General features: G+C 44.8%; 2 protein-coding genes, 4 non-coding genes and 1 pseudogene across 23 annotated transcripts; 5 read left to right on the top strand and 2 right to left on the bottom strand.

The window, feature by feature from the left end:
- Positions 1-22,614: 22,614 nt before the first annotated feature.
- Positions 22,615-22,732, bottom strand: LOC111757233 (U2 spliceosomal RNA; annotated as a pseudogene).
- A 27,062-nt stretch (positions 22,733-49,794) lies between these two features.
- Positions 49,795-49,929, bottom strand: LOC111757260 (small nucleolar RNA SNORA16B/SNORA16A family). The gene has a single exon (XR_002791633.1). It is a non-coding gene; the product is annotated as a small nucleolar RNA SNORA16B/SNORA16A family (small nucleolar RNA).
- A 17,061-nt stretch (positions 49,930-66,990) lies between these two features.
- Positions 66,991-190,625, top strand: Pum1 (pumilio RNA binding family member 1). 17 transcript variants are annotated; one of them, XM_063235937.1, is made up of 23 exons: positions 66,991-67,144; positions 73,415-73,788; positions 100,647-100,715; positions 119,609-119,717; positions 120,680-120,858; positions 128,856-128,909; positions 131,837-132,003; positions 134,230-134,500; positions 144,582-144,675; positions 146,488-146,592; positions 150,984-151,135; positions 152,210-152,348; positions 154,608-154,751; positions 155,792-156,088; positions 157,218-157,454; positions 171,469-171,736; positions 172,990-173,119; positions 175,533-175,667; positions 179,350-179,487; positions 182,170-182,295; positions 183,229-183,350; positions 185,282-185,474; positions 188,781-190,625. In XM_063235937.1, the coding sequence occupies exons 2-23, from the start codon at positions 73,426-73,428 to the stop codon at positions 188,910-188,912; spliced, it is 3,624 nt and encodes a 1,207-aa protein (XP_063092007.1). In that variant the 5' UTR covers positions 66,991-67,144; positions 73,415-73,425; the 3' UTR covers positions 188,913-190,625. The 17 variants fall into 17 exon arrangements, with proteins under 17 accessions (XP_063092007.1, XP_063092009.1, XP_063092008.1 ...); XM_063235939.1 differs by having other exon boundaries at positions 67,095-67,217; positions 119,612-119,717; XM_063235938.1 differs by having other exon boundaries at positions 67,095-67,217; positions 146,491-146,592.
- On the top strand, positions 152,472-152,544 carry LOC111757258 (small nucleolar RNA SNORD103/SNORD85). Its single transcript, XR_002791630.1, has one exon. It is a non-coding gene; the product is annotated as a small nucleolar RNA SNORD103/SNORD85 (small nucleolar RNA).
- On the top strand, positions 176,526-176,609 carry LOC111757256 (small nucleolar RNA SNORD103/SNORD85). Its single transcript, XR_002791628.1, has one exon. It is a non-coding gene; the product is annotated as a small nucleolar RNA SNORD103/SNORD85 (small nucleolar RNA).
- LOC111757257 (small nucleolar RNA SNORD103/SNORD85) lies at positions 186,414-186,497 on the top strand. Its single transcript, XR_002791629.1, has one exon. It is a non-coding gene; the product is annotated as a small nucleolar RNA SNORD103/SNORD85 (small nucleolar RNA).
- Positions 190,626-199,380: 8,755 nt separating the features above from the next.
- On the top strand, positions 199,381-233,844 carry Sdc3 (syndecan 3). Of its 2 annotated transcripts, none has more exons than XM_063235934.1 (5): positions 199,381-199,659; positions 225,261-225,378; positions 226,330-226,937; positions 228,849-229,140; positions 229,983-233,844. In XM_063235934.1, the coding sequence occupies exons 1-5, from the start codon at positions 199,522-199,524 to the stop codon at positions 230,147-230,149; spliced, it is 1,323 nt and encodes a 440-aa protein (XP_063092004.1). In that variant the 5' UTR covers positions 199,381-199,521; the 3' UTR covers positions 230,150-233,844. The 2 variants fall into 2 exon arrangements, with proteins under 2 accessions (XP_063092004.1, XP_063092005.1); XM_063235935.1 differs by lacking the exon at positions 199,381-199,659 and adding an exon at positions 218,910-219,016.
- The last annotated feature ends 53,044 nt before the right edge of the window (positions 233,845-286,888 follow it).

Below are 286,888 nucleotides of genomic sequence, written 5' to 3'. Positions count from 1 at the left end.
CAACTCGGCCCCGCCCCTGTCTCAGAGGCCCCGCCCCGCCCCAGGCCCCGCCCACCCACGCCCCATTCCTCGCCCTTCCCCTGCAGGGGGCAGAGGTCTGGTCTCGGGCCCCACCCCAGTCCCTCATGTGGGCTTCCCTCAGCCTTGCCCCTCGCCCAGCCCCTCTGGGGCCCGGTTCCGGCTCTGATCCCGCAGGGATCCAAGTCGCCCTACTTTACTGCAGACCCCAAGGATCCGGGTCCCTAGTACCCCACTCTGAGTCCCGCCCCTTAACCCAGCACCTCCCCCGCCACGCCTCGCGGCCCCTCTTTGTTCTGGAGCAGGGTTCGTGAGACTGAGAGCTAGCGCCCGAGAGTGGGCACATCGGAGCCTCTGGTTGTTTCTGGGTGTGACCGGGGCCAGGGCCAGGGCCTCCCCACCCGGGGAACCTGCGGTTACTCTCAGTCCCTAGGAAACCCACACTGATTCTGCAGCCCAAAGCCTGGCGTTTGCCACGTCTTGATTTCTCGCTTGGAAAAATGGGAGCCGAAATGCTCACGGCGAAGGGTTACAGTGCAATTCAAGGTGAAAACGCACGGAGGACAGCTGCCGACCTAAAGCGAGTAATGGCCTTCCTGCCTTTGAGAGGTCTGTGCTGAGAAGCCAGAGTTGAAGTTCCTTCCCCCAGCCCTCTGTGCAAATTATTGTTCTCTGAAATCTTTTCTCGCAGGAAGGCCTGCCCGGATCTGCAGGCCTCCACACCCTCCTGTGGCCGTTTCCCATCCTTTACTGATCCCTGTAATTGATTAACTTTTAAAAACGCAGGGATACAACTCTGCTGCATAGACCCTGCCTGGCAAGTGTAAGGTCAGAGTTCAATTCCTGGTACCAAATAAATGGTGAGGTATAATCTGTATTCAAAGAAATACAAAGAATTTCAATATGTAGTTCAGGTCCTATAAATTGGTTTATTCTGCCCCTATTCTTTTTTTTTTTTTATCGGTACTGGGGATCGAACTCACAACTACACACTTGCAAGGAAGGCGCTTATGCCGCTGGGCTAAATCCCCAGCCCTCTGCTCCTAATTCCCTTTTTTTTTTTTTTTTTTTGTCTTTTTCCTTTTTATTGGTACCGGGGATCGAATTCATGACTGCCTGCTTGCAAGGTAGGCACTTATGCCACTGAGCTAAATCCCCAGGCCCTCTGCTCCTATTCTTGTAGAGTAAAACTTTGTAATGTAATTTACCATGTATTATTTTATTTATTTATTTATTTTTGGTCTTTTTGAGAAAAGGTGTTGCTACACAGTTGAGGCTGGCCTTGAGTTCACTTTGTAACCCAGGCTGGTCTCAAATTTGCAAGGATCCCCCTGCCTTAGCCTTCTGAATGCTGGGATTACAGGCACTACTCCACCATGCTGGACTCTAACCGTGTATTATTATGTTTATTCATAACGAAGTCATAAGTGTAGTTAAACATGGAGTAGACTCTGATCATTCAGTGCATATGTACAATGTATATTCACTTCTGTGAGCTGTGACAAGTGAAAGTCGCCTGTAACTCACACCCTGATCAAGATACATGTTCTAATTTCCCAGAATGTTCTTTTGGAACCCTTCCTGGTGAATCCACACCGCACATCCCACGCTACTGTTCTAATTTCTTTCACCCTGGATAAGTTTTACCTTAATGTAAATTAATATAGAAGACATGGGTTTTTCTTTCTCTTGGGGGAAAAAGCATTGTTGAGTCATAGGGTAGTTGTATGTTTAACTTGATAAGAAACAGCATATCTGTTGTGGTAAGTGACTGTATCAGTTTGCCTGCTCAGCAGCAAGTTAGGAAGGCTGTAATTGCCCAATATCCCCTAAACATTTGCAGTTGCCAATCTTCTGACTCTTAGGCATTCTACTGAGTATAGTGTAGCTTATTATAGCATAGCATAAAAATGATTAATGTAAGTACATCATTTCAAAGGCACAAAAGGCTGTTTGGCAAAGGAAAGTCCCCAGGAACTCAGTATATCTCCCTGGAAGGTATGTTTTATGAGTGGCCTGTGTTTGCCTTAAATTAACTTTCTTTCTGACTCTTTGCCTTTATTCTCAGAGAATAAGCCAAGAGAAGGCCAAGAAGTAGAGACTGCCTGTAGTTTTCATAGCTGTTGTCTGCTCACCTCTCCAATGCAAATAACAGTCCAATAAATATTGTTGAATGAATGCCAGGCACTGTTCTAGACAAGTCTCAACATCTAGCAGATTACTTGATTCAAGGGAGTAGCAGCTTCCCTTTGGATAAAGCCTAGACATGAGTGATGTCAATAAAAACTTGTTAAATGAATGTTGATGGAGGAAATCCCCAAGAGTTCCGGAAGGCAGTGCAAGCTGGCTGTGGTTTGTTGGTTTGTTTTTTTTCCTTAAGCACTTCCTATCTGTCCTGTCAGCTGCTGTGCAAACACTGAAAATACATTTTCACTGTCCAGCATTACTTCGCCCTTGTAGCGACAGCACCCCAGTATTTCTTGGGAGAATTACCTTCTGCTCAGCTCACACTCTCAGCAGCCCCAGGGCTCCTGACCAGAGCCTAACCAATCAGAACATCTCAGTCCCTTAGCAACAGCAATTGGCTGTTCAGGGGTGTGTCCTGCCAATCTGAACCAATGAAACCACTAGGTTTGGAATCACATAGTTGAGCAAGAGAGTTCTGTTTTTCCTGCTGGGCTAGGAATTGTGTGAGGACAAGAGATAGTGAGTTATGAATGAAGAGATGGATTGAGACATGGGGATGAGTTCCTAGCGGAGGGAACATCTCCCAGGATTCCCAACTCCCACCCCCACATGAAGAAAAGCAGAAAGAACAAGAGAAAAGAAGGAGGGAAGCAGTATATGAGTCCTCAACCAGATTTTAGAGGTGCTGAACCCTGGGAGAGATTTTTCAATGAATAGTTATTCAAAAGTTTTGAGTAGCGGAACATGGTGGTGCACTCCTGTAATTCCAGCACTCCAGAGGCCGAGGCAGGAGGATCCTTGCAAGTTTGAGGCCAGCCTGGGCTATAAAGTGAGTTCAAGGCCAGCCTGAACTGATAGCAAGGCCCTGTCTCAAAAAGATAAAACCTAAAATAAAAGTTTTGAGCAGAGGAGTCATGATCTGATTCACAGTTGTTTTGTTGATCTTTTTTGAGACAGGGTCTCACTATGCAGTCCAAGCTGGGCCTTGAACTCACTTTCTAAGTCAGGCTTGTCTTGAACTTGCAACAATCCTCCTGCCCCAGTCTCCTGAGTGCTAGGATCACAGGCATGTGCCACCATGCCCAGCTCTGATTCACAGTTTTAAAAGATCGTTGTGCCAGGTGTGATGATGTACACCTGTAATCCCAGCACTGAAGAGACTGAGGCAGGAGATCTGCAAATCTGAGGCAAGCCTGGGCTGAGTGAGTTCAAGGCCAGCCTGAGCTATATACAGTGAGACCCTGTCTCCAAAATAATCGGAAAAAAAAAAATCACTATGGAGGGCTGGGGATATAGCTCAGCAGTAGAAACACCTACATGGCAAGTGCAAGGTCCTGAATTCAATTCCCAGTACCAAAAAAACCAATCACTGTGGAGATGAGCTAAGAGTGGGGTAGGAGTGGAAAAAGGAGAGAGACAGAGGCTGTTGTCATGAAAATAGAGACGATAAAGCAGGTGTGCTAATGCACATCCATAATCCCTACACGCTGGGAGGATGAAGCAGGAGGATCACAAATTGTAGCACAGCCTGGGCAATTTAATGAGACTGTTTCAGAAAACAAACAAAAACAAGAACAAAACCAAACAAAAAACAAGACTGAGGATATAACTCAGTACCAAGGTTTTGGGCTCAGTTTCCCATACCTCCCCAACACACACACACACACACACACACACACACACACACACACACACACACCAGACGGTAGAGCAGATGACTGTTTGACCTGGAGTGTAGTTGTGATGAAAAATATTTGGCCTGACTTGTTTGAGGGTGAAGCCAGAATGAAAGAAAGCAAGGAAGTTCCTTCTGATGACATCACATGCAGCTGTGCTGAAGCTCTTGGTGCTCACCATTACAGTTATGCAAGCTGACATTTTTTAATGGTTAAAATCAGTTTAATTTGGGGTTCTTTTACTTGGAAATGCAAGTCTTGGTGTAGGTGCATTGTCTTGTGAATCAAAACAAACCTAAAGAGTTGCTACTATTATTACTCTAATTTTGCAGTTGAGAAAACTAAAGCTTAAAAAGAAAAAGTGAATTTCCTAGCTCTATACAGAAAGTGATGGCAAAATTGCCACCTTTCAGCCCACAGTGGGTTTTTATGTTTTTGTTTTTTGGTACTGGTGATTGAACTCACAACTGCATGCTTACAAGACAGGCACTTATGCTACTAAGCTAAATCCCCAGCCCTGATATTGGGTTTTGAACTCAGGGCCTTTGCACTGAGCTGTATTTCCAACCCCTTCTTTTCTTTTTTTGTTTGAGACAGGATCTCACCAAGTTGCCCAGGCTGAGCTTCAATTTGTGGTTCTCCTGCCTCAGCCTCTTAGAATGCTAGGATTTATAGGACTGAACCATGGTAATAATTTACATACGTGTTTTGTTTTGATTTGGCCGAAAGGAGGATTCCATGGCTCAGAGTGGGCCCTTGTTCTCCAACAGAATCCGCTAGAATTCCACTCTCACTTTCATGTTCCTGTGCCTGTGTGTGTGTGTGTGGGGGGGTTGCCAGTGATGAAACATGGGCTCAAATCTCTCGTGCTTTCACGAGACTTTCCAGTAGTATTTACACAAGATGAGTAGCTACCCACAGTGCTTACATCAATTGTTTTGTTTTGTCTTTTTCCTTTTTATCCACACCGGGGATCGAACTCACGACTGCTTGCTTGCAAGGCAGGCGCTTATGCTGCTGAGCTAAACCCCCAGCCCTCTTATCTCAATTGTAAAAGCCCTGACTACACATCGGCATCTTCGTGTGAGACTGGAAAAAGGATATGGTGTAGGTCTTAGAGCCGTAGCCTACATGGCTGTGGAATGAACCACCTTCAAGGGGCAAAGTGTCACTCAGAGGCTCCAGTCCACAGGCTTTGCAGCTTCCAGGCCTGTGGTGATGCAGAAACATCTTGGCAAAGGATGTGTCAGGGAAAGCTGCTCAGACAAGGATGCTGAGAAGCAGAGAATAGAGAGCCAGGGAGGGAGGGGCTGGGACAGGACATGGCCTTCAAAGGCACCCCCTCCAACCTTGAGCTGTTTCCTCCAAAGAGGCTTCACCTTTCAACAGCCGCCTCAGCTTCCCTCTAGGTTGCATGATGAACTTGCCCAAAATGTATCTGCCTGATGAAGTTACAGCCCTCGGGCCCAAGCACTCCTGCTGAGGCCCATCAGCTAGCCACCTTCCACACAGTGAGAATTTGGTGAGGTGGGTTATTTTGCACCCCAAACCTAAAACAGCAGCAGTGATAATGTGATAAGCATGCTTCTCTTGGGCTAAGGTGTAGCTCAGTGGTAGAGCACTCGGCTATCATACACGAGGCCCTGGGTTTCGTCCCAAGTAACAGACACACAGACACACACACACACACACACACACACACACACACACACGGGCATACAAAGGAAAGAAAAGAATTGCTTTTCTTTTTTCTTTTTTTTTGTACCGGGGATCAAACTCATAACCTCGCGCTTGCTAGGTGAGCTCTTATGCTGCTGAGCTAAATCCCCAGCACTAAGAACTGGTTTTCTTAAGAGTTGCAGGAAAAAAAAAAAAGAATAGCAGAGTCCTCCTTGTTAGTATAGTGCTGAGCATCCCTGTCTGTCAAAACAAACAGAAAAGACCTGGCGCTTCAGGTATAGCTAGATCTGGATGCTCATATGACATCTTTTTTTTTTTTTTTTTTTTTTTCCTGGTACCCGAGATGGAGATGGAACTCAAGACCTTACACTTGCCAGGCAAGGGCTTTCAAATGACATCTTCAATATCCCATTTCTCCTGCTTTATAAGTTCCCTATGTGGGGAGCTCCAGAAGTCCAAGATGTTAGTTTAGCAGCTTCAGAGAAAGATAATTTTCTCCAACAGCTCTGAGAAAATATCTTCGGTGGATTCTAGTTGACTCCACTGGAGGCAAGTGCTCATAATTTCTCTAATCCAGTCACTGAGAGGAGGCAGACAGGCAGGCGACCCTATCACACAGGACAAGGTGGGTCAGTATTAGCATTAGTCAAATCACATAGAATAACTCCTTTTAAATTGTTTTAGCCCGAAAAGGAAAGAGGAGTGTGGGAGGAGAGGGGCAATGCAACGGAAGACTTTCAGGAAACACTGGCCACCCTATTCTCACCTTATACAGCCGAGTCTGGGAAGTTGAGCCTGCAGTTTACACTGGAAAGAGGCCAGAGTTCACAAGCAGAGGCCTCAGCTCCAGGCTGAGTTCTGACACTGAGCTGTGGTGCCTCTATCACCAGCTCACGGCATTGACAAATGGTGGCAGATCATTCTTGACCTTCTTGCACTTGCTTCACATTTGAATTTCAAAGACTTTTTAGTGGCAACTTTAAAAATATTAAGTCTGAACATTGTGCTGCAAAACTCAGAAGCAATCACAGTGCAGTCATGACCACAGATCCTTAATATTCACGCCTCAAAAATGTCATGCTGGCCAAGGACTTTTAGACTTTTTCTGCCTGAGAAGAACAATTTCATACCTTAATTATGTTCATGTACCTACTCAGAAGGCCAAGGTCTGATCTATTACAGTCAAGATATAATTTCTTCTGGGCATCAGCTGAAGCTATTACAACTCTCAACCGTCTGCAGACAGGATTGAAACAGCTGGTATTCTCAGGTAAGGCATAGTACATGCATTCCACCTGTTGATTCCAACCCAGCAGCACAGCTGGGCAGACTGCATGATGAGGGAGAGAGATAACATCTGCATGGAAGCAGGGCATCATGATGCAGGTGTGCAACCCTGGCATGTAGGAGGCTGAAGCAGGAGGATGGCTGTGAGTTCCAGGTTAGCCTGGGCTACATAAGGAATTCAAGGCCAGCCTGAACTACATAGTGAGACTCTGTCTCCAAAAGCAAAACAAAACAAAACAAAAAACACATCTGCACAGATCAGTTTCCATGCACAGGTGAGAGATCGATCCCACATCATACATTTATTTATTTATTTATTTATTTATTTAATTTTTTGAGACAGGGTCTCACTATGCAGTTTAGGCTGGTCTCGAGTTCAATTTGTAGCCCAGACTGGTCTCAAACTTGCAACAATCCTCCTCTCTAAGCATCCTGAGTGGTGGGATCACAGATGTGTGCCACCAGGCCTGGTTTCCGACTACTAGATTTAAAACATGAGCATATTTGTTATTTCACATCAAGAAGGATACAGCCATACAGAGGGGTTCTGCTTGGCCAGTGAACTCAGAATTTCATCTTGGACCCAGGTTCTGGCTGCCTGTCTGTGCCATCAGTCATGAGGGTGGTTTCACCTCCTGGCTGCTTCAAGGGCAGAGCTGCGGGGCCGAGGATATTGCTCAGGAACAGAGCACCTGTCTAGCAAGCATGAGATCTTGAGTTCCATTCTTTGTACCAATAAAAGGGGGGTGGGGTTGGGGCAGGGCTGCAGTTCTTGTTCACATCCCAGCACCTTGGTGTTCAGGGAAAGAGGAACCCACATCACCCCACAGCTCTCTCTTAGGAGGAAGCACTTCTAGAAGTCCTGCTGCAAATCTGAGATCGCAGGAACAGAATTGGGTCACATGTCCATTTCTACGCCATTTGCTCACAGGGACAGAATGACCATGACTAACTGTGACACATTTAGTCCTGTGAGGTGGAGTTGGGAGGCGAGGACTAGCTTGCCACACCTCAGGACTAATTCGGGTAGCAACTATAGTTGCTAATTGTGCAACTATAAATTGGTGCCTTCCTTCCACACCTGGACGGATGCTGTCTGAAGAAGGCCGATGGCTGGGGCCCCTCTGCTGGAGAAAGTTTTGCAGGATATGGAGCACCATTCAACCCACATTAAATAAAAAGCAGGTTGTGGAAAATTCAGAGAAACTGTAGGCAGGCTCAGACCTCAGTCTTCCCAGGAATTGCCCACTTCTCTCCAAATCATTGCAGCTGCTGACCATTCCCTTCTCACTTGGCCCAACTCAGCTCCCCATGTGCCCAGCCGCTCTCTGCGTCCACTCAGCAATCTGCCACGGCAGCAGCCTATGCCTAAAAACAGACAGACACCACCGGGTGTGGTAACATGGGCTGTGGTCCCAGCTACTCAGGAGGCTGAGGCCAGAAAATCACAAGGAATCACAAGTTCGAGGACAGCCTGTGTAACTTGATGCCTGAGACCCTGTCTCACAAAAAAAAAAAAAAAGAGAAAAAAAGGCTGGGGATGTAGCTCAATGCCAAGTTCTGGGTCCAATCCTCAGTACTGCACCCATGGGTGGGCATCGGTACACACACACACACACACACACACACACACACACACACACAGAAGAACAAACAAAAATATAAAGGGCTGAGGATGTCGCTGTGGCTCAGTGGTAGAGTGCTTACGCTCAACTAGCATGTGTGATCCCCAATACCACCACACCACCACACCACCACAAAAGGAGAAAAAGAGGATGTTATTTCAGATAAATTCTATTATATATAAATGTCTCTTTTTTTGTATCAGGAATCAAACCTATGGATCTCGTGCTTGCCAGGCAGGCGCTATGCCACTAAGCTACATGTCTGGTCCTATCGGGGTCTTCTTTTGCTTGTCCTAAGATTATAATACACTTTCTGCTTCAGTGCCCAGGAGGACAGAAACACCGGCCAAAGAGAGGTAAGAGAATTTGATTTTGGTTTTGAGTTAGGATCCCACTGTGTAGTTCATGCTGCCCTTGAATGTACTATGTAGTCCATTGAGTCAGACTTTGCTAGATAGTCCAGGCTAGCCTTGAACTCATGGTGATCCTCCTGCCTCAGCCTTCTGAGTGCTAGAATTACAGGCATGCACCACCACATCTGACTGAGATAAGAGATCTTCTAATGAAGATCCCTTTTTTTTTTTTTTTTTTTTTTTTTGTCTTTTTGATAAAGGATCTCTCTATGCAGTTCAAGCTGGCCTTGACTCACTTTGTAGCCCAGGCTGGTCTCGAACTTGCAATGAACCTCCTGCCTCTGCCTCCCAAGTGCTGGGATTACAAGCGTGAGCCACCACGTCTGGCTCATGAAGTTCCTTTTTATTTTTGTTTATATTTATTTTTTTGGTACTGGGAATCCAATTTAGGATTTTGCACTTGCCAGGCAGGCATTGTGCCACTGAGCTATATCCCCAGCCCACTTTTATCTGATTTAAAGAACTTGTGAAAAAATAAAAAAGAAAAAAGAACTTCCATAAATTTCACATTCATAATTTTTAGTGAAAGTGTTATTGTGTACCAGGCCTACAGAAGTCAGTTTGGACAACAGAGCAAAACCCTGTCTCAAAACAAAACAATAAACAAACAAATAAATAAATAAAATAAAGCTTTTTTCCCCAAAATACTGGGGATTGAAACTAAAGTGTGCTGAGTTACATTCTTAGCCCTCTAAAATAATTTTTTTTAAATTTTAGCTGGGCATGGTGGCACATGCCTCTAATCCCAGAACATGGGAGGCTGAAATGGGAGAAGCACTCTGACCTTGAGGTCAGCTTGGCTACGAAGTGAGCTCAAGGGCAGCCTGCCTGAACTACATAGTGAGACCCTGTCTCAAAGAGACAAAACAAAATAAAACAAACAATAGCAACAAAAAACTGCACAGAGAAACCTTGTCTCAAAAAGACAGAACACAAAGTAAAACAAAAACAATGGCAAAAAGAGTGAGAACCTGTCTCAAACAAAAAATAATTTTTTAAAAAATTGGAGACAGAGTTTTACTAAATCACTAAATTGCCAGGCTGGCCTGGAATCTGCAATCTTCTTGCTTCAGTTTCCCAGCTGTTAAAACAAAAGTTTTGGCTGGGTGGCATGTGCCTGTAATCCTAGCACTTGGGACACTGAGGCAGGAGGATCACTGCAAGTTTGAGGCCAGCCTAAACTACAAAGCAAGACCCTGTCTCAAAATAACAAAACAGGGCTGGGGGCATAGCTCAGTGGCATGAGCGCCTGCCTAGGAAGCACAAGGTCATGAGTTCCATTCTTGGTACCAAAAACAAACAAACAAACGAACAAAATCCAACCCAAAACATTCAACTGAATATAGACTTGGATCAAATAATTCTATTCCAAATCTGATATACAAGATACACAGTACTTGTATATCCACACTTGTACACAAATAATATTAATTGCAGTCTAGCATGTTGCAGTGGAGATGGCATGATCTAAAAGTCTTTTGATAGTTTGGATCTTATTTATTTTTGTGCTGGAGATCGAGCCCAGGCATATGGTTTGGATTTTAAGTGTCCCTTCAAGGCTGCCTGCTCTAGGCACAGTAGACAACCTGTGGCCCTGTGGGAGGTGGTAGAACCTTTATGAGGTGGGGCCTGCTGGAAAGAAATTATGTCACGGGTGGGGTTCCTACAACAGGACATTGAGTCACTGAGTCCCCAGCCTTTACTGGTGCTCCACTATGATATGTTCCAACATGACACCCTCACCACAGCCCCAAAGCCACAGAGTCAAGACAGCACAGTCCTTTTTCTCTTTCCTCCCTTCCTTCCTCCCTTCCTTCCTTCCTTCTTTCCTTTTTTTGGTTTGTTTTTTGAGACAGGGTCTCACTGAATTTACCCAGATTGGCCTGGAACTCATGCGATCCGCCGGCCTCTGCCTCCTGAGTGCTGGGATTATAGGCGTGTGTCACTACACCTGTCATTTTTTTTCTTTTTTATCCAAATATATGGCCTCCTTTGATTTGGTCACTGGTGAGGTTACAAACCTAAGAGTATGAGCCTAAAGAGCCAGTTACACTATCATCTCCAAGATCTCCAAAATGTGAAGCAAAAAAGTGAGAAATTATAGGCAGAACATGCCACTATTTTTTTTATATATCAGGAATTGAACTCAGGACCTTGCACTTGCCAGGCACTTATGCATGCTGAGCTAGATCCTCAACCTCTCATGACACTATTCTTTTTGGGTCTGTTTTTGTTTTTGTATTTTGAGACAGGGATTAGCTATACAGCTCAGGCTGATTTTGAACTCACTGTATAGCCCAGACTGGCCTCTAACCCATGTGGATATTCCTGCTTCAGCCTCCTGAGTGCTGGGATTACAGGTGTGTATCATCACACCAGGCTCTTTTTAGGGTTTTGAGACAGGGTCTCACTCTATAGTTTGGGCTGGTCTTGAAATCATGGTGATCCTTGCTCCTCAGCCTCCCAAGTATTGGGATTACAGGCATGTGCCAGTATGCCAGCTTTTACTATTCACTTATTTATTACTTATTTTCCTGGTGCTGAGTGTTGAAGCCAGGACCTTCTACATGCTAAGCACGTGTTCTGCTGCTGAGGTGCATCCTAGCCTCTGTTTTTTTTTTTTTTTTTGTTTTGTTTTTGTTTGGTATCAAACCCATGACCTTGCATATGCAAGCCAACACTCTACCACTGAGATACAGCTCTGCTTTGTTTTGGTTTTGGTGGTACTGGGAATCAAACTCACAACCTTGCGCTTGCCAGGCAGGTGTTGTGCTGCTGAGCTGAGCTATATTCCCAGCTCTTTGTTTGTTTGTTTGTTTTTTTAATCAGTACAGGGGATTGAACTCACTACCGCCTGCTTGCAAGGCAGGTGCTTGTGCCGCTGAGTAAATCCCCAGCCCCTCTTTGTTTTGTTTCTGAGACAGAATCTGGCTATGAGGTTCAGGTTTGCCTTGAAGTCATGGCAATCTTCCTGCCTCAGCCTCTTGAGTGCTGAGATTACAGATGAGCCGCAACAAAGCTGGCAGCTCCTGTTCTTTGTTTTTTCATTAGTGTTTGCAGTATATAATGATTACATACATCATGGGAAGTTGCCACACTTGGAAAACACGTCTTACTTCTTTTACCACTCTTTTCCCTTCTCTCCTATTTTTTTTAAAGAGGGCAAGAAATTTTATTTTTTAAAATTAAGTGTATTGGAACCTTTGAGGTATACATAATGATCACATTCATCATATGGAATTTGTACCTGCATGTGATATAACTTGATTTGGGGGGTACCGGAAATCAAATTAAGGACCTTGTGCTTGCCAGGCAGGCGCTTATGTAGCTGCGCTGTATCTCCAGCCCCACCTTATTCGAATTTTTAAAAAATTGTAATAAACACCATCGACGCTTTAATCAAGATACGCGATACCTTTTAACGCGTTTGGGTGCTTCTCCCTTGGTTTTGGGTCGCCACTTAAGATTCTGGTGACCAACCTTAGCCTCCTTTAGAGGACTGTAGGACCAGGAGTTTAAATTCCTGCCCTCGCCCTTCTCCACGCCCCGCCCCAGGCTGCTTTAGCCAATGAGTGGCCAGAATGGAAATAAAGCGCGCGCGTGCCACTTTCCTGCTTCAGAGCGCGCCGCCTAGGGCTGGCTTTCTGGTTCACTGTCCCTGGGGGTGGGGCTAAATCCTGCTGGGGGTCGGGTGTGAAATCACACCTCGTAGCCTCCTTTCCCTTCCTTGTCCAGCCCCTCGCTCCTTGACGGTTAATCCGGTTAATCCTCGGAGCCTTCCCTTAATTTATCACTTGAGTGAAATTCTCCCCCCCACCCGCCCCGCCCAGAAAAAAAAAATCTCTATTTTGGGGTCAGTTTCTAGAAAATCCAATTTTTGTGTCCCTTTACTTTTATTAAAATCGGATTCATTTCACCATTCTATTTGGTGATTTATTCAAATATACCAAACAAAGCCTGGTGTGGTGGCGCACACCTGTAATCCCAGTGCTCTGGAGTCTGAGGCAAGAGGATCACCAGCAGTTTAAGGCTATCCTGGGCTATCAAGTGAGTTCAAGCCCAACCTGAACTACATAGCAAGATCCTGTCTCAAAAAAAGCAAAAAACAAATATTTACCATCATGAAAATTTCAAACAGAACTGAGTGCAAAGTAATGTATACATTTACAAATCCCAAATTCAACCTTTGCAGAGAGGGCAAATTGTGTTGGGAGTGGTCTTACAAGTTTTCCTCAATAACATGGTGTCTGTTTCTTCATCAGTAAGATAGCATTATGGGTTTCCTTTGGCAATGTCTTTTTTTTTTTTTTTTTTTTTAAGAAATTGTTTTGGGCCAGGCATGGTAGTACACGCCCATAATCCAAGCACTCTAAAGGCTGATACAGGAGAATCACGTTTGAAGCCTGAACTACATACTAAGACCCTGTCTCTCCCCCATCCCACATACACACTCCAGAGATAAAAGCAAAAAAGCTTATCTTGAAACCAGGGTGGAGGCACGCATATGTGATTCCAGCACTCTGGGAGACAGAGGCAGGAAGATGGAAGGTTTGAGCCCAGCCTGGACAATTTAGCAATTTAAAAGAAATGCTGCTTTCCTGGGAATATAGCTCAGGTTGTGAGTTCGATCTCCAGTACAAAAAGAGAAAGAAAGAAATGCTACTTTAAAATAAAAAATAAAAAGGGCTGGAGATGTAGCTCAAAGAGAAGGCCCTGAGTTCAAGCCCAATAATGAAAAAAAAAAAAAAAAATCCGGTGTTTTGGACATGAGGTGTTGCTAGAGTTATTTCCAAAAGATGAAAAATATTAACAAAAGATGAGAAATATAAAATAAAAAGCGGCCTTTATTCTGAGAACACGGAGAGATATGACCGGCACCCCCACCGCTGGCGTCCAGGAATCTCTCCGGCGGACATGTGGCGTGGGGGCCTGTAAATAGCCTGGGTTTTGGGTGGTAGCCCATTGATCCTAGGTTTGGCGCCATATGTAAATTTCCAGGGGCGGGAAGATGGCGTCACAGGTAACTTCCTAGGGGCAGGGGAGATGGGGCTTCCTGCTTCTGGTTGTGGCTTTCCTGGCTACAGTGTCCTGTCTGGGCCAAAACCCTTTCAGGTGTGGCTGTATGATATATGACAGCTTAGCAGGCCAAGGGTCCCTACCACCCTCAAGAAACATACGGAGACTCTGTCTTGGTGAATTCCTTCACACTACGGGACTCAGCCCTTCCCGTGCCTTCGGACCCATGTGCCTGCTCCTCCACTTTCTTGCTGTACTCCAGTTTCACTGGGCACCCTTAAGTGACACCAATGCACCAAATACACAGCACTCCATTGTCTTGGGGCCTTTGCACAGTCTGTTTTTCCTTTCCCAGCATTCTGCATTCTGTCTCTCTTTGTGCGAGTGATTCCTGAGGCCTCTGCCAGGGTTATCCCATGGCCTGTGTTTTCATGGTGGATCTTATTTTATCTTCACAGCCATTATAAATAACTAATTTTAAAAATAATTAATCTTATCCTGAACAGGGTCCACAGTTACGCCTGTAAGGATGAATGAATGACCCAGCAAGCTCCCTTTCTGGAGTGCTGGGGGTGAGGCCCCTCTTGCTCCTCTGTCTCCATAGTAACCCACATTGCTCCAGCAGCAGGAGGCTCAGAGGTGGCCGCTCAGTGAGGAGCAGCAGGAGCTGGTGAGCCTTACATGGTTTCTCTTCCTGCCTCCCCTGGCTTTCCCTCTCCCGCCCGTGTGGCCATGCCCCAGCTTCTGGCTCTTCTCTCTGGGTTCGGCTCCTCCCTTCCCTGCGGTCCCCACACTGGGGCTGTCCCCGCTGCCACTGTCGGCCTGGCTAACCCACCACCTCTGCAGCTGGGCTTGGATTCTAGGAGGATCTCCATCCTAGAAGCAGATGTGGCTTGCCTTGGGCCAGGGACCCATCCCTCCTGCTCCTCTCTGCCCCCGACTTCAGTGAAACCAGGGAGGCACGGCGGGTTAAACCGGAAGGAAGTTGAAGGCCTCAGGAAATGTGGTTATAAAAGGATTTAATCCCTAATTTTCTTCTCTCTCTCTCTCTCTCTTTCCTTTCTTTCTTTCGAGACAGAATGTTGTTATGTAGTCCAAGTTGACCTCGAACTTGCAGCGACCCTCCTGCCTCAGCTGACAGAATGCTGGGATCACAGGGGGTGCTATGGTGCTCCATTTCTGTTGTGTATGTATGTGTCTGTGCTGGGAGTGGAACCCAAGCCTGCACGTGCTAGATGAAAGGTTTGGCCCAGACAGGACACTGTAGCCAGGAAAGCCACAACGGAAGCAAGAAGCCCCATCTTGCCCTGCCCCTAGGAAGTTACCTGTGACGCCATCTTCCCGCCCCTGGGAATTTACATATGGCGCCAAACCTAGGACCAATGGGCTACCTGTGTATCCCTAATGCCCGCCTTAGGTTCCACCCCAAACCGAGGCTATTTACAGGCCCCCACGCCGCGTGTCCGCCGGAGAGATCGCCGGACGCCAGCGGTGGGGTTGCCGGTCATCTCTCTCCGTGTTCTCAGAATAAAGGCCGCTTTTTATTTTATATTTCTCATCTTTTGTTAATATTTTTCATCTTTTGGAAATAACTCTATCACTAGACAACCACTCTACCACTAAGCAACATTTCCACCACTCATTACCCCCAACCCCATCCCTGCCTTTTTTTTTGAGACAAGGTCTCACTATGTAGTTGAGGATGTCTTTGAACTCACTATGTATAGTTGGCCTCCAACACATAGAAGTTTTCTTGCCTCAGCTTCTTTTTGGGGGGAATTGTTTTGTTTTTTGAGATAGGACCTTGCTATGGTAGTTCAGACTCTTCTTGAACTCACTGTGTAGCCAAGGCTAGCCTCACACTTGCAGTGATCCTCCTGCCTCAGCTTCCCAAGTGCTGGAGTTGTGGGTGGGTGTTACTGCACCCAGCTAAAATTTTTTATTTTTGAAGGGTTTTGGCCCAGATAGGACACTGTAGCTGGTGAAGCCTTAGAGGCAGAACCAAGGAGCTCCATCTCCCCCACCCTTAGGAATTTACCTATGGGACCAAAGACCAATGGGCTACCTGTACATCCCTAATGCACCCTTAGTTTCCACCCCAAACCCAGGCTATTTATGTGCCTCACTCCATGTGTTCCACGGAGAGATCGCTGACCCGGGGTGGAGATGCTGCGCCCCAGGGGATCGGGCGTGTCTCTCCCCGAAGTCTCAAAATAAAGGTCATTTATACTTCATACTTCTTATCTTTTCAGCCGCTGCCGGTCCCCCACAGTTCTATCAATTTTAAATCGAACTGTCTTGGGTCTGGGATTTAGCTTAGTGGCACAAGCGCATGCCTGGCAAGCGTGAGGTTGTGAGTTGGATTCCTGATGCAAAAAAAAAAAAAAAAAAAAAAAAATTGCTGAGTGGCCCAAACTGTGTTCAAATCTGCAATTGTCCTACCTCAGTGCAGAGCTGGGATTATAGACTGTGCCAAAATGCCCAGCTAGGAAAGTTTTTCTTCATAGGAAAATGCATTACCTGGAATTTTCTCAAAGGAATTCCTGCTGTAGGGCTAAACCTTACCTGACAGAGCCATAAATACCAACATTATAGGGTTTCTACAATATCTCACGTTTTCATTGTATTTACTGCCACTTCGAATGTTTCACACCCTGTGGGGAGCCTTGGAACCCCAGATGTTCTTCCAGGCACCTCTCTCTGGGGATCTAATGAGCATCACAGAAACTTAACAGTTACTAAGGTCTGTAGCAGCATCAAGTCTGCAATAAAAGCAAACTTTACAGGATGTCACAATTTCCTTTCCTTTCTTTTCTCTTTTCTTTCTCCTCCTCCTCCACCTTCTTCTTTTTGAGACAGCATCTCACTATGAAGCTCAGGTTGGCCTCAAACTCACGGAGATCTTCCTGTCTCAGCCTCCCAGGTGCTGGGATGGTAAGTGTGATCCCAAACAAGTTTCCTTTGGTGCAAAATACAGCCAGTATACAAGCCAATAAAATCAGGACTTTGGCCAGGGTGAGAAAGCTATTGATTGTGTGAATCTGAAACTACCTTTCTGAACCACATCTGATACTTTGAAAACCAATGGCATAAATAGTTTATTTATTTATTTAATTTTGCACACACAGAGATGCTTTTCAAACATTTTTGGCATAAAATGATGTTTTACAAATCTAAAATTAGCCAGGCGTGGTGGCTTACGCCTCTAATCCCAGCACTCGGGAAGCTGAGGCAGGAGGATCGTTGCAAGTTTGAGACCAGTCTGGGCTACAAAATGAGTTCAAGGACAGCCTGAACTGCATAGTGAGACCCTGTCTCAAAAAAGAAAAAGAAAAAAAAATAAATTATATATATATATATAATTAGCTGGAATTAAAACTACAGTACAGGGGCCAGGGATTTAGCTCAGTGGCATAAGCGCCTGCTTGGCAAGTTTGAGGTCATAAGTTTGATCCCTGGTACAAATAAAAAATAATAAATAATAAAATTGCAATACTAGCAGTGAAGATTAGAAGAGGTAGCTAGATGTAGTGGCATGCACCTATGATCCCGGCATGCTGGAGGTTGAGGCAGGATTGCCAGAGTTCTAGGCCAGCCAAGGTTCTATATAGCAAGTTCAAGTCCAGCCTGAACTACATAGCAAAACCTCATTTCAAAATACTAGAAAACAAAAAGTCACATGAAAACCCTATGGGAGGGCTATGGCAGGGCTGGGGATTTAGCTCAGCGGCATAAGCACCTGCCTTACAAGCAGGCAGTCATGAGTTCGATCCCTGGTACCGAAAGAAAAAGACAAAAAAAAAAAAAAAAAAAAAAAAAGAAAGAAAGAAAAGAAAACCCTATGGGAGGAGCCAGGTGGGGATACATGCCTGGGTTTGTTTTGTTTTGTTTTGATACAAGGTCTCACTATGTTCCAGGCTAGCTTGGAATCTGTGATAATTCTCTGGCCGGCTTTCTGGGAGCTGAGGCAGGAAAATTGCTTTAAGTTTCAGGGGAGCCTGTGTTATCTACTGAATTTAAGGACAGCCTGAATAATGTAGAAGACTCAAAAAGCCAAAATGATACAAAGCAAAACAATGTGCAGTATGTGCATATGAAGTGCCCAAGTAAAACTTTAGGAGTAAAACAAATTTCCAAAGGCAGTTAATAGTGTGAATGTTGGCCAGGGATTTAGCTCAGTGGTGTAAGCGCCTGCCTTGCAAGGGCGAGGTCATGAGTTCAATCCCTGGCACAATAAATAAATAGATAAAAATAAAAATAGCATGAACATTGATTTGACTTAGCACCAAGTAGAGTTTGAGTCAAATGACGCTCTGGTACACTGCTCCTTGGCCCTCCCATCCCAGGCCTGCCCAGGACAAGAAGGAGGACAAACAGGCGTCCCCTTTGCCTCTCTTTGAGCACTAGAGTGATTACAAAATCACAGCTCAGATCACAGTCAGTGGCCTGAGATCCGGGCTGGCCAGCATCAACAGCTCAGCAGGGACAAGGAACTGAGTGACCCATCTGTGACAAGCCAATTTTCTTTTCCTTTCTCTCTCTCTTTCTTTTTTTCTTCTCCTTCTCTCTCTTCCCTTTCCCTCCCCCTTCCTCCTTTTTCTTCTTTGGGTTTTTTTTCTTTTTTGGTACGGGGGACCAAACTCAGGACCTCACCTCTTGCCAGGCAGGCGCTTATGCCACCGAGCTAAATCCCCAGTCCTCCTTTTTCTTCTTCTTCATCTTCTTGGTGGTACCGAGGGTTGAGCCAAGGCTTTAACACTGAGCTACATCAGTGGGATGAATTTCTTACCCATCGAGACATATTTTTAGGCAGAAAAAAAACTGGAAAGTAGGTCACAACGTGCACTTTTGAGACACTTTAAACTCACTATGTAGCCTAGGCTGGCCTTGAATTTATGACTATCCTCCTGCCTCAGCCTCCCTAGTGCTGGGATTACAGGGGTGCACTAGCACACCCAGCTTTTTAAAACTTTTGCAGGGCAAGGTATAATTTTACCCTGCTTTTGTTGATATGGCAGGACCAGTTTCCCTCGGGGCTCCTGCAGCCTTTGGTCCATTGGCAGCTGTCCGCAGTCAGATCCCAGCCGAGGGGTGGGGAGGGTGGAATCTGGAGCCAGCCAGGGCAGCTGGAATGCAGGAAGTGGGAGGTGGGGCTGCGCGGGCTTCAAAGGCGGGCTCAGGCCCCGATTGTATCTGTGGGCTGAATTTCAGCAGCCAACAGCTGCCGTGCTGGTGGGGCTCCTCAGCTGAGTCACGCCATCTGTGCTGAGCCTCCCTCCCCACACACCTGGATGGACACAGTTCAGCCCTCAGGCTTGTCTGGTCTGGTCGGTTCACTCAGCTCTTTCTTATCTTCCCTTCGGAATTCCCTGGTCTCTTCCTTCTTAGCTGTGTCCTTTTTTTTTTGATGAAACTCTGAAATCACTCATAATCTATAATCATGCCCCTTGTTTACACTTGTCACTTAAAAAAAAATTTTTTTTTTGAGGTAGGGTGGCTGCTCCAAATTCCTGGTGTCAAGGGAGCCTCCTGCTTCAGCCTCTGTATCTCTTTCCCCCCAAAATAAGAGCTAGCTGGAGAATAATCAGTCTTGAAGGCTAGAGATCAAAAATGCAACCCCAACCAGCCTATCCTTGCCTTACCTGCCACCACTGTGCTCTTGCTTCTCCATAAGGCAGGTGAAAGGATTTTGCTCTAAACACTGCAGCAGTGGGAGGCTGGGAGGTGGAACCAAGGGGCTCTATCTTGAGGTCGCCTTCTCCACCCCTAGGCAATTTACCTGTGGCGAAAAATGAATTCCAACGGCCTACTTGTGCATCAGTAATACCCCCTAGGTACCACCCCAAACCTAAGCTAAATGTATGCCCCCCACAACACATGCCTGGCAGAGAGAAAAGCCTGATCTCAATGGTGGTGGTGGTGGGGGGGCTCTCTCTCTCCATTCTTAAAATAAAGGCCACTTTTATTTCATATTTCTATCTTTTTAGCTGTGCTGAAAATTCTATCAGCAGGGAAGGCACGGATATGCTGATTGGGGCTGGGGTTTTCTTGGTGGTTTGTTTGGGGATTGTTTTTCTTTTTTGGACAGAGCCTCACCTCCGTGTTGCTCAGGCTGGCCTCAAACTCACAGTGATCCCTCTGCTGCAGCCTCCCAAGTACTGGGGTTATAGGCATGCAGCACCAGCCTCAGCAGGGCTGGCATTGGGCAACATGGAGAGTGTACTGGGAATGGAACTCAGGACCTTGCATTTGCCAGGCAGGTGTTGTGCTGCTGAGCTCTGTTCCAGGCCCAGGGCTGGCATTTTTGATCTCTAGTTTTTGTAACATAAATAAGCAGCAGAGACCATCAAGCTTGTGTAATGGCAATACAGCATGGAATTTATTGTGTGTGTGGATTCAGGCAGAGTACACAGTAAGTCCATCTGCCCTGAACAAAAAGAAGTGTGTCCCTTTCACAGAGTTGGAGAGAAGGCAGGGAAGATTAGGCAGCAAGATCCCAGTGAACACCTGTGGTCAAAGTTTTCTGGCAGTCTTGCATCTTGATGGGCTGAGTCCTTTGAAGTATACCGTCATAAATTTGGGGTGTCTGCAGAAGTCTCTAGGTCCTGCAAAGTTGCTTGCTCTGTCTTATCTTCTTTCTTGTGGTTTGCCAGTGACAGCCTCAGTGCTGAGCTGTGCTCTTTGCAGAGTGGCACTTCTGCTGGCAAACAGGTTGGGCGCTGAGAGGGTCAGGCAAGAATTGAGACTTACAGTTTTCAAGGCTATTTTCCAGCTAAGTCTTATTTTGGGAAAACATGGGAATAGTTGAGACTGTAGGCATTGACTACCAGATTGGCTTTTTTTTTTTTTTTTTTTGCTTCTGTTTTTGTTTTGTTTATTTATTTATTTTTTGGTACTAGGAATCAAACTCATGACCTCACACTTGCCAGCCAGGTGCTTGTACCTCTGAGACAGACCCCTGGCCCTTGTTTTGTTTTGTTTTGTTTTGTTGAGACAGAGTCTTGCTTTATAGTTCAGAGTAGTCTTGAGCTGACCATGTAGCCAAGACTAGCCTTGAATTTATAGTGATCCTCCTGCTTCAGCCTTTCCAGAGCTGGGATTATGTACTGCCATACCTGGCTTTCATTTTTTATAACAGAAGTATAGCCAAGCAGAGTACCCGTGCCTGTAATCCCAGCACTCAGGAGACTGAGGCAGAAGGATCACTGCAAGTTCAAGGCCCGCCTGAACTACATAGCTAGACCCTGGCTCAATCAATCAATCAATAAATAAATAAAATAGAGATATAAATTCCACAGAACATAATCCTCAGGTTGAAAGGATATAGTTAGACTATATAGACTATATTCCCTCTGGTCCTCCTAAAAGGATCATCATTCCTGGAGATACAATACCAGGGTCTGCCTGTCTGTCTTTCCTTTTTTTTTTTTTTCCTTTCCTTTTGGTTATTTGAGACAAGGTCTTACTATTAATTCAGGCTGGCCTTGAACTCATTATGTAACCCAGGCTAGCCTTGAATTTGGGTAATGACCTTCCTGCCTCAGCCTCCCAAGTACTAATACCAGGATTTTTCTTTTTTTCTTTTTGAGACAAAGTTTCACTATGTAGTTCAGGCTTGAACTCACTTTGTAGACCAGGCTGGCATCCAACTTGCCGCAGTTTTCTTTTTTTTTTTTAAATTTTTTTTGTCTTTTTCTTTTTTTTTTTTTTTATCAGTACCAGGGATCAAACTCGCGACAGCCTGTTTGCAAGGCAGGCGCTCATGCCGCTGAGCTAAATCCCCAGCCCCTTGCAGCAGTGTTCTTGCCTCAGTCTTCCAAGTACTGGACTTACAGGCATGTGCCACCATGCCTGGCTTAGTACCAGGGTATTTCAGCATGTATTCCGAAAGATGACCAAACATTTCTGTTTAACTTGATAAATGAGAGCTGTCTTGTAAACCCAATGGTATATGATGCCAGACATCCCATGATCACAACTGAGCCAATGGTTCTCTGTCTCTATGGGATTATGGGTGATCGGCTCTTGACAGCAGGCTGATATGAAAGAGATCACAGAGGAGGGGAAGATGGCAGAGGAATCTCTCAGTTCCAATGAGATTATGGAGAGGAGTAAAATGTGGGAAACAACGTAACATTTTGTAGAAAAGCATCACCGAAGGAGACTGGAGCAGTGCAAGTGATGAACCTGTTTAATGACAGTGCGATGTCACATTTTTTTTTTTCTTTTTTTTCATTTTTATCGGTACCAGGGATCGAACTCACGACTGCCTGCTTACAAAGCTGGCGCTTATGCCGCTGAGCTAAATCCCCAGCCCCGCGATGTCACATTTTTGAGAAATCTTCAAACACAGGCAAAATAAGTGTTATTGGGCATGTTCCTTGTTAGAGTTGCCAGAAAAGAGATTCCACTGAGCTGGTAGACAGCACAGATCCTGTGAGTGACAGTGAAAGTCATCCTACACAATGACCCTCCTTTCTCTTATCTCCCTCACACCAGCCAGGCAGGTTTGCAAAGGTAGGTGCAGGTTAGTTTTCTTTGTATTTTCTTTATTATTTTGTACTATATTACAGTGTTATAATCATTTTTAAATGAACATTTTGGGTTGTGGAATGAATTATCTTGAGTTTCCAATATTCCCCCCCCCCATTATTTCTTGTGGGGAAATTTACTCTGATATACAAATGCTTTGGATCACAAACATATTTCTGGAATGAATGATGCTCAAAAACTAAGGTTTTACTGTATTGTCCTTGGATAAAGGATGTCAGTAATAAACTGACGCAAATAGATTACACATTTGATATTAGCCAAAAGGCCAACAAACGATATTTAGGTGATTTTTAGGCATAGCTGGTGGCCCATGACTGTAATCCAAGCACTCAGGAGACTGAGGCAAGAGGGTCACTGTAAATTCAAGCCAAGCCTGGGTTACATAGTAAGGTTTTTTTGTTTTGTTTTGCTTTGTTTTTGTTTTTTGTCAGTACCAGGGATTCAACTCACAACTGCCTATTGCAAGGCAGGCGCTTATGCCTGCTGAGCTAAATCTCCAGCCCCACATAGTACGTTCAAATTCAGCCTAGACCACATAGTGAGAGCCTCCTCCATTCTTTCAGCTCTGTCTCTCTCCTTCTCTCTCTCTCTCTCTCTCACACACACACACACACACACACACACACACAAACATACACACAAAAGTCCATACTCTGATACCCTATACCCTTCTTTTTTTTTTTCTTTTCAGACTGGCTTGAACTCCCTTTGTAGCCCAGGCTGGCCTTAATTTCAGAGTGATCCTCCTGCCTCAGCCTTCCCAGTGCTGGGATTACAGGTGTGGGCCATCACACTCCACCTACAGTCTTTAAAATAAAAAAATAATTTTAGGCCAGACGTGGTAACACACTTTTGTAATCTCAGCACTCTGAGAGGCTGAGGCAGGATTTTAAATTAGAGCCTAGCTTCACAATAAATTTATCTTTATTAAAAAAATTTTTGACACCGAATTTCAGTATGTAGCTCAGGCTGGCCTTGAACTGGCAGTAATCCTCCTGCCTCAGTCTCCTGAGTGTTGGGATTACAGGCATGGGCCACCGTGCCCAGCTTGCTTTCACATAATTTTTGTGTGTGTGTGGTACTAGAGATTGAATCCAGAGTCTTTGCACTAAGCTACATCCCTAGACTTTTTTTTTTGAGACAAGTTCTCTTTAAACCATTAAATTGCTCAAATTTATAGTCCTCCTGCCTCAGCCTCCCAGAATGCTGGGATCATGGGCTTGCACCTTCCACACCCAACTATTTTCACATAAATCTTTGCCAATGACATGTTTTGAAATATTGGAGTTCTGGCTGGGGATTTAGCTCAGCGGCATAAACGCCTGCCTTGCAAGCAGGCAGTTGTGAGTTCGATTCCCAGTACCGATTAAAAAAAAAAAAAGATATTGGAGTTCTCCTGGGGTGAAACAGAGGCCAGGCTCGATGTAGAAGATTTAATCTAGAATTAATTGAAATTCTAGGGGCTGGGGATTTAGCTCCGCAGCATAAGCACCTGCTTTGCAAGCAGGCGGTCATGAGTTTGATCCCTTTTACTGATAAAAAAAAAATTCTAATTAACTTTAGAATACTAATTTGGGTGTGGTTGCAAGAGTGTAGTTTTGCCAGGCACAGTGCCATGCCCTTCGCTCTCTCTTGTGTCCCTGAAGCCCTCTGATTATGACAGAAGCTGGACTCCTTTACCCAAAGGAAACTGAAACACTCTGAGCCAAGCACAGTGGTACATGCCTGTAAACCCAGCACTTGGGAGGCTGAGGCAGGAAGATTCTAGGTCAACCTGGGCTATCTAGTAAGATCCTGTCTCACAAAAGCCAAAAAAAAAAAAAAAAAGGAAAGAAGTTGAAACACTGTAGATGAAATTGAAGATGGACTGTCATAGCCCCCATTCTGTGTGTAAGGGCAGTGAAGCTAAAGTGGGCCACAAAGCTGGGCAAAGCAGTCATTTAAGCGTTCTGGCATCAGATTCAAGCTCAAACCTCATCTAGACGCGGAGGTGGGCACCTGTCTGTCACACAATAGCAGCCTCTCTCCTCTTACTGCACGCGTCTCCATATAGGAAAACAAACCCAAGTTCTGCTAGGTCGCAGTGTCCCTCGTTCTTGCACCCTGCATGGGAGACAGTACAGGGGGACCACGGCTGACAGCCTAGGCGGGAGCTGGGGAGGAGTGACCGCCCGCTTAAGAATCAGTGCTATGTTCTTTAGCCACCTTTGAGCAGCAAGAAGGGTAGAAAGAGCAGTCTAGGCCCAACCAAAGCAACAAGAGCGAAAACCTAACATAAGCAAACATACATATTTCCTTTGATCAGCCTCAACTTTTCCCAATCTTGTTTTGCTTATTTTGCTTTGGTTTTTTGAGACAGGACCTCACCATGTAGTTCAGGCTGCCCAGGAACTCACCATGAAGCCCAGAGTGTCCTTGAAGTCTCAACAATCCTCCTGCCTCAACCTCCTGAGTGCTGCGATTACAGACATGTGCCAACATGCCTGGCTTCTTCAAACCTTTTGACATATTTGCACCGCCTAGTTTTGCCACGAGCTTTCCTTTTTCTATCTTGATAGAGCAAAACCTTATCATAAAATCTCCTTGTACTAAAAATTTATTTTCATACAACTTTCTTTTATTTCCTTCTCTGTCTCACTTCCTGGTTTCTTTGTGTAACAAGCCTTTAGCCACTTAGATTCTAAAATACCCCCAGTACACTTTTCTGCTCTGGCCTCAGAGTTAATTTATAGATGTTTACATTTCACTTAGGACTGGGAGGAACAGACTTCCAGCTGACCCTGAGGAGCATCCTTATCTTAGCCAGAGCAGAAAGCAGCAGAAGAGCCAGTTAACCCTGTAACCGCGGTGTAAGAACTGTCCCAGGCAGGCAGAGAAGTGTTTGTCAGGTAGACAAAAACACCAATTCCAAGTGGAATCCCAAAGTTAATTCACGATTGGCTAAGCCTCAAAGGGCTCTTGTTAACTCCTTGAAGTTTGCCAGGGGCGCTTGTTCCCTCCCTGGTATCCCCAGAGAGGCGCTGACCCCAGCTTTGTTAGCTATTAGCCCCCAATGCATGCTGTGTTCTGTTCAAGAGCCATTTTTCCCATTCAGTGTGCAGCTTGTAAACTGGCCTAGTGGGGCCTCAGAGATGAAAGCCACAGACTTTGTCTGAAAGCACCGGTTTCTCTGATATCTGGGAGGACAGGAGAGCAATCTGGCAGGTGGGAGTGGTGGAAAAGTTTGGGCAACAGGAAGAATGTGACTCATAAGACAGACAAAGGATTAGGCAAAACCCTTAGAACTCAGAAGCAAGCAGAACAAAACATTCAGGCTGTAGGAAAAGATTATGTGTCAAAGACATTTTATCCTTTTGTTACACAAACATAAAACATAAACCTGGCAGGTGCTTGGGAGTTGTCTTGAACCTGCAATGTTCCATCCCATGACCGAGTTATCCTTTCACAGGAGCCTTTGAAACACTGGGTGCCTAGTGGCTGCCCCCAAGAGTGCAACCAATTAAGAGAAGACATAGGGGGTCTTTCTTATCTCCTGGCCCAGTTTACTAAGAAAGGGAGTCCCTCTGAGCATGATGGTTTTTACACCTGGAGTCCCAGCACTCAGGAGGCTGAGGCAGGAGGATCACTGTGAGTTTGAGGCCAACCTGGGCTACATAGTGAGTTCAAAACCAGCCTGAACTACATAGAGAAACTCTGCTTCAAAAAGGCCAAACAAAACAATACCAAACAAAAAACAAGGAAAATGATATGTGTGTGTGTACACTTGTGTCATGATACCAGTAGAGAAAGGCTACCTAGCTGTTCCCTCTAGTGTCTGTGGCAAAGGAAAGAACAATATGTCTAAAGACCACCTGGCATGGCCATAGAGAACCAAGGGGACCAAGGGCAGAGGCTGCTTCTTTCTCCATGGAAGGGTCAATCAGAAAGGAAAACTAAGACAGGGCTGGCCAACATTCCCTCCATTCATGTTAGATGGGGATCAACTAAACCCACTTCAGTGAAACCTGTTCCCAGAGACTTAGAGATCAGCGACCATGCTAATGACTGTTGTTTTGTTTTGTTGAGACAGTGTCTTGCTGTACAGTTCAGGCTGGCCTCACTATGTAGCCCAGGCTGACCCTGTACTTGTAGAGATCCTCCTGCCTCAGCCTCCCAAGAACAAGAACTATAGTACAGGCACTCACCACTATGCCCTGCACTAATCACTTTTTAAATTTTTTAATGAATCATTTTTAATTGGTCTTGGGGTCCTGACATTTGTTTTGAGTACAAAGCAAAAAATAAAGAGTGTATGAAAGCATAGCCTTCACTTGGAATCCTGGAATTCCTGGAATTCCTCTTCTTGGAATCCTGGCTAAACCCTAATTGTCACACCAGAGTGCTGGGGTCAGGTTTCACAATAACAAAGAATGAGACCATGGGTAGGGAAGGTAGGGTGACAGCAAATGTGCTTAGAAGATGAAGGCCAGCTGGGAGGGGGTCCTCCTTCATCTAGGAGTGTGTAAGGGGTTTGGGAGGGAGCTCGGCCCGGGGTAAGCAGACTCATCCCTGCCCTAGTGAAGGCTACATACTTTTCAAGGTCCTATCCATGCAGGGTTCACGCAGTGCCCACACAGGGCCCATGTGTCCACCTGGCTATGCCCTGGAGATGACAGGGGACAGCTGTGGGACACCTGGCAGATGTCTCACGAGATCCCTAGAGCCTGTGACTCAGCTGACTTCAATTTGAGCTTCCTGACTCCATTTGGGGGCTGCTGACCTTCTGCCTAACAGAACCCTAACTCCCCACTCACTAATTGTCTGACACAGGGACTGAGCCTGTGGAGCCCCCCTCCCCCCCATGCTGGACAGATGTGAGGCGTTCAGCAAGCCTGGAAGAGCTGATGGACAGGTGGGCAGGCCGATGGCAAGGGATCTGGGAGTAGGAAGTGGTGATGGGTCAGGGGCTGCTGCTGGGCCAGTGGAAGTGGGCTGGGATTTGACCCCTGGCACTCATAGCATGAAGGTCAATGGGGACTTGGTTTCAGAGAAGTGGGGACAAAAGCCTAAAGAAAGTAAAATTAGTTGGGGATTTAGCTCAGTGGCATAAGCGCCTGCCTTGCAAGCACTAGGTGGTGAGTTAAAAAAAAAAAGTAAGAAAGTAAAATTAATTAGGCATGATGGCACCAGTTTGTAATTCCAGGACTCCAGAGGCTGAGACAGGAGAATCAAAACTTCAAAAGCAGTCTGGGTGATTTAGTGACTCAGTGAGACCCTGTCTTTTTTTTTTTTTTTTGTCTTTTTCATTTTTACCGGTACCAGGGATTGAACTCACGACTGTCTGCTTGCAAGGCAGGCATTTATGCCGCTGAGCTAAATCCCCAGCCCCAACCCTGTCTTTTTAAAAATCCCTTTTTGGTGCTAGGGATTGAACTCAGGGTTTTGTGCATGCAAGGCAAGAACTCTACCACTGAGCCATATCCCCAGCCCAAGACCCTGTCTTAAAAATTAAAAAATAAGGGGCTGGGGATTTGGCTCAGCCGCATAAGTGCTTGCCTTGTAAGCAGGCAGTCGTGAGTTTGATCCCTGGTACCGATTAAAAAAAAAAATTAAAAAATAAGGACCAGGGATATAGCTCAGCAGCACAGTGCCTGCCTGGCAAGCGCGAGGTTGTGAGTTCAGTTCCCAGTACCAAAAAAAGAAAGAAGGAAAGATAGAAAGAGACAGCAGTCAATGGGGAGCTGGGTATGGCAGCACATGCCTGTAATCCTAGCACTCATGAAGCTGAGGCAGGAGGAATCTTCCTGAAAAAATTAAAAGCATCATACCATAGGAATATATGCACACCCATGTTTATACAGCACAATTTGTAGTGGCTAAATCTTGGAAACAGCCCAAACGCCCATCAACTGGTGAATTGATGAAGATCTTTTTTGCCTGGTAAGCGCAAGGTTGTGAATTCAATCCCTGGTACCCTCCCCGCAAAAAAACCAAATAAGATTTTTTAAAAACACAATGGAGTACTACTCTACCTTAAAGAAGGATAAACTTGAGACATTTATAACTAAATGGATGCACCTTGAGATCACCCTCTTAAGTGAAATAAATCCGACATAACATGTATAAATGCCACATTGTTTTTCTGGTGTGTGAAATGGAAAGTGCAAATTCAGAACAAATGTATACAAAGAAAAAAGAAATTTTACATCTGTGTAATGTGAACTTGGCATGTAGTTTTATATTCTTTGTTCTTTTTTTTTTTCTTTTTTCTGGTTCCGGGGATTGAACTCACGACTGCCTGCTTACAAGGCAGGTGCTTATGCCGCTGAGCTAAATCCCCAGCCCCAGTTTTATATTCTTAATTGAGCTTACATACTATGAATATGCTAGTTTCATTATAAATAAATTAAGAGGCCTCCAGTCTTCTGATCTAATTATAGCAATAGAGAGACTTGATTTAAAAATATTTTTTGATGGGCATGGTAGCACATGCCTGTAATCCCAGCACTTAAGGGGCTGAGGCAAGGGAATCTTTGCACATTTGAGACCAGCCTGGGCTACAAAGTGAGCTCAAGGCCAGCCCGAACTGCATAGTGAGAACCTGTCTCAAAAAGACAAAAATAAAAAAGTAAAAAATTTTTTCACCAGGTGTGGTGGCACATGCCTGTAATTCCAGCACTTAGGAGTCTGAGGCAAGAGGACTGCCACAAGTTTGAAGCCAGCTTAGGTTATGTAGTGTGTTCCAGGCCCCCTAAACTACATAGTGAAATCCTGTCTCAAAAAAAAGAGAAAAAAAATTTTTTTTCTGGTACTGGGGATTGAATCCAAGACTTTTGCACTAAGCTATTTCTCAAACCCACACCCCTTTATAAAATTTTTTAATTGGAGACAAGTTCTCACTAAGTCACTAATTTGCCAAGACTGGCTCTAATTTTCAACTTTCCTGTCTCCGCTTCTCTGAGTCCTTAAACTACAGGTGTGCACCACCATGCCTATCTCAATAGACTCTTTTTAATGATTTCAGAGAATATAGCTGTGAAACCATATGATCTCATGTCTCTTCTTAAAATAATTTTTAATTTAATGTAGACTTGGACTTATAGAAAAATAGTAAGACTAATACCAGGAATTTTGGATTCAATTACACTTTTCTTCTGTGTAATTCTCATATTCTCATTCTTTTTTCCCTCTCTGTAAAACAAAGACATTCTCTAATATAACCACATATTTATTTATTTATTTTTTGGTACCAGGGATTGAAGTCATAATCTTGCACTTAACAGGCAGATGCTTGTGCTGCTGAGCTAAGCCCCCAGCCCCACAATATATTTATAAAATTCAGAAAACTTAATATTAATGCATTACTATGATCCAATATGCACTCTACATATACATTTATACTCTATATACAATTTTTTGTTTTTGGTACCAGGGATCAAACTTACAACCCTGTGCTTGCCAATCAGGTGTCTGTGCCGCTGAGGTAAATCCCCAGCCCACAAATTTTCTTTTCTTTCTTTTTTGGTTTTCTGACACAGGATCTCACTGTGCAGTTCAGGTTGGCCTTGAACTCACTATGTAGCCGAGGTTGGCCTCCAACCTGCAGCAATCTTCCTGCCTCCTGAGTGCTGAGACTGCAGGTGTGTACTCCACGCCCATTCCACAATTTCTCTTTTTCTTCCTTTCTTCCTTCCTTCTTCCTTCCTTTCTTTGTTTCTTTTGAGAAAGGATCTCACTATGAAGCTCAGTTTGGCCTTGAACACACTGTGTAGCCCAGGCTGGCTTCCAACTCACAGCAAATCCTCCTGTCTAACCTCCCAAGTGCTGGGACTACAGGTGTGCTGCACCACACTCAACTTTATATTCAGATTTTCATCCACTATCCAACAATGAATTTAGAATTATTTTTTCCAGGTCTAGGATCTAATCCAGCATCACAAAAGGTAATCAACCGTCTCCTTGTTCTCCTTTAATCTGGAACCTTTAGGGCCTCACATATGCTGGGCAAGCACTCACTACTTAACTATATCCTTGTCCCCACCTTCTTTATTGTTATTATTTTTCTCTACCTTCTCTTTTGAAACAGGGTCTCACAGGGGGCTGAGGATTTAGCTCAGTGGCATAAGTACCTGCCTTGCAAGCAGGCGGTCATGGGTTCGATCCCTGGCACCGATAAAAAGAAAAAAAAAAAAAAAAAGAAACAGGGTCTCACTATATAGTTCAGGCTGGTCTTGAACTAAGTATCCCTGGGTTGGCTCTGAATTTGTGGCAATCCTCCTGCCTCGGCCTCCCCTGTGCTGGGATTACAGGTGTGTACCACCTTGCGCAACCCCAAATTCCAAATTCTAATACAGCAGAAACATTTTCACTCAATATCTTGGTACATTTGCATTGGCAGAGCCTGCTGCTTGTCTCCAGATATTCAGCCTCTTTGATAAAACAATATCCCCAGACCAACTGGGCACAAAGCCTTCATTTCCCAAACTTCCCTGCATTTGGTGTGGCTATATGGCCATGCTTTGGCCAATAGAGTTGGAAGTGTACTATTTTTTTTTTTTTTTTTGAGAGAGAGAGATTGAGAGAGAGAAGTTCTCATTATGTAGTTCAGGTTGGCCTTGGGCTCATTTTGTAGCCCAGGCTGGTCTCGAATTTACAATGACCCTCCTGTCTCAGCCTCAGGAGTGCTGAGATTATAGGAGTGTGCTGCCCCGCTCCGCAAAGTGTACTATTTTAAAGAGACTCTTAAAGAATCTTTTTCTTGGGCTGGGGATTTAGCTCAGTGGCATAAGCACCTGCCTGCAAGCAGGGGGTCGTGAGTTTAATCCCCCGTACGGATAAAAATGAAAAAAAAAAAAAAAAAAAAAAAAGAATCTTTTTCTTTTTGTCTTGGAAATTGAAAGGAGGGCCTTGGCACTGAGCAACATCCGCAGTCCACCCTCTCTCCCTCCTTCTTGTTCTCCTCCTGTCCCCTCCTCCTTTCTATTTTGAGACAAGGTCTTGCTAAGTCATTGAACTGCCCAGTCCGGGCTCCAACTTGGGATCTTTCTCCTGTCTTGCAGAGCGCTGGGATGACCAGCCTGCTTCACATACTCAGCTCTCCGGGATCCTGACGCTAAGAACGAGCATAGTGAAGCTACAAAAACAGTGCAAAAATTTGATCTTCGTTGCATTTGCAGCTAAACCTAAGCCTAAGTGCAATGAACTAAATGTCTGTGACCCTCCTGAGGCTCACAGGTTGAAATCCCGCTCCCCAATGTGATGATATCCAGAGGTAGCGATCTTAGACCCTGAAGTGCTTTCTTACTTGGCTCTCTCCTCCTCGAGGACACCAGAAGCTGGTGACCAGCAGCCCAGGGGCTGGGCATCAGACTGGGGGAAGAGTGCTTGCGGAGCATGCGCAAAGCCTGGAGTTCGCCTGGGCAGAGAACAGTCAAACCCTAACTGGGTCCAGGCTAGCGACACTGCCCTTAGGCTTCCAGCCCACTCAGCTACATTTCTGCTGCTGAACTGACTAAAACGCTAATGAATAAAGTACGTCTGGGGCTTTCCCCTGGTGGTGCTGAAGGCTGAACCCAGGGCAGCCTTGGGCTCGAGTCTGGAACCTCTTTTATCCTCTGATCCCCTCCCAGACTTTCTGCTCTGCGAGGTGAGAACCGAGTTACTCTGACTGCTCAGGAGGAGCCCCTCCCTCCATGTCCAGTGCAGGGTGGGTGCGCACTCATCGGACGGAGGGGCCAATGAGGATATTGAGGTCACTAATGCGTGCCCAAGGTCATACTCAATACGTAGCAGTAGGTAACTGAGATCAAGCCTCAAGAGTTCCTGCTCTCCACCACCTGCTGCAATGCCCAGGCTCAATCTCAGGACAGCCGGCGTCCATCTGTGTACTTCCTCAGAGGACTGGTCCTGTTCAGTGACTTACAGTTCCCTGAACGCATCTTCTGGTTTTACGTCTCTGGGCTTTTGTTTCTTGCTTTAGTTTATGGTATTTAAGGCTAAACCACTGAACGACATACCCAGTCCCTTTTTAATTTTTATTTTGAAACAAGGTCTCGTTGAACCAGTAAGTTGCCCATGCCAGCCTTAAACCTTTGGATATCCTGCCTCAGCCTCCCAGGTGCTGGGATTACAGGTGTGCACCTCCATACCCTGCTGTCTTTGGACTTTTGTCTGCACTGCTCCTGCTGCCTAGCGTGCTTCAGTCATCCTCCCTGCCTTTCTCACTTACCAGTCTGCTGAACACCAAGCAACCTTCCTTTCTTTTCTTTTGGACAGCTCATGTAGCTGAGCCCAGCCTCAACCTCACTGTGGTCTTGAACTCGAACCAATTCTCCTGTCTCAGCTCCCTGAGTACTGGGACTACAGGTGTGTGCCAAGCCATTTTGGAAAGAGCTTGTCAAGCAGCCAGCACCTCCTGGGGACCTGGCCTGCCCGCGCTCTTTGTTTCCACCCCACCTGCCCAGATGTGTTTTGTTGAGCCGTCTGTGCATAAGGTCGGACACATGATGTTCAGCACGCATCCATCTCCACGGCCAAGTGAGGGCTGCAGGCAAGTGGGCTGACGGATCTTTCACCAGGTAGGGTTTTATCTTTCTTTATCTGCATGGGTTTTTCTCAGCCCCTCACTGCACTGTAAGGGGCAACAGTCACACCATCTCGCCCCTAGTGTGATTCTCGAAGGCCAGGATCTGGGTCCTATTTACCTCTGAGTTCTCTGGGCCTCGAACACAATAGGAGACTGAGCTATGCGTTGAATTAATAGGATCCTGATTCCATTTTATAAGGAGAAAATGGAGAGCAAGACAGGATGAAAAGTGTGGTTATATAGAGGATCCCAGTTGGGGCTAGAGTAAAGGTCTCCTGGCCTGGTTAATAATTTTCCTGTTAATTTGCTGGAGTTGTCATGACCAGGCGGCTGCAGTGACAAAAGTATATTGGCCTACAGTTCTGGAGGCAGGGCTGCTCCCATCTGTGGACAGTTGGAGAATTGCGTAGCTTCTGGCAGTTTACAGGTGATCTTCGGTGTTACTTGATTTCCTCTGTGTGTGTGTGTGTGTGTGTGTGTGTGTGTGTGTGTGCGCGCGCGCGCGCACGCACATGCATGCGCAGTAGAGATTAAACCAAGGCCTTGTGCACAGTACGCCAGCACTGTACTACTGAGTTCCACCCCAGACGCTCTTTCTCACCTTTGTGAAGTGTTCTGTGTGCATCTGTCTTTATTTTTTCTTTTTGGTACTGAAGATTGAACTCATGACCTTGTGCTTACTGGGCAAGCGCTTGAGCTGCTGAGCTAAATCCCCCGGCCTTATCTGTCTTCAGATTTACCCTTTTAGAAGGACTCAATAATTTTGGATTAGGACTAACTTTGTTGATCTCATTTTAACTTCATTATCTCTGCAAAGCCTCTCCAAACTAGGTTGCATTCTGATGTACTGAGGATTGAAACTTCAACATAAATTTTTGGGGGCATATTACTCAACTCTTAATAGTTTCTTAACTGCAAAGTGAGGGCTGAGATGGTTGCTAGGGTCACTTCTGTCTCTCTATACTCAGGAGTAGGGAAGTAGCATGCCCAACATAAATAGGGTGCAGAGCTGAGATTCAAACCCAAGTCTGCTTGACTCCAAACCTTGAATGTTTAACTCGGTCCAGGTTTCTGGTACTCATTTTTAGGGGCCAGGGACTTAAGATTCTCAGGGGCACAAAGCACTGTTCTGGGGCAACATGGCCTCCAGGCTCTTCCAGCGTAGATCCCCTATAATCCCAGTACTCAGTAGGCTGGAGAGGAGGATTTCCATGAGTTCAAGGCCAGCCAGGACTACAGAGGAGGACCTTGTCTCAAAAAAACAGAACGACCAAATCATGTACCATTATTATGTTTAACACAGCTTTTTAAGAAAATCATTTTTATTAGTACATGTTTGAGATATATAATGATTACACTCATTGTTGGGATACAACAAAGCTATTAGTAAGAGACAGCACTTGAAATCTTTTCTGTTTTGCATCTATAATTATTAACAGATATTTGTTAATGCTTATTTTTGCAGGGAGCACAGTGGTAGCTTCTAGAGAACTGAGACTATGAACAAAAGTCCTGGTGACTCTGCCCCATCACGTAGCTCTCCTGGGGGACAGTTTCCTTATGTGTGACACGAAGAATGGTATTAACATTCTCTTGAAGAAAAACAATGTTTTGAGGGCTGGGAATGGAACTCAGCGACACAGTGCTCCCTGATCCCCAGTATTGAAAGTAAAAAAAATAAGTGACTTGTTTTTTTTTTTTTTTTTCTCGTCTGTTTCTTTTTGTGGTTATCAGGAAGTGGACGCAGGACTTCGCACTTGCCAGGCAGGCACTGCGCCCCTGAGCTGTATTCCCTGGAAGTAAAAAGGAGACAGAGAAAGAAAGAAGGCAAAGCAAAGGAAGGAGGTGGTGGTGGTGGTGGTGGAGGGTGTCTTTTTAACCACACTGCGTGGTCCATCTTCAACTATGTGACTCTGTTTTTCACAGACAACAATTCAGCTGCTTTCTCAGGTGGAGCATGTCGCAGTCTACATAGAGTTCAAGATTCCGGCTGTGAGATCCCTTTGAAAGTCACAGCAGACAGTGGCACATGGCATGTAGCACACACCTGTTACCCGAACACTGGGAGACTAAGGCTGAGTGATTGCAAATTTGAACCCATCTTGTGCAATTAAGTGAGACTGTCTCAAAAACAACAAAAATTTTTTAAACAGCACGGTGGCCTATATCCATGATCCCAGCACTCAGGAGCCTGGGGGATCGATGAAAGTTCAAGGACAGCCTGGGCTACATAATGAGATCCTGTCTCAAAAACTCCAGATGCCAGGTACACCTGGAAAGTACTCAGCTCACTGTTCCTGTATACCTTTCTTTAATCAACATCTATGGAGCACTTGTTGTCTGCTGGGGCCTGACTGGGAAGGCTGTGTGGGACGTGAGCCTTGAAGAAGTTCCCAGTGTGAGTCATGGAGGGACGGGACAGGAGGGATCTGCCCGGAGGGAAGGGAGAGCTTTGGCGAGCTTCGGGCAGGTGAGGTGCCAGCGCCTGTAATTGCCAGGAAGAATGCAGTAGACACTGGCAGAGGCAGGGAGAACAAAGGTGGGTTTCAGGGATCAGTAGAAACTGGCTGGGGTAGACTGGGATGGGACTTTCCCACCTCAGCAGCGCCTTTTTGTAGGATTATAAAAAAAAGTTCTTTGTATGAAAATGGTTCTGTACGTGTCAGCCTCTGCTTCAGGGAAGTTCAGAGCTACAGACTTATTTTTATTTATTTATTTAGACACAGGCTCTCACTATTGCAGCACAACCTGGCCTTGAACTCATGGCAATCCTTGGGCCTCAGCCTCCTGAGTGCTGGGATCATTGGGGTGCACCACACCTGGTCCCAAAGCTACAGATTTAAAGCCCCACCGAGTCATGTGGCCTGTGGCAGGGAAAGGACTATTGTTGGAGAGAAGCCTAGGGAAGAGAAAGTGCACAGGGGTCCCTCAGGTTCACCTTCTTGTCCTGGAGCACAGCTTTCTACAGATGTCATTTTTCTTTTCTGTTTTTAATTAATTAATTAATTTAGAGACGGGTCTTCCTTGAACTCACTATATACCCCTGACTGGTTCGAACTCATGGTGACCCTTGTGCCTCAACTTCCTGAGTACTGGGATTACAGGTATTTGCCACCGCACCCAGTTTAATTTTTAAAATTTTTATTAGTGCATGTTTGCTGTACATAATGACCTCATTCCTTGTGGGGAGCTGGTACATGTACATAACACAGGTTAATTAATTCTTTTTACAACCCCTACTCTTCCTATCCTTTCCCTCTCTTTCCAACTCTGAAAACGGACGCAAGACAAAACCTAATTTAATAGAAAAAGAAGCGAGCCAGATGTAATGGCACATACCTGTGATACCAGCACTTGGGAGGCTGAAGCAGGAGGATCACTGCGAGTTTGAGGCCAGCCTGAACTATATAGCAAGAACCTATCTCAAAAAAAAAAAAAAAAAAAAAAAGAAAGAAAGAAAAGAAAATCAAAAGAACTGCGAAGAGAGGACCTCGTCAAGGGTCAGTCTGCTCCAGTTCAAATTCTAGCTATGCCATATGTTATGTGATGTCTTAGTCAGTTTTTTAACCTCTCTGTGCTTCAGGTTTCCCAGACAAATGAAGCTAAAAAGAGTACTTTCCACTAGTTGGGTGTGGTGGTACATGCCTGTAATTTCAGCACTTAAGAAGCTGAGAAAGATTGCTATGAGTTCAAGGACACCCTGAACTGTATATTGAGACTATGTCTCAAAAAAAAATTTTTTTTGAAACCAATGAAGAAAAAAAGTCCTGGGATTTAGCTCAGTGGCCTTAGTGCCTGCCTGGCAAGCATGAGGTGGTGAGTTCAATCCCCAGCACCAAAAAAATCAAACCCAAAACCAAAAACAAATAAACAAAAGCAATGAAACTGGTGTGTATCAAACATGTGATGTGCTTGGCACACTGACCAGTGAGGAGGGCAGGTCATCCATGCACGCTCATTCACCTGTCCCTAGAGTGCCAGCCTTCCAAGCCTACTGGGTCCTTGTAGGTGGCCCTGTTTGGCAGGCCAGCCTTTCCAGGACCCCAGGGCAGAAGGGCAGGTGGAATTGGGAGATGCTTGCCTCTCACTCTTCCTGTGCTTCTTCCGCTGCCGAGCATGGCTGGAGTTTTACTGATTATTCTGTAACCAGTATCAGGCTCAGAACTGAGCCTTGGTACGCCAACATCCTCAGACTTATATTGGTTGTAAAATGAATATGTGAATCTCCCCAGGAAGGAGGGACTCAGAGTTCTGTGTTTTGTAGGGGATCTGTTCCTTTCTGCCCCCAGCCCTTCCAGGAGAGATCCCAGCCCACAGTCACTGAACTCCATCCAGCAGATGTCAGGGAAAAGTTCGCTTCCAAAAGTTGTCTTTTTGGGCTGGGGATTTAGCTCAGCGGCATAAGCGCCTGCCTTGCAAGCAGGCAGTCGTGAGTTCGATCCCTGGTACCGATAAAAAGGAAAAAGACAAAAAAAATTAAAAAAAAAAAAGTTGTCTTATTGTTTTTTTCTTTTTTGAGACAAAGTCTCACTACGCACTGCAGTTCAGGCTAGCCTTGAACTCACTATGTAGCCCAGGCCAGTCTCGAATTGCAGTGATCCTCCTGCTTCAGCCTCCCAAGTGCTGGGATTACAGGTGTGTACCACCACACTCAGCCCCCAAAACTTGTCTTGAAAATATTTTATTTTAAAAAGAATTAAACCGGGGGCTGGGGATTTAGCTCAGTGGCATAAGCGCCTGCCTTGCAAGTAGGCAGTTGAGAGTTTGATCCCCGGTACCGATAAAAAAGGAAAAAGACCAAAAAAAAAAAAAAAAAAATTAAACTGCTTTGCTTTTTATTTTTATTGGTATGGGGAGTCAAACTCATGACCTTGTGCTTGCCTTGCCAGGCAGGTGCGGTACTGCTGAGCTATATCTTTGGTCTACTTTCCATTTTACAAACAGTTTTAACAGAAAGATCATCAAAGAGAAAGAGTTTCTTGGAGGTTGGGGAGTTAGCTCAGCGGCATAAGCACCTGCCTTGCAAGCACTCAGTAGTGAGTTTGATCCCTGGTACTGATAAAAAGAAAAAGAGGTCCCCCCCCCCCCAGTACTGAGGATTGAACTGAGGGCCCTCACACTGAGCTACATCCCCTCACTTCTTTTTTTATGTATTTATTTATTTATTTATTTATTTTTAGTACCAGGGATCGAACTCACAACCTCACACTTACCAGGCAAGTGCTTTTGCTGATTAGCTAAATCCCCAGCCCCTTTATCTCTACTTTTAAATTTTTTGGTGCTGAGGATACACACATAGTCTTTTTTTTTTTTTTTTTTTTGACATAGGATATTGCTAAGTAGCTAATGTGCCTGGGCTTGGTTCAAATTCTTGCCTCTGCCTCCCCAAATGTCAAGATCATAAAATCCATTCTTTCTGAGAAAACTGAGATCAGAGAGGAAAAGGCAGAATCTTAGGCTTCCCCATACATGCACCGCCCCACCTCCAACCCCCACTAGCTGAGCTCAGGCTCTCCAGCTGGCACCCATGATTGCAGTAATGATGTAGAGGTTACTGGGGAAAGGGCCATTTTGGTTTTTACCCAGAGACCTTTGCACATGCTGCCCTCCTTGGGACCTGAGTCTTTCCCCACAGTGTGGGAGCGGCTCTCCTTCTTTCCCTCCCCACTTTGGACCCTCCTATCTGTCTTCTTTCTGCCAATACTTTGGAAAATGATTTAATTCCTGGGATTTATGTGTGTAAAACAGGTGCCAGCTGAAAACAAAGAAATAAGGAACCACAAAACCAAAATGTGCACAAAGGAGAGCTGTAAGCAATACAGCATTTATTCTGGTTCTGCTTTTGCTTTAACAGTACATGGTCTCATCAGCACCTGTGAAAAAGACAAATGCTGGGCGTGGTGGTGCACGCCTGTAATCCCAGCACTCAGGGGGCTGAGGCAGGAGGATCACTTGAGTTAGAGGCCAGCCTGGGCTACACAGGGAGTTCAAGGCCAGTCTGAACACATAGTGAGACCCTGTCTCAGAAAACAAAACAAAACAAAAAGCAGTAAGAGTTAAATCTTGACCTCAGAAATCAGCTGCATTTGCTGAAAGTTTGTCTTCTCTGTGGGTTTGTCTGGAGAAGACAACTGCATGTCACCATACACTGTCCTTGCTCTCCCACGACACTTGGGCAAGGCTAAACTACAAAAGTGACTGAGACAGAGGACAGGACTGAGACTGTCTACGTGTTCCTCTGCAGCTGTGGGAATAATGGTCAAGAACAATGCCCAGACCAGAGACGCCTACTTGGGACAGAAGTCAGGCCCCTAGGGGATGGGCAGAGGCTTCTTACTGGGGGTTGAACTCTAAGCTTTCCTTCTGGGCTGTTTCCAGCTCTGTTTTGCTCTTGTTCTCTCTCTCCCTCCCTTTGTCTGTTTGTCTATTTCCATCTCATGACTATCTCCATTTCTCTATCGTTTTGAGACTGAGTCTTGTTAAATTGCCCAGAGGGAAATCAGGAATCAAACTGTCCCTCTTTGAGCCAGCCGGGTGTGGTTGTACACGCCTGTAATCCCAGCACTCTTGGGAGGCTGAGGCGGGAGGATAGTTACAAATTCAAGGCCATCCTGGGCCATTTTGGACAGAATAAGTCCAAAAACAAAACAACTACAACTTTTTGATCTTTGTTGTCTGTTAAATGATATTCATTCAGGGACTGGGGATTGTGCTGTCAGGCAGAGTGTTGGGGAGTCTGCCCAGGACCTGGGGTCAAATGTTCCTCACCCTCTCTGGAGCTTTGGCTGTTTGCCTGCTCAGCAGTACCTACAGTACCTAGGTGACCTCCTGCCTGACGGCAGCCTGCTCACCAAGTGAAGAGTAAAAGCCAACCAATGTGAACGATGCAGGGGTGTCAGGAGCTGTGGGACAAGGCAGGGGGTGTAGCTTCATGTTGCTTTTATTTGGAAAACATAAAACAAAGTTTTTAATTTCTGTCTCTCTTATTTCCAGGTTGGAGATGAATGCCACTTAACCACACCTGCGGCCCTCCAATGCTTTGTGTTTTATTTTTGTGCCGCTAGTAACTAAATCCTGGCCACAGAACTTAGTTAAATCCCTAACTTTTTTTTTTTTTAAAGTAGGAAAATTTATTGGAGAATAGGAATGGGGAATGCAGAACAGGAATAGCTCCTCAGAGACTGGAGGGTCCCAAGTGGGTTGTCCTGTTTTGTTTCACTTTTTTTTTTTTTTTTTTTTTTTTTTTTGCTGTATTGGGGATTGAACTCATGACCTCACACTTGCCAGGCAGGTGCTTAGGTCACTGAGCTAAATCCCCAGCCCATTTCATTTATCTTTTGAGACATGGTGTCTCTGTTACCCCAGAGGGCTGGAACGACAGGTGTGTTTTTCTGCGGAGAATGGAGAGGAAATCTTGACCCTGAGGGTATCAGAAGTCTCCTCTGCTGACCCTGTGACAGCGGTGATGGTGATGCAGAGTGGGGAGGGGGAGGCGTGCAGGGTCCATCAGGAACAAGTGGGTGTGGCCGGTGTCTACCAGCACTATTTAAATGTTGCCGCCCATTGGGCGAGGGCGGGAATCTCAGAAGGGAATGAGACCTTCCTGCCTCAGAGACTGTGACACACTGGGACCCTAGGGCAGGAGGGAGAGTTTAGAACAATCTGAGATGCACATGGACTGGGAGGAGGGTGGGTGTTGAGAGGCAAGGGATCAGTGATGAGGCTGGAGGGTGGGGTGGGGCACAGAGGACCCTGAACCAAGCTAAGGCTTCTGACCTGTGTCCCCAGGGCCAGGGAAAGCCACTGAGAGAGTACTGGCCGGTGTCCCTTGATTATGTAAAAAGACAAAATTGCAACAAATCTAGTTATGGAATGAATTGGTTTTTAATACTACAAAACAGAATGACAGCTCCCACTTGGACAAACAGTGGCTTTTGTTGGATGGGAACAGGGGGAAAACAATAGTGAGAAAGCTGATTAGTTAGCATCAGATTACCTCAGCTTCCTACAGTATTTTTAGGCCGGGGGATGGGGAAACCTTCCTTATTATGCTGACTCAGGAATCGCTGTTTTCAGGAACAGCTGGTCTGTTTTGGGATCTGTTTGTTCCTCAGGTTTCAGTTGTTTATGTGGCAGTCAGCATGAGTCACTCCATGTTGGTTTGGTCTGGTCTGTTAGGACCTAGTGAAGGAACTCAGTTCAAAACAAAGGTCTCATGCAACAAAACCTGGGGCTGGTGATATAGTCCCATGCAGAGCACAGACTCACAGACATTATGTCCTGAGTTCAGTTTGGCATCAAATAAAACAACCAAAGGAACAAGAAGTCACAAATTTGGCCCGTGAGCTGTATCTGCTGATCCCTATTTAGAGAATTATATATCACCCTCCTCCATCCTCCTTGTGGGATTCTTTCATTTTTTGTTGAGACAGGGTTTCACTATGTAGCCCAGCCTGGAATTGAGCTGACAGTGATCCTTCTGCCTCAGCCTCCTGAGTGCTGGGCGTTACAGGCATTTGTCACTTCACCTCTCTGAAAGTTGATTTTTTGAAATAGAGTCTTGCTGTGTGCCCCAGTATTATGCATATTAGTAATTAAGATTGCAATAAAATAGGCGCTTTGGTGACTCCACGTGGCATGAAACGGTGGCTTTCAGGCTGTCCCTCATCTTGAGCATTGATTTTCTTTTTATAAAACAAACAGGGCATTCCACTTGGAGCACAAGTGCTGCAGCAGAGTGGGTAACTTGGAAGTACAAATAGATAACTACCAGGTGTGGGGCACACCCACCTTCTCAGGGGAAAAAACAACTCCCAGCTGCACAGCGCCTGAATAGCGCATAAACTGATAAATACATGAAGCTTGCTAATAAAATTTGCCACCTGGCCAGGTGTGGTGGCACATACCTGTAATCCCAGAACTGGGGAAGCTGAGGTAGGATTGCTCCTGAGTTCAAGGCTAGCCAGCACTACACAGGGAGATCTGTCTGAAAAAAAAAGGTCTGTCACCTGTAACCTTAGGTACTTAAATCAGCAGCACATGTCTGAGCGATATCAGAAAAAACCAGATCTGGGAGCTTGTTGGATGTGCCAGACATACAAAGTGCAACCCTCACCCAGGTCCTCTAAAAGGAGGGACACCCAGCACTGAGCGTGGCAGCACCATGCTGACCTGTCCTCTCATCAGACCCCCGTGGCTGCCCCCTCTCTGGCTGCACACACTGGCCATCTGTCCCCTGGGTCCCTCAGCTCAGCCTCCCTGCTAAACACGCTTGCTCCACTGCCTGCCACCCCGAGTCAGACTCTGAACCAGCACAGCTACTCAGCAAGGCCTGAACCACTGCCTCCTGGTCTGTAATCTCATCTGCTCGCCCCGGTGGTCTCACCCACCCCCTTAGTCCCTGCTTGGCTTTCAGCTCTGCCCCTTTGACTGCAATGAGCACGGTTAATCCTTACTTAGCAATTTATAACTTATCTAACATTTGGCAAAATATGGCATGTAAGTTGCATGTTATAGGTGTTAGTAATTAAGATTGAAATAAAATAATCATTTGTGGTGGCACAAGCCTGCAATTCCAGCACTTGGGAAGCTGTATCACTGTGAGTCCAAGGTCCAATGCCATAGGAAGACCCTGTCTCAACAAACAATCACAAGTTCAAGTACAGCCACAGAAACGTGGTGAGACCCTGTCTCAAGATTGAAATAAAAGAATCTGTGTGATTGCCAGCTCATTTGTCTAGCAGAGTATTCAGCCTGATGGACTGGCGAAATTGATGTACCTCGTTTATTGTTGTTCAATTCTGGGACTATGGAAAGACATAAATATGTCCAGCCCACGTCACTGGAGTAGCTCGATTACCACACCCACACACTTGTTTTTTGCAATTCTGGAGAATGAACCCAGGGCTTTTGTGCCGAGCTACGTCTTCTCATCCCCTCCCACCTTTTGTTTTCTGAGACAGAGTCTGAATATGTAGGTCAGGCTGGTCTTGAACTCGCAGCATTTCTCCTGTCTCAGCCTCGGAGTGCTGAGATCCTAGGCATGAAACACCATGCATGGTTCCTTTTTATGAGACAGGGCTTCTCAGTTGCTCGGGCTGGCCTTCGGAGTGCTGGGATTACTTAACAGGTGTGGGCTAGCACACCCTCTGACCTCCAGTTTCAGCATGACAATTGTGACAAGCATTGTCACCCTGCCCCCCACACTTGGCAATGCTGGTGGGGATGGAACCCCACACTTACATGTGCTAAGCAAGGGCTCTACCACTGAGCTCAGTGACAGCATCATTTGGTACACCTTGCACAAGCCAAATATTGAACATAAATACATTGTGAGTGTTCAGTGGTACTCATGCTAGCTGTTAGAAAATAACTCAAGACTTTTGATTATACCTAATGATATTCTGACTTTTTTGTTTGTTTGTTTTTTGTATTGGGAATTGAATTCAGGACCTTGCGCTTGCCTGGCAGGCGCTTGTGTCACTGAGCTATATCCTCTGGCCCTGATCTCACACTTGCATAATCCTCCTGCCTCAGCCTCCTCCGTGCTGAGATTACAGGTGTGTGCCATCACACCTGGCCATATCTGGTTTAAGAAGGTAAAATCTTGGGCTAGGGATATAGCTCAGCAGCACAGTGCCTGCCAGGCGAGTGCAAGGTTGTGAGTTTGATTCCTAGTAACAAAAAAAAAAAAAAAAAACAACTTTTCTTCCTTGAGTGATCTGCTAAATAAAACCTCCTATACGTTATGTATTATATAATAATTAAAATACAGATATGGAAAATTAAGATGTCTAAAAAATTATGACTTCTGGTTGCTTTATTTCTTGAATTACGTATAAAATACATGAATTGAGCCTGTAATCTCAACTCTCCCCATGGCAGAAGGATTGTTTCAAGTTTGAGACCAGCCTAAGTTACAAAGTGAGCTGAAGACCAGCCTCAAGCACAAAGCCAGACCCTGTCTCAAAAAAACAAAAAATAAGAGTCTGAGGCCAGGCATGGTAATGCATACTTATAATTCCAGCACTTGGGAGGCTGAGGCAGAGGGATCGCCATGATTTCAAGGCCAGCCTGAACTACATAGCGAGACCCTCTCAAAACAAACGAACACATTGAATATGGGGTTGGGTGTGTAGTTCAGTGGTAGAAGGGTTGCCAAGCATTGAGAGGACCTGGGCTGCCTCCCCAGAACCATAATAAGTAAACAAAATAAATTAATGTAGTAGTATCTGACAGCTCTCTATTCAACATGTTCTCATTCATTGCATCTATAATTTTTAATTAGTTTCATCTTCCATGCTTTAAACAATGTGCAATGCTTTCTATAAATATTTATGTTCTATGTAAATGTTCTGCCTTAATCAGATTTTGATATGATTCTTGCCAAGTAAAGAACATTTTCCATTATCACACTCACGAAATGTCTGGGATGAAGCTAGATATTCCCTCACCAAAGTCTGAATCATAAGTATTATGTTTCAATAACAGCTCTTATTTTTTTTTCATTTTCTCTCTCTCACACACACACACATACACACGCACACTCACACGAATGAAGTATCAGTTTGGGCGGTGTGGATTCGTTTTCCTCATGTTTCTTAGGAACATGCCATGGTCGCTGCCAGTCTGTATGCTCACACTCGTTCTAGTGTTGATTTCATTTCTTCTATCGTCAAACACGAGGCAACTGAGACAAAACATATGAGCCTGTGAGATACAATAAAGTCACTGGGATGTAGTGATTTTCCCGCTAGCAGAACTGTATTTTCTTAAAACTTTCTATCAGAGTTGTTATTTTGAAATTTAAAATTCTTATTTAGGATAGATCATTTCAACTAGAGTTGCTGTTTTGCTGTGCAAAATGATGTGGCCAAGTACAAAGACAGGCAGGAAAAAAAAGGTGGCAAAGTGAGTTTTTTGTTTTACTAGGTTTTTTACACTTTTATTTATTTATTGAGACAAGGTCTTGCTGTGTGCTGGCCTTGAACTCACTATGTAGCCCAGGTTGGCCTCAAACTCGCTGTGATCCTCCTACCACAGCATCCTGAGCACTGAGATTACAGGCATGTGCCACCAGGCCCAGCCTCTCCTAGTTTTTTTTTGTCCTGGGGATTGAATCTAGGGCCTTTACGCTGGGTTACATTCCCAGCCATTTTGAAATTATATTAATTAATTAGGTTTTTTTTTTTTTTTTTTTTTTTTTGAGGCAGGGTCTCTATATACAGTTCAGGCTGGCCTTCAGCTCACTTTGTAGCCCAGGCTGGTTTCAAACTTGCAGTGATCCTCCTGCCTCAGCCTCCTGAGTGCTGGGTTCAGGCATGCACCTGTAAATTTTTATAGGCGTGCCTGGCAATATTTTTATTTTAAGAAAGATGAGTGAATGAAATTTCCTTCTCCCTGGCTCCTCAAATGATCACTGATTGACACTTGAATCAATAAAGCAGTTCTTGGTTATTTAGGTTATTTTAGATAATATTAGAGAAACAATTTTTTTTATTACTGTCAAGACGGAATGATATCTGGGGATTTTGGCAGAAAACACTGTTTACCTGTGGTGCTAGGTTGAGACCCAGGGCCTTGTGCATGCTAGGTAAGCTCTTTATCACAAGCAACATTCTGAGCCCTGCCACTCTTGTGCTCCTGAGTACTGTAGCAATGACTAAAGAAGTCAAGGATCTTTGGAGCCAGCAAAACTAGCAAAAACTTTTACTATAATTATAATTGTAAATCCCACTTCAACAGCACATACACTAAAATAATTATAATTATAATTTAATATAATTACAAAATCATAGAAAAATCCGTAAAAATTCAAAATAGCAACTGTATCTGTTGTGTGGCAGCCCATTTTTTTGTTCGTTCATTTGTTTGCTTTTTGGGGTGCAGCTGGGTACTAAGAATCAAACTCAGTACCTTGTGCTCTCCAGGTAGGCTCTGCACCACTGAGCTGTATCCGCTGCCAACACTTGAAATACAATGGTGTTGTACAGTGCACAACCTTAACAGCTGTATCTAGAGGATGTGTTGGTAGTGATCCTATGGTGGGAACCTGTGGGAAGATACTAACTAAGGCTGTGGGAAAAGATGCCATTTCCAAAAGAAGGGCCCTATTTCATTCTAATATAATGGCTACTATTGCCAAGAGTGACAGGAGGCAGAGGTGAAGGCTACAAGGAGAACCTGAACATAACCTCTGTAAAGATTACCTTCCAACTTGGGAGACTGAGGCAGGAGAATTGCTGTGAGTTTGAAACCAAGCTGGGCTCCATCATGAACTCAAGGACAATTTGAACTACATTGCAAGATCTTGTCTCTAAATATTAAATAAATAAATATTAAAATGAAGATTACCCTCCATCATCCTATGGAATCTCTTCTCTCTCCTCTCACTTTCTTTGCCATCTGGATGTACTGGAGCCTACTAACAACCTTGACCTTCCCCAGATTCACTTTTTTTTTTTTTTGGTCTTTTTAAGACAGTTTCACTATGCATGCAGTTCAGGCTGGTTTTGAACTCACTTTGAAGCCCAGGTTGCCTTGAACTCACAGTAATTCTCTAGCCTCAGCCTCCCAAATGCTGGGATTACAGGTATGTGCCACCATACCCAGGCCCCAGTCTCACTTTTGCTTTGGTTTCCTGACCTGCACTCAGGAGTTTTTCTTTTTTGTTTTTTGAAGGCAGGGTCTTGCCATGTAGCTCAGGCTGGCCCCTGAACTCACAGGGATCCTCCTACCTCGGCCTCCTGAGGGTGAGGCTTACACTACCATTGTATTTCATCCATTCCCTCTTCAAAGCTTTTTCATTGGCTCTTTTCCTATTTTCTCCGAGGTCCTGACCCAGTATCTGTGGACTGCTTCTGTGGCATCTGTTTGCTCACTTGGTCATCTCTTAGGCAAGCATTTGGGCCCTGTGCTGTCTTCTGGAGACCAGAAGATGAGCCAGGCACAGCCCCGATCTCTGGGCCTCACAAGAGACATAGGCAGAGGGGTGATTATGTGTCTGACCTCATCCTGACCACTGTGGCTGGGTCATCTCAGGGTCCCCAGCATCCACTCAGCGACAGATTGGAGGAAGGAAGCAGGAAAAAGAAATACTAGTAACTGGGATTGGTGGCCGAACCAGAGAGAGAAGCCTTGGTAACTCCCAACACACAACCGGTGTCGTCTTTGCCCACACACCCAGCACTCTGCCCGTGTGCCTAAGTGGAAACCAGAGACGTCTTGGTGCACTTCTGGGTCTGGGCGGAGATGGGGGTTTGGAGAGGGAAAGATGCTGTGTGCAGATTTTAAGATGATGCACTGTCAGTATCTGCAGGATACAAGGGTGTGGGGCTGCTGAGGGGGTGGTGGCTGTAGGGGCCATGGCTGGACAGAGATGTCTGTAATAGAGATATAAATGTGAGCAGAACTAGTATATCCAACTTGTCACTTCGTGGATGGACTCCCCCAAGGAAAGCCTGATAAAGGAAAGAGAACTCAGGATAAAAACAGACAGAAGCAACATGGAAGATGCAGGCTGGCTGGGCACAGTGGTACACACTTATAATCCCAGTCACTCAGGAGACACACACAGAAAGATCACAAGTTCAAGTTCTCCCGGGGCAATTTAGCAAGACCATGTCTCCAAAAGCCAAGATGGTGTTCACTGGAACAAAGGCCAAGACCCAAGGCCCAACCCAGGTTTTATTAATGCTCCATGGGGGGGAGTGGCTCAGGGATGAGGGACAGTGAGCGTGGTGGGAAGCACGTGAGCTGGGCTAGGCAAGAAAGGCAGAGAGAGCAATCTGCATAAGACAACTGAGGTAGTTTCTAATAATTCGGGGTCAGTGCTTCAGTTTTGTTGTATAATTCTTTTTGCCCTGAGAAGTCATTGCCTGTTTCTCAAGGCTCTGTCCCACCGACCGTGTGGAGCACGGCTCTCCATCTCTGGGTGGGGTAACAGGGACCTATGGCTTTGCTTCACAGATTACACATCAGCTCCTCAGCCAGCCCAATCCACATTGCTTAGAGCCAGTTGAAGGGACAAAGAAATACCTGGCCAGCTCAGTATCAGTACATGGAGATAGGGCCAAGTTTATCCAAAATGGAGATAGTTGCTCTTCTTTTCCAGGACAGTCAAGGAGAGTCGCCTGGGTGGTTCCCCACAGAACAGTCTGTGTAGTCATCCAAGTACTCTGGCTGTGTGTGAAGGGGAAGAGCGACCGAGAGGCAGCCATGGGGAGCGACAGGACCTCACTGAAGATACCGAGCAGGAAGAACCACGCTGTGATCCACATTCTCCACTGAGCACTTCTTTGCACCTCACATTGGCTGTGTTCTCCCATAACAAAACTTTGGTCCACGTGTTTTGATTTCAGAATGGAGACTTGGTTTAGTCAATGGAAATTTCAAAAAATGGTGTAGCAGGCTATGGAAAGTTCAAAACCTATTCCTGCACACGGGGCTTCCACTGGGAGCCCAGCTAAGCCAGGGTGCCTATAAAGCCACGCTCTCCTCCGAGCTGCGGGATTCCAGAGCACTCAGCTGTTCTTCCTCCCTGCACTGCTCACTCTTGCCCTGTGCCCAAGCGTTCGCTGGCTTTCTAAACATTCTGTCTCTCTCATCTTAGAAGAAACTTCTCCTTATCGTCCAACCAATTCCAGCTTCTTTGAAGTCAGTGTCCTCCGAAGAGTTGTGTGCTTTCACTATCTTGAATTACTCTCTTCTCATTCTCTTTTAATCTGGCTGGGTTTTTTTTTTTTTTTCCTTGCTGGTTTTTGTCCTAGCTTTCCGCTGAAACTGTTCTGTTCAAGATCACCAAAGGCCTTCACTTAATTGAACTCAGTGGTTTTCCTTCATCTTACCTTTTGTTTTTCTTCCTCCCTTCCTCCCTTCTTCCCTTTCTTCATTTTCCTAGTACTAGGTGTTGAACTCAGTGTCTTGTGCTTGCTATGCAAATGTTGGAGTGCTAGGCTAAATCCCAGCCTTTTTAAAAATTAATTTTTTTTTAAACTGGTACCAGGGATCGAACTCATGACCGCCTGCTCACAAGGCAGGTGCTTATGCTGCTGAACTAAATCCCCAGCCCACTAAAAATTAATTTTTTTATAGTCCTAGGGATTGAACCTAAGGTCTTGCAACTGCGAGGCCAGTACTCTACCATATAGCTATATCCTCAGCCCTTTTATTTAATTATTTTTTATTTTATTTTTTATGGGTCCAAAGTCTTTATTGGTCAACCTGTATTCACAGGGATGTTTACTAATAGCAAAAAATTGTTTACAGAACTTATGACCTGTTCCTCTTTGCCTGTGTCGTCTTTCTCATGATCTCTCCAAACTAGGACCCACAGTCGGTGTGGGGTGTGGTAGTGTGTACCTGTCAGCCCAGCATGGTGTAGCAAGACCCTATTCTAGGCTCAGCTTCAGAGACAATCATCTCAGTATCAGTCACTTCCAGGAACCCTGGGGACTCCAGATTTTGAGCTTTGTGGTGTATCATCACTGTAACCTCCGAGATCTTCAATCTGGCACCGCTGTAATAAGCACAACTGTCAGGAAAATTCTTTTCCTTCCTCAAGCCCTCAGCATCACCAAGGCCTGCCTGGCCTTGGTCCTGATGCTGTGCCTTCGCTTTTTCAGGGCTGTGACCCAAAGCATTGCCATATCCTGTGCCACTAATCATTTCAGGACTCCTTACTACCGGTTCTCGAACTCAGCAAAATCCCCTCTACAAGAAACAAGCCAGTTTGAAGGAAGGCTGCCCGCAATCCCTGAGAAGTGGCAGCACAGTGGAACTGTCTTTCCCCAAAATGCTGCAGATCGGTTACAGCAAACAGAACGGCGACCGTCAAGGAAAATTTTTACTCTGGGCTCCTTTTTGACTGCAGCAACTACATACAAGCAGCTGCAGCTTCGATAAGGGCCATATGCCCTTTAAATTTTAAGTTTTGCTTTGAGACAAGGCTTCACTACATTACTAAACTGCCCAGGAAGGCCTTCAATTTGTGGTCTCCTAGTCTCAATTTTCCTGAGGCCTGGGATTATGGGTGTATACAACCACATCTGACTCCCTTTTTATTTTTTGTTTTGAGAAAGATCTCACTAAATTGCCTGTGCTGGGTTGGAATTTGAGATCTGCCTGTTTCAGTCTCCTAGAGAGCTGGGATTCCAGGCATGTGGTTAATTTGTTACTCCCTTCTCCTTTTGGTGGTACCCTTTCTTTCTTTCTTTCTTTCTTTCTTTCTTTCTTTCTTTCTTTCTTTCTTTCTTTCTTTCTTTCTTTCTGTCTTCTTTCTTCTTTCTTTCTTTCTTTCTTTTTTCTTTTTTTCTTTCTTGTTTTTTGTGTTTTTGAGTTGGGGTCTCTCTACAGAGTCCAAGCTGGCTGTAAACTCTCTATGTAGGCCCCCAAGACTGGCCTCAAACTGCAGGCAATCCTCCTCTCTCAGTCTCCCAAATGCTGGGCTGACAGGCACGCATCACCACGCCCAGCCTCTGATACACTTTCTGCTGGTTGCCAGGTTGTGACAGCATCTACTTTCCCTTCCTTCTCTGACTCCCTGGAGGTATCTTTCTGTCTCCCTGACTTCTGAGTGTCAGTGTGCCGCAGGGCTGGGTACTGGGTACTATTCTTTGTCTACTTTTCTTCATCTCACTCAATGCCTTGGTTTAAATCCCACTTGGATGCCAGCAACTTCTGAGTTTCTATTTTTAGCCTAGACTTTTATCTTGAATACTATACTTATTTAGTCTACCGAACTGCACTGCTTAAGTCTACACGCATGTTGAATAGTTATCTCAAATTTTTTAAATGTTTATGCTGGCAGTAGTGTTCACCTTTCCTTTTTTTTTTTTTTTTTTTTTTGTACTGGGGATCGAATTCATGTCTTGGCACCTGCCAGGCAAGTGCTTATGCCGCTAAACCAAATCCCCAGCCCTGCTGGCAGTGTAGTGATAAAAATGCTTAATGACCATGAAAGCCTACAGTTTGATCTCCAGTACTACAAAACAAAAACAAAAAACGCCTAGTACTACAAAACAAAAACAAAAAATAAAAAGTGGGCATGTTTTGCTTGCCTGTGATTCTAGCTACTTGGGAGACCAAGACAGGAGAATGGCAAAGTTGAGCCCACTTGGGCAAATTATCAACTTAGCCAGAACCTGTCTCAAAAAAATTTTTAAAAACTTTAAGAAGGGTGGGACTGTAGCTCAGTGGGAGAGTCCTAAATTCAATCCCTAGCACCCTTTCCTTTTTCTTTCTTTCTTTTCTTTTTTCTTCCTTTTTTCTTTTGCGGTGCTAGGGATTGAAAGAAAAAAGGAAGAAAAAAGAAAAGAAAGAAAGAAAAAGGAAAGGAAAGAAGGAAGGTAGGAAGGCAGAAAGAAAGAAAGAAAGAAAGAAAGAAAGAAAGAAAGAAAGAAAGAAAGAAAAAGCAAGCAAGCAACTGGGATTATAGATCATTGGCAGAGTACACCTGGATTCAATGTCCAATAAACATGCCGAAAAAAGGCATGAATATACACAAAGCTGAAACTAATAAAATTACTCTCATGTACACAGAAATTGCTAAGTCTACCTTTGGGGGACGAATTTGATGTATCTTTTCTGATTAGTTATAGATTAGGAAGACAAAACAAAAATCTCAGCAAAATTAAAGGTTTGAGGGTTTTGTTGTTTTTTAAAGTCTCACTGTATAGTTCAGGTTGGCCCTGAACTCACAGTAATCCTCCTGCCTCAATTTCCTGAGTGCTGTGATTACAAGCACGTGCCACCACACCCGGCCCTTGAGGTAGTTTTTAAAGGAATTTCCATATTGTTTTCCACAGTGGTTGCACCAGTCTATACTCCCACCAACAGTGGAGAAGGGTTCCTTTTTCCCCCCAGCCCCTCCAGCACTTATTATTGGTTGACTTCTTTACAATGGCCATTCTTTCTGGGATGAGATGGAATCTCAGTGTTGTTTTATTTTGCATATTTGAATGATTGATGATATTGAACATTTTTTCATATATTATTTGCCATTTGTACTTCAGAAGCTTATTTTTGGATTTCGTCTTTAAATTTGGGAAGAATATAAAAAAATAAAATAAATAAAAAGAGGCTGGGGATTTAGCTCAGTGGCATAAGCGCCTACCTTGCAAGCGCATAGTCGTGAGTTTGATCCCTGGTACTGGTATAAAAAAATAAAATACAATAAATTTGGGAGGAGACTGATTTTTCTGAGTTGGCTTTTTTTTTCAAGACAAGCTCCCACTTAAACTCATTCACATAGCCAAAATTGACCTCAAACTCATGGCAATCCTCCTATTTTGGTCTCCCAGTGCTGGGATAACAGATGTGTTGAGTTCTTTATATATTTTAGATAGCAGTTCTTTGTTTGAGGAATGGCTGGCAAGTATTTTTTCCCCACACTATAGACTGTCTCTTCACTCTCTTGGTTGTTTCCCTCGCTGTGCAAAAGCTTTTTAATAACATGAGATCCCAGTTGTTAATTTTTTGTAATAGTTTCTGTGTGATTGGTGTTTTGTTCATGAAGTCTTTGCTTACACCCGTGTCTCCAAGAGTTCTATTTAATCTTCCAGCAGATTTAGTGTTTCTGTTTTTACTATTTAGATATTTGATCTCTTTCAATTTTAATTTAGTGCATGGTGGAAAATATGGGTTTAGCTTTAATCTTTGGCATGTGGAAAGCCAATTTTTTCCATCACCATTTATTAAAAAGGCTACCTTTCTGCATCCTTTAATCTGTTCTATTGATCCTTAGGTCTGTTTTTTTTTTTTTTGTTGTTGTTGTTGTTTTGTTTTGTTTTGCCAGTACCATGATGTTTTTATCATAGTAGTTTTACAGTAGTTTCAAATTTGGGATTGTGGTGCTTCCTGCCTTGCCATTGTTGCCCAGAATTGCCTTTGCTATTCTAGGTCTTTTCTGGTTCCAAATGAATTTGAGAATTTTTGTTAATTCTATGAGATATGCTGTTGAAATTTTGATATGAGTTGTATTAAATTTGTATAACAACTTTGAACCTATGACCATTTTCATTATGCTGCTTGAGGAGCAAGAGATATCTTTCCACTTTCTGATATCCACTTCAATTTCCTTTTTCTTTTCTTTTCTTTCTTTTTTAATCAATCTCCTTTTTCAATGTAGAAATCTTTTATTTCATTAGATTGGTTCCTAGACAATTCATTTTGGGGATGTTATTGTGAAAGATGTTGTTTCCCTAATTTGTCTCTGTGAATTTGTAATTCATGTATAGGAATGCTATTGATTTTTGAGTGTTGACTTTGTATCCAGTTACATTATTGAATTTGGTGATTAAATCTAGAAATCTTTTTTAGGTCTTCTATGTATAGTATCATATCATCTGCAAATAATGATAATTTAACTTCTTCTTTCTTATCCTTATTCCTTTTATTTCTTTCTATTGTCTAGTTGATCTGGCTAATGTTTCCAGAACTATATTCAATAGGAATGGTGACAGTAGACATCTTTGTTTTATTCTTGATTTTAGAATGAAAGCTTTCAGTTTTTGACCATTTATTATGATGTTGGCTGTTGGTTTGTCATAGATGGCTTTTATCGGATTGAGATAAGGACCATCTATTCCAATTTTCTGTAGCATATTTTTTTTTTATCATGAATGGGTGTTGGACTTTATCAAATGCTTTTTCTTCATCTACTGAGATGATCATATGATTTTTGTCCTTTGCTCTGTTAATACGGTATATTACATTTATAGATTTGTGTATGTTGAATCACTCCTGTATCCTTGGGAAGAATCTGACTTGAGCATGATGTATAACCTTCTTGATGATTTGCTGCATTCTGCCTGCCAATATCATTGAAATTTTGACTGGGATAGTATTTTGACTTGAGCTAGAATTTTTGTGTCTGTGTTCTTTAGGTAGATTGGCCTATAGTTCTCTTTCTTTTTTTTTATTTTTTTAATTTTTTTTTAGACTAGTCAAGTGCAGTAGTGAGAAGGGGGAAAGAGTAGAACAAGGAGTTCAATCTGTACTGACTGTGAACAATCGACATAACTCACTACCTTCGGACCAGCCTATAGTTCTCTTTCTTAGTTGAGTCCTTCTCTGATTTTGGTATCAAGGTAATGCTTGCCTTCTGGAATGAATTTAGGAGTATGGCTTTCCTTTCAGTTTCATTAAAAAATTTGAGAAGTAGTGGTATTAGTCTTCTCTAAATTTTTTGTAAAATTTTGCAGTGTATCCATCAGAGTTTGGGCTTTTCTTTGTTGGTAGGTTTTTAATTACATGTTCAGTTTCACTGAGTGATATGGATTTATTTAAAATTTTTATATATTCTTTTTTTGAATTTTTATATATTCTTGATTCAACTTTGGTAATTCACATGTATCTAGGAATCTGTCCATTTTTTCCTGCATTTTCCATTTTATTAAAATACAAATTCTAGAGCTGGGTGTGGTGGCACACACCTGTAATCCCAGTACTTGGGAGGCTGAGGCAGGAGAATCGTTGGGAGTTAGAGACCAGCTGGAGCTACAAAGTGAGCTGGAGATAAGCCTAAACTGCATAGTGAGACCCTGTCTCATCTCAAAAAGACAAAACAGGGCTGGGGATTTAGCTCAGCGGCATAAACACCTGCCTTGCAAGCATGGGGTCCTGAGTTTGATCCCAGGTACAAAAAAAAAAGAGACAAAATAGGCCAGGGGTTTAGCTCAGAGGCATAAGTGCCTGCTTGGCAAACGTGAGTTTGATCTCCAGAAAGACAAAATAAAATAAAATACAAGTTCTCTAAGTAAATATAGATGATCTGGATTTCTGCATGATCTGTTGTGACTTCATTCTTTCATTTTTTTTTATTTTAAAGAGGAGAAAACAGAAAAATCAAGAAGAAAACAATTTAAAAACAACAGCAAAAGCAAAATGATGACAACAATAACAATGAAAAACAGTGGTGATATAGGCTTTCAAAACAAGATGATAGGAATTAGTTGCACGGATTTGTATCCTTTTGCTAAGGTTGGCTAGGTGGTGTGGATTTTATTTACTCTTTCAAAAAACCAAATCTTCAATTCATTAATTCTTGTATTGTTTTCTTAGTCTCCGTTGCATTAATTTCTGCTCTGATCTTTATAATCTTCTCCCTTGTTTGAGCTTTCCATGAGAAAACATATTCTCAAATGCACAGGAGACGCTTGCCAAAACAGACCACATACTAACCATAGAACATGCTTAAATAAATGGAAAGGAATTGAAATCCATGCAATTAATTCCTATCATCTTATTTTGAAAGCCTGTATCACCACTGCTTTTCATTGTTATTGCTGTTGTCATCTTGCTTTTGTTGTTGGTTTTGTTTTCTTCTTGATTTTTCTTTTTCTTTTTTTAGAAGCTTGAGGTTCAACATTAGGTTATTTATTTGAGCTTACTCCATTTTTCTAATATGGGAATTCATTGCTATAATTTACCCTTGTAGGACTGCTTTCAATGTGTCCTATAAATTCTGGTATGTTGTGCTGGCATTTTTAATTATAGAAGCTAATTTCTGCTTTTCAACTGTCGCTCATTGGTTGTTCAGTAGGGCGTTATTTAATTTCTGTGTGTTTATGACATTCTTGTGGTTTCTTTTGCCATTGATTTTCAATTTTATTGCATTATAGTCTGATAATATGCTTATGATAATTTCAATTCCTTTCCATTTACTTAAGTACTTCCATGGTTAGTATGTGGTCTGTTTTGGAAAGCGTCTTCTGTGCAGTTGAGAAGAATACGTGCTCTCATTTTGTGGGGTGGAACATTCTGTAGACATCTACTAAGTGTATTTGTGCAAAAGTTTGCTTCAGTTCTAACATTTCACTTTTGATTTTTTGTCTATTTGATTTGTTTAGTCCCTCAAATGATTAAAAATTTTTATGAGTAGATATTTCTAGCGCATGATGACTACATCCATTGTAGGGAGTTGGAACATGTACATTATACATATGAATTCTTTTTTTGTCTTTTTTGAGATGGGGTCTCACTATGCAGTTCAGGCTGGCCTTGAGCTCACTTTGTAGCCCAGGCTGGTCTCCAACTCCCAACGATCCTCCTACCTCAGCCTCCCGAGTGCTGGGATTACAGGCATGAGCCACCACACACGACTATATTAATTCTTTTTTTTCCCATTCCCCCCATCTCTTGGTCCCTTTCTCTCTTGCAAAAGATCTAGCTCCTAAATGAGACAGAGTTACTATTTAGCAACAACAAAAAAGTTCCATTTCTATGTTTATGTTCTAGGGAAATAAAAACAAGTTCACATAGAAACTTATACACAAATGTTTTATGGTAGTATTTTTAAAAATTTTTTAATACTGAATATATTTATTAGAAAAGAATTATGAAATATCCTTATATATTTCCTTGAGAAATTAAAAATAAAAGACAATAAAACCAAAAACAAATAGAGGAAAATAATAAAGATCAGAGAGCAATCCCTTATCAATATGGCAGTGTTATTTGTAATAACTCAAATATTCACCAGTGGATGATGGAAAAACAAACAGGGGTGTACCCTAGGACGGCACGTGGAGGGCCCTGGGCTCCATCCTCAGCACTGAGCTTGCACCCACTCCTTCCACGGGGAATGTGAGTGCACATCCGTACCTGTGAGTACTGTTCACACAGGAATGGTGGGAAATACAGTGTTCACACTTGTAACGACTTGGGTAGAATGCAAGGGAATTATACCTAGTATACAAAGTCAGACTCTAGGGAGACTGTTTAACTCTATTACAGAATATTCTTTTTTTTTGGTACCAAGGATTGAACTCATGACTTAGCGCTTGCCAGGCAGGCACTTATGCCGCTGAGCTAAATCCCTGGCCCAGAATATTTTTTTTTTAAAGAAAAAAAAAAAAAAGTCAAATAGTCTCAGGATAACAAAAATAGAGGACTGTGGATATAATTCTTCTAGGTAGAATTGCTTGCCTACCATATACAAGACCCTGCGCTCAATTCCTAGTACCACCAAAAGCAGAAAAGAAGAATCCAGTCTATCACTGGGTGTAGTGCTGCGTGCCTGTAATCCCAGCACTCAGGAGGCTGAGACAGGAGGATCAAAGCCATGAGTTCCAGACCAGCCTGGGCTATGCAGCCAGTTCAAGGTCAGCATGAATGAGCAAAAAAACAACAATGACAATACAAAAAATAAAACCAAAATAAAAAACCAGTTAAATGGGTGAATTGGTACACGCCTGTTACTTCAGAACCTGGGAGACAGAGGCATGAAGATTCAATTTTAAAGCCAAGCTGGGGTAAATAGTGAGTTCAAGACTAGCCAGGACTAGCTAGCAAGACCTTGTTTTTTTGAAAAGAAAGGAAGAAAAGAAGAGAGAAAGAGAATAACCCCTTGTAAATTGTATTTACATTTTCAATTTATACATTTAAAATTTTCTACAATAAAAAAGTTTTAAAAACTATTCTTAGCCTTTTACTCTTGATATAGTGAGACTCCCATAGATTGATAATTTAACTTAGAGGATTGTCAGTTCCTTGACAATCGACGTTCATTTGGACCTTTTTGTACTGGTGGCTCAGATTATCTTGATGCAGATCCAGCCATTATCACGCCATTTAATCCTAGAGGATTTGTGTATGCTCACATGGCTGCAAAAGCCATCTTTCTGCTCATCCATTCCAACAAAATAAAACAAGTGGCAGTTAGATTGCTTGCTTTAAATACAGTTTCAAACATTTAAGCTTTATCAGCATGATTAACTGAAAGTTAAAACTGAAAGTTAAATACTGAAAATGAAAAACAAAACACATGAAAGGAATTAGTTATGTTAACATCCTCCCACTAACACCCCTTATTTTTACTTACGTATTTATTTGTAGTTGGGATTAAACCCAGAATCTTGTGCTACATACTCAGCCCTTTTTAGTTTTTTGTTTAGGGTCTCACTATGTATTTCAGCCTGATTTTTAACTCACTGTGTAGCCCAGGCTAGCCTTAACTGCACAGCATTCTCCTGCCTCAGCATCCTAAGTGCTGTGATTACAGGCATGTGCTACTTTGCCAGGTTTTTGTGGGTTTTCTGTTTTGTTTTTGAGACTGGCTTTCCCTCTGTAACCCAAGCAGGCCTGAAATTCATTATGTTACCCAAACTGGCCTCACACTCATGATCCTTTTGCCTCAGTTTCCAGAGAGCTGGCATTATAGCAGTGCACTCAAACTTTACTTTTTTTCTTTTTCTTCTTTCTTTCTTTCTTTCTTTCTTTCTTTCTTTCTTTCTTTCTTTCTTTGAGACAGAGCCTCCCTTCATATACCAGGCTGACATGGAGACATGGAACTCAAGACAATCCCCCCGCCTCAGCCTCCTAAATGCAGGAGGGATTCCAGGTATGCACCACCATGCCTAGCATCTTTTCTTTTTTCTTTTTTTTCCTTTTTTTTTTGAGGGGGGGGCTGGGGATTTAGCTCAGTGGCATAAGTGCTTGTCTGGCAAGTGTGAGGCCTTGAGTTAGATCCTCAAAAACAAAACAAAACAAAACAAAAATATATACATATGATGCTGAGACTAGGCCTTGATATGTAGTTCAGGTTGGCCTTGGACCTACTATGTAGCCTAGGCTGGCCTCGAAGTCATAGCTATCATCCTGTCTTTGCCTCCCAAGTGCTACATTACAGGCAGGCAGCATCATGCCTGGCTTATTTGTTTGTTTTGTGGTTCTGGGGATGGAACGCAGGGCCTCTGGCATGGGAGGCAAACACTACCATTGAGCTACATCTCAGCTCCTTTATTTTTTATTTTAAGATAGTCTCTAAATTGCTCAGTGTGGGCTAGAACTTGTGATCCTCCTGCCTTAGTGTCTCAGAGTGCTGGGATTATAGGCTTGCACCATGCCTGTCTGTTATTTTTATTTTTATGGTTAATCATTTTAGTTAAAAAGCTTGTTGAGCTTGCTGGTGCATACCTGTGATTGTAGCACTTTGGAGGCTGAGGCGGGAGGATTGCTGTGAATTTGATGCCAGCTTGGGCTACATAGTGAGTTCAAGGCAAGCCTGCATTACATAGTGAGACCTTGTCTCAAACAAACAACCCCTTCCCCACATGCTTATTAAATTCATTTCAATTTGGGGGAAGCAGTTCTGGAGTTTCAACTCAATGCCTTTGCACTGAGCTATTTCTTCAGTTTCATGTCCTCTCACTAGGTCATTAAACTATCCAGTCTGGTTGTGACTCTCCTGCTTCAGCTTACCGGAATGACAGCATCAGAGGTATTTGTTCCATACCTGTTTTTTTCTTTCTTCAACATAATAAACAATTCAGTGACTCCAATAGCTGATGCTCTTGTGGGTCTTTTCTATGTTATTTCTGCTGGATTTTGTTCGTAGTATTTTGTCTTCTAGCATAAGTGATCATTTTGCTGTGGCCTGAATATCATATTTACATATTTGTTCATAGACATAATTAGGGCCAAGCATGAGGCCTGATGTTTATCCAAGAAGATATGTTTTCTGCTAGGTACCTGGAGACACTGGTACTCTAGGATCACATTAACACAGCTTCCAGTTTGGGGATGTATTGAAGTCATGTTGTAATTCCCCTGGTGCAGATCCTGAAAGGGTCTGTCTCCCTACTGCCCTTACTTTTAGGGTACCCATCTTTTAGAGGCCTAATCCAAGATGAGAGTTGTTCACAAAGGTCTTTCTCCCTGGGTAGGCTCTGATCCTAATGTCTGATCTGTAGCTACTACAGGGTGTTAAAAACGCCACTCTTAAAGTCCAGTGTGATGGTGCCCTCCTGTAATCCCAGCACTTGGAAGTCTGAGGTAGGAGGATTGCTGTGAGTTCAAGGCCAGCCGGGGCTTCAAAGTGAGTTCAAGGCCAGCCTGAACTGCATGGTGAGACCCTGTCTCAAAAAGGCAAAAAAAAAAAAAAAAAAAAAAAAACACAACCCCCACCCCCCAACAACCAAACCCAAATCCAAAGAACTGAACAAATAAAGAGCAGGAGATACAGAGGAATACTCCCTGCGTTCAATATGGGTAGTACCAAAAAAACCAAAACCAACCAACCAAACAAACAAACAAACAAAACAACAACGACAACAAAAACAGAGAGAGAGAGAGATGAAATAAGCCCGGGTACTCACGGTCCCGCAGGAGGTAGTGCTTCTTGCAGAAAAGTAGTTCTGAATTTCTAAATGCGGGCTTCCCATCCTTAGCTGCTCTTCTGCTCCAGACAGGATCATTGTTCACTAACTCCTCCGCCTACCAATGGCACTGAGCAGAGATTTGGATACTTTCCCACTTAGTTTTCTGCGATGGAGGGCTTGTGTGCAATTACCCAGACACTCAAGCAGAATTCAAAGCCTCCTGTCCTCCAGCTTCCTGTGAACAGAGCACACTCGGACGCCGTCTGCTAAGGAGGGGCAGTGGAAATGCCAATAGTGAGACAGTTACCAGGCCGGGAGGTATCCAAGCCACATTGGAGGTATACAAGGACACAGTTGCTAACAGCGGTGATAACAAAGTATCCATTTAGAAAATCTGTGAATCCAAATTTTGCTTGCGAATGTTTTACATTAAATTTAAAAATTAAATTGCAAAACTACTACATTGTAGTAATTTTTTTGGGGAGAGGCTACTGGGGATTGAGCTCACAACCTCATGCTTGCCAGGCAGGCACTTGTGCTGCTGAGCTAAATCTCCTACCCCACTTTTTTTTTTTTTTTTGTGGTACCAGGGATCAAACTCACAACCTCACACTTGCCAGGCAGGCACCTATGCCACTGAGCTAAATCCCCAGGCTTTTTTTTGTCTCTGAGACATAGCCTCCCTGTATTTCAGCCTGTCCTTGAACTCACCGTGTAGCCCAGGCTAGCCTTGAACTGGAAGCAATTCTCTTGTGTCAGTCTTCTGAGTGCTGGGATTACAGGTGTGGGCCACCACGTCTGGCAATACTTGGGAGTTTTAAATGAAACAGTGAACATAAAATATCTCAGGATGGCACATGACACGAGACTTTTTTTCCCCTTTCTTTCTTTCTTTTGGCTTTTTGAAACAGGGTCTCACCATATACTTTTTTATCGGTACCGGGAATCAAACCCACAACCGCGTGCTTGCAAGGCATGGGCTTATGGTGCTGAGCTAAATCCCCAGCCCCCAGGGTCTCACCATGTATCCAAATTGGCCTTGGCTCACTTTGTAGCCCAGGCTACAGAACTTGCAATGATCCTCCTGCCTCAGCCTCCAGAGTCCTGGGATTACAGGCATGTGCCACCAGGCCTAGCTCTTTCTTTATTTTAAAGACTTATTTATTACTTATTTTTGGGAATATTGAGGTTGGACCCAGGGCCTTTGCACTGTGCTTGATCTCTTCAGCCCCTTTTTATTTTTTATTTTGAGACAGTGTCTCGCTTCTGATACCAGGACAGGTGTGAGTCCGTGAGAGCCGGAAGCATTATTTGGACGCTGCCTAGGGGCTGCAATCCCTTAGGGTCACCAGGGATCAGTGACAAATCCTTAGTTGCTGTCTCCTCATCTGACTGAACAGGGACCTGAAGGCTGCTACATTTGGATGGAGGCCTAAACCCACAGACAGTCTCTATGCCTGAGTAATGAAATCTAAAGTTAAAACTAAGGAATTAGTTACAGACTCAAGAAGGATTCACGAGCGCAGAGCCTGGAAGGATCCTGAAAATGAATTTTCCCATGGTCGCTCCACTTTTTCCCCAGCATGCTTACCAATTCTCAGACTTACACGGTGCAGTCTCATGACCCCATAGGGCTAAACATATAAACTACTTCATTTCACTCAGTGCTGTTGCTATTCCCTCAATTTTTTTGTACCAGGAATCAAACTCAGGATCTTGCACTAGCCAGGCAGGTGCTCATGGTTTTTTTTTTTTGTCTTTTTCTTTTTTTATTGGTACCAGGGATCGAACTCACAACTGCCTGCTTGCAAGGCAGGCACTTATGCTGCTGAGCTAAATCCCCAGCCCCGCAGGTGCTCATGTTACTGAGCTATATCCCTGGCCTACCCTCCATTTTCTATGGCAGAAATGAAGTAAATAATTTTTGGTTGGCTCCAGAGCTGGATTTCTGAATAGAACAAATTTCTTAGAAAGTTGAGTGATGGGGCTTTCTTAGAAAGTTGAGTGATGGGGCTTTCTTAGAAAGTTGAGTGATTTAGCTCAGTAGCATAAGCGCCTGGCAAGTGGAAGGTCATGAGTTCGATCCCTGGTACCGATAAAAATGAAAAAAAACAAAAAAAAGTTGAGTGTTAAAATAGAAAGAAAGAAAATTGAGTGTTGATGCTATAAATGGCTATTAAATTTATGTTTAACAAACATTTATTTAGTTAGTTTTTTGAGACAGAGTCTCATGATATAATTCAGGTTGGCCTCACCGCAATCATCCTGCCTCAGCTCCCAAATGCTGCGATTACAAGGTGTGTACCATCATATCTAGTTTAACAATGAGCAATTTGTGTATGCCCCGAAATATGTTGGCCCCTGGGGATTCATACATAAAAACAAAGCCACTATCAGGAAAAAACACATTTATTAAGTACTAATTCTATATTTGACACTTCACATATGTGAGTTCATTTAACCATCCTAGCTAATCTGTGAGAGGAGTACTAGTCAGAAAGTAGCAGAGGTTAGGATCTTTAGCTCCTAAATCTTATTTTTTTAAAATTTAAACTTCTGGGGCTGGGGATTTAGCTCAGTGGCATAAGCACCTGCCTTGCAAAGTGTATGGTCGTGAGTTCGATCCCTGGTACTGATAAAAAAGAAAAAGACAAAAAAATAAAATAAAATAAAATTTAAACTTCTGTTAGTTCATGTTGGCAGTACATAATGCAAATTCATCGTGGGGAGTTGACACATTTTAATCCTTTGTATGTTCCCTCCACTCTCTTCTCTCTCCCTTCATTTCTTGGTCCTCCTCCCACTTACCAAAATGTCTGTCTCTCTATTTCCTATTATCTTTTTTCTTTTGAGACAAGGTCTTGCTAGGTAGTTCAGATTGAACTTGAACTCACTGAATAGCCCAATCTGGCCTCAAATTCATGGTGATCCTCTTGCCTCATTTTCCCAAATGCTAGGATTACAGATGTTCACCACCACGCCTATGAACATGTTTTCATGTCATTATTGTCTGTTTGCACTTTTTCTTCTGTAAAGTGTCAAGTCATTTCAGTTGCTCATTTTTTTTAATGAGAATTGTTTATTTAAAAATGTTTTTTATTTTTATTATTTATCAGTACTGGGCATCAAACTCCTGACCACACACTTGCAAGGCAGGCACTTATGCCACTGAGCTAAATCCCCAGCCCGATGAGAATTATTTTGAGGGGGACTAATATATTTGAGGTTTTAATGTATTCTAGATATTAGTCCTCTGTTCAAGGTGTAGCTGGAAAAATATTTTTCCTATTCTATAGGTTATCTCTTTGCTCTGTTGGTTGTTTTGGTTGTTGTGCAGGAGCTTTTTATTTGATACAATCCCGTTTGTTGATTATTGATGTTTTTCTTGTGCAATTAGGGTTCTGCTCAGAAAGTCTGTGCCTATGCCTATATCTGCAAGAATAATACCTGTTTTTTCTTCCAAATTAACTATTGCTAGCTTTAAAAATATTATTTATTTATTTTTTGAGACAGTGTCTCATGTAGCTCAGGATGGCCTTGACCTCACTATGTGCCCCAGGTTGACCCCTACTTGTGGCAATCCTTTTGCCTCAGTTTCTGAAATGTTAAGATTATAGTGTGTGCTACCATGTCTGGTTTGCTGTGTTGGCATTTAGATCTTTGATTCATTTTATTTTAGCACATGGCGAAAGATTTGACTCTAAAGGCCTGAGACTTAGCTCAGAAGCATAAACTCCTGGTAAGCATGAGGTTGTGAGTTTGATCCCTGGTAAGATATGGATCTAGACTCAGTACTGTGCTTGTGGTGAGCCCATTTTCCCAGCAGCATTTGTGAGAAAGGGTATCTTTCCTCTGGCATATTTAATTGGCCCTTTTGTCAAAGATCTGAGAGCTGAATGTGCCTGGAGTTGCTTTTGCATCTCTAGAATGTTCCATTGATACACAGGTCTGTTTCTATGCCAATATCATTTTGTTTTTTCTTTTCAGCGTTTTGAGACAGGGTCTCATTATGCAGTTGAGGCTGGCCTTGAGGTCACTTTGTAGCCCAGATTGGTCTCAAACTCTCAAGGATCCTCCTGCCTCAGCCTCCCAAGTGTTGAGGTTACAGGCTTAAGCCACCACACATGGCTCTTGTGCCAGTATAATTTTCTTATTTATTTATTTATTTTTTGTCATGTAATGCAGGAGTGCCTGGAACTCACTATGGAATTCCTTTCCATTCTCCTACTTTAGTCTCCTGAGTGGTAGGATTATATATATGAACTACCATGGCTGGAAAAATCTCATTCTTTTATAAGACAAATGTATCTTGTTTTGTAAATACAACAAATATATGTTCAGACTATTTTATATTTTTTAAGAATAGGAAATTTTGGAGAGAGGGAAAAAAAAGGAAATTTTATTGGGGAAAAGGATGGGGACTAGGAACAGCTGCTGAGACAGGAAGGGTTCTGAATGGGTTGCCCTGCTCAAAAAATTTAAACAACATGAATACTGATTTTTCTCATGTACTTGGTAACACTATGTTAAAATCGCTTTAATGTTGATCACTGGGTTTCATAGATGAATATATTTCACCACCCCACGGTACTGGGACTTGAAACTTTGCACCAAGCTATATCCCCAGCGTATTTATTTACTTATTTTGAGACAGGGTCTCATTGTGTAGCCCAGACTGGCCTTGGACTTGCAGTGATCCTCCTCCCTCATGCTCCCTAATGCTGGGATTTCAGATATGCACCACCATGCTTGACTCCCCAGCTCTTCTTCTTCTTCGTTTTTTTTTTTTTTTTTTTTTTTTTGGTCTTTTTGAGACAGGGTCTCTCTATGCAGTTCAGGCTGGTCTTGAACTCACTTTGTAGACCAGGCTGGTCTCGAATTTGCAATGATCCTCCTGCCTCAGTCTCCCAAGTGCTGGGATTATAGGCATCAGCCACCATGCCCAGCTAGTCCTTCTTAAAATGTTTTATTTTTATTTATTTATTTATTTATTTTGTCTTTTTTTGAGATGGGGTCTCGCTATGCAGTTCAGGCTGGCTTTGAGTTCAGCTCAGGTTGAACTTAGGCTGGTCTCCAACTCACAAGGATCCTCCCACCTCAGCCTCCCCAGTGCTGGGATTACAGGCGTGAGCCACCGCGCCCGTCAAAATGTTTTATTTATTTATTTATTTATTTATTTTTGGTCTTTTTTCCTTTTTATCCGTACTGGGGATCGAGCCCACGACTGCCAGCTTGCAAGGCAGGCGCTTATGCTGCTGAGCTAAATCCCCAGCCCCTTTATTTTTTATTTTTATTTTTTTTAAAGCCAATCAAATTTAGCAGTGGGGGGGTGGTATACCAACTTTAGTGGCACTAATGTTAATAAGTTCTTCTAACCCACTGCCATCGGACCAGCCCCCTTTATTTTTTAATTAATCAATTAATCAATCAACTTTTGGTACTGGGACTCACACTCAGAACCTTACGCTTGCCAGGCAACGATTGCGCCACTGAACTATATCCTTGGCCCCACATTTTTATTTTGAGACAGGGTCTAGTTAAGTTGCCCAGGCTAGATAGGTTGGAATTTGCCATCCTCCTTTCTTAGTCTCCTGGAGTGCCAGGGTTACAGGTGTGAGTCACTATGCCTGGCTCCTGGTACCAGATTTTCATTCATTGTGGAAACTAGATAGAAGGACAATCACTAACATTAAAATTGAGTGCTTATAAGCAAGGTTGGCTTCACGTTCTGCTGTCATTGTCTTGGAATTCATAATAACTTTTGAACAAGAATCCTTGGCAATTTCATTTTGCATCACAATTTTACAAATTACGCTGTTGATGGGTTCAGGTGTTCCAGTCTCTGTGCTAGGTATTTTACATATATTTTGCCCCTAAACCACATTGGCATTGTTTCTTCTTGGCAGTGGGAATTGAACTCAGGGCCTTCACCCTTGAGGTTCGGTTATACCTTGTGTTTAGCTATCTTTCGAAGCCTAATAGAGTCATGGGTGGGCTTTTTTCCAGAGGTTTCTGGATCTAGAGTATGTGCCGCTGGAGTTGATTCATGATGCAGGTTAGGCCCAGGGTCACTAGGATTAAGGTTGTAAGTACTAGCTCCCTAAGTATTCTGGGTAAGATAAAAGGGGCAGAAAGATTTTTTTTCTTTAACTTTGTATCAATTCCAGGAATCAAACTCATAACCGCCTGCTTGCAAGGCAGGTGCTTATGCCGCTGAGCTAAACCCTCAGCCCTCAGAAACATGTTCTTAAGTTCCCTTGTTGCTTTTGCTATCTTCTGTCTGCCTTGAATTGTTGCCCCTCTGCCACATCTCCCTCCCTTAGAGCCAGCTGATTATGGACTGAAACTTGCGAACTGTGCACCAAATGTTTTCTCTAAACTTTAGGTGTTGGGTGTTTTGTCTCAGCAACTAGGAAAGTAATTAAGCTATAGGTACACTTCCAGCCCTTTAAATATTATTATTATTACTTTTTACTTTGAGACTAGATCTAAGTCTCTAAAATCCCAGTCTGGGCTGGCACTTGGGACCCTCCCTGCCTCAGCCTCCCAGAACGCTGGGAGGTGTCCTGCTGAGGTGGTATTCTTCTCTTTACAAATGGAGACGTGAAGACTGGAAGACTGAAAACGACGCCTCAGCGAGGCCCAGACCCAGCGAAGGGTCCGAGCGCAGCGCCGCCGAGCCCACAGCCCCGCTGGCGCCGCTCCCCCAGGCGCTCTAAGCCCAGCGGTCTCGGTGGACGTCCTTGAGTGGCTCCGTGCGCGCTCAGGTGCGCGCAGCGCTTCGGCCTTCGCCGGCGCGCGCTCGCCCAATCGGGCGGGCACTCTAGCGCGCTGGGGTAGTGTTGATGCCGAGTTTCCCAAGTTCACACAGGCCCTGGGTTGGCATGGCAACCAGGCAACCTGTTCTAGAGCTGCCTGCGTTCTCCTCACACGCTGCTGCCACCGCCGGAGTCGGGGCCAGAGTCTATCCCATGATGCACCGCGCCAGCCCAGTCCCCAGTGGGCCGCCATGTTGTTGGAGTGAAAGGTAAGGGGGAGCGAGAGCGCCGGAGAGAGAAGATTGGGGGGCTGAAATCCATCTTCATCCTACCGCTCCGCCCGTGAGTATCCGCACCCCGCTGCCCCCAAACGCTGCTCCGGACCCCTAGCGAACAGATTATCCCTTCGTATTGGTGTTTGGGAGAGGATAGGAGGATGAGAAGGGCTTTGGAAAAGCCGCCGGGCCCTGGCTGAGGCTTCTCACTGGCTGTTCTTCGTACATGTTTTGGAGTCAGCAGCAAGGCCCCTATTGTTATCAAAGGAGGGGGGGTGGGGTGCGGGGTCGCAGCGAGGAAAATGCCTGGGGTTTAGGCCCGGGCCCAGATCCTAAGAGGTGTCTCCCGTGTTTGTGCTCGGCCCTTTTGGGAGTCCCCGGAGATTGGTGTTGCCATTCGGGTTCGTTTTTTGATGGGTTTGCGAATCCCCGAGTCTTGTGCGTGGCCATAAGTGTAATTCTGTGCAACCTCGGGTTTCTTCGACTTCTTGAGCTTCGTTGGCGGCGCCGATGGAGGAGGAACAATAAATGGCTTTAGAAGCAGCCGGGGCCCTAGTGTACGGGCGAGACCCACCATGGGGGAACTTTGCAAGCCTTAAATGTGGAATAGTGGCGATCAGGAAGTTTCAGATCGCTCTTTGGGCTTCTCGGTGCTTGTGGCCTTTTGTTTCCGTGAGAGCTCGTGTTTTTGGTTCTTCCTCTGTGAGCCTCCCAGTGTTGGCTTGTGTGTGTCTCTCAACTCAAGCAGGGGTTACCTCTCGCTGGTAGGATATACATCTATATACAGAATAATAGTTTTTGTCCTCGCAAACGTGGTTAGTCAACATAGGGCATTTGTTTTACTTGTCACTAGCACTCCCCCGTCAAGTGAGGAATACACTCCTGTAACTTTTTTCTATTGTAGTTACACCCCCACCCTCGACCCGAAGCCAAACCAAAGAACCCATATACAAATTGCCAGAGAAGGCTATCCTCATTGTAACTTTGAAGAATTGTGCCCCTTCATTGTTTAAGAAAACAGTGTTGATAGCTCTTGATCATTTTGCTCACTTCCGATGATTACTGGTATTAGTAAGAATAAGATTTTATGAGGCTCTTTGTCGAGGTTTTATTAAATCAGTTATTTCCGAGACAATAGATTTGTAACTTTAGCTTTGTTTTTGTAAAACGCGAAAAACTCACCAAGACTAGCCTTAGATACCTTATGTGGCTTCCGATGCAGTTTTAGTAAACAACATGAAACATTTTTATCCTCCTCAAATTTTAACTTTGTAAAACACTGAGTGCTGTTGATTTCTTTTATCTGTAAATACTGGATTCTGAACTTTGAGTTCGTATTTTGCCTTAGCCATATTTGAATTCATTTTGTTCAAGGCCATAGCTTTTTGAAGTTGGAGTTTGTTTAGTTTGGGTTTGAGATGAACTGCTTTAAAATAAATTTATGACCACAGAGTGTTTGTTCAGTGTGATAAAAATAAATACTTTTTAAACCACCCCGCATTTTAGTAAAAGATAGTTTAAACCATGTTCCTTTGTTTGAAGTTCTAACTCTTATTAGTGATATATTAAAAAAACAAAGGAAAACCAAACCAAACCACACCTTGACATAAACAGTTTGAAAGCAATGGTCGAATAGTAGGATTGGCATCTCAGTTGCTTAAAATATTTAGAAAAAAACTCCATGTGGCTATACGCTTAAAAAATGTTTTATATTTTGTTTTTTTTTTTGAGACAGTCTCACTATGCATTTTAGGCTTGCTTTGAACTGAGTTTGTAGCCCGGACTGGGCTTGAACTCAACAGCTATTCTCTGCCTCAGTCTCCAGTGCCGAGATTACAGGGTGCATCTCCGTGCCTGACCTCTAAAAAATATTTATAGTGCCTACTAATACGGAATAAAGGGGCTGGAGTTATAGTTCAGCGGTGTAAGTGTCTGCCTGCCTAGTGTAAGATGCCAAGTTCGATTCCCGGTACAAAAACAAAAGTAATATGGAATAGTGATAATCATTTTGGGGAATTGGTGCATGTTATACAAACCCCTTTACCTTCTCTAAATTTTTACTTTCATATGCCATTTGTATAAAAATATATTTCAGTGGGTTTGGTGGTACATGCCTATTGATCCTAGCATCCTGGAGGCTGAGGCAGGAGGATGGCAGTGAGTTTGAGGCCAGCCTGGTTCATGTAGCTAGACTCTCTTTAAAAAAAAAAAAAAAGTAAAAATACATTTCAAGTGTCACATATAACTTGTATTGAGCTTTGCGAGTTCCCAAAAGATAAGCAATTTAAATTGTTTCCTGATTTTATTAATTTTTGTGCTAAAGTTAACCCAAGGCATGCTGATTGCTTAGGTATTTGCTCACTTTTTTTTCTTTTTTTTCCTTTTCTTTTCTTTTTGAGACTGAGTCTTGCCATGCGGTTCAGGCTGGCCTTGGGCTCACTTTGTAGCCCAGGCTGGTCTCTGACACTCAATGATCTTATTGCCTCCTAAGTGCTGCTCACTTTTCAAAATGTCCCTTCTGCCAGGTTTTCTCTTGTTTGGAGTATGACCTTGCCTTCTTAGGTAAAGCAGGAAGTCTTCAGGGCCTACAGATAGTTTAACAAAAGCCAGTTGTTTGGTTTGAACATTTTGAAATGAACCCCTCTCCCCATCCTTTTTTAGAATTCGGCGTGCTGTGGCTTCATTTTTTTTCTTTTTTTTGAGACAGGGTCTCACTGTGTAGAGTAGGCCCTTGAACGAACTCCCTTAGGTAGCCCAGGCTGGCCAACTCAGGGTGATCCTCATGCCTTAGCCTCCCTAGTGCTGGGATTACAGGCTTGCACCTTCATGCCCAGCCAAGGTTTTTTTTTTTTTTCCCATATGGAAATTAATTTATTAACTCACTCATTTTTTTTTTTTAAAGACATGGGTCTTCCTATGTAGTTCTGGCTGATCTTGAATTCATCATGCAGGACAGGCTAGTCTCCAATGTGTGTCCAGTCTTCGTGCCTCAGTCTCTGTTGGGATTACAGGCTGTGCTATCACACCTAGTTGGAAATACATTTTAGATAACTAATTTTGACAGGTTTTTTATGTCAGAAAAGGCTGCACTTGACTACTTTAGGAATTGTTTTAAGAGATTGGCACTTCATTATTAGGGGTGGTAACTAAATTTGTAGGATCTTCAACATGGTGACTTTAAATTTATCAAAAACTTTTAAAACTTGTTTATTTTGATTAAAAAACTGGGGCCAGGAATGGTGGCGCACACCTGTAATCCCAGAAGTAGCAAGGTTGAAGCAGGAGGATTGGTGTGAGTTTGAGGCCAGTCTGGACTACATACACATAGTGAGACTTAGTCTGAAAAAAGAAATATTTTGACTAAAAAGCAAATCAGGCATAGAAGATTTCCTCCCATTTTTCTAGGTGAGGAAATGGGTTTAGAAGGGTTGTTAATTTAGTGACAACTTGGGTTTTGGAACTCCTGGAATATTCTAGAAAAAAGATTGTTGGATTGAGATTCTCTCAGAAGAAAATGGGACTGTCCAGTATTAGAAATAGTGTAATGAGCACTTTTGAAAATCAAGTGAGAAGGCATTAGGTTTGTTTGTACATTGCAAAAGACTGTGATGTAACTACTGTGCTTTCCTGGTTTTGGTATTTGTACATGGACACAATTTTATTCATGAAAACAAAATGAAGTCTAGAATGCTAAACTACTCCAGGCTCATGATAAAGTTCTCCTGGATTGGAATGGTTAACCTAGACTGGGCATTTCCAAATTAGGCTTTGAACAGATTACAAATTCTGTGTCTTCTTACTTGTGGTTGTAAAACATGAATTGTGAGAAACGAATGTTACTTTACCAGGAGGCTTAATTATTCAGTAAGAGAGATTATCAACTTCTCATTGACATACAAAGCATAGGTAGCCATGGACTCAGGTTAAATTTTTTTTTTTTGTAGTACGGGAATCGAGCTCACGACCTCATACCTGCAAGGCAGGCGCTTATGCAGCTGAGCTAAATCCTCGGCCCTGGTTAATTTTTAAATCAGGCTCTAGTCCTTGAGATGGCTGTGTCTTAATTCTGATTTTTTTTTATAGCAATTGTGATAGATGCATCTAAATTCTGATTTATTTACTTTGTATGTACAAATGTAATTTTCTGACTTTAAGAAACTTCAGTAGTAATGTTTGACAGTAACATTTCAAGGATTCTTTGTTTTCTTCCCAAGAGTAGATGATACTAGAGAGAGATACAGTTGCAAGGAAATGATAAGAAGAACTAGGTTTCAGTGGAGAGTAGATTGAGGTCCTTTCCTGCTATATTCACTAGCAGAACGGCTTTGGGCACAACCGTTTCTATCCCTTAAGATTTTCATGTATAGGGGCTGGGGATTTAGCTCAGTGGCAGAAGTGCCTGCCTGTCAAGTGCGAGGCCATGATGAAACTGATAACAGGGAGAAAAAAAAGATTTTCATGTATAAAAGAGGAGCAATAATCCTTACCTTTCAGTGTTTCTGTGATGTGATTAAGTCTGCAGTACGTTCGGTAACCCTTACTGTGGTGAAGCCTTTGGCTTTTACAGTAATGCTTTCTATACAAGTTTGGTTTGTCTCATTGTTTCTAGGAGTTAAAGCACTAATAAAATAATTATGTGATTACATTATAATTGTAAGTTATTGGTAGAAGTCTTGAATTCCCTCCATCCCCATCCATAGCAGCTGAGGAGAGTGTTTGAACTAAGAACATTCTGTTACTGTTCTTGGTCAGAATGTCTGTTTCTTGAAGAGCTGTTCTATGAATACATTGGACATGTTTTTGTTTATTTTGAGACAGGATTCTGCTTTGTAGTTTAGACTGGCATTGAACTCACTGTGTAGCCTAGGTGGGCCTGCATCTCAAACCCCCCCCCCCCATTCCTACAGCTAGGATTACAGTGTGCATGTCGCTGTGCCTGGCTATATTGGACAACTTACTTGTTTTTTTTTTTTTTTTTTTTTGTCTTTTTCCTTTTTATCGGTACCAGGGATCGAACTCACGACTGCCTGCTTGCAAGGAAGGCGCTTATGCTGCTGACCTAAATCCCCAGCCCCTTATTTGTTATTTTTAAAAATAACATTTATTGTGGTGTCTCCCATAAAACTATGAAGATTGTTGGCACCTCCCACTCTTTTGGACAATTTAAAGGGGCCTTTCAAGTTAGATAGTCTGAGCTATTGATATTTGGGGTTTAAGGTTTTTTTTGGCATAGTCTGCTCCAGTTATAAAGTTATGATGATTTATTTATTTAGTTACTAATTTTTTTCCAGGTTTTTTTTTTTTTTTTTAGACACAGGGTCTTGCTATGTAGTTCAGGCAGGCCTTGAACTATATTAGTCTAGGCTGACCTTGAACTCACAGCAATTCCCGTCTCAGCTTTCTGAATGCTAGGATTACAGCTGTGCACCATCATGCCTGGCCATGTTGTGATTTTTAAAAAAGCTTTTGTTGCTCAGGTACACACCTGCAATCCCAGATACTTGGGAGACTGTGGCAGGAGCATCAAGTTTTGAGTCCATTCTGGGCACATTAGTGAATCCCTGCCTTGAAATAAAGGGCTAGGATGTAACTCACTGGTGGAGCACCACTCACTAAATTTGACCTCCAATGCCACCCCCACCCAAAAAGGAAGAAAGAAAGAAAGAAAGAAAGAAAGATATTTGTTCTTTTAAAAGCAATATGACACAATTGACTTAAAGAACTGATAGTTTGGGTAAAGAAACCGTTGATTGAAATCTACCATCCTGTTAATTTTTTTATGCATGTGTTGCTGGAAATAGTGGGCATCTTACTGAGCTATGTCCCTACCCCTTGTTAACGTTGTGGTAAAACTTCCCCTGTAGTTTCTAATTAACTCCTGATTTCATCTTGTCAGTGTGTATACCACCTAACTTTATTTCCATTATATGTACATAGATGCAGCAGCAATTTAAAAAGTTTTTTTTTTTTAAATATAAGATCTTATTAGTTGTTCCTGTTGGCTTTGAACTCACTCTCTATGTAGCCTAGGCTGGCCCCAAACTGACCTTGAGCCTCCTGTCAGAGCCTTTCAAGGGCTGGGGTTATAGGCGTATGGTACCATGCCTGGCAAAAATAGTGATTTCAGCTTCAGAAATTGTATATATATTACAAGATACATAGCTGGTTGTATTGCGAGTGATACATAGTTTATACTTCTATTGGTGTATGTCAGGTTGTTTTAAAGATATAAGTATTGAGCATTTTTAACTTATTTGTCCCTAGGTGTTGGTGGAATGAGCGTTGCATGTGTCTTGAAGAGAAAAGCAGTGCTTTGGCAGGACTCTTTCAGCCCCCACCTGAAACATCACCCTCAAGAACCGGCTAATCCCAACATGCCTGTTGTTTTGACATCTGGAACAGGGTCGCAAGCGCAGCCACAACCAGCTGCAAATCAGGCTCTTGCAGCTGGGACACACTCCAGCCCTGTCCCAGGATCCATAGGAGTTACAGGCCGCTCACAGGACGACGCTATGGTGGACTACTTCTTTCAGAGGCAGCATGGTGAGCAGCTTGGGGGAGGAGGAAGTGGTGGAGGCGGCTATAATAATAGCAAACATCGATGGCCTACTGGGGATAACATTCATGCAGAGCATCAGGTAAAAAAAGTTCACTATTTCAGCTTTAAAACTTTTATAAACTCTGTCCACTTAAGATATTTGCTTTCAGTGAATGTCTTTAAAAGCTTAAATTAATGATTTAGTTTAAACAAGAGTCACTTTTTTTTTGGTACCGGATCTCAAACTCAAAACCTTGCACTTGCCAGGTAAAGAGTCACTTCTTTAAAGAACAACCACTAATATTGTCGTTTGGTTATGTGCCATTCTAGTGTTGGAAAAATAGTAAATAACCAATTTACTTAAAAAAGACAAGATTGTTTTAATGTGCACAGTGCATTTCTGGGAATACCATTTTTAACAATACTTCCTCTGTTGATACATATTTTAAGATTGTTGGGGAATTTTCTGTTGGGCATATTTAATTTTAAGATGTTACAGTTAAAGAATGGGAAATTTGCTAGCAAATTAACTAGTTGCTTAAGTGACACTTGTTTGAAATGGAACTGATTTCATATTTTGTGCTGGGAAATATTGATTGTGGCTTTTAGGTTTTAATCATCTTTGTCCATAATAGCACATGACTGTAACCCCAGCTGCTTGGGAGGCTGAGGCAGGAGAACTATTAAGTTCAAGGCCTTGGCAATTTAGTGAGACTATCTCAGAAAAAATAGGATTTGGGAATGTAGCTTAGTGAATAAGTACTTGCTACCACTAGCATGTGAGAAACCCTGGGTTCAATTCCCAGTTTCATAAAAAGAAAAAAAAAATCTTTTTCAGAAAATATAGATCAGGCTAAAAACCTTTTAGTCAGTAAAATATATTCTGATTCAAGCATTGACTTTGGAGTAGAATGATTAAAAATGTTAAAATTAACCAAATCAAACGAGTTCTTAGAACCAGCCTTATAATAGAGATGTCAAGGAAATTTATTGAATGTATGAGTCCTTAACCCTTAGCCCTCTAAATGAAGATGGGAAAAGGGACATGTTCATAAAATGTAAGGCCTTAAATTTCAGGATAAGATTTAATGTGGTAAGGCAGCAAGGGTTTTCAGTGTTTGGAAATCCTTTTTTTTTTTTTTTTGAGACAAAAATCTTCCTATATAGTTCAAGCTGATCTTGAACTCACTAAGTAGCCCAGGGTGGTTTAGAACTTGCTGTGATCCTCATGTCTGTGTCTCCTTAGAGCTGGGATTGTAAGCATGTGACACAAATCTGGTTTGCCTGTTTTTTTTTTTTTTTTTTAAAAGTATTGTTGGGATTGAACATGGACCTCACAAGTGGTAGACATTGTGCGTTGTCACTGAGCTAAATCCCCAGCCCTTTTTATTTTTCTTTTTAGATAAGTGTTTCTGTAAGTATGATCCCTTTGCCTCTGGAGTAGTTGGCATTATGGACTATCACTCTGGGATCTAATAGTAATTTTTTTTTAATCGGTACCAGGGATTGAACTCATGACCGCCTGCTTGCAAGGCAGGTGCTTATGCCGCTGAGCTAAATCTCCAGCCCTTAATAGTAATTTTTATAATTTAAGATTTTATTCCTCAACAAGATTGAAAGTTTCACCATGTAATACTGAAGGTCAAGTCTTTGACTTGCTGTGATTGTTTTATTTCCTTATTGCAAAATATTTTTCTGTAAATGACTATGAGGTAAAGTGGATGATGAAATAGGGAAAAAATTTTAATGTTGATTGGCTCAACTGGTGCCTCTATTTTGAGTTAAAGGGAACAGAGATAAATAGAAGCTGTATGTTGGGGAAAGGGACCGAGGTTGGTCACCTTGCTTGCAGTCTTATGCGCTAGGATCTGTTGGTCCACCTGAGGTTGGCAGACAGTGGGAAGTAATTGTGGGTAGCCAGGTAGAATTCAGTGGATGGATTCTTAGACTTGTACTGCTTTTTTCTTTCACTCGGTGTTGTCGTCTTACAGTGATGTGCTGACACCCACCTTTGACATACCTACCATTCTTATTCTACAGTGATAAGAATTAATCTTTGTACCTTGAAATTATCAGGAACTTCTGTGTTAAACTGGAAAGGAGCCCAACTAGTCTCCAACTTGAGGAGCCTTGTTATTCTGTGGTGATCCCTTTTGTGTCAGTCTATGTACTGTCCAACCATGAATCTCCTTTCTGTGTAGTTTGATTAGGTACCTCAGCTTTTTATTTTTTAATTTTATTTTGAAAGTAGTAAAAATGCAACAGCACAAAACAGAACAAAGTCAATCAAGACAATGCAGTGAAATTGGTACAGGATTTTACCATAGGATACTGGGATAGTAGTAATAGGTACTATGGTGTATCTCCTTAACTTCACAATAGTTGTCCAGTCAATTAGGTATAGCAAAATCAGACCAAAAATAGAACATTATAAAACCAATTGAGAATACTGAATAGAGCAAAAGAAACATAACAAAACAGTGAAAACAACTTTTGCCTTCAAACAGAAGATAGAAGGAAATCCCCCATATTTGCTATACTGCATATGGTCATCCTCCCAAGAGATGCTGAGACATCTATCCCCAGTAGCTATGGGTGGGGGGGCAGGGGAAGGGTGCTTGATTTTCAGCCCGTGTGGCAGTAGACTCACAAGTAATGGTTCTCCTCCTGGCCCTGGCCCCAGGCGCTTACCAGGAGGGCGCGTGAATAAGCTGCTTGAGTCCCACCATGTCCAGATCTTGGGAGTGTTGGTTCTTCTCCTGGCCCTCACCGAGACGCTTAACAAGAGGGCAGGTGAATAAGCTTCCTGAGTCCCACCATGGCTGGATCTCGGGAGTTCTGGTTCTCCTCCTGGCCTTTGCTGCCAGGTACCTCAGCTTTTGAGCCAATAGCATTTACTTCACATGCTTTTTTCATATTGTATTGTATTTTGAGTTTACAAGTCTTAACATTAGGTACTTAGTCAAAAGAGTCATTTGAAGTAGCTGGGTGTGGTGGCACAGGCCTGTAATCCCTAGCACTCTGGAGGCTGAAGCAGGAGGATTGCTGAAAGTGAGGCCAGCCTGGACTACATGGTGAGTTCAAAGCCAGCTGGAACTACATAGTGAAACCCTGTCTCCAAAATAAAAGTAGAAACGAGAAAAAAAGAATCATTATGTGCTTTTCCCTTCACCATCACTTTTTTTAGTACTGAGTTAATGAATTTAGGGCCTTTACACTGAGCTACATCTCTGGCTGTGTTTTAAATTTTGAGATAGGAACTTGCTAAGTTGCTCAGGCTGGACTGAAGTTTGTGATTTGCCTGCCTCAACCTCTCAGAGTGCCTGGATTATACCCACCTGCAACCCTTTGACTATAAGATCATTTTGTTCCAGTTGAGGGTGTGGGTCACTGGTAGAAAGCATACTTAGCATGTGTGTAGCCTTTGGTTCAAATTCCAGCACTTCAAAAAAGTTTTCAGTTAGATGCCTGTCTCTATTGTGCATGAAGCTTTGCACAGTGTCAGTATTGTAGCCAATGAGGTTTTATTTTTGGTACTGGGAATTGGACTCAGGACCTTGTGCTTGGCCAGTCACATGCTTATGTCACTGAGTTAAATCCCTGGCCCACTCAAAAACTTTTAAAAACATTTTTTTTTTATTAGTACACATTTGTAGTACATGATTACGTTGCTTGTGTGGAGTAGGTACTTATATACAACACATCTTAGTTTTTTTTTTTTTTTTAGACTAGTCAAGTGTAGTAGTGAGAAGGGGGAAAGAGTAGAACAAGGAGGTCAATCTGTACTGACTGTGAACAATCAATTGAGATAACTCACTACCTTCGGACCAGCCTTAATTTTTTTTTGAGATGAGGTCTTATTCTGCAGTCTAGGCTGGCCTTGAACACAGTATGTAGCCTAGGTTGGCCTCAAACTCACAGCAGTCCTTTTTTTTTTTTTTGCTCCCTCCCAGCCCTCACAGCAGTCTTCTTACCTCAGCCTCTCAAGTGCTGGGATGACAGGTGTGTGCTACCATGCCTGGCTCACATCTCAGTTCTTTTTTATTCCTCTTTCCTGCCTGTCTCCTGTCCCTCCCTCTCTTGATTCCATCCCATTTGAAAAAGATCTGTCTCCTTCCTATTATCTATTATCTTACTCTTTATATTTTGGGTTGCTCATAGGAAGCCATGTGATATTTAAACTTCGGTGTCTGATTTATTTCACTTAACATCATATCTTAAGATACATCCATTTTTCTTTTTTTTTTTAATTTAAAGAAAGACAAAACATGCTGGGCGTGGTGGCTCATGCCTGTAATCCCAGCACTCGGGAGGCTGAGGCAGGAGGATCCTTGCGGGTTGGAGACCAGCCTGGGCTACAAAGTGAGCTCAAGGCCAGCCTGAAATGCATAGTGTGACACCCACAAAAAGACAAAACAAAACGGAAAACGGGTAGAAATAGTACATACTTTCAAAGAAAAAATAAACAGTAATAAATCACTTGTTGATGTTTACATATTGTCGTCTTACAAATAATTGTTCAAGATACAAAAGTGGAACATATAAATGGGTATTCAAACAGGGAGACTGCAAATAGTTCTGTTCAACTGTCTAATAAAAACTTAGTAGTATGGCTATCAATCCTATACACTTAAACATGTACGCATTTATCCATATCTTCATTTATGTTGAGATTAAATAAACTAATGCAGACTAAAATCACTCTGAACAGAGATTAATAGTATTGCTGGATTTCACATCATGACACTCCGGAATCAGCACTGGGTACTGTAGTGCCTTTTTTTCCTTCAAAGCGTTTGTTCATTTCATCGTGTCATAAGATCAGTTCTCATAAACTGTTTATAGGTTTTACACAAGCATGAGTCTTAACATGTATTTCTATCCTTTCTATATTAGAGGGAGAAACAGAACAAAGCAGGACAGAACATAACATTCCTATAGACATCTAAAACTAAAAAGACATATAAAACTGCTGTATAAGGAGTTCTACCTTGGTTACTGTGTTGTCTCTTATTATCATTATCGTCAGTAGAATTGGCTATATCATCAAATAAAGTATAATTGAATGTATCAGTACATAACAGTATTAATAGAATTACAACTTTGTAGATAGTGTAGAACTACAAAAATAGTAATCAAATCAAAATGGGTATCTTAGTGAATCATTGTCATTTTCAGTATAGTTGTCTATACACTCTGACTTGATATTATCAACCTAACAGTTTTGAATAAAATCTGTCAATAACAAGCAGCAATCAAACAAGTCAGGTTTAACTAAGATCAGTCGTGATATAACAATATAAGTTATACAGGGATCCAGATTAAGTTAATAGGAAATTAAAGGTAATTACTGTGCTATATCTTGATAATTTTGGGATAGCTGTGTGTGCCCTCAGATCTTGTGCTTGTATACAAACTAGGATGGAATAAGTTCTATCTAAGCAGAGTGATGCGAGTAATATGGGTTATAATTCTTGATAATCTATTAGCAATATCTTCTGCTGTCTTTTTAAAGGTTATTCCTCCCCTTTCACTCCCCCAGGGTACACTGAGTATTTTTGGGTCTCTCCAACACCCTCGGTTTTATATTGGGGGGGACAGCCTGCTATTTACCTAAGTGTTTCCAAACTTTCTCACTCCTGGACTTGATCTCTAGTTGTATTTCTTTACTTATTAAAGCCTGTCTTTCCAACCTACCCATAAATACTGGTCCAGTTGCCCCTATTACTCTCTGGTTCCCTACCACATAGAGTTCTGTTTTCTCATATTGATTTTGTCCATATACCCTTCTTCAGGTTAATTATATTTCCTATAAAGAGCATCAGTGGATTCTACCACTTGATCCACTCTGCCTGCGATTCTTTCTTTTTTTCCTTAATTTAGTGTATCTAGGCCATCTATATTAGAAATTATATCCAACTTTCTCTGCCTCATTTCTGTTGTGCTCTTTTTCTGTCATTAGTTGTTTGTCTTCATTTCACTTTTTGCTCCATTCATTGGGGCCTCTCTGCCACTGTTCCTGAAATCCTGGTGCTTTTCTTTCTTTTTAGAATGTCCTGTAGTATTCTCTGTAGGGTTGGATTGGTGGTTGCGAATTCCCCCAGTTCCTCTTTATCTTGGAAGCATCTTGTTTCTCCATTTATTTCCAGGGACAATTTTGCAGGGTACATCAATCTTGACTGGAGGTTATTTTCTTTCAGGACTTGGAATACTTTGCTCTACTCTCTTTTCAGGTTGATGGTTGGTGCTGAGAAGTCTGCTGTAATTCTGATGGGCTTTCCCTTGTAGGTAATCTGTTTCTTGTCTCTGACAGCTTTTAATATTCTGTTTTATATTGGATTTCTGGGATCTTGATTATTATATGCTTGGTTGTAGTTCTGTTTTGATTGTAGGTGGCTGGAGTTCTGTATGCCTCAGATATCTGAGTATCTTTTCCTTTTCCTATGTTTGGGACGTTTTCCTTAATTATTTTTGTGAATAGCCATTGTAGTTCCTTTGTTTGTACTCCTGCTTCTTTATTCACATTGTTTAATCTTAAGTTATAGATCCTCTTGTCATCTTCTAGCCTTTGTATTGTTACTACTTGTTTCCTTGTTTTTTTTTTTTTTTGTCTTTTTTGAGACAGGGTCTCACTATGCAGTTAAGGCTGGCCTTGAGCTCACTTTGTAGCCCAGGCTGGTCTTGAACTTGCAATGATCCTCCCACCTCAGCCTCCTGAGTGCTGGGATTACAGGCGTGAGCCATCAAGCCCTGCTTGGGACTGTAGCCTGCTGTAATCTATCCGCCATCTTTTTCAAGTCCCCACATCCATTTTCTATAAATGACTCAAGTTTATCCTTTATGGCAGAGTAGTACTCCAGTGTGTGTGTTTTCTTTATTTAAATATTCATGTGTTAGACACTATTTCCAAAGTTTAGTTACTGTAAGTGGTGCTGCCATAAACATGGGGATGCATTGATCCTTATATGATGTCCTTACCTCTTCTAGGAAAATACCTAGAAAGAGACTAAATGTTGGATTATATTTTTGATGTCCAACTAGGGAAAAGTTATAGAAGGGTGGTAATGAGATTTCATATGGAAAAATAAGCATGTTAGGGAAGTGAAATGGGGTAAGTTAAGAATTCAGAAGTATCTCCTTGAATATTGGGTTATAAAATTTCCTTTGAGTGTACACGTGGCTAAAGAGAATGGGATGAACCAATAGATTCTTAGGGAAAAATGTAACAGGAAGAAGAGTTTTAAATTTCAGTTATAAATGTAGTTAAAGTACTTTGTAAACTGTAAGGAATAAGGTGTTCTTGTTTTTAGCACACTATTGTATAGTTGTAGAAGAGGTGTACATTTTTTGAACGTGTGTCCATTTTCTCTCAGGCAACAGTTTTTTTTTTCCTCCCCTGTAATCAAGGTTGAGCCCAGAGACTTTATGCTATGTCCCCTGCTCTTTATTAGTTATTTACTGGGGTTTTTTTTTTTTGAGACAGGCTCTTGCTTTGTAGTGAAACCTGGCCTCAAACTTGTGGGGATCCTCCTGCCTCAGCTTCCTGATTACTGAAATTATAGGTGTGCACCACCACACCTGGCTCTTTATTTATTTCGATACAAGGTTTTGCCAAATTAAGTTGAGCCAGCTGTGTTTTAATTTGGGACCTCCTACCTCAGTTTTTCAGAGTGTTCAAGCAACCACATTTGCTGAATACTTTTTACAAGGTAAGCCTGAGTACTGGAATTATGCTTCTTGGGTGTTGTGGATACCCTTGTTTAGATACTCTTGTGAATGATTTACAAGCTGATTGAGGAACAAACATAAGATGAACAACATACACCAAGAGAGTAGTGTGTGCATGAGTGCATCAGCTGTAATAGTTGTGTGTGTGTGTGTGTGTGTGTGTGTGTGTGTGTGTGTGTAGATGACTTTTGTGCTGTCTTCTCTATATTTTACGTGGAGTTTTTTTATTTTCTGGATACATTAAGGAGCCATAATGGAATTACTGCTCGTGCTCAGGGTATGTCTGTGGATGCCCATGCCTTTGCTTTTTGCTAGAAATATTATAATAAGTGATACAGAGGTTGGCAGTGGATTGGGTAAATTTAGGGTTTTTTTTTTTGGTGATACTGGGATGAAACCCAGAGCCTGATGAGTGCTAGACAAGCCTTGCTCTACTGAACTGTATCCCGAGTCTGGGATAGTTAGTATTTGGGAATTTGTTTAAAGAACTTGGCTTACAAGGCACACATGGTGTTGGTGACAAAACTTGAGATTGTAGAGTTACTAGACTTTGTTCTGAGAGTGTTTGTATTTTTTGATGTGTAATATTTTTGAGAACTGCTAATTTTTGTTGATGCCTTATTAATGATTTGCAAAGAGTTAGCTGACTTAGATTTGTCTGTGAGTTGTCTTTAATAAGTGCTTTTATAATTGTTGGAGTACTTTCATTTTTATTCTAACCCAAAGCCTTGTGCATACTCAGCAGGTGCTCTACTGTACTTCCAGCCCTGATTTACTTGATAAATTTTGGGTCTCATGAGGAAAGCTGTTTCAGTTTTATGGAAGTGGAGCACAGTGAAGAACTGTTTTAGGCATTTCATATAAATAATCATACAGTCTCTGGCCCTCTATGCTTGCCTGCTTTCTGTCCGTGTGTGTGTGTGTGTGGACAGTGGTCTCACTGTGTAGCCCAGTGTGGCCTTGAACTTGCAGTGATCCTCTTAACTCAGCCTCCTGAGTGGTAGGACTACAAACAAGTTTGCCACCATATCTGGTTTGCCTTCTCTCTTTTTTTTTTCCCCCTGAATATCTTCAAACTGAGTGCCTTCTTTCACTTAGTGTTTTTTTTTTTTTTTGGAACTGGGGATCGAACTCACAACCTGGCGATTGGCAGGCAGGCGCTTATGCCACTGAGCTAAATCCTCAGCCCCTCTCACTTCATGTTTTAAAGACTTGTCCAGATAGTGGGGATTGTTGTGGTTACTTTTCTCTCATTGCTGAGACAAAATACCTAACACACAAAATTAAAGGAAAAAAGGTTTGTTTAGCTAACAGTTTGTGAAGTTTATAGTTCATAATCAGCTGGCCCCAAGGCACGGTGGTATGGCAGATGGGCAGCTGTTCCTGGCAGAGGAGGATAGCAAAAGCAACAAGAGCAAAAGGGTGGGGAAAGTCTCTTTTTTTTCCTGCTATATTGTATGCAGGCTGCCTGTCCTAGGGCAGGTACGGCACTCATATCCTCAATCCCAGCAGTAGACAAGGAACCAATCCCAAACTCTAGATTCAGCCACCTCCAAAAAGTCCCCCACTCATGGGGGTCCATCCAGACATAAACTGTTAACAGGGATGTAGTATGACAATGGAGTGCTTGCTTGCCTAGCAAGCACTAGGCTAGTGTGAGAAATCTTTTAGAGCTTGCAACAGTAAAAGACAGCCTTATGCAGTATACACACAGTAGGTCTCACACTGCTACATTAGGTCCTGCCTTCAACTCCTAGCATTTAAAGAAAAAAAGTCATCTGTTGTTATCAAGGCGTCATTTGTTTTTATTTTTGAATAATGTTCCATAGTATAGATCTGTCATATTTTATTTTATCAGTTGGTAGACCTTCGGATTGTTTCTGCTTTTTGGCCATTATGGACACTGCTGTCCATAAGAAAACTTGGGTAGACTCATATATTCATCTGTCTTAGTTACCCAAAGAATTTATTTTTTGTTGATGCTGGAGATTGAATTTAGTACTTCTTTCACTAAGTTACATCCCCAGCCCAAGATTTTAGAATGCATAGATCTTTAATGTACATATACAAAAATAACACATTTTATTGGTGCCAGTGCTTGATAGAAGTAGAGGCTGAGCTAACTGTGGTGGAACATACTGTAATCCCAGCATTTGGGAGGCTGACGCAGGAGGATCCCTATGAGTTTGGGGCCCTAGGCTCCATAGGAAGTTCCAAGTCCAGTCTGAGTTGCACCCTGTCTCTAAAACCACCTTCCCCCCCAAAAAAGTAGGGGTTGGTTTAGTTCAGTATTTATAGCCTTAACTCTGGATTTGAAAAAAATTTAAGCCAGTGTGAAGTTTCACCGGAGCCGTTGTTTGCAGGCAGATGATGTAAATAATCTGTTTTATGCTCTGGGAAGAGGAATGCTTACAATATAGAGAACAGTCATTTTCAGGGGAGCTGTAAACCCTTTAAATGATATGAATATGCTGTACAGTCAGTTGATCTGCTAATGACAAATAGTATTTTACTATTAAAGAAAGGTCCCTGAGGATTTTTATAAGGCTGTATGAAGAAGCACTAAAGATAGTACTTTTTTTTTTGGAGACAGGGTCTCACTAAACATGCTGTTCAGGCTGGCCTTGAGCTCACTTGGTGGCCAAGGCTGGTCTCAAACTTGCAGTGATCCTCTTGCCTCAGCCTCCAAGTGCTGGGATTACAGGTGGCCACATTTGTAATAGCAATGAAGGCAGTGTGTTATTTCTTCTGAAGAAATTTAGTTTCAATTGGAAAGAAGGCAATTGTAAGGAAAAATATTTCAAAATAAGAATTTTAATGAATTTCCATAATGAAGTGGATACCAAGGTGAAGCTATAGTGTGTGATCCAGAAAATCAGGTGAAAAGCAGTTCTGTATCCAATACATTTCCTTCATTTGTTAGTCTGTTTTCTGGAAAATAGGTTTTATGCTGTATGTGATACAGGTTAAAGATGAGGAGGATAAAATCCTACAATATATTGTTGTGTTTGTTTAGGCGGGGAGCTTCACTACATGTAATTTTGCTTCTTGTCCAATTTGCACTCTCCAAATTTCAAATGGCTAAAAGAAAATAAAGGACAAGCAGGATAGTATCTTAAAAGAGATTGGTCTGCTATGTGAAAGTGTATGCTTGATACGTTTCTTGTGGAATTTTAGCATTCAAAAAGACTTGGAGAATCATTTTTTTAAAAAAATTTAAGTGCAGTGTTGTCTCCTTTGTTAATCTCATTTCATCTCCTCTATCTGTCTCTATTATTATTATTATTTTTATTCGATGTTCTGAGACAGAGCTTGCTTTGTAGCTCAGGCTGGCCTTGAATTCACTATTAGTCTAGGCTGGGCTGAACCTCCACGAGTCAGTCCTCTGTAGTGCTGTGATTACAGGTGTGTGCCACTGCAGATGGCACATTAATTGCCTCCCTTCTCCCCTTCTCTTTTCTTTCTTTCTTTTTGAAAAAGGGTCTCACTATATAGTGCTGGCTGACCTTGAACTCAGAGATCCTCTTGCCACAGCCTCTCCCAAGTGCTGAGATTACAGGTGTATACTAGCAGGTTCAGCTTCTCTCTGTCTCAGTTTTTTTTTTCCCCCTTACAGTTGACTTGAGAAGCCTTCACGTTGAGCTATATTCTCAGCCCTTTTGTATTGTAGGTTTTGAGGCAGGCTCTGACAAAGTCATTGTTGCCCAAGCTGAGCTATCTTGTGTCTTAGCCCCCTTGAGAGCTAGAATTACAGGCACTTGCCTTCATGCCTGGCTAATTATCTTTTTCGTTTATTTATTTATTTATTTTTTTTGGTGGTTGGTAGGCATCCTACCACTGAGCTCCACCTCTACCCTTTTTACTTTGGCACAGTCATGCAAAGTTTCCTAGATCTACAACTCCTGATTTTCCTGCTTTAGTCATCTCTATTTTAATGCTGAAGTAGATTGAGTATATGTTTAATGAGCTCTGTAGGTAAGTTTATTATAGTATTACATATTTTTCTGTATCTAAAATTAATAACCACACATATTGTTAAGTTGTACTGAATCTGATAGTTTTTTATTTTGAGTCATCCTATGCAGTTCAGGCTGGTCCTGAATTCACTAGTCCCTGATGGCCTTGAACTTGCTGTGAGTCTCTTGCCTAAGCCTCCTGAATGCTGGGATTACCAGTATGCACCACCACACTGGAGATAGATTCTTTTTTAAAGCATTTCATGATAATCTTCATGAATACTTTAGTTAAGAACCACTATGATGGATTCTCAAAATCAAAACAAACAAAAAAATCAAAGATCAAAACAAAACAGAAAAAGTCTTTCAGTCTTTCATTTCCAGCATCTGACAAATACTCATAAATGCTAAACGAATACATTTTGTGTCATCAAGGCACATTGAAGAAATGTATTCTTTTATTTTGACGAGTTTTGTATTTTAATGATATGTGGAGTGACAGTAAGAGCATCTTGCTATTTATAGTCACAGGAGTGCCCCAAAATTTTGCACACAGTTCTATTTGCTTGAATGCTGTTCTCTTGAGTTTTGTCAGTATTGCCTTTTCTTTCTTTTTTTTTTGGTGTTTTTCCTTTTTATCGGTACCAGGGATCGAACTCACGACTACCTGCTTGCAAGGCAGGCGCTTATGCCGCTGAGCTAAATCCCCAGCCCCTAGTATTGCCTTTTCTCTTTCAGATCTCTTGCTTGTATACCCCTTGGAGAGAGCCCTTCCATCCCATACTTTCTCCTCTCTGCTTTTTCAATAACCTTTATTACCATTTTAAAGTAACCTGTACTTTCCAAATGTTTGCAGGGAGCATCTATTGTTTTCAGAATAATAGCCATTAAAAAAATTTTTTTTTTCTTTTTTGAGGTAGAGTCTCATTGTGTAGTTTGAGCTGGTGTTGAACTCACTCAGTAGACCAGGCTGGCCTCTAAACTTGCTATCATTCTCTTGCTTCAGTCTCCCTAGTGTTGGGATTATAGGCATAAACCACCACCACCTTGACCTTTTTGGGTTTTTGGAGACAGGGTCTCACTGTATGTAGCTCAGGCTGGCCTCAAATTTGGGACAATTTTTGTGTCCCAGCATCTCAGCTGACACCTTGCCTGGCTTTCTCTCGTTACTGATCTGTTAAGAATCATTGGTATCTTGATTGCACACATTTTATACTTTGCATTGCATACTTTTTTAAACTTAAAGGAGATAGAAGTCTATTAAAAAATTTCTCCTATGCATACAGATTTAGTTTTGTGGGCTGGGGATTTAGCTCAGCGGCATAAGCGCCTGCCTTGCAAGTGTGCCGTCATGAGTTCAATCCGTGGTGCTGATAAAAAAAGAAAAAGACCAAAAAAAAAAAAAAAAAAAAAAAAAAAAAAAGCCAAAGCAAAACAACAAAACCAAACCAGAGTTAGTTTTGTGTATTATGTTCTCTTTTAGGATCATGAAGTCCAAAATGAGTTATTTGGTGTGTTTAGAAGCTTCCTTGTTACTTAGATTGCTGATTCATCTGGATAGACTTTTACTGATAGAGAATTCCTTATTCTTTTACCTATTAAAACAGTGGAAGGTTGAAACAAAGGGGTAGTAATGTTGATAACCAGACAGGTAACCAGGCAGCTCTGTGTTGGATGCCTTTTCTAGGTCTCCAGGCCGGAGTCTTGTTGGATAAGAGCAGCTCTTATTTTCTTTGTTAACTATATTGCAACAGTAAAACTGGACTGTAACAATAACAGTGGCATGTGCAACTTTTGAAACTTTCTCTGAGAAATGTTAGGTTGTTTTGCCCGTTACTCTATATGTTTATTCTTTTACATCTAAAATTATAATAGCCGGTTTTTTTTTAATACTTTGAGTTTTTTTGAGACAGGGTCTCACTATGCAGTTTAGGCTGGCCTTCAACTCACCTTGTAAGCCCAGGCTGATCTTGAACTCACAACAAACCTCCTGCCTCAGTCTCCCGAGTGCTGGGATTACAGGCGTGCACCACCATGTGCAGCTATTCGGCCAGTGTTATAGATAGATGGAAACAAAACAAAGACAGGTTTTATTGGTGCTCAATGTAGTTTGTATTTCAATATTGTAAATGAACTAAGAACTCTTACTCTGTTTTGCATATTCATAAATCATGTTTGAAAAGTCAAATAAATGTATGTTATCTTTCCAGTAAAAAATAATGGGTGCTTGGGATTTAGCTCAATGGTGCATTGTCTGCCTAGCACAAGGTCCTGAGTTTGATTGGGAAGAAAATTAAATTGCGATGACTTGGGTGTATTTTTTTTTGTACCTGGGATCAAACTCATGACCTCATACTTGCCAGGCAAGTGCTTGTGCCACTGAGCTAAATCCCCAGCCCTTTGTGTGTAGTTTTGAAACCTTAAAAAGTATAAAAAATTACAAAATCAGTCCAAAACAAAATCTGTCTTGTTTCCTTTTTATTTTTGAGACAGGGTAATGCAGGCAGGCTTTGATAGCCCAGATCAGCTTTGACTCAGAGCTCAACTCAGAGTGATTCTCCTGCCTCAGCTGCCTGAGTGCTGGGAGTATAGACATGTGCCACCACATCTGGCTTGGAATCTTTTTTTATTGGTTTTTTGAGAGCGTTTCTGTGTAGCACAGGATGGCCTTGAATAGATGGTAATCCTCCTGTTTCAGCCTCCTGAGTGCTAACATAGGGTTTCTTTCCTTTTTTGCACTGCTGGGGATTAGGGGTTGAAGATTGGATACAGGGCCTTTTGTATTTGGGACAAGAGCTTTATGGCAGAGCTGTAACTCTGACTTTTTTTTTTTTTAATAACTTTTGCTTGTTTCAACCAACATTTTATTAATAGCCTTCTTTTTCTGAGAAGCTTTTTTTTTTTTTTCTTTTTTATCGGTACCAGGGATCGAACTCACGACTGTCTGCTTTCAAGGCAGGCGCTTATGCCACTGAGCTAAATCCCCAGCCCCGTAAAATGGCTTTTTAATATAGCTATGTATATGTTTTATTTTTCATTCACTGGAAAATCATTTTTAGAAATTTTTCTTTAGATCTACATAAGGAGATTTCCTAGTTAAGCAGCTTTCTCTTAGTGGGCTCACGTTGATTTTTTTCTGTTCGATCATCCTTGAATTAACAGAGAAGAATCCTAGTGTTTGCCCAAAGATGAGATCCATGGTTTGTTATATCTTCTCATGTAGCAGGGTAATATTGCACAGTTCCTTAGTTTGGGGATTTATGCAGCCTTTTATCTAGTGCAACTACGTTGGATCTGGATTATTGTTTTTTACATTTATTTATTTATCTATCTTTTTTTGTAGTACTAGGATTGAACTCATGACTTCATGCTTGCCAGGCAGGCGCTTACACTGCTGAGCTAAATCCCTGGCCCATTTTTTAACTTTTAGTGTCTAAAAGCTGAGCTACTACAAACACATTTTGGTCCCTAATACAGAACACTGGGCGAGAGTCAGAATCTGGAGCTAGGCTGCCTGTGTAACTTTGAAGAAGTTAACCTTTTTCTTCCTATACTTTGTATTTTGTTAAAAAGAAAAGGAATAGAATGAGGATAATTCAACTTCAATGTTTGATAATTCAGTGATCCATAGTGCTAGCAAAGAAGTAGTGCATAACTAGTTAGTACAACAATGGCTATATGCATGGTATTGAAGGTTCATCCAATCTCTGTTCTTTTTTTTTTTTTTTTTTTTTTTGTCTTTTTTGAGACAGGGTCTCGCTATGCAGTTCAGGCTGGCCTTGATTGAGCTCACTTTGTAGCTCAGGCTGGTCTTGAACTCGCAGTGATCCTCCCACCTCAGCCTCCCAAGTGCTGGGATTACAGGCATGAGCCATCATGCCCGGCTGCAGTTTCTGTTCTTATCAGTAGAAAGTGCACCTGCATATGCCATAACTGTTTTCATTTCCTGTTGGTTATCTAATCCTTTACTCCTTTTTTTCTGCTGGATTGAACCTGGAGCCTTTTCACTTGATCTTCCCAGCACTTTTTTTTTTTTTTTTTTTTTTTGGTGTCAGGAATCAAGTTTAGGGCCTTGTGCTTGCCAGGCAGGCGCTGCACTGCTGAGGTACATCTCCAGGCCGTTTTTTCTTAAATATAAGGTCTTGTTGAGTTGCTCAGGTGAGACTGGAATTTTTTTGTTTTTATTTTTTGCCGGACAAGAATTTCACTATACAGTTTAGACTAGCCTTGGGGAGAAAAAACCAGCCAGACAAAAACAAGAGAAATTTGAGGAACGAATGAGAAGGGGAAATAGAATATGAGAATTTAACCTAATTTGAATTTACTTGTTAAAGTGAAAAAAATTTTTAATATTTTACATTGTCTTCTATACCATATATATATATATATATTTTTTTTTTTTTTTTTTTTTCCTTTTTTCCGGTACGGGGGATTGAACTCACGACTGCCTGCTTGCAAGGCAGGTGCTTATGCCGCTGAGCTAAATTCCCAGCCCCTATACCATATATTTTTGTCATTAACATTAACATATATGCGCTAGGTCCTGTCCTATCCTTTGAAACACAGTACTGTAACCTGCATTTTATTTAAAAAAAAAAAAAACAAAACAAGAAGATCTTCTGGTCCTTTAAGAAAATATGGATTGAAAAAAAGAAAATATGGATAAATCAGTATTCTTCCCTAGTTACTGGGGCAGAGGGGAGGATTGCTGGGAATATAGCTTATGTTGCTCCGAAACTGTAGTGCTGGGATTACAGGTGTTCAAACCAGCTGGGCTGGAGCTTGTGACTCTCTCACCCAAAGGACTTAATCACAGACGAATGCTGCCATACTTGGCTAGATAGCCTGCAATTTTAATAGTACAGCTCTTGCTTTATTAGCTAAAAGTGCGGGCAGGTTTTTTGTTTTTTGTTTTTTTTTTTTTTTTTGGTATCGTAGTTCAAACTCATGGCCTTGTGCTTGCCAGGCTTGTACTTGCCAGGCAGACGCTCATGGTGCTGAGCTAAATTCTTAGCTTGGCAGGTTTTTTTTGATTAATGATAATAAATGGAAGTTTAACCGTAAGCTTTGCTTTCTTGGTGACTTCATCCCTCCCCCCATGTATCATGGAAGTGAGAATAAAAACAGTTTCATAAGTACTTGATTGGAATAACAGGTATATTGGAGCTTTTTTGCTTGACTTTGATGAGTATAGGAAGTAGTAAAAGGTAATTCAGAGTTATTAACTACTTTGGTCAAGTTTCTGAATCTTGGTTTCCGCTTGTAAAATAGAATGATATCTAGTTGTTTTGACAATAAAAATGATGGAAACATTTATGGTCATGTATTAGGATTTGTGGACAAACCAAAAGAATTTTTAATCAGTACTAAGGATTGAACTTGAGACCACCTGCTTGCAAGGCAGGTGCTTATGCTGCTGAGCTAAATCCCCAGCCCCAAGAATAGTTTTTTTAAAAAAAACTGGTCATGGGCATTGAACTCAGGCCTTTGGCACTGAGGTACATTCCTTGCCATTTATTTATTTATTTATTTTGAAGCAGAATTTCACTGTGTAGTTAGGCTGGCCTTGAACTCAAGATGATCCTCCTGCCTCAGCTTCCCAAGTGCTGAGATTACAGGGGTGTGCCATCACACCTGGAGTATTGTTTTGGGGGTGGGGAGGTAGAAGGATTTGCGGGATTGAAATAATTTGGGGCCCAAGAAGGCTAAAATACATGCCTAGCTACTGAACTGCATTCCCAGCAATCCTCCCCTCCCCACAAGTAACTAGGAAAGAATATTGATTTATTCTTTTTTTCTTTTTGGTGGTACTGGAAATCAAACTCACAATGTTGCACTTGCCAGGCAGATACTGTGCCACTGAACTGTATCCCTGGCTTATCCATATTTTCTTAAAGAACTAGAAGACTTTGTTTTTATTTTTAAATAAAATAGAGGTAATAATATGTTTCAAAGCATAGGACAGAGCCTAGCTGAGTTTTGAGTAATGTTAATGATGGTATATGGAACAGAAGACATAGAATATAAAGGATTGTTTCACTTTAATGAGTAAATTCAAATTAGGTTAATTCTCATATTCTCTTTTTTGGGTATCAGAGATGGAACTCATGACCTTGTGTTTGCCAGGCAGGTGCTTACGCCACTGAGCTACATCTCTGGCCCCAGTTCTCATATTCTATTTCCCTCTCTCATTCATTGCTGAAATTTGTCCTGGTTTTTTTTTTTTTTTTGTGCATGCGTGTGTGTGTGTGTGTGTGTGTGTGTGTGTCTGTTTTGAGACTAGGTCTCACTATGCAGTTTGGGCTGGCTTTGTAATAACTGGCCTCCAAACTCCTAGCAGTTCTCCTGCTTTAGCCTCCTAGATGCTGGGATTATAGGCCTACATCACCACGCCAAGTTGTCTGCCTTTTTAGCCTTGCTGTCTTTTTCCTATAATGGTTTTTGGTACCAGCTCTTTTTCTTTTTTTTTTTTTTAATCTTTAATTTTAAAAAAAATTCAGTTATTTTTGGTGTCCTTTTGACCCTTGTCAAAAATACTTTTCTTTCTTTTTGTCTTTCTGCATTTCTTTTTGCCTTTCATGTTGGGGATTGAACTCATGACCTTGTGGTTGTCAGGTAGGTGCCTGCCACTGAGCGAAATTACCAGTTGGTACATGATACAGCTTGCTACTTTTCCCATTCCCCTTCCTTCCCATTAGCTCCTCTTTTCTTTGTTTATAGAAACTTTGCTTCCACTTTTATCCTTTTTTTTTCTTGTTTCTTCCTTCCTTTCCCCACTTCTCCTCCCTTGTTCCCCTTTTCCGTTGAACATTTTCTTCCCATTTGCCAATATCTGTTACACATTTTGGTCATGATTTGCACTTTTGGTTTCTCACACCAGAGAAACAATGCAGTATTTACGTATGTGTTTCCGATTTATTTTCCTTAAGGGTATGGCCTCAATCAACATGCATCTGTTTAACTAGAAATGTTACAAGCTTACCCTTTTTTATGGTAGAGTAGTACTCCATAAAAACCCACCTCTTTATCCATTCGTTAATTGATGTCTGTTTGGGTTGTTTCCAAGATTTAACTATTACAGACTGTGGCACCAGCTCTTCTGCATGTATTCACTTGGGGCTGTGTTGTAAACGGCCATCATCATCTAGGCTTGAATGTTGGAAATAATCCTGCAGGAGAATGAAAGTAGGTGTAGAGATGGAAAACCTATTGTTTTGAGGGAATAAATATTTCATTTAGCAAATGCAGTTTCAATGTAGTCTCAAGGTATAGAGAAGTCCACCCTAGTCACAAAATTTCAGAGCATTTAATTAAAAAATCAAGGTCTTAGGGGCTGGGGATTTAGCTCAGCGGCATAAGCACCTGCCTTGCAAGCAGGCGGTCGTGAGTTCGATTCCCCAGTACCGATAAAAATGAAAAAGACCAAAAAAAAAAAAAAAAAAAATCAAGGTCTTGCCAGGTGTGGTGGCACATGCCTGTAATCCCAGCACTTGGGAGGCTAAGGCAGGAGGTTTTACAAGTTCGAGACCAGCCTGGGCTACAAAGTGAGCTCAAGGCCAGCCTGAACTGCATAGTGAGACCTTGTATCAAACAGACAAAAAAAAAAAAAAAAAAGAACAAATCAGGGTCTTTGTGATTTGCAGATATAGAAACACGGGAGGGGCGGCCCTCTTGAATACTAGGTATATTTCTCTTTTACAGGTGCACCATCTTTTTTTTTTTTTAACATTTAAAGTTTTTATTGTCATACCTATAGAAATACATGCACAAAAAAGAAAGAAGTATATGCACAAATCATTCCTACAAAGCTCATTATTAAAAGCGAGTGTGTTTGTGGAAGCCAGAAATGAAACCAACCACTCATATCTTCTACAGTCACTTTATCTGTCTTCCAGAAGTAACCAAGATCTTAAAAGCTAACATTGTAGATCAACTTTGACTTTTTAAAATATATTTATTTTTATTTTAAAGGGAATAAAACAACAATAAAACGAAACAAAACAGTGATAAGGCAGTAGGAAATCTGTAATAGTTACTATATTGCATATTGTTGTCTTGTAAATAGTTGCTCAGCCTGCCAGCTTTAGGCTGGCTCACAGGCAGGGCTTAATTGCTTTCCTAGTTCTCCCCTGTCTGCACTTTGGCTGGCTTACAGGCAGGGGCCAGGCTCACCATTTTATCTCTGCTTCTTTTAGTATTTTCTCTTTTCTTCTCTTTTTTTTGGAGACAGGGTCTCGCTATGTAGCTCAGGTTGGCCTGCAACTTGCAGTAATCCTCTTGACTCAGCCTTCCAAATACTGAGATTATATGCATAGGCCTCCCTGCCTGACTAGCATGTCCTTTCTTTTTGACTTGGTTATTCTTCAGGTTTTATTTGAAACAAAGATGAAGGGCACATCCACCAAATCTTTGGAAAATTTTAGGTTTAAAGATGACCTTGCTGATTAAAATGAATGGAAAATGATAACTATCACTGCACATCTTTTTTTTGTCCCAATTCAGTTAGACCATTTCATCATTTCTCTAGGTGGTGGAGTATTTTCTTGGCAATCCTCTTGCTTCAGCCTCCTGAGTGCTAGGATTACAGGCATGTGCCACTGTTTCTAGCTTGACTATCTTCTTTGTACCAGAGTATCTTTGTGGTCAAAGGCAGTAAGAATCAAGAAGTTACTCTTTTTTAGTCAGGCCTGGTGGCACACACCTGTAATCCCGGCACTTGGGAGGTTGAAGCAGGAGGATCACAGGAGTTGAGGCCAGCCTGGAGTACATAGTGAATTTAAGGCCAACCTGAAGTACATGTGTCAATTCCCTCACTCCAATCCTTCCTCAATAATTCACCTTATTAGCTTGCCTCTTACAGAAAATGGGCAAAAAATGAGCCAGGCATGGTAACCCTAGCACTCTGAGAGGCTGAGATAAGAGGGTCTGATGTTTGAACCTAGCCAGAATGATTTACCCCTTTAGTGAGTCTCTGTTTCATAAATAAAAGGGGATTTGGACTGTAGCAAAGGCCCTCGGTTCAGTCCCTAGTTAAAAAAAAAAAAAGTTTAGGACCAGGGATATAGCCCAGTGGTACAGTGCCTGCTTGCAAGTGTGAGGTCATGAGTTCGATTCCTGGCCACCCCTGCCCCCCCAAAAAGTTTAAAAATGTTTATTTGTTGAGTTTTAATTTTAATAAGTACATAGCATATACCTCTGTGTTAATTTAAATAGAAAGTTCTAGTATGATTTCAGTGAATACCATTTAATGATACCTTGTAGTATCCGAGTTCTCTTTCTCTGTACCAGCAATAGAGTAACTGGTAAAACTGGCCAGTGTTATTGTAAAAACACTGAACAATTAAGGACTATTAATCCAGGGACAGGAATGTCAGCAGAACAAGGGCATGCTCTGAGTTAACAGCTATCAAATATCAAAACCTGTTTTTTTTTTTTTTTAAGTTAAAAATATTGTTTTTTAACTGCTAGGGAGCAAACTCAGTCAAGATTTCTTAAATGCTATGCAGGTATTCCACTGAGTTACAGTCCTAGCCTCAATGATTTTATCTGGATTCTATGATATACCATGATGTTTGTTTTATTCTGTTCTTTGAGATTTAATGCTCTGTAATGTTTACTGGAACAACTGATAATTTATACCTCCTAATAATCCTTTCCTATTTGCATTATTAGTTTCATCCAGTTTGGAATTCTTTTGTGCCCAAATCTCTATCTGATATTGTGTGTGTGTGTGTGTGTGTGTGAGAGAGAGATCTGCCTGCCTGCCTCCCTGCCTTCCTCTCTGCCTCCCTCTCTCTTCGATTTTTCTTGTGTTTTTGTTTTTGAGACAGGGTCTCACTATGCAGTTTAGGCTGACCTTGAACTCACTATGTAGTCCAAGCTGGCCTTGAATTTACCACTATCCTCCTGCCTCTGTCTCCCAAATGCTGGGATTACCCTTTGTTTTTGATTGTAATGTAAGGTGACTGAAAGACAAACAAAACAAAACAATACAATTCTAAGAGTTGGAACCAGGCTTGGCAGAAAATGGCTGTAATTCCCTGCACTGGGAAGATTGAGGTAGGTGGATTGCCGTGAATTCAAGGCCGGCCTGGGCTACACAGTAAGTTCATGGGCACCCATGATTGCACAGTGCTAAGGAAACAAAACAAAGAGTTGGAAGGAGAATCAGGACACCATAGCAAAATGGTCAAGGAATGAAGGAATTTTCAAAGATGACCTTACTGATTTAAAGATAAAGTAACAACAACGACAAAAAAATAAAGTAACTAAAAAAAGGGAAACGATCAAATATGAGCTGAACTAGTGATCCCCCATGTTTCCCATGATATTGGGAATCAGGGCCTTTGCACTGAACTACATCCCCAACCTTTTAACATTTTTTTAGACCGGATCTTACAGAGCCCCTGAAGTGCCCATACTGGGCTGGAACTTGGGGTCCTCCTGCCTCAGCCTCTGAGAGTGCTGCATTTAGAGGTATATGCTACCTTGCTTTGCTGAATTTAATGTGGTAAATTATGGTTCATAGTAGTACAAGATAGAAGAAAAAGCAGGTATGAAGCTCATAGAAAGCTCAACTCTAGAAAAGGAAACTCAAGAGCAACAAATTACATGTGGACAATGCTCTTGGTTTGTTTATTTATTTGTTTATTGGTACCAGGAACTCAGGACCTCACGCTTGCCAGGCAGGCATTGTGCCTCTGAGCTAAATCCCTGGCCCTGATGCCCTTGGTTGAGGTGAGGAGAGAAGGGTTAGGTCATGCACTGAAATTGTCAGCTTACTTATTCGCATTTACTGAGAGGGTTGACAGCAGGGAAAGCCCTGGATGAGGGTAAAGTACTTTCCAGAACTGGCAAATGGCTCATGGAGAAAAGTAAGAAATAGCTTTGTGAAGCCAAAGGAGATGAGAGTGGAGACACTCAGCAAAAGTGAAAAAGGAATTAGTACTAAAAATTAACACTAACTTGCCACTCAGATTTCTAGAAGAGGAGTTGTAGACTTCAAAATTTTAAGGATTTGTTACATTTGATGGGAATGTTTACTCTGATTAAAAGTGACAGTCAGCCAGGTGTGGTGGTGCACACCTGTAATCCCAGCTCTTGGGAAGTTGAGGCAGGAGGATTGTTGGGAGTTTGAGGGCAGCCTGGGTAACATACCAATGTTTTAAGGTCAGCCTGAACTGCATAGTGAAACTCTGTGTCAAAAAGACCCCCCCCCCCAAAAAAAAAAAAACCCAAACAACAACAACAAAACCAAAAACAGCCAGTTTTTCTTGTTTCTGATAGAGAAAGCTACTTTGTTTTTGGCCTACAATATTTCTTAGTTATCTTTTTTTTGTCTTTTTGAGGCAGAGTCTCTGTCAGTTCAGGCTGGCCTTGAGCTCACTTTGTAGCCTAGGTTGTCTCGAACACGTAATGATCCTCCTGCCTCAGCCTCTCGCAGCATTCCTGTCCCTTTTTGTGTTTTGAGATGGGGCCCTTTGCATGGCTCAGGCAGGACTGGTTTTGCACCTCCTGTGTCAGCCTTTTTTTGATGCTAGGGTTTCAGTAATATGCCACCAACACCTAGCTTCACATATGTCTTTATTTCTTTTTATTGATTCCTGAGCATTCTTTTTGGATAATTAGTTTTATTTTCTAGGGAGAATTCTGGCTGGAAAGTCAGCCTGGCAAGTGCTAGAGCATATCAGCTGTAGCCCCTGTAAGCAGAGAACTTCCTGAATAAACAAGTCCCTTTTGTGAGTAATGACTTGGTCTTTCTGCTGTAGTCAGCTCTGGGTTAACACTTAAAAGTGGAGTTTCTGTGTCAGCAAAGAAACCTTTATTGAGGCTTCCTTTCTCAACAGTCAAATATAGGGAGCAGCGGGTGGTACACAGAGTTGGAGGAAAATGGTTTATGATGTGGTATTACTAAGTCAGTAAATTGCTCAAGCTGGCCTCAAACCATTAGCTCTCTTGCCTCAACTTTCTAGGAAGCTGGGATTATATGCATATGCCACCATGCCTGGCTAGATGGGCAGATGTGTGTGTGTGTGTGTAAATAAATAAATAAATTTTTTTGTACTAGGGATCAAACTCATTAACTCATGCTTGCCGGGGTACTTGTGCCACTGAGCTAAACTCTGGCCATATGTATATATATTTTTTTAAAAAAATCATTTTATTTTTTTCATTGGTTGTTTTTTGAGATAGGGTCTCAACTTTGTAGTCCAAGCTGACTTCCTCCTGGTTTGCACCATCATGCCCAGCAAGGGCATATTTTGAAAGTAGGAGAGGAAACATGGAAGGCAAAGAGTGAAAGGTTAGCGCATACACTGATCAAAAGCCCAGATCAGACACTGATGACAGTTTCTTCTCTGTTTTTAGAAGACCGCTGGGGGTACGAATGTCCTGTAGCTGCAGGGCAGCAATTTGTTGTAGTATGAAAAGAGCATCTATCACTATTATTATTTTGGATTTTTGAGACAGGTTGTTGCTATGTAGTTCAGGCTGGTCTTGAACTCACTATGTAGTTCAGGCTGTTGATCCTTCTCCTTCAGGCTTTCTGAATGGTGAATTACAGGTCGTGTCACCATGTCTGGCATACTGTTACTATTTTGAGATGGAGTCTTGAAAAATTGCCTAGGCCAGTCTCAGTTTGGCTCTCTTCCCAGCTCTCTGCCTCCTGAGTGCTAGGAATGCAGATGCGTGCCACCACACCCTACTGGGCATTGTACTTTAAATTCAAAGGCATGGATCAAGACCCCACTTTAAGTACTTTTCTTAGAGTGATTGGAGAAGGCATTTCTGAAGCTTAGTCTTTCTACCCCTTAAATGGGAATAGTCACTTAAAATCTTTATGGGTATATAAGTAATGCATAATGCAAGCTCTCTGCTTTGCTTTATACCTTTTTATTTTTGGGAAATACATACTTTTTGGTATTTCTGATTAAAGCTATTATTTGTAGATTTTTGGATTTCCAAGAAATGTCTAGCTCTAGTTAAATATGTGATTAAATTCCACAGGAGGTAGATATAGATCTTTGTGAGTTTGATTTGTGTGCTTTGTAAATGTTAGTGCTGGTCTGATGGTTCAAAATAACACTATATGACATTTGTAGTTTCCAGCTAACATCTGTCCTCATCTTCCCTTTTCTTTATATTTTTAATGTATAGTTTTGGAACCTATACATTTAGTGTACTTACCTGTGAATAAATAATCACATTGTAAAGTGGTTGTAGCTTCTGTTTCAAGGGCTTTTGAAACTGTTATACCATAAAAACAAACTTTGCCTCTTTGAACTTACATAAAAGGAATTTTAGCTTCATTTTGAGTATAATAACTTTACATTTTTATCCTATATTCCAAAGCTATCACCTAAGATGACAATGTATATCACCCCTGGGCTATTTATTTATGGTTTTTAATTTTTATTTTATTTTATTTTTGAGACAGGATTTTGCTGTGCAATTCAGGTTGGCCTTGAACCCACTTTATACCCCAGGGTGGCCTCAAATTTACAGCATTCCTCCTGCCTCAGCCTCCCAAGTGCTGGGATTATAGGTATGCGTTACCACACCTAGGTATTTATTGTTTTGTTTTTTATTTTTTAGAGACAGGGTCTCTGTGTAGTTCATATAGGCCTTGAATTTAGTATGCAACCTAAAATGGCCTTGAACTGGCAGTGATCCTCCTGCCTCAGTCTCTTAAGTGCTAGGATTACAGTGATTGCCACTATGCCTGACCTAAAAATACATGATTTAAAGCAGTAGGATTTTAGGTAGTATTGGTTTAGACAACAGTGTTCGGTCACATAGGCAACAGTTAATAAAATTTTTTAGTTGGGTCTCAAATGCATTTTAGTCCATGCTGCCTGTAGTTTTCCTGTTCCTTTCTTGGCTGTAGCCTGAGTGTTACACTTACTGCTAGAAATTATACACTAATTTTGAATGGGCAGTGGTGATCAGAGAAGGGGATTTGGGAGTTAGCAGTCTTTTCCAGGGAAGCAGGAGAAAAACCCTTATAACGAATGCATTCTTTTACTAAGGGATGGGCAAAGACTAGCCTCAGAGAGCAGAGGTGGCTTGCTGCTCATACCTGAGAAGGCTAGTAGACAGCAAAGGATTTTTAAGTTGTAAAAACAATTAAAGCCAAGTGTGGATACATAAGGCATGCTGAGGCAGGAGGATCACTCCGAGTTTGAAGTCAGTATGAGCTGCATAGTGAGTTCAAAGCAAGTCTGAACTGCATAGTAAGACTGTCTCCAAAAAAACACCCAAGGAAAAACAAAACCTCGAAAATTTGAATTATAATTGTTTTAAATAATCTTTTTCACTTCATTCTTAGAATTGATATTTTTTTTATCAGTGACCTTGGAGATAAGTAAATTGAAGTCTAGATTATTATCCTGTGGGTAAGAGTACATTTTTTTTTTTTTTTTTGTCTTTTTCTTTTTTTATCAGTACCGGGGATTGAGCTCACGACTGCTTGCAAGGCAGTTGCTTATGCTGCTGAGCTAAATCCCCAGCCCCTAGAGTACATTTAATGATGAGTAAGGTTTGTGATATGTGCTTTAGTTTGCTGCTCTGGTTTTGAGGTTCTGACAGCCCCTGTGGATCTTCCACTATGGAGAAATGTTGGAGCCAGGCACAGAGGTGCGTGCCTGTAATCCCTGCTCCTCATGAGACCAAATCAGTCAGATTGTAAATTTGAGGCCAACATGGCCAGTCTGGACTTTAGGGAGATACTCTTGTTACAGTGTGCTACAGTGTGTGTGGTGCTTCTGTGAGATTTACTGAAGACGTAGTGAATTGACTAGTTTATACTAATTACAGCTGGAATGGAGCACTGTGGTCTTCTGACTTATTAGCAGTGGTCAGTTTACATAATCATCTCCAAAGCATCATTGTCTTAAGTTAAAAATGTATAAAAGCAGCTAACAATTCTTGTGTGAAGGTGGTTTTTTATATTTGGAAAATAAAAGGGAGGGCTGCTCAGTGGCTTAAGTGCCTGCCTTGCAAGCAGGCAGTCGTGAGTTCGATCCCTGGTACCGATAAAAAGGAAAAAGACAAAAAAAAAAAAAAAAAAAAAAAAAAAAAAGGGAATGGGAAGGATAAAGCAGAATCATTGCTGAATTCTAATGACAGTTAAAGGTAAGTGAATATTTAATTTCAGTTCCTTATTTTTATGCTGTTTATAAGTATCTGAAAGTAAATAATAGGAAAGTATGTAATGTGAATGTAAAATTCAGGATCCTGAGTTAAAGTTTGTCCTTCCTCTATTTTCAACACTTAGGTACGTTCTATGGATGAACTGAATCATGATTTTCAAGCTCTTGCTCTGGAGGGAAGAGCAATGGGAGAGGTGAGTGAGCTGAAATATCAAAAAAGTGGGTCTGTCTTTAAGGGAAGGTTGAGTGGTCTTTTCATCCAGTGTGTCCAGATCTAGTCTCCAGAAGTATGTGCTTGCTTTTTCTTGTTGCCACCCTCACGACAGAAAGGGGATGCTGGAGAACTTTGCCAAAAGTGTATCATTATTGGAAGAATGTTAACTTTGCCTAAAGACTGAAGATCAAAATGAAGCAACCAAAATGTGAGCACAAATTATTAAATATTAATTGAACACAAATTATTCAGCTATAAATTGAGGCGTTAAAATTTAAAAAGATTTTAATTTCACTTTTGCCTCATTTTCCAGTGGTTAGATTCTTTGGTGGTTGGAAAAGGGAGCCTTAGGTTGGCGGCTAGTCACAATATGTCAGTAACCTATTTTTATTTTTATATATATGTATATATTTATTTATTTTTGAGACAGGGTCTTGTGCAGTTCACGCTGACTTGAACTCACTGTAGCCCAGGCTGGCCTCAACGCAGTGACCTATCTGTCTCAGTCAGCCTCCCAAGTACTAGAATCACAAGTGCCAGGCTTGACTGCAATAACTTACTTATAGAGTAAGGCACTTCAGAGTACTGCTTTTTGAAAGAAAGGAGCTTAAAGCTGTATTATAAAGGGAGGGGAGGCTGTTAACATTTGTGGTTGAATAATTTCAGGAGATAGAGGTTTGAACCAGTCATCCCTTAGAAGGAATTCAGAAATAAAATTTTGCTTTGTTAGTAATGTTTATACTTTATGAAAATACACAGCTACGTAGGGTTGCCATAATTCTAAAAGAAACATTATGAATAAAGTATAGGCAGCCTCTTTTTGATCCTAGCTGTTGGTAAGGAGCACATATTGATGACAAAGATAGAGTGTGCAGTTTGAATTAATTTTTAAGATGTCACAGGTTTACAAGTGGGCATTTATTTATGGCTTTCATTCTGGAGCATAAGTTAGGTTTTCTGTTTGTTGTACAGCTAACATTGAAAAGCTCCCCTGTTTATTTAAATCTTTTAAAGAAGGCAGAATTATCATACTTTATTTTTCTCATCTATGTATGCCATCCATTAGATTTGTTCTTTGTTTTAGCAAGTATCATTTGATCCAGGCACTGTGCTAGGTTCTGAGGATTCAAAATTAAAATTAATTTCTCTCCTGAGTTTATAACAACCACTCACTTATTGCCTTTTTGGTTAGGCAGTGAATAGTTAAAATCTGAGGTTTTTGCCTGAGATTCCTACTTCTTTATTATGTTGTGTTGCTTCCAACTTTTTTTACTTCCTCATCATGTGGTCACAGAGGCCAGGGCCCTGTTTTGGGTGCATGGGTTTTAAGAGATGATTGGTAGATGTGCTTGTTTTAATTGTACTTGCCTAATATCAGGATATATTAATAAACCCTATGTGACAAAACTTTGAACAGAAAATTAATAGATTCATTAGATTTAAGAATTGATAGAAAAACTGCATTTATCTTATCACACCATTATGATTTTAACCTGGGTTCTGCCACCAAAAACCCATAATTCCAGGTTTGTTTTAAAAAATATAAAATATGGTTAATCTCCTGTTAATGTTTTATAAATATAGGTAGTGATCTGTCTTTTTTTTTTGTTTTTTTGAGACAGATGCTCACTGTGCAGTTCAGGCTGGCATTGAACGCACTGTGGAGCCCAGGCTGGCCACAAGTCACAGCTATCCTCTTGCCCCAGCCTCTTGAGTGCTGAGATTGTAAGCATGTACCATCATGCCTGGCCCAGTTAATGGTCTCTTAAGGCTGAATGTTAATAGTGAACAAGATTAACAGGGGATGTTTCATTTACTTTTAAGTTTATTTTATGTTTCTGGGCATTGAACTCAGTGGCACTGTTTCATTGAACTACATTCACAGCTCTTTTTTATTTTTTGTTTTGAGACAGGCTCTTGCTAAATTGCCTATGCTAGACTCCAATTTGCATGTCTTCCCACTGTAGCCTTCCCAGTGCTGCCATTACAGGCATGTGCTATTATGCCTGATTTAGAGGGTAAATTTTATTTAAGTGACAAGTTGATGATGCTAAAATCTGTTTAAACACATTTTTTATTTCCGTGTCATCTTTGGGTATATATTTGTAGTTCCTCAGACACACATAAAGGCCCCTTTTAATAAGTAAACAATATCGTCAGTCATTACTGTGCTTCTCTGCTTTCTTTCTCCAGTATTCATAGAGTAACAATAACAGTGGACATATGATAGAGGCTGATGCTAAGACACTTGCTTGAATCATCCCATCAGTACCACCAAGAGAACAGCTTCCTTATCTAGAGAAGGAAAAAGGCCAAGAAAGTTGAATTAATCTGCCCAGATTAACAGTTGTGATGAAGCTGGGATTCTGTTCTGGCTTGTCAGTCCAAGTCATGTGCCCTTAACAGTAAATAAAACCAATTTTTTTTTTTGTAAAAATAATTGAGAGGCAAAACATTTCCTTGTATTATTTTCTCTCCCTTCCTCCTTCCCTCTCTCCCTTCCTTCTTTCCTCCCACTGGGAATCAAATTTAGGACCTCATGCTTACCAGGAAGGTGCTGGGTCACTGAGCTTTATTCCTGGCCCTTTCTTTTGTTTTTGAGACAGGGTCTTGCTATGTAGTTCAGGCTGGCCTTGAAATCACTGTGTAGCCCAATCTGGCCTGGAATTTGCAATGATCTTCCTAAGCCTTCCAAGTGCTAGGATTACAGGTGTGGGCTACCTGGTTTAACAAGCTTTTATAATAATTTTTTTTTTTTTTTTTTAATATAGGGTCTCTGTAGGTCAGGCTGACTGTGAACTCATTTTGTAGCCGAGGCAGGCCTTGAACTTGCAGTGATCCTTCTGCCTCAGCCTGTAGAGTGCTGGGATTACAGGCATACACCACCATGCCCAGCCTGTAATAGTTTTTAAAAGCGCAACTAGTTATTTCATTATTTTTCAACCTATTTAGCAACAGAATACCTCCCATAGGCAATGTATGTAAACACTAAAAAGTTCAAGCAAATTTAATGAACTTTTAAGCCAAACACAATGCATTTTAGTTGTAGCTATTTTCTGTATGTTTGTATGTGTGTATGCCCATGTGTGAATCTTCACTAGGGAAAACTTTTACTGTACAAGAATGTATGAATCTTTAAAATTCAGAGAATTGGTTCTTTCCAAATTAACCTGAAACAGTTAAAAGTTAGTGCTTCTTGACATTTATTTATTTTGTCAAAAGTCTAAGTACTAGACTTGTGGCATCATTTTGAACAGCAATTTAGGGTGCCTTTTAGTAGAAATCTTGCTAAGAAGTTGCTGCTTAAAATATGCTCTCAGACCATGCTGATTGTCTGAAGTGCAGCTGTTCTTAGCTGAAAGACTGATAGTGTGTTTTACTTGCCCCCTCCTTTAGAAAGGCCACATAAAAAGGAAGGTATGAAAATGTCTTTGGATCAGGGTCACAAATTAAACATATTTAATCTATGTTCCTTGTTCGCTCTTTTCATTCACCTTAAATTTTTTTCACCTTAAAATTTTGAAAAGTTTAGCTTTATTATCTTTGCTTTATTATGTAAAAATTAGTCTGTGAGTTGAGTATCTTTTTGTAGTAGTACACAGGAAGTCTTAATTGACTTTTGAGTTTCTGTACTGTTTCTACAGTGGTTTGGTTTATGACTGGTGTTTTGTTTTGTTTCTGACTGGGTCTCAGTATGTTACTCAGGCTGGCTTTGAGCTTGCTGTGTAGTCCAGCCTGGCTTCAAATTTGGCAGTGATCTTCTGACTTCAGCCTCCCTAGTGTTGGGATTACAGGCATTTGTCACCATGCCTTAACGCTTTATGATCTTGTAGGATTTAAATTACTTCATCTGTAGACAGGCAACATTATTACTGTCCATGTCCTGTACTTATCAGTTTTTAATTTAAAGAAATTTTTATTAATGCATGTTTACCCTGAATAATGATTATGTTACTGTGGGGGCATTAGAACAAGTACATAACACATTTTAATTGAAAGTGTGCCTATGATGTGCAGGTCTCTAGATTGAGTTCTGAGCCCATAGTGGGTTAAGGGGTAGGGTTGAAAAGCAAGCATGGATTGTAAATGGGAGAGGAGTTACAAGTGAAAAGCATGTTAGAGCCGTTGACAGAAAGGTATCTTTTTCTTCTTAATTAATTTTTTAAGTTTGAAAAAACCAGGAGTATTTTTTTTTTAAAGACTCCGTAATCTTTTTTTGTTTGTTTGTTTTTGCTCTATAGTCCAGGCTGGCCTTGAATTTATTATGTAGCCCAGGCTGGCCTTGAACTCAAAATGATCCTCCTGCTTCAGCCAATTGAGTGCTAAGATTATAGGTGTGTGCCAGCAATCCTGGCTTGCTCCTTAATATTTTAGATGTAGTAAGCTTGACAATTTTGGGGTAGTTAAAATAGAGAATATCATCTCATTTCTTGGATAAACGAAATGTGTTTAGATATATAGCTCATTATCTTTGTTTTAGGAATAATTACCTTTGGTAATAATTACCTTTGCAGATCTTGTATCGGAAATCTAGGAAGTACTCCTAGATAAGGAATAATAAAATCCTGTTTTATTCACTGAAAGTATAGATGATGAGGGTGATATTTGTTTAACTTATAGCTATTCTCACTAGACCTTGGAAATCTGTCCATGGATGTGAGATATCAAAATGGTCATAGAAGTATAGATTTCTTATTTTGACATGCCTGCCTTTGTTGTCTAGGCTGGATTCACACTCACTTATCCTCCTGCCTACACATTCTTAGTAGCTGGGATAACAGACTTGCACTATAGCTCCTGATTTAGAGGGAAGAATTTAAATTCTGTGGTGGTGTATGGCTGTAATATCACACTTGGGAGGCCAAGATGAGGATAGTGAGTTTGAGGTCTGCCTGAGACCATGTTGAGATCATGTCTCTAAAACAGAAGAGGGTTGAAGGTGAGAATTTGGTAGTCAGTTGGAAAGCTGTTAACTCAAAGGAAAACTTGGTAAGATAGCACTGGATTGGAACACTCAATGAGAATGCAGGTACTGCTTCTAGCTATGATTCAAACGTTTATGTGCTTTGGACCTTTATTTCTGCCTATAAGTCAGCCACGCAGCTGTGAGTGGTTAGTTTCCCAGGACTCTTGTAGGTCTGAAATTCCTGGAGTTTGTCTTTGCTTTTATCTTCAAGATAGAGAAATAATTCTGGCTTGTTTAGTGATTCGAGAAGACATTTAAAAGATATCCTTTTTCAAGGGTTTTCTTTTGTGATTTTTAGTGATTCTAGGATTTTTTAATTGGGTTCTTTTAAGTGACTAATTCACCGGTCTGCAGTTTCCTACGACACTGATGTGTGTGTTAGTGTGAGTTGGCTGTAGTTCAGTCAAGGCAAGAGGTTTTAATGTGGAGACCAAATAAATCCTTCTTCATATCTTTCCATAATGAATTGGAGAGTTAAAGGCTTTTGGTTAGCTAAAAGAACCTACAGAGTCATATCCTGAAAGGACTTACCTTACATTCACAATTCTTTATAAGCAGACTAGCATGAAATAACTCAGTTGAGTACAAAATGGATTGGGTATTAGGAAGGAGACATACTGCCCTAGAATCATGTAGACTTTGCTATAGTGGGAAGGAAATACTATGGCAGTGGGGCTGGAACCCAGGCCTTGCGAATGCTGGGTATTGCTCTAGCTCTACTCCTGAGATAACACTACGTACAGCTCATGGAGAGGAAAAATTAATAAAGCTTTAAGATACATTATAAAGGTAGCTAGCCAAATGGTTTGGCTATCCCCTTCTCCATATAACAAATTTTGAGTACAAATAGCAGTGATTACAAAAAGTCTTTTATTCTATTAGCTGTGTATTAATACTCTGCAATTTTGGGACATTCTTGACATCTTAAGAGTTTAGAGAAAATAACTAACTAGCTGAGTGACCTCTAGGAACAAAATCTTACTTAGTAAATGGCTTACTTATATTAGGTTAATGATGCTATGTTAGATGTTAAATAACCTTGCCACAGGTATTATTTGTGGAAATCTTGGAACCTTGTAATAGTTTTGGAATTGAATATTTTGAAGACTAAAACTGGGAAAGTTGTCTTCTCACCTAGAAATGTAGTTGTATCTACATTTGGAACCTGATACTTAACTCTGGCCTGTTATTTTGAGACATGTGCAATCCCACTTATTCTAATATCTGCTGTAATAGCCTGTGCTAAGAGGACTAAGTTGTTCACATGGGTTTGTTTTGGAATGATTGAGTACAGCAAAAAAATACACTTACTAATAGGAGAGAGATGATTCACCTATTGTCTGATCTATCTTCATTAAATTTCTGCTGTTCTGTTGTCTTTTGGCCAAAATATTACTGTTTAGTTTGAGGACTATTTAAGCTATAATAAAACATTTATACTTTTCAAATGTCATTGTATGATTTAATTGATAGCATAATTTATATAAGTCTCTCAATAGATTTTAGAGGGATATTATTCCGTTTTTTTCTTTTATGTACTAGGGACTGAACCCAGGGCCTTTGCCTTGTAGGATGTAGGATGCGATTCTTTCACTTTAATTCTCCATGATGTTTGTTTTTTGGGACAGGATCTCTCTAAGTCCCTGAGTTGCCTGGGCTAGACTCAAACTGCAGTCCTCCTGCCTTAGCCTCACGGAGTGTTAAGATTACAATTGCTACCATGCCTGGCTCCACCTATTTTTTTAAAATGACGAAAAGGAGTCCTGAGGTCAGGTGGCTCCAGCTAAGATCATAAGTATCAAGATGTACTTGATACTTACGAATCACTTCAGATTCTCTTTTGTTAGGCTCAGAAATAATAGCTGCCCGTATTATTACACATACATAGTTTTCAGGTACTATGCTAATCACTTCATCTACATTACATTATTTACAGTTATCTTGGAATGTTATAAAGCCCCTTTAAAGATAAGGTGAGCAGAACTAGAGGGCTAAGGGATTATCAGTCAGCAATTGAATGCAGATGCCTTATTACTCCAAATTCTGAGTTTTTTTTACGATGTGTTCCACGGATTGTGTCCATTCATTACTCAAAATGCAGCTTTAAGTATGGTATGATCACCTCTGTAAAGTTTTCTTGTTCTCACCAAATAGAAGCTATGGAGGCAATTAAAGTAGCAAGTAGGTTGTATTGTTTAACGCCCCAATTTGTTTTATATTTAGTGACCTGTGTACATGTTTTCCGTGTTTTTGTACACAAATTTGTTGTGGGTGGGACAGTCAGCTGATAACGTACTTTGCAAAAAGTAGCAGTTAATGTGTTGTGTTGAAGAACATATACTGGTAAATAATTATCTAAGCATGGATTCTTCTTTGCTTTCTCTTTTATACTATCTTTGTCCCTGAAGGAAACTTGGTGCGACTTATTATGTTGGTTGTATGTCACACTCAGTGTGTGGAGGAGAGGATAGGGGCAGACGAAACTGAAAACACTTGTTCCGTCTGCTCTACAAATAGGTACATTTTAGAGTTAGATGATAATTACTTTTGCTAACTGAAGGTATGAAAGGTGAATAAATATGCTCAGCGGCATAAGCACCTACCTTGCAAGCAGGCAGTCATGAGTTCAATCCCCGGTACCGATAAAAAGGAACCCCCCCCCCCACACACAAAATTAACAGTGCTGTTGCCACCCAAGTCATATCTTATATAAAGGCATTTGCTATAAAGACTTTTCGTTTAACATAGTTGTTTTTTGAATTCAATTTTGTTTTGTACTTTTTTGTTTGTTTGTTTTGTTTTGGTACCAAGGATCAAACTCGTGACCTTGTGCTTGCCAGGCAGACGCTTATGCCACTGAGTTAAATCCCTGGCCCCTGTATGTATATTTTTGAGACAGTCTTGCTGGCCTTGAGTTCTACCTCAGGCTCAAGCTTGTGGTGATCCTTGTGCCTCAGTCTCTCGAGTGCTGGGATTACAGATGTTTGATGCTGTGTCTAACCTTAACATAATTGTAACCTGTTCAATAGGATATGTTTTCTGGGCCATCTGATAGGGCATGAAAACACATCCTTATAGCTATACAATAGACATGATATTATTTAGAAAACAGGAATTATTTTTATTACATTACCTTTTCAAGTTTGTAATGCCTTCTTGTTTACTGGTTTTGCAGCGTAGAGTCCTAATTTTGTGTACTAGTTTGCTGGTTACACCAAAGCTAATTTATTGTATTTTGATTAATAATTAGGTTGTGGTTTTCCTAGCAAGGAATGTAGAGAAACTAGTTTATCTTCTGTATTCATATTCCCTGTAAGCATAATAGCCACATTTATGAATTGTTTATTTCCTGTACTGAATGAAAAAAGGGAAATGCTTCATGTCTGGTATATTGAGATCCTCATCTTGTCAATTTAATGATTAAAAATACTTGGAGGTTGACTGGTTGTGTGGGTGGGTTTGAGTATATGATCCCACATTGAGGGGAACTTTTCTTTTTCTTCTCAGTTGAGCTGTTTGGTTGGTTCTTTGGGGACCTGAGGGGCACTGAGTGTAAAACAATCTAGTGTTTTCAGTTTTATTCATGAATTTTAAAGGTTTTCTAAGTGATCTGGAGCATATCTTTTGCACAGTAGGCTTTCAAATACCACAATTATTATATAGGCCAATGATGATGTGAATGTGGTTAGCTTATAGATCAAACCATACAGTGTGTGTGTATATGACCTTATTTATAAGTAACTTGAAAGTAATAAGAGATAGTGCTGTTTTTTTACATGCTTGTTCCTATGTCGTGCAGAAAAGCTTAATTCATGACAGGCATTTTGTCATTATCTGAACATACATTTTCAGTTTTTTCAATGTTTATGAAGATAGTAGAGAAGTTTCTTTTGATTTTGTTCCTGTAATTTGAAAAGAAAGCTTGCAGTGAGTTCAGGTGGAGAAAGAATTACTGTAGAACTTGTCTCCAGGTTGATTCATCACAAGATCACTTGAAGTTTGAAATGGATCAGTGTCTCTGGAATTTTTTTTTTTGGAAAGGCTTGCTTTTATGAAAGCATGAACAAATGTGACTTTTTTTTCTTTCTGTTCCTTCTTTTAAGGATGAAGCTCTTGACAGTTGTCATGTTCTTGGTTGTGCAAAGAACATAGCCCCCTATGCATTTTGGAGCTGAAGAACAGACTCTGCAATTTAAGTTGGGACTGTCCTGGCATTGGAATTTAAAAGTTCTTTTTACTGCTCCTTAAATTGTGTTTTTGCTTCAATTTTTGGAGGGGGGGGGTGGAGAGTAGGTTTCCAGCAACCAAAAGTGGATGCTTCTGGAATCCTTATAATCTTTGGACTTACAAAATGTAAATTTGTAATATCATGTTCTTTCATACTTGGACCCTGTTTCTATGTATCCTTTGCTCTCAGCAGGCTCTGCACAGTAAGAGTCCTAACTGCAAAGTGGCTTATTTATACTTGGAGACTTCATTCCGATCATTGTAGTGGATTGTGACTCCTAACTTTTGAAATTCTACAGATTAAAAAAACAACAAACAAAAAACCATGTTGTGAAAGCCAAGTTAGGAATCCCTCCCTAATTTCCATAGGTCTCTTTTCCATTTAACAGCTGATGACCACAAATGACAAATGAAGATTCTTCTTCAGCATTCATCCCCCCCCCCCCCCCCCGCCATTCTACTTTATGGAGAACTGTCAGATTCCTTTTTTTTTTTTTTTTGGTCTCTTTCCTTTTTTATCGGTACCGGGGATTGAACTTACGACTGCCTGCTTGCGAGGCAGGTGCTTATGCCGCTGAGCTAAATCCCCAGCCCCTCAGATTCCTTTTTTTAAAAATGATTTTTATGGGGCTGGGGATTTAGCTTAGTGGCATAAGCACCTGCCTTGCAAGTGTGCAGTTATGAGTTCTATCCCTGGTACCAATTTGTAAAAAATGATTTTTATGATGGTGCTCCCTTTTGCTCTCTCTTGGACTAGAACCCATCTCTTTGAGCTTATACTGCTGCACTGGCAACCAACACTGTTTCCTTACTGCTTACTGTGTCAGTGGCCAGTCTCCCAGTGGACACCTGCTTTTCACTTCTACTTCTGCTGGTTGCAGAAGATGGCTTTATATTGTCCTGCCTATTCTAAAGTCTCCTAATGCAGTCCATGGCCAACCTATCCCCTGATAGGTTTTTCTGTTGACTGATTGCTGTTCTTTTCTTCATTTAAGTAGATTATGAAGCATAACAATTTGCACTGTGCTATCAGGGAGTGTGCTTATCACAAAATACCTTGTAATTGTATCAGTTTAATTCCTTTAAAAATACTCTTTTAAGTTCTTTAAGAGCAAAGAAAGATTTTTATTTTTATTTTTTTCTAGTAGTAGTTAATGTAGGCCTTGCATTTCAGGAGTACGTTCAAGTGGTACCTTTAACTTTAAGAAGTACTTAAGATGCTTAAACTTTTCTATAGCCAGAGAAAGAAATGTAGGCTTTTGGAGGTGTGAAGGAAGACTAATAACTTGATCTTACTTTGGAGGTGCTTAAGTGATTCATTCGTGTAATTTCTTCTGTAGGAATAGAAGTATGTTAGTAGTGTTTATTAAAATGCTCAGTTATCTAGAGAAACAGTAAAGAAAACTGTTAGTGTATACACTCCATAATTATCACAAGACCAAAAAGAAAAATTAATAAGCCAGTCATAGTGGTGTGTGCCCGTAATCTCAGTACATGAGAGTCTGAGGAAGTAAGATCGCCTGAGTTCAGGCCAACCTGCGCTATGCAGGGAGACCCTAAAAAAACAAACCAAAAATGTGTTATGTTTCTACTGAATGAGATTTCAAGCGACCATTTCTGTGGTAATCATTGTTAACCATTTAATCCTGTAGGGTAAAAAAAAATCAAGCAGTAATTTTATAGCAGATTTGATTTGTAGGCTTTTTTTTTTTTTTTGGTGATTGGAGTTAAATGAAACAGAGTAAGACTGTTTAACATTTACTCTGCACCCCTATGACGGCATACGCCTGTAATCCTAGCACTTGGCTGCAGCAAGAGAATTGCCGCAAGTTCAAGGCCAGCCTGAACTACACAGTGAGACCATGTCTCAAAAAAGATAAAAGACAAAACAAAAACAAAACAAAAAGTGTGCTGAGTAGCTCATTAAAGACAGTGCAGCATGTGTACCTAATGAGTAGATACACAAATGGAAGAATTTGGTAGATCATGTTCTAAACTGAAAGAGGTGATAATTAAAAAACTGGAATCTTTTGCTTCATATGCTTTGTGTGTGTGTGTGTGTGTGTGTGTGTGTGTGTGTAGGGGATGCTGGGAACTGATCCAGGGTATTCACACACAGTGAACTGCGTGCATCCTTACCTCTTTCTCAGCTTTTTGAGACAGGGTCTCATTGAGTCACTAAGTTGCCCAGTTTGGGCTGAACTTTTGATCCTTCTGCTTCACCTTCCCAGAGTGCTGGAATATAGGCATTACCTACCACTTTGGGGTTATATATTTATTTGTAACTTGAAAAATAATTGATTTGTCTGGGGGTTTATCTCAGCAGGCATAAGTTCCTGCTTGGCAAACATGGGGTTGTGAGTTCCATCCCAGGGACCCCCCCCCAAAAGAAGTTGATTTGTGATTATAGTAAACATTTAAAAAACTTTATTTAAAATGCAGTTTTCAAAACGAGTTGGAAGTTTAGTTATTAAAATTATTGTAAACAATATAGTATGAGCACTGTTAGAATTAGTACTAGCTTTTGTCAGTTTGAAATCATGTTGAAGTGAAAGATTTGTAATGAATTTCAGATTACCATGTTTTTATTTATTAGAAAGTCAGTTGTAAAGTATAACAAAAATGTATTTTGTAACAATTCATAATCCTACTATACAAGTTTTTTTTTTTCTTTCACACAAGCTTTTTTTTTTTTTTTTTTGGTACTGGGGATCGTACGCATGACCTCGAACTTGCCAGGTAGGCGCTTGTGTTGTTGCTGAGCTAAATCCCTGGCTCACAAGCATGTTTTTGTTAGTTTTCTTTCTAGTCTCCATCCAGAAGAGAAGATACATGAAGAGCATATACCTTTATGTTTTAGTTTTTTAATTTTTTGGTACCGGGGATCAAACTCATGACCTCATGCTTGCCAGGTGGTCGCTTATGCTGCTGAGCTAAATCCCCAGTCATTATGGCTGGGGATTTATAACAATCATTGTAGCTGTTTTTAGTGAGCTTATATACTACAGTTACCTGATTGTTGAATATTTACTTCGATATCAACTTTTTTTGATTTGTATCCAACAATCTTACAGAAATATTGAATGTGGAGTTTTCTTTTTTGGGGAAGAAATGTTTTATCCAGGCATGGTGGTTATCCCGCCAGCACTTGGGAGGCTGAGGTAGGAGGATTGCCATGAGTTTGAGGTCAGCTTGGTTTCATAGTGAGTTCAGTGTCAGCCTAAACTACATGGTGAGATACTGTCTCAAAAAACAAAACAAAAAAAACAACAACAACAACAAAAAAAAAAACCCAAAAAAAACTTCCAAAAAATTAAAAAAAATGTACTCTCAAAAATGAACATGACTTTATCCCTACTACCTGTGTAAGGAATTGTACTAATGGTGAATGCACATGGCTTTTTTGGAAACAATGTAAAGTATGGATTTATACCTTTGTCAATTATTTGTCTGTACATATGCCTGTCATCTGTCTGTCTTTGTCTATTTATTGGTTTACATGCATGTAGCACCACACCTATCTCTTTTATCTTATTAAATGTTCATAAGAGTCCAGTTTCTAAGTGAGAAGACTGAGCAGCAAAAGCCTAAACCATGATTTAAAACCAGTTTTTTTTTTTGGTCTTTTTCGTTTTTATCAGTATCGGGGATCGAACTCACGACTGCCTGCTTGCAAGGCTGGTGCTTATGCTGCTGAGCTAAAGCCCCAGCCCCTTAAAACCAGTTTTAAAAAAGTGATTCCAAGCATTTTTGTATGGTACCACTATTTTATTTATCAAAATAAATAAATTGTAGGCTTTTATAGGTTCTTCATAGTTTCTTCTCTTGTCAGTATTAAAAGAGTTGTTGGTTTTTTTTTTTTTTTTTGTCTTTTTCTTTTTTATTGGTACCAGGGATCGAACTCACGACTGCCTGCTTACAAGGCAGGCGCTTATGCCGCTGAGCTAAATCTCCAGCCCCGAGTTGTTAGTTTTAATTATGACATTGTGTAAGTGTAGATTTATGTCTTTTTTGTTAGGTGAATAAAAGGTATTGCCAGGCAGAATGTGAAAGTTGCTTACTTGACCAACATTGCTGATACTAGATTTGTTTTATTCTCTAGAAGCTTCATGAATAGACTTCTTAAGTCTTGTTTTATAAACCTCAGATTCATGCTGGGAATTTAGCTAAGAAACATAAGCTCCTGTCTGGCAAGTGGGAGATCATGAGTTTGATCTCCTGGACTGGGGGGGGGGGAATATATATATATATAAACTGGGGTTCAGAATGGACTAAATAGCACATGTTCTTTTTCCCTAAGATTTGAGAACAGATGCCGTTGGTGAAGTACTAGAAATTCCTCTTAATTGGACATTACAAGGAAGAATACAGGTCTATTTTATTCCCTTGGATAGTAGGACCTTTTAAGCTATGATTCTCAGTTTTTGGACACACTTTAACAACTTTCACATATTATGGAACCGAACTCACACTAACCAGAACCACAAGGGATAATGTGTAAAAAGCAAAGTGAGCTGGGTGTAGTGGGGCACATCTGTAATCACAGCACTTGAGAGACTGAGGCAGGATGAACACTGTGAGTTTGAGGCCAGCCTGTCTACATAGTGAGTTCAAGGCCAGCCTGAATTACAGAGTGAGACCCTGTCACTCCCCCGCCTCTCAGCACAGAATACACTCTAATTTATAAGGAGAAATTATTTAACTCTCAACTGGACAGAATCATATGTAGATCAAATCAGATCAGGTTGCTTGATTACTGGAGGAGGTCAGTCCATCAAAGAAGTTGTGTGGTGTGGACAGTGTTGGAAGCAGGAAAATCACTTGAATATTTTTAGAGTCTGCTGTAATCAAAATAATTTGATGCCTCTTGCTTTTGTAAGGACAGAGTGGATTATGCATCAGATGCTGTCTCCTTCAAAGTACCAGGTAGCTAATACTTACCTTTTTTTTGCTTTGTTGGAGCAATTCTTAGTTGGTTATCTTTCTTTAGAATTGTCAAATCTTTGAAGTCTCCCATTGTAAGATCTTTCTTCTAAACCTCTGTTGTGATATGTTGCTTTTTGTCTTTAAAAAAAAAGTCTGGGGGCTAGGGGTTGTATTTCAGTGTTTACATAGCTTATCTAGTCCCCAGGAGGCTTTGGGCTCCAGCCCCAATGCTGCCAAATGAAAGACCAAGAAATGAAAGAAACACCCCAGTCTTTTTTGTCAAGTTCTTGATATATGGGGTCAGAAGGATCTGTCTATTCATATGCTGTAAATTTGCATGTAAATTTTTGGTGATTAAATTTAGGTATGCCTGATTGACTTAGGCAACTACAGTACTAGTGTGCATTATATTGGATTGGTGAGCCAGGAAAAGCAGTTACTGTTGAATTTGAAGTAACACTTGGACAACACATCATCATTTTGTTTTATTTAAAGTTAGGTGTCTATTGTCTTAGTCATTTTCTTGTTGCTGGAACACAGTACTTGATAACTAAAGTTAAGGGAGAAGTTTACTTGGGTTTATGTTTCAATTCTTAAATGTTTTACTGACCTTTTTTTATTTTTTAAAAAAGAGATACACAAAATATTAGTGGTTGCCAAGGCTCATGTTCAGTCCTTGCTTGCTTGGCTGGCTCCAAAACAGGATCAAATGGCAGAAGAGCATTTCAGAGGAGAACTGCTCATGGCATAGCACATAGGAAGCAGAGAGCCAGGGAAGAGCTGGGAAGGAGATAAGGCTTTCCCACCCCCTCTGCTTCTGCCACTGAGACCCACCTCGTGACATCACTCCATAGCATAATGTGCTCATAGTCCAGTCACCTTACAAAAAGCCCCACCTTTGAATTCATGAGACTTTTGGGGCAGGGCATCCAGATGTAAAAAAGACATTAATTTTAGCTGTTGCTTATTTGTTTGTTTATTTATATATGTATGTGTTGCTTTTTTTTTGAGAATGGATCTGCTATGTAGTTGAGGTTGGCCTTGAACTCACTATGTAGTGGTGATCCTCTTGTCTTCAAGTTTCCTGAGTGGGGCATCATAGGCATGCTCCACGAATCCCAGCCTTACTCTTGAATATAAGTGATTGCTACTGGAGTAAGCTTAGTATGTCTATGTTGATTTAATTTTTCGCAGGTTTTTTTTTTTTTTTTTTTTTTATAATGAGACAAGGTCTCGCTATGTAGTTCAGACAAATTTACTCTGTAGCCCAGGCTGGTCTCCAATTTGTAAACCTCCTGCCTCAGCATCTCAAATGCTAAGTAAGATTACAGGTGTGTGCCCCCCGTGCAAGTCTGTTCATTTTTATAGGTCAGAAACCCAGGCAGTACTTCACTAGGGCTTCCCAAACCGCTTCCCAAACTGCTGGCAAGATTTTAGTTAGGGATGTGTATATCTGTATATCCTAAGCTTGACTGGGAAAGGCTCTCGTTCTAGCCTTAGGTGTGTGTCAATGTCAATTTTTATGATTGTTAGACTGAGAGCTTTAGTTCCTAATGAGTGTTGTGCAGACCTTTCTTGGTTCTGTGCTGGGCAGATCTTTCCCTGAGGTGGCTCATGGCATAGCAACTGTCTTCTTCAAAGCAAATGAAGCAGGAGAGTAAAAAAATATAAGCAATCATTTGTAATAATGTCTTGGCTTGTATTTTTCCTTAGAAGCAACTCACTAGGTCCTGCTCCACAGTCAAGAGAATGGGGTTAGATTATTAGGAGTGACCTTAGATGCTGCTAACAGATGAGTGTATTTGGTTAACCATGGTTTGGGTGATGAGAAATACTAGATTCTGTGTGGCTAAAGGGCTTGACTAAGTTTGCTTCTGTCTTTCCCAACTACTTTGGTTCATTTACTTTTATTTTCTCAATTTGCAGAGCACACTTGAAATTCATTCTTTCTGCTCTCCTCCTGACCCCCAGTCAGCGTTACCACCTTCCTGTCCTACTGTTTTTATCTCTTCTGAACATGCCTTTTCTGTCTTTACTGGTTTCATTGATAAGCACCTTCTTACCATTACTTTGCCAAAGCAAATTGCATTCTAGTACTTTTTGGGATGCTCGCTGAGCATCTGCTTAAGATTTATATTTATTGATTTAAAAAAATTTTTTTTGGTGGTATTAGTGATAGAATGCAGGACTTTCACTTTGAGCTGTGTTCCCAGCCCTTTTAACTTACACTTATTCATTCGTCTTTTTTAGTTTAGAAACAGACTGTCATTGCATTTCCCAGGCTGGACATGAACTTCAGTCCTCCTGCCTAGCTTCCCAGAGTGTTGGGATTATGTTTGTGTGCCATTATACTGTACAGTTTACACTAGTTGTTACATAATAGAATGATTATTAACTCTTGGTGAACTAGGAACTTTAGCTTTTTTGGTACATTTTCCTTTGAGACTTCAATCTAATACTAGTATGAAGTAGAATCTCCACTTTTTAGCAGTTGGCTTTTATGTTTGCTGTATTGTTTCCTTTTGAAAGAATTTTGCCTAGAAACAGCTTTATTATGTACTCATCTGCTTTTGCTAGCATTGAACATTATGACAACTTGATAAGTTATAGCAAAGGGTGACAGGAACCCAGAAACCATTTTGGAAGCCTTAAGCTCAGAGATGGCTGCTTTTCAGTTACCACGTTAACAGATTTTAGACAGACTGTATTTGCATATGAAGTCTAATACTAGGAATAAAAGCTATTTCTTAAGGTTTTTTGTTTTTTAATTGGTTTAGTTGGGGCATATTACCTCAGTTTTGAATAAAGATTTCCAGACTTGTGTGGAAGATGATGAACACTTAAAAAAACTAGAGGAATAGAATGATTCTGGTCACTTTTGCCCTATTTGTGCTGTTATATCAACCAGTAGGGGTGTACACAGTGGTAGTTGGTGTGCGATCCTGTTCTCACCTCAAAATACAGGCAGTGAAAAAAATCAGAATTAAGAGTTGGAAAAGATCCATTCTTACAAGTTGAGGTTAAAAAAAAAGTTGGAAAAGAGAAGTTCTATTTGTCATCTTTGGATAGTTTTTTGAAGTTATCAGGAGAAAAAATTTAAAAACAGGAATGTTTCAATTGTCCCTTGAATAGTTCACATCAATTTTCAGCCTCACTTCTGGGATTTGAAAGCATCTAGGTGTGATACCACATACATTTATTGAGAATGTACTGTGTGGCAGACATTGTGCTAGTGACTCATTGACAGTATCTCTTAATTATCACAATAGCCTGAAAAATATTTGCTTTATTAGTAAAAGAGAGAATGAGGCCCAGAGCAGTTCAATAAAATTTCCTAGGCTCATCACAGTTATCTAGTTTAGAGCTTCCTGGCTCCACTGCTTATCTTTATCTGGACTGTCTTATCCTTCTCCTTTTACCTTCCCTCACCTCACTTTGATCCACTGAAGGCAATAGACCCCAGAGGAGTTGACTGCTGCCTGTTACTGTTGCCCTTCAAGGAAACTTAGACATCTGTGCAATTAAATGTCAGATCAAAATGACTTGTTATGATGTGTTTGATTAAAAAATAACATTTCAGGCCTGTAAGAAACCCATGCAGTAACACCTCTGCAAGATAGATTTATAGAGCTTCTTAAGAGTGGTTTCTAATTATGCTAAGAACTAGAAATTATCTTTGGGAAACTAGGATTCATTATAATGGATAGAGTTTAGTTTTTCTTCCTTATTGTTGGGTTATAGGGTTGTGAGCTGATAAATTAAAGCTTCATTGTAAAAGAAGAGAGCAAATGCTGTGTGCTTTCTGGTGGTTTATTCTGTTCCTCTGAGTTTTGCTAGTTGGTGTATGCCTTTTTATGTTTAAAATCAATGGTTAAATTCTCAAACTTTAAAATTTTCTGAGTAATAGCAGTTGAAAAGAAAACGTAAATAGAGGAAAGAGGAATGTTTTATTGAGTAAAGTTGGTGACTAGAATCAGGAATGATGGCATTCTTGTGAAACTTTCCTTTGCAAACCTTATCGTTGATGCTTCACTCTTACGTAAAATTATGTTGTGTTTTGATTGAAGTACTTTCCTTGGTTGAAGCTTAAGGTTCTCATTGGTTTAGGGCCAGCGAAACCTACATTTCTAAGAGGTTGAATGACTTTTGAAGTCATATTAATGTAACTACTAACTATTGTTAAAATTAGGAGAGATTATTTTTCTACTATTGATGGACAAATAGCTCTTCTGTGTTGTGATTGGAAAGTGTTTGGTTAAGAGTCTCTATGTGTAGAGGAAATGAATTTTGCCTGTAGCATGGAGAGCTAGGGTTCACAGCTGGGATCATGCTCCAGTATAAAATAAGTTTGTATGATCAAGTAATATACCTGTAGGCCAAAGAAGTGGTTTTAATAGTTGGTGGTTCTTTTTTCAACAAAAGTCCTCTTAGCAAGCAGGTAGCTAATGGAGCCAATATTAATTCCCTTTCCTCTCCCTTAAAAATCTTGGCATAGGTTAAATGAAGAATACTAGACATGTAAGCTGGGCGTTTATTGGATGGTCCGATCAGTATGCCCCTTTGCCTTAGACCTCTCTGTCTTTTACCAAATAAATAGTAGTGCTTTGACCACAGCTGTGTAGTCAGAACACTTGGATTAAAGACTTTCAGGGCACATGAGCATCTTCAGTACCCTTGTCTAAAAGAAAGTGTTGACTGCTGTACTTTCATTCTTTATGAATTCTTTAAAAGCATCTATTATTTTTAATTTGCAGCAGCTCTTGCCAGGTAAAAAGTTTTGGGAAACAGATGAATCCAGCAAAGATGGACCAAAAGGAATATTCCTGGGTGATCAATGGCGAGACAGTGCCTGGGGAACATCAGGTAATCTAGATCTAGCATCTGTACTGTGATTTATGCCTGTGTTAGAGCTCCTTTCGTCAGCAGTTGGCAAGTCATGAATTTTTACATCAGTGACATAAGCATGTCAAGCAAATGTCCTGTTCAGTAGTATAATTGCCATTAAGGAGCTTATATGATGTAATATATTAAAACAGAATTGACACAAAATCAGATCTTCAGTATTTTCTCAAGTGCTAGCCACAGAGGAATGGTCTTATTTGAAATGACCATCATTTTAGTTATAACCTTTTGCTCTGTACTATTGTCAACATACTTGGAATTAGAAAATCTATGCCTGCATTTGAAATTCATATTTCTTTTTCTCCCCTTGCCCCTGAATACCATGTGTGGGATGATTTATCTGTGTATGTATTTGGGGCCAAATGGAGCCACTGGGCAGACATTCTTATGATAGACTGCCCCTAAAAAGGATTGGAGTAGAGAATGTAGAGGTAGACATTGACAGCAGAAATATGTGATAGATTTTAGGGAGGAAGGAGATAGAAAACTCCAAAGACGGTGTGCCATGTCACAGCACAGTGTAAGAATGGAAGCTCATGATGATAGGGAGTTACCGGAAAAGATTGGGTTACCTTGCTATTTTTAAAAAGGACAATAAACTCACTTATTTTAGTGATACTACCAATAAAGCATCTTAAAGAAATTCTGCTATTGAAAGGTGTAAATGTTAATTTGTTCATTTAGATGGATAAGCCAATTATATGAACTGCTGCATTCTCTGCTATGCTGGATGAGGAGTGTGTTCCATTTCCTTAGCTTATGTAGAATTTCAGTATCTAGTGAAAAATACAATAGGAGGTTTCTGCTCATAGGAACATGTTGGGTTTCTTGATTCCCAGTCATTGGTTTATCCATGAGACAGGACTCATAATTTGTTTGGGCCTCTGGCTGCACTGTATCATGCTTGTGTATCTTTTTTGTAGATCATTCAGTTTCCCAGCCAATCATGGTGCAGAGAAGACCTGGTCAGAGTTTCCATGTGAACAGTGAGGTCAATTCTGTTCTGTCCCCTCGGTCGGAGAGTGGGGGACTAGGCGTTAGCATGGTGGAGTATGTGTTGAGCTCATCCCCGGGCGATTCCTGTCTAAGAAAAGGAGGATTTGTAAGTTGGCCTGAGGAACTTGTTCCTATCTCTTTCTCTTTTATTCCCCTAAAGCAAAATACACCTGTTTCATTTTCTTAGTTACAGCACCAACTAAGGGTATTTTTAAAGGATTTCTCTTGTAAATAGAGCTCAGCAAACATGTTAAACTAAACTTAAAAAAGGGGAAATAATAATTTTGGGGGGGACACACTGATAGTTAAGTGAAGTAGGAACTGAAATACAAATCTAAGTTGATTGATCTCCCAGAAAACATTAGTCTTAGTTTTAAACAAAGACAAAAAACAAAGAGAAGGAATTTAAAAAAGTAAACTGAATGTTAATAGGGAATCTCAGATCTGAGAGCAGTGATTTGTCAGTATCCTTGGTGACTTTAATTGGTCCAGATTGACTCATTCTTGCTTTGCAAACTAGACTTTATTATATAAATGGCATCTTTGGCCCTCCTTCATTAAATAGCTTTGCTTCTCATACCTGGCCTATCAGGAAATTAGAATTTCTATTAAATCTGTATCTACAGTATTTTTTTTTTTTTAAATTCACCAGTACTGACTTCTCTGAGGCTAAATGATAGCTATGAGCTTTGTCTGTGACCTCTTCCTGTTAAACTTTAGTAGCCTTCCTCAGGCATTTTTGATAGCCTTTCTCATGTTTCCTCTGTATTCATGTAAAAGTTTTGTTTTGTTACTATTTGATTCTTCCTTACTTTGTGTTCTGTGACTGGTTTTATGTTCAAGTCACAGCTGAGAAGGACACAAGAGACATACTGAATCTGTCTTCTTTCTCTGCTAGTGGAATGTGTTCTCGTCTTTTCACAACCCTTTCTTCTGAAGTCTTTTTGGCTAATACCACTTAATGGCAAACATTTAGGAGACTTTTCCCAAATCATTTTAATAATTTTGCCTCCATAGCCATTTTCTTTTACCTCATAGCATTTATTAATATTTTTATTTTCGTGTGTCTGTTGCTAGCTGTTGGAGGCTTGGCCCTGGTTTTTCCACTTTCACTTTAAAACATCTTAGGGTAAGAAGTATTTCATTTTGATGTAGTTCCCTCAAATATCAAGTATAATTCTTGAGTAATAGCCATTCTGAAGTTAATTTGATTACTTCTTGGTCTTTGATCCTTCAAAAACTTAGGTAAGATTTAGTGGTTGGTGGATTAGATAGAAAACAGTTTCTTATATTTGAACCTTTCCAGGGGGCTGCTTGGGAAGAACAGGCTCTACCCTTTGGGTGTGAGGAATAGGATCAGTCCAAACAATCATTCACCTTTTGTCTTATGGAAGGAGTAGAGTTACTTCTCTTTTCACCTTATCCCCATCTCACCCCGCACTCTAATCCTTCTCTCATCCTATGAGAACAGACTCTTCAGATGTACTGTCTTCTAAACATTGGCTGTAACTTTCATTTATTTATTGGAAGAATAAAAATAGTCTTAAGTGTTAGTGGTTGCTAATGTGATGAATCGGAACCTTTGTGCTCTGGCTGTGAATTTTCTGATGTGTGTGGCCACTTTGTAGTTTGTGGGGCTTAATCAGGAAGTATGTTACTTGGGTCTAACTATGATGTTTGTAGGAGGGAGAAAAATCAGTGGAATTAGAAGGAAGATAAAATGATGGGATTAAATTATTATTATACTTGCTTGTAGTTTTATTCTTTTTTTTTTGTCTTTTTCCTTTTTATCGGTACTGGGGATCAAACTCATGACTGCCTGCTTGCAAGGCAGGCACTTACTCCGCTGAGCTATATCCCCAGCCCCAGTTTTATTCTTTTTAAAAGGATTATTTTCTTGAGACAGTTTTTATGATAAAGGCTGTATCTTTTTGGTTCATTTTCTTTTATTTGTTTTTGTAAAGGTGAGTTTCAGCTTCAGTTGTCTTGGAAGATTGAGATTAGACCTCAGAATAGAGGAGATCAGGAGATTAGTGTATATCAGTTAAATAATTTACTAAGCTTCTGAGGCATGCATACAGGTGAATGAAAGCTCTAATAAATCTATGTTCCAACTTCTCAGAAGGAACGTTATTCCGTATTTTGACTTGAGTTGCATCTATAGAATAACAAAGGTAAACTGATGATCAGTGACATGAAGCTACCATGTTATCTGCCATTTTGAACAGCTAATGAGTTTGGGATGAATCCTACTGATGATATACCTAATCTTATTTTACTTTGGCTGTTAGTTAGGATAAACTTCTGACCAAAGCTGTATTCATAGAAACCTGAATCACTTTTTAGGTAAGATGCACATATGTCTTCTTTACAAAGGTGAATCTTTTCTTTTTAAAAAATAACTGCTCATTCAAAATGTTGAGTTCAGAGAACAAGGACAGTAGGATATCTGGTTGTAGATAGCTGTTGTAAAGAGTAGTAGTTGGTATTTAAAGAGTCAGAACCTTTTTTCTTTTGGTCTTTTTTGAGACAGGATCTTGCTATACAGTTTGGACTATTGAACTCACTTTGTAGCCTAGGTTGGCATGGAATGTGCAGTGATCTCCCTGCCTTAGCCTCTTGAGTGCTAGGATTACAGACATGTGCCACCTGTTTTGTTTTGGAGATAACATCTCACTATGTAGGTTTGGCTAGCCTTGAACTCACCGTGTATCCAGGCTGACCTCAAACTCAGCAATCCTGCTGCCTCAGCCTCCTAAGTGCTGGGATTATAAGAGGTGCCATCGTATCTGGCAGTTGCTTTTTTGGTGACTTTACAAATACTATTTCCAGTAAGGCACAGAGAAGTCATATTTTAATCACTTGAGACCTAAAAACGTTATCTCTAATGGCAAAGTGACTTTAGACCTCAAAGTAAGTACCAAGACATCATTCTCTTGGACATGACAACACAATATAGAGTTTAACTTTTTAGGTAAAATGGTTTATAACTGTAGTAATTTCATTCTTCAATACAGTTTTCTGTCTTTAAGGAAGTTTCCTGGTTACACCTTGCATGATAGTATTTACCTCTTTTTCGGCCTTCCCTGAGCCCTCTATTTTTATTTATTTATTTTATTTTGGGACAAGGTCTCGGTAAACTGATAAATTGCTCAGGCTAGGTTCAAACTTGGATCTTCTTGCCTTAGCTTCCCAGAGTGCTGGGACCTGTAGCTCACCTAAGTTCAGATTGATTAGATGAAGAGTTTAGTAGTTTTGGTTTTTGCAGTAAGAATACTTGCAGGCTAACGAGATATACAACAACCAAATTTTATTCTTAGTACTTGGTGTAAATTCTTGGTAGTATTCCATAGATAAATCCCAACCTTCAGGGTAATAGTTTTTGGAATAATAGAAAAACTAATAGCACCAATCAAGTCTTTAATTTCTTTTTTTCTTTTTGTATCCTTCATATTCTTGCTTTCAAAATCAGATGCATTTATGTATTTTTCAGGCCTGTGTGTATATCTAAGGACTGCTGTTGTTGATCTTCTGTAATAATAACAACTATCTTCTTCAGATAGACTGGAACCTACACAGGACAGTGGGTCTTTCTGTCTTGTTGATTGGGGAACTGAGGAGACTACTTTAAAACAGCAATTAAGGTTTAGATTATTATAACATTGCAAAAATAAATGATTTTTAGAAGAAATATCCTGTGAAGGTTTGTAGAAACTGGCAGTTTTTGGCCTGGAGGATGCATCACACTTATAACAGTTCATCTGAGTCACAAAATTTGCCCTTCTAGGTTTTGCTGCATTTATCTTAGGTAACCAGCACTATTTTAATTGATTTAGAAAAAAAAAAAAAACCCTTAATGAGCAGTAATAATACCGAGAGAAGCTGAGTCCCAATTGAATCTTAATTTTCTCATCTGCAAAGTGGAGATAAATAAAAGTCTGATTTGTGTGACTATGTAAACTATATGGAAAACCTTTGTAAATCATGGAAAGGGTTCTTTTACACAATCAGTGCACCAGTAGCATTGGGTCACTTGGGAGCTTATGAGAAAATGCAGATCTTAGCCCCATTGTAGATTACTGAAACAAAATCTACATTCCTATACAGATTACCTCTATAATTTCTTTTATTTCTTTTTTCTCTTTTCTTTCTTTTGTTTCTGAGACAGGGTTTCACAGTGCAGTTCAGGCTGGCCTCAAACTCACAGTGATCCTCCAGCCTCAGCCTCCTGGGTGCTGGGATTATAGGTGTGTATTAGAACTTCATAAACTCTACAATAAGATAATTTCCTTGAAATACAGAGTCCTCAGGATGCTTTTAGAAACTCATATACAGAGTAGAGCCCCTTCAGATTTAGGCTTCCATTATTAAATAAAACATCTACATGCTATACTTTGCATTTTTAAGCTTTTAGATGCTGACTAAATAAACAAAAAAATCCCTGCAAACTTATTTGGGGAAGTCTTTATAATAAAAGCAGATATCACTTTCCCTATGTAAGATAGGTTTTCTTTTTCCTCTTGGATATCACAGCAGTGACTATCCTCTGCACATTAGAAAACGGGTGACTCGGGCTGGGGATTTAGCTTAGTGACATAAGCACCTGCCTGGCAAGCGCTAGGTCATGAGTTCAATCCCCAGTACCAAAAAACAAACAAACAACAAAAACAACCAAACGGGCGATTCTGTCCAAAGTGTTGGGTGTAGACTGTTCTGTAGCACTTCCCCACTTTTGTCTACTTTTACTGGAAAGATTTCCTTTTTTAGTGATACATAAAATACATCAAATTGGATGAATCTCAGAAAAACCAGTTAAACATAGAGTCTAATGATTAGAGTTATAAGCTTGGGTGCTGAGGGCACAGTATATCTACCAGTTTTTGTCTTTTTCTTTTTTATTGGTACCAGGGATCGAACTCACGACTGCCTGCTTGCAAGGCAGGTGCTTATGCCGCTGAGCTAAATCTCTAGCCCCCATCTAGCAGTTTTTTAAGCCTTGGGTAAATGGAAGTAAAGGAGATGAAAAAAACAATGGAAAAAAATGTGAAAATTGGGTAAATCCTTTGAAGACTTTTTTAAAAAACAAACTGTAGGGGATTTAGCTCAGCGGTATAAGCACTTGCCTGGCAAGCGCAAGGTTCCAAGTTCATCCCTGGTACCAAAACAAACAAACAAACAAAAAAACTGTAAAAAATAATGAATTGTGTTTCTGTGAATTGTCTTAATCCTTAGGTAGTATTTTTGTTTCTATTAATTTATATTGAGAAAAGGATAGGAGTTAGAGGGATGACAGTAAGGGTGTGGATTTAAACTTCATTCTAATTTTAAATCTGACCTCTATATAATAGAACCTTGCTGGCTATTAATTGGGTTCCTCCTGAAAGGATACTATTATATTAAATTTAAAAGTTTCTCTTTCCCTCTCCTTCTCCTTCGCCACCCTCTCCTCCCTTTGGTGGTACTAGGAGTTGGCTAGGCCCCTCCTCCTTTTCTGTTATTTTGAGATAGTCTCACTATATAGTGCAGGGTAGCCTCGAACTCATGATATTCCTGTCTCAGCCTCCCAGGTGCTGGGATTATAGGCATTCATCATCACGCTGGGTCCTTCCTTCCTTCCAGACAGGGTCTTGCTATATAGTTCAGGCTAGCTTTGAACTTACTATGTAGTCCAGGCTGGCCTTGAATTCCTGGCAACCCTCCTGCCTTAACCTCCTGAGTGTTGGGGTTACAGGCATGCACTAGCGTGCTCAGCTTCCTAGTCCTTAAGGTTTTTTTTTTTGAAAATTTTGAGGCAGGGTCTTGCTATATGTGCTAGGTTGCCCAAGATGGGCTTGATCTAGGCCTCCTCTTGCCCCAGTCTCCCAGAGTGCTGAGGTTAGAGGCATACATCACTTGAAATGCAAAGATAATTAACTTGGCCAGCAATTCAGACTTTCATATTTTTAACTGTTTCATTGTAGCTGTAAACTGCCATACCTTAAAGAAGTTTTGCATTTTAGTATTTTTGTATTTTGTGGAAAACATGATTATTACTTAAGAGAAATCAATATCTGAATCAATATTTTGATGTTTTTTAGACTCAGTGAGTCAAGCAGATACACAAAATGATTTCTTTCTAGAAAAAAGAGAAGAAAGCCAGCCACCTGTAATCCTAGCATTTGGGAAGTTGAAGCGAGAAAATTGCCACCAGTTCAAAATCAGTCTGAACTGCATAGTGAGACCCTGTTGTGGAGGGAGAGAGGAAGCCAGAGAGAGCAGAAAGTTTCTAGTGTGCTTGAATGTAACTTTGTCATGTGGAGCTTTGTTCTAAGATAACTAGAGTAAGAGCAAGAAATAAATTGTGCTTTTGACTTCATTCAGAATTAAGAGATACAATTGGAAGTGTTTCTCCTTTTATGTGTGTCTTTAAAGGAAGTGAAGCTACCAAGCACAGGACTCTGCTCTCAAGGGAATGTGCTGCTTTTACCTATGTCTGTTCCTGTCCTTATTTTTATCAATACCTAGCAATGGAGCATATTCTTCCACCTTAGCATCCTTCGTGGTTCCACACTGTAAACTTTTATTGGGCTTGGAAAGTTGGATTTTGGAATTTGTTTTTGAGCAGGTTAATGGTTAGCTGAAGGAACTCATACTGAAAGGTGCCGTTACTTCTTATCTTAGTACCATCGTCTATTAGAAAATATTTAACAAAAATGCAAAATATAAATAAGATATAAAGTTTTTTTAAAAATTTTTTTGGTTTTTTTGAGATGGCAGGCTTTGAACTCACTTTGTACCCAGTGCTGGGGTTACAGATTTACTGTACCATACCTGGCCAAAACCTGCTATTCTGATGCTTCTGTTGAAGTTAATTACATTGGTTCTCAATGTAATTGGCTCAGTTGTGGGAGCTTATTAAAGCTGTTGGAGTAAAAACTTTTATAACATTTGCTGGAGCTTCTATTGACCAAATAAATCAAAATCTCTGGGCCATGACACACTTGCAAGTATTTTAAAAAGATTGATGATCAACCCTAACGGTAGAACTATAGCATTCTGAAAATGATTGTGCCCTGGGAAGACCCAGTTGGCTGTACATTTGTATTTCAGAATTAGCACATTTAATATTTTTTTTGTCTTTTTAAGACAGGGTCTTGCTATGTAGTTCAGGCTGGCCTTAAGCTCACTTTGCAGCCTAGGCTGGTCTCGAACTCGAAACGAGCCCCCTGCCTCAGCCTCCTGAGTGCTGAAGTTATAGGTGTGAGCCACCATGCCTGGCTGGCATTTAAAATTTTAAGTCTTTTTTGTTTTTTGGTACAGGGGATCAAACTCACAACCTCACACTTGTCACACAGGTGCTTATGCTGCTGCGCTAAATCCCCAGCTAAAATGTTTAATCTTAATACCTTACATAATGATACCAGCACAGTACTAATGCATCCCTTTTACTAACAGTAAGTTACGTTTGTGTAAAATAACTTGTTTTTATGTTTTACATATGTGTTATTTCATTGATGTTCTTAACTACTATTTTTTCATAATTTCTCTTTATTAAAGGAAATTATCTTTGCTGGGACCAGGGTTATAGCTTAGTGGCACAGCACCTGCCCAGCAAGTACAAGGTCTTGAGTTTGATTTCTGAACAACAACAACAAAAAAAACAAAACAGCAACAACAGTGACAACAAAAAACATCTCCTGTTTTATAGACAAGCAAAGTAAGATTAAATGGCCTGTCAAACAAAGCCTTCTGATGAGTAATTGTTAGTGGCTGAGGTAGAGCATGCATTTGGCTTGCCCTATGTCAGTACTTTCTGAATGACCACATGGCTGTCGCAGCCTGATTTTATATATTTAAAAAAATGTAAAAATAGCATAATGCTCAGGGAGCTGGGCAGGGTGTGGTACACATTGGTAATCTTAGCACTTAGGTGGTTTAGACAAAAGGATCAGTGCCAGTGTGAGGTGCTTTCTGCTTCAGCTTCCCACATTGCTGGTATTACAAGAAATGAACTGCATAGCAAGACCCTGCCTCAAAAAAAGAAAAGTGACACAACAGCAAATCCCACACACAAAAATACCATAAAATTTAGCGATGTATTTACACTGTTGTTGTATTCTTTAGGGTCTTCACTTGTCTAAAAGATATTACTACAGTCTCAGACCTAAAGACTTTTTGGTAAGTGGATTTCCCACTTGGGCTGTCAGAAGTCAAGATTTGACTGCCATGCAGTTCTTTTTTCTTTTTAAATTAGAAAAATTATTTTTTATGGATGGTGGTGGTGGGGATTAAGTTTGTCTGCCATTCAACTATACCCCTAATCCTTAAATAAAAATTTTATTGAATTATGACCCATGTATAAAATATACAAATCATAAGTGTTCATGTTCATGAATTTTTACAAAATGAAAAAATTCATGTGACAGTCATCCAGATCAAGAAATGGAAGCATCTCTGGGGTCTCTCCCTTTCAAAAGAAGTACCTACTATTCATGCTGACATCAACAGATTTTTCAGAGTAGGAAATCAGGGTAGCGGTATTTTGTAGGAATGAACTTAATCCTAGAGCAAAACACCTTACCCTAAGGAAATTGTTTGAAAAATCTAGCCTTTTGCACAATTATCTCCCTTCTTCTCCTCTTCCACATGAGGTTAAACTCAGGGTTTTCACAGTATGCTAAATCACAGCCTATTTTTATTTTGAAGCAGGGTCTTGCTAAGTTGCCTTGACTGGGCTCAAACTGATGGTCTTTCTGCTTTAGCCTCCCACACTGCTGGTATTACAAGCATGTGCCATCATGCCTGACTGTTAGTATAATTGAGACTATAACTGATAGTGGCATATTTTAAGGTAAGATAAGTCAGGACATAGATAGATGGGGCTAGCAGGTTCTTAGCAAGCACTTGTGTAGGGTCTCTGAAAGATAAGACAGCACATTAACTGGGTCAGTGAGTATTCCTGGCTCTCAGTTTTCTTGCTTGCTGTGGAAACTTACTATGCTTCTTTATTCTGTTTCCTTTGCATTTTTCCCTCCAGAAAATAAGGGGAACTTTGAACTCCTTGCAAGATGGTGGAGCTGAGTCAGTGATTTGATTTGTACATCTGGAGAAAACTCCCTATGCATGGCTATAGGATGATTCTTACAGCTATTTTGCTATTGATATTTAATGGTTTTCGATAGAGTACCACCATCTAGACTCATTTGATGATAATGAAGGGAATAAGAGAGAATGTTTTACTTTAGAAGTTTAGTAATAGTATAGAATTTTTCTGGCGTCTGTGTATAAAAGTCATATTAATTGAGTTCTCAGTAGGCCTATATCCAGTGTTAGTGATATGAATATGAACACAATTGACAGCTTCTGTTAATCTTATTTTTGCAGAATGGAGGAAGCTATTATCTCTGGTCATCTTAAAAAATCTCCTTGCCTTTAGAATCCTGTCATTTTTCTCATCTCTGCTTTGGAATTCAGTGTGGTACTTAGCTGTTATCAATCTTTCTGAATTAATAACAGCCTCATAATGTAGCGATTCTACTCTGAAAAACATCTCAGTGACTGAGTGCTGTGGCTTACCATCTTGATGTTACATGAAGCCAAATTGTATTTTCTTTCTAAATTCCTTGTCATATGTTTCTTTTTTCATATTAATACACTAAAGTTTTCTTTTTCTGTGTCCCATTTGTAGAGAGAATTAATTTAAAAATAAAATGGGCTCTGAATAAGTAGTTGGAAGGTCTAAGTATTTTAGAGTCCTTGAGTAACCCTTTCTTGGTCAATAATCTAAAAATGACTGTAAGATCATCTGTTGGTTTTATGTCTACTCGCCTGCCCCTGTATGCAATCAGTCTGTTCACAACTGATTGTCTGTGACTCTGTCCTCCATTACTTATGTTTCATCCAGTTTGCTTTTGGTGACTGAAAATGCTGTGTAGTGGCTCTCATCTTTTGTTGATTGGACTTATCTTTTCCTAAGAGCTTTAATTTGCATCATGTGTGCTTATTTCTTCCTTTATCCAGAAGTAGCTGGTGAGGAATAGCAAAGATTACTAGTATTACAAAAGCAAAAATGTAATACTCTTTGATGTAAGTTCTTCAAAGATCTTTACTGTATCAAGCCACCATATCAGATAGGTTCCTTTTGAAAATCAAGGTGCATTTGCTTTATATGCCCAGGGCTTGCTTTTGTTTATTGGTTAGAGAAGACTTACTTAATTTCCTTAGAAAGTAGAACATAAAAATGTTTGACAGCTGTCAGTTATTCTGAGCCAGTGTTTCAAGCTTTGTAGTGTGAAACACTTGAGATAATTTCTTTTGCATCAAATACTTTAGAATGTTTCCACTTATGTCTGATGAATAATTTGGTTTGAAACAGGCAGGTAGTGGCAGATGACTAGTAGTTTTTAGAGTACTTATCCTGAAAAGATTTCACAGCTATATTTCTTTTAGAGCATTAAAAATTAAAGGTTTATCAGTGAATTGTTGATGCAGTAAGATGTGAGGTTTATAAGTGGAACTAGAGAAGTATTGATGCAAATTGGCAGGACGTAGTCCAAAATCAGGTATAGAATAATTGAATTGGAATGACATTAGACCACATTGAGCTCATGTTTGAAAGTAAAGGACAGGTTACATAGGATAGTGGGGAAATACGAAATTCCTTTATCAGCTTAATACCTTGGCTTTATACTACTTACTACTATACTTGGGGCTAGTGGGAATTATGTTATTACATAGGCATGATTTGAAAGGAGAAAAGTGGGATGAAGAGGTACACAATTGTGTTTGGGTTTTGAGCAGAAAGGGAAACCTCCTTTTTCCCTTACACAAATGAAACAAAACTAAAAATAATATGGTGGTGGGGACATTGGTTATGGTAAGAGTGTCCTAAACTCTGTAACATAAACGTGCATCTGTCCTCCCCATTTGGCAAGACTTTCTGTGGTGTTCCTGCCTGTGTTGTTTGTTAAATGGATGTAATAATGTCTGAAAGGGTGTGGGCACTTCCTCTTCTGACCAGCACCTAGAGTAGCTTGGTGTCCACAGTGGATGTCCACTGTACTAGTTGATGATGATTAGTGAAGCTGAAGCTATTTTTTAAACAGGGCCCAAGGGATGCAGACAGTGATGAAAACGACAAAGGTGAAAAGAAGAACAAGGGTACGTTTGATGGAGATAAGCTAGGAGATTTGAAGGAGGAGGGTGATGTGATGGACAAGACCAATGGTTTGCCAGTGCAGAATGGGATTGATACAGACGTCAAAGATTTTAGGTTTGTATGTTTTACACTTCCAATTTTTGACTGTGGGCTGTGCATTTTTGTTTCAATTTATGTTTGCTTTAGAGGGTCCCTTCTCCTGTTTTCTTCTAAAAAAATGGATTTAGGCCATGCTACAAAGATGTTAATTAACTGTTAAGGTAGAATTTTCTAAGAGTTGTCATTGTCTGATACTTTGTTAAAATGGTGAATTTTGCATTATATAGAGCTCTAGAGCTTGCAGAAGGATTCTGTAAAAAATAAGTAATTCTCAAGTATCAAAATTACCTCAGGCACCTTGGGACTTTTACCAAACTTCTTTTTGTTTACTAGTGTTTACTCATGGAAGTGGGTCATGTACCTCTGGCATGTTAGTGGGAAAGCGTTGAGCACTTGTGTATTAACTGTTTGAGTTTCTTAAGCTTCTTTTGGGATGAGTGGGTTAGATACTATTTTCCTCATTTTGAAGAACCAGAGATACAGTTTAAATGACTTTAGCTCATTCATATCACTTCCACAAGTGCCTCTCTTCCCATCTCTAGTCCTTAGCGACTTGCAGATTTTTACCCATCATTCAATACACACAGTATTATGTGCTTGTCTTTCACAGTGGGCAACTTTCTTATTCATGTTGACAACCTTTAGTTATAGGGAAGAATTTTAAAAATTTATAAGAATCTTACATAGTTAATAGGTAAATAATATAGTTAATAGTTATAGTTAAATACTATACATATAGATATAGTTAAATAATTTAAATTTGAATCATGTAAATGTCAACCTAAGTTAATAGGAATGTATCTCCATATACACCACATAGATACATATATCATCATAGAACCTACCAACGTTAAAATTGAAATGTATTTTGTATCATTTGTAGAACCAGTGTCAGTTAGTTTAATTTTATATCTTGAATGTGTATAGAATTACAGTCTTTGTGTAAAATATGGGGCAAGGGGTAGCAAGCTCTTCCCTGTGGTCTTATAGCTGAGTTCAGATGGCTTCCCCACTCTTAATTGCAAGCAGCCTGTAGCAGTGTTTTATATTATTTTGCTGAGGGCTGGTTGGTCATGTGTGCATGAGGGAACATGAAGTTATACTTAATATAAACCAGCTATAGAATTTCTTTCAGGGATGAAGGATATTGAATTGTAGCCTAAGGCTACATCCCTTGAGTATAATATTAATACATGTTAGTTTGGTTTTGTATGTTATAATTCTGTAATCCTTTTACATAGGGTGATGGTATATCCTGGGCTCCCCAGAACAACATCCCTTTATACTTATATCCCAGGTAATTACCAGTAGTACCCTTTCCCCCGGCCCCGTTTGGAGTGTCCTAGCTTGGATGATAAATTATATCCTCGTATTAGTTTTAATTTTTAGATTTATCTTGTATAGGCTTGATAATTTATTTTTACTGTTTTGAAATGGTCAGTTATTTCTGGTTTCTTAGAAAGGAAGAGAGTTTTAACTTTGGTCATTAGTATCAATAATACATAAAAAATTTTCATTAGAATCATTCTGAGATATGGAATTTCCCTAGAAACACTTTTTTCATTGGCTCTATATTTAAATAATCCATGGTTTTTAAAATATTAGTACATGTTTTTAGAACATAATGATTATATTCGTCATGGGGAGTTGGTACAAATGCAAGACATACCTTAATTCTTTTACCCCTTTGTTTCCCCTGTCCCAGATGTTGTTTACTGGGACCATATTTTGTTACCTGTGTTTTGGTAGGCATGACTGTTTTTGGGTTTTTGAGATAGGGTCTCCCTGCCGTTCAGGCTGGCTTTGAACTTGTTATGTAGCCTGGGCTGGCCTTGAATTTGAGACAGTCTTCCTGTCCCAGCCTCCTGAATGCTGGCATTACAGGTGGGAGTGATCATGCCCAGCGGTTACCTGTTTTTATGAATGTCACAGGCAACAATTTTTTAGTTTATTTAGTGCCCCTCAAGTCTGAACTATTTTGATGAAGGAATTGTAAATTAATAGCAGTTAATTTAAATTTAATGGGTGGATGGGTTGGTGGGTGGAAAGTCAAGCAATAGAAAAATTAAGAGGATGTAGCCCTGTTAGGACTATAAAGGATTTCTGATTATTTTGTTAGAAATAACTTCTAGGTATTATTGATAATGAACTGTGTCAAGGACATTGTTCTTAAACTTGGGGTGCTTTAGTGTCCCTTCCCACTCAAAATAAGGTTTAATGCCCTTTACTTTCTCTGTTTAGCCGTACCCCTGGTAATTGCCAGAACTCTGCTAATGAAGTGGATCTTCTGGGTCCAAACCAGAATGGTTCTGAGGGCTTAGCCCAGCTGACCAGCACCAATGGTGCCAAGCCTGTGGAGGATTTCTCCAACATGGAGTCCCAGAGTGTCCCTTTGGACCCCATGGAACATGTGGGCATGGAGCCTCTTCAGTTTGATTATTCAGGCACGCAGGTACCTGTGGACTCCGCAGCAGCAACTGTGGGACTTTTTGACTACAATTCTCAACAACAGGTACTGTGTGTGTCTCTGTTACTCTTTCTACTTTCCATGAAGCACATAATTCAAGTAACTAAGGATGAGGGGTTGAGGGGTGGGTGGCATTATTTTAGGCTGTCATTAGCCAGTCCCTCCTAACTGTGAACAGTGAGGTGGGTTTACAAAACTCCTTCCTGCTTTTGCCCTTAGGAAGCTGGTTTTTCTTGCCAGGGTTACTGGCAAGAGAGCACCCTGCTATACATGTGCTTCCGTTGACTTCTCCTCAGCACCTGGGGACTGGGTGAGGTGGTGTTGCCTCTACATTACTTCCTGTAAAGATTTATGTGGTGGTGATGCTGCTGATTTGTTTTGTTTTTCAAATAGTGAATGCCATTGGCCAAATCATGTTAGTCATTTCTTATTTAAGTTAGTTGCTATAGGTAACATAGTTACTAACATAATTACTATAAATAACACAGGTAAAGGTCTGGTATCTTTCAAAAGAGTTAAAATATGGTTAGGTGAACATATACAAAAGATCTACAGATAGGCTACTTGGCTGTTTCATTGATGATTTCTGGAAAATTTTATATGTGTGCTTTGTAGTTTTGAAGGCATAGTGGACTAATTCTAGAATTTCTGATCTTAGTGGGTTTTTTTGTTTTTGGATTTTTTTTTTCTTTTAAAGGAACTTATAATTCAGAGTCTTGCTCGTTTGCCCATACTGGGCTCAAACTTGTGATCCTCCTGCTTTAGCCTTCTGGAATTTGGGATTATGTGTTTCTCACCACATCTGGCTTGAATGATTTTGAGTGGGTAAAGTACCAGGGATCAAACTCACGACCTCGCACTTGCCAGGCAGGCACTGTCGCACTGAGCTTATATCCCAGGTTCATTGAATGAATTTTGATTGGTAGACAGCTAAGAAAGTTAATCTTAAAAAGTTTATGAAAAGAAATCCCGTTGATACCCAATTTTGTGTATAAGTTCATTGTGATCACTGATCATTTTTCTAGTGGAGATCGGTGTGGGTTCCTAAATTTTCTCTCTCCAGCCTTTCTTACGCATTTTGCTTTTGATATGTACCTTATTCCATTTTGCATTTCTAATTTAAAACTCTACCTTTGTTTAGCTGCATACCAAAAAGTTTTCAAGACTCCCTGTTTTCAGCTCTGTTGTACTTTGTACCTCCTTTAAGAAAAGGAATAACCCATTCTTTTGCCTGTGGTCTGACTTCTGAATAGCCCTGGCTGGACTGGAACCTCCTTGTGGACAAGGGCTTTCTTCTGCATTGCTTCAGCAGACTTAAAAGTTTTCAGGAAACTTTTCTCCTAACTGTGTTATATCTTTGTGTTTCTTTTGTGCTTATTTATATACATTGATTGAGTGTACTAGGTTTGAACCCAAAGTCTTTGCACTGAGCTAACATCCCCATCCTGTTTTCTGTCCTGTTCTATATTATTTTTTGAGCTGGGTCTCTTAAATTACCCAGGCTGACCTGGAACTTGTGATTCTCCTGTCTTTGCCCTTCAATCTTTTGTTTTTAATGTATTTTTAAAATTTGCAACTATAAAATTACTGTATGATACTCAGGAAAGTTACTGAATAACATTGGAAAGTAATTCATGTATATTTTTAGTTTTTTGAGAGAGCTTCACTTTGTAATCCAGGCTGGCCTTGAATTCCCTATGTAGTTCAGGGTGGAGTTGAACTCTTGACTCTCCTCCTGCCTTTGCCTCCTGAGTGTTGAGATTATAGGTGGCGGCATGTGCCACTACATCCTTAACCAGTAATGTGATACTACTGTATAATATCAGGGAAATTGATTTCATGAATTGGAGCTCATTGGGGTTAATCTGTTGCCATCTGATCAAAAACCATGAGTCTTCTCATCATAAAACAAAAAACAGATCTGTGAGCTACAGAGTATAACTTTTTTTTTTAGGTGGTGGTACTGGGGTTTGAACTCATGACCTGGCACTTGCCAGCCGGGTGCTTATGCCACTAAGCTAAATCCCCAGCCCCAGAGTATAACCTTTTGTTAGCATCTTTTGTTTTCATCTGGATCCAAGCATATCTCAGTGTAGAGCAAGATTCCCTATTTGTACCCTTTTCTCAGTTTAATCATTTAAATAGTTGAAAGAAATAACTTAATAAGTGACAAAAAATGCTAAGTGACGAGACCATATATGTCTGTGCCCTTCGAACCTTGAGCGTGGGAGAGTAAGCTAGTCTGTGGGGAAGGATAGATTGTAGAAAAAGTGGTTTTTGAGTTGTATTTTCAAAGACTGGCTTGTACAGGAAGAGAATGAAAATGCTCATGGAGGAAGTAGTAAAACTGAAGCTTGAAGAAGTAAATTAGTAGAAAAGTATTCCGTAGATAACATAGAGGTGGTTAGTCTGGCTGATAGTTTAGGTTGAAGAAAAATGGTGTTAGATTGAATAGATAGTGTTGTCTAACAACTTGAACTTATGACCTGGCATGAGTCACATGACCTCATGTGTTGCTTTATAGACAATAATATAACATTTTTAAGGAGGAGTATTCTTTGTCTTCTGGGTTTTTTTTTGGGGGGGGGTGTTAGTTTAGAAGCAGTTTTAGACATTTTCTTACTCTTCTTAACCAGTTATTTGTTGAATGTTGTGTCCTTCAGGAACCTTAGGGTCCTGAAACCTTAGGCTATCCATTGTGTTTAACTTATTGATCACAAATGTCCCCGCAATAGGGTGATGAAAACCAAGAATTTGAAGGGAGAGTTGGAATGTATCTTGCTGGAGAAAACAGAGAAGTAGAAATGCAGTGGGGTGGCCATAGGCTGGTACAACAAAGACAGTGAATAAGTGCATTTGTTTTGTTTTTTTTTGTTTTGATTATTTTGGTTGTTGTGTTTTTGTTTTTGAGGCAGAGTTCTCACTACGCAGTTCAGATTGCTCTTGAACTCTCTACATAGCATAGGGCAGTCTCCCAAGTGCTGTGATTTCATGCATGTGTGTCCACATCCAGTTCCTTTTGGTAACTGAGTCCAGGTATTGATGCTTCAGGGCCAGGTGTGACCCTCAGATACTATAAAAATGATTATACTAATAACCAGAGTTCTAGAATGGCACACATTTTTTTTTCCATATTCTGCTTTTTGACTTAAATGAGTAGCAGAAGAGAGCATCTTGAGTTTTTGAATTATTTGCTAAAAGTGTAGCTTTATTTGTGATTTTATGAGGGGATCTGGTTTGGAATTTGACAATGAATAGTGTCCTCTTGTTTTATTTCCTTCAAACCAAGGACTTTGATTTGTTGTAATAAGCTGGTTTCGTAAAACTTAACTGTTAGTTTAAGGTGAGATACATATCATGTAGTCTGCAAATAGGTAAAGGAGTATATAAAGAAAGATTCTAGTGGAAACCAATAATATAAAAATAGCGGTCAAGGTATTTATAAATAAACTTAATGATCTATTTGCTTTTTTGTCATAAATTAGAGTTAGGTGTATTGCTACATGAAGTAGAGGCAGATGCGTTAACTATCATAATGAACATACAGAGGATTTGAGGTGGCTGTACTAATCATAAAGTAATGTGGAAATGTTCATGATTCTCACTTGTGGTAACGCCATTGATATATGGCCAATGTTACTGTGGAGTTTGTGGATTGGGGGTGGGGACTACAACTATTATTGAAGATCATGTTAAATTTCAGGTAAATAGATATCCATGAAAATAAAGATACAGTATTACCCTCTTCCATACAGACATTTTGGGTGAAAGAGCCTCTAATTTAGGTCCTTTTTGTCAGTTTGAAGTACTCATTGATGTCTGTAGTTTTATCCTTTATTTCTCACATTCCTCATTTGCATTTTTCATTCTGGAAAATAGCCATGAACAGTTCATGCATAATGTGTCCCCATCTGTCTGTCTTATCCTACCTCCCTTCTTCCCGTCTTTTTTTTCTTTGTTCAGGCTGATCTTATACTCACTGTCTGGTCCAGTCTGACTTTGACTTGTGGCAGTCCTCCTGTTTCAGCATCCTGAGTGCTGGTATTACAGGCATAAATCCACTACATCCAGCTTGTTTTCATGGTTTTGTGTGATCCTGTTTGAGAAGTATTTTTTAATTTTTATATAAAATATTTGTATTTTCCCAAAAGTAGTATAGAAAATTATTATTAGGTTTTATGACCATGTGGCAAAATTCAAACCAGGATTATATTAGCATTGATTAGCTATATTGTTGATACATGTAATTTAGAATTTATGTAATCCACATATAGCCTAATATAACAATTCTTTTAAAAAGTGAGTAATAAAATACTCGCTTATTCTGAATTTTAAACAAAGAAAGAATGTTCTTTGCCATATTGATACCTGAACCTAGAGAACACCAATCCCTAGCCTCTTTTATTTTATTTTGAAACAGGGTCTCCCTAAATTGCCAAGGCTAACTTCAAAGTTGAAATCCTCCAGCCTCAGGTTCCCAAGTAGTTCAGATTACAGGTGTGTGCTACTCCTTCTGGCCTCTTCATTCCTGCATAGCCATACCCAGGAGAGAACATTGATTTAACCCTGTGTGTACACACACAGACACACTTGCATCCCTTTGTTTTTTTGGGAAAAGATCTTGCTATATAGGTTCAGACTGGTCTTAATTTGCAGTAACCCTCCTGCCTCAGCCTCCCAAGTCCTGGGATTATAGATGTTTGCCTCAAGGGCTGGTGACGTACTGCTGTTTTTTTTTTTTTTTGTACTAGGGATTGAACTCAAGAGCTCATGCTTGTCAGGCGCTTATGCCACTGAGCTAAATCCCTGTCCCCCCTCCTTTTTTTTTTGGAGACAGGGTCTTGCTATGCAGTTCAGGTTGGCCGTCCACTCACTTTGTAGCCCAGGCTAGTCTCAAACTTGCAAAAATCCTCCTCCCTCAGCCTCCTGAGTGCTGGGAATTACAGGAGTGTGCCACCATGCCCAGTGGTTTTAAAATTGTATTGATCGTTACACTTCATTGTCATGAGGCCAAATGTATGTATAATTCTAATGTATGTATTAAATATTATCAGCCTTCTCTGTAATTTACAGATGATTATTCTATCCATTTCATGTGTATGGTCATCAACAAAAAACTGACTTTGATTTGTAATTGTCAGTTGAAGTTTGCCTATATTGTTACTTGATTTTGCTCAGATGTTATTTATGATAATGTTTTCCTTAAAAGATATTTATTAACTTGTTGAATGGATTTTTTAATCTAAGACCTTTGCTGGAATTGATTTATTGATTATGCTGGAGCTTAAACTGGATTAAACTGATTTATTGATTATGCTGGAGCCTTGTGCATGCTGTGATTACTGTACTGGAGACCCACTCCCCCAGCCCAGAAATAATGTTTCGTCTCGTCTCGTCTCTTCCTTTCTCTTCTTGTCTCATCTCTTCTCTAAATAATTTATTTTGGAACCAAATCCTTTGTTTGCTAACTGTGATGATTTTTAAAAAGTTAGTGGTATGGTTTGTGTGTGCCTATTAAGCCAAAAAATCTTTGTGGTTGTTACAGTTGTTTAATCTCATCAAAACTGATCTTTGATCCAGAAGCCTCAAACAGTAGCTTTTACAAATTTCATGCAGTAAGAAAGGACTCCAAGATATCCCTGATATCCCTTTTTCTTAAAATTTTACAATTCCATCGTTTGTGGAATAGTTTGAAATTGACTTTTCTGAGTAAAGTCCTGACAATTCCAAGAGGTAGGGTGCCTATTGTGTTTTTACAGATAAGAAAATTAAGATGTGGGAACATGCTGAAGCTCATCTCTGAACAAATTATCGATATAACAAATTAATTAGGTACTGTGTCTGTTGTTTTTAATTCTAGCTCCAGGCTGTTCTCCTTGGGTGTTGTACTGGGAACACAGAACCTTTTGATAGGTTAAGTTGTCCTATCTTCAAATTCAACTTTATTCATCTCTTTTCCTGAAAGGAGTAAGATGTGAAAAGCACTCCTTAGTGAGAATAACAAAAATGGGTCGTCGTCCCCCCCCCCTTTTGTATTACTTTTATGTACTATTGACAGTGGTTAAAGCTTGTAATGCAGTGGGGTTTTGATTCTCAAAGCAGGATTTGGTGTGCTTGGGCTATCTTGCCTTGCTTTAGGAGAAGCTAGAGGAGGTATCTATTTGGGGACACTCTTTGTTCATCAGGAACAATACCACACTGAAAGGGCTGTTTTAAGCACTTTCATGTGTGTTAATTTTAATCCTCACAACAACCTTATAAGCTAGATGTTTCTTTGTTTCCCTGTTACAGAGAGAATGAGGCACAGAGAGATTAGTCACTTGCCTAAAGTCACAGCGCAAGTCAGTAGTGGAGCAGAGATACCAACCAAAGCCCCAGAGTCTAGGTTTTAATCCATATCAATTATGTATTGCCTTAAACTGGTAAAAAGTCAGGGCTGGCATTTCATTTTATTTTGGAGAATGGGTGAGAATGTATAGTCTTACACATTCCCTCACTCATGTTTGGACATTTTCCCTTTAGATTCAGAAAATTCAATGAAAATTTTTTGTATGTGCCAACAGTAATTAATGAAAACTGTGATAATAGTAAACAATTGTCTGGTACTACTACTAATAGCTACATTTTTCCAGCGTGTCATCTGCAGGTCAGTTCAGTGGTATGTGTTTTGCTGCCCAGATTCCCTAGTAGAACAGTAACACTGTAGGTATCTTTTGTAAGCTGAGTCTACCAGCTTGTGAGTCAAATCAGCTTGTCAAATTTAATATTTATTAGGAATCCCCTGAAGTGGTTGGTCCCTTTCCCCCTATATTGACACTTCTTAATAGCTTATGTATTTTACCCAAATTGATTATAACCAGTATTGGCACATTGATCACTATACCAACCTTTAAAAAGTATATTCCCCAGTTCTCACAGTATTTTGTTTCTCAAGTTACGAGTGTTGGCCTGCTTTATGAAAATTATGAAAATGTTAACAGAGCTATGTCTTGCCAGCAGATGGCATTTCTGTGAGTTTTTCAGGGTTCTTTGGAATTTGTCACTTGCCAATTACTCAATTTTGTTTTGAATATTGTGTGTTTTCAGTTAATATTGTGCCATTTACATAAAGAGAATGTGCCAAAATTGATGTAATTATAATCAAATCTGCCGATTATAGATACATAGTTTAGTTTTGTTATTTACAGCAATGTGCTTTCAAGATAATAATTCCCTCTGTATTCATCATAATCAGTAATGTGTTAATCAGCTATCAGGCACAAGATACATTGGAGTTGTGATGCGATACAGTGCTATTAGTTAAGAGTTTCTACTTTGAGATGTGGTTAGAACAAACATAGAGTGATTACTTTTATGGTAGTCAGGCATTGCTCTGTATATTTACAGATACAGTATGTATTATAATGGTGAAAGGTGGGGATACTGAGAATAACATTAGACTGATGTGTTTGGTTAATAAATCAGGATGAGCTCAACAGTCATATTCTGAACACACCATGGAGCTTTGTTTTTCCCTGTCATATAATGTTTACCCAGCAGTAATTCAGAAGTTCACTGAAATGATAAAGCAGTGCAGAAAAAGCTAGCAAGAGCAGTGACTTGAGATGTTGAATGTTTCAAAAAGTTTTAGGCCAGGGAAATTCCAGAGACCCACTTAAGAGATAATAGATACTTAGTGGAACTATGAGGAGTTTTTACAACCTTGGAAACAATTTTATAGGGCCGGGGATTTAGCTCAGTGGTGTAAGTGCCTGCCTGGCAAGCGTGAGGTCGGGAGATTGTGAGTTTGATCCTTGGTAACCTCCCCATATGTATATACTTGTTTCCTGCCTCTTGGTTGCCATTCTTCCATAGACTACCTCCTTTTGGTAAAAACAAAAATGAAACTGTGACATTTTTCTTTAGGTAAAACAAAAATGCAAAACCATCTTACAGAAATCACAGAATCACTGACTAAATTTTAACTGTCTCCTTTCCTGCAGTGGACAAGGGTTTTGATATAATAATTTGATTCCTCTGTATCTTTTCATGACTTTATATTTAATGAATGCCTGTAAAGTAGTGCTTTTCCCTTTTATTGCTTCGCAATGAAGTTTTTACTCTACTTTGACTTTGGGGTAAACAACCTCAAGTATTTTTGATAACTACATGGTTACTATTGGCATTTGTACTACAAAAGCAAAGACTAATTTTTATCTGTTTTTTTTTGGGGGGGGGCTTTTTCGTTTTTATCGGTACCAGGGATCAAACTCACGACTGCCTGTTTTTTAAGTAGGATAATGTGTACAAAGAGAGCTAGCGAGATGTTGGCCAGATACTCAAAATACCCAACTTTTACTTTTTTTAAATTTAAAATTAATTTACTCATATATTTGAGGCATAGACATATCCAAGTTTTTAAATATTTAATCTCTTAATTGCTGAGGACAGTGTTTGAAGTTCAGTCATGACAATTATTAGCCTGAGTTGGTGGAGTAACATCTCTTTAATTTCTGAGACAGTTCAGTTTCTTAATGAGTATAGTTTTAATATCTGTGGTACCGGTTGTATATCATTCAGTAATGTCAGCTGAACTGTTCAGAAATCTTCTAGGAAAAGCAGGTAGGACAAATGTCCTTTTCAGACGGGTCTCTTCAAGAAATGCTTTCAGTGTTGATAAAATCTTTGGTGTGACTCTTAGGAAGGTGGCATGTTCGATCTGAAATCAGGTTACCAGCCCCCTCTTTCATTGTACTGTACTATTAATATTACAATGAAGGTTCCAAAAAGGCAGGGTATGCATGGTTTTATTTACTGTTGTATCCCTAGTTCCTTGCACAGTGCTTAACAGTTATTATCTGCCTCACAAATATTTGTTGTATGAATGAGTGAACACTTGACTATCTAGATGGAATCATGGGGATTTTTTTTAGCATTAAGCCTTTGAACTTCTATACTTTGTAAACTAAGAATTGTGCTAAGAGTGAGTTTTGTTAGTAGCAGCTATAATTCTACTGTTTTGTTCTGTACATAGAGAATAGGTGTCCTAGGAGACTCTGGGGTCCCCAAAAGAGGGGCAGTTTTCAAATTTACTCATTAGGGCAAGCCACTAATTCAGGTAAGTATTCACTGCCATTTTCCAGGAAGACTCAGCCATTTTCCAGAAAAATGTAAACACTTTTCATCTTCTTCTCTAAAATGAGTATATCTGAGGGTTAATTCAAATTTACTGAGTCTCCAAAGACCTAAAGGGAGATGATAGTACTAGGAGTAACATGGTAAGTCATTTGTATAGCCTTTTTTGGTTTGTTTGTTTTTTTGGTTGGGGCAGGGAGGTAATAGAGAACCCAGGGCCTTCACACTTAGCTATATCAACTGCTCTTTTCATTATTTGAGATGGTTCCACGAATCATTTATTTAGTTTTATTTTATCTTTTTGAGACAGAGTTTCCATATGCTGGCCTTTAACTCACTGTGTATCCCAGGCTGACCCCAATTACACAGAGATCTTCCTGCCTCAGCCTTTAGAGTGCTGGAATTACAGACATGCACCACCACACCTGTCCCCACATATTAGGCAAGTTTTAAACTTGCCTCAGCCTTTGCAGTGCTGGGATTACAGGGCCACACCACCAGACCTGCTGTTCAATTTTTAAGTATACCTTAAATCAGATAGGATTTGTAGACTTGCTGACAACCATTAATAATTTTGCAAGGCGGGATATGGTGGTACACACCTATAATTCTAGCACCCAGGAGGCTGAGGCAGGAGGATTGCTGTAAATTCAAGGCCAGCCTGAACTGCAGAAACCCTGTCTCAAAAAAAACAAAACAAAACTTTGCAAATGTATATATTTTTGTGGCTCAGCCCCTGGGACTGAGCACACCAAAAAGAAGGAAAGAAATAGGGAAAACAGAAAAACTATGAAGCACTATAAAACCACGGAAATGGAATAGAGTATTTTTGTTAAAGTCTCATGCCTTGGGCCGGGGATTTAGCTCAGCAGCATAAGCACTTGTCTGGCAAGTGTGACGTCCTGAATTCGAAGTCTCATGCCTCACCAGAGATTCATTGAAGGTTTTAGAGAGATTTTTAAATTGTCTCACAGGACAATTTCTTTAACTACACGTCTTTTTCTTACCTCAGCTGTTCCAAAGACCTAATGCACTTGCTGTCCAGCAGTTGACAGCTGCTCAGCAACAGCAGTATGCATTAGCAGCTGCTCATCAGCCTCACATTGGTAAGTACTTATGCTGGTAACTCTCTTACTTTTGGCACGACTGCCTCGTTAGCATAAATGGATGCTGTGAAACCCAATAGTTTAAACTGCTTGTAGAAGTCCAGACAGATTTCTCAGAGTAAATGGCATCTTGCATTTGTCTCTACTTTTTTGTTTTTGATTTACTAGATTTCCTTAGTACCAACCTCATGTGCTACCCTACCTAGTTAAAGATTTAAACTATTCGTTACAGAAATGAATAATGATTAGCAATAGCTCTTTTTTTGTTTCCTTTCCCCTCCCCTGCATTAAGTTAGTCTTTCGGTAAGGTTTGGGCACCACTGATTAAGTAAGTGGGTGTGGCATGGAGTGATTATTATTATTATTATTTTTTGGTACTGGGGATTGAACTCACAACCTTGTGCTTACCAGCCAGTTGCTTGTGTTGCTGAGCTATATCCCCAGCGTAGTATGGAGTGATTATATCAACTTATCTCCCTACTAAGTAGCAAGTAGTAGTAGTGAATCTCTTTGAGACATTGACCATTTTAAAAAGTATTAATACAGGTCATTGCTCGTTGTTAAGTAAATTTACATTTTTTCATTATTTATTATGGGCCTCAGTGAGTGAAGAAGAGTTTCTTGGACCACGTGGAAGTATACAATGTAATCAATGTATATTGGCAATCCCTCCCTCTCCCTCTACAATGAGGTCCAACTGTGTAGTCCAAGCTGGCTTTGAGCTTGCTGTGTGGCCCATCCTGGCCTCAAACTCATGGTTCTTCTACCTCAGCTTTTTTAAAAAAATAGTTTTTATTAATTGTAATATTTAAAATGAAAATGAAAGTTCCCATAGCTGATGGGCCCACAGGCTGATTCTGCTTGGGTAGGCCTTTCTCCTGGCCCTGCTACATTTTGTTTTTGTTTTTATTTTATTTTATTATTTTTTTCCATAACAGGAATCAAATTCACTACTTTGTGCTTGCCAAGCAGGCACTGTGCCACTAAGCTAAATTGACCCTCTTTTTTTTTTTTTTTTTTTTTTACCCAGGGCCTAAATTGACCCTCTTAAGGTCTCTCAAAATGCTAGCCAGGATCTCATCACTTGTAATCTCATCACTTGAGAGGCTGAGTCAGGAAGATTACTGCAAGTTTGAGGCCAGCCTGGGCTACATAGTAAGACCCTACCTCCAAAAAATAAAGCAACAAAAACAAAATGCCATAAGTGCAAACTAATAGGGCCACAGATTTTATGTGTGCCAAATGGCACAGTTGATGGAGAGCAGATCACCAGTGTTAGAGAAAAAACTTGGATTAAATTAAAGCTTGACTTTATCACAAAAACCTTTGCCTGGGCCTGATACTGTATAATTATAGGCCGTAGGTAGCCTTTATAAACTTTCGGGAGTTTCTTTTAAATGGAAACAAATCTCTCCCTCTATCCCATTTCATGAAAGTCTTTTATTCTATTTTAATAATTAAAGTTAGTTTAGGGCTGAGAAATAACTCAGAGGAGAAATGATTGCCTTACATGTTATGAGGCCCTGGGTTTGATCCCTAGGATTGGGACATCCCCCAAATTAATTACAATTTTTAACAAATATGCTGAATTTAAAACTGTATAAAGTTTTAAGTTTTTCTTTAGCAAAGGGTAATAAAAAAATACTAGCTAAATCTCATTGCAATATTTTTCCTTTTTAAAATTTCATTCCAATCTTCTTTTTTTTTCTTCCCCTTTTCCACTCACAGACTGAGGTGGTAGCCAAATATATAGCTATTTGGTAGGGCTACAGTTGTGGTCAAGTTTGTTTTTACTGACAGGAATGTTTTCAGCAGGTTTAGCTCCCGCTGCATTTGTACCCAATCCATACATCATCAGTGCTGCTCCCCCAGGGACGGACCCCTACACAGCTGGATTGGCTGCAGCAGCGACACTAGGTGAGATATTTTGCATGAAGGATTTTCTCATCTGATGGAAAGTCATTTGAGATGGGCATGTATTTTTATATTCCTCCAAATACATGTCTCTAGTGGAAATATCTCCTGATTTTCAGTGCTACCCACTTGTCAGCTGAATATACTGAGCTATAACATGGGCCCCTCTGTCTCCAGTGTATTCAGAAGAAGATTAACCATGCATACCTCCATAGGTATTTTGGAGCCATTGAGCTTTCAGTTGATTACTTGTATTTTAGCAATTTCTATCCATAGCCAGGTCTCTTCATACTACTAGCTACCATACTTCAATTCCTGATACTGTTCTCTCATGCAGATTCCTAATTTCTTGCCTCTTTCCCTTTTTCCACTCTCTGTTTTGTTCCAAGAAATAGTTTTTAAACAAAAATCATGTCCCTTCACCTTTCTGTCTAAACTGTATAATGATTTTTCTATTTCCCACCCTAATATGATGTGCTAGTCATAATCAAATATGATGCACCATTACCACCTGCTTGGACAGTGGTGGTTCCTTGGAATTAATAGTTTGAGGTGCTGTCATGTAATGCTCAAGGCTAGTTAGGGTTGGGATCCACTGTATGGGACTTTCTCCATGACTCATCTGTGGAGATCTGAACCTGTGAATCACTATCTTCTGTCTGATTGGCTACCATTTGCTAACACCAACACGGTAGCAGCAGCACTGATCTGATTTCCTTTTGCTGCAGGTACTATTCTGATTTAGACCTTACTCTTTGGACCATGTGGTCTCCATTGTCTTCTGTAGTAAACTCTATTTCCCAGTTCTTTCCCGGAAAGCTTCTTTTGTTTTTTGGTCTTTTCATTTTTATCGGTACCAGGGATCGAACTCATGACTGCCTGCTTGCAAGGCAGGCGCTTATGCCACTGAGCCAAATCCCCAGCCCCCTGGAAAGCTTCTTGGTTGGCATGATTAGCTTTAGGAAGCTTTCCTTGGTAACCACTCCATTATTTCTCTATCATTGATTACTACATTGGTGAGGTGTTTTGTTTTGGATTTATTTGGTACTAGGGATCAGACTCATGACCTTACACTTACCAGGCAGGTGCTTATGCTGCTGGGCTAAACCCCTGGCCCTGCAACATTGTATTTTATTTTATTTTTTTTTATTTTACTTGGTACTGGGGATATCATGCTTGCCAGGCTTGTTTTTATTTTTATTTTATTATTATTTTTTTCCATATCAGGAATCAAACTCATGACCTCGTGCTTGCCAGGCATGCACTGTGCTACTGAGCTAAATCCTCAACTACATTGTTTTTATTTGCTTTTGGTATGTTCATGAGTTTTCTTTCCCTTGAAACTTTCCTAAGATTTTCTCTTGAAGCCTTCTTTTCTGTTTGACTGTGTTGTATTTGCTGTCACCCGCTGAATTGAGTTCATCATTAGGACAAAGTATCTTCCAAAGTAAATTATTCTTTGGGGCACATCTCTTTAAGTTGGGTTAATCATGACTAAATACTACTACAATAATATAGTTAGCATTTATGAAGTCATGAACTTTGTACAGTATTCTGTTTCTTAGTTTTTGTTTTTTTGTTGTTTTGCAGTGCTGAAGATTCAGCTTACAACCTTTACACAGAGCTACATCCCCAGCTCCACTTAACTTTTGAGGCAGGGTCTCACTAAATTGCCCAGGCTAGGCTTGAACTTTTGATCTTCTTGCTTCAGCTTCCTAGAGTACTGGAATTTATAGGCTTGTACTGCCTGCCCAGCTATTTCTTAGCTTTTCTTTAGAATTGCTTCCCTGGTTGTCATGTGAACATACGGAGCCCCCTGTTCCACTTTTGACAAAAATATAATGCTTTTTCTAGTAGAATGATCTTGGTTAATCACCACTAACATTTACTGAATATTTAACTGCCAGGTGTTGTTCCAAGTGCTTTGGTTCTGTATGATTGTCGGATGGTTACACTTTATGTTTATGGTGTAGAAAGCTGTCTTTTGTGAGAGTATACAATTTAAATGTTGTAGAATTAGGATTATTTGTTTGTTTTTGAGACAGGATCTCATATAATCCAGGCTGGCCTTAAACTTGATTATGTAGCCCAGGCTGGTCTTGAATTTACAGAAGTCCTCCTGCTTCAGCCTCTCTAGTGCTGGAGTTATAAGCCTATGCCATCACTTCTGGCATTCTTGTTCTTGTTCTTCTCTTGTCCTCTTCCTCCTCTTCTTCCTCTTCCTCCTTTCCCTTCCTTTTGCTTTCCTGTTTCCCTTTTCCTTTGTTTCTCCCCATTCCCCTCTTTTCCCTTTTCACTGCTTTTTTAAGATATGCTACTTGAATCAGAGAATTAGTTGCAAGGATGACAGTTGGAGTCAGTAAGATGATTGGTAGTAAGGGTCTTTTTTTGTATTCACAAACTGAACCAGACTGAATATGACTTTCCACATAATAGGAAATATTAACTATTCAACATGTGATTAACTGTTGTGTTAATCACATAGCAATTGAAGCGGACATTTTCATGAGCCAGTATCAATTAACTGATCACCCTGGGGCATCCTAAATTCAATATTAGGTCCTATGACCAGGAGACAGTAGTAGAAATGCCAGTTGAGAAAATTTAAAGTATAATGGAAATGTTTAAGATACTAGGAGACTCTGCCCAGCAGAGATTCTCTTTTTTGGCTTTTGGGACTATAAGTTGCAGTCCATCCTTTTAGGGTAAATATGACCATACCCCTAGTTGCTTATTACAGCTGTTTCATAAATGAGGAAACTAAGGCACAGGTAGAATCTTTGCATTTTTTCCCCTCTATTTTTTTCAACTGACTAATCAGATGAGTTGTCTTTCTTTAGCTTTGAGGTGTGGTGTTTAGACTAATAAGGTCTTGCCAAGCCAAAAGTGCTTTTATCTGTTTGCTTATTGTAATAGCTCATATCATAGCATAGCTGTACTAAAGAGTACCTTCATTTTACACCCAGATGTAGTGTTAACAATGGTGGGCACCTTGGTTGTAAACAGAATTTCTTGGTCTTTGCTAAACCCACAGGTACAGAAAATGCTAACTTAGAAATATCAAAGTAGATCATGGGACAGTGAGTGATACCATCTGATAATGTGTGCTTTAGAATCCTAAATGGGGAAACAACATGTGTCGGTTTCTTTTGACATACTGTATTATGTGCTTATTTCAGAGTCAGTGACTGGGTCAAGATAGGTATAATCCTTGAAACAACCCTTTGGAACTAATGTAAGACTTGGCTACTTATGACTCAAGTTGCAAATATTAATCGTTGCTTTATTTATTAAAGTTTCAGTTGGAGATGTTTCAGCAGGTTTATTTAAGTATTATTTTTGAACCTTTTCCTTGGTTGGCACTATGCATCCTTGGTGTTTCTTATCACCAGGTTCATCAGAGAATTCTAAAGATTAGACTTGTGCCATGCTGAAGTTGTTATTGATACAATTTTATTATGGCTCTGCTGCCTACCTTATATGGTAGAGACTGACTATAGCTTATTCCAGAGAAGGTATAGAGATCATTTGGATGATAGTGGGGTGTTTAGTTTTTAAAAGGATATTTAGCTTGTCTTTAACAAATTAAAGCATGTGTTTTGTTTTTGTATTTGTGTTCAACTTGACTTAAATTTAAAAATCATATATCAGGTTCAGGGATATAGCTCAGTGGCACAGCACCTGCCTGGCAAGCCTGATGTTGTGAATTTTATTTCCGGTACAAAAAAAAAAAAATCAAAATCATGTCAATGTCTGAATGTCGTTGTTTTGAGTCACTTTTGTGACTTTAAAAATAGAAGAAAACCAAGTCTTTTTGGAATTAGGTGAACTTTCACTTGAGTGTGTGGGTTTTGTTGTCAGAACAGTGGTAAGAATTCATGTTTCTGGAGTTAATAACATACCAGGGTTTAGTACCTATCAGTCCCCTCCAAGTGTCACTCATATCACTGAAAGTAGAACATAATGAAATTTTCTTCTTTTCCATTACTTTAAGCACACAGATCTTCCATTGAGTTCCCTTCTAGCAACCAACTTCGTCTATTTCTATCTGCATAATTTTTCTCATGGGAAAATCTTGATGTCTTGCAATTCCTCCATCTGTTAAATCCAGCAACACTTTCCAGCTTCTAGCAATTATTCTCCTTTCAGTGTCTAATAATTTGACAGTGTCTCTTCCTCTAGGCCTAGAATATCCTACTAAATTAAGAAGACTTTGGTGTGAGGATCTTGTATAATATTTTCTATTTTTAAAAAAGAGAATTAATGAATAATCAATCTATTTTTTTAAGTTAGTATTTTTACAGGAGATCTGTTGAGTTAGATGTACTCTTAAGGACACCTGGGATGAGTCTTACTACTGTAAACTTTCCTTCGCCTTGTTTTGCTGTTTTTAGGCCCAGCTGTGGTCCCTCACCAGTATTACGGAGTTACTCCCTGGGGAGTCTATCCTGCAAGTCTCTTCCAGCAGCAAGCTGCTGCTGCTGCCGCAGCAACTAATTCTGCTAATCAGCAGACCACCCCACAGACTCAGCAAGGGCAGCAGCAGGTAAATGGGAATGATACATGCTGTTATGTAAATGTGACTTTATTTACTGTATTTAATTGTTACAAGATATTACTCTTAATAGGCAAGCACTCTGTGTGAGTTCTCAGTTGTGTGTGTATTTGCGTTCAGGAATTGTTGTTGATGAATGCCTTCTTAGTATCAGACTCCTTGGTCAGTGCAACTGTAGGTGAAATAGTGATACTGAATTTTTTTTTTAAATGAGAAAAGTGTTCAAAGGGCTCTCCATTTAATATTATAAAACTAACATAATGAAAGGGGATCTTTAGATTGATAGTGAAATTTTCATTCAGTTATACATACTGTAATTACCTGCTGAACACCATTTTCAGATCACTTTGGGGATTTCCAAATAGCCTGCCACCCCAAGGAGAGGTGTTCTTTTTTTTGCTTTTAAGATTTTACAACTCTTTTTGGATATAAATCTTAAATCTGCCATATCAATGTTAATTTATAAGAGCTTTTTGCTGAGTGTGCTGGCACATGTCTGTAGCACTGAGGAGGCTGAGGCAGGAGGATTACTATGAGTATGAGACCAGCCCGGGTTACATAGCAAGTTCAAGGCCAGTTTGAACTACATAGTGAGACCCTGTCTCAAAAACAAACAAACACTTATAGGAGCTTTTTAAATTGAATTGGGAAAGAATTGTTAACTGCTAGACTAAATACTGAATATCCTTTTCTTTTATTGGATTATGCCCTTTTCTTGATGCCTAGAATTGTTGCAAGTTATAGTGAAATGGAGAGGGGATAAAAATCGCCCTAAATTTTATGTTAAAAAAACCCCCTCAGTATTAGCATGCTTGGTATATGTTACTCTACCTTATCATTTAATTTCTTTAATTTTAGGTTTTATGTTAGCCTTTTTTTTTTTTTTTTTTAAAAGACGGGTCTCACTGTGTAGTTTAGGGTGACCTTGAACTCACTGTGTAGCTGAGGTTGGCCTTAGACTTGCAGCAATCCTCTTGCTTCATTCTCCAACCTCAGCCGCCTCCCAAGCCTTATATTTTTAATGAGAATAAAGTAGTTGGACTTATTCCTGTTTTATATTCCCAGGTTCTCCGTGGAGGAGCCAGTCAGCGTCCTTTGACTCCAAATCAGAACCAGCAGGGACAACAAACAGATCCACTAGTGGCAGCTGCAGCAGTGAATTCTGCTCTTGCTTTTGGACAAGGTCTGGCTGCAGGCATGCCAGGTAAGTCAGCGTTCTAGTTAGTCCTCCTTTAGGAGGGAGGTAGAGTCAGCTTGTTTGGGGGTGATACTGAGGTGAGTGGGCAATGTTTTCAGTGAGCCTACACTCATTGTGACTGCAAGGAGGACTGGCAAGGAAGATATACACTTGCCCTCTCTTAGACCATAGTTCACTGATGAGAGCATTGTTCTGAGCCAGTCTTAAATCTTATGTTGGAGATAGGTTTGTTCACACAGCTTGGAATATGTGGTTTTCTTGGAATATATGTAGACCTCTGTTTTCTCTCAGGATTAAGAATGAGTAAAATGACCACCCTATTTTGGCTTCACTCCAATGACTTTTTTTTGTCTTTTTTGAGACGGGGTCTCACTCTGTAGTTCAGGCTGGCTTTGGGCTCACTTTGTAGCCCAGGCTGGTCTTGAACTCGCAACGATCCTCCCATCTCAGCCTCCTGAGTGCTGGGATTACAGGCGTGAGCCACCACGCCTGGCTTCACTCCAATGACTTTTAAGTGTGTATATATGTATGTATGTATACTTTTTTGAGATAGCATCTTGCTATGTAGTTAAGGTTGGCTATGAACTCATTATTGGGACCAGGCTGGTCTTGAACTTGTGGGGATCTACCTGTTTCAGCCTTCTGAGTGCTGAGATATAGGCTTGTGCTACCACACCCGGTTGTACTTACGTATTTGAAATGTATAGTAAGAAATTCCTGGTCTTGCAGGGCCATTCCTTGCTCAGCTGGGATTTCTCCCAAGTTATAGAGGGCTTTTTAGCTGCCTAACTCTGAGTTATAAATGTACATATATCATAAATGTAATTTTGATTTTGGTATACTGCCCTATACTTTGTCTTATACTTTTGGGATTGGATGTAGTAGAACTTTATTGACTGTGTAGTATAGCCTAATTAATCTGTTCCTAAATTCAATAATAATGTTAACTTACTTCATTTATTTTGTTAATAATTGAATGTTTTTTATTAGGATATTATTTCTGGTTACTCATATGGCTCAAATTAGGGAGAGTTTCCAACTTACCTAATATTAAGGCCTGTTTTTTTTTTTTTCTTGCAGACTATTCCTTGCAGAATATTTGTGTTTGATTATTTGAAAATGATTGTAACAGCCATTGTAACTTTCGTTATTTAGCCAAAAAACACTATGTTGTCCCTATTTGATTACTGATGATAGCCTTGGCAATAGGGAAGAGCACAGGTATTGCCTGTCACACCACATTGCCTTTCTAACAATTGGTAGAGGATAAGTAACACTTCTTCATTATGTACTTCATATGTACCAAACACTATGCTAAATGCTTTACATTCATATTTTACTTAGTTTTTGCCAGGCCTTATTGAGGCAAGTGGTTATGTACCAAACACTATGCTAAATGCTTTACATTCATATTTTACTTAGTTTTTGCCAGGCCTTATTGAGGCAAGTGGTATTATTACTCCTCTTCTTTTGTAGATGCAGAAATGGGTGCTCAGATACTCAAGGACATTCAGCTAGCTACTTGATGGAGCCAGGATATAATTCCAGGCCTCCTGATCCTACAGCTGAGTTTCTGACTATTTGCAATATGTTAGTAGACAGGGAGATAACTTGTTTAGTACGGTAGATGTCTCTCTTTCTTCATCCATTGGAGTTTTCAGACCCTAGATGTCTTAAAACTGTGGATAATAGTGAACTCTGTGTATACACACAGTTTTTTCCCTAGGAGAAAGCTTAATTTATAAATCAGGCACAGTAAAAGATTACCAAGAGTACCTCACTGTAGATCTTAATAACTTCAGCATATGAGTTTTAATTTTTTATGTCAAGAACTTTTACTTTATCACTTAGCACTTATAATGGTGTCTGTGGCCTATCCAGATGGCTAACATCATTACTTTTAGGAACCTTACTAAATAAATAAGGATTTCTTGTACAGAAGCATTGCAGTTCCAAAGTTGATCTAATACTGAGACAATCTGATAACCAAGATGGCTACAAGTGACTAACACGTGGGTAGCATTTACAGCACAGAAATGTCAGACAAAGGGACTATTTATATCCCCAGCAGATAGAACAGAATATGTGAATTTGGTTACGCTACTCAGAATGGCATGCAACTTAAAACATATGAATTGTTTCTGGGTTTTCTGTTTAGTATTCTTTCATGCTGTCTACTGTGGACAATTAAAAATGTGGAAAGTGGAGCTGTGGATAAGAGAGGATGAAGTTATATGTTTTTATATGTTGCTTTAACATTTCTAGGTTATCCTGTCTTGGCACCTGCTGCTTACTATGACCAAACTGGTGCCCTTGTGGTGAATGCTGGAGCCAGAAATGGTCTTGGAGCTCCTGTTCGGCTAGTAGCTCCTGCCCCAGTCATCATTAGTTCCTCAGCCGCCCAAGCAGGTGAGGTGCATCTTACTGACTCCTGTCACAGATCAAAAGGAGTGGGACTAATCATGACATTATCAAAAGTAGAGGGAAATGTGCTATATTTGATAGCACAAATATACGGCATATATATTTGTCCTATATTATTGCACAAATGTACGGCATCAATATGGCATATCCTCCCTGTAATATTTTAAATATAGAAGAAGCAACATTTGATCTCAGTGGATTCTTGAGTCTCTTGAGGAGAATGTATCATCAGGTTAGAAGTGATGGCTGGAGATGTGGCTCAGTAGTAAAATGCTTGCCTCCCATGCACAAGGCCCTGAGTTTAATCCCCAGCACCATCCGGGAGAGAAAAAAAAAAAAAGCAAAGACTGTCCCTGGGAGCGTAAGAAGTTGGATTACCCACATAAAGTGACACTGTTGAAAGAATTCCAAGGCTGAAGTCACAGAAACCCAAATCATTGTTTTTCAGATAATATTTTTGGGATGTGTGTGTATTTTTTGGCTTAAGCACAGGTATCGAGGAAGTGAGCAAAAGTAGTAAGAATTGGCAGAGGAATATATTTATTTGGGGAAGTGGTACTTTTTAAATTGAGATTTACATGCTTTTTTTTTTTTTTTTTTTTAAAGTAGGAACAGGAGAGAGTATCTAGGAAGATACTTAGAAGCCTGCTAAAACAGGAATTTGAAAGGACTTAAGTGTGTAGGAGACATTGTTTAAAAAAAAGACTTCACCATAGATACATATAAAATTTGAGATTTTAGAAAGTAGCAGTATTTAATGGATACATTTTATGTTTGTACCCCTTTTAATGTATAGAAACTTTAACTGCCAACATAGTGAGCTTGCTCCCATGATATTTTTAACTTTAAATTGAAAGTAAAAATAGAAACTTTGAGATCAAAGATTTTTATAGGCCTTTATAAGATCTGTTTTTGCCTTGAAAAGATAGCATTAAAAGGTTTTTTTAAAAAAATGCATAAAAATGTGGTTTGGAAATGTGACCAGGCCCCTTTTATAGTCAAACCGTTTGCCTTCTTTTTCATAGCTGTTGCAGCAGCTGCAGCCTCAGCAAATGGAGCAGCCGGTGGTCTTGCTGGAACAACAAATGGACCATTTCGCCCTTTAGGAACCCAGCAGCCTCAGCCCCAGCCCCAGCAGCAGCCTAATAACAATTTGGCATCCAGCTCTTTCTATGGCAACAATTCTCTGAGCAGCAACTCACAGAACAGCTCCCTCTTCTCCCAGGGCTCTGCCCAGCCTGCCAACACATCCTTGGGATTTGGAAGCAGCAGTTCTCTTGGTGCCACCCTGGGATCAGCTCTTGGAGGGTTTGGAACAGCAGGTAGAAATCAGACTGATATGCTGTTAAAACTGATTTTAATTATTTTTTACAATCTTTCTGGAACCCTGACAATGCTTGGAACCCTGGACAAATACTACAGACAAGTCTGGACCGAGCCCTCAGGGAATCCAGCCAGCCCACATAATCTTTGAGATAATGGACTATTAAAATCAAGTTACACAGTTGGGGCCTATATTAGGTCCATGCTCATGTTGCTACTTATTTGTACTCACACAGTCAGTTTGTTTCAGGGACTTGAAAACTAGGGCAGATTTTTATAGGCGTTGTGATAAATGTGGAGGGAACTATAGAAATGTGGATGTTAAAAATTTAGGGAGTAGGACTTAGTGAAGATCACAGGGCTGAATGTTCCATATTCGAGACTGGGCCCCATGGTAGTTTGCAGACCATAACGAGTTAGGAGTTTTCTCCAGTCTTTTGAAAAACATTAAGGTAGGCATTGTGGAAAATTGGGAGGAAGGATATTAATTATAAGTCTATGATATTTTTAATGTTTTTATGGGAGAAAACAGCAGGAATTGTCGTTGAACAATGGGAATTGAAGTGGTTGTAAAACAATGTGATCTCAAAATAGAAGGGCATGTTTGAGAGAAAATACCCTAATTGGAATCAGAGGCTAGTAGTAGCTAGATTGAGCCCACTGAGAAACAGGCTTTCCGATGTAAGTTTTGTGTTGTGGGGCAGGACCCCATTTATAGATCTTTTTTTTTTTTTTTTTTTTTTTTTTTTTCCTGTATTCCATTTTTCTGTTAGACCCTTTGGGTTGATGAAAGGCATTCTTTCTAGTCCATTTTCTTTCACCTTTTCCCATAGTTCATGTGGCCGTCAGAGCTTTTAAAACCCACTCCTTTCCCATAATATACAACACCAAAGGAAGGTAAATTTGGCATATATGTGTGATGGTTTGAACAAAAAAGTTTCATGTTAACCTGAGCCATGTCCTCTTTTTTACTTTATCTACCCTGTAGAACTGCTACATTAACAGGCTGTCTCTGCTGACAAATTTGCGGTGGTAAGGAGTCTGGATCAAAGTACTAGGACAGGTCACTGGGCTTGTTCTTCGAAGAACAGGCCTGTTCTTATCTGCATTGTTTTAATTCCATTTTAGTTGCAAACTCCAACACTGGCAGTGGCTCCCGCCGTGACTCCCTGACTGGCAGCAGTGACCTTTATAAGAGGACATCGAGCAGCTTGGCCCCCATTGGACACAGTTTTTATAACGGCCTTAGCTTTTCCTCCTCTCCTGGACCCGTGGGCATGCCTCTCCCTAGTCAGGGGCCAGGACATTCACAGACACCACCTCCTTCCCTCTCTTCACATGGATCCTCTTCAAGCTTAAACCTGGGTAAGAACCATTACTCTAACACCACCTTGAACTCTAGAAAATCTCTTGCCACTGATGACATTACAAGTATTTTGCATAAGAAGAGGACGATCCCTTTTTCCTAGAAGTGTCCTGGGTGTTCTGTGCCTTCTGTAAATACTTCATGTTGTTCAGGCTGTACATACAGCTAGTAAAGCAGTCTGTGGTTGATTAGTACTTGGGTACACCTCCTTTATATTCACTTCAGCTTTAGTTATGTATGTTTTGTTGTTCGGCTGCCTGTGGTAGTCTTTCAGCATCAAACACAGTACAGGTTCATTGCAGTGAAGCTATACAACACAGGAAAAAACTCATTTAGTGTCAACACTTGAAATACCACCACAATTAATATTTTGCTTTGTTTCTTGAAGGTTCTTTCCCATATGTATGGTTACTATATTACTTTTTCACATAAATCATTTTATTTAAAATTTTTTGCCAGATTCTTAAATATTTATAATTTTAAATGGCACAGCATGCTAATAAGTAGATATATATTTCCTTTTTGTATACTTAGGTTCTTTTATGTGTTGAATTTAAAAATCATTATTAATCTAGAACGTAGGAAATGAAGAAGAGAAAAGAAGGTTCCAGGCATCAAGCTACAAGCATGAAAATTATTTTAGGAATTTGGGTGGCAAATCTTAGTCTTTCAGGAAATGGATGATTTGTTGTCAGACACACGGTGCTTGCTTCTGTTTTCCAGGCATTTATCAAATTTGGTTTCAGAGTATTTGAAATGGGGGAAAGTTGAGGCCCAGATAGTGATGAGGCCATATATTTTGCAAGTGAAGAGTGTGTCATTAATCCTTTTGTGTTTGTAGACCTAGATCAGGACTGTCACAGCAAATCAGTTTGGATGGCTTTTTCACCTAGAAAATCTGGTTTTTAACCAGCAAGTTTAAAGGTGGCATTGCAAACTCAGAAATGAGGACTAACTAAAAATGAATAGGGTACTTTATTTGGAAAGACAACGATGAAATGGTTTGTAAACATGAAGAGTCTGAAGTGGGTAGGGTTATTCTAGGGCTAAGAGTTTTATCTTTGAGTTTGAAAGAAAATATTTGCACATGTGTGTTTTCTGAAGTTTAGAGATAGAGAAATTGCAGAGATAGTTCTTGATTGGTAGGTTGACAAAGGATGGGTAAGGGAGTGGGATACGTTGTTGAACTGTTTCCTAGAATGTCTGGTTTTAAAGACTGGGGGCGAGTACAAAACAAGAAGAGAGGTGCAAGTTGCAGTATGGTACATGGCTAGAAGGGAGGGGTGAATATTTGTTGACCTAACATTTGTCTGCTAATATGTTAATGGGTTTGGGTCCTGTTCAGACACGGGGATGGAGAGTGTAGGCATACATGCAAAATCTGCATCTCAGAACTTAAATTTTGTCTTGCTTAGGTGTACTCAGATTTGAGCAGCTTTGATTCCAAAGCATGCTATTTCAGTGTATGTTATTTTACCACACGATATGCCAAGGATATCTTTTGAACCAGTGCATTATCAGATCCAGAAAAATTGCCTTTTAATTTCTTCATTTAAAATTTGAACTATGTCACCTCATACATAACAGTAATAAATAAGTTAAATCTGCAAAATTTTATTTATTTAGTAAAGAAGCCAGATAGTAAGTATTTTAGGTTTTGTGGGCCATATTTACAAAAAATAAGTGGTAGGGCAGATTGATTTACAAGGCTGTGGTTTTTCAGCTTTGAACTAAGTACTGTCGTTCCTTGGCATGTGAAAATGAAGCTGGAAATACTACTTGTATGCATAATGCCTTTCATTTTTCTAATGTATCAGCAGTGGAATGAAATGTTTCACAAGTCTTTTCTTACTAAATAGGAAATAATTATTAGTGTTTTAATACTTTTAATGACTTGCTGCCTTTATAGGTTTGTGTGTAACATATTTTCTTTTTGATTTTTTTGTATTTTATTTATTTTTTTAAGCCAGTCAAATTTAGCAGTGGGGGGGGGGTGGTGTACCAACTTTAGTGACACTAATGTTAATAAGTTCTGGTAACCCACTGCCATCGGACCAGCCATATTTTCCTTTTTAAAAATCAATCTTAAGTAATTTTATTTGTGTGCATTTGGATTGAACTTGTATTCCTGCATGTAGTATACATAGAATATGTGCCATTCCTGAGTAAATTTGTCTGGGTCAGTAGAGCTTTGCATCAGCCAAGTCTGCTTCTTTGAGAAAAGAACTGTGTTTTTTCCCTTTCTTAAAAAATAGATGTATGGTAATTGCTTTGTAACATGGTCTGGAAAAAGGCCCTAAACCTTTCTTGTGGTGCATGATACTTACCAAATATATATTGAGCCACAGCTACTATAGCTTCTCTTGTTAATTTTTTTTTTTTTTTTTTTTTTTTTTTTTTTTTTTTTTTGTCTTTTTCATTTTTATCAGTACCGGGGATCGAACTCACGACTGCCTGCTTGCAAGGCAGGTGCTTATGCCGCTGAGCTAAATCCCCAGCCCCTCTTGTTAATATTTTTTCACTGCCACCACAAGCCTTTACTCACAGCATCACATGTAGCCAGTGTGTTGAGTACTTGAATAAGCTGGGGATTTAGCTCAGTGGCTTAAGCGCCGCCTGCCTGGCAAGCGTGCTGTCGTGAGTTCAATCCTTGGTACAAAAAACAAAAAAAAACCTGAGTACTTGAATAATTCCTCTACCCATGGAAACTTAAACTCAGCATGGTTTGAAATCAGATTTTAAATAGCACACAGCTAAGAAGTATTGGAATGCACATGCTGACCTGTCTCACCATTGTACCAATGTGGATTTCCCTCCCATCACATCATTGTTGCACCTTTTCCAGTCAGCAGTCAGGCCTATGTTAGAATATTTCTTTTAAAAAAAAAAAAATTAATGACCGGGCTGGGGATGTGGCTCAGTGGTACAAGAGCTCTTGTGTTGCGTGTACAAGACCATGGGTTTGATCCCCAGCACCACCCAAAAACAACAACAACAACTTCTCCCCCCCGCCCCGCAAAAACCACAAAGAGGACCTCAGTGACCTGCTTAGTTTTTCCTTTATTCATCAATCATTTAAGTGCTCATCTGAGAATATTCAGTGGCCTTGCATTACCAATTGTTTGAAGTTCTGACATAGAAGAAAAAATTTCTACCAAGCTACATAACACTAAAATTTGCCCTACTATTCGTTGGATTTTAGTAACAACAAGTTGTGCAATAGGTGTAAACTCATTTTAGAATGTTTTCATCCCTTCAGTGGGACCTCCTTCTGTGTATTTATAGTTAATCCCCATTCTCATTTTGACTGTTTTATGGACATACAATATGTAGTCTCTTCTGTACAATATTTCTTGAGTGGTTTTTTGTTTTGTTTTGTTTTTGTTTTTTTTGGTGCCAGGGATCGAATGCATAACTTGGAGCTTGCCAGGCAGGCATTTGTGCCACTGAGCTAAATCCTCAGCCTTGAGTTTTTTGTTTGTTTTTATCAGTACCGGGGATCGAACTCATGATCCCGCTCTCGCAAGGCTTGAGTTTGGTTTTTAAAGTTTTTTTTTGAGACAGGCCAGCTTTGAACTCCCTGTGGAAGCGCAGCTGGCCTCAAATTAATGGGCTTCCTCCTTAAGTGTCCCTCTTCAAGGGCTGAGGTTACAGTTTACCACACCCAACTTCGTTTCTTTTGCTTTTTTTTGTTTTGTTTTGATTCATCCATGACATACTATGCACAAGCATATTGTTCCTTTTAGAATTGTCTTCTGTGTTGTGTAATGCCACAGTTTTGCCCTTGTACTTAACAGTCAGTGAACATTTGTTGGGTGCACTTTTTAGCTGTTAGAAATAATGATACTGTGAATACTCGCATGTGAATCTTCGTGTGGACAAGTTATTTCTCTTGGGTTGGGAGTTGCTAGGATTGTATGATAGCTTCATGTTAAACTTTTTGAGGAACTTCAGCTCTTTTAAAAATTGATGTGTCATTTTTACATTCTCACCAGTAGCATATAAAGGTTCTAATTTCTGTACTTTCTTATCAACATTTGTTTTTGTCTTGCTGGCTTAAATCACTGATGGTACATGCATGATTGTTCCATCAGGCAATTTGTACCACTGTTGATGCAAAGTGGTACTAAAGTCATGCATGGCATAGTCATGCACAAATCATGGTGGGTCAAGCCAACCAGAAGTCAGACATATGAATTATGGGCATGTTGTAATATGTTACTAGAACTATTGGAGATAAGCGAGGTGGCACATGCCTGTAATCTCAGTGCTTGGAAGGCTGGGCCAGGAAGAATGCCGAGTTTAAGGCCAGCCTGAATTACATATTGAGACCCTGTCTTAAGAAAACCAAAAAAAACAAAACAACGCTAATAAACTCACTCCCTAAAATATTCTTGGACATGAAGTGGTATCTCATTGTAGTTTTATTTCCATTTTCCTGATAACTGATGATCCAGACTCTAGAGCATCTTTTAATATGCATATTCATTTCTTTGAAATATCTCTGCTTACTTTTTGGCTATGCAGAAATTACCTTTTTATTATTGAGTTTTAAGAGACTTCTGTATATTCTTGATGTAAGTCCTTTATCAGCTGTGTTTGTCTATAGTTTCTCTTTTTAAAATGATGTCTTGTAAATTGTGACTTTTATGATGAGGTTCAACTTAATGTACTTTTCATACAATAAGTTTAGAACCTAAGAAATCTTTAATGGGTGGTGTTAAAGATTTTTCCCCATCTTTTATCCTAGACAATTTTATTGTTTCAGCTCTTATATTCAAGTAAGTTAGTAAGTAAGTTAATTTGTGTTTCATAAGACATTTGTCATCTTTTTACCTTTGAATATCTAAGTTGTCCCAGCATCATTTTCTTTAGCAACATTATTTGTGCTTTTTTTGGTTTTATTTTGTTTTGTTTTATGGGTACCAGGGATCGAACTCACGACCGCCTGCTTGTAAGGCAGGTGCTTATGCCGCTGAGCTAAATCTCCAGCCCCTAGCAACATTTTTTAACTTAAAGTATGCAGGACTTAAATTTGCTTTTTAAAATTTATTTCTAAGTTAAATTCATTCTAAGTGTAATTTTTTGATGCTATTGTGAGTGGAGCTGTATTCTAGTTTAATTTTGGATTTCGTTTTTTTTTAAAAATATTTTTGGATTTTGTTTGCTTATAGATATGTACAGTCCAGTTTTGCATATTGATCTGGTATCCTGAAAATGTCACTGTTATTAGTTCTGATGATTGTTGTATGAATTACTTAGGATTTTCTACATACAAGATTAAACATAATTTTTCCAGTCTGGATGCCTCCTTTTCTTATCTGACTGCATTGGTAGAACTTATAGGGAGCACATTTCCTTGCCTTGTTCCTAATCTTGGTAAAGTGTTCATCTCTTCTGTTTAGGTATGATCATAGTTGGTTCTTAGGAGATGCCAGTCATTAGGGTGAGGAAGTTTTCTGCTATTCCTAGGTTGTTGAGTATTTGTCTTGAATAGGTTTCAGACATTGCAAATTTTTAAAAATTTACTAATAACTATGTAATTTTTATCTTAAGTTTTACGGTACTGTATATTACATAGTTGATGTAGATGTTAATCTAACCTTGCATTCTAAGGCTAACTTCCATCTGGTCATGTTGTAATCAGTTTAATAATTTTGTTGTAGACTTTTTTAAAAAATCGGTACCCGGAATTGAACTCACAACCATGCGCTTGCAAGGCGGGCACTTATTCCGCTGAGCTAAACCTCCAGCCCCATTTGTTGTAGACTTTTGTATCATATTCATGAAGGATATTTTGTTTTCCTTTCTTGTGATATCTTTGTGTGGGTTGGTATCATGGTGATAATTGATCTTGTAGAAATGTATCACTACCCTTGTGGAACCTTGTGGAGTGTTGGCATTACCTTGTTCAGTGTTTTACAAAATTCACTCATGAAGTTAGTTTATCTGTGGTAAGATTTTAAATTATTTAGTATCTTAGCTTCTTACAGGTGTTTACAGGTTCATTATGTATGTATGTATGTATGTATGTATGTATGTATGTATGTATTTAGAAGAGAATAAAACCAAATGAGAACACAAAATGGGGTCAGTCAAAACAAAAGGATGGACATAATATATGACTTAAAACCAAAATACAAGGTAATTAACAGTGGTTACCATAATGTTTCTTATTATCTTCAATAGAATTCCCTATATCTTGAGGCATAATAAAATTGAACATAGCAGTACAGAACAAAATCAATAAAAACAAAATATTGGAGACATTATAGAAATTCACAAGAAGATAATAGTCAAACCAGAATGGGTATCATAGTGAATCTTAACTGTCTTCAAAGTAGTTACCTATGCCCTCAGATCTGATACTGTCAAACAAAATAGATTCAAATAAAGTCAGTCAAAACAAGACGGCAATCAAATAAAACATTAAAAAAAACCAATCAAAATAAGACAGTGAAAGCAATACAGGGCATCAAATTAAGTTAATAGGAAATCAAAAATGCTTACCATAGTATATCCTGCTATCTCTGGAATAGCTGTCTATGCCATCAAATCTAGTGCAAGCAGACAAATTGGAACAGAATAAAACCAAACTAAACAGAGTGATGAAAACAATATGGGTTTCAAATCATGATACAAGATTAACAATGTCCACTGCCTTCCCTTTTTAGACCGTTCCTTCCCTTTCACTTTCACAGGGTGCATTGTACATTTTGTATCCCACTAACTCCTTTAGTTTTTAGATTAGGGGGGCAACCCGCTATTTAAGCGATTCTGAACCTTTTTATCCCTGAGCATGGTCTCAAGTTGTATCCATTTACTTACAAGAGCCTCAAGGTTTTCCTTCCTTATAGCTGAGTAGTTCTCCATTGTATAAAAGTGTTACGTCGTCTGCAGCTGATGGGGCGAGTTACCTGCACTTTTTTCTGGTTCCTTATCACATAGAGCATTATTTTCTCATCTTTAACTTTCAGTCCATAAACCCTCTTTCAGGTTAATTGTATTTCTTATATAGAGCATCTTGATGGGCACTATCTCCTGTGTTTCTTTTTGTTACTGTATCAAGGCCATCCATGTTAACGATTATAGCCAGCCTTCTCTGCCTCATCTCTGCCATGCTATTTTTCTGCCGTTGGTTGCCTACTTTTCCCCTTCATTCCAGTGTCTGCACCATTCAGTGAGCCCCCTCTGTCACTGTTCCTGAAACCATGGTCTTTTTTTCTTTCTCTCTAGAATGTCCTTCAGTATTTTTTGTAGGTTTGACTTGGTGATCTCCCCCAGTTCCTCTTCGTCATGGAAGCATCTTGTTTCTCCATTAATTCTGAGAGATAGTTTTGCAAGGTAGATCAGTCTGGTTTGGAGGTTATTTTCTTTCAGGGCTTGGAGTACTTCAAGCTCTTCTTGATTTGATGGTTTGTGTTGAGAAGTCTGCTATGATTCTCATGGGTTTTCCTTTATAGGTGATCTGTTTCTTTTCTCTGACAGCTTTTAATATTCTGTTCTTGTGTTGAATTTTTGCGATTTTGATTATTATATGTCTGGTGTAGATCTATTTTGGTTATAGCTGGCTGGAGTTCTGTATGCCTTACATATCTGAATATCATTTCCTTTTCCTATGCTTGGGAAGTTTTCTTTAATTATTTCTGTAAATAGCCTTTGTATTTCATTTGTATTTACTCCTACTTCACTCATACTTTGTATTCTTAAATTATAGATCCTCTCATCATCTTCTAGCCTTTGTATTGTTACTTCCTGTTTCCTTGTTATTTTTAAGAGAGCTTTCCTTTCATGATCACAAGCTTTCTTTAGTTTCTTTCAAGCAGTTTTGCCAGCTTTCAATGGAGTTTTTAATTTTGAATCTGTTTCATGTGTTCTAAATTTTTTTTTTTTTTACATTTTTCATCAAAGGTTTCCCTCCTTTTTCTGTGCTCCTCTATTCCATCTATGTTCTTGAGAGGTGCTTAGCATTTCTTTTATTATTTTTCTTATATCTTCCTTTACTTGTATTATATTTCTCTTCTTTTATAATTTCACAAAGTTGTTTCTTTATGTCAATGCTGTTGCTTTAGAAACTGCAGGTGTGCAACTCCTGATCTCTTATGTGTTTGCCTCACCTGGGCCACTACTGCTTGGGTTAGATACTGGAGACTGCCTTTTGTTTCTTCCTCTTGTCATGTTCCTGGTTTTTTCCAGACAGGTAGGTAGCAATCCCTGGCGCTCCTTATTGGTCATAATTACTCTGATGCCTGCTGACTAGGAATTGTTGCCCTCCCCAATCAGTGGTTGATACTGGTGTATATAAGCAGGGGCGGGGCAGGCTGGCCCCTCCCTTCTGACTGGTAACCACAAGGAGTCTTCACCACGTTAGTATGTTGCTCAATTGGGATTGGTTAGAGATAGCTTTAGGGAAACCTCCACCTTGGCTGTTGGGTCATGCACAAGGGCTGGATTCAGTCCAAGCAATTCTCGCCAATCTGCTCTGCACTACGAGTGGCTGAATGAAGCCGACCGCCTTTCTGTTTCCCTGCTTATCCTGCCCCACTCCAAAATGGCACCCAGCCAATTGCCCACTTCCACGGGAGGACTAAGTCCTTCACACTCACTGCAAGCTGGTGCAGTTCTCTGGTCCCGTGCTCCCCTCTGCAACTGCGTCCTCCCGTTGAGGCCCTCTGGGTTACCAATCCCCAACTTCACCGTGACCATGTGTTTCTAGGTTCCAGGCGTTTCACATACAGTGGGCCGGCTCCAGTGAGAGTGCGTCTGGCTACTGCCTGCTGTCCCAAGTTTTTCTTTTGTTTTTCCACATCAGTTTCTTTCTTTTTTTTTTTTTTTTTTTTTCCACTTCAGTTTCTTTCTGGGTCGAGAAGATCCATCTCCTTACTTCTGGTCTTCTCTATACTCCAGCATCTGGGCTATTTCCCTCAGAGAGACTTTCTACTTTGCTGCTATTGTTCTGCCATTTTCCTGCTTCCTCTAGGTTCAGTTTTTTATATTTGAGTCAGTTTTGGTAATTTACGACTTTCTAGGGATTTACTCATCTCAGTTGTTGGAGTTGTAGTACTTTTTTAAACAGTATTAGATTAAGATTTCTTTCTTGCTTTTTCCTTCCCATTTCCCACAGGTATACTTATGTATGTATGTGTGAACATGCAGGCTCGGTAATACTATTAAGCATAAACTTTGTGACCCTGAGCAAGATGGATGTTGCAAATATTTATTTGACTTAAAAGTCTGATGTTTCTCAGTGTTACTTTTTCTCTTTCAGGACTGAGGATTGAACCAGGCTTCACACTGAGCTACAGCTCCAGTTTCTTTCTTTTACATTTCACTTTGAGACATAGTCTTGCTATGTCACCAAGTTGCCCAGACTGAGCTTGAATTTAAATGTTCCTGCCTCAGTCTCCCAGAGTGTTGAAATTACAGGAATGTACTTCCATTCCTGATTTCAATTTGACAGTATTTTCAAAATTATTAATAGGTAATATGCTTAACAGCTATATCTATATAGCTTTTGTAAAGGGTCAGATGAAGCCTGTAGGCTCTAATCTATATCTATAAAGTTTCCAACTATAGTAAGTTCTAGCTCCTACCTCAAAAAGAAAAGATGATACGGATGTGAATATCCTCAAAGTCTGATTCTTTTCGTGTTCTGCCTTCTCATCATATGTCTGTCCAGTACCATCCTTTTTCTATTTCCTGGTATGCTTTTCTATTTTGATGATCTCCTCCTGTATCCCTCTCCTCTGTCCTCTTCCCCTTCCCTTTTTCTCTTCCCTCCTCTTCTCTCTTCCCCTTTCTGTGCTCTCTTCTTCCTTTCTTTCTATATTGCATTACTAGGGATTCAACCTAGGGCCTTGTGCATGCTAGATAAGTGCTGTACCACTGAGCTGTGGTCCCTGGCCCACGTTATGTTATGTTGTTTTGTGTTGTGATGTTACGACAGGAACTCTCTGAATCGCCCAAATTGGCTGTAAACTTGCATTCTTCCTGCTTCCATATTTACAGTTTTCTGTACAATTCCCAATTTGTACCATTTAGAATTCTTAAGCTCCAAAGGTAACTGATATAATTTATTTTGTCATGATTGACAACCCTCAGGTTTTTCATGTGCTCTGAAAGAAAAGTATTGTTTCTTCATGTGTATGAGGTTGAAATACTGTAAAAGAAAGCTCTAAAACAGTGTAATCCAGTGTAATCCTTTAGTTTTATTGTTAGAAAATTCCTGTGTTCATAAAAAATTCTGTCTTATATTAAAGGTTGCATATGTTATTAGTCTTTTAGGATAAGCAAGCAAACACAAAATGCTTTTTTTTGGTCCTTGTCCAAATTAAAGTGTTATCTCTTAATAGTGAGAAACCTGTCCAAAATGTAAGTTGACAGTGTGTGTGTGTGTGTATGCCTTAAGTTAGGTACTTCCTCATTTGAAAAAGAATCCTTGAAAGTGACTTTATCAGCTATAAAACTGTGAATATTAAAATCCTTTGGTCACATTATCATGAATCAGTGATAGTTGTATTGTTAATTTAGGGCTACCTATGTGATGTAAGCGGTTCAGTTGGGAAGAGCTTAATTTTACCACATTTTGATGAACACTGTTGACTCTTCCTATCCTACATGTAGAGCTTGGGAAATTACAAGACAGGGCTTTACAAGGCGAGGCTTTGCTCATGAGGCATGTGTAAGAGCTATAAGTACTGAACACAAATAAAAGAAACGGTACACACCAAGCAGTTGGTATACTAAATGGCCACTGGCAGAAAGCCCTTTAGTAGATTTATGTTCTTAAAAACAGAAACAAAAACAAAATCCCTGGAGTGCAAATTGTTTCAAAAAGAAAGCACTTAATTTCTGTGGAAATTTGTTACAGGACACAGTCTTATGAATTCCTCCATTGGGAAAATAAAAGGGAACAATAATGAGAAACTACTGCTTCCTCTTTCCTTCCTCTTTCCTTCCTCTTCCTCTTCCTCTTCCTCTTCCTCTTCCTCTTCCCCTTCCCGTTCCCGTTCCCATTCTTACTCTTACTCTTACTCTTACTCTTGGTACTGGGAATTAAACTCGGGACCTTGCCCTTGCCAGGCAGGCACTGTGCCACTGAGCTGTATCCTGGGCCTGAAAGGTGGCTTTTTAAGGCCTTATGGTTTTTTGTTTGTTTGTTTGTTTGTTTTTAAGAGTTGCAGATTAAACCTTCAGGGCTGTAATGGTTTGGATACAAGTACATGTAGTTGTGTGAGCTATGAGGAACTGGGAAAAATACTTCATCACATTCTTCATTTGAGTGGAATCCCATCACCAAATGCTGGTGGTCTGTTTGTGAGACATTTTTTCAGAACAATAAGAGAACTTTAATCAAACATTTAGGCATTGGTTTAATGTTTAAAGAAATACTGCTTAGCCCACATAAAATACTTAAAATGCATCTTTGAATTGTCATTTTGCCTCTTATAATTTAGTACCTGGGAAAGTTTCTTTTCCCTTTGAGACATTTGTATATTTTTTCAATAAGAAAAGCTCTGTGTGTATGTGAGTGCGTATTTGTGAGAGAGAGAGGCAGAGAGAACACATAGATGTCTTTGTGCCTATGGTTGTAACCATTTGGAATCCATGGAGACCAGAGACAAAAATCAAAACAAGAATAAATGTATATACTAATATGATAGGCATATTAACCATTTCCTGTCCTAGGCTTTTGTTATGGATTAGTGTATTTTTTGGCTACAATAATAGAAAATCAACTGTTAGTAGCTTTAAATAAGTGAATGTATTGAGTCGTATAACTGGAAGTATGGTTTTAGGACAGCATTCAGGATTGATTTGTCTCATTATTCAACATTGTCACCAAGATCTTGGCTGTTTCAACTTATTTTCTGCCTTGATTAGTCACTGCATTCTTAAAATTGTTTTAAAACTGTGTGTGTTTGTGGCATTCCCCTTTAGGTATGCAAGTTGCTGTTATCTCACTTCTAACACCTGCTGCATCATCTCTGACCATCCCTCATGTCTCTTACAGGGGAAAAAGTGGTTCCTGAAATGGAATAAAAAAGTAGCCATATGATTGCTGTTTTATTTTAAAATAAACCTGTTTTCTTCCTTTTTGGATTAGAAAATATTATAGAATTCAACAGGAAAAGCAGCAGTGTCCCAGACAATGAGGAACTTTGATATAACTGAGTCTAAATAATGGTTTCGTGTAGTTGCAGGGTCCCTGACACTGGAGTCAAGGATCCTGGCCAAGATAGTTATGAGTATTGCGTCTTTGGATGAGCATTTCATTTCTCTGGGTCCTAATTTCTTATTACTTAAATAGGAATTTTAAAATTCTTTCATAAAAAAAGGCCAATGAGAATCCTTAGAAAATACAGAAAAACTTTTAGTACAGAGGTAAACCATATGACACGTATTTAGGAGAATTTAACATCGAGGCATTTTCTTTTGGTTCTGTCACTTTCATTAAATCCCAGCTCTTTGAACCTGGGCTCTGGAATTCTATGGAGAAATCCAAGCCAGGTTATCTTTCTGTAGTTACCATTAAACTTCAACCCAAACTTGTGAAGAAGTTAACAAGCAGTTCAGATGGGCGAGCTTGCTCTTGTGTTCTGAATTGTTACCAGTCTGAGCATCTAAGCTCTTTGTTGTTGTGTGGTGTTTCTTCACTCTTTTTTTTAATTTAAAGGAGAGGGAGCTGCCTGTAATCTTAGCACTTAGGCAGGAGGATCGCTGAGAGTTTGAGGACACCCTGGGCTACATAGTGAGTTCAAGACCAGGCTGAACTATACAGCAAAAAAAAAAAAAAAAAAGAAAAGAAAAGAAAAAAAGTTTTTTAATTAAAAATAAATAATAGAGAAAAACAGCTCTGAGGACTGGGACTGTAGCTCATTAATGGAGCCGTCTTGCTGGGGGTATTGGCTTCCATTCCCAGTGCTGCCCCACCCCTCAGAAGGCTTTATAACCTTTCTATAGTACAGTCTAAAAAATGACTCATTCCTTAAAAATTTATTAAAACTGTACTTGTTATACTTAGGCTCTTTTCTAATGTGTGTGGCTGGCTAGGGACTGAACCCAGGACCTTGCATAACAGTGAGCTGTACTCATCTCTGTTTACTTACTTGATAAGCCTTTAGTCATATTTCTACCTTACCTGTCTAGGGCCTCAGTTATTATTCTATGGTTACTAGTCAGAAGATCAGTTTCAGAGGCATGAAGGATGATGCTACTATAGTCATTTCTGGCTCTGTCCGTAGAAATTGTTAAGCACTTCCTGTTTGGGATGAAGAATTTGAAAACTAGATTCCATTCTTTTTTTTTCTACCCGTTATCCTTGACCTTGGATATCTTAGTGGGTTTTCATATTTCACTTCATGAGCAAATTATTCCTTCTTTTTGAAAGTTTTTTATGTGTAACTTGACTGATGTGGATTTTTTAAGGGTAGGTTTCAGATGGAAATGAAGGTTAAGAATGGAGGGAATCTCCATGGGGCTTAAGAGTAAAAAGCCACTGAAACATCACTGCATTTTTTTGAGTCTTTTCTGCTGGTACTTGGGCTGGGGTTACATGGTAGACACCTTGCTGAGGGCCATCCTGGCACTATCATTATCATTACTATTTGGGGTCCTCCTCCCCCTTGAAACTGAGTCTCACTATGTAGCTGGTCTTAAACTTACTATGTAGCCCATGTTGGCCTCACACTTGCAGTGATTTTCTCCTGCCTCAGCTTCTCACTTTTGAGGTAGGCATGCGCCACTACTTCCAGCTTATTGCTCCAGTCTCATGAGCAGTCTACTGTCAGTGGAAAAAGCACCCTCCCTCAATCTTTGTGTAAAAGTTTCCTTTCAGATTGCTCAGCTGGGTTTATAAAAGTTGAAGCACTAGTAGAATTGAATCTTAACACAAAGGCAACATAATTTTTAAAAAAATCAGAGATGATGGAGCAATTTGTGTGTAGGATGCTTTTTACTCTCTTGAATAATGTTAAGAATAGTCTTTAAGTTCTTCTATTCTGTAACCAACAGGAGGACTCACAAATGGAAGTGGAAGATACATCTCTGCTGCTCCAGGTGCTGAAGCCAAATACCGCAGTGCAAGCAGTGCCTCCAGCCTCTTCAGCCCCAGCAGCACCCTTTTTTCCTCCTCTCGTTTGCGATACGGAATGTCCGATGTTATGCCCTCTGGCAGGAGCAGACTTCTGGAAGATTTTCGAAATAATCGGTACCCTAATTTACAATTGCGGGAGATTGCTGGACATATAATGGAATTTTCCCAAGATCAGCATGGGTCCAGGTGAGGACTTGGCTTTGGCACTTAAGGTAACTGAAATCTTAATGCCTTAAATTCCATGCCTCACATAAGGCATATACTAAAACAAATTGAAATAGTATAGTTCAAAGTATGTAGTATACTTCTAGTTATTTATTTCAGAAGGACATGAATAACAAGGGTGACCAGATATTAAGAAGTGTTTGGACAGAGCCTTTAGTAGTGTAGATTACTTTGAGCAAACCTTTATCTTTGCGGGGGGGTACTGGAGATCAAACTCATGACCTCATGCTTGCCAGACAGGTGCTTGCGCCACTGAGCTAAATCCTCAGCCTGAGCAAACCTTTTAATTTTCTGAAGAAAGAGACTGTTTCTAGTCCATAAGACTCCCAACTCTCTGCATATGCACACTTTTGCGCAATAGAAAAAAATCCTTTTGCTGTCAAAGAGAACTCTCCAAATGTAAGTTTGCATCTCAGCTGTGTATGAATAAGACTGATCTACCACTTCAGGAGGTAGAGGTGACAGCTACCATAGCAGATCAGACTAGGCTTAGCCTGCCTCTTTGTATGCTGCTGTAGAGATTTTCCTAGAGATGCAACATAGATAGATGGCATCACCCATCCTTCTTTCCCATCCCTATCTGTTTCCATTTGCTTTTCCCCATCTCTCTGGACCCAGTGACACAGCGTATACTAACCTCCCTTCATTTTAGGTTTTGGCAGCTTGCTGCTGTACAAGTGCCTCTCACATTTGTAATTAATAGGTGACAGTCAGAGACAGCATGATTTTCCTAAGCTAGACAAGGCAAGTTGTGTAGCTGCTACTTAAGAACATAATGAATATTGCTGTTTCTAGATATGACTTGGAGATTATAGTAAGGATCATCAGCTTTGAGTTCATTAATGTAGGGCTGTCCTCTAAAGGCAAAAGTCAAGAAGTGCTCTGAATTTTGTGAATAAGGTTTCTTCAATAAAGACACGGTGTCAGATGTAGTGGTGCATGCCTCAGCACTCAGAAGGCTGAGGTGGAGGATTGCTGTGAGTTTGAGGCTAGCTTGGGTACATAAGTGAGTTCAAGGCCAGTCCGAGACCGTGTCTCAAAGAAGAAATATTTTAAAGGTTCAACTGCTTGAGATAGTTACCCTTTTCAGAAGTTCTTTATGTGAACATGAGTGGCTCATTTGAACAACACTCAGTTTGTTTGCACATGTGAATGCGTATTTCAGAATTGAGGAAGTATGACTTACTAATTGCTCATTTTACTTTCTGCTTTAGGTTCATTCAGCTGAAACTAGAGCGTGCTACAGCAGCTGAGCGTCAGCTTGTCTTCAATGAAATCCTCCAGGCTGCTTATCAGCTAATGGTGGATGTGTTTGGAAATTATGTCATTCAGAAGTTCTTTGAAGTAAGTCTTCTTTGTTCTTTCTATTCTTTAACTTTACAGACTATCCAGAGTGTTTTGCTTTACATTGGCTTTTTAAAAGAACAATTCTGGTTTCGTTTCAGTCTTTAAAGTATGTGTGTGGTCTTTCTGAAGAGCTTTTTTTTAGGTTTCCAACTCACTAGTGGTAGTTCATTCTATATGGTTTAAATACCCAAATAGGTCATGCTAGTCTATTCTGGAAATGTGGTTTGAGAACTGTCCCCATTTAAGACTTAGCATGTTTATTTCTGATTGTCATGATAGTTTCATTAAACGTATCACTTTTGGAGGAAGTAATTGTTTAAGGTAAGTTTTAGCAGGGTTACAGTTAGTGAAAAAAATGGAAAAAAAAAAAGAATTAAAAGATTCCTAGAGAATTGTCCCTACACACTGACTTAAGTATTTTTCTTTAGAGACTAGTTTCATTAACTCCTTCTTGGAAGATCCTTTGACATTACTTTTTGCTTCAGTTCTCTTAATTTGAATATGCTCACTATTGTTTTTATTGTCTTTGGGAAAAATATATGAAAATACAGGTTAATGTCTCTAACAAGTTAAAATTTCACAGAAGTAGAAGTTGTTTGTTTGTTTGTTTTGCATACCATTGTTGGCAACCGTAAATTATGAATTCAGAATCACATTTAGTCACTTTGTCATTTTTGGGACAAAATACCTGATCCCTACAGTTTGAAGGAAGGGAGCTTTATTTTGACTGCCATTGTAAATTTCATCCTTTTATGGTGATGTGGCTCCAGGGAGAAATGGCATGATGGAAGGACTTGAATAGAGGGAAACTGCTCATCTCCTGACAGCCAGGAAGGGTGTGGGGCAGAGTGAAAGGGAAACAGAGGAAAAAATTCTAGGTAAGGCCCTCAGCTTCCAGTATAAGCTTAGCAGTGGACTAATCTACCAGTGAACACTGGTGTGATTTTTCCACCTCTGCAAAGCCCCATCTCTGTATGCATGAGGCTCTGAGGATGACATCCAGACATAAACCATAACAGGCACAAACTACTAAAACCTGTTGTAGGAATGAATGTTAGAAACCTGAATACTATTTGCCACCCAACACCTGTGTAAACTTCTTGTTTGTGTGCTTTGGGTTTTTTTTCACTGTGTAGTTCAGGCTGGCTTTGAACTAAATATGGAGCCTTGGCTGGCCTGGAACTTGTGGCGATCTTTCTGCCTTAGCCTTCCGGTTGCTGAGATTATTGGTGTATACCGTCATGCCTGCCATATATCTTTATTTTTTCTCTATAAAGATTAAAAAGTGTCTTTTACTGGGCATGTTGGAACATGCCTATAATCCTGCTAATTTGGGAAACTGAGGCAGGAGAACTATAAGTTTGAGGCTAGTCTGGGTAAGTTAGCAAGACTGCGTCTCAAATTAAAAAAACAAACAACTAAATGGGGATATATAGCACAGTTGTAGATGAGGTCCTGGTCCTGGGTTCAGTCTTCAGAATGCGAGGGAAAAAAAGGCTTCCTATCCACAGACTTCTATCGTCTCCATTTTTCTTATGAAGTAAGTCTAAATGTATTTCTTACACTGTTGATACTAGAATGCTTCCATACTGCCGTTTTGCCATGGATACAAAAATAGAGGGCCACTGCTAGAAGCTGGTGTAAGTTGGGGTGGCTTAACATGTAAGTAGAATGTGGTTCCATGGTTTGGGACAAGCTAGAAACTTCCTTGGATCTTAGTGCTCATTTTCCAGCAAATGAGGGGGTTGAACAGGTGGAAAATTCATAAATTCTTCTCGAGTTTCATGATTATGCTTTTTAAAGGAAAATAAAAAGCCAAGGATAGAAAATCATTCTCAGTCTAATTTTTATAGCTGTTCTTGGCTCTTGATTCTACTAATTTTTCCCGTATCAAGTCTGTTGGCTTATGTAAATAGTGTAGTTTTTGAAAAGATACAGTGTCTGTATATGGTTTGGCTTAAGCTTCACATAGATGAAAGAACTTCAGCTAGTGGCCTCTGATACCTCAAATGCTGTGGTTTGCTGCAAGTAGTCCTCGCATCTTTCCCAGACATTGTCTGAAGCCCTAAATAGTGTTTTCTATGCAGTATTCATTTTAAAATAAATACATATGCTCTTATATATAATTAATACAGATCCATCCAATTAATGACAGTTTTGAGGATTAAACATTTGCTTAGCAGAAACTGCTAGAATTGTATCTGAGAAAAAAATTTTAACATTAAAGAAGTTTCTCATAATCAGGGCCTAAGAACTATTGGCTTGAAGAAATAAAGAATCTTTAAATAAAAGGTTTAGTTAATCATAGTAACAAGGAGATTATGTCAATGATGGGTGCAGAACAATGCAAGCTTTGCTTTCTCGGGTTTCTTTCCTTCTACCTAAGTAATGGTGTTCATATTATGTCTAGTTTGGCAGCCACGAACAGAAGCTGGCTTTGGCAGAGCGAATTCGAGGCCACGTCCTATCATTGGCACTACAGATGTATGGCTGCAGAGTTATACAGAAAGCTCTTGAATTTATTCCCTCAGACCAGCAGGTAATTGTAAGTTTCCCCTTTAACTTTTCTCTTGGTGTTTAATGTTTCTCTGTGGTATGCGCAGTGACTCCTGAAATCTGTCAGTCTTTGGTTTTTTTTCACAGTGTTACGTTAGTACTCATGTCTACATTTTTTTTTGCATGGCAAGCATGAAGTATGTAATTAATTTTGTAAATTTATAATGAATCAAGTGTCTTGTGTTAAAAACCCAGAAGATTGCAACACCCCTCTCTTTGATTACTTAGCCTTTAGTAGGTACAATTATACAAGGTGGGTGCTTTTCTTGCCAATAATGGAATCAGGTAAAATGTTAGTTAATGTTATCATTTTCTTCAACCTAAACTGAGCATTCCAACAAACAAAAGCTTTCATCCAACCTATGTTCCACTCTTTCTTGTTTATTCTTTCTGTTATCATGTATGAAGCAAATTGGTACTCTGTGCCAGGCACTGGGCAGCACAGAGTCAACTGAGACCTGATCCTTGCCTGCCGCCCACAGTCCGGTGGAGAAGGGTGTTGGAAGGCAGTAGCGCCCACATGAGTGGCCTGCCCAGTGTTCCCGAGGGAAGGCTTTGCAGAGGACAAGGCTGAGGAGGGTTTAGACAGAGGAAAGGAACAGAAAATCTGAACAGTTAGGTGCCATGAGAGGAGAGCTGATGGAAAAATCCCAAGGAGATGCCGGTTTCAGGGATAGTCACAGTGGGGTTCCACCCATCCCTGCACAGACCACAGGGCCCAGGAAAGCAAAACAAGCCTGTGAGCAGGGAGGGGAGGGTACCGTGTAGCTGAGCTGCTGCTAGACAGCCCTGAGCCTCAGGGGGCTCTGAGCTCCGTCATTCCTTCTCAGTGGAGGGGTCACCATTGTCTGGCAGTGATGACCCACTTGCCCTCACTGAGGACAGAGTTCGATAATGAGAACCTTTGTATGGACTCAAGTTCTGAGCCAGACAAGATGGCACCACCTCCAGTGCAAACCCAACCCAGCCCTTCCACTTCACCAGCCTCTGGTGTTGGTTGATGGCAGAGATGGCAGCTGGGGGAAGTCCAGAGTGCTGCAGGTTCAGTTTCATAGATAATGTGTGTGAAAGTGCTGGCGAAGGCAGAGACAAGGCTGAGACAGCAGATTTGGGGTTCGTTTGTACAGTGTTCTGTGTTAGAGGTGTAGCATTGATTGTTTCTTTTAAAACAGTGTTTGTAAGTAATTAAAAGCTAATGCAGGACTGCTTTGAGTTTTCTTCTAATGCTTATAGTTCATTATTAATTTCAGTTTTCCTAGATAATTGAATCTTTTTTTTATTTTTTATTTTTGGTGGTAGAGGGAAGTGAACCTCGGGCCTTGTATGTGCTAGGCAAAGGCATGTGCTCTTCCACTAAGCTATGGTTCCAGTCCTTGTTTCTTTTAAACATGGGAGGTTTTACCCGTATGGTTTCTTGACCACTTGTTGAACGAATGAGAAGTATTTTGTTACATATCTCTGTCTCTCCTCCCTGGCATTTTCTCTCATGTCGTATTTTGTTGAATGTGATAAATTGTTGTTCATTGGTTCTGTCTTACATATTTTTGTATCTTCCTCTGGTTGTGTTTCTCTTGTGCTGTTCTGTTCTAGGTCTGAATTTCTTTCTGTGATAGATAATGTGCTGTTTTTTAGATCCAAGTTTATTATTTTAGGTGAAATTAGCTTAGTTCCAAAAGAATTTTTACATTTTTTAGATCAAGAAAATATTTAGGGAAGCCATCTTTTTTTCCCCTTTTTGTCCATAAGTTACCTTTATCATTATGCTGTGTAAGCATCGTTCATTGTTCCGTCATTCCTGTAATTGCATGTCTGGTGTAAATTGTTCTCTGTGCTATTTGATTAGATGTTTCCTTTTCCTTTTGGTGTTTGATTAATAAACCTGCCTTTATATTCTCTATTATAATCTTGAATTTGCTTAATTAGATACCTTAGTGACTCAGCATATCAGGGATTGAAGCCATTTTGTCATTTTACAGGGACTGTAGTGGCTACGGATCAAGCGGAAGGTCCTGAGCTTGATTCCCCCCATTTTAGATAAATAAATTAAGTAAATAAGTGACCATGGTCATCTAACAGACATACAGTCAGTGCAGTAAGCAGAAATGGGAGGCAGGAAGGAGATTGAGTAGGGAGTCCCAGGGCGCAGCCATGTGCAGTCAGTTCTGTTCAGATTCCTGAGGCATTGAGTTTTCAGGAAGAATCTTGTCGCTTCTTTTTACCTTTGTTGCCTTCTGCCAATCCTTATAAAGGCACATACCCTTTCTCACATTCACACAACATTCTCCGCATCTGACTGTTGTCGTTATTTCTTTATTTGGACAGTTCATTGGTTAACTAAGAAACCTTTCCCATCAACTTTATAGTCATCATAAATGCCCATAACACAGCCTGGGCTAGAATTCTTACACTGTTGATTTCTTCAAGATAGTCTTTTTCTTCTTTTTTTCTATTGAGACATGATTTTCTCTTGTTGTTTAGGCTAGCTTTGAAGTCTGGGGCTAAGGCTCTGCGGGCTGGAACTACAGGTGTGTACTACCATACCTAGTTCTATACATAGTTTAAATGTATGGCCTAACTCCTCTCAGACACATTGCCTAATACATGTGGTTGAAAGGCTGTGTAGGGTATTATATAATCGAAAGGTGGTTTGCCAACAAATGCTCATTCCATACACTGAAACCAGAGTGCTTAGGCTTGAATCTTGGCAGTGCGGGTCTAGATTTTGAACAGATCTTTTGATTTTTTTTGTGCTTTGTTTCTCCATCTAATAGTGTGCAATGCATAAGTCTATTAGGAAGAATCTGTGGGTAAAAACATGGTAAGCACTTACAACTCTGCCAATTTAGGGTCAATTCTAGATGCTTGTTATCATTAATAATGCTTGTTAACTGCATAACAGTTGCTATTAATAATAAGCCATTGCAGGTTTGTCCAAATAAAATTCTGAATTGCATATGAAATCCTATAATATAGTGTGTTTCAAATAGAGTCCCATTTGTTTGAAGAGATTTACCTTTTTAAACATATTCCCGCTGGTTAACTGCATAACAGTTGTTATTAATAACAAGCCATTGCAGGTTTGTCTAAATAAAATTCTGAATTGCATATAAAATCCTATAATATAGTGTGTTTCAAATAGAGTCCCATTTGTTTGAAGAGATTTGCCTTTTTAAACATATTCCCGCTGGCCTGAACCACTGGTGGCACATGCGTGACTCTCCCATCAGGCTTGTTCCACTGGTGCTCCAAACAAATCTCATCATTTTTACTGGTCGTTTTACTAATACAGTTAATGAAACGCCACCTGATATGATAGTCACATATTTACCACCAGTGGTTCAGGTTGATTCACAGCGAGACAAATGAATTATGTCCCTCTCATGAATGTGTTAAAAAGGGTTAGAAAAGCTCTAAGAAGTCTTTCAATTTAAAGATCTTTGTGGTACTGGTTACCCTTGTAATAACTTTTACTGTATATTAGTTTTGTAAACACACAGAAGACGTTTGAGTTCTCATTTGTTGCCACATTGTCATATTGTCACAGTTGCATTGTTCCACTTGCATTGTACTGAATTCCATTCAGTGCCTTGATGTCTTGTAAGGAGACTGAATTATATAGGTATTTGCTTGGTGTGATTCTGTTGTTGCTTCCTTTCCCTTGTATCCAATAGAACGAGATGGTTCGGGAACTAGATGGCCATGTCCTCAAGTGTGTCAAAGACCAGAATGGCAATCACGTGGTTCAGAAATGCATTGAATGTGTACAGCCTCAATCTTTGCAGTTTATCATTGATGCATTTAAAGGGCAGGTAAGTGACTTAGGAAATAAAAAAAGGAAACAAATTAATGAATGTCTCTGCTGTGAGCAGCAAACAGAATAGGAGTTGTGGCATGTTCTCAGTGTGCTTTGTTAGTCTGAGACTCCCGGAAAAAATAGTCCTCCAAAGTGGCTTTGTATTACCAGCTTTTTTCTTTTAACTGTCTTTCAGCCTTCTCTCTCCATCATTAGTACACATGTCTGCTCATGTTGGAATGAAACAGTGTCATCAAAATTGTTAAGATGAAATCTCATATTTAATAAATAATTTCTTTTAGTTAAGTATTGTCCTATCATTTATTTATTGCTTAATTGCTTTTTTTGAGGCAGTCTTAGTATATAGTTCTTAACCTTGAACACACAGTGATTCTTCTGTCCCAGCCTCCTCTTACAGGCATGTGCCACCATTCCAGCTGTTCTAATATATAGGGTGTTTTAAAAATACAGGTTGTTTGCAGAAGTAAACTTGTAGGTCATGCATGAATATATCTTTAAAATAAGTAGGTGTCCTTCACCTGAAATATTTTGAAGAGGATATATAATTCAGATATGTTTTGAACTGTATTGAAGTGGCCACATAGAGATAACTTCTGATTTTTCCTCTTTACTTGCATGTCAGAAGTCTGTTGTTAGCATCAGCTCTAAGTTGTTACTTTCTTTTACCTTGATTTTTCTTGAATTGCCTCTAAATTATTGCTTTCTTTTGCCAAAAAACGGGCTGGGGATTTAGCTCAGCGACATAAGCACCTGCCTTGCGAGCAGGCGGTTGTGAGTTCAATCCCCGGTACCGATTTAAAAAAAAAAAAAAATAACACCCTCAGATTAAGTTGGTGGGACAGGAGAGTAAAACAATATTGCCTTTTTGGGTATGTGATAATGTTTTTATTTAAATGAGACAAACCCTATGTGTTGTTTACTTGTAGTAAAAATCAGGTGTAGTTAATTGGGAGCATGTTTGGTTAAGCCTAGATTGGTAAATATTTTTGACTTTATAGGTTTTGCAATTTCTTCAGTTACTGCAGTGATTTAAATAGATACAATTAGAATTCACAGGGTCTTAACAAGACTGCATGTGGATCAGGGTATGGGACGACCCTGAATATATGTGTCCCTGTGTGTATTTGTTTGAAACACAGCACTCAGTGGGTGGGACCCAGGGCCTGACACTTACTGATCAAATGCGCTTATACTGAGCTGTATACCTAGCCCAGCGAGAGAGTATTTTCAAGATGAAAGTGTCAAACAGTTGATATCTGCAATATATAAAGAGCCTCTGTAGTCAAAGAAAGGAATATAGTGTAATGAGAAAAATGAGCCCAAAACATGAATTTACATTTCACAGAAGAAACACAGACTGCAAGTAGCTGTATGGAAAGAAAGTTGATTCTATTGGCAATGAGGAAAATATAAAAAGAGGTCCAGATGACTTTCCTATCCTTTAGTTGCTGTGCACTGAAGGAAATGCAGGGTGTAGTAAACTGCTGCTAGGAATGTGTCCTGGCACAGCCATTTTGGAAAATAATTTTGTATCATCTTTCAAATTTCAGCATTTGTATTTCCAGTGATCTAGTGCTTCTGGCCTAGGTTTATGACTGGTGTAACATCTGTACAATGTATATGCCTTAAGACCTATGTAGATGTGTTTAAAATTATTCCACTTATAGGAAGAGACTAAGCACTGTAGATGTCCATGAGCTGGATATTGGATTTCTAAAATACTAATAGCCAACAGGATCCCATATACCTATGCATGATAACTCACTGTGTTACCCACAGACTTGTAAGTGAATGTTGGAAATACAAGGTTGAATGATGTTTCCAACATTGCTGTAGGCTATGACATTTTAATAGCATTTTTATAAAGCTAAACCATACAGTATATGTTTTAAGCATAAAAAGCTACCCATATAAAAATTATACATAAAGCTTTTAGTGCAGTGATTGACACTTGATGAGGAAGTATTCAGTATGTGTTAGCTAATGTTGCTCCTGTCATTGTTACTGAGTACAGATCACAGGTATACATCCTTTACCTTGAGTGAGAAGAATCAAGACTGAATGTCTGATCTGAAGCACATGCAAGGGTTGGGAATGTGGTTGAGTGGTAGAGCTCTTACCTTGCATGTACAAGGGTCTGGGTTCAATCCCTAGTACCTGAAGGAAAAATAAAAGAAAGGAAGGAATACAAGCCTGTGCACTTTCCGTTGCTCAAAACTCACATCCCAGTTGACTTCAGAACATTGTATACAGTTGACATGTTTATGGGAAAGCATTTAGGATTTTCTCCCCGCCCTCCTTGCTTGCAGTGATAATCGGTCAGTGATTGAGCGAGCACCAATTCCCTCCTTTCTGTTTTTTTTTTTTTTTTTTTTTTTAAAAACTCATCTTTTGGAGAGGCTGTTGAATTACCAGTCTTGTTTCTAGCTGTGTGGTTTTTGTGACTGTTCTCTCTGGGCTTAGAAAAGTCCTTTTTCATTTTGACTTCATGAAAATTAAATGAATTTTCAAGATAATTAAATGGGTTTATTTGCATACAAGAGACACACACCCCTTGTTATTTATAACTTAAATACCATTAAGTTAATTTGTAAAAATTGATGAGTTTGTATAAATGCTTTTGAAGCAGTGAAAACAAGTGTCATTTTCAGCTTTCTTTATATGTTGTCTGCCCTAGGTATTTGCTTTGTCCACACATCCTTATGGCTGCCGAGTGATTCAGAGAATCCTGGAGCACTGTCTTCCTGACCAGACTCTTCCTATTTTAGAGGAGCTTCACCAGCACACAGAGCAACTTGTGCAGGTAGTGGGCTTGCCAGTGGAGGAGCTGCTCACCCCAGTGGGCTTCACCATGTCCTAGTAGACCCTGTGCTGGTGTATTTTGTCAACATGGTTCCAAAAGTTAATGTGTCCTTTGGGCATGTTTTTATAGCTGTCTGGTTTGTGTTTTGTAACTGTGGGCTGTGAGTAGAGCCAGGAACGCTCGTTGTTAAGAGATGATGTCTGGAGCTGTTGTGGACTTTGTCACATTACGAAAACTGTTTAATTTCTCTGGGTCTTAGTCTCATCATTATCAGAGTTGGTTGCTTCTTTCAGGCTTTGATTCTTTTTTCTCATTGTGCCTGTTTTGGACATAAATCCATTTTTTATCTTTATTACAGAAAGGTGCAGTAGTTCATCTGTACATTGCTAATGACTATTCTCCGAACACTGCCTCTTCTCCACTTTTTGGGGGGCGGGGGTACTGGGGATTGTACTCATGACCGCGAACTTACCAGGCAGGCGCTTGTACTGCTGAGCTATATTCCCAGCCCCCCTCCTCTCCACTTTTAAATATTGTAGGCTTGGTAGTTTTTCTAGCTGTGTAGTCCAGGTTGATCCTGAGTTTACTGAGTACCTCAGGCTGGCTTTGAACTCATAGCGTCTCCCTCCTGAGTGGAAGCTAGTGGGGCTAGACCAGCTAGCCCTACTTTTTTGTATGGAATAAATAATAAAAAATTAAACCAGAACATCTAGATAGATAGATTGATAGATAAAAAGATATTCCCTTGTCTAATAATAATATGTTCCTATTTTATGATGATAGGGGAAATTGTTACTATTTATTTCAAAATTTTCTAGTTTTAGTATTCAGATAAGCCATCATACTAAACCAAAAATACAGGTATTACTTAGATATAAGATGTAAGCCACATAACTGGTTTTTACATTTTACTTCTCTTGTTTCTCAAAAAAGGATCAATATGGAAACTATGTAATCCAGCATGTATTGGAGCATGGTCGTCCTGAGGATAAAAGCAAAATTGTAGCAGAAATCCGAGGCAATGTACTTGTATTAAGTCAGCACAAATTTGCCAGGTATGTGCTTTGGGTTCCATGACTTCTTTTCCAGAAGAGAGGATTGAGTAGTAGTACAGCAGTGGCAAGAACGAATGATAATTCTTCTTAATGTTTTTTCAAAGCGTATCTAGCTATAAAAGTCAAGTGAGTTTACAAAGTCAGGGCTGCATGTAGTCTTGTAAGTGGGCTTCTCGCTGCCCTGTAATCAGCTACTATGAAATCTGGGCACTGTGTTTTAAAATGTAGCACTGTGGTACACTGAACATTCATTAACTTCATTCTCAAAATCTCACCTTCGGCATTATAGTGTCCAGGCTTAAGAAGAGTTTGGCTGTCTGCTGTTTATATAGCATGATGCTGTATTCTCTTTTTTTCTTTTTCTTTTCTTTTCTTTTCTTTTCTTTTCTTTTCTTTTCTTTTCTTTTCTTTTCTTTTTTAGGCAGGGTCTCACCATGAAGTTCAGGCTAGCCTTGAGCTCACTTTGTAGCTCAGGCTGGTCTCGAACTTGCAACAATCTTCCTGCCTCAGTCTCCCAAGTGCTAGGATTATAGGTGTGCACCACCATGCCTAGCTGCCTTAAATTTTTTAAAAATATTTTCTTTCCTGGCTTTTAGAACAAATTGCAGGTCAGGTAGTATTTAGTTGACTTTCATGTTTATTAATGTTCACTGTTTTGTATTTATTTTATTTTATTATTTATTTTTGTCTTTATGGCTCAAGGTTTTTCTGTGCAGTTTAGGCTGCCTTTGTAGATCAGGCTGGCCTCAAACTTGCAGTGATCCTCTTGCCTCATCCTCCCAAATGCTACAATTACAGGCATGTGCCATCATTAGTGGTCTTAATGTTCACTTTTAATTTATAAAACCTTATGACATTGTAACATGAAAAATAGAGAAAAGAAATAAAAGTACCCAAATTGTGGTGATTTGATATATAAGGAGGAATGTTTAATAGAAGTATTCATCTATGGTAAGTTGCCCTAGAAAGTAGCTACTTCTGAATCATTAGTGACTGCCTTGCAGGCTACAGTGAAAGGTGTCCTGTAGTGGCTAGATACAAATTTTTTAGGACTGTTTTGTTTTGTTTTTGAAATAGGATCTCACTGTGTAGTCCAGGGTGGTCTTAAAATCACCCTGACCCTGTCTCAGTCTCCCAAAGGCTGATATTGTAGGCATGTGCTACCATGCCCAGCTCTTGAGAGTTGTATGATCCAAAGTAGCTCTTTCTTTTGCACAAATTCTTTGCTTTTAATTTATAAAACCTTATGACATTGTGACAAATTCTTTGTGAAGCCTTCAACCCTGCTGTGTACCCACCCCCACGTCCTTCCCACCAGGTGTTAGGCTTGGCTCCAGCAGTATACATGTAGTATATATGGTTCTTTAAGATTGTGCAGTGTCATTCCCATAGAGGTACACAGATGGAGGGTAGTGCCGTCTGATGGAACTAAACAGCAACGAGTAATCACTCTTGGATGGTAACTAGCCATTAATGTGACAGCATATAATTTAATCAATCTCTACAGTCCCCATGGATTATAGAAAAATGGGTGTTTTAATGGAACCAGGCTCCTCTTCCTTTCCCAAGATGATGTTTTTGTGAAATGTTCAGAAGTGCCAATGTGCTTAGGGTCCTGTTCTTACATTGCTGATAGAGAGTATGCGGTAGTTTACCAGTAAGTCTGAGAGCCTCTGCTAAGTGCCACACTGTGGTGGCAGCAGGAGAAGAGGCATCAGTGAGTCTTGTTCTTGCCTTCTGTAAGCTTTAGAGGTGAGAAGAGGATTGATGGGTTGGGTTAGACATCACTGACTATTGGACATCTCAGGTGGTAGAGGTGGACACTCTTTAAGAGCTGACAGTGAGTGGATTCATTCTCCACAAATGCTAGCTGTCTACTGCTGCACAAAGGCTCCTCTTCTAAGAATTTCCCTGGCTCTGTCACATTACAGCAATGTTGTGGAAAAGTGTGTCACCCATGCCTCACGTACAGAGCGTGCTGTGCTTATTGACGAGGTATGCACCATGAACGATGGTCCCCACAGTGCCTTATACACCATGATGAAGGACCAGTATGCCAACTATGTGGTCCAGAAGATGATTGACGTGGCAGAGCCAGGTCAGCGGAAGATTGTCATGCATAAGGTGAGTGAGCAGACTCTTTATTATTATTATTATTATTATTATTATTATTATTTTTGTCTTTTTCCTTTTTATCGGTACCAGGGATCGAACCCACGACTGCCTGCTTGCAAGGCAGGCGCTTATGCTGCTGAGCTAAATCCCCAGCCCCGAGTGAGCAGACTCTTAATCAGAGAGAAAGGGTGCAAGGCCTTGGGTTCATTTCTAAAACACAAGGGAACATGGATGTCTTGTGCCTCCCTCCCTTCCCTGCCCATTTTTCTGAGGCCGTCACTGGACTGTACCCTGTCTGAGTTCCTTTTCTTTATGCACAGTCACCATTGTTCTCATATGTTTGCCACACTGAATCTTGAGCTCAATTTTTGTGAGGTGTTTCCCTCCCTGGTCTTTAAGAGATCAGCTTATCAGTCCAGTGAGGGAGCCTAGTCCCATCATTTCTTTTTCCTCCCTCCAATCTCTTGTTTACTTATTTCACCAACATATACTGAGCAGATAACTTGCCCAGGGACCTAAATCTGTGCCAGGCGCTGGGCAGTGCAGAGTCAACTGAGACCTGATCCTTGCCTGCCGCCCACAGTCTGGTGGAAAAGGGTGTTAGAAGGCAGTAGAACCCACATGAGTGGCCTGCCCAGTGTTCCCGAGGGAAGGCTTTGCAGAGGACAAGGCTGAGGAGGGTTTAGACAGAGGAAAGGAACAGAAAATCTGAACAGTTAGGTGCCATGAGAGGAGAGCTGATGGAAAAATCCCAAGGAGATGCCGGTTTCAGGGATAGTCACAGTGGGGTTCCACCCATCCCTGCACAGACCACAGGGCCCAGGAAAGCAAAACAAGCCTGTGAGCAGGGAGGGGAGGGTACCGTGTAGCTGAGCTGCTGCTAGACAGCCCTGAGCCTCAGGGGGCTCTGAGCTCCGTCAGTCCTTCTCAGTGGAGGGGTCACCATTGTCTGGCAGTGATGACCCACTTGCCCTCACTGAGGACAGAGTTCGATAATGAGAACCTTTGTATGGACTCAAGTTCTGAGCCAGACAAGATGGCACCACCTCCAGTGCAAACCCAGCCCAGCCCTTCCACTTCACCAGCCTCTGGTGTTGGTTGATGGCAGAGATGGCAGCTGGGGGAGTCCAGAGTGCTGCAGGTTCGGTTTCATAGATATACATTGTGACGGTGTTGGTGAAGGCAGAGCAGAGTGGGAGGTATGTGGAATTTAAAGCCTGTCCTTCCAGTCGTTCACTTGAATACTAAGTAATGTCCTCTATAGTAGGCCTTCCCCTCAGCAGGTTGTATTGGTGTATGCCATATGGCGCTCAGCTTGCTACCATAATTCCAGGGAGATAATGGGGTTGTAGGTGGGTCAGGTAGGAACATATGGGTGGGACAGGATGTCTCTTTCCGGGAAGAAGGTGCTTAATAGGCAGAGACTTGGAGGCAGGAGAAAGGACTGTGTTTGGAGAAGTTCATCAAGTTCAGTAGAACAGAACTGTGATGACGGTCACTTCCACGTTCCAGGTAATTGTCCTGGCCAATGAGTGGGCATTTTCACTTGGAGGAGGGAAGGCAGTGATGAAACTAGATGGGAACAGCTGAACCAGCAGCTGGTGATGGCTTTGAGATTGAAGAGAAGTAGACCAAATTGGGTGCTCGGATTAATAGAGTTTTCTGTTGGTGGGAGAAGTGAGAGAAGTTCTGAGGGTCCTGCCAAGTTGTCTCACTTTGTTCTGTTTTGTCTTTTTTTTAACCCAGTTTTTCTGTGCAGACATGCTACCCTCAAATTCACAGTGATCCCCCTACCTTAGCCTCCCGAGTGCTAGGATTACAGGGATACCTTACCATGTCCAGTTCTCTTCGTCTTTTTGAGACAGGGTTTCATGAATTTGCAGTGATCCTTCTGCCTCAACCTCCCAAGTGGTATCCACATGCTGGGAATACTGGCATGCTCCACCATACCCGGCTATTATTACCGTTTTGTTAGGAGGAAAAGTATGAAAGTTATATGGCTTGGTTCATTAGCCAGTTAGAATTTAAATTACATTCTAGAAGGAAAGCTACTAAAAGTGAGGGAATCTAGAACTTCAAGTTCAAGATGAGAGCATTATGAAAACATTTTTCATGTACATAGCCCTTACTACAACCCAAATAAAATTGTAGCATCGTTGGCTTCTTTTTTATGGCAAACTTTAGGGAGGTATAAGCAAGTTGTGCATTTCACCAAGCTCAGAATTAGAGTCTGGAGTATTTACTTATTACCTGTCATTTTCCATGTAGGTCTTAGGTGAGAATGTAGCATTTGATTTGAATCTGTGCCCTGTGTGAGTTCAAAAGTGGTTTCTAAATCCACTTTGAGGGTACAGCCAGACAGTGCTACACTCCTAGGGGTGCACTCCTGGAGCTCTCCTCTCAAGTACCCACTGTTTCTCTTACCCATTGTGTTGGTGTGTGCACATACAGATTTGAATGGGAAAATGGGTTATAATTCATGGCCTTTTCTTGTCTGTGTGTAGAGACTAGTGGTTGTTAAGAAGGCAGTAAACACTGCTAGAGAGTAAACCAGGCCCTGGTGAGCCTGTAGAGAGTCACCATCTCTTGGAGACTGGGGTATGCCTGCGATGGATCAGCCTCAGAGCAGAGTGGAGAGCAGTGCTTGCTTCCTTCCTTCCTTCCTTCCTTCCTTCCTTCCTTCCTTCCTTCCTTCCTTCCTTCCTTCCTGTCTCTCTGTCTGTCTGTCTCTCTGTCTGTCTGTCTGTCTCTCTCTCTTTCTCTCTCTTTTTCTTGTCTTTTTTGAGGACGGGGTCTCACTATGCAGTTCAGGCTGGCCTTGAGCTCACTTTGTAGCCCAAGCTGGTCTCGAACTCACAACGATCCTCCCACCTCAGCCTCCCGAGTGTTGGGATTACAAGCATGAGGGACCACGCCCGGCTCGTGATTATCATTTCTGTTGTTACTTTTAGTTTTCTGTGATCTCTTATGAAATGGGCGGGACTAGGTGATAAGCCAGGGGTTCATGGTGTCCACATGCAAATCTTTGTTGGCTAGGAGAACCTGGATACAGTGCATAAAGCCAGAGGCCCAGTGCATGTCCTTTTTTAGGGCGGCATTGTGCAGCTGGCCAGTCAGGGTACACTGTCAGTGTGCTGTCACACAGCCTCTGAGCCCTCACATACTATGTCAGTGCCAAGGGGAAGAGCTGTTCTTCTCATCTGATAGGTCACAAAAACTCTGAAGCTCAGGCTTACTGAACCAGTGCAAGGTATCACTATGAGGGTGCATGCCAGAGGTGAGGCCAGCATAACGCAGCCTGTCTTTCCTCCCCAGATCCGGCCCCACATCGCCACTCTTCGCAAGTACACCTATGGCAAGCACATCCTGGCCAAGCTGGAGAAATACTACATGAAGAATGGAGTGGACTTGGGGCCCATCTGTGGCCCTCCTAATGGTATCATCTGAGCAGTGCACCCTGACCCCGCTCCTGCTGACCTCACTGGCCCCTGGCAGGTCAACCAGCAACCTGAAATGTCCTAGTGTAGAACCTAAAACGGGCAAATGGTTGCTCTAGGGTTGCTCCCTCCTCCAAAAAGGAATAAAATCAACCAGTGGAAAAGCCTTTGTAAATTTAATTTTATTACACATAACATGTACTAATTATTTTTTTTAATTGACTAATTGCCCTGCTGTTTTACTGGTGTATAGGATACTTGTACATAAGTAATCAATGTACATGGAAGGCCACATATTTTGTTCAATGTTGTATCTATATTCCATGTATGGAAACTTTCAGGGTGGTTGGTTTAACAAAAAAAGTTTTTAAAAAAAAAAGAAAAAAAGGTTTTTAACTCATTTGCCTCATTGGCAAGTTTTGCAAATAGCTCTTCCCCACTTCCTCATTTTAGTAAAAAACAAAAACTAACAAACAAACAAAAAAAAAACCTGAGAAGTTTGAATTCTAGTTAAATGACCCCAAAATGGCATTTAACACTGTTTATAAAAAGTATATATATATATAAATATATATATAAAATGAAAAGGTTTCAGAGTTGCTAAAATTTCAGTTTATGACATTATGTTTATGAAACTTGTGAAAATTCCTTCTGGAGACTCCGTATACTGAAGAAGATGGTGTTGTCTGGTTTTTGAGGAGGTGTGAGCGCCCAGAGGTCTTTCAGGGCCGGGTGGGTGTGACTGTTTACTGCCTACTGGATTTTTTCTACTAACATTGAAAGGCAAAATCTGATTATTTAGCATGAGAAAAAAATCCAACTCTGCTTTTGGTCTTGCTTCTATAAATATATAGTGTATACTTGGTGTAGACTTTGCATATATACAAATTTGTAGTATTTTCTTGTTTTGATGTTTAATCTGTATCTATAATGTACCCTAGTAGTCGAACATACTTTTGATTGTACAATTGTACATTTGTATACCTGTAATGTAAATGTGGAGAAGTTTGAATCAACATAAACACGTTTTTTGGTAAGAAAAGAGAATTAGCCAGCCCTGTGCATTCAGTGTATATTCTCACCTTTTATGGTCGTAGCCTATAGTGTTGTATATTGTAAATTGTAATTTCAACCAGAAGTAAATTTTTTTCTTTTGAAGGAATAAATGTTCTTTATACAGCCTAGTTAATGTTTAAAAAGAAAAGAATAGCTTGGTTTTATTTGTCAGCTAGTCAGAAAGTAGTGAGATCCTTTCTAAATGTCATTCTGGATGATTCGGTTCACACTAGTGTTTTTTTCTTTTAACCCTGAAAAAGTAATGTTTTGTTTATTTTGTGACAGTCAGAAGGACGTGTAAAAGTTCAGCCCGCCCCAGCTTTCCTCACAATCAGAGCCCCTCTCACCTTGTAAAGTGTGAATTGCCCTTCCTTTTTGTACAGAAGATGAACTGTATTTTGCATTTTGTCTACTTGTAAGTGAATGTAACATACTGTCAATTTTCCTTGTTTGAATATAGAATTGTAACACTACACGGTGTACATTTCCAGAGCCTTGTGTATATTTCCAATGAACTTTTTTGCAAGCACACTTGTAACCATATGTGTATAATTAACAAACCTGTGTATGCTTATGCCTGGGCAACTATTTTTTGTAACTCTTGTGTAGATTGTCTCTAAACAATGTGTGATCTTTATTTTGAAAAATACAGAACTTTGGAATCTGAGTTTGTGCCTAACCCTCACTCCCACACAGCCCCACTCCCTGTCTGCGTCCTGGATCAGCCCCGTACTTGCCTGAGCCTCTTTTTATCCGCTTGTTTTACGGGGAGGAGGAGGATAGGAGCCAGCACTTAAATGCAGCAGGGGTCTTAAGCAGATGGCTCTTTCTGTGTTTTGGCTTTTGAGACAAGGCTGTATGTAGTTCAGGCTGGCCTTGAACTCCATGCAGCCCAGGTTGGCCTTGAACTCATGGCAGTCCTGCTTCCTGAGCCTTCCAAGGGCAGGGTAGGTGTGCACCACCACGCCCAGTGAAGCTGATGGCTTCTGAACCCAGTGAGACCCAAAGATGTTGGGTTCAGCCCTTTCCTGCTTTCACAGTCAAGATTCATTTACATGAAAACGTACATCCAGCTTCTGCGGGAAACACTTCCTTCTTTGGGCTGTCTTCTTCAGGCCTGTACCTTATAGTCTGACCCATCCTTCAAGGGTGCCCTTCCTCTGCTTTTCTGTGCTGGTCTGTGTGGCACATGTGAGCAGGCCCTGTGATTTAATTGGAACCCTCTGAGTTGCAGATGTCTCCAGAGGCCGGGCAGTGGGCCAGGTGTCTGCCTTGCCACTGTGCCTGCGTGGGCTCTCCTTACCCTCTCCTGTGTTGAGCTGCTGTTGGCTGCATTCTGTCAACCCTCCTGCCCTCCAGGCCAGCTCAGCTGTTGCAGAGTCCTAGCCAACGCATATATAATATATATGCGCATATATAATTGGGTAGCTACAGTAGGGCCTGGGCCCGGTACTGTTCTTCGATGCTGGCGTGGTCTCCAGAGACAGCAGTGGTTTGCTTTCTTACATCTGTACACATCTGTCTACCTACGGTTGTGATCCCGGGAGAACAGGTGTGTGAGCCCTTCCATCTGAGGTGGGCCAGTGCCTGTGAGCTTTGGCAAAACAGAAAGCACGTGTCCAGTGTCAGCACAGGTAAAGCGCTGGCTTGGTAGCTTCTTCCTGCACTGAGATTTTTCTTTAGTCTCAGTATTTGTTTTTATTTTATTTAGTTTTATTTTAGTGATAATAAAGCAGGGAGGGACCTAGGTTAGAAACGTGGTTACTACCACTCTTGTTTCAGGTCTTTGAGGCTTTGGGGAGACTTCTGAGGATTAAATTTGATTTAATCCCAACTGCTGTTTTTTATCTGGGTACTCCTGAAACTCAGTTTACTTCAAATGGGAAATATTAACACCTATGTGTAAGACTGGTTGTGAGATTAAATTATGTAAATTTGAGTAGTATCCAGCCAAATAACACCCTCCCCCCCTTTATACTGGAGATTGAAACCCTGGCACACGACCCGATCCCTCAGCCCCCACATCTTCTTGTGTGTGTGGTAGGGTCTCTCCATATAGTTCAATCTGACCTTGAACTTGTGATCCTCTTGCCTCAGCCTTTCAAATGCTGGGGTTACAGGCATGTTGCCACAACAAGCCCACCACCTTTTTCTTAGTTCACCCTCTTTTTAGAGACAGGGTGTAAATTGTTAAGTTGCCCAGACGGCTTAAATCCTGCCTTAGCCTTGTCAGTAGCAGGGAGTAGAGATGTGCGCCTTTTTTTTGGGAGGGGGAGGCTTTATTTTAATGAGTTTGCCCTCCAGGGGAGACAAGATGCAGACTGGTACAAAGTGAAAGTATGCATAGCTTTTTCCCTTCTTGTAACCTGTGCAATGGTTGTGCACAAGTTTTGGTGAAGAAAGCAATCTAATGTCATTAACTGCAAGCCTAGGCGGTCCAGACAGTTTCCACATGGGCTTCCTACGTCCTTGTAGCAGCGCTGCCTGCAAGGAAGGTGATTGTAAATCTGGAACTGAGATTTTGGGTTCTAGTGCAAGTCTGATGGGCTCTGGGCCTGTGGCTTCCCCTTCAGCTCTTCCTGTGGGTTCAGGTCTAGGTCCCACTGAACAAACTCTGCTCTGGGCTCTGCATTAGGCCATCACAGCTTGCTGCTGCTACCAAGGCTGCTCCAAGTCTGCTCAGCTGGGTACCTGGATTCTTAAGTTTCTTCCAGAGGCCTTCCTGGTCACAGTCTTTGCAGAGCAATGTTGACATTTGTGATTCCTTTGGTCCTCATTGAAAGCCCTAGGAAATAAGGGAGATATTTCAACCCATTGTACAGATGAGTTCTGAGGTTCATGCGAGTCCATAACCAAGTGAGGACTTTTTATGAGGTCTCTTGAACCCAGTACTTTGTGCCATCTTGCTCTTGGTGCCTCCCCGTCAGCCCCAGCCCTGTCAGCTTATCTTTTGGGAGGTTGGCAGAAGGCTAAGTCCCCAAGGAATGCAGCGTTTTCAGGGAGGAAGTCTGTGACTTTATGTAGTTTCTGCTGTAGCCACACGAGGGTGCTGCTGTCTAGAACAAATGTGGAGGCCTCAGGACACAGTCCCGTGTCTTGGCCAGGGTGCTTGCCCCTGGATTGAGGGGCTCAGGAGCAGTCAGAGTCCCACGCAGAAGGCAGCCGTCTGGCAACTGCCCTAAAGCTGCTTTCCTCTTTCTTCACCCCTTCTTACCCAGAAATGTCCCCAGCGCCACCTGGTTTTTTTGTTTTGGCTGGGGGTGGGAAGATGTGGTCAACTATCTGGCATAGGCAGAAGCTGTGCCGTGAAGTTTTTTTTTTTTTTTTGGTACCGGGGATTGAACTCACAACCTCAAGTTTGCCAAGCAGGCACTTAACCCGCTGAGCTAATCCCCTGGCCATCTTGTGCTTCCTTTGAACTCCTTTTTCCCCAGCTAAAATGGGATAACAATACTTCTACTGCACAGGGCACATTGGAAGTCCTTGTTGCAGGCCTGCACCCACAACCACAAGGGTGGGGGCTCACATTACTTGTGTTATCCTACCTCTGAGTTCCCTTTTCAATTGTTAGGGCCCTTGTTGTTTGTCCCAGCAGGACCAGTTTATCTTCTAACCTGGGACATCTTGAAGCACAGATGACGCACTGCCAGGTGGGGCTCCATGGCAGCCTCTCCGACCCTGCATGCTGTTGTCCTCTCCGTGTGGAGTCCCACCCACATGGAAACAATGAGATACAGTGAAAGGGTGGCATGTGACTTCTTAGGCTAAGTTACACAAGACACTGCAACCTCTGCTCCTTTAAGAGGAAGCCAGTCGCCATGTCTTAGGGACACAGATGCAGCCTGATGGCAAGGCAGACATAGGAAGAAACTGAATCCTCTGTGTCCCAAGGTTAATGTACTGGTGACAACCTGCCACCCCGGAAGCAGAGTCTTCAGACACCTATGGCCTCAGAAAAGGGCCCACCTCAGGCTGCTCCCGCCTTCCTGACCCACAGAATCCATCTAACAACCAAAATGCGTTGTTGGTTAAGCCCTGTGCTTGGGTAACTTGTTAGGCAGCGGGATATAACTAAGGCACAGTGCGAGGCAGGTGTGGTGGGACTGTCCTGGCAGCCTGAGAGGCCCACCGCTCATGGCATCCTGGTCTGGGGCCAGCCCTGCCCACCATCTGGGGCCTGGGTGAACCTCACCTGCCCTGGCTGCCCTGCCAGGACGCTCCCCGCCGCCCCTCCCACAGCTCCAGCCCCAGGGGCACCTCAGCTACTGTCTCTGAGTTCCAGGCAAAGAATGAGTTAAAAATAGTGGCCAGCTGGCTCTGGCTATGGGGCTTGCTCTGTGCCAGGCACTATCCTGGGCCCGCTGGTTTGCCTCCCTCGAACTCTGGGGGCCATCACCTGTTAGCTTGTTGGGGAGACCCTGGGAAGCTGCAGACCTTGGACTCCACTCCTGGCCTAACTCTGAGGCGCTGCTAGATCTCCTGCCCTGCCCTTGCCAGGGTGAGAAAGTAGCCACTCGGACAGAGAGTGGGGACAAGGGACAGAGCAGGGAACGATCCTTCTGGAACACACTTCCTGTTCACCACCTACCTCTGGCCTTTACACACAGCTCCCATCTCTGCAGGGCCAGATGTATACCAGGCCTAGAATGCAGCTCAAAAGTTGTAGGCTTGGGGCTGGGGATTTAGCTCAGCGGCATAAGCACCTGCCTTGCAAGCAGGCAGTCGTGAGTTCGATCCCTGGTACCGATAAAAAGAAAAAAGACCAAAAAAAAAAAAAAAAAAAAAAACTTTCAAAAGTTGTAGGCTTGCACACTGGGCTCCCAGAACCTCGAAACTCTACAGAAGAACCCCCAACCCCCAAATGTGTTAAATGGCGCAGTGACAGCTGTGCTTACAGGGAGTGGTCGAGTAGCTCGGAGCCACAGCCTGGGGGTGGCAGGGAGGTGCTCTCACTTCTCAGCTCAGCAGCTGGACTGTTTTAGCCCCAAGATGAGGTGAGAAGGAAGATATATTTTTAGGGAGTTTTTTTTTTTTCTCTTCCAGGAAAAAAAGACTTCAAAATGTACAGTTTCTTCCCAGGCACGGGGGTGTGTTAGTGGCGGCTGTGTCGACACCCTCCTCCCCCTCTGCCCCTTGTCCCTGTGCATACTGGGTATTCCAGGCCCAGGTTGTCACAGCTTCCCTGGTACTGCGACCTTGGGCCAGTTATCGAGAGTCTAGGCTGGAGGAGTCTGGCCCCAGGAATGTCTGCAAAGCCCAGGGGCAAGGGCCGCAGGGGAAGAGACGGGGTGAGAAAGACCCCTCCCCTCAAGCAGACCCCTTCTCTGGACCCTGGCCAGACTTGATCCAGACACAGATCCTGTCACTGGCCTCGAAAGGCCTCTCCTGCAAGGACAGCCAGGCCTTGCCCTGTGGCTCGAAGGCCCCCACTTCAAATTTCCCTTGATTTTGCCTTTCTGACCCCCACTAACCCCTGAGGCCTTGAGTCATGTTTGGGGCACACGGAGAGGCCTGAGTTCAAACCCTGTCCCCATGCCTGGTGGCCATGTACTCTGGGGTGCCATTCGCCTGTTTCCCTGAAAGGACTTGCCCAGCACATAGGATGCTTCACACAGAGCTCACCTTGCTCTGCCCAGCACTGAGGCCCAGTATGGCCCCACAAGCCTCGTCCACGCTGACCTGCTCCCTTGGCTCTGTGGAGCCTCCTGGCATCTGCTGCCCGGCTGGGATGTCCACTCACAGAGGCACCAGGTGGCCTTGGTGTCTCTCCACGTTCCCCCAAGAGGACTTGTGGATCCTTCAGAGCTGGAGCCCTCCTGTCAGGACCTGTCGGTTCCTGAATTTTGGAGGTCACCAACCTCTCGGGGCTGCTCTCACCCAGATTTTCCCAGAAGTACACCTGGACTCTGGCTCCCATCCTGACTTTAGGTCAGAGAGAAAGGAAGCTGTGGTGGGAAAATGGGGGCTTGGGGTTTGGGGCAAGGGGCAGCAGGGACCTGTGGTTGCCTTGCGGGACCCAGAAGGAGCTTGTGTTTGGAGGTCCTGTCAGGATCACGAAGTCACAGTGGGGAAAGCTAGAGCTCTGTCCTCGTGCTGCCTGGCTCGAGGCTTGGCTGGCTGTGTGCTCAGGGCAGGCTGCTGGACCTCCCTGAGCCTCAGCTCCCCTGACTGTGAAGTGTGGGGACAAAGCAGCGAGCAGATGCACACAGCGCTCACCGTGAGCCAGGCTCTCAGAAGCACCAGCTCACCGTCCTCACCTAGCACCCCGGTGCCAGCTGTTTGTGCCCCACAGCCCCAGGCCCGTGGTAAAAGCAACCCTGCCTCTGTGACAACAGGAATGCTGGAGTCAGTTTAGCCAAATCCCTAGGGACAGACGGAGTTAGGAGCGGCCACTGAGCACCCGCTGTGCGCTGGCAGGGTGCAAGACCCTGAATGAGGTGTCTCAGGCCCACCTGAGGTGCCCAGAGGCTGCCGCTGATCTCCCTGCTGCCTGGTTACAGCCTGGAGGCCTGGCCAAATGTGGAGGTTGAAGGCAAGCTAGGGTGGGTGGAGGAAGCCACAGCTGCGAGGTGTGTCCTATGGTTGTCCTCTGGTTGGTGTGTGAGTCCCTCAGTGACTCTTTAAGTCAGTCATCAAACACTTTCTAGCATACCTCTAGTTCTTGTATTATGGTTCTAGCTATTAAAAGCCTGGGTCAAAAATGAAAAATAAAAAAGAGATAACATGAAAGCAGGAGGGAGACTATTAAGAGGAGGGAAATGGGGGGAGAAAACGGGGGGGGGGAATAATCAAAATATGTTTATGCATGTAGGAATAGGGCAAAACAAAACACACTATTCTGTACAAACAACATGCACTAATGGGGGCACCTGGGTAAAATTCTTGGTCCTTACTTCTCGGCTATGGAGATGGGAATTCCTCTCCTAACTTCTGAGTGCTTCAGGTTTTGTTCCCTGGGGATCCTGAAGTGGACGCTGGGCCTACGGAGGGCAAGCCAGACTGAAGGCAGGCTGGACAGTACAGAGTGGGTGTGACAGGGTGGGGGCAGAGCAGGGAAAAACCAACCCTGCCCACCCCAAAGAAGTCTGGAAGGCAGCTCGCAGGAGGAGGTGCATTTTAAGAGCCAAGAAGGCGGAGCGAGGATAGCGCCAGACGCCTGTGCGTGTGGCCGTGGCAGGGTGACGCGAGCCCGGAGCATGCTGGAGCCGGGCTCCACTGACAGGAGGGCACAGCCGGTGACCGCGCAGGCGCACCAAGCGCTTGAGGGTAGGGAGTGGACGCATCGCGGAACCCCAGGGAGACCCAGAGCAGGTGGGGCGGTGGACCAGACCCTCCTGCTCCAGAACTGGCTGTTCTGGCTGCGACTAGCGTCTCTCACGAGCAGCAGGTGGCGCTCGTGGCCTGGCCCCGGGCCGTCAGGGAAGCAGGCCTGTTGCATCCCAAGTCTCCAAGAAGCCTGCGACCTTTAAAGAAGGGCCTTGCTCACTACCTGCCTTGCGCATGGAGACCATCCTTACGGTGTCCTTGCTAGATAGCTCTCTGAGCTTGCTCACCTCCCAGGACAGGGTGCTCACTACCTATTACAATACTCCCTGCCTGCTGGGGCTGACTCCAGCTGCTCCAAGGTCCTTCTGTGCACCAACTGACATCTGGCTCTCACACCACGCTCCAAACCCTGTGTCCCTCTAGCTCCTTAGAACCAGTCTATTTCCCGGGTCTGCTCAGCCTCTCCGAAAGGTAACTTTATTCCCACACTGGGGTCCCTCCCTTTGTAAGCATCATCCCAGCCACCTCGGTCAAATCCACTGGGTGCCAAGCTCAAGTCCTATCTCCATATTACAGTTGGGAAACAGGCTCAGAGAGGTAAAGTTACGCTAATGAAACACAGCATATAGATGGCAGCAGTGGGATTTGAACTCAGGTACTTCTCCAGCCCGGAGTCTGAGTGAATCCCCAGCTCCCAAGCTCTTTGCCTCTAAGCTGTGCAATTTCAACTAAAACCAGGTCCCTGTCAGCTGGTCCCACCCACCTTTTCTCTCCCATCTATCCAAGCTGCTCGTGGATCCAAATTCCAACAGATTTGGGAATGGGATTTCCAAAGGCTGGGATCTCAGAGCTGCTAGGGCTTTTTGGATAGCAGAGTTGAGACATCTGCCTGCCTCTCTCCGGGATGCCTGCCAGAGGGCAGTGAGGCTGGCCTTACATGGGCTTCATTCAGGGGCTGGATTCTCCTCCTCAGGGAGCCCCTTCAACACAACTCCATCTTAGGCTAAGCTGACCTTTGTCACTTCTCCCAAGGGCCTGCAGGCCAAATCAGGCTCCCCTGACACCTGCAAACCATGGCTGTCCCTCCAGGCCTGGCTTCCCTCTTCTTAGCAGGCTGTAGGGTCACAAGGGCTACAGAGGAAAGTGGCCAAGGGCAGACATGTAGCTCACTATCATCAGCAAGTAACCTTTCCTGTCCTGACCTCCGTTTCTTCATCAAAGAAGAGTAGGCATTGGCAACACCAAGCCCATCGGTGGTGAGAGGATGGTGAGTAACTACAGAAAGCTCTTGACCGATGGCACGGGTTTAATAACTACTTACTCCTCCCTATCTGCCCCTAAGCCCCTTGGGTGGATGAGTTGAGGGTGATAAGAAATTGGTTCTACAAATTTGTATGGAGCACCCACTGCCAGGATGGGCCAGTGCTAGGGACACAGGGGCCCTTGGGGTCCCTGGGGATTAACCGCAGTAGTCCCAGCCCTGCCCTCCTGGAGCTTAGGCGCCAGTGGGGACTGCCAATAAGTAGGCACGATACAACACGTGTCTGGTGGAGGACGAAGCAGAGGGACGACTGGGTAAGCAGACCCTGGGGCGGGGAGCTGCCACCAGAGACCCGGAGTGGGTGGCCTCCACTCCATCTAGGGAATCTGAGTCTTGGAGAAGAACTCGGGGTGCTGGCCTGGGGAAGCAAGCATACTTCGGATCTGCCACTGTGTCATCTGCAGATCCACGGCATCAGAGTCTATTCCATGCTGCCTGGGGGAACTGAGGCCACGAGAGGACCAGGCCTAGCCTGAGGTCAGCAGCCCTTCCACATCCTGGAGCCTGGAAAGAGGTCTTGGGATGACGTCGAGTCCATTCTGCAGGCCACTGGGGGCGTGAGGGCGATGATGGAGGTCTCTAGAGGAGACTCCTGTGATACGCACGCGACCCACTGGAACCGGGCCCGGGCTGGTGCGGAGGAGCCGCGTGCGGCGTGGCGTGCGGGGCCTCCGCTTCCCGCAGCGGGCGGGGCGGGGTCCCGGGAGGGGCGGGGCTGGCGGCTGGCTCCTCCCCCTGCCCCGCCCCTCCACCCGGCCCCGCCCCGGTCCCGCCCCTCCGCGCTGGGCCGGCGGCGGCGGCGGCGCACGCTTCCTGCGGGCGCGGCCGCTGTGGACGCGGAGCCGGAGCGAGGCGGAGCCGGCCGCGCAGCCGTGCGAGCCGAGCCGAGCCGAACCGAACCGCGCCGCGCGTCGCCCACCGCCGCCGAGCAGCCGCCCGCGCCGGGAACAAAGGCCCCGCCGCCGCCGCCGTCGCCATGAAGCCGGGGCCGCCGCACCGCGCCGGGGCCGCCCACGGGGCTGGAGCCGGAGCCGGGACCGCGGCCGCGCCTGGGGCCCGCGGGCTGCTGCTGCCGCCGCTGCTGCTGCTGCTGCTGGCCGGGCGCGCCGCGGGGGTGAGTGCGGCGGGGACCCCGGCCCCGACCCGGCCCCCCAGGTCCCGCCCGCCCCCGTACCTGCCTCGCCCCGCCCGGACCTGCATCCGCCCCCCGGGAGCCCCGCCGCGCCCCCCGCGCTGGCACTGGTGGGGAGGCCACCCGGCCGCCGGGAGCCTTGGAAGGGTCCCTTCCCATAAGGAAGGACGTGGGGTGCGGGTAGTGAGCACCGCCCTCCCGTCCTTGCGGCCCCGGGAAGAGGCTCCCGGGGCGGCTGGGGGGTGCCCAACCTGGCCCTAGGGACGAGGGGATGGCGCTGACACGCGGCTGGGGGGCGCTGGTGCCCACAGGCTGGGTGTGTTGAGGGCCCCCGCTCGTGGGTGTGCCCACACCGGTGCACTCGCGAGGCGTCGCGGCCGAGGACCTTGCTTGAGGAGGGTTGTGCCTGGTTTCTGCCAGAATCTCTGCTCCCCCACGCCACGCGCAGGGCAGTGGGGACTCTGAATAGGGAGGCTGACGGTGATTTGGTGAAGGTGACCTGAGGGGAGAATGAGGGTGACCCTGTGTGTGTGCTCCCACCCCAGGGAGGGCCAGGACGTGGGGGGTGTGGAGTGTGAAGGTTTGCCCACAGAATGTGTGGGTGCCGCCATCCCTCCATCCCCTGGGTGGTTGGGTTAAGGAGATGTATGGTGCATGTCATGTACCAGTGCCTGGCTGGGCTGCCGTGGGCACGGCCACGTGTGCCTGCAGGGCCGTGGGGTGTGAGTGGAAAGACCTTTGGTGGGCCCATGTGCTGGACTCGTGGGAGTGTGCGTGCAATGCACAAGTTAACCTGGACACAGTGCAGGGACCTTGGAGGGGGTCACATGTGTGCAGGTAGAGGCTGTGTGTATGAGGTGACCCCTGAATATCCCTTTGAGTGACCATAGAAGTTGTGGGGTTGAGCTTTGCTCCAGTTCCATCGGAGGAATGAGAGGAAGAGGCTGGAGGAATCATGACCTCCCTCTGAGGGACCCGGGTCCCAGTGAGTTCCTTGTGGGCACCTGTCCAGACTCTGGCATGGCTGGGCTGGGCTTTCTAAGTCCAGCCTCCTCAGTTGGTTCTAAGAGTAGTGCTGTTTTCCCATCCTCTGGCCTGAAAAAGAGCTGGGCCTGTCAGGCTTTGCCAGCTGTCCATGCTGCCCCTGCCTGTCCCTTCCCTCTTACAGCCCGAATGGCCAGGAGGCAGGAGGACAGGCAGGATCCAAGGATGCTTCATGGATCGACAGGCGCCCAATCAGCCTCATGGTCTGGGGAGCATCAGCTAGGAGTGTGGGTGTCAGGAGCCTGCTGGTGGTCCCACCGTCATGCTGGCTCGTGAGGGAAGAGGTCCCTGGGAGGGATAGAGACCCCACCCATTGTAGCAGCAGGGCTCACTTCCTCAGTGCTTAATGGAAATCCTTAAGGCCAGAGACTTGGGAATCACAGCCTTGTGTTCAGATCACCGGCTATCACGGCCCATTCCTGGTATGATCTCAGGCACATGGTGCCACTTCTCTGAGCCTGGGATCCCCCTCCATGAAGTGGGGTTATGACAGCCTCCTCTGAGGGAGCAGATTACATGAGACATGCAGGGAATGTTGGGTGGAGGAGTGAAGGAAAACCAGCTTAGCACAAAATGCCTGAGCCTTGGAGGACCTGTGGGCATCGGATCTGTGCAGTCCTGGGCAAGTCTCTGCCTGTGCTGAACCACTGTCCCCCGTCCATGAAGCAAGGCCAGTAATTAACCCCCTGCCAAGGAATCAAACAACTTTTAAGGGTCTGGTGCACAGTAGGATGCCAGCAGGACAGGGTGGCCCTGAAGCTGGGGGAGATGCAGGGCTCATACTCAGTGCTGGGCAGCAGATCAAGTAATCCCCCCACCCTGGGAAGGGGCTGGGCTTCAGGGAGAGGAGAGGCTGAAGGGGTGGGGCACCATCACTCTCTCCAGGCTGTCCATCTTCCCAGGGCTCAGACTGTGAGGAGGGACATCAGCCCTCCATGTTCCTGTGGCCTGGGAGGCAGAGGGTTGGTGGGTGGGGCTGCTGGTTGCCAGCAGAGGAGAGGGTGATGCTTGCCGAGCACACAGGGCCAAGGTCACACTGGCACCCAGCCAGGTACTCTGGGAGGGGCCTCTGTGGTGGGTCCTCTAACCACATCTGAGATGAGTGGTCTGGCTCAGGGCAGGGGAGGGACCCTGCCCTGCTGAGGCTCTACTGTGCACCAGACCCTTAAAAGTTCTGTTTGATTCATTCCATTTCCATTGGTAGGTAGGGTCTGTCCACCTGCCTGAGAAGGTGGGGCTAGGGGGATAGATCTCATTCATGCTTTGAATGGGCTTGTGGTGGGAGTGTGTGTGTATGTGTGTGTGTGCGTGTGAGCGTGCACAAGAGAGAGAGAGAGAAAGAGAGAGGGAGAGAAACACACATATGTCCATCTCTCCTGGCGTCTCCTTGAGAAATCCTGTCTCCTGAAAGCCTGGGTGATTTCTGCCTTCAGAGCCACCTCAGCTGCTATATATGTCATTGACCAAAATAGCTTAGAGTGGAGGGGATCTTAGAAATTTTAACTTTTGAAACATATTCTTTTAAAAGTCTATATTTGGGCCAGGCATGGTGGTGTACACCTATATTCCCAGCACTTGGGAGGCTGAGACAGGAGGATCTGTATGAGTTTGAGACCAGCCTGGGCTACAAAGTGAGCTTAAGGCCAGCCTGAACTGCATAGAGAGATCCTGTCTCAAAAAGAAAAAGAAAGAAAAAGTCAGGATTTGGAAGAGATTCTTAGGTGCTACTTATTTGAGTGCTTTCAGTGACTGGAGACCACTAATTTGTAGTCATGTGACCTTGTGAAAGCTGTTTAATGTCTCTCCTTTAATTTCCACCTATGTGAAGCAGGGTAGGTAGAGTGAAAGGGGAAAGCTTTTAGCACAGCGCCTGACAAATGCTAAATGCTGAGCCAGTGTCGCTCTCACCGATCTGCCATTCGGCGGTTGGGAAGGGGCAGAGGTGGGCAGTGGAAGGCAGGTTCCCGTGCCTGCCCCAGCCTCCCTCGTTCAGGCATCCAGGACCCCTGATTTTGCTGCTCCTGGTTGACCCTGAGCCATGGGTTCTCACTAAACGTGAAAAGTGCAGACCCCTAGGGTGTTCCAGGCCAGGCCTGGGGTGAGCAGAATCCTCTCCCCGCAGCTAGGGGACCCTGCAGGGACCTCAAAGGAGTGTGCAGCCTCTTAGCTCCCAGGGCAGGTGACTGCTGTGTAAGGACAGGGTGTCTTCTCACAGTGTCTCAGGCTCCTCTTCAGAACAGGGCCGGTCACAGTGCCTGCTGCAAGGGTGTGTGAGGAGGGAACCAGCCCCTGGAGGAGTCTGAGCTCCTGGAGACAGGGCCTTTCTGAGGAGGAGCCTGGAGGGCTGGGGGAGGCTTGCTGGAGCAGGAGGCCTTTGAACTGGGCAATGAAAGTGGTCACCACGCGCCAGGAAGCAAGGTGTAGGCTGCTCTGGCCCTCAGCCCTCCTCCCTGTCACCCGGGGATACATACTTAACTGGAGGGAGGCGACAGTGTCCTCGTGGCAGAACTGGGATTTGGAGGAAGCCTGCTGCTCTCTGGGGACCCAGTGTGGTTCTCGGGCGCCCGTTGGTGGTGAGAAACAGCTGTGTGGCATTCAGAAGACAATGGCTCCTGCCTGGGTTGGGGCAGGACACCCTGGGGATGTGGTACCTTTGGGCACTGGGGGACCCGGGGTGAGCAGAGGCGGGAGTGAGGGGGAGAAGCTCAAGCCTCCCTCATGTCTCTGCCCTGTTGGGGACACCCTGTGGACTGCCTGGGGGCAGCGAGGCCCCAAGGCTGGAGCAGGCAGGAGCCTGCTGGGGGCTGGGGACTGTGAAGTCTCCACCCCAGCCTGGCAGGGGCTGGTAGTGAGGTTTGGAGGCTGCTTCACTTCTATGAGGGCTTACTAATCTGAACAGTAGCTACTGCCAGGTGCTTGCCAGGCCAAGCACTCCTGTGTTTCCGTAATGAAGCAGCACCTAACTGAGTGCTTGTTTTACAGAAGAAACTGGAGCCCAGAGAAGTTGACTGGTTTGTTCAGAGTCACACAGCCACAAAATAGTATAGCTGGGTCAAGCCAGGGCCCGGCAGGCCAATAGGAGGGTCTTAATTCTATGCTTTCTTGCTGTGTGATCTTACCAGTGTACTTCACCACCTCTATTATGCCTATATTTGCTGCTGTTTAGTAAGTGTCTGTCTCCCCAGGTGGGTGCTGGGTCTTTTTTCTCCTTTAACTCTGGGGTAGTCATGGAGTTGCCAGTGGGGGAGGGGATGTGCTCTGCTCCCCGAAGAAGAGCCGCTCTGAGGGCTCTGGGAAGGGGCTGGAGGAGCTCTGTGAACTCTGTGTGTGTGTGTGTGTGTGTGTGTGTGTGTGTGTGTGTGTGTGTGTGTGTTTGTGTGTGTGTATGCAAGGGGCTCTCATTGTAGTCTGTGGTCAGCACAGGAGAGGGAGAGGTCTGGAATCTCAGGATGAGAAGGGGCTAAGAAGCCGCCGTTCCCTCGGTGCCACCTGCGTTGGTGCTCACCCTGCTGAGGTGACCAGGCCTGGCTCTGTCCCCTCCCCAGTGCTGACCCCACTGCACTTCAGAATCTCCAGCCCTGCCTGCAGTGAGTGAGGCTGGGTGGGGCTGATATGGCTGTGGCCCCTTGCAGCAGGTGTGGTGTCAGTGCTTTCTTGATAGACCAGGAGCTTCCTGGGGGCATGTTCCCTATTCCTGAGCCCAGGGACCTCCTGGGCCCTGACTGGGATGAAATGATCACCTGGTGAATGAATGAAGGGATGGTGGAGATTGCAGGGAGGAAGCCAAGGCTGTGGGCATGGAGGGCGGGACAGTGAGGCTGGCGGGCCTGCGGGTCTGGGGTGTGTGCCACGGGCTGGGAGGCGCCAGGGGGCCGGGAGGGGCTGGCCTGTGGTTTGAGTGGCTGGCCCTGCCACCACTAAGTCTTGCTGGGACAGAAGGGCTGTAGCTCTGGGCTTCAGCCCAGCTCCGAGGAGCCCAGTGATTTCGTCTGGGGGCGGGGAGGCCAGAGCTCAGAGCTCCCTGAGGACTGTCCCATGGCTCCCCCATCCCTTCCAGACCCCACCAGGGAGGGAGCATTCTGGGCCGCTCTGGACCACCTTGCTTCTCTTGCCGGCCTCTTTAGACCTCTGTCCCTCACAGCGGCTCACCCTGTCCTGGGAATATCAGGCTGGCTCCCTCTAAACATATTTTGGCCGAACCCCCACACCCCGCTCCTGCTTGGCTCACAGCTTCCCAAGTGGTCCGGTAGCCCTCACTTCCGGCCCTCTCCCTCCAGAGCAGGCCCTGGCCAGAGGGGCAGCCAGTCCCCTCCCCCACCAGGCTCAGACTGAGCGCCAAACAGGAAGCTGTGATTACAGGGGGAGTCTGAGCAGCCATGGCTGAGGGCCCAGTTGTGGGGCTGGTGGGGGTGTTTACAGATGTTCCAGGCTCTTTCCTACCTGGTTGCTGAGGGCAGAGGGCCAGGAACACCTATGCTGGTTTTTTTTTTTTAACCAGTGGAAAGTGTGGGACAGCATCCATTGCCCAAACCAGCTGAAGCCAGTCTTCTTCCCATCCCAGGCACCCCTTTGGCTTTGGTGCTGTGTCTGGGGCCCAGCAAGTCTGAGGGTGCAGCTTGAAGCAAAGGGCAGGAACCCTGAAGCCAACTAGTGCAGCAAGTTTACTTTAACCTCTCTGAGCCTCAGTTTTCTCTCCTTTAAAATGGGGCTTCAAGGTTATTTTGGAGTTAGTAATATGAAGTAATAAAGTAAAGGAGATAACTGGGGAGGGGGATGTTTCTTCCATTCACCTGCCTTGGCTTCTGCTTTTTCCTGTGCCTTTCTTGGTCCTTGGTCCATCGCTCTTTGGGATGGGGTAGGGTTTCCTTTAGGGAGTGTGAGGACCAAGTCTGGATGATCAGGGATTGAGCCAAAGCTGGGCTCTGGGCTGGAACAGTGCTGAGAAGGAGGCTTAGGCCTCCCAGCTGGAGCCAGCGGGCCTCAGGCCAGCTTGGAGGGTGTACTTTCCAGGGTCTTCTGGTGCTGTGTTGGCAGGGAGCTTGGTTCTCCGGAGCTGGGCAGCCTGCAGTCCAGAGTAGGGGCGGAGGGCTGGAGTTGCTGTTCCCAGGTCCTTCCTGTCCCAGGAAGACAGCAGGAACCCAGGCTTGGTGGCACCATGGGTACTTGCCGTTGTTGCCCAGGCCCTGGCTGAGAGGGTGGTGCTGGTGTGCCTCTCAGCCTGCCATCCCACAGGTGGTGGTCTGCCCTCCCCCAAGATCTGGGCTGGTTCTGCATCCCCTAGTGTCTCCCTGAGCCTCATTGGCCACTCTCAGAATCTGTCAGCCTTCCTGGCATTCAGAGGCAGATTCAGAGATGACAAGCCAGGAAGAGGTAGAGCTGGTGTTCAGGTGCCCTGTCCCCTGCTGTGGCATTCTCTCTGCTCCCTTGCTGGTCTTTTCTGGGTGAGTGGGGCTGGGGACAACACAGACCTACACCTTCCTCCTGGCTCTAGGGTGGTCCGTGGGCCTGTAGGCTGTCTCTGCAGTGTTGTTGCATTGAGGGTCAAACTGCTCCAGCTCTCAGAGCTTTCTGCCCCGTCACCCCACACTGCCAGGTAGGCTCCCATCCATCCTGCCCTCTCTCCCCTCCCGTCAGTCCAGACTTTATTGAGAGTGATTTAGAATCAATCGCCAGCAGGATCTGGGAGGTCTGATTGCAGAAAACTGATTGCCAATTCGATCGCTGGCACCAGGGGGCTGCAGGTGCTCCTCAGCCTGGCCTGGGAGTCTTGGGGGGTTGGGGAGTGAGTAGGCAGGGCCCCCTGGGGGCAGGGAGCCATCGTTCTGGGTCCCTGGGGGAGACCGTGTTCCAGTCCCCTCCCCAGGGCCTGCCATGGGTGGAGCCATCTCTCCCCGCTGCTCAGCGCCACGTATTCACTGCCCTGCTTGGCTGCCCTGGGTTGGGGTCTGCAGCTGCACCCTGTGGGGGGCCTGCCTTTTAGATGCTCCTCATGTCATGGAGACAATACTGCATAGGGACAGTAAGAGCAGTGGCTGGGACTTGCAGAGTTCATGCTGTGTACCAGAGGCCGTGCTCAGTGCACTGTGTGCCCCGCCCCAGTAAGTCCCCGCCAGATCCTACGGAGATGGGAGGGCCAAGAGGCCAGGAGCCTGACCACGGTGAGCTCCCATTCAGGGGTATCAGGTAGGGGAGCAGAGCTCTTGCCTGGGGCCTGATTCTTGACTGACTGCTGGGCTCACTCAGCAGTCCCTTACTGAGCACCTGCTGTTACTGGGCCCTGCAGGTCCCTCCTGGCTGTGGAGGTGTGTTTGTGGTGCAGGGTGGGGTGGGGTCCTCTTCTCCCTTTCTGGGGACGGGGCTCCAGCTCTGCCCTAGAAGCAGAGTGAACTTGGCAGATGATCCTTGACTCAGCCTCTGTCCCTTCTTCTGTGAGATGTGGCTGGTGACTTCTGACTCAGGCTGTGGTGGAGTGGTGCTGGAGGGGTAAAGCTAGTTACTAGTTGGCAGCTAGTAAAAGGCAGGTGCTGCTGGGTGGTTGCGTTTAGTGACTATACTTTCCCCAAGATTGTTGCTCTCAGAGATGACAAGTGACCTTCTCCCACCTCTCTACTTCCTCATCTGGAAAGTGGGCAGAAGGTTTGGAGTGACCCAGGGTCCTCCCCGGCTTCCCATTTGAGGAACTATCAGCAAGACCAGAGCCCAGAGAGGCCAGCGCCTGACCTCAAGTGGCCCAGTGTGGGAGGAAGGCAGGCCTGTTCCCTTCACATGGCCTGTCTGGGGTTCCTCTTGGGGTTCCTTTCTTTGTCGTGCTGAGCACCACTTCCATTCCTGACTCCTATGGAGATTAATGAAATCCAGGTCATCAGGGCCCAGGCCTGGAGTCTGGTTTCCGGGGCAAAGGAAGAGGCCTGGGGAGGAAGACCAGTGCCTGTGTCCCTGTCCCCACGTTGCTTCCAGTCACTTGGGCCAGTCTCCTGATGCCCACTCTGGATCTGGCCTGTGCAGGGCACGGGGTGCTCAGCTCCATTTCTGACTGCAGGAAGCTCCCAGTCAAGGAGTCAGGGAAGTGGAGGTTTGGTCCTGACCTTGGAGGAGGTGATCTTAGGCCGTGCTGGGCCCCTGGCTGGTGGGACCCAGGCGGGCAGAGGTGGGGAGGACCCTGGTATATAGGGGAGCTGAAGTGCTGTTCAAACAGCAGGTCCCAGCTGGGGAGGGGAGCTCGTGTGGTGCGGGCAGTGCCTCTCCTTTTTGGGGTGCAAGGGTTCCTGCTGTGGGAAGAGCTTTTGTGATGAGTGTATCATTTTGATGAGTGAATTGCATATTGATTTATTTTAACTTTTAAAACTACATTTTTATTAATAAATGCCAAATAACTACAAACTACTATTTCCGTGGCATCACATATTTTTATCATACCCCGTTACTACTTTTTCCTATCCCCTCTTCTTTCCTCCCCTTATTCCTGTGTTCTTGTCTCGTAATAGTCCCTTCCATTTTCATGTCATCTTTTTTCGATTCCACCTGTTGGGGAAACAGTGACACCTGGCTGTGGGAGTCCCGCTAATTTCCCTTAACACGATGATCTCTAGTTCCATCCATTTTTGAGTTGCACATTTAGTAACTCAGCACTTCACAGGGGCCTCGTCTGTGACCCAGAGTGTTCTGTGGCTGAAGGGCTTCCGCATGGAAAGCCCCTGGTGCACGGGGATGACCCCAGTGGCTCCCGGGAAGGACAGTGAGTCCGAAGCATTTGTGTTCTGTCCTGCAGGGGGAGGAGAGGGGCCTGCAGCTACTCTGCCAGACGTCTCCCGCGTGGAAACTCACTCGATCTTACAGCAGTGCCGTGAGGGAGACACTAGTATTACCTCCATTTTATACGGGAAGAACGGAAACAGAGAGGTGAAGTAGCTTGTCCAAGGTCACAGAGCTAGTCTGTGGCCCAGGTGGGATTTGAAGCCAAATAGTCTGGCCCCCTGGGTCCTACCTAGGGGAGAAGCCCTGCTCCCTGCCACCTCCTGTATTGGAAACTGTAAACTATGGTGTCCTTGAGAGGAGGAACGTGAGGCCAGAGAGGTTTCATGCGGCACTTGAAACTCGTGTGGCTGCCATGGGGAGGCCTTAGCCCCAGCCCAGGGGCTCTTGGCTTCCATTTCTCTCTGTCCTCTGCCACTTGTTTTCTGACTGTATTGAGTCTGGAAGAGACTGGCCCAGGGGAGGGGAAGAGCAGAGGACTGGAGGTCATTTCAGCTTGAAGGGCCTTGTCCACTGGAACTGAGACCAAGGCGTCGCTCTCAAGCCGTGGTCTCTTCTGAGAGCCTTCTTACCCTCCCCTTGGAGAGGCTGGAGCTCCGAGAGGCACCAGGTCGCATCCCTTCCCTTACCGTCATGCATAGCAAGTTGGTGGCTCAGCTGGGACTGAAATTCCATCTCCTGAGTCCTGGGCAGGACCTGCAAGGCCTGGCACATGTGCACGTTTCTTCTTCCTCCTGTCTGTCCTCTGCTCCCGGTGCCGGCCCGGCCTCCTCCTCTTCCTCCCAGAAGCCTTCCCTGTGCCCAGCTCCCTGTGCCCGAGCCTCTGTGCAGACTGCTTCCGTCAGTGCCCTTCTCTACCCTCATTCCTTTGCCTTTACACCCACCTGGCTGCCCCCCGGATCCCAGGCAGAGAGCGCTGCTATCGGCTTTCTTTCCTTCGTGCCTCCCCTTGTGCTTTCCCTTCCCTGTCCACCTTTCCTTCTTTTCCAGTAAACTTCTACCCATCCTCCAGAACCTGCCCCTGATGTCCCTGTTCCCAGCTCCCGAGCATACTGGGCTTTCTGCTCTTCCTTCTTCTAGATTCCGAGGCCTGCACCTCTGCTAATATTTTGGGGTACTTTGTCAAGCCCCAATTCTGAGCATTGCTTCCTAGGATTGGCTCCCCACAGGGCTACATTGTTACCTCCCTGAGCTCTCACGGGGAGACTTTGTTGCAGCTGTGAGTCCCCCATTACATCATCTCCCTGCTCAGCCCTCACACATGCTACTTTGTTTCATTCCTCCTAATTCTGACATTGCTACATCGTTGCTTTCCCCTGCTTTCACACATCCTCAATCTGTTTTATTTCTAGTCTTCCCCATTGTCACACCTTGTCCTTTCTCCCCAGCCTCCTGCTCATGTGACCTCAGGTTTGAGAGCCGAGGAAAGTGGAGCAGGCGAGAGGGGGTGCAGCCTTACAGCTTCAGCAGACCGGGGAGGTGCGGGGCAGGGAAGGGCAGCATCTGGACTTTGGGACTCTGTCGTTCTGGGGAGGGGGGAGTTGCCTCTCAGCTTCCGGAGGCAGGGGCTTGGTTACAGGGGCATCTGCCCTCCCCTAGTGCTCCCTCCTGCCCACTGCTTCCTCCTCCTTGCTTTACCCTGTGCCCCTTTGCCTGGCCCTGGCTCCCACTCCTCTCCTTTGCTCCCTCCTGCCCGCATTCCCAGGGGCCCCTGTCTCCCTCCCTCCCAGGCTGTGACTGTGCATAGCGGTCTGCGGGACTGAGGGGGTAGTTGGAGCCTGGGGTGCCTCTGTAGTTTCTCACCCTGTGGGTCTGCAAGTCCCAGCTTCTTTCCCCCTGCCCCACTCCCCAGAAGTATCATCAAGGCCAAGGGCTGCAGGAGTCAGCCTTGGCTTTGCTCTGAGGTGAGGGAACTGAACCTAAAGACAGTGTGGCTGAGCTGTGTGTGTGTGTGTGTGTGTGTGTGTGTGTGTGTGTGTGTGTGTGTGAGTGTGTGTAGCTCCACTGGACAGTGTCTCCTGTGTGTCTCCTGGGAGCTGAGCCAGTGCTCAGCTGAGTCCTCCTTCATGTGAGGTGGGGAGCAGGAGGCTGGGGGGCAATCTCAGATCCAGAGCGGCCTGCAGTCCTGGGTCTGGGCTGTGCCTGAGCTGGGTACTCCTTTGCCCTGTGTAGTTGTAGTTGCGGGACACAGGTCCTGTGAGTGGGTGTTGCTGGGCACCTGTGGATGTGTGGAGGCCCCGGTGTTTGTGGGGGAGAGGGTGTTTGGGGCTTGCCCTGGGGCATTGGGAGTCCCCAGCTGTTGTCTCTCCCCTTACCCGGCCCTGGGCCTGACGGCAGTTGTAGTGCTGGGAGGGATCTGAACTACCGGGAACGTGTTAGTCCTTAATCCTGGGTCTTAATCCCAGGTCTAGAGAGCCCAGGCCAGAGGGGCAGCTGGTCATCTGGCCTCCTTAGAGGTGATTAAGGCAAGGGCGGGTGCGGGGGCAGAGGGACGAAGAGCTTTGTCCGCCTAACCTCCAGGCACGCTCTAGCCCCTGCCCTCCAAACCAGCCTTGGTCCCTTCAGCAGTTTGGTTCTGTGTAATTTACTAAACCCGGGTGTGGACGTGTTGGCGGCAGGAGACAGGGTGTGGCTGTGTGTTGCAGACTAAAGTGACAGTTGGGATGAGAGACGTCTGGAGAAGAAGGTCTGCATTTAACCACACCGGGTGCTGACCTTGGGGGGACAGTTCAGACTGGAGAACCCTGTTGTGAACTAGGAGGGACATTTCTGATAAAGAAGGAAAATGAGGCCAAACCATGAAATACTAAACTTGGGGCCCTGAGCAGGAGCAGTGATCTCAGGGACAAGGGGATGGGGACCTTCTACGGGGTGGTGAGGCCTGAGTTGGCTGTGGAAGGTGTTCGCTTTTGGGGTGCATGGGTCCTTGTTGATTGTCACCAGAAAGAGGGTCCCTTCTGGAATTTAAGAGGCAGGGGCCATAGCTGCTGTATGCCATCATGCCCAGAATGCTCCCGCTGGGGAATCTTCCTGCCCAGGTGTCAGCAGGGCTACTGCTGACAGGTGCCACCGGGGGTGAGGTGTGTGAGGGTGCTTCTAGTGGGCGGGGTCAGCGTGGACTATGGCTCCAAGATGACTGTCCCTGGCATGCTGTGAGAGGGACTAGCACCCATCCTACCCTTGGCACCCACATTGTGCAGGCGGAGACCCCACTCTGCCCCTCTGCCCACAGTGCCCCATGTTGTGTGAACATATGTGACTTAAGGAACAGCTGTGAAAAATGGTGACAAGAGGATGTCTTGGGCATCAGCCTCACAAGGGGTGTACTTGGGTCTCAGCTTGTCAACTGAGTGACCTTGGGCCAATCACTGTACCTGTGTTATCCTCTGAGCCTGCATTGTCCTCTGTAAATGGGATGGTCCCTGTGGCATTCCAGGGAATTGCAAGGATTGGGCTTTAGGGGGCCCGGAGTCTGGCATGCTGCAGTATCTGTAAGTGTGGGGCCATGCTAGTGAGAGATGGCAGACATCACCCCATCCTTGTCTATCTTGGGGCTTGGGAACAAGATTGTCCTGGCAGCAGCACTTGCTATGTGTACTTTAAGCCTGTTTTTTTCAAGCCCAGTCTTTCTTTCATAAGCCTGGCTTCCATGGAGCTTGGCCCCTGGGCCAGCCCCTGTGGGACTCACTCACTCATTCTCCTGGGGCCAGGGCTCCAGGCTTGGTCTTGCCCTGCTGCAGCTTCATAGGGAAAGGGGTGAGATTGCTGAGGGTCAGATGGCTGAGCCTGGGCTTTCCAGCTGAGCCTAGGGCAGGCCTGGGAAGGATTCCTGCTGGGGGGATGTGTTGGCCTTGTCCCTGGGAGGAGGGCAGTGGGGACAGGGCATTCAGAACCCTGAATGTGACTCTGAGCTCAGTGGGAGACCCTGTGCTGTGAGCTACAGAACATGGATACAGAGCCCTTAGGAGGCAGGTGGGTCTCAGGGAGAGGAGCTAGGGCACTGGGTTTTATCTGGCTCCCTGCACCCTTCTCTGGGACTGAGGGGGTCTTTGTGGAGTTCTTGGCCTCCTCTCCTCAATCCTTATGGCTCTTGCTTTGCAGTCTGAGCTGTGAGGCTGTGAGGTCACTTCCTCTCTCCTCCACGACAATCTGGGGAACTTGGCCAGAGAGGGAGAGACTTGGCCAGGTGGTAGGACAGAGGACTGAGGTGTTAGGCTTCACACCTGAGCCAGCCTGTGGGGGAGGGGGGCCCCAGAGCACCTGCCAGACAAAGGCCTGGCAGCTCAGGCCTAGGCCCAGCTCCCAGACAGACAGGACTGCGTGTAGAGAATGAGAACGGAAACCAGCCCGGGGCTTGGCAGCTGCCAGCTGGCCTGGGTGGCAGCTGGTGCCTGGGAGCCAAGTGGAGTTGGGGCAGGGGGTGAGAGGTGGGCCCTGGAGCCAGTACAGGGGTGTCTGCCCTCAAGGCTGCTCTAGACGGCCACAGGGGAACAAGGTAGATGGCCTTGCCTTTGAGCCCGCGGCCCCCTGCTTGGCAGGGACTACCTTCCTGAGGCAGCCAGCGGGCAGCCACGTGGGCATCCCTGAGCCCCTGAGGGCTGCAGCTGGGAAACAGGTCTGGAGCAGGGATGGCAGCCAGCCGCTGTCTTAAGACTGGGCTCAGTCTGTCCCTTCAGTGGCCCCACCTGGCCAAGTGGCCTTTGACAAGCACGGAGCAGGCTGTCACCAAGCTGGGCCTTGCCCTCCACTGCAGGTCTGCAGAGTAAATGTTTGTCAGTCGCAAGGCAGGGGTCCTGGGGCTTGGTTGAGGGGAGCTCGATGCTGGCAGCAGGGACCAGGCAAAAGTGCTGTCAGGAGAAGGAGCCCCGGGAGCTCTAGGGTCTGGATTTGAGTCCAGGCTTTGCTGTGCGGCCCTGGCCAAGTTTCTCCCCTTCCTGAGCTTCAGTCTCACAGCATTTCTTTTTCTCTGTCTTCTCTTCTGTCCCTGCCTCGCCCCGTGTTAGGGATTGAACCCCAGCCTTTTTATGGAGACATAACTCACATTCCATACAGTCCACTCGCCCAGTGTATACACTGTCCCCTCTTGGCCATGCTTTCACTTTCCATGACTTCAGTTACCCACAGTCAACAGCAGCTTAAAAATACTGAGTGAGGGGCTGGGGATTTAGCTCAGCGGCATAAGCACCTGCCTTGCAAGCAGGCAGTCATGAGTTCGATCCCCGGTACCGATAAAAAAAAAAAAAATATTGAGTGGAAAATTTCAGAAATAAACATTTCATAAAATCTGAATTATGCATTGTTCTGAGTCGTGTGAGGAGAAACTGTCCTGCTTTGTCCCGCCTCGGATGAGATTCACTTGTGCTGTGTATGCCGCCCACCTGCGGGTCACTGAGTAGCACCTCAGCTCTCTGTCAGCACCTGTGTTCAAGTGACCCTGCTTGCTTAATAATGGCCCCAAAGCCCAAGAGGAGGGATGCAGCGCAGACACCAGGCAGAGACCACAGGAGGACACGGCAACCCTGGTGCCGCGCGGCAGCAGGTGGATGCGGTGGGTGCCATCTGAGGCTTCAGGCATCCTCTGGGGTGTTGGAAGGTATCCCCTGTGCACAGAGCTGGCTGCTGTAATTCACTGCTTTCTGATTTATTTACAGAGCTGTGCAACCATCACCAATTTTAGGACATTTGTGTCACTTCGAAAAGAAACCCTGTATCTATTAGCAGCCACTCTGTTCCTCCCTAGCTGCCCAGCGCCAGGCAATCATGGTCTCTGTCTCTGTGATTTGCCTGTCTTGAACATTTGATTCAAGTGGAACTGTACAATGTGTGGTCTTTGGTGATGGATTTCCTACACTTAATGTAATGTATTTAAGGCTTTTTTACCTTGTAGCAGGCTTCAGACTTGATTACTTTTTTTTGCTAAATAATGCTCCATTGTATGGACATACAACAGGTTACCTCCCGCTCCTCAGTTGACAGCTGTTTGGTTAGTTTCAACTTTTTGGTTGTTATGGATAAATGCTGTACTTAAAAAAAAACACATGGATGCATGCTTTTATTCTTGAGTATACACCCCGGGAGTAGAATGACTGAGTCACATGGGGTTCTATGCACAACATTTTGAGGAGCCTCCAAGCTCTGTTTCTGAAGTGGCCACACCATTCACATTCCCACCAGTGGTGTGTGAGGGTTTGGGTTTCTCTGCAGCCCTGCCAGCCCGTCACTATCTGCCGCTGTGATCACGTTTGTGCTTGTGTGTGTTCTTCCCCTAGGTATTTATGGAACGTGGGCACTACAGAGCTGGGAGGAGAGCTGATCCCTTGAGGAGCCGTTTTGAAGATTCAGCAGCACCATGTGTAAAATGCCCTACTGGGCCTGGCACGTAGGCGGTGCTCAGCTGTGGGATGAGCCTTGTCAAGGAGAAGCAGGAGCTGGTGGCAGGACGTGTGGGTCCACCCTGAGCAGAGGGAAAGAGGCAGGAGCTGGTATGTCAGTGTCCCATTTACGGATGGGGGCACTGACAGGAGGCTTGTGGGGGTCACATCCGTCATTCAATCTCCCAGTGGTTCGAGGTCGAGGTCATTGCTGTTATGCTCATAGTAGGTGAAGAACCGAGGCTCAGAGGGGTTGAATTCCTCACCTGGAGTTGCACAGCTGCGGAAGCTGGTTCTGGAGTTTGGACCCACGTCATTTATCTTTGGAGACCCTGTGCAGTGTGAGGGCCCCCTTGCCCCCTACTGACTCCAGTGACTTAGCAGAGGCCTCAGGGGGCCTTGCCAGCCCTCCCCTCAACTTTTGTCTGATTTGTTGCTGTGTGCCTCTGCCCTGTGGGCAGTGGTGGTGACCAGCCAGAGGCCTCCATGGCACAGGCCATCTGAGTGTGGCTGCTTCTGTTCCTAGGAGTGGAATAGCCCAGAAGCCAGTGGGACAGCTCTGGGCTGGGGGCGGGAGGTGTCTGCACTGTGTGAGTTCACTTGGGTTATAAATAACTCGGCCAACAAGAGGGTGAGGGAAGCTATAGGCCGGCTTCTCAGAGCTCAGCCTAGATGCACGCACACTGTGTGCCCTGCTTGTGCCTGGGGAGCATGTAGAAGTGGGGTGGTCTCATGCGATGGCTGGCAGGGATGGTCTGCCTCAGCTGACCCCAGCAGCTGCCATTTCCTGGAGGAGGCTGCCCAGCATGTGGAGACCCAGGGCTGGAGCCCCTAACCTGGCTCCAGGGGGCCCCTGAGGTCAGATGAGGGTCCCTCAGCTCTGAGCTGTGGTCCTGGGATGTTGGCCAGATGTGGGACTGGAATCTCTGTCTGTACTCCTAGCCCTTCTCTACCACTGGCTCCCATGTCCACCCGCCTCGTTCGCCCTCTTATCACCCTGACTTCCACTGGGGTGCACTGTAGGTCACCTGGCTTTTTTTAAAAAATTTTTTTTACCGGTACCGGGGATCGAACTCACCACTGCCTGCTTGCAAGGCAGGTGCTTATGCCGCTGAGCTAAATCCCCAGCCCAGTCACTTGGCTTTTAAGTGTAGTGGTAAGGAACCCACTTCACCTGGTCCTGAGAAGGTGATTAGAGCAGTGTTGGCCCAGAGCCTGATGCTTAGTGGGCATCTATAAATGCTGCCTCCACCCAGTGCAGGCTGACTTGAGAAGTGGCCGGAATTGGAGGCTCCACTGGGAGTCCTCCTAGCTGCATGCTTTTGCATATAATTTACATAAATATTTTATGGTAAAATATGCTGGCATTAGTCTCAATTTCTCTTCCACTCTGCAGTCCACTCGGAGTCCCCCTGGCTGGGTTGTGAAGGAATCGGGAGGACCCTGGTCTGTTGCCCTGGTTTGAAGCAAGGGGAGACTGAAGCTCAGAGCAGGGCAGAGCCTGGCCTGGTGCCCTGGGGTGGGCAGCAGGTGGTGTGGTCAGGGGTGACTTCATCCCCGGTGTTTACTGGACAAACACTGAGGGAGGCTGACTCTCCTAGGTCCTAGGGGACAGGGAAGTGACCACATGGACCCAGCCACTGCCCACAGGAACTGGCAAGGAGACAACAGACATTAAACAGGAAAGCAAAGACTTCAGTTTCAGGCAGTGGTGAGCTATGAGGACAACCCCGGTGCTGACGCCAGTGTGGTGTGTTGGAAGGGGCTTGGGGGACCTGCTGATCAGAGAGGTGAGCTCGGAGTGGGGACACTATGGTGTCCTTGCACCTGTGAAGTGCCCATTAGCTGCTAGCTGCATTACAGCTGGCATCTGGGTGTCTGGGGGTTATCAGTGCCATTTTTATAGGAGGGCAAACTGAGGCCCAGGGAGGTGGAAGGGCTGGACCAGGCATCAGTTAGGGAGTGGGGGTCCAGGGCTGGAGCACACCCTTATGCCATGGAGATGTTTAGTTTGTTGGCAAGGATGGTGTGGAACCTGGAGACACAGTCCCAGAGGTACCTGCCAGGTGGGTCTGCTCACCTTCTCTGGGCCACCTGTCATGTTAGCATGCCTTGTCAGTCTGTCTGTCTGTGCAGATTGCTGGGTGGAGAGGGGTGGCTTCTGCTGTGCCTTCCACCTGGGGCACTTTCTGGATGGGGAGACGGAGGAGGCCAGGCATAGGCTGCTCTGTAGTACAGAGAGGGTGATCTTGGGGGGGGGGGTTCAGCTGATCCTGGGTTTAAATCCGGGTCCCATTTCTGTGTAACTCCAGGTCAGTGGCTTCACCCCTGTGGACTTTGGTTTGCCCATCTGTGAAGTAGGAAAGCGAATCCCTCACCAGGAAGGTGTGCAGAGGAGCGGGGTGACAGAACGTAAGAAAGCCTTGACCATTGTCCATGGGGAGGGGCAGTCAGCCCAGCCCTCTACAGAAAAATGGCCAGTGGGGTGAGTTGTTTCAATAGACTAGGACCCCCACTTGCACCCTCAGAAGTTTAGGAGTTCCTGGGCCCACAATTTGACAGGTTCACTGATGGCTTAGTAGTGTTGGCCTCCTTGTTTGTAAATGAGGCCAGCGGTACCCACTTCCTTGATGGCCTGGGGCTCAGTGAGATCTGGTGGGGGGCACCTGACAGGCTGCCTGGTTAGGTGGCTGCACAGTGGAGGTACAGAATCTCCACAAAGGGCTCCCCGAGCTGGGTCAGGGCCGTGGTTGGGTGTGTATGTGACATAGGCAGGCCGAGGTGGGGGGTCTCAAGAGGTCTGGGGGCATACCTGTCTTGTGGGTGCAGGTCTCCAAGTGCTGACTGGGTGCTTGGCATATAGGTGCCCATCATGTCAGCTGTGCCAACAAACAGTAGAGTAGGTGCTGGTGGGGCAGGGTGTCCTTGGAGGAACCTGGGTTCCCAGAATCTTCCTGTGGGAGGAGCAGGGAGGGCAGGTCTGGAGAAGGCCCCAGCCAGGTGGTCTGCTCTCAGCACAAGCCTGGGGACAGGAATCAGTGAGCAGTGTCAGGAGCCTAGAGGTGATGAGAGATGGCAGGTGGCTAGGACATGGAGAGCCGGGACAGAGGTGTCCCAGTGTGGAGTGAGGAGGGAGCCCGGAGCTCAGGTGATATCTCTTTTCCAGCGGATGAGGACTTGGTCTGATAGGTGTAGCCAGAAACTGGGCCGGTGGGGGAAGGTGGCCAGACAGGCTTCTGCCCTGGGTCTCTACCCTCCCAGGTAGAGCCCAGACAGGCCAGTGCCCAGGCGGGGAGAAGCCCTGCCAGCCTGCCAGCTCCTTGGAGGCTCTGTGTCCTTTCCTCTCTACTCCCTGCTCTGTGGTCAGTGTGGAGGACATTGGCCTGGCTAGGTTCCGGCTGGGGACTGCACAGAGCAGAGCGTGGCAGGGAGTGTCAGTTTCTGGTCCTGAAAGTGCTGTTAGTCTGTCATGGAAAACGTGGACGCTTCAGATCCCTCTGTGACCCGGAGAGACTCCTGGAACCATTGGTGAAATTCAGCGTTTGGAAAATCACATTGCTCGTGAGTTCATTAAAACAGGAGCGGGCTTCATGTGCATTTTGTAACCTACTTTTAAAACTTAACGGTGATCACAGCCGGCACTCAAGTGCGGGCGTGCCCAGGCTCCTGCGGCAGCTCGCCAGGTGGCTATCACTGCCTTTGTTTAACAGGCATGGCCGGCTGGGAGGGTGAGCTGTCTGCCCAGGGCCTGGGCGCTGAGGGATGGAAGGTCTGGCAGTCCTTCCAGCAGCCCAGCTGTAGGGCCTTTCCCCATACTCTTAATTATTCTCTGAAACAAGTTTTAAAAAACCCAAACCTTAAAAAAAAAAACAAAACAACAACAACAAAAAAACAAACAAACCTTCTGTGATCCATTCACCCCTTCTGGGGCCTCAATTAGCATTAGTTTGTACAAACGCACTTGTTGACAGCTGCATACTATCCCACCTTAAGGTTGTGCCTTCACTTATTTAACTGATTTCTAGCAAGCACGAACCGTCAGGATCAGCAAGGCCCTTGCTTAAATAGCTAGGCCTGAGTTGGCATGTTACAAATGGGCAGAGCAAGCATGGTAGGGGAGGGCACCTGTGCCTCCAGAGCCAGGGTGCCAGCTGCTCTCCCATTGGTCTGGGGTATGTGTGGGGCTCTGGGTAGCTGTTGGGAGCCTAGGGGAGGCATGGTTGGAGCTGACAGGAACAGGGGCAGGGAGAGGATTTGTCAGAGAAGCTGGGGTGCCGTGGCCCAAAAAGGGGGTGCTGCCCTTTTGGCTGCAGGGGAGGGGCTGGGAGCTGCTTAGGTTTCTCCACCTCTCTCCTGCTGTCCTGCCCCACATGGCCGGTGGCAAGCCATTGTGGGTGCTGCTGGGTTTCCAGCCAGGGCAGCTGTGGCCCAGTGGGAGTGGAGGCTGAGGCATCCCCTCTCCAGGCCAGGCCATCCATTGTGTAGCCCCTTGGCTGTCCTGCTGCCCACATTCCTGCGGTGATGCTCTGGGTCTCCGGGGTGGAGCTGGTGAGCGTGAGGGGCATTGAGTTCTCACAGGACTTGGGCCTTTTGGGGACACAGCCTGCAGGGACCCAGAGGGCCATGCTGAGACCCCTCCTTTACCCTGCTTCCAGGAGCTGGTCACTGTCACTGTGTGTCTTTAGACAGATTGCTTCACCTCTCTGAACGCTGCGTGGTGGTGTCTGCCTACCACTGACCTCTCTTCTGGGAATAGGATAATGCAAGGATTCCCCTCTTTATGCCTCAGTTTCCCTATTTGTTGGCAGAAAGAATTGGACTTGGTGATCTCTCCGGCCTGGTTCAGCCTTGAAGCTGAGGCCTGATGTGGGAAATGTGCTGTGGGGACACCACGCAGATGCCGCCCTGAGCCCTGGCTGCGTCCCAGGCAGCCTGCACTTGTGGTGCATTGTCTTACTTGATTCTCACAGTCGTTCTGTGAAGGCTGAGTTATGTTGGTTCCCTGGTTGGTTCCCAGGAACAACTTAGAGAGGCCAGGCAAGTTGCTCAGAGTCATCCAGCAAGCAAGCAGAGCTGCCCTTGAACCCAAGACTATCTGAACCGAACGCTGGGTCCCAGTCCCTGTTCATATCACCTCTAGGCACCAGGAGAGTGGAGCCAAAGTCTGGCTAATTAGGGGAAGGAAGCCCAGGCCGAACTAATTACTCCTGATTGTGCGCGTAGCTTTTCTGCAGCCTGGTGAGTGTGCTCAGGGTGCCGACTCCGGCCCCTGCCAGCTGACCTGATTTGTGTGTCTGGGTCTGTCTGTGTGGCTCGCCCTTCTTTCCTCCCAGTGTTTGCTTCTCTCTGTCTCAGCACTCACCCCTGCTGTGTGGCGCTGGCACTGCCACTGCCACTCGCTCTCTCTGGGCATCAATAGCCTCATCTACATTTACCCTCTCAGGAGGAGATTGAGGCTTCAGTGAGGTCAAGTCTCCAGAGATGGTCATAGAGCTACGAGCATGTAACTAAAAATAACCCGGCTGTGTTATGTTGTGCTGCTTTTGCTTATTTTGGGGCCAGCATTTGTTACTTATGTGATCTTAATCCTCAGCCTTGAAGCCACCCCCTTTTATCATCTCCATTTTACAGAGAGGACAGCTGAGGTGCGGAGAGTTTAAGTGACTTGCTCACAAACAGTGGGCAGTGATAGGAGGAACAGACTGATTCTGGGTTCATCTGCGTGCCACCCTGTCTGGATAGCTTGTGGTGGGCAGGGGAAGGCTGTGGGGGCTGGGCACGAGAGACCACAGACTTCTTGTGCAGGATTGAAGGGGCCGGGGGTGAGGGAAGAGGCTGGCTTTCCTGAGCATGTCCCCTGTCCTCGGATGGTGAGTATGAGTGACTGGGGAAGGACAGGTACCCGTCTGACCTCTAGCTGATTCAGGACGTTCCCCACCCCAGCCCCGGCTGTGGTCCAGGGAGGGTGGGCAGCCCAGAGGGGACCAGCCAGCTCCCGAGCGGCTCTGAAATGAGTCACTGCTGGGGCTGGCTGTGCTGGGCTGGAAGCCAGAGAGGTTCTGTGGGTTGAGGCTACCAGTCAGCTCCAGGCAGAGGTGATAGGCTGTGGGAGGGTTGGCAGGATGTGGGTTTGTGGGCCAGGATGCCACATCTACCTGGGGATGTGCCTGTGCACTTACATATTCCCAGCAGTGTGTGTGCGTGCGTGCGCGCGCGTGTGCAAGGGGCCTGGTGGTGGGCACGGCCGTGTGTGCCTGGTAGGGCAGGGACTGTTCAGGGACCTGGCGACCAAGCAGGTGGCAGCAGGGTGGGGGCTGGGGGCTCACAGTGTGTGCTGTGTGCTGTGAGCTGGTGAGGCCGTCTGGACGTTGGGTGGTGTACATGGCTGCCGGTGAGTGGGAGCTGTGGTCCCAGGTGTAGGAATTTGGCTCAGGAGGAGCAGTGGGTCTGGGTGGCCCTGAGAACACTGAGCAAAAGTGTCAGGGACCAAGGACTCATGTTTACACCTCAGTCCTAATCCAGACTCAGCATATGCATCCGTGGGATGGGGATGAGGGAGGCAGGACTCTTAGCATCTGGCGCACAGGCCCTCTGCAGGGTGCACAGAGGCTGCTGGAGCCCCCAGTCCTTTGTGGCTTCCCTCAGCCCAGATGCTCAGACCGGAGTGGCCTGCCTGGGACCCTGATGGCTGTCTGCCCTGGCCTTGGTGGTGGAAGGAAGCAGGAGGTCAGGCCTTTCTGGGGGCGTGCTCTTTGCTGAGGTTTATGTGTGTCATCTGTGAGGCTGAGTTGGGTGTCCACGAGTGCCCTTAGTGCGTGTGTGGGTGTGCGAAGCTCAGGGTATAGCAGATGGGAGGTGTGTGCTGCAATACACTGGGCTGTATTCCCAATAAGCTCTAGTGGATATACAAGTTGGGGTTGGCAAACACTGTTCTTAATTGTGTGGTGTGTGTGTGTGCTGGGGTGTGCAGTGCATGCACGAGGATGCTGGGCTTTATGGTTTGTCAGTCACTTTGCCTGTGCACACGCGCGCATGTGTGTGTGTGTGTGTGTGTGTGTGTATGTGCACCACCCTGTCTGGTGGAGGAGGCCGTGAGTCTACGAGGAGGGTCACAATGAGGGTCCAGGAAAAGCCAGCAGTGTCCTGGAGCATTTGTATTCAGTTCTTTAAGGCAAGAGTGTGGATAATTATGCTTATTGTGCATGAAATTATGCAAATGTGGAGGTCATTTAGGGGTCAAAGGCTGTTTGTCATCTTTTTCCTCGGGTACTTTGTGACTTCTAAGGCACTCCCAGCAAGCTATTGCCATTCCTCTCCCCTTGGTGCTTCACAGGGACCAACACCCACAGTGTCGAGTCCCCTGGTCTCCAAGGGTGGCTGGGTTACAGCCACCCTCTCCACCTTATCTAGGGGCTGCTTATTATTCGGGAAGAATGTTCTTCTGGATGCAGGCTTGCAAAATCACTGAGGTAGCCCCTTCCCTAGCTTCGTCTGATCAGCAGGATGCTAAATTAAGATGTGCGCACGTTCCGCCTCCTACTCGTGCCTTCTTGCCTTCCCCTACTGCTTCCCTGCCCTGTGCCCCCCACCCTCTAGCCCCCCTCTGTCCTCTGCCTCTCCATCCCTGTCTCCACCCTCCCCCTCTGTTCCTCCAGGATCTTGCCCTCTCCTGCACCCCCCATCTCTGTGGGGAGCTGCAGCTCCTGGTCCTTTGCACATAGGAGATGGTTGTCATGGTAACGGTTGTCATGTCGATGGCTACTGAGCTAGGGATGAATAGTATCTAGGTGAGAGCTACCTGAGTGGAGGCTGATGGATTCACAGGAGGCTTGATGCTTGTCTCCGAGCCTTAGAACTGCACAGTACCTCCACCCCTGCCACTTCCCTCCCCTGTGGCACTGTAAGGTATACTCACACGCGGCCTGGTTTTGGCTGCCTGTAGGTGAGTGTGTCAGGGTGTGTCTGTATTCTCTGTGTGTTTGGGTGTGTCATTTCTAGTGTCTGTGCCTTTAGGAAGTAGGAGGCTCTTTGGATTTGTGCTGATCTTTCTGGAGTCAAGGTGTCAGAGGCTGCTACGTGGCTGTAGTCATCGTGGAAACTTGAGGATTCCCTGTTTGGCTCCTACATTTACTCCTGTTTTGAGGTTCCAGGGACCACAGATCTCTCAAAACCCTTCCTTTCAGTTCATGGTCACTGGTCACTCCCCAGCTGCCTGAGGGAATAGAAAGCGAAGATGGCCTTTTCCCTGGGCAGGAACCCAATCCCTGTGCCTGCTTAGTTCCCAGGAGGCTGAAAGTCCCCTGGGATTCCAGCTTGTGTTCCTGAGGATTTGTTCCTCTGGGCAGAGATGGGAGCAGCAAAAAGCTGGACAGTAGCTGCTCTGAACTCCCGGAATGTCTAAAAGAGGAAGACCCAGCAATTAGTCACGGGAGCAATTATGTTAATTGTTCCACTTCATGACTCACTGGTAGAAAGTAAATACTGATTAATTCATTACTTTGAGAAGTGTGTGTGTGTGTGTGTGTGTGTGTGTGTGTGTGTGTGGTGTGGTGTGGTGAAGGGGTATCTCCTGGCTCCCTGCCCTGGCTGGCTGTGCAGGGCTTAGAGCAGGTGGTTGAGGCCGGGGGCAGGAAGCCAGGACTGAGATCCTGTCCCTGCTTCTGAATGAACTCCGGGAGGAGCACTGTTGGCGGCAGGAGTAGAGGCTGAACACGAGGTGCTGATCCAGCCCCTCTCCTGTGCCTTCTGTGGCTCCCACTGCCAGTCAGACACTGCAGGTGCTCAGGCACTGAGACCTACTGATCCCGTGCATTCAGCTCTCACAAAATTCTGATGTGCAGTGACCGGTTCCCAAGAGAAGGTCTGCAGAGCCTGAAACCCTTCTGTGATTGGCCCCTGCTCCAGCCTGCTGTGCCCTCCCCAGCCTCTAACTCTAACTCCATCCTTAACAAATGTGTTCTGACACTACCCTGTGCCAGGCACCTCGCTAGACAGGGACACATGTTGCCTAATTTGGCAAGGATGGACACGCCCCTGGACACATGAACCCCAAGCAGACTGGCAGTGACAGTGTTACAAATCAGAACAACTGGGTACCCTTGAAAGTTCAAAGTAAAAGACTTCTCAAAGGAAGTGATGTGACACTGCAGGTTAGCTGCAGCCAGTTTGAGGACGAAGGGATGGAGGCAGGAACGAAGCGGCATGGAGCAGAATGGGGACTGGAGTGCTGGGGGACAGTAGAGGGTGGGGGGACAGGGCGGGGGGAAGGGCCAGTTTCAAGGGCAGTGGCTGCACTTCCTCACCTTGGAGTCTTTGCTTTTTTCCTTCTGCCTGAGCTGCCTTTTGTTCCCATTTTCAGTGTTTCAGACCCAGATACCATATCCACATCCTTACCCTTCACCTCTGAGGGCTCTCCGGGCAGGATTTGACTGGGCAGAGCTGCCGAAGGGAGCCATGCCTGTTCCCCTCTGGGGGTCTGCATGTCTGCTATGGAGGTCCTTAGCTCTGGCTGCAGCCCCAGCATTACAGGGGAAGTGAAGGGGAAGAGTTGGACCCAGGAGCTGAGGCCTGGGGAGCTAGAACTTGGAGGAGCCCCTCTTACCCGTCACGGCCCCTGGAGGTGCAGGCAGCAAGTATTCTGTGTGGATTCTGGACTGTGGGGCAGGCTGGTGGAGGGAGCTGACCATAGGCAGGTAGAGCCTGTTCTTTTCCCCTTCCGCTTCCCTACCAGGGAACTGCCCTCCCTGAACCCCAAACCTTCCCACACCCAAGTGCACCTGATAGTACTAAGTGCCCCCTGTCTTTGGGAATTTATGGTGTCACTTTAGGTCCCAAGCAGAGGTTGGATCTTATGTATCCCTTGCCCTCTGGTGGCCTGGGCAGGTGGCCCTCGGTTTTTCCATCGATGCACTGGGCTAATACCCTTAGTACCCCAGCCCTGTCGGGAGTGCTCAGTGGGACCTTGTCTGTGGTCAGCACTTGTAAGTGGATTGATGATGCCGGTTGCATAGAGCACTATGGCTGACCTGTGCTGAGCACACAGCAACATAGGGTGTGCTAGCATTGCCTGTGAATTAGCACGGCTCGATGAGGCAGGTGCTCTTAGTTTCCAGACGAGTGAACCAAGGCATGTAAGGATGAGGTAACTTGCCCCAGCTCCCACATTTAATAATCAAAGGAACCAAGATTCACACTTAGCAGTGGCTGGCCACAAACCAGGTTCCACCACTCAAGGATTCTGAGCAGGGAATGGAGGAGCAGTCGGGGTCTCCGGGGTGGCATCAGGCAGAAGATGGGGCTGCTACCCTGTTGCCCACGTGGATATCACTCAGCCCTCCAGCGCACCTGCTGTTAGTCTGTGGGCAACCAGGCTGCTGGCCTTGGGTGCTGAGGCCTGGGTGTGTCCTGCCTTTCCAGGCTCAGCGCTGGCGCAGTGAGAACTTTGAGCGGCCTGTGGACCTTGAGGGCTCCGGGGACGATGACTCCTTTCCTGAGGATGAACTGGATGACCTCTACTCGGGGTCCGGCTCCGGCTGTAAGTACCTCCCCGTCTCCCTGTCTGCAGTGACCAGTGTGTAATGACCAGTGTGTAATGACCACTCCCAGGGACCCCTGCAGTCCTCCCAGGGTGCAGAGGTTCAGGTGGGGCTGTCTCAGGACCCCAAAGGGCAGAGCGCTCTGCTTGGTAGTGAAATAGGCCCGAGGGGCTTCAGTGCTGGGGACTCCCTGTTCTTGTCTCTGAATCTCTGTGCTGCTGGAGTCTCTCTGACCCATATCAGAAACAGGTGCACCTCAGTAATTCAGTCTTCGTGGCACTGTTCCATCCATTTGGAGGAATTTAGCTGCCAGCTATTGGTGGTCATGGCAGGTCCTCAGCAGAAATGATTGATCCGGTGTGGGTCAGGTGGCCCCATTGGATCCAGTCAGCTGTGTCCAAGGATGCAGGGTCACCTCCGCTCCCAAGCCTGCTTCAGCCCCGAGCCCTGAGCTTCTGTCTTGTGCTGTCCACCAGCCCCTGCTCCCTCCGTCTCATTTCCCTCCAGGTTCCTTTGTTTGTCCTGGTGGCACAGCAGTTCCCCTGTGGGAAGGGCCCATTCACCTCTTCCTTTCTCTGGGGGGCCCTCACTACCCTGAGTCTGCAGTGGGCATGAGCCTTGCTCTTCCCAAATGCCACAGCTCTGCTCCCTTTGACCCAAAGTGAGAATGGCGCCTTCATTGCTGCTGCTTGGACTCCGGCTGATAGGGGCCTCAGGCTGGGAGGGCTGGAATAGTCAGGAAGGGTTCCTGGAGGCGGTGCTCCCTGGAGCATGCTTGGCGAGGCTAGAGGAGCTGGTGAGGTGGCCAGGCCGCGTCTTCCTCCTTCCCCTCATGTTTTCCTGGAAACTTGGGCAGGGAGGCGTCACCTAGATGGCTGCTGCTTACCTGGGATTCTCATCCCCTCTTGCTACCCAGCTCTCTAGCTTTCTCCCTCTCCCTGTCCTTGCAGACTTTGAGGAGTCGGGCATTGAGACGGCCATGCGGTTCAGCCCTGAAGTAGCCCTGGCCGTGTCCACCACACCTGCAGTGCTGCCCACCGCGGACATCCGGCCTGTAGGCACCCCCTTCGGAGAGCTCCCCTCTGAGCATCCCACCCCAGAGCCTGTCACCAGTCCCCCGGTGGTGACAGAAATCCCAGAAGAGCCCAGCCAGAGAGCCACCACTGTCTCCACCACCATGGCAACCACCACTGCCACCACAGGGGCCCCGACTGTGGCCATGGCACCCACCATTGTGGCCACTGCTGCCCCCAGCACCCCTGCGGAACCCCCTTCCACAGCTACCACTGCTGTCGTAAGGACCACTGGTACACGGAGGCTTCTGCCTCTTCCACTGACCACGGCCGCCACGGCCCAGGCCACCACTCCTGTGGCCCCCTCAGCCCCTACCACAGTGGCTGTACTGGACACGGAAGCCCCAACACCCAGGCCGGTCAGCACGGCTACCTCCCAGCCGAGGACCCTTCCCAGACCAGCTACTACCCAGGAGCCCGATGTCCCTGAGAAGAGCACCTTGCCCCTGGGGACCACGGCCCCTGGACCCACAGAGGTGGCTCAGGTGAGGACACTGGGAGAGCGTGGGGCACAAAAGGAGGTCAGGGCTGGGGAGGAGGCTGGAGCTGGGCAGAGAGAACAGGGAGGAGCTAGAGATGAGCTAGGCAGGGGGGACCTGCAGAGGGGCTGTGCTGGGGCAGGGTATGAATCGCAGCGTGGGAACAGAGATGGAGCTGGAGAGGCAGAGTAGGCCGAAAAGCCAGGGGTGGGCTCGGTACTGTGCCGGGGACTGAGCCTGTGAGGTGTTGTGAGGAGGGGCAGAGCCAAGGGTTCTGGTGAAGAGCGTAGACAGGGCCAGCAGTCCAGATCTGAAGCCTGCTCTGATTTTGAGCCTTGTAACTTCAGGTGAGTCACTGACCCTTCCTATGCCTCCGTTTCCTTGTCTGTACAAAGGAAAAAGTAACAAAGCCCATCACAGTGCTGGGAGAATTAAATTGCCTGACAAATCAAAGTGCTTAGTCTGGCAGCAAGGTCTGGCAACAGTACACAAACTAAGTGCCCAGCTGTGGTCCTTGTCTCATCATCGCTGTGACTACCCCTGGCTGGAGGCTGAGTCGGTGCTGAGCGGTGAGGATGGGGCCCCGGAGCTCGTGGTGGGAGCCTGCCAGCAGGCCAACCGTGCTCAGGCTTCTCTGTGGCTTCCTCCATCCTGAGCCCCTCGGTCACCCAAGAGGGCACTGTGATGGGCTCCTTCAAAGACAAGGCAGCTGACACACAGGGAGGGGACACCACTGGCCAGGGCTCTGCAGCAGTGCCAGTGAGGGGGTGGGACCCTGAATAGCAGGATCCTGAGACAGGGCACTCCGCAGGGCTGCGCGCGTGTGTGTGGGATAAGGTGGGGGAGGGAGTGCAAGGGAAGAGGAGGATGAGGACCACTTGGGATGGAAGGGATGAAGGGGAGCAGAAGCCTGGTCCATGTGACTTTGCTGGGCATGGGAGCCCAGAGGGCTGTGGTCAGAGCTTCCTGGAGTCAGCAGCTATCCATATGGGACTGGGCCCTGTGCTGGCTTCCTCTGAGCTGCGGGGGCATCCTGGTGCTTTCATCGAGGTTTGGCTGAGCCCAGGCTGCAGGTATAGCCCCGGTGCACTGCCTTCCTGCCTGGGCACCAGGCCCATACACTGAGCAGCTGCACCCCTGCCTTCATGGGTCCCACAGCCCTTGCTGTACTCTCAGGAGTCCCCACACTGCTTCTGCATCCAGGTTGGGGTGACATCAGGGTTGGGAGTCACTGCCTGGCAGTCTGGACATGGAGTTGGGCTCTTGGACTGACAAAGGGACTCTCCTCTGCTTGGGGCTAGGCCCAGGTCCATAACAGTTGCACCCAGGGGTCTTCTGAAGATTGCTAAGAAAGCTGCTGGGCACAGCATGTGGCCAGACTAAGCACAGAGGCAGCATGGTAGAATGGTTGGAAACTGGGACTCGGATTGTATAGATCTAGGGGTTTTTTGGTGGGGGTAGGTGGGGCGCAGTCCTGGGGATTGAATCCCAGGGCCTTTGCACTGAATTACATGCCCAACCTTTGTTTCTTTGTTTGTTTATTCTGAGCAGACTCTTGCTAAATTGCCAAGGCTGCACATTTACAATCCTCTTGCCTCAGCCTCCCAGAGTGCTGGAATTATGGGCATGCCCTCCACCATGCCTGGCTAGTAGATCTAGATTTTGGCTCTGCTTCTCCTTATTAGATGTGTGTCCTTGGGAAGTTGCTTAACCTCTCTGAGCTCACTTCCTACTCTGTAAATTGGAGGTAATAATACCTCCTTGTGGGGACAGTGCTTTGCACAGAGTGTGGTTTTCCAGGGAGGGGAGTACTGAGAGTGTTAGTACTCTGGGGAATGGAGTGCTAGTAGGGACTTATATGTAGGGTTGCCTGGGGTGACTGGCCTTGACTTTGGGGCTTTTCCCACTTCTCTGCAGACCCCAACTCCAGAGTCCCTCCTGACCACAGTCCGGGATGAGCCGGAGGTGCCAGTGAGTGGGGGACCCAGTGGGGACTTTGAGCTGCCAGAGGAAGAGACCACACAACCAGACACCGCCAATGAAGTGGTGGCTGTGGGAGGGGCTGCAGCCAAGCCGTCACCTCCACCTGGAACACTGCCCAAAGGCGCCCAGCCAGGGCCTGGCCTCCTGGACAATGCCATCGACTCTGGCAGCTCAGCTGCCCAGCTGCCCCAGAAGAGCATCCTGGAGCGGAAGGAGGTGCTTGTAGGTGAGGATGTGCTCTGGACAAGGGCCTGGGAGAAGACCGGAGCATGACAGCCAGTCAGGCCTCAGTGTCCTTTGGGACTGGGAAGGGTAGTCAGGGCGTGGCTCTCTGGGAGCAGATCAGAAGGGGAAGCTGGGGACTCTCTCTGCTCTCTGGCCCCTCCGTTAACCTCCCTCTCATTGACCCTCGCCGCCTCCCATCTCCAGAACTTCCCTCAGTGCCTTCCAACCCCTCCGTGCACTCTGACTCACCCCTGCTTTCCTGGGTCGTGCTGGCCGATCCCGCGGGGCATTGTTTCCTGGGTACTAATCTCGGACTCACCCTTCAGCTTGCTGTTTGCCCACCCCTTAGCCCCAGAGCCTATGGACCTTCCCTGGCTAGGTCTGCTAAGGAGCCCTTGGGCAGTGCTCCAAGTCCTGGCCCCTCCTTAGGAGCAGGGCTGCCTCTGCAGGCTTCCCCCTCCGTTAGCACCTGATCAGGTCTGTTGTACCGGTCTGTGTGGAAGAATGTCTTCTGTGACAGGGAAGTGCTGCTGTTTGGATGGCAGAGATTTTTCTTTCCTAGTGGTTATCAAACAACAGTGGGGCATTTTACAGCAAGCTGGCACCCTATAGCTGATGAAGCCCACAGCCTGTTCCCCAAGGGCGGGCGTGAGGAGTGGGTATAGGGCCCCCAGTTTGGATGCCGTGGGCATGGTGTGGGGATGGAGCTGGCCAACTCTCCCTTCACTCCTGCTCTGCCGGCAGATTTAGGACTCCTAGACCTGGGCCCCAGCGTCTAGTCCCGTCCCTCGACCTTCTTCCATCCTGCCTCAGGACCCTGACCTCTGTTCTTTCCTTCCGTAGCTGTGATTGTGGGCGGGGTGGTGGGCGCACTCTTCGCCGCCTTCCTGGTCACGCTGCTGGTCTACCGCATGAAGAAGAAGGATGAAGGCAGCTACACGTTGGAGGAGCCCAAGCAGGCGAGTGTCACATACCAGAAGCCTGACAAGCAGGAGGAGTTCTACGCCTAGCGGAGCCTCAGTGCCTCCCTGCAACCTCGGCCGCCCTCATCCAGTCCCGGCCCAGCCTCACTGGCCCAGCTGTGGGACTGGGCCTGGCCTGGTTCTTCTCTGCCCTCCTCCTCTGGCCTGCCCAGGCTCCAGCCTCACGCATTGCCCTGTGAGGAATGGGGATGCTACCATTTGCCCTAGTCTGTGCCCTTAGGAGCTCATCTCCTATCTCCCACCAGCCTGGGGCTTTGGGACCTTACATCAGTGGACTGGAGGAAGGAAGCTTCTGATTGGCTGGTGGGAGAAAGGGAAGAGATAGACCCTGAGATGGGCTGAGCCTCTGCGAAATCCCAAAGGGCTGGCTCAGTCTCCTTCCTGGGTCAGAGAGGCCCACAGGCTGGCTTCCAGGACCAACACGTGGCAAACTCAGCCCTTGAAATCATCTAGACGACAAAGCCTCATTCCTGTTGCAGGGCCTCTCTTTGCCTGGCTGAGGGAGTGTTATTTGTCACCAGCCTGTTTTGTCCTGGCCTCCTGGGGGTTCTGGGACCATTCTCCCCTCTCTGCCCAGTGCATATGTGCCCTAGGTTTCCTTCTCCCTACCCCGAGGACATGGCTTCCTGAGAGTGCAGAAGCAGCCCCCAGTGAGGACAGCTACCTGACATACCTCCTGTGAGCATATTCTACTCTGACACTACCACCCAGTCTGTTATATATATTGTTACTTGGTCACATAGAAGACAGAATAGAGCAGTGACAAAAGCATATCCAGTGCTGACCGCTTCGCCCAGCCAGACACCTTACAGACACGTTTTCCAAAGATATGTGTCTTCATGTACTGCTTAACCCACTCTCCAGACACCTCTGCTATACCAGTCACTACTTACGGTCACCTGGATGGTGACAGTGTGGTCTGCCTCTCTGTCCCTCCACCCCCCACACTGCCACCACACACATCATATCGAGCTCTTTTAGGCTCATCGGAGAAGGCAGAGTTCTATTGGAACAGTCAGCCCATATTGGGTCTCAGTTGCCCTGTTAACACTCGGTCCCACATCAAGGTGCCCACACCAGCCACATTGTCACCCATCCCGGCCTTGGTCAGACACGGCCCCAGGTGGATGCATAGTCCACACAACCCTGCACTCATTGGGGAAGAAAGGGGGGGCATTTGCCTTTCCTGAAGTATAGTGTGGTGCAAGTGGACATTGCTACCAGCCCACCCAGGGCTTTGCACACCTGAGGGCCTGGCCTCACCCCTGATTGCTTCCCTTCCCTCCGTGCCCACAAAGGGAGATGTTCAGGGCCAGCCCCACCTGCTGAGAGCCCTGGGACTTTCACCAAGGCTGGAGAAGGACAGGGTTGCACCCTAAAATTTGGCCCTGGGCTGTGGAGGGTGCTTGGGTTTCCCTGGACCAAAGGCCCTGGGTGGGGATGGGGTGAGTGGTCTGGCTCTTGGCTCCTACATCTTTTTCCTGCTCTGAGTTAGGGGGCTGATCCTGCCTCCCAGGACACAAGTTTCCAAAGTGCCTGTGAGGGCTGGCCCTCCGCCCGGGCCCTCTGCATCCCCTGCCCCCTAGACCCCCAGGCCTCCCTGTGGATGCCTGCCCACCCCTTTGACCAAACAAGTCTGCAGTTCTGGCTGCTGCTGCTGCATGGGCCCACAGCTGGAAGCAGCCCATCCAGATGACCCAGGCCTCAAGGCAGGTATTTGAGGGACTAGAACAGGTGACAGCAAGGGGAGCTGTGTCACAGGCCCCAGGCCTGCCTTCCCCTGCTTTGTTACCCGTGAAAGTGGGGCCATTTTATAGGTATTTTAAGTGAGGGATCACCAGTCCCCTTTGGGGTAGGTGGCAGGGGCTCTGGGAGCCCGGGGACGTGGTGGTGTGAATTGTAACTAGTTGGCCCTCCCATGCCCACCTGTCACCCATAGCCCAGATCCAAGTCAGGAGCCCACCCCAGTTTTATTTCTGTTCCCTTTTGAAGATTCCCTGGCAGTGGACCTCTGCAGGGGAGGGGTGGGGTGCTGAGGCAGCAAGGGCCAGGCTCCAGGGGTCCTTTCAGACCTTGAAGCCCTCCTCAGCAGGGCCCAGAGTTGTGTGAGGAAACCAGCTAGCTGGAGCCTTTGAGAGACCGAGAGGGGAGGAGGCCTGGGCCTCCGTGGGCCCTGCAGCAGAAGCTCCGGCCTCCCCGGCCTCCCTCTCCACTGATCCCTGGTGGGCTGCTGTCTCAGGGGTGGCAGCCCTGGTGAGAAGGCCTGGGCAGGCCAAGGCTGAGAACCTAGGAAGTGTGAAGGAGGCAGTGCTGGGCACCCAGGCCTCAGGGACACTGGTACTGGGACAGGGTCCAGCAGTAGACACAACTTCTGTGTTGTCTAGCCAACGTGGGGTGGCTTTGGCTGGCCTGACTTCTCATAGCTCAAGTGCTGGCTTTGGACTTGGGGCCTCCTGGCACCAGCACCCCTTCTGTGACCTTAGTCCTTAAGAGAGGCTGAGGGCCTTGTGCATGGAGCCCTGGACCCATGGTCAAGGTCCAGGCTTTATCTTCATGAAGTTTAATGTGGTCTGCCCAGGCCAGGTCTTCAGGCCAGTCTTTGGGCAGGGCGGGGAGCAGGGCAATCAAAGAGCTCAGCCATGGGTGAGCTGGAGCTCTACAGTGCAATGGGGGTGCGGAGGCCTCTCCCTACCCCAGGTATGGTGTGAAATGTGCAGGGCCAGCCAGGCAGGCCTGCAGACACCCCAGTGCTCCCGGGAGGGTGTCCTGCAGGCCCTGGCATTTCCTGGGAGCACAGCACATTCCAAATGAGAGGGAGCTTGTGTGGTTTGAGAACTCTCCTGGGCTTTGCTGGAGCCCACTGGAGGACAAGGCAGGCTGAGCTGAACTGGGGGCGGGACTGATCCCTGGCTGTGCTTACCAGAGCCCAAGTTCGGTCTCTCCAGGTGGCCAGAGCCGATGGGACTTCACCTGAAAGGCTGGTCCCCTTGATCACTGGAAGAATGTGGGTAGCAAATGGGGCAGGGAGGCCTGTGTGGCAGAGGCCTAGGGCACTCAGGCCAGGCCCTTGTGGTTGGCAAAGCCAGCCATCGGGCCAGACTGGGAGCAGAGCCAACTTGGCCTCCCAGGCCGGAGTGGCCTTCTCGGCTCTCCTGGCTTCCTCTGTCAGCCACAACCTTGGACTTGCCTCCCCATGCCTCCAGTCTGTAAATAGAAGCCCACAAACTGTACAGAGTTAGAGAGGCCAAGACTGGGCCCGGGAGTCACCATCGACGGGCTGAAGGCCCCCCATCCCCCAGGTGCCTGCCTGGCCCCAGCGTGACGAATGCATGTAAATATTTCTCGTAGGCAGCGTGGCTCCAGAGAGCCCCCTAAAGACAGTGTTCCCCTCTGGTGAGTCCTTTCCTCTGTACAGAGCCCTCCCGGCCCGGCCGGCGGTGGGTAGGAGTTCATCCTTCCCTCCCGCCTGCCTTCCCTTTCTCCCCCGCCCACGACCTCTTTATTAACCGTCCCTGTCCTGAGTTCATGGCCAAAACTCAATAAGGAGAAGTGGAGGAAAGATGGTGGACAAGGGGACCAAGGCACTGGCCCACTGTGGGTGTGTGCCTGGCCCAGCCTGGGGAAGGAACTGGTTTTGTTTTGTTTTTTGTTTGATTTTTGTTTTTAACATTTCCCGTGCTGTGCCCATTTATAAGAGGAAATAAAATTAAGCTGAAACGATGCACCGTTGCCGGAGTGATATTAATACAGGTGACTTTGGAAAGGCACAGCCCTGGCCCCGCTGCAGCCTCAGCCACCATCCCCTTTAAAGAAATTGAGAACGGAGCAGAGGCAGCTCCTGTGGGAGCCATTACAGTAAAAGCTGCCCTGGGTTCAGAGTGTTTGGGAAACCCCAGAGCTGAGTGTGGTTAAGGGGAGGAGGGATGGGGCTGTGGTTTACCCCCAGGGGTGGAGGGGGTGGGAGGAGAACTCTGATTTCAGGCCACAAAGAGAGAATCCTGGTTCCATTGCATAGTGGACTCAGAGCTGCAAGGTGGGTGGCTTTGGGCCTGATGACTATTTTCACACTCAGGAAGTGATTTCCTAGCTCTGACTCTTGGCAAGAATCTTGGCTTCTCTGAGCCTCAGTTTCCTCATCCATGAAATGGAATGACAGGGTCTCCCAAATGGAGTGTGGTGGGGATTGTACAAAGAAGAGTGGTCAGTGCAGCCTCTGGCAGCTGGTGTGGCTCACAGGATCTTTGGTGATAGAGCTGGGACAGAACAGAACCAGGGCTAGAAATTTGGTTGCCTGGATTTGCAGGGACATGGACCTCGGAGGGTCCCGAGCCAGCCTGGCCCCTCCTGGGAGTACAGAAGCTGCCTTTAGAGCCTCGGTGGACCCTTCCCAGCCTCCGCTCTGCCCAGCTCTCTTGCCAGGTGCACCCTGAGGGCCACGCTTTGTCAGTCTGCTCTGAAATCTGGGCCCTTCTCATGTGAAACTCTTCTTGGCTATGTGGCCTCTCGCTGGAGTCCATGTGGAACGGTTCTGCTCCCTGCCAGGGACAACACCTAGGCGTGGGTGTCACAGTCACGCATGTCCCTCCGCCATGGAAACCTCTCTAGGCCCTGCAGATAGTTCTGGAATTTCTTCCTCTTAAAATGTGATACACAGGGTCCTGGGTTGGACCATAAGGCCTATGGATCTGGTCAGGGTCCTCCCTGCCACTTCTTCCTCTTACTTCGGCCAATAAATGCTCTCAAGGGTCCACTTACACCTGCCTCTGCTTGGGACTCAGAGGTGAGACGTCACCAGGGCAGACCCATCTTTGCCCCCCTTCCCCTCCCCTCCGGGCACAGTCTATTGGCAGCTGAACAATAACCGGCCTCCTGACGGACGGCACTGGTGTGGGGCCAGGGGTCCGTCGCCCTCAGCTGCACCTCCAAACTCTACCCCGCTTCACTGCTTGGCAGTTCAGGAGCAGAGCCCAAGGCCCAGGGCCTCACTGTGGGACCTCAAACAGCTTGTCACTTGGAGTCTCAGTCTACACAGCCATAAAATGGAGAGAAGGCTGGCCCTGCAGAGAGCTGGGCTCTAGTTAAAAGCATGCTGTGATATGAGGGACTGGGTCACCCGGATTCAATGCCAAGTGCATGTGGCTGTTTATCCAGGAAGCTTCTGGAAGGCCATGCTGCTCTTCCTCTGATTCCCTCGGCCTGTAGTCTTCCTTCAGGCATCCCCACTGCCCTCCTTCCGCACTGAAATCCCCTTGGATGAGTGGACAGCGTAGCCTGGGGGTCAGACCGTGTGGCTCTGTGCTTGGCACCTCTCTGGGTCTCCCTGTCCCCACATGTGAAAGGGGACAAGAGAGTTGCCATTTGGAGGCCAAAGTGAGGACTTGTTGAGACACTGTATTGGAATGTCCGGCCTGAAGCTTAGCCTCCATGGCCATCACACTCACAAGCTGCATGGTCTGGGGTGAGCTCCATCCCTTGGTGCTCAGTTTCCTCCCTGTTGAGAGGAACCCTGTGTGTGTTTCATGCGCACGGGGTTGGACCTGTGCTGGGCATAGGCAAGGAGCCCTGTGACTGTGCCGTTGTTATGATTGGTGTTGTCCCCATTACTGTCGGTGTTAAGGTTCGCGGGGCCCAGCTTGCTGACTACTGAGTGGAGAAGGGACCTCAAACCTGGGTCGAAATCAAACTGTCAGTAGGGGCTCTGGTTCGACCTGTGACTTAGGCTTGGGCTTGTTAGAGGCCAGCTGCCATATGTTCAGGCTGCACAGATGGTCTGGGTACTGCTGGGAGCTGAGCGTTTGCTTCTGGGCCCCTTGGCCCGAGGAAAAGAGGAAGAATGGCCGATTGTTCCAGTGACCAAGAGGTCACAGCCGCTGGCCTGAGCTGCCCTGAGAACAGAGTGTGCTCAGCATCCAGGCCCACTGTCTCTGCCAGCCCGGGAGTGGGCGGGAGGCCGGCTGAGGACCTGAGCTCTCACCACTGGAGCCGTGAGCCTCAACCCCACCTGGGGAGGAAGGCAGCTGTGCCACACGTGGCGGGAGGAGAGGGCAGACAGCAAGGGGCATCCTGGCCAGCTCTGCTCCCGTTACCTTGCCTAGCCCCAGGCGACTCTGGCCTGCTGGCCTTTTTGTAAATGAAGAGCAGAGATCCAAGTCTCAAAGTGAGAGGGTGCAGTGGGATCTGAGCGTGGGTGTCTGCCAGGTCTTATGGCTTCCTTCCTGTCTTGTCCTCCCCTGCTGTGTGAGTGTGGACAGTTTAGTAAGCGTCTCTGAACTTTGAGTGTAGCGATGGAAAGACTCAACGTATTAACACATGACAGCGCGGGCTGTCTCCCAATTGTCCGCACCCGTGCACACACATCGGCTTACTCACCTATAGGAGATAATTTATAACCCCCACTTTACAGAGAAGACACTGGCCTTATCTGCAAAATCTGTGCCATGGGACACTTATCAGCCAAAGGCCCAGTTTCTTCAGTAAGTAAATTGTGAAGAAGGAGGAGAAGGTGGAGGAGAAAAAGGAGGAGACAGAAGAAAGAAACCAGAGGTGGGGAGAGAGGTCGTGAGAGATGTATTTGAAAAGTTATTTTTGAGACGGGCTCTTGCTATGTGGCCCAGGCTGGCCCCAAAGTCCTTGGCTCAAGCCATCGGCCTCTTGGCTGCAGCCTCCCAGGCAGATGGGACCAGAGGCACATGCCATGGCCACTGGCTTGTGGGTTTATAAATAGAGTTAGAGGATTCTCAGGCTGAGGCAGGAGGATCGCTGTGAGTCTGAGACCAGCCTGGAATACATAATGAGACCTTGTTTCAAAAAACAAAACAAAGCAAAAAATTGCCAGTGAACACAAAAACCTAAAGAGAGCCTGATTCACACTACTTTTAAAATGCCAGCCATAAGGCAAGTGGATATTTTAACCTGGAGTGAATATTAGTTTTAAAGAAATCTTTTTCAGTGTATTTAGATGTGATAAAGGCATTTAGTTGTGCCTTTTTCTTTTTGAGCAAATACCAGGGCTTTGTGCATGCTAGTAGCTTTATCACTGACTGTGTCCCTTTGCCAAATTTTATTTTGAGGCAAGGTCTCATTAACTTGCCCAGGCTGGCCTCCAGTTTAGGACCCTCCTGCCTCAGCTTCCTGAGCAGCTGGGATGCAGCCTTGCACCACAGCTCCTGGCTCCTCCCTGTCTGCCTCTTACTCTCCTCCCTGCCCGTTCACCTCCCTGCCTCCCCCTGCCTCTCCTCCTCCTGTTTCTCTTCCTCTCCTTCTCTTTTAGGGATACAGGCTGAATCTTAGCAGGTAAAGTGACAGACTCGGGACTGGCTTCCAAATCCTATGGGGGAGAACAGGAGAGGAATAAGAAGTGAGCAGTTGATATTTGCAGAAGCTGAGTAATGGGCACATAGAGGGCCATTATTTTAGTCTCCTACTCTAAGTTTGTATTTTAAATTCTCATAATAAAGTGTTTGGGGAAAGAAGAAATTGGTTTTCAGGGCTGCTGGGGCTCTGCCTGAGATCTCCCTCCCAGGCAGAGCGGGGTCTTCAGGTCCCAGGCCCAGGTCCTGGTCACTCTGCTTACTTCTGTGCCTGCAGTGAGCCCCGTGATGTCGTACTGTCCCCGGCTTTGTGCCGTCCACTTCTGGACAGTCAACACTTTCAGGGCCCCTGTTCCCAGCCTTTCTGTGGGGACTGCTTCTTATGATCGGCTCTGTCAGAGTAACCCAAGTGGAATCTCAATGGGCGGCGTGGCTTCACCGCGTTCCCTCCTCCAGGGAGAGTCGCAGTGTGGCCTTCTCTTCCCAGATGAGCTTTCTAGAGAGTCCTTGGCCTCGCTCTCACATCAGTCCTGGGAGGTGTGCTGGTTGGGGTTATCCATTCCACTTTGAGGGACAGTGGCTTTGCATCCTCGACCCTTGTCAAGCCTCTGGTCATATCCGGACTTGCATCAGGTCTTGCTGTAAATCGTGCAAGCGACCCTCCCCAGCCACTGCTTGCTTTACAGAAAGGACTTGGGTTAGAGACGAGTGCTTCTGGGTTGTCCTTGGAGGAGCCGCATCACCCCAGCCTTGGCTTCCTCTGCTGTAAAGTAGGCCCAGATGTTGGCTGCAGACACTGTGTGTGGGGATGGGGACCCACGCAGCAGGAAGGTTGAATTGCTCAGCCCACTGAGTGATACGTGCGGGGCTCATGGTGCCAGCAGCAAAACCCTGCCATCCTGTGGACCACGTGCTGGGCATATGTTCTGCGCTTTTTCATATGTGTGAGGCACTTAGGGTAGTGCCCGTCACGTGGGAAGAGTAACACAAATGCCCATTAAGTAAGGGTACGTGTAATAGCTCCTTTATTCTTCACTAAGAAGTAGGGTTGATTCCCTCATGTGAGGAAACTGGGGGACAGAGACTCCCACAAAGCTGAGAGTGGAAGTGAGACCCGGTGGAGTCCACCTGGAGTCTCTATTCAGCCTCCACCCGGTGTCCTCCTGTGGTCTCAGAGCTCTGCTCCAGCACCAGCCCCTCTGGGGACTCCCAGGCAGCACAGACCGGGCAGGAGGGACTCTTGGCCATGTAGGAGAGGAAACTTCAGGGAAGGGAGGGCAGGTGGAGGCTGGTCGGGTGAGGGAGTGCGGGACAGGGAGGGCTTTAGAGGGAGGCCCTGGGCCCCTGGTTGGGCTTCCTGCCCTCGGTTCTTCTGTCCTCTGAGGCCCAGCTCAGCCTCTTGCCTTCTTGAGGTCCACTGTTGGGTCACACAGCTAGTGAAACACTGGCCCCCGAGGTGCATCTGCTCCCTCTTAGATTCACCTCTGGCTCTGTTTAAGGGATCCTAGGCGGGCTATTTAACCTCTTGTGTCTGACTCCTATGGGATGGCAATGGAGATAACCATAATACCCATTCCACTGACACCATGTTCCCTTAAGGTAAAATATCACACACAGGAAGTGCTCAGTTTATGGGTACATGCATGATCCCAGTCGCCTTAGATGGCTTGTGATGCTCTCTTTCTGTCCTCTAAATTTCTCCTGTGCTTACATCTGACCCATCACAGTACTAACAATATCCATAGCCTTGATGGTGGATTTACTATTACCCATGTTCCATACCTGGCCCTTTGCTTACAGGGTTCCCTTTGGATGTAATAACCCTCAAGCTAGGTGCACCCCCATTTTACAGATAAGAAAATGAAGACCTCTTTGATGTTTAAAAATATCTAAAGTTACTTGGCCAGCACATCACAGACTGAAGATTTGACCCCAGGAAACTATCAGGAGCCTCTATAAATCATTTGTTATAGATTAAAAACTGGTGATCAGGGGCTGGGGATTTAGCTCAGCAGCATAAGTGCCTGCCTTGCAAGCAGGCAGTGGTGAGTTCAATCCCTCGTACTGATAAAAAAAACAAAACAAAACAAAACAAAAAAAAACCCAAAAAACCCAAAAAAACTGGTGGTCAACTTAATGTCAGCTGGATTACATCAGCATGGCGCTGAGCATAGATGTTTCACCTGAGGAAAGTTGCCAGCATAAATAGAGACATGGAGAAGGAGAAGCTGTGTGTTGAGACATTGAGGCATTGTGAGTTCTCCTACATGTTGCTGATTGAGCCATTGGTTCTCCTGGAGAAGCTCTGGTCCTCACATCGAGCATCGCTTCCTGGCTCCAGAGAGGAAGACATGTGCTGCTTGGTCTCCAGGATGAACTCCTCATGCTGGCTTACTGGCAGGTACTCAACTGTGCTTGTCGTTGGAGGAGCTCGGGGCGTCTGTGTCGCTGAGGACAGCTGTGGTGCCTTTCAGGACAGCCCTGGTCTTTGTTGTGAGTGTGACTTCTCGTCTCCAGTGTAGAACCCTCATCCCACCAGCACAGCTCCTTCCCCACTCTGGCATGGACTTTCTGGCTTCCACCGCTGACCCTTGGGTCTTCCCAGCACGGATCAGTGAAAGAGACTGGCGTGAGTCCTTTTTGTGGGCTCTAGACCTCCAGTTGGACTTGTGGGAAGCACTGTCATGAGCTCTGGGTTTTCATCTGGACTCATGTGGGACATTACTGTGGGATTCAGGCCCTTGGCTAAATATTCTGTTCTTGGTGTTACAGATAGATTTCCTGCATTTTCTTGTGTTAACTCCTGGTGACCATTATAAAAATATTATAAATTCCATATATAGACTCCTAATTCTAACTGTTCTCCGCACAACCCCTGACTACACCACCATTCTAATTTGTTACTCGCTTGCTCAGTAGCGATGAAGGCCTGCTGTGTGCTGGGTGCTCTGCTGGGCACCAGGATTTGGAAATGGAAGCCCTCAGGGAAACTCAAGCCTGCAGCAGGAATAATAGATGCAGAATTCCAAAGCTGCGGCTGTGGCCAAGGCTGGAGGCCCAGTGCTGCTCCTGAGTCCACACAGATTTGCAGGAGGATGTTTTTTATTTAATCACATGCTAACAATTGCTGGGCAGATGGCCCGTACCATAAATACTACTCTCTCTCCAAAGATAAGACACGGTTTTCTAGAGTGAAAAACAACAACATAAGAAGCACAGCTCGCCACGGTTTTTAGACTTCCATGTACCTCTGAAGCTGTCAAAGACAAGTACTAAGGACAGTATGTAATGGCAAATCAGCCAGCCACTCCCTCTCCAGCAGGCTCAGACACATGCAGCTGGCTTCTGCTTGGCACGGAGGACATTAAGGGAAACAGAGGCAGGCACAGAGCCTCTTATGAGGACGGAATAGGGGGTTTTCTGCAACAGGAAATGTTTGAGTTTTTTTTTTTTTTGTCTTTTTCCTTTTTATCGGTACCAGGGATCGAACTCACGACTGCCTGCTTGCAAGGCAGGCTCTTATGCCGCTGAGCTAAATCCCCAGCCCCTTGATTGAGTTTGGAAAGCTGTGTGGGAGTTCTCTGAAGTGAAGATGGGACAAAATTGTGAAAAGCACCAGTGCTAGGGGAAGGGTGAAGTCAAGCAGTTGCCCTGTGGATTCGTGAGGCCCTGCATGTGACAAGGCCTAGATGTCATGCTATTTGGCCTGCGCTTTACTTTATAAGCAGTTTCTGTGTGCCCGTGTGTGCCCTGGAGCTGTTTAAGGATGATGTGGTCAGATCTGTGGTTTGGAAAGCAGGCATGAAAGCTGGGCATGCTGGTGGATGTCTGTAATCCCAGCACACTGAGAGGCTGGTGCAGGAGGATTGCAAGTTTGAGCCCAGCCTTGGCCACTTAGCAAGTTGGAGTAATCCTGTCTCAAAGTGAAAAATAATAAAGAGCCAAAGATGTAGCTTGGTACTAAGTCTCCAGGTTCAATTCCCAGTACTGGTGTGTGTGTGTGTGTGGGGGGGGAGACATGGGAAGTGAGTGTGGCAGACTGCAGGACACAGCTGAGCAGCTGGTGACAGAGTGGCTAGTTTCCCAGCCAGACTGGTGCTCAACTAACCCTGCTATGTGAAATACCCATGTGCCCCAGGGTGCAGGTGTAGGAGCAGGTGGATCTGCGTAACTTTCGGAGCTGCCCCGGCACTGTCCATGGTATAGCACATCTTACTGTAAGATCCCCTCTGTGGGATCCCTGGAGGCTGTGTGTGTGTGTGTGTGTGTGTGTGTGTGTGTGTGTGTGTGTGTAGGGAGAAGCCTGCATGTCTGTCTCTGGGGACCAGGGCAGGACCCCAGCTGCTATAGCCTTGCTCAGGAGGGCCGTGCAGAAGGCAGACCCCTCCTCACCTGGCTGGGCCTTTGTGCAGGGGTTTGAGGCCAGAATTGAAGCTGGCTGAAAGGCTAGGACCAGAGTTGGCAGTAGGGTTCAATGTGACACTTGAGTATTGTCGGGGACTAGAGAGAGTGACAGATCGCATCCGTGTTCTAGGTCACATCTGGGTTGCAAGGAGGGTAGACTGGAGAGAAAAGGCAACACTGGAGTGTGGATCAGACTTGGCACCTGATGCCACACAGCATTACTTTGGAGAAAGAAACCCAAGGAGCAGGGTAATGAGGTAGGCTTTCCTGGAGAAGGTGGTGGCCCAGAGAAATCTCCAGAAAGAGGGGGGATGCCAGGCAGGGTGACAGTGTGGGTGATGGTAGCGGTGTTTGATGGTCAGTGGCTACCAAGAGTGAGAAGGCTCCTGCCTTTCTTCCTGCTCTCTTCCCCACCTCCATTCTGTGGCCTTTCCCGGGAGACCACACAGGGACTAGACACAGCAGCGCATCTGGGTGTCTGGCTGGAGGAGGGACCTGCTGGGTACAGTAGAAATGTCCTTCCATTGTGTGAGGCTGGGCCGGCAGTGGAGGTGGCTCCACAGAGCTCTTTGTCTGCAGAGTCACCCACCAGAAATCCTGGAGGCTTCTGGACCTTGCTGTCCTTGGACTCTAGGCCATGTCACGAAGACAGGTTGTTCTGCCTCTGTGGGCCCTGATGCCATAGGAGGTTGTGGGGGTGAGGGAACAGGGTGGCCTTCAAGGCTGGCTGGGGGCTGACTAATTGGCTCTTGCCCTTGAGGCTCGTGAGTCACTAAGCTGTTACATCCTCTAACCCTGGGGCGCACAGGCTGATGAAACCTTCAACCTTTGGTACCTGCGAGTCCCAGAATAATAGACTCTTTAAGATCATGGAATCTTTCATAACAGGCTCTGTGGGAAGCATAGGTTCCTATAGAGTCACAGGCTTTTAAAATCCCAGACTTGCTGAACATCTTCATTCTAGAGTTGTGGCTAGAACGGAGTGGAACAATTCACAGAAGGATGAGCAGGCCCAGGACACGAAGTGTCAGCCAGTGTCTCTTGCTGAGGACACAAGGCCTGGAGAGGTAATGTGACTAGCCTGGGGCACACAGCTAAGGGGCAGAGGTACAGGGTCAGGAGGGAGTCTGGCTGGGCTGACCGCTGACTCCCCTGGAACTGAGGCTCACTGGTGGGGGTACAGGTGGGGAGGTAGGGGAAGGGGGGGAAGGGCCCTGGCTTTCTCCATCAATGCCTACATGACTGGAGAGAGCCAGTCAATCTCTCTGGGCCTCAGTTGTCCCATCTTTAAAGGAAGAATAGAATTTCCAGCCCCAGTGAGTGCAAGGCCAGCTCTGAAGTCAGGCGGGGTGTTCCCAGGCTCAGAGGCAACAGGGCCGGGGCTGCCATGCGGGACAGCTGCAGAGCTAATGCTCAGCAGAGGCTCCCCGCGTCAGGGCCCCAGCTCTCTTCTAGGATAGGTCTGTGACTCCAGGAAGGTTCCGCCACCTTCAGGGCCTTCAGTTCCCTCAGCTGCAAATCAGGAAAACCAGGACGCCTCTTAGGTTAACTGAGTTACTGTAGGCGAAGCACTCACCTCCCTACAGGCAGGCCGTGTTCCTTGAGCGCCTTGCCCCAGGCCTGGTGAGTGGGCAGGGAGCACGGAAGGCCTGCACAACTGTGTGTGTAAGCACTACGTGCGTGTGCTGGAGTGTGTGCCACGCTGCCTGTTAACGGCAGAGCCTGCAGCCTAGAGCTGCGCGGTGTGCCCAGAATAGCTGCTTCTCCTGGCGGCCTCCCCGGGGACCAGAGTGTAATGAGTGTTTACAGAGCCCCCCGCCAGGCAGAGATGAGAGGCACTGGAGCCAGGCAGCGGCTGGGAGCCCAGCGTTATTATATTAACCAGCATCAGGGTGATGATTACCATTAACAAGATTAGTCACCGGGCAGCCGCCCCCTTTGCCAGCCCTTGAGCGTGTGGCAGGCGAGGCCCTGTGCCTGGGCCTTCCTCTCTGTTCTGGGGGGACTCCCTGATGCCAGACACAGGGCTGAGACTGTCATACCTGTGTCTCCATATTCTGATCCCTCGGGCTCACGTACTGGTTTACCTACTTTATGGATGAGAAAACTGAGGCCCACCAAAGACACTAGGCAACTTCAGGGCACATATATTTTCATTTCCTGTTGATGGACCTACAAATATCTTCACAGCAAGCCCAGGAGGAAGGACTCTTACTCTCCTCCACAGTGGGGAAACTGAGGCATGAGGTAGGTAACTCATGAAGTCAGGCAGGGTGTTCCTTTTCTTTGTCCCCTGTGGCCCCCTCTCCTCCCAGCAGCTGAGAGGAGGGTAAGCTTCCTGGGCTCATGGTTGTCCCTTTGTAGGAGACCCAGCTGAGGCCTCTGCAGAGTCTGGCAGTGGTTTTCTTCCTGTTCCTCGTCACCACAGGCCCCTTGGTCAGACCCACCTCTGGGCACAGAGTCTTGATGCCATCTGTCACAGTGTGGAGTCACCCATTTGTGCCACACACATCCTGGCCCTCCTTGGGACCAACAGGTTAAGTATTTTAGATATGACTCAGAAAGCCATGTTCTCACCCTTGCTGGACAGCACTGTGTCCAGTACTATACCAAGCTCTGGACCCATCGATGAGAGGGACACACCCATCCTTGTCCTCACAGAGTGTTCAGTCCTGTGAATATCAGTGCATGGCACATGACAGCAGGGATCTGGGCCAGGTAGCCCAGCCCTGCTGGTTTCTCTATGAATTATTTTATGAGGGATAAATCAGCTCCTTTTATTTAAGCCAGGGTTACTTTGGATCTGTGTTGTAGAAGTTAAACCTACATCTTAGTTAATAGCCAGGGCAAGAGCTATTATTCCCTGGGGTGCAAGAAGCTGGCAGGTTCCCCAGGGACGGGGAGGGACCCTGTTAGATTTGCACTTGGAAGACATCCTGGCTGCAGGTGACAGGACTGGCTGTAGGGTGGAGGCACAATCATCAGGAAGGCCAGAGAGGGCTTGGTGCTCTGGAGCTGAGCACGGGCAGGCCTGACCCAGGGCAGCCTGCTCTCTAAGTGGAGGCAGGCTAGCTCCTGCCTAGCCAGTAGGTCAGGCCCTGCAGGTTGGCTCTGCTCCTGGAGCTGTGCTTTTGACCGCTACCCAGGTGCCCTTTGTGAATCTGTGCTTCAGCTGCTCTTTAGCCCAGGACAGTTCCTTCTAGGGAGGGTCCCTGATGCAGAGCAGGGGCTTGGGTGGATTGGGGGGAGTGAGCAGTTGCGTGAGGGGCTGTGCCCAGCACGGGGAGGCAGCCTGGGTGGGGCAGGGGCTGGGGCAAGGATGAGTGAGAGAGAGGAGGGGAGAAGGGGTAGTGTCAGGCAGGTCTCCTCTGGCACATGTGACGAGCCTGGCAGGAGGCTTTGCAGGCTTGCATCCCTGGGCTCAGGCACTCCGGGGTGGGGGTCCCACCGGCGAGCTGGGATTGTTATTCTCTTCACCCTGCCTCTCTGCTGCACCCCTTCTCCGCCATTCCAGGCAGACTTTCTCTGATGCAGGAGACGCAGCCATGCAGGGGGTGGTCATCTTCTTTTCTTTGGTGAACCAGAGTTTCTCTCTCCTGGCAGCCACCTGAAAATCCCAGGAGAGAACACCAATTGGCCAGACTAGGTCACAGGCTATCTCTGGCTGGTCACTGTGATCAGAGGTCTTGAAGGCCATTTGGTGCATGCAGCAGGTTGCCTGAAGGTCAGAAGATTCAGCTTTGCCTCTTGCCAGCTGTGGGACCTAGGCAAGCACCTGTCCTCATAAGCCCCAGTTTCTTCCTCTGGAAAATGGGCACAATGCTCTTAGGCTGTGATAGGGGAAACAGGAAGTGTCTGGGATAGAGTAGGAGACAAAGGGCCATTGTCACTGCTGCTGCTCACCCACATAGGCCACCCACCAGCGAGATGACGCAGGCAAAGGCCGCCCTGGAGACAGTTTCCACCATGATGGGGAGGGAAGGGAAGGGCTGGACCTCACCTCCTGACTCCCTTTGGGAAACAGGAAGTCCATGCTGCCTAGGCCACTGTACTGGCCACAGGAAGCCAGCTGACCCCCCCTCCACTCCCAGCCCAGGAAGGAATTCACTGTGTTGTCAACAGCCCAGCCCAGCTTCCGAAAGCAACTCTCAGAGCTGCTGAGGCCCAAAACAATGTCGTGTCTCCTTATTTTATAGGACTGGCTGCTGAGGTCCAGAGAGGGTCAGGTGAACCTTAATTACACAGTGCACGGGGCAGGCAGGAGAAGCACTCAGGACTTCGGAGTTTCTCATGCTTAGCAAAAGCAGCAGCAGAACGATGGGAATCAGCCTCTGACTTCCTGTCAGAGGTTTCTGCGTAACCCATACACAAGAGCAGCCACACTCTTTAACAGACGGGAAATCGAGACACAGGCTGTTGCCTTTCCTGCCTCAGATCACACAGCAGGTAAGCAGCTGGGTCAGGATGAACACGGCAGTCAGGCTTGGGTGAAGTCCTCGGGCAGCTCTTCCACTTCCTCTTTGAAATGAGGACAATGAGACTTCGAGGGCAGAAGGGAGATGGCCCAAACTGTGCACCATGTCAACAGCACCCCGGGACTGGCTGTTTCCTCTACCACTTTACTCAGGGAACCTGGGCTTGCTTCCTGATGGCAAAATGCCTAATGGGGGCTGGGGATTTAGCTCAGCGGCATAAGCGCCTGCCTTGCAAGCAGGCAGTCGTGAGTTCGATCCCTGGTACCGATTAAAAAGAAAAAGACCAAAGAAAAAAAAAAAAGAAAGAAAGAAAAAAAGTGATTTTCCCCATTAGGATTTCGTGTGACACATTGTAGCCTGTACACTCTAAGCAGGGGACCCGTAGCACAAGTGACTCACATTATATGTACTTATGTATGTATCAGTTTCCTAGGCTCCATGGGGATTCCACCTCCTTGCTTAGAAGACAACTGCTTCGCTATTCCACTGCTAAAAGAGCTAAACACCGGCATCTCATCAAGCAGCTATAATTGGGGAGGAAACTGAGGCTCTGAGGGACAATGGTCAGCTCACCACTGAGGGCAGCAGGGATGCAGGAAACAGGCCTGCGCCCATGGGTGAGGAAAGAACGCCGGCAGGGTGAGGGCTTTGTCCTGGATGGCAGGATGCAGGTGCCTGGGCACCAGCAGGGTGTGCTCAGCTGCACCCGGAGAGAGCAAGTCCCAGACTGTGATGAATGAGGGGACAGTGGCATAAAACACAGGAACAACGGGAGCACAAGAGGAGCTCACTCCCTCCATCCGTGACCAGGGGATCCAGCCCCCGAGAGTGATGCAAAATGCTCAGACCCTGGATGCCGGGTAGATGAAGGCCCAACACCCTCTTCCCAATGGAGACTCAGCCTGGGAAGAGACTGAGCATCATGCCTGCCTTCCAGTTCAGTTTCTGCTAGGCCACTGCTTTGCTGTGTGGCCTGAAGCTGGCCCTTGTCCTCTCCGGGCCTCTAGGATTGGTGAGGAAAGAGGGAGGAGGGGTGCCGTCTCTGCTCTGAAGGGTCTGGCGGTGGGCCTGGTGTGGCAGGAATGCCAGACACCTTTCATGTAGCTGTGCGTTTCTGAGCCACTTTAATGTGACTCTTCCTTTCAGCCACAGGCATCCGGGTCTTAGTGAGGCACAGCATCAGGGATCAGGGGGACAAAAGGGAAGGATTGATGTTCAGCTTTTGACTGAAGAGGATCCTGCAGTCTTTAGCCAGATAATGGTCTTGAAAGGCAGGCTTTGCGGAGGAGAGGGGAAAGGCTTTCTAAGTCTCCAAAGTCCTCTTTGCATATCAAGAGCCCAGCCTGGCCACAGACTCGGAGATCACAGGAGGAGTGTGGAGAGGATGAAGGGCTGAAGAGGGGGAAATTTCCACCAGACAAGGAGAGGGAGGGAAGCAGCTGCCTTCCCAGGAGAAGGAAAGACAGACTCTGGGTGGAGAGGTGGGGAGGCCATGTGTCACTCCTGAGCTGGAGCCTCCACTTCGCCTTGTTTCTGACATGGGAGGGAGAAGGGGTGGTGGAGGTGGCAATCTGTAGATGCCACAGCATCTGTAGATGGAGGTCTCCAGCTCGGTGAGGTTGAGCTGGCCTTGATTGCCACCCCCACTCCAGAATCCGAGATCAAGAGCTCAGCAGAGAGGCCTTTTGTGACCAAGCTGATAGGGGCTCCCTGGGCTGCAGCAGTGGATGCTAGCCCAGGCCCACTTCTGGGAACCAGTTCTGTCGCTGCAGAGCCAGGCTGCAGTGGTCAGCACCCAGAGAAGCAGGAAGGGGTGCTTTGAATGAGTGGAATGAGGACCAGGTGAGTGGCACAGAGATGGGTGACCCTACTTCCGGGAAGCTCCATCTTCCACCACCTGCCGCGATGTTTGGAAGGAGAAGTGGACGGGGGAGAGACCCTGAAACACTAAGCTGACCACTGGAAGCCAGGACAGACAGCAGGGGACAGAGTCACGTTTGCCAAGTAGGAACCCCCTTCTCCCCTGTGCATCGGATTAAAACATACGCAAGAGGCGTAAGGGTGCCGTGGGCATTCGCTCCACACACCTGGATTTTACTGAGTGCTTCTGCACCTTGGTACTTGTCTTTGTCTCCTCTTGGGTCAAGTTTTACTTTGACAATTACATGTGTGCAAAGAGGTGGCCTGTGAGAGCAGGCAGCCTCGTCTCTTAGGAAGACACTACGTTGTATTATTCCACAGTGTTAGGGATGATTATACCTATTTGAGACAAGTGAGGTTCAGAGAGGGTTATTAGTTAGGGTTCCCTAGAGGAATAGAATGAATATAAAATATTCATTTTATTTTGAGGAATTTGTTATGCAGGGTGCAGGGTCGGAGGCAGAAAAGTCACACTGGCCATGTACGGTGTCAGAGGGAGAAGACTCCAAAATGGCCCTCCGAGCACCGGAGAGTGTGAAACGCTGAAGGCCTGGAAGCTCACTGTAGAATCACAGGGCGAGTCAGTGATGAAAGGCTGAAGTCTGCCCTGGAAGAAACTAGAGACTAGGGTCCGAAGGTAGTGGTGAAGATTGGGGCTCTTCCCCAAAACAGGAATACATTTTTCTTCTTTCCCATTTTATTCTAACCAGGCTACAAGCCTATTGGTTGGTGTCATCCACATCCAAGGTGGGCCTTCCCCCTATTTGCTGGACTACATGTCAATCATCCATAGACACACCCATAGTTGACCAATCTGCTGGCTTAAATCAGGCTGATATATCACAATGGTTGCAGAGAGTGCGCAGTTTTTCAGTGTCACACGACTTGTTGGTAAAGGAGCTGGGATTTGAATTTGGATCCCGAGACTCCAGAAGTTACACATTTCTCACTTGCACAGGCACTCTGGGGAGCACCATGACCGGATGATTGATGACAGTAGCTAGCAGGTCATGATCTACGTGGGTGTCCTTCTGGTATGTGATAGGCGGCATCCCTGGTGATTAGTGCAGGGCCAAGTGGAACTGCATACTGCCTCCAGGCATGCGGTGCCTGTGGTGCCACTGCTTTTCCTATAGTGCCAAAGGAAGCTCAGATGACGTTTCAAATGTCCCTGGCAAATTGATACACATGACAGAATTATGCATCTTGCTCCAATTAGGATGCCGGGAGAGAGGAGTCCCACAGTGGCCTTTATTTATCAGGCTCGAAGGGGAGTGGGAGTGGTCCAACCGTAACATATCCCCCCAGGTAAAAGGTCCCCAGGCCCTGGAAATAAACAGGGTGGGTTTACCTTCAGCTCTGCAGGCCAGCTTAAATGTCCCCTCTGGGTGTCAGCTTCTTCCTATGGAAAGATCTCATTTCATAGCAAAGTCAAGGACATCGGAAACTCAGAAAATCCCTTCTGTGTGCTTGACACCTACCTGGCGTGTTTCACGTGTCCCCAGAATGAGTCTCAAAGGAGATACCAATTAGTCATCCAAACAGGGGCTGAGCTGGGTGGCCCACCCCCTCCAAACGTCTTCCTGGAACCCTCACGCCCCCTCTCCCTGTTCTCTGTGAGTCCTGACCATCGTGGGAGTCGAGCTGTCCCTCTCTTGGCTTGGACTGTATGCCTTGCCAAGGCCAAGGTCATTCTTGACTTACTGGTGTGTCCAGCACTTGGGAAAGAACCTCCAGGAGCATCTCTGCCATGTATGCTGATCTGTGAGTGTGAGACTAATACACTAAAGGCTTACGGGGGCCTCAGATGCACCAGAATAAGCCTGCAGTGACAAAGGGAAGGAGCCAATTGTGTGTCATGCAGAGGACGAGACATTGTCTCTAACCTCACAGACCTGGAAGGCGGTGTGACCTGTATAGTAAAAGCAGAGCCTATGTGGGGTCCTGTGTGGTGCCTGCTCCTGGTGGGAATGCAGGAAGTTTTTCTGGAGTACTTGGTACTCGGAGTGAGCCTTAAAGGGTGAGGGGTGGAGCAGGAGGGAGAGGAGAATGGGGTGCAAAGGTTCGGGTGTGGAGAGCTTGCTGGAGCCACAGGGAATTGTGGAGGAAAGAACAGAGACAGAGGACAGATCAGGAAGGGCCTTGAGGTAAAGGGCAGAGGAGACCTTGCGTCAGGGACTTGTGAGTGCTCTGAGGGACTGGCAGAATGGATCCAGGGTCAGTGTGACACTGGAAGCTGCAGGATGTCAGGTTGTGACCCTGGGCTGGCCTGGGCCCAGTCTACTCTGTAGTTCTAGACCTCGTGCTCCTGGGACACCACCACAGCTACCAGCTCTGGTGGCACCGGCGAGGAGGAAGCAATCAAGGTCTGCAGAGTTTCCTCTGGTCCTTCCTGTCATCTGCGGGGCGGGCTCTGAGCAGCCCTGGCGGCCTCAGGTCAGCTTTCACCAGCAGCGTAGCTGCGTGGGGCTCTGTGCTATTTCGTCCAGGTACCGTTTTGCCCAGCAGAGCTGGTGGAAAGAGCTCAGCAGAGAGAAGGCTGGGAGCCAGGTGGTGTGAGAGGCTGGCCATGGGCTGGCAGTGCCCAAAGGATGGAGCGAGGCTTTGGCTGTGGGGCTCTCTGAGGCCACTGTGTGACCGCTCCTATACCTCTGATCTTGCCCCAAAGGACTGGGTGGACACATGCGCTTCTAGCCTGGTGACAGACACTGAAGGCAAATATTGTCCCAGCAGGTGAGTCCAGGTCACATAAAGTAAAAAGAGGCAGGAGGGCTTGGAAGAAAGTCCTGAAAATCTTCCTTGGCCAGTCTGACCTTGAGGGCCTTGGAGTAAGTATCTTTTAGACAGTCGATGACAATGCTTCATGTTTTAATAGGGGTGTATATTTATAGTCCCCTCCAAGCTGTCCACCTTATATCTTCCACCCCATCTCTCCGTTCATCCACTCATCCCTCCATTTACCCCTGTCCTCTGAAAATATTTCTGTCTACTGATTTATTATCATCCTATCTCCCATTCACCATCCCTCCATTTGCGTACCCACCCACATACACTGATTAATTCAGTGGCCCAAATGATGACCTTTGAGGGCCCAGGTGCTCTCTATGCTTTTGTTCTATGATACTCAGGAAGTCATGCTTTGGTCTTCTTTCTCTTCATGGTTGCAAAATGGCTGCAACATCTCTACGCACATCATCCCCACATATCAGTATCAAAAGCCAAAAGAAAGAATGTGCTCTGTTCCTGTTCCTTTAATGAGAAATCTTCCTGGAGAGGCCCTACTAGACTTCCCCTCATGTCTCCTGGGCCAGAACCACACCACATGGCTATTTCTGAACAACTCTCTGGCAAGGAAATCTGTCATCATGGTGGCCTTGAACATAACAAGATGCATTGGCTGGGGAGGGTCCCTATCACCTCCTAAACTGCTGAGACTGAATAAAATCAAGACTCACTTAGCAAGGAAGAAGGCAGGGAAGAGGGAGGCGGCAGTTGAGTAGGCAAATGTGTCAGGTGCTCCATCCATCTTTCCATTCATTCCCCGTCCGCACAGTGAGCCATCCATCCATAGATCCCTCATTTATCCATCTGTGAGTCCATCCATTTATCAGATGTTTATTGATGCCCACTGTGAGCCAGGCCCCACGCTCCCTTTCTGGTGAGAACTCAGAAGAAAAAGATCTCGTTAGGGAGAAATATGGGATTTCCCATAATGCCCCTGATAACTGCTTTATTTAGTCACAGTAAGAATAATATCTGAGGCTCGAGCTGTGCGTTGCAGTTTGCAAAGCTCTCTCAGGACCACTCCTTCATTCCACACACGTTTAGCTGGCATCTGCTGCATGCCAGGCTCAGCCTTTTAGTTTTACAAAATGCTTTTTCCTGCGTTTGTCAGAGAGCGCCTCTCTAAAGTCAGGGGCCGTGTGTGTCCTGGAGGCAGAAGCGGACTTCCTGGGGACTCCTCCAGAGCCGCAGCAGCCCTCTGAGACCAGGGCTGGTACAGGCTCCTCCTGGGGAAGGAGAGTGTGTTTTCCAGAGCTAGGCAGGACCTGTGGAGCCTGGTGGCTGTGCAGAGCTCATGACAGGGCTCATGACAGATCTCAAGGCTGCAGAGTTTGTGACAGGGCATTTGGAGAGGGCCAGGGTGTCATTGTCCACATGCTGCCATGATGATGCCATTTTGCTTAGCACACAGGGCGTCTTCATCAGTCTCAAGGGCCCAGGCCTTTTTCTGCCAAACCAGGTAGTGTCCCTTGACATAGTCCTTGACACACACGCCCCATTCAGTCAGGTCTCCTAGCCTGTTTACTGGTGTGTGCAACCAGTTAGGCCCTCCAATTTCACCCAGACCCCCCATCAAAACTGCTTGTCACCCTGCATCTGTGTTCTGGGCACCTGGTGCTCAAAGGGTGACAGGGAACTGTGACAGCCACTCTTCCCACTCAGGTGTCAGCTAGGAAATAGGCCTCACTTCCAGCGCTCAAAGTCCAGGCCTCTTGGGTGGGAGGAAATGCCTTGATGCATGCATCTTATCAAGGCTGCTGGGATATAGGCAGGACATAGGAGGACATCAGGTTTTCTGAGCATTCCCGCCAGAAGTTGATGGTTTAGAGAGGGATGTCATAAATCAAGTGACAAGAAGCTAGCCACATGCGTGGCTTAGACTTCTACACCTCCAGGGTCTGAACTCCTTTAATCCTGGGGTCTCAGAAGTCCCCACAGTCAGGGGTCAGTCCTCCAGTTTCCTGGAATGGCCTCACCCTGGTGATGGTCAGCAGCCAGTGTCCGCGTTCTCTCCCAGTTCTGTTTTCAATGATGTCATCGTGACAACTTGAAATCAGCCATGCATGTTTACATCCTGGAAATTGGCAAGCACTACTGTGGGAAGCTCCCTCTGGCAGAGAGCCCCCGTTCCTCATTTACCTGCACACACAGGGCTCAGAGACCTCCAGAGTCAGGGTGGCCCTGGTGCTGGGCTTTCGAGATCTTACGGTGAAAGATTTCCTAGATTTTTGGACACTGTATTTCTTGGAGTCCTGGGCAGAGTGTTTTTCGTAGTCATAAGAGTGTTTTCCATGAGCATTTCCAGAGTGAAGACCTAGGAACAAAAACCTGCAGAATTGAAATTGAGAATTTTCTTGACTAGAAATAGATCCCCTGCCCCAATTTGTCATAGACTTTTCCAGAACTATGCAAGGAATGTTTCCAAGATGGAGAACCATATGTCAGTCCAGGATAGAGAATGGCGACTGCTTCAAAGTCCACAGATGTTGGCACCTGTGCTGCTCTATACCCTAGGGTCTCTGCACACACTGAGACCCCCTAAGCCCCTCTCCTTGGCTGCACCTCCCCAAAGGAGGGTGACAAACTTCATCAGTGTGTGAGCCATGAAAATCAGCCCAAGAAGATGCTCAAGTCCTAAGCCTTCAAATCAGAGAAGAAATTAGTCAGTTTACTGCTGTGGAAAAAAAAAAGTCTCAAAGCAAGTTACAGGGCATCTCCCTGCATGTGCCAAAGACCTCAGGGTTTCTTTTGTCCTCTGGTGTTAAACCACCTTGTCCCATCATCATGGGAGCCCTCTCTGCAACCTGCTTGCATGCCCTCAGTAAACAGCGGTGTGCAGACCTACACAAAAAAGGCCTCCCATAGCACCATAGGTGCGTCGCACGCCTGGGCAGGCTGCTTAGCCAGCTGGACTTCTGGTTTCTCCTTGACAAAGAGCAGTGATACAGCTCTGTGCGGGATACTTTCTATCCTGGTACCCAGGAGGTAGAAGCACCCAGTAACAGCAGGGTATGTACCATAGAGGAGAAGCCAGCTCTAACCTTTTGGTGCTGGAAGGCCTACTGGGGATACCTTCAAAGGGCTCTCTCTTCCTCCTCTGGTCCCCAAGATTCACCATGTAAAATCAAGGATTCAGAGAGCCAATGATCACTAAAGTCCCTGTCAGTCTGATATGTATTAACCTCCTCTGAACTGAAGCCTGGCTTCCACAAAGCTGCCCAAAAGCTGGTTCTTTGAGCAGGAAGAGCTGAACCATTTCCCAGTATTTATAATGACATTAAACAAAATCTTCCCCCGGGGTGAGGTAGGGTGGGACTAACAAGAGAAAAGGGATCTTTTGGCATGGGACACAACAGAGAGGAGAAGCAATGTCCACGTAAAAAGGGGAGGAGCCCACAGTGCGCAGGAGCTTACTTTATTGTCGCAGGCTTGTCACACCATGGTGGCCCTTGCCCAAGGCAGGGTTAGATGTTCTGATAGCATAAACACAGTGCCTTGGCTAAGGACCCAGGAGTGAAGATATCTCCAGGCCATTCAGCTGTCCTTCCTGGAGATTTCTCTGAAACTACACAGCTAAGAAACAGAAGCCAGAATTTTCTGTGTTGTTTAATTCATGTTTTCCTGAATGTATTTAAGGCTTAGGTTGTGATTTTCTTTGTGAGGAGTATTAGGCTACTGAGAGTGAAATCCATATAACTGATGCAGTGATGGTAAAAATCAACACTGAGATGAAACTGTATCATTTTGAGCCTTTTATTTTATTTTTCAAATCTTTGCAGTAACTCAGAAAAGGAAAGGAAAGAATGAGGAGAGGGGAGGCCTGTGCACCTGGGGAAACGTGGCCCCTCCGTGTGCCGGGTCTGTTTCTAAAGGCATCTTGGGATTCTTGCAGCCTCATGGAGCCATTCCCCCCAAACTCTGACCAATAAGACACAGATATCTTAAAACCACTGTGAAACCTGGTTTCTGACTCCAAGGCTTCTGACTGAAATAAAGCATTTTAAATGAAAAACAAAAACAAAAAGAAAATTGTTATGTTTAGATCACTGGATTGAGCAGTTGATGGGTAGGTTTATGTGCGTGGATACTTTCAAATATAGGACACAAAGGGAGTTTCCTTCCCTACACAGTTATTTACCGTACGCTGCACTGTAAATAACCAGGCAGATCCATAGACGAAGGATGCCAAGGAATCCATCAGAATGGGACTGGGTAGGGGTGCCCACAGGTAGTGGCAGGAGCAAGAAAAATGTATGGAAATAAGCAAAAACCTGACCCCAGGCCAGGTGTGATGGTGCACGCCTGTAAGCTCAGCTATTTGGGAAGCTAAGGCAGGAAGATTGAAAGTTCCAAACCAACTTGGGCCACAGAGTGAAGTCAAAGCTAGCCTGGACTACATAGACCCTGCCGAGAGAGAGAGAGAAAGAGAGAGAGAGAGAGAGAGAGAGAGAGAGAGAGAGAGAGAGAGAGAGACAGACAGAGAGAGAGAGACAGAGAGAGAGAGAGAGACAGAGAGACAGAGACAGAGACAGAGACAGAGAGACAGAGAGAGACAGAGAGAGACAGAGACAGACAGAGAGGCTCAGTGTGAAGCTTAGCAGGAGAGAGAGTCCTTGCTTAGCATGAGTGAGGCCCTGGGTTCAGTCCCCTTCACTGCCAAATTAACAAACACAAGAAACACCCCCTGGGGAAACTCACCTTCCCCTGCGTCCTCTGTGTCCTCCCTGCGGATGAGTACAGTGCCGAGGCTTCCAGCAGGAGCGCCTGTGTATTATTACTGCACTTTTAGAAATTTAGTATCCTTGGGACAATTTTTTTTTTTTTGTGGTAAACCATTCAGATCTGAGAATTCAGCTAGAGAGGGATAAATACAGTTATATACCTTTCAATCAATACTTAATTTCTGAAAGCTATAGATCTTAACCCTAGTTCTTGGTTTTGCTTTTACTCTTGACTTATGGCTCTTGATATTTTATTTATGAACTTAGTAATTTTTATATAAGATCACATTTACTTCCTCATTGATTCATATTCAACTAAGTCATAAATACGACCGATTAAATTCCCATAAACTTTTAACACCATTTAAACATTTAATTAAGCAAGTTCCTGTTGATATTTCAGACTACAATTACAAGTTTAATTTATCCAATTCAAACACTTCAACACCTGACAAGGGAGACTTACAAATACGATGAACAAATTATTCCCCAGCATTTAAGCAACTTCTGTAAATGTAATCAGACATAAAATTAGTTGCTCAGCTTTTGTTTTAAACATAAAAATGTAGCAGAAAGTGCATAAACAAGGATTATAAGAATTCTTGCCACAATTGTGAACATGATTTATATACAAATGTCAATGTTATAGATTCATCTCTTCCTCATTTTATGTTAAAGAAAATATGTGTACACAGACTTTTGTCTTCTTTCCTCCCCTCCCCTTCCCCTCCCCCTTCCCTCCCCCTTCCCCTCCCCCTTCCCCCTCCCCCTTCCCTTCCCCCTTCCCCTCCCCCTTCCCCTCTCCTTACCTCTCCCCCTCCCCCTTTCTTGCAATTTTGAGGACTGAGCCTAGGGCTTCCAGCATGCTAAGCAAACACTTTACCCTTGATCCATCCCCCAGACCCTTGGATTCTACATTTCTCTCCCAATTGTGATGAACAATATTACTATCCTTTTTATGTTTTCATTTCTTTTTCTTTTACTCTTTTCCTTCTTTCTTTCTGTTTTGTGTGACAAGTTCTCATTGTGTGGAGCCTCAAGCTCCTGGCCATCCTCCTGCCTCAGCCTCTCCAGAGCTGGGGTTACAGGCATTTGCTACCATGCTTGGTAATGATATTACCATCTTGCACTAAAGTTAGGGATGTTTGGTGACTTGGTGTGGATGGAGGTGACTTTATTGACTGAATTCTGAAGACTGGGCATAAGACTCCTGCCAGTTATCCTTGATCAGCAGAGGCCCCGTGTGTGTGTGTGTGTGTGTGTGTGAGCTCTCCAGCCTCTTACTGTCTGCCTGGGCCTCTTGTGGCGAGTTTCTACCTGCTGTGGCACGATGCCTTTAGGCTGGACTTGACACCAACATGCGATTCAGTTTCTTAGTCCCAGCCTTTCCTCTGGGACTATCCAACCTCTTCAATGAACAGGGGGATTCCTTTCCTGGCATAGAGTAGTCCTGGCAAACTTGATATGGCAGGAGAGGGTCCTTCAGTATGGATTATCTATCTCCCCATGTCACCCTCCTCTCCTGAAACTGCCTTTAAATTAGTAGTTGGTTTAAGAAAGAATTACAGGGGCTGGGGATTTAGCTCAGCGGCATAAGCGCCTGCCTCGCAAGCAGGCAGTCGTGAGTTCGATCCCCGGTACCGGTAAAAACGAAAAAGACAAAAAAAAAAAAAAAAAGAAAGAATTACAGGCCAATTTCCTTAATGAGCATAGATACAAAAATCCTTAATAAGATCCTGGCAAGCAGACTGCAGCAAATCATCAAGAAGATTATACACCATGATCAAGTAGGATTCATTCCAGGGATGCAGGGATGGTCAACATACATAAATCCATAAATGTAATACATCATATTAACAGAGCCAAGGACAAAAAATATGATCATCTCATCAGATGCAGAAAAAGCTTTTGACAAAGTCCAGCATTCATTTATGATAAAAATCCTACAGAAAATTGAAATACATGTTCTTTATCTCAATCTGATAAAAGCCATCTATAACAAACCAACAGCCAACATCCTACTAAATGGACGAAAACGGAAAGCTATCTCTCTAAAATCAGGAACAAGACAAGGATGCCCACTGTCTCCACTGTTATTCAACATGGTCCTGGAAAATTTAGCTGGAGCAATTAGATAAAAGAAAGAAATAAAAGGAGTAAATATGAGAAAGGAAGAAGTCAAACTATCCTTATTTGAAGATGACACGACACTCTACTTAGAAGACCCAAAAAACTCCACCAAAAACTACTACATTTCATAAACAAATTCAGTAACATAGCTGGATACAAAGTCAACACTCAGAAATCAATAGCCTTCCTGTACATGAACAACAGACTCACTGAGAGAGAAATCAGGAAACACCTTTCATAATAGCATCCAAAAAAATGAAATACCTAAGAGTCAACCTAACAAAAGATGTAAAAGACCCCTATATAAAAGACTACAGTAGTCTGAAAAAGGAAATTGAAGAGGATATTAGAAAATGGAGAAATATCCCATGCTGTTGGGTAGAAAGAACCAATATAGCGAAAATGGCCATATTTCCAAAATTGTTATACAGATTCAATGCAATCCCAATCAAAATTCCAATGGAGTATCTCATAGAATTAGAGAAAACGATCCTAAAATTCATCTGAAACTAGAAGACACCTAGAATAGCAAAGGCAATTGTGGGCATCAAAGACAAGACAGGGGGCATCACAATCCCTGACTTGAAATTTTACTATAAACCTACTGTGGTAAAGAAACAGCATGGTAAAGGCAAACAGACAGACCCAAAGACCAATAGAACAGATTAGAAGATGCAGAAACAACTGCAGGCACACTAAGCCACCTTATCTTTGACAAAGGTGCCAAATACATTCACTGGAAGAAAGACAGCCTCTTTAATAAATGGTGCTGGAAAAACCGGCTCTACACATGCCAAGGATTAAAACTGGACCCATATCTTTCACCATGCACTAAGCTAAAATAAGAATGGGTCAAAGATCTTAATATTAAAACAGAAATAGTAAATCTGCTGGAAGATAAAGTAGGTAAAATTCTTGAAGACACTGGTGTAGGCAAAGACTATGAACAAAAACCTGATTGTACAGGATCTATCACAAAGAATCAACAACTAGGATCTCATCCTGTTGAAAATCTTTTGCACAGCAAGAAAATCCACCAGCAGAGTCAGAGAGACAGCCCACAATGTGGTAGAAAATGTTTGCCAGCTGTACCTCAGACAAAGGATTACATTGAGAACATATAAAGAACTCTAAAATATCAGTCCTCCCAGATTTAAAGATCCAATCCAAAAATGGGATCTGAGATGAATGTACACTTCTCAAAGGAAGAAATACAAAGAGCAGATAAATACATGAAAAATGTTTAGCATTACTGGTCATGTGAAAGATACAAGTTTAAAATAACACTGAGATTCCACCTCACCCCCAAAAGAATGGCTATTGTTAAGAAATGAACCAATAATGAATGCTGGGAGGGCTTGGGGAAGAAGGAACCCTTCTCCACTGTTGGTGGGAATGCAGACTGGTGCAATCACTGTGCATGTCAGTGTGAAGATTCTTCAGAAAACCCAGCTATTCCCTTCTGGGTATTTTCCCAAAAGAATTAAAAACATCATAGCACAGCGATAAATGTGCACCCACATTTAGAGCAGCACAATTTGTAATAGCCAGATCTTGCAAACAACCCAAATGCCCATCAACTGAGGAATGGATACAAAAGATGCGGTATTTTTATACAACGGAGTGCTACTCAGCCATAAAGCAAGATAAATTGGGGACTTTTATAGGTAAATGGATGCAACTTGAGACCATACTCGTAAGTGAAATAAATAAGACATGTGTAAACATTGTATTGTTTCCATAGTGTGAGAAGTTGAAACAACATATGTATATAAAATAATTAAGTAATTAAGATACACTACTGATTTCTCCGAGCTCACTGAAGAGGAGGATTTGCACTGGTGTTGTTTATACAACTGAAGGCAGATGTCTTGTGCTCTGGGTGAATGGTTTGGGGATGACAATGTGCAATGTAGGTACCATTGTTGCCCAGATTGACTTGTTTTGAAATTTTTTTTCTCTTTGAAATAAAACAGATTTGAAAAATAATTAGAGGTTGGTGCTATTATTACCTGCTCCTTGGAACCTTGGATTCTTTTTTATATTGTAAAAGGGAAACTATATATAGAAACTACATGAAAATAAACACATAATTTAACAAAGATAGACACCTGGTAGTGGTGCGCACCTTGTAATCCTGGCACTTGGGAGCTTGAGGCAGGAGGATCACTGCAAATTCGAGGCCAGCCTGGGTTACCCAGTGAGTTGAGTCTAGTCTGAACTGCATAGTGAGACCCTGTCTCAAAAACACAAAACAAAGCGAAACAAACAAAACATCCACATATCTACCATCTCAGGTCAAAAATATAACACTGCCAACATTCAAAACTGTTGCATGTTGGACCTGGTAGCACATACCTATAATCTCAGCACTTGGGAAGCAGAGGCAGGAGGATCACCACAAGCTTGGGGCCAGCCTGGGTGCACAGTGCTCGCTTCAGAAACACAAAAACTAAAACCGAACTGCATAGCGAGACCTCGTCTCAAAAAAAGGAAAAAAAAAAAAAAACAACTTTTGGTAAAGGCCTTAAAATTTGTTTATATGTGTATTAGTTTTGCCAATGTTGGAACTTTATATTGAAGGGACCACATGGAATATATTCTTTTTGTGTCTTTATTCTTCTTTTCAATATTTCTAACACTCATATGTAATTTCAGCTCAAGCATTGTCATCATTATGTCTTCATAACAATGTGTGACGCCACTTTTTAAAAAATTGACGTGGTTATTGTACATGTTTATGGGTTACAATGTGGTTTTGTGTATACCTTGTGATGATAAGATCAGGGTAATTAGCACATCCATCACTGCAAGCATTTCTTGTTTCTTTGAGGTGAAACATACCAAATTCTCTCCTAGCTATTTTGCATGCTCTACTCTTGATGAATGTTTAGCTTGCTCAAATTTTCAGCTATTTATTAACAGTCTTTCTATACTCCAAAAATACTCTTGTACGTTATTGTGATACACATAGGCATGGATTTGCTTGACGTTTATACCAAGTACTATTATTATTGGTCACAGAAAGCTTCCAATTTTTCTAGAAAAAGCTAAATTATTTTCCAAAGTGATTGTGATTGTGACAGTATTTTTTCTTTAGTTCTGTGTTGGTAAAGTGCTATTTGTTCTAGAGATTTTCTCATCTCACCTTAAATGTTAAATTTATTGACATAAAATTTTCATCTTTTTTCTTTTTTGGTTGTGATTCTGGGACCCAAACCTAGGGTCTTGCTCATTCTAGGCAAGTGCTGTGCTCCTGAGCTATAATACCAGGTCGTGTTCTTTTCTTTTTGACATCCTGTAGCGTTAGCAGCGATGTCCTGTTGCTTGTTTTGGGTATTGTTTATGCCTGCTTTTTATAATTCTTGCCCAGTGTCACCAGGACAAATGTGGGCTCTGTGATCGCTTTCCTCCCTGGGTGTGCAAGCATTTCCTTCCAACTTGCCCCAGCTAGTTCTTACAACCTTCGTTTCTTTAAAGAGGTTTTAAAATTTCTATCACACATGTCTATTTTCAATGGGAGGGCCAGTCTCAAAAGCCCTCTGTGTCTGGAAGCCTGTGGGTGTCCGCGGTTCCTGTCTGTCCCTCACATCCGGCCTGCAGTGCATCTGTGGACGGGTCCACTCAGCTCCCCGTCCAATGTAGAGCCCAGCTGCAGCTGCTCTTATCGTGCTGGAATGCAGTATTTCTCCAGCGCCATCTTGACTCAGTTTTCAGACCTGGGCTAAAAGCTCTCAGTTCCCCCTGTGAATCCTTTGCTGAGCCTGCACCCCAGCTGCCTTCCTTCTGGGACTTAGATGCTCCTGGGATGCAACAGCACACCCAGCTTCCGCAGGCCCTTATGCTGAACATGGAGGGGGAACCCCTTCTTTCTGTGGAAATCATTCACACTTTCCAACCCACAGGTAGACCTCAAACCTACCTAATCCCGTCCAGCCTGCCCTGCATCAGCTGTCTCCTCCATTCCAACTTGCTGCCATAATGGCAGCCTCAGTGCAGCCCCAGAATGGCCCTACATGGCCATCCTCTGCCACTGATTTTTGTTTTTTGACATGAGGTCTCACTATGTAGTTTAGGGTGACCTTGAACTCACTACATAATCTAGTCTGGCTTCCAACTCATGGCAATCCTCCCGCCTCAGCCTCATGAGGGCTGCGATTACAGTCATGTGCCATCATGCCTGGCACCCCTCTCCTATTTAATGCTGTAAGTAAGAAAAATTTCTGCTTTTCTATCAGCTGGAAGTCATTTTGTCATGTCCTGATATTAAAATCTAATATTAAAACCAAAGCCTCTCTCCACCAGCACCAGTCTCTGTCATCTCAGTTTGAAGCCTTCAAATAACCCCCAGCTCTCTCCTGGCTCTGCCTTCCACCCTGAAAGACCTAAGTGTGAGATTCCTCCCTTGCCCACATAGGATTCTCTTCTCACTAAAACCAGGCTGAAGCTCAACTTCTTTATGGCTTAAAGGGCCCTTAGGGCTTTCTTCCTGCTGACCTCTTGATCCCACCCACTATTCTACTCTTTAAATCTTATATTCCTGGTTATTATAATTTCTGGCACACACTGCTAGGAATGCAGCACAGTGTAGAACACTTGGTTAATGTGTAGGAGACCCTAGGTTGAAGACCCTGGCCCTGAGGAGGAGAAGAAAGAAGAGGAGGAAGATGGAGAAAAACAAAGGGAAGGGGAGGAGGATGAGAAAGAGAGGGAGGAGGAGGGGAGGAGGAGGAGAAAGAGAAGAGGAGGAGGAAGAAGGAACTGAGGAAGGGGAAGGAGAAGGGGATGGGGACAAGGAAGAAAATAGAAAGAGGAGGAGGAGGAGAAGAAAAAATAGCTGGTGCGTAGTTGGCACTCATATATCCTTGATAGGTGTATTTCTCAGTATGGAGTCAGGAATATCCAAACTGCTCTAGGTACTTCAAACAGAGAGAATGAATTCAAGGAGTTGGCTACAGGCCTGCTTGTAGGATTCCCAGAATAGATAGGGGTTTGGTGTCACCTGGAGCTCCCGAGTCTCTCCCCACTGGTGTTGCTGGACTATCACTGCCAGTCAACAGAGAGAGGAGTACAGACTCCCTCTGGTGCTATTTCTGGAAGCTGAATGATTTTCCTCCTTCCTGTCACCTCATTTGTGGAGCCACTTCCCACTGTCAGAAGCCAACTGGAACCCAACTCCAAGAGCTTCTGGGAGATGTAATTTTTAAACTTCCAGCTCTGGTGCTTCCAGGAAGAATACGGAAGCGCAGGACTGTAGCTGAGTGTGCGGCACAGTGAGAAAGGCCTGTAAATGGCCTTGACTGCAAACCTCAGGGCACTTCTGCCCTGAGCTTCCCCTTCTGTCTTGGCCCCACCTGTCCATGCAGAGGCTGAGTAAGTGCCCTTCAGTGTGCACACCTCGGGAACTCTAGAGAGCTCCTCTCCATCACTGTTTGGGGGTGTTCCCAGGTGCCTCATTGTCAGACTCCTCAGCCCTGCTGAGACCAAAAGTTATGGGGAGAGCAGACTCCCCCACCCCCCCCAGGCCACGCGCATTGCTGAGCCCCACAACAGTACCAGGAATTCACCAAGAGGTCATGTAACTTTGACCCTAAAAGCTCCAATCCAGCCTGTAGCCCTGGTCGGAACAGACTCCATAGCAACCTTTCGCAATCTCTGCTCTTCCCATCCCCCAGCCCACCCCCCTACTGTGGAGGCCGGAAATGAAGATGATTCTGAAGCCATCCAGGTCCACAGGCACGGACTGAGAGTTTCAGGGTCAGGACCGTCCAGATTCTTGCTGGTTGACCCAAGTGTGTAAGTCTGAGCAGTTGCTTCCCTTCTCTCACCCTCAGGGTCCTCGGCTGCAAAACCAAAGTTTGAATAAGAGGATTCAAAGGGCACTGCCAGCTCTGACATTGGGAGGATCTGGATTAGTTCTCTTGACTCTGATTGAATACAAGATCTGGGTTGGTTCTCTTGACACTTAAGAAGCTGCTAGATGGGCCTATCTTTGTACCTTGGGTCAGGTATCTGGAATCATCATATCAAGGAATTAGGTGAGATTGCAATGGTATTAGTGTGGCATTATGGCAGAGACACGGGATTCTTATCTTACCATTAGACCTCAACTCCAACAAGTAAGTACACAGGGCAAATGAGAAGTCAAAACATCACTTTGTGATGAGCTAAGCAAATGTCCCATCCCAGGGCAGGGCTGTGCCATGCTGGAGTCCTAGCCAGGCCTGTCACCTCCTTCTCACATCCAGCAGGAATCAGGTCATCGCCACAGCTGATAGTCTGGATAGTCATTGTGTACCAGGCCACACAGCAACCCCATTACTGTACTCTAATAACCTTGTTAACTATAAAAGGGGCACCGCCAATCTGCAGAAATCTGACCTAGTAGATAAGCAACTTTTCCTGCCAGCTGTGGGGGTCAGAGGAATGAGGATCACGGTGGTGCAGGGACCACTCCAGTGCCCAGACAGGCACCCTGCAATGTGAGGAGAGCTACATGGAGACTAGGGAGGAGGGCAGGCTGGGGCAAGCACAGGCCAGGCGGCAGGGCAGTTTGGGGTTTAGATCAGCTTAATGCTGGCGAATGGTGCTTGGCAGGAAGCTCTGTATCAAGCGCTGGGAGTAGAGGTGATTATCACCCAGAAAGAGAGAGACACATACTGTACAGTCATCTTTTTTTTCAGCGCAGCACGACTCTGGAAACAAAAGTTGCATACACAGGTGGCACTGAAGGTGTGTGGAAGGGGGACTGGTGATCTTGTCTGGTTGCCAGGCAGGAAAGCTCGACAGCTTCCCAGGTGAGTTGGTGACATCTACTCAGTCACTGGCCTGGGCTCCACATCCTTTATACCACACCTGAGTTTAGTTTTCTCCACCTCCACCTGAGCTCCCCCTGTCCCATTTCTCACCAATCCCTGCAGTAACTGGTTTCCTAGCTCCCTCCTGACCATCCTTTGCCATGCAACAAGAGTGCTCTGGGAGACTGAGGCAGGAGGATTGCAAGTGCAAGCCTAGCCTGGGCAACCTATTGAGTCCCTATCCCTATCTTAAAAAAAAAGACTGGGGATGTAGCTCAGTGCAGAAGCAGAGGCCCTGGGAGTGCAGCTCTTCCTAAAATGCAAACCTAATCACGCCCCTCTCCTTACATCCTTCCAGTTGCCTTCAAATCCTTTGGGACCTTGTTTCCTATTTCAGCTTTAGCCCAAGCTCCTCCTCCTTTTCAGTCCCACCCCCACATCTAATTTCACCGAGCGCTCCTCGGTTTCCCCTGCTGCCAGTCTTCCCACGGGCAGCCTGTTCTCTGCCGAGAACCCCGTCTCCACCCTCCTCAGCTCCGTAAATCTAACTCCCAGAAGCCTTGCTGACCGGGCAGGTTAACGCTTCCCCGTGTCGCCGCACTCCCTCGCCAGTCCGTTTTAGTCCGTAACACAGGGCCGTGCAATTTTCTGCGGTTACCTTTGGTCTGCTTTGACTGGGGTGGGGTGCAGGAGGGCAGCGACGGAGGCGGGCAGCACCCGTCGCTGCAGCACCCAGCGCAGCACCTGGATGCTGATGTCGCGCGTCGCTGTTTGCACGACGCATGACTGGACGCCCAGTGAAGAACTGGGGGCTTTCGGGTGTAGGGTGGGCTTGGCACCCGAAGGCAGGCAGGTTCGTGGCAGGGCGGGAATGATGGTCTCTGAGACTGCAGGAACTTGTTTTTCCCCTTGGGACCTGAGCAAGGAGCCCTGGGCACAGTCACAGGATGGAAAGAGGTGGGAACAGGACTCTTTCTCCTAGCCTTACCCTCGTAGCAGCTCTAGCAGCCCTGCACAACCAGGCTGGGCTGTTGTAGCAACAGCCCGCCCGGCGCCTGGGCCAACCAATGGTAACGAGTTCTGGTGAGGTAATGCCCCGGTCTGGCAGCTCATTGGCTTCCTTTTTGTTCACGTAAGGATGGGGGGGGGGGCGGAGCATGCGCAGAGGCTCCGGCCATCTCCAGCGCTTGCACGTGGCCTCCTCCCGGCGCCGGGCGCGCGCCCTCTCTCAGTCCCTCCCTCCGCTGGCAGTCTTTGCTGTGGGTCTGGCTGCATCTGTGTTTCTCATCTCTCTGTGCGTGCCAGTCCTGTCTCGGGTCATCGTGGGCCTTCTGTCTGTGTGTGCTTCCTGTCTCTCTTAGGGCCTTGGCGTCTCCTAACGGCCCTCTGGCTCTGCGCTGCAGTCCCTCTGCCACTGAGTGTGTGGCTCTTGTCTCTCCAAACAAGGGCGCAGTGAGCGCTCCTTGACTTGCCGCCAGAAGGTGACTCACTGCCTCAAACCGCAAGGCTGGCCTGGCCAGTCTCAGGGACACCTTCTTCCCCAGGGTGTTGGGAAGCTGCGATCTGAAGACCTCGTTGAGGTCTGGGCAAGGCCTTGCTCAAAAGCGTTCAGGGGAAAGGCAGGACTGTCTGCTTTGGGGAGCTGAAGGGCATAGAGGGATGGCGTGTACCTCAATCATTACAGTGAGGCGAAGTAACTTCCAGAAAACCACAGTGTGTGGGCACTGGAATGGATGAAGTACAAAAGGTAGTTAGATTTTCACTTTACCTTTCCATTTTTGGTCCGTCCATCAACACAACATACTGAGTCTGAGCTCCAGTTTTGGCTTTGGCATTGGCTCAGTCCCCAAACTCCAGGAGGTACAACCTAGCCTGGGAGCAGACTGAAGGTTTTTATTTTTTGTTTTTGGTGGCACTGGGAATTGAACTGAGAGCCTCATGGAGGCTAGACAAGCATTCTACTTTAGTCCGCGACAGACTGACGTCTTGGATGTTGATGGATGCTGCTTCTTGGCCTAAGAGTGGGCACTATGCCCCTCTCCTGGACCCATCAGCCCCCAACTTGGAGTCCTTTCTTCTGCAGCAATCGGGGCTTGCCAGTGGGTAGAACAACACAGTCCTGCATCTCATCCCCTCCTCATTTGTTCTCAGGTCCTCAAAGACAGGAATGTTAGATGAGCCTCCCTGCGTGTAACTTGCCCGAGGGCAGGTCACTCCCTCTCTGGGGCCAGGGTCTCAGTTCTCCGCATCCTCAGGCTGTAACTTGGTGGCTGGTATGAAGTTCCCATTTAGTCAATGTAGACTTAATTGAGTTGAATTGCAGAGTAGCTTATTTGAGGGGAAAGTGGGTTGGAGGAGGGTGGTAGAGTGGGATCATGCCTTTGGGACCATCAAATAGGTAGATCGATGTAGGTGTGCTTTGAAAAAGATTGACAAACATTTACAACATAGAATCATATTGATTTGGCCCAAAGTTGCTGAAAGACTGCCAGAGCAAGGAGCAGTGTGAAATGGAATCCTTACTCCACAACAGAATCTTTATTTTACAAGAATTAATCATGGATACATTTCCCTTAGCGCAGCAGTTTAGAACAAGCACCCAGAAGCTAGCAGCCTGCTTTTGAATCTGACTCCATCACTTTCTGACCACGTGACTTCTTCTTCTCTGACAAGTGACCTCGCATCCTTGTGTATCATTAGTTTCAAATGTAAATTGCAAACAATACTGTCACTCACCGCTTTGGGTTGTGAGGATTTAGTGATTTATTAGATGTCTAGTATTTAGGACTGTGTGAGTGCCCTGGAAGTGTTAGCTTGTATGACTGTCAGCAGCAATACAGCTTTCTGGATCCCTGCTTGAGCTGCTCCCAGTGGTTGGTGGGTGTGGCAGGCATTATAGATGGGCTCACTGCATTGCTGTTTAACCCTCCTTCCTCTGTGGAGGGCAGGGGTCTCAGCTTTGGTTTTACATTAGAATCATTTGGGGAAATTTGAAAACTTTTCAGTGCTGGAACAGGATCCTCCAGCACTTACATCAGATCTCCTGGGATGTGATCCAATTCTCAAAACCTTGTCAGCTCAATGCCAGTGTTCAATCAAGGTTGAGAACCATCCATCTAGGACAGTGTCCTCGAAGTCCTATACTCAAGGCCAGCAGCATCACCTGGGACCTTGTCAGAATGCAGATCCTCTGGCCATACACCAGAGCTATTGCAGCATCAGAAACTCCAGGGGTGAGGCCCTGCAGCCTATATTTCTGCAAGACCCCTGTAAGATTCCTAGGCAGCTAAAGCTTTTTTAAAAAATCTTTTTCTTAGCCAGGCGTGGTTGCTCATGTCTGTAATCCCAGCACTCAGGTGGCCAAGGCAGGAGGATTGTTGGGAGTTCGAGACCAGCCTGGGCTACAAAGTGAGCTCAAGGCCAGCCTGAACTGCGTAGCAAGACCCTGTCTCAAAAAAGACATAAAACAACAACAACAACAACAACAACAAATCTTTGTGAACCTGGGAATTGAACCCAGGGCCTTTATATGAGCTGTATCCCTAACCCCATTCCACCCTTCTATTTTTAAAATTTCGAGATAAGGCCTCACTAAGTTGTCCAAGCTGGGTTCAAACTTGCAATTTTGCCTTAGCCACCCAGGGTACTTGGGTCACAGATGTGTGACACTGCCTAATTAGAGGCAGCTAAAGTTTGAGAATCTCTGATTTAGAGGCTGAAATGTGCAATACTGTTTTTCTCTAAAAGCCACTTCTGTAAACTATGTGCTATCAGTCCCAGTCTCTGATGGCAACAGGAACCAGCTCCTGCTCAGTGATAACCATACCTTTTGTCACAACCAGCTGCTTCATACAGATTCTTATTTAGACATCAGAGCATCCAGCAACAATAACTTCACTTCCATTGGCTACGTGAGGAGCTGGAGATTCTAGGAACCAGAGACTGACCCAAGGCCTCAGAGCCTGTTACCCCAGAAATGGGTACCTCTGAGCTTCAGCCGAGCAGGGACAGAGTCTGAGGTGTGTTTCAGGCTCTGAGCTCTGGCTCCTGTCAATTGGGGAGCTGCAGGCCTTGGCCTTCTTGTTGAGGCCAAGCTATACTGCTGTCCAAATGTTGTAAAGAATAAAACAGGCATGGGGAAGGGACTGTTTTTGAGACCACTGGTCCTCAATGTATCCCAAGAAATAGCTGAGGGTTGCAGATTTTAAATTTGAAACAGGAGGGGAGATGGTGACCCAGGTGTCAGGCTGGAGATGTGCAGGCTTGGCTCAGTGCCTAGCACATAGCACTACCAAACTTCAGCCACCACTGTTGTGAATCACATATGGTTACTGATCAAGATGAGAAAGCCCTGTTTTATTTGTACTCAGCATGACTATTGTATTTATACTTCTATCGTGATAGAATGTACATGGCTTATTTGCTAATACTCAACATCGTCCATCTGGTAAGTTTTCCCAGACAACTTCCAAGTACAGATGGTGCCACAGGCTCAGCTGAGACGCTAATTCTACCCTAGGTTTTGGGTAGCGGTAGGAGGGAGCCCCTGAATGTACAGTGAGACAGGTCTGGGTTCAAATCTTAGCTCTATCACTTATCTCTGAGAGAATTTCAGGTTCTCCCTTATTCTGTGGGACGCACAGAACATACACTTCTCTATAGACATGAGGGTTATGTTATCTTTTGAGGGTGTAGCTGACTGTGCAGATATGGTCAAGAATTAAAGACTGCACAGGTCTAGCCTGAGACAGGCACTTCCCCCTCACGTCTGGGCCAGACACATTCCCTGCCTTTTATAACCAAACTTGTTTGCAGTGAGTGATGAAAAAAGGTGCCGACCAGAGAACAGCAACCCAGGTCTCTGATCTCACTGATCCTGCCCAGGCCTGATGTGTACAAGGACTGACATGCTCAGTTTAGCCTCTGCTGGACGTAGCCTAAGCCATCATCCCAGGCTGTCTGCAAAGGAGCTGTGTCCTGGGTGGTTCTCTGATTCCTTGTAGCTGCAGAGGGCTGGCTTTGCTGCTCTGGGAAGTCTGTGATTGCCTGGCATTGGTGGAAACAGAGAGATTATGTCTAGGCCAAGGGTGCGGTCTCTCCAAACCCATTGGCCAAATCCTCCTCCTCCAGGCAGCTTTCCTTGTAACACCAGGTTACCTTCCTGGCTTCCTGCCTCACCTAAGCATAAGCCATGGTTGCTGAATCCCTTTGGGCAACCCCAAGAACTTTTAGATCTGGGCCCTGGGCTTTCCCTAGCCCCATCCAATCTGACTCCAGTATTTCCTCCTCCTTTTTTTTTTTTTGAGCTGGGATTCCAACTCAGGATCTCTGCTTGCCAGGCAGGAACTGTGCCACTGAGCCATATCCCCAGCCCTTCCTCCCTTTAACTGACCATACTGATTCTGGATACCCAGGAATAGTCCTGCCTCAGGGCTCTTGAACGTGTTATTCTCTCATTGGAGGGCATGGCCAGCCTTACTCATGTCAGGTCTTAAGTGGCATCACATCTCTGATTCCTAAGATTGCAAGCCCCTGCCTCACATTGTGACCAGGTTTTGCTTGCTGTTTTCAGGGTTCAGTGCAGGGCATTGACACAGCAGGTGTTCAGCACAACCTTACTAATTGAATGGATGGAACTGGCATTCTGCTTGCCATTCAGCTGCCACTTGCACATAGCTCAAAGTTGGCTCTAAATTCGAGAGAGAAACTAGGATGTCGCTGTTGGAGTCACCTCACTGTGACTCGCTGTGAGCACCAGCTGTGCTCAGTTCTGAGTGGCTGCATAGGTGGTAAGAAGCCGGTGCTCAGGTGCTCACAGAGTTCGGGCTGTGGACCCAGAAGGCCTGAGTTTGTCTTACCTGTGCTTCTGCACCTTTCTGGGCTGTGATCTTCCTCCCATCTGTAAGGTGGAGGTGAGAAGGTTCCTTTGACGAGCAGGGAGATGATGCAGGTAAGATGCTTAGCACGGTGGCTGGCACATAGTAAATGCTCAGTAAATGTCAGCTGTTTATCAGCGTTGTGGTTCAGAGGAAGTGACCACCTGCCCTGCTGCTTTTCAGGGTGGTGATAAAGGCAGATAATAAGGGGACAGAACATGTGTCCTGGCCTTGTGGACCCTGATGCCCCGGATGGGATAGAGGGCTGGGTCCGAGGCCCAATGCCAGAGCGGGGAACGAGAAGGGAGCTGGAGGCAGGCAGTGGGCAGCAGGGATGGCTCCTGCTTAACGGTCCCTGCTGGGTTAAGCTTGGCAGGGGTGGGGTGGGGAGGGGTGCTGTCTGCAGGTAGAGACCTGTGTGTGGATGGAAGGGAAGCCTGCATGATGACCTGGCCTTCTCACCTCCAATAGGCGGGTGCAGTTAATGAGACTAAGTGAGGTCACTCTCCCCTCCCCCGCCCTTGCTACAGCCAGCAGGGGGTGGGACGGAGAGCAGAGAGCAGTTCAGGATGAAATGTGGGGGATGGCACCCCGGCACTGACCATGGTGACCAGGAATGTCCTCAGACCTTCCTCTCTGTCAGGTTTTTTTGTGTGTGTGTGCATATGGGTTAGAAACACACACACACACACACACACACACACACACACACACACACACACACGCGCGCTGCTGAGGCCGGCTCCGCTGTCAGGAAGCTGGAGGGGCATGGATTCTCTGACACAAAGCCTGCTGTCTGGTGTCAGCTGGAAATGTCAGCTCTGTGCTGTGTGCCAGTCCCTGCTCTGGCCAGGGAAGCCTCTGTGCCTCTCAGTATCCTGCTCTGAAAGGTGGAATCGGCCAGGCTCGGACTCTGGGCAGAACAGCGGGCTCAGGACAGGGTGGGCGTCAGGGGTGGGATGAGGGAGCTGCTCCCCAGGGCACAGGGAGGCAGCGCTCCATTCAAACCAGTGCAGTTACTGACATGAATTCTGTGCTGACTGTGCCCCCAGACACCTCACCTCTGGCATCAGCTCATTTTTAAAATGAAGAAATAGTTTCAGAGAGGTCTGGAAACCTGCCCAACATAACATAGCTGGGAAATGACAGTGAAGGAGTGGAGGTTCAGACAGAATAAATGGCTTCCTTGTCACCAGTGTGTGCGTGGCAGAGCTGGGATTTGAACTCAGGGCTCTCTGGCTGCGGAGCCTGTGCCCTTACTACCATCATCTTTTCTGAGCTTCTCTGCACCAGACAAATGGGGGAATTGAGAGCGGGTTTGCTTCGGGTAGCCAGGGGCGGGCAGGAGGGGTTCTGCTTGGAGGGGTCAGGAGGTAAAGAGTGAGGCCTGATGACAGCTGGGCGAGCCCCAGGGAGATGAGGAAGGGCCGGCTCTCTGAGGAAAGGCACAGAGGCATGAAATAGGGTACCACATTCTGGAAGTTTATGGCCAGCCCACTGAGCAGGAAGATGACCTCCATGTCCCCCGCCCCCACCGCAGCCCAGTTCAGAAAGCTCAGATTGTCCCCAAGTCCCTCTTCCCCCTCCTGTAGACTCCTGGGATATGGACAAGAAAGGAGCTTGTCTTTCCTGGCTCTGCTGGAGTCCTGCCGCTGAGGTTTGGTTACCATGGTAACGGGCTCCATGGAAACTCGCAGCCGGCCTTTTCCAGGATGGGCCTGGACCCCAGCCCACCTGCTGATGCTTGGCTTCCCCTGTCATCAGCATCCCAAGGCAGTTCCTGGGTGGTCACTCCATGCTGTTCACATCTTTGCCCCTCAGCCTTGGCAGGGGCAGCGAGAAGAGCCCTGGGCTCAGTAAGGTGGTGATTCCAGTATGAAGGGGCCAGGGGGCATCTCCACATCCAGTACTGGACATGGAGACCCAATTCTCTTATATTCAGGCAAGTTAGGGGCGGACCTTTGTGCGGCTACTACATGATGCCCTGGCTATTCTGTCCCCTTGTCCTGGTCTCTTTCCTCCCTGGACCCTGTGGTTCTCCGAGTTCTACTCCACTCAGCCTGCTGTCTGGGCCCCACAAGTACTCTTTCTCAGAGAATGGACACGCGTTGGGGTCACCCTTTGGGAGGGGACCTCACTCCATAGTCTTAGGCCCGGTGACCTTGACAGAGTTGCTCCCCCTGCCTGAGCCTTGGATGCCCAGACGTGTCCTTCCCAGGGCGTGCTGATCCTCGTGGACTTATTTGCTTCTGATGCATTTACTGTGCTAAGAGCTGTGCGTACACTGCCTTGTTTTCTCTTTATGACGACCCTGTGAGGCCGAATTCCTATCCCAGTTTGTCCCTGAAGCCGGCAGAGGACCCTGTCCAGTGTCACACAACTGCCACGCGGCAAAGCTGGGAAGAGAACATAGGTTCGCCTGACACTGAAGAGCTACTCTTAACCACTTCATTATGTGGTCAGTTAATTTTTATTGAGCACCGACTATGCAGTGATCTGTCTTCTGTGCTTATGGAGCATCCACCGGAGGAGGGGGGCGGACAAGAGCGAATAAAAACACAGTGATGAGTTGAAATGAGGGACCGTGGATGCGGGCTGTTCTTTCTTTGTAATTTAATTTAATTTTTATTTGCCCCACAGTAATTGTATGAATGGGTGGGCTACAGTGCAGTATGATGATTTGATACTTGTATACATTGTGTAATGGTGAAGTCAGGGTAATTAGCATATTCATAGCCTCACACCATTTCTTTGTGGTGAGATATTCAAATCTCCTCTTCTAGCAATTTTGAAATATACAGGACTTTATTACTGACTATGAGGAAGTTCTTAAAGAGGGTGAGCAGTCAGGGATGCTGTCTTAGAGTAAGTTATACATAAGAAGGAGATTTAAACAGCCAGATATGATGGCTCATGCCTTAATTCCAGCACTCTGGGAGGCTGAGGCAGGAGGATTCCAAGTTTAAACCCAGACTGAACAATGTAAGTGATTTAATGAGATCCTGTTTCAAAATCTCAAAATAAAAATATAAAGGGCTTGGGGCGTAGATAGGGGGAAAAGGCGATCTGAATACTGTGTGTCTCCAGGGCTGGGTGTGTCAGAGGATCATAGTGAGGGCCTGAGATGACCAGGAAAGGCCAGCAGGGTTCAGATCACACAGAGCACTGGAGGCTGGGACAGGTAGGCAGGTTTTATCTGAGAGCAGTGGAACCTCTGGCAGGGGAGGCACGTGGCGCTTACAGCCACGGGGCTGAGGAGCACAAAGGAGCGAATGTGCACAGGACGAGAGGAGAAGACGGGAGAGGAGAGAAGAACGGAGAGAGGAGGGAGGAGGACAAGAGCACGGTCCCTTGGGTGCACCCGGGGTGCCTGCCCAGCAAACCTTGCATGCCCAGGATGGAGCCGGCACTGGAGAGCAGCGTGGGTCCCCGCGGGTGCAGTTTGGCTACAGCAGGACTTCCTGAGCTGCTTGGCCAGGGTCAGGGGAAGGGATGGCTTTGTGGGGAGGCCAGCAGGTAGACTGGGGCTGAGTGTGCCTGATGAGGAGCAGCAGATGAGAAAGGTTGGGGGGCAGCGGCCCGGGACTGAGGGAGCAGAGTTGGAGTGGGGGAGGTGGGCAGGTTCTTGGGGCCTGCAGATGTTCATGGGGACCCCGGAGGGGGAGGAAGTGCAGCCGTGTGGTATGGCAGCTCCTTTCCTTGCCCCCAGTCCACATCCTGGGAACCCTGGGCTTCCTGGAGTCCTGAGGCCAGGGCAGGGGGTGACGAGGTGAAGCCTTTGGTTTTGATTTAGCTCCTGACATGCAGACCTCACAGCCTGAGGAAGCCCGCTGGTGTGCATGTGTGTGTGTGTGCATGTGTGTGTGTGTGCATGTGTGTGTGTGTGTGTCCACACGTCTGATCTCAGAAAGTGGTCAGCTTGAAGCTCTGAAGTGACACATAGCAGCTGTGGTCCTTGGACAATCACAGCCTGGCTGCCCCGAGCCTCAGGGTCTCACCTGGCAAAGGGCGCTAATAACATGTGGGCGCACTTGCCAGCTCCCAGCTCTGCCCAGGTGTGTGCGGGGGAGCTAGCGACAATGCCCGGGTTATGAGTCACTGTGTGAAAGGAGATCCCAGAGCTGCAGAGAAAGCAGCAGAGACAGAAGGAGCGGGAGCCGCAGGGAGAAGAGGGCGGACGGTAACAGAGGTTATCCCTGCGTGTGACTGGGAGCGGTGTTGACTTTATAGTTTTGCTCATGTTATTTTCTGATTTTTCTATGTATATTTAAATAATTATCTTTTTAAAGGAATGCTTTCTACATATAAGCTGGATTTTAAAAACTTTCTACAATACCTGTGAAAAGCTTTAACAATTTGCATACAAACTGACCTAGAAATTTCCTTCTTAGAACTTATTCAAAGAAAACAATCATGGATATACTGTGATTTAATTCTTAGATTTTTTTGAAGTGTTGTTTACTTTATTTACTTATCACAGTGTTGAATTCTGGGCCTCACATAGGCTGGCGAGCACACTACCACTGAGTTACAGCTCCGGGCCTGTTGCCTTGACATTGGGTCTTACTAAGCTGTCCAAGCAAGCCTCAAACTGTACCTACCTGCCTCAGCCTCCTGAGTGGGGATTATGGGTGTGTATCACTGAACCTGGCCCTGAAGTATTACTTACACTTGATCTTAGCCAAAAGGCTGAGAAGTGATTGAAATATTGCTTATTACAACTAGAAAACAAACAAACAGACAAACAAAACCTCCCCAAACAACAACACAGAAAGCAAAAGACAAAAAAAGAAAAATCTCTACCTAAATACACAAAAATAGATGAATAGGACCAGGGATGTAGCTCAGCAGCACAGCACCTGCCTGGCAAGGGGAAGGTTCTGAGTTCAATTCCTGGTACAAAAAAATAGGAATTTCTTTCTATTTTTCCTTCCTTCCTTTCTCCATTCCTTCCATTTATTCATAGAATAGATTTTTAAGTAGCCATTAAAGTGTTGTAGAAAGTAAATGATTGCTTTTGGATATTTATGACATATATAACTTTGAAAGCAGGTTTCAAATAGCCACAGTGGAACTCAATTTTGTTACCAAAAATGTGTAGAAGCACAGAGAAATATTTGGAATTTTTATCATATAGGTGATAACTTCCTTGTGCAATAATCAAAACGAAGTGGGTCCGCCCGGTGCCTCCGCAGTAAGCACCCTTCTCAGCTGCTGCTGGTTTCTGTCTGGCTTTGGCTCTGCCCTCGGCGGAGACGGAGAGAACTGCTCACTCACATGTGCTAATCCCACAGAACTGTGATGCGCAGGATGAAATCACTCCTTGTCCATGTCAGTTCACACCCATCACAGCTATTTTTGGTTAACTGTCTGACAGGGGCAGATGCCACCCATTCGGAAAAACAATCCATGGCATTTTGACAGAGTTTGTGACAGTTTTACTCCCTGGGTGTTTGCAAATGGAGGTCTAAGATCTGTTCATGGACCTCGGAGCTCCAGGCCCTGTGAGCAGGTGAGCCCTGTTGGCAGGTACACATGGACTGTCCAGGTGGAGACCCCTAAGAAGTGGACACTTGGCCCCTTCAGTTTGTCTATAAACATTTTCACACGTGAGCATTATAATATGTCACAGAAGCTGCAGATTTGTAACTGTAATAGGATAAAAATAACTGAGTCATGAGGAAGGGAGAGCTAAGGCTACACAGATAGGCAAAAAGAGTCGAGTTCTCGAGGACTGTACGGGGCCCAGGGAGCCCAGTGTGTGCCAGCTAGATTGCCAGCTTCGCGCTCGTCTTTCTCACCACCTGTTTCAGCACTGAATCCAAGAATATAAACCTTAGGCGGAAACCATCACCTTGCTCCTCAGCCCAACTGTTGTTAACGTCTATGCAATAGCTCCTCCCCGCCAGGGCCAGCTCATCGACCTTCCGCTGGCTGGAGAGAAAGGAGCCATTTTCCTGGGATCTAAAGCAAATCCAAAAGTTCTCTGGTGTGTGCCCGCTGTGGTGATGATCTTATTTTGAGAGAGATGTTACCTTGGCAACCAACTTCCCAACTCACTCAATTAACCCGCTTCCTCTGTAATCAATGCTCATTAGCTCTGAATCACTCCTTTGCTTTGCCTTGGAGCTCAACCGCTCACTCAGGTCGACCTGTTTTTTGGAGAGGGAGTGGGCATTTCCCGGTAGGAACACGGGAGCTCGTTTGAACCCAGCAGAACCCTTCTCCCTGGGGCCTCGAGAAGTGTGTGGCTGGTGATCTCCGTGGAGTTGGCAGTGGAGCCTTCCCGGTGGCTTCCTGCATCCCAGTGGGTCGCGGAGGCCTTGCTCACTGGGGAACTGGGAAGATAGACGATGGCAGCTGCATGTGGAGCCAGAGCGGTGACTCCTGTGCACTCCTGGGGCGCTTCTTCTGTGTGTCACTCGCATGCTGCAGGGAGAAATACTACTATGTGCTTGGATCACAGACAGACATGGTTTGGAAACAGAGGGGAAAAAATTACTCAAAACCCGAACAGTCTGTTCCACATCCCGCCCCACTTCTAAGGCAGGGCATGGGGCGGTGATGTGCGATTGGTGTCACAGGGACAAAAAACTCTAGCTGGCTTCCTCCCCTCCCCAGCAGCCGGTGGGGAGGGAGGGAGGGAGGGAACAGTGGCTATTCCGAGGCTGCTGCTGGGGACTGGAGCGGTGGCTCTTTGTGAAGCAGGGATATTAGTGGGTCTCCAGAGGCCAGCCAGTGATGAGGGTGAAACTGTTCTTAGAAAATTAGAGGGCTGGAATCTAAGCTGCGGTCCCGAGGAAGCCAAGCCCTCGAGCAGCCCAAGGATATAAAGGCTTCTCAGCCTGAAAGTCAGCTCTGAACAGGAGTGGCCTGGGTAGGCATTGCTGGGCCAGACTGGTGGGTGCAGGAGAGGGGGCCGTCAGCTCTGCCTCCGGGCAGGGTGCTGCACATAAGCAGGGCACTGCCGGGCAGTCAGCTGACCCACAAAGGGGACCCTCAGTTAATGAAGGGAAGCGTTGCTCTAGGCACTGGGAACGGTGCAGGAGGAAGAAGCAAGATCCTGGTTCTCACGAGGCTCATGTCCTGGTGGCGGAGGCAGAAGGCAGGCCAGGAAATCAGTGGGTAAGCACTTCAGGTAGGCCAGGGCTTGCAGAGAACCAGTCATTGGAGACGGGGAGGTGGCATCGATAGACCTTAGGAGGGCGCCGGGAGGGGACCTCTCCAAGGAGCTGACGCGGGAACTGAGACAGGGAAACAGAGGAGCCAGGAAAGAATGCTCTAGAAAGAGAAAAAAAGCAAGTACAAAACTGTATGCAGGCCCGGGACTGTCCCCCAGCCAGGCAAGCAGCCAGCCAGATGTGAATGGCCCCTGCTCTGGAGGGACATAGCACCCCAGCCTCCCTCTGAGCCATGTGGCTTCTGATACAGACCTTGTTAAGTTTCAGCCTTTAAAAACACTCAAGTTCATTGGCAATTTTTAAAAAAAGTGTCGACATAACTATGCAATGCCATTTTTCGTCTTGGACATTTGGGAGGTTAAAAAAAAGTAGGCGAGAATCCAGTGAAAACACTTCTCTCCCGTGGTGGAGGTGGGACTGCACGTTGGTGACCCTTTGGGCAACAACTTGAAAACATTTATCCAAAACCATAAAAATGTTCAGACTTCTGGAACCAGTGATCTTATCTGAAGATCTGTCCTGGAAAAGAATGTGAACTATGGGACGAGGTTTGCACGCAGCGATGTCCAGCTGGGTGTCATGTATGAGAATGTGGAGGGAAAGCCAGGCGTGGTGACACGATGACAGCGCTTGGAAGGCTGAGGAGGATCGTGCAGAGTTCGAGGCCAGCCTAGGCCGCAAAGTGAGACCCTGTTAAAAAACAAAAACCAAACAGAAACAAAACCGAAGCAAACCGAGGCAGCGAAACAGAATGTAGCAGGGAGAACGGCTTCAGGGGGTTGCAGCAGGGGAGGGGTCGCTGGGAGGATCAGCCCAATGGGGTGCGGGGCGGTCATTGCAGCTGAGGGGTGGAAACAGTGATGGTCCTTGCAGCTGGCGACATGGACTCAAATCCTGATGTTCCTAGTCACTGCTGTGTGGTGCTGGCTCGTCCTTTAACCTCTCTGTGCCACTGGGCCTTAGTTTCCTTTCTGATAGAACAGAGGTGTCATTTTTCTCCTTTTTCTTGAATAGAGCTGCTGCCATGATGAGCAAATAAGCCCTCCAGCCAGCATCCGCTGACCCAGGAGGTCGTCAGTGATCCGACAGTGACACTTGTGTGGCACTTCCACTTCCATGCTCTCACTCAAACCTGACACACTCAAGACCACTAATATTTTGTAGATGAAGAAACCGAGAAGTAAGTAGAGAGAATTGGCAAAAGTCAAGTCAGCAATCAGGAGAGACAATCAGGACTTGTCCTTTGGTTTCTGATCTTTGTCCATGCTGTTCCCGGTCTCCCTTTCCCATGAGAACTCCTACTTATCCTTCAAGACCCAGTTCAAATGTGACCAAATATCAGCTCTTCAAGGGAGCCTCTCCTGATACTTTCTTATCTGTGCTCCCGTAGCCCCAGAACAGGGAGGCTTGTGTCTAGAGGCAAGAGTGGGCTTTGGTAAGGGTCTTCTCTCCAGATTAAAAGCCCAACAGATGGGGTAGCAATCTCTTGGCTGTGTCAACCTCCATGATTTAATTTGCAAATAGTAGGAGTAACTTTCTTTGGTCTCAGCGAGGGTGGAGAGGTTTAGAATGAAGGAGGTGTACCATAAATGACCACAGCTTCCAAACGGCCACTGCCTGGGGCATGCACTTAATAGCACCTGACCTTGGCTACGAAGGGAGGGAAGGGCAGGGCTTCCCCGAGAGTTGTGGGGAGTTAGATGCCCGAGATAGTGCTGGCAAAGCTTTCCCCATGGTGACTACTGGCAGCACGGCACAAATGTGAGCTATAATTTGCATTAATCTCATTACTGAAGGGTGCGTGTTAATCGGGACTTCCAGGCCAGGGCTGCATCCTTGGAGCTGGCAGGGGCTGGCACTGAGCCCCGTGCAGGGGGCTCTGTAACAGGAGAAGGCATGAAGATGGGTCAGTCCCAGGGGAGGGCAGACCGGAGTTGGGGGGAGACCAAGGCAGGCAGCAGGGTGCTGGGGACCACGGTGCTCAGAATGCAAGGTTGCTCCTGCTCGGTGGCACTGCCTTCCACGGGGCGGCCATCGTCGGTGCATCCTGCAGCCTCTGATCTGTCCTTGGGGACCTGCTATGGGCCGTGGGGAGGCCCTGGCTTGCCCTCCTGCTCCTGCTCGTGATTATTTCCCTTTAGCTGACCTCTCTCCAACCTGTTGCTAAGACATTAGTTCTGTAATCAGCCTGGCCTTGGGGAGCATGCCTGAATCTTCAAGCCTCTGTGAACTGGGGTCATAGTGTCTGTGTTAGGGCTGTCGTTAAGAGTTGGCTCAAGTAAAGGGTTTGGAACAGGCACACAGTCAGGATTCAGTAAATGCTGGCTAGTGTTAGTTTGGGAAGGATTTGGAGAAAAGTACCAAGTCTGGCAAAAACAATGGTTTGGATGATGCTCTGTCACTACATGTGTGATCTTAAGCAGGCCACTTCTGCTTTAGGAGCCTCAGTGTGCTCATCTGTAAAATGGGGGAATGTGTGTCTCAGTTGACCAGTCCACAGCACACCATCAACTTCTCTTGGGAAGCAAGGCATGGTTCCCCCTGCTGAGCTTACTCACACAATACCTCTGAGTCCTTCTTTTCATGTCCCTGTGAGGCAGCTGGGCCTTAGAAGGTTGTCCATTTATAACCAGCCAGAGACCCACAGCCGGGAGACCTGGCCACTAGGCTTGTACGAAGACTATCGGGTCGTGCGGCTTCTCCACGCACAGACAGGATGTGAGTTCCATGAGTTTGTCAGCTGCCAAACTGAATGGAGCTTCAAGGGGTGCAGGAGAGCCTGAGGCCGTCTTGGGACTGGGGGACAGGAGGGACAGTGGCCAGGAGCTTGTGGGAGACCTAGGCTTTCATCTCTGCCCCTTGCCTGAATGGTCACATCCTTGAGCCTTGATTGCCCCCTCCATAGAGTGGGCATCCTAGTATGCTCCCCCCCGGGGCTGTGAGGATGGAATGGGGTGCTGTAGACCCAGCAGCCACCGTGGGCCTGTCTTATAGTAGATGCTCACTAAATGATGGCCATGGTTGGACCTGATAGAGCCTCTGTGCCCTCTTGGTCACCTGCTATTAGCTGATGCCCTTAGGCTTGTTGGGCCCTAGCATCTGGGTGCAGTCCTCACTGTCAGGGTCCCGTCTTGTGAGGGAGAAACACCTGGAAGCTCCAAGTGGCAAATGGTAGGGTCATGCTCTGTGGCACAGAGGAGAGCAGAGCAAGAGGGAGAAGGGCGGGCGTGGGCAAGGGCCTGCCTGGCAGGAGAAGCAGTGGGAGAGGCGGAGAGAAGGGGCGGGAGAGAGCAGTGGGCACCTTGTGAATAGCACTGATGCCAGGCAGGGAGCTTGGTTTTATCCTGGGAGCCCCTGAAGCCTGGGGGTTGAGTTGGGCGCTGGAGTAGGTGACCCCACTCAAGCCTGACAGCAGCGCCTACCTCCTTCTGATCCCAGCATGCGCGGGCTTTCAATGACTAGCTCTCAGCACCACCTGTCTCAGGCGGGTGTTTGGGCCCTCTTGAGGCTCAGAGAGCTGGCCTCGGATGCCAGAGTCCTTCAAGGAGGGCCGGGGCCTGAAGCAGGCCGGGCAGCTCTGGCATCCGCACCCCTAAGTATCTGGCCCCTATGTGGCCAGCCCCGAGCACCAGCAGCACTTCCAGGGCCATGTACCTGTCCCCGTGTGCCCCACTGGGTCCTACCCAGTACCTGGGCTCTTGTCCCCGGCAACGGACAGTGCAGCTTTAATGGAGCAGCCTTGGCTGGCGGGCAGGGGGGAGGGGAGCGGTTTCTCAGAAATCCAATCAGCTGAGTGATTCAGTGTGCGGGCAGCCCCCTCCCCACCGGCCTCAGCTCTTGCTCTCATCCTGGCCTGGCCCGCAGAGGTCACGGTCACCTTCTCCCCGGCCCACCCCAGCTCCAAGGTTCCTGGCAGGGATGTTGGGGGCTCGACTGAGCAGGGCCGGTACCTTGCCTGTTTTCGCTTTAGCCCTGAGCCCCGCCTCAAGCCAGTCTGTCTTCTTAGCCCTGCTGCCTGGATCCTCTCAATGGCGTCTGTCCCTAGGCTCTCTGGCTCCCAGAGAGGGTCCTTACTCCCTGACAAACCCACGAGGTGGTTCCCCATGATTTCCCACCGCGTACCCAGTCAGTGTCTCAGAGCTTCCCCAGACACCACCAGCGAGCCCCTCAGGGTGGAGTCCTACTTAGCCGTCCAGTGGCACCTCCTCTGGGCAGCCTCCCTGTCTGCCCCAGGCTGAACAACTTGCTGCTTCCCCTGTGTCCCCCACCCCCTCTGCCAAAGCCTTATGGCCCCAGAATAAGCAGTGACCCCATTACCAATGATTTGACAGGCTGCCCTCCCCTTTGGACTTGGAACGCTTCTAATGTGCCCAGGTAGCTGCCACCACTTGTCTTGTGCCAGCTCCTGTGCTGGGACCTCACTAGCCTGATTTCCAGTTTCCCCAACAGCCCCAGATGCAGGAACCACATTGGTCCTATCTTATAAAATCAAATAGAAGCACAGACAGGAGAGTGATTTGCTCAGCATCACACAGCAAACCAAGCTACTCTGGGCTGGCTCCTTCCAAGCTCAGGCCCACCACAGGCATGGGTACCCAGAGGTTTGCTGAGTGAATGAATGAACAGATGGGTGGGGGGAAGGTCTCCTTCAGCTGGATCTCTAATCAGCCAGCTTTAGGAGGTCAGAGGGATGGAACTAATGTAAAACAAACCCCTGAATGTGCCAGGGGCTCCCCAGAACTATCAGCTCATTTTATTCATCTTACTGATATCAGCTCATTTACCCAGAAAACTGAGGCACAAAACTACTAAAGGACTTTCCCAAGCCCTGAGGTCAGTGCCCAGGTTAGGGCAGAGATCTAGGGACCCCTATGCTGCTGTGGCCTTAGCTCTGCGTCAGATAGCCTGATCAGGCCACAGCTGTCACATTTTCAAAGTGACACTAACTGAGTCTTGGTCAGGAGAAGCCCTTCCAGAGAGAGAGCGGAGGAGGGGAGGAAGCGAGCTGAGCCACAGGCAAGAGCTTGCTTCGGGATGGGTGGTCCTGGTCCTTGGTTTGAATCCTGCCTCTAGCACTATGAATTGTGTCACCTCAAGCCGTGTGTCCACCTTTCAGCATCTCACTGTCCATACCAGTCAAACGGGAAGACACATTTCGGATCAGGTTTTGTTGAAGATCACAACACTGCATCTGAAGTGCTCACAGAGCACTTTGTGACTGTCAGCCCTTAGTAGGAGTCAGCATTAGGCTAGAATAGGAGTCAGGTTGAGAGGGCAGAAGTCGTGAGAAGCTAGGCTCAGGGCTGCGGGTCATGAGGGCCCTGTCTGCATTGTCTTCTCCCTGGGGTCACCCAGAGGGACGGGGCCAAGTGGGGCCTGGGCTCAGACTTGAGGCTTGGCTAATAGCAGAGTGAGGAGTGAGGCGAACTCGAGTTAGAATTCTCATCTTCTACGTATTTGCTGTGACAGGGGGATTTACTGGCTTTCTTTAAGCGTCAGGTTCCCCCCTGTGAATGAGGCTGATGTCACCTGGTCCAAAGGAGTTTGCCCAGGATCGAGTCAGATCGTGAAGCCAGCCTGAGACCCCAGTAAATATTTTTTAAAAATTTGTACAATCTAATTAACTTCCAAGTATAAAGGGCTTCAAAACTATCTATCAACATCTAAGAATTAAGGAGATTCAATAAGCATTTTTAAAACTGATTTTTCCACCCACAGGGGTCTTTTGCATCACATTATTTATTTGCGCCGCCTGTAGCTGGCTTTCTTCCACGCACTCAAAGCCCACTCAGGAAGCTAGACAGCAGTGCATCAGTTCAGGGGAGGGCCAGACGTGCACAGGGCTCCGAGGGTCCAGAGGGAGCAACTCCAGAGAGTTGTCCAGGGCGGGCAGGGGAGCCCTCCCCAAAAGTGAGAGGTTTCCTGTCTGTGGACTTCTCAGGGCACTGCACGTGCACAGGGCGCAGAGTGCTGGCCTCAGCAGCCTGAGGTGCTTTGCCTAGGGCAGAAGGGGCCAAAGCGAGAACTCCTAGTCCTTCCAAACCCCAGCTCCTCCTGGTTTTCTGGAAGCAGGCTCCGTGCAAACGAAGCCTGCGCGCCCCCTGCCGGCTGTTATGATGATCGCACCTTTGGAGATCCAATCCCTGAATCTTTAGGAACCGAATGTTCGTAAAAGGAGATTCTGAAGTGGAAGGACCCCACAGATCACCCACCCCAATTTACCGATAGAGATACGCGTCCCTGCGAGGGGCAGGAGAGCTTGCTCGGAGCAGGAATTCAAGGCCCCGGATGCAGGGCTGGGACCTGTGCGTGCCTGCCATGGGGAGGGGGGCTCCATCGTGCGGGAGCTGGGGTTGAGAGGGGGCTTGCGGACGGGAGAGGGGGTTTCAGATTCTCGACCCCTCTGGCTGGCCCAGTCGTGGGATTTCCTGTTTTGTCTTGGAGCAGCGGCACTGCAACCTGATAGCTATGAAATGGAAACTCAAGATGTGTGTGTGTGTGTGTGTGTGTGTGTGTGTGTGTGCGTCCTGAAGGGTGCTATGGGCATTCATCAGCAGGTGCCTTGGGCTGGGCTGGTGACATCACCCCACCCTACAAATGCTTTAAGCCAAGTTCTCTGCCCCCAAGCTCCCACAACTTGCCCTTGGGTGTCCAGGGTCAGGTGGGGGCTGGTGGGGGCTCATCCCTGGTGGAAGAAGGGTGGATGCCGGGGCAGGATGGATTCAGAATGGACAGGCTCCACTGCAGATTGGAGGGGGAAGTGGAGGAGAGGTCAGAAGCTGCCATGGCTTCCAACCCGGGGGGATGGCTGGTGGCCCTCAGTGGGGTGAGGAAGATGGGGAGCCCACACTCCCTGGTAACTGGAGGCTCACTACCTGTAGGGAGCACTGTTTTCCCAGACTGGCCTCCTGCTCCCTCTGTGCCCTGCCAGCTGGCTGGGCTGGTGTGCCAGCCTCTGTGTCCGTGTGCACGCGTGTGTCAGCATCCATGTGGGTGCTGAGCCTGACCATGTCAGGAATCTGGAGGCCTGGCATTACCAGGGACAGAGCCACAGGGATGGGGAGTCTTGCCAGGGATGGGAAGGGCCACTCCGGTCCTCAGCAGATCACACCCGGGCCACTGGTCTGGTATGTGTCCTTGGTGTGGGGGATGTGTGGAGAGATCCTGGCTTAGCTTGACTGAGTGTCAGATGGGGGTCTGTACCCATTTTTCCTAGTAGGAAGTTCTCAGGCAAGTCCTTGTAACTCTGAGCCTCTGTTTCCTCACCTGACAAATAGGGACAAACCTCTGCGGCTCACAGATGCCCGGGGAGGGTGAAGGTGGTCTCACAGGCACAGTGTTCAGTGTAGAGCTTGGCACTCTGCTTGTCCTGGATGAAGAGCAGTGGTTCCGGTTCTTTTTAATCCAGGTGCTGGCTTGCATGGTAGTTGGCCCCGCCCACCTGTCTGACTTCACCTCTAACCCTGGCTCCGCCCTCTGCCCAGGGCATGGCCTTTCTTCCTTCCAGGAAACACCAGGCTCATTCTGCTCATTCTCGGGGGCCTTCAGTGTGGTTCCTTTCTGCTTCCAATGCTTGGTGTGTTTGGTGTAAGGCAGGTTCCTGCTTCCCTTCAGGTTCTGTTTCTTGTCCCCCCACCCCCCCGGGGTGGCCACACAGACTGCTCTAATGAAGGCACCTGCTGTGCTCTCTCCAGCCACTTTCTGTCCCCTCCTTTTTCCTCCCCAGCACCTTTTAGGGCCAGAGCAGGAGCCACTTGGTCTCCACTTCCTACCCAACTGGATTTCCAGCCCATGGGCTCCATCAGGACTTGTCTGTCTCATTCCCTGCCACATCTGTGGTGCCTGTGAGTGCCCACCACACAGTAGGTCCCTAACAACTTTGTATGGACTCTACAGAGGCTGTTTCGGTGCCGGAAAATCCTGGCTTGAAGTTGAGTGGGAATCTGAATCCTGGTTCCATGACTCACTGGCTGCATGAGTCGTACTCCCTGGCTCTGAGCCTCAGTTTACCTCTGTGTCACATGGAGCTGAAGAGAGTGACAGCGAAGCTGGTGCAAAGAATGAATGAGGTCATGCATACATATACTTGCTGGGAGGTTATTGTTATTGCTAACGATAAGAATGGCAGGGGTTATCAAGCAACTGCTGTGTGCTGGTGACATTTTAAATCCATTTACTCTCACAACTGCCTGAGGAGGAGGGAGAGAGTTAGTATCCCATTTTACAGATGGACACATGGAGGCTCAGAGGAGTAAGCCCCAAGCAAGGTAAAGCCCTTGTTTCCCCAGCCAGCCTGCAGAGGCAGGAGCTTTCACAGCTCAGGAGGACGGGAAGTCAGACGACCCTAGTCCCAGTCGCAGCTGTGTACTACTGACTGACTTGCTGTAGCCCAGGGCCTGCTCCTCCCCACACATCTGAGGCACAGGTGTAGAAGCCAGCGCTCAGCCGAGCAGCCTGAGAGGTGGGGTGAGCTGGGCTGAGGCCACTTGGCTCCGGCTGGCAGTTGCCAAGCAGGAAGCCAGGCCTGGGGTTGCCAAATCTTTCAACTTTTCAAAAGAAGCAGAAAATTTGGATTTTGCATGTGAAATCTGATTTTCAAATGTTGGCAACAATTAAAAAAGAAAGAAAGAGAAGAGAGACTCTGTGAGCCAAACAAAGCACACTTGTGGGCTGTCGCTTGCAATCCCTGGAGACACCCAGTGTCTCCGGGAGGCCTTCTGCCCTGGGCGCTTGGAAAGATGACTCATGCTGTGGGGTGCTTGCTCTGCCAGGGCCCTGTGGCTTTGCCATTCAACCTCTCCCCCTCCCTCACCTAGTTTTCCAGCCGAGTTACATTATTGTAATAGGTAATATCATCTCCATTCAATAGGTGGACAAACAGAGACCCAGAGAACTTAAGTAACTTGTCTAGGGTCACACAGCTAATAAATAGCAGATCCAGGTGACAAAGCTGGTCTCCTGCTCTGAAGCTCCCTTGTGTAACCGGTACACTGTCCTGCCACAATGACCCAGTGTGCTCCTGCAGGTCCCTGCCCGCTGGGACTCCCCATCCTGGCCTCCTGGGGACTGATGTGCTCATTGGCTGACCCCAAGACTGATCTGGCACAGTTCTGCCCTGGAAGGAGGGAAAGCAGGCAGGAGGCGCCCTGCCCCTCCCAGGACCCTGGC

Source organism: Cavia porcellus, unplaced genomic scaffold (genome assembly GCF_034190915.1).
Source record: "Cavia porcellus strain 051 isolate PalLab524CR breed Dunkin Hartley unplaced genomic scaffold, mCavPor4.1 scaffold_25, whole genome shotgun sequence".
Lineage (NCBI taxonomy): Eukaryota > Metazoa > Chordata > Mammalia > Rodentia > Caviidae > Cavia > Cavia porcellus.
Note: the sequence above shows the minus strand (reverse complement) of the source record. Positions and strands in the feature narration are given on the sequence as shown.

Coding starts and splice junctions, on each gene's coding strand:
- Pum1 (XM_063235937.1), top strand. CDS start 73,426: ATGAGCGTTGCATGTGTCTTGAAGAGAAAAGCAGTGCTTTGGCAGGAC. Junction 175,668..179,349: donor CCTCAGACCAGCAGGTAATT/GTAAGTTTCCCC, acceptor TGTATCCAATAG/AACGAGATGGTTCGGGAACT. Junction 185,475..188,780: donor GGAAGATTGTCATGCATAAG/GTGAGTGAGCAG, acceptor TTTCCTCCCCAG/ATCCGGCCCCACATCGCCAC.
- Sdc3 (XM_063235934.1), top strand. CDS start 199,522: ATGAAGCCGGGGCCGCCGCACCGCGCCGGGGCCGCCCACGGGGCTGGA. Junction 199,660..225,260: donor TGGCCGGGCGCGCCGCGGGG/GTGAGTGCGGCG, acceptor CTGCCTTTCCAG/GCTCAGCGCTGGCGCAGTGA. Junction 226,938..228,848: donor GACCCACAGAGGTGGCTCAG/GTGAGGACACTG, acceptor ACTTCTCTGCAG/ACCCCAACTCCAGAGTCCCT.